This window comes from Nesoenas mayeri, assembly GCF_963082525.1.
Source record: "Nesoenas mayeri genome assembly, chromosome: 3".
NCBI lineage: Eukaryota > Metazoa > Chordata > Aves > Columbiformes > Columbidae > Nesoenas > Nesoenas mayeri.
The window spans coordinates 68870836-69135896 of record NC_137544.1 but is presented as its reverse complement, the minus strand read 5'-3'; the positions used below and the strand labels follow the sequence as shown (position 1 = coordinate 69135896).

Sequence of the window (265061 nt, the reverse complement as noted above, 5' to 3'; positions counted from 1 at the left end):
TTGTGATTCATTTAAAAGGCTTCTGAATTAAAGCCTAATCCTTAAGCATAGTAAGGCATGTTATTTCACACTGGATCAAAGCTTGTACTTAATAGTTCATAATAAAAAGCTTTCCTCAAAGAGGGTGCTTCAGTCTATGATTCTGTACCTAAATCAATGATAAGAACTAACCATATAGTTCAGTCATCAGCTAAAGATTATGATGCAGATACTGTGCTGGCTTTTGGTGTGATTGTAGCCTAAATGATGAATAGTGTGTATTGCAATGTAACAGGTTCCTGGGTGACTTAAATTTCTTGAGCTAGCTGAGTTTTTTTTTCTAGTGATTAGATAATTCTATAGAATAAAGCATGATGATGTTACACTGTCTATACTATTTTTCTGGTGAAAATAACCTTTCTGTTGTAAGGTACAAAGTAATGCAAATGCCTGCAGCAGAATTGAAAGGGAAGAAGGTGTGAAATAGTGAAGGGGGAAGAAGGATACTGTTGTGCCCAGATTTGTATATTCCAGAAATACTCAGGAATTTTACTTTTTAGACACAGATTGTAGCTTCTTGAATACTGGATATGAAAAAGCTTGGGAATAAGCAAGATCAGTCACTGTCAAATTACCTTGCAGCATCAAGTATTCTGAAAGAAGCTGAACGGGTTACGTGCATGTTCATACAGGATCAAACCTTCTAAACCTTAGCTGCCCTTAGGCATTACTCTTGTGTTTTATCTTGACATGTGGAGTTCTGATAATTCTCTCTTCCTGGATAAGTTCTGAAAGCGTTAGAACCAGATTAACCCCTTTCATCAAAGGACATAAATAACTGGTGAAATAAATAGGAGATAGATAGGAATGAGTCATTGTGGTAAAGAGATACAAAACAAAGGAATCTTAATGATGGGGAAGTGCTTTTAAATTCTATTTCAATATGCTAGGGATTGCTACTTGACAAGCATGCTGGTTTAGAGTATACTGCACTGACCACAGGGTAATGTAGGAGGTGCATATGGCTTATTGATGAAACTCAGTCAACTGTCATTGAAAGAACACTTTAAGGACTTTCTGTATCATAAAAACTTTTGATCTGATCTAATAAGACCAGCAACTGAGTCGTGTTAGCTGCTGCATTGTGATCATGTTGGCCATCACTGTCAATCACATCAGCCTGTATGAACATGTCAGTCTCTGAAGGGCAGAGGTGGTGAAAGTCACAGATGACCACTTGAGCTTGGCTTCTCCTGAAGCATGTCACTGATGAAAACTAGTAGACAAATTTAATTTTAAAGCTTTGACTGAGAGACTGTGCATTAACTTTAGTATAAGAGCACTCTTCTTCCAAGACTTAGAAATTGCAATTTTTCGGTAAAAGTGATTATTAAAACTGGAGCACTGCTTTAACTGTTTACAGTTAAATGCTTACATAGCATGGCTATGAAATTGGCCAAAGAGAAGAGGAAGCATTGTACTTCAGTGTTCTAAACATGCTTTATACAAGCTCTTGGGAGTTGAATGGTAAGAGGTAGCATGCGAATTTGTTGTTAAACTCTTGTCTGTCTCCTCGAAAAGATCTGAACTCTAACTTGTTAAAAGTATAGCAGTCCTGAAGAGAACAGTTAAGTCAGATGAAGGATTTTGCTCAAATACAAAGTTGAAGAAGAGCTGGAATATCCCATATTTTCTATGAAGACAAATAAGTCTTGCATATGTGAGTTGATATTAAGCTTTTAACATTTTTAGGAACTTAACTTTCTATTATCTATAGGAAGCCAAGAGAAATTGTAAGTGTGTGCAGGAAACCATGGATGGAGGAAGAGGAGGATTTCAACTGAAATGAGCATAGGCAAAGCAAGCCAATGAAGGTGAAATGCAAACCTTCTCGCTTAGATATGTGAGGGTGATGCTGCACCTAATAAATCTTAACCTTTCTTGTTCCAGCACAATATCTCCACTGGAAAGGTAGAGTGCTTAATGGCTGTGCACCTGCTGTGGAACATAGCTCTGTACTGTTGCCTGTCTTGGTGGCTGAGTTTCAAAGGTGTTCAGGCTTTTCCAGTATGTGAGTTAGTGTACTTCCATGTGAAAAATCTTACAGCTTCAAACAGCTATGTATTTTAGATTTTCTCAGTCTGCATTTTTGCTACTGATAGACTGCCAGGTTGTTTCTATGTACCAGGTCATTTAGCTTGTTTCTTGCATTATAGATTTTTTTTTTTAATTGGGTTTAAAGCAAGCCTTATGTGATGCTAATGCTTCTCCGAAAGTTTGTAGGGGGCAACCAGGAAACTTCCTCCATTTTCTATACATATATATCTCTGTGCCATAGTGGCACATACTTAAATAGCTTTTCAGAGGAGTTCATCCTAAGTATGTGAAGCCCGGAGATAGTCTTTAAAGGTAGTCAAGGTAGTCTTGTAACAACTTGCCCTTAACCCCAATGCATTTTGAAGATCAGTGTAGGAATTAAGATGACAACTCCTGCAAAGAAGCTAAGAAGTGATTGCTTAGCTATGTGCCTAGTATAAGTGAGCACAAGATGGAGGCTAGAGAATCCAGACATTACCTGCTCCCCAACTGTGTTTTTCCTCACTATCTGAGTGCAATTAGGAAGGAGGAATGAAAAATGCACACATGAATAACTGCATCAGATGGATGGAGAACTTGGAGTTTAGAGCTTTATTTCAGAAACTGGCAAGTGATCTGAGATTATCTCACAGTTTATGTGGTGATGGAGGTTCCAGCTGCAGCTGCCTTCCTGGGAGCACTATCATTCTGGTAACAGCTGAGGCAGGTCAGAATACTCCCAGTGAGGGATAGAGAATCTTCTATGTTAAATTCAGACTGATGACAAAGTTTTGAAAGATCTGTGTCTGATTTAGGAAAGTTTCCTGCTCTTACACCTCAAAGTGTGAATCTAATATAAGAAATTATTTAAGGATGAAGTTGATTGGAACTGTGCATGTCTAACAGATAAAGCTTGAAGAAAGTAGAAGGTCTGCTCATGTTGAAAGGCTTTAAACACTGCAGTAAAGGCAAGAAAGAACTGAAGGTGTGTTGTATGTCTCCTTCTAGAAACCACCCTTCTGTGGGAAACCTTGTGTGGGTGTCCTTGTGACTCTTCTGGAACTGCTGAGTTAGGGTTGTGAGCTTTCAGTTGAGAGTGACTTACTGTACCTGGAGCTCTATAGCTAAGTATCCAAATAAGCACTGAACATGTTAAACTGGTTTCTTTCTGGTGTGTCTTCAGACATCTCTGTTTGTCAGTATGCTTTCTTTTTTTAGAATGCTTCTCTTTAAGTCATTTTAATTAAATGCTAACAAGTAAGGTGTGGTTATTGGTATTGCTGATGCAGCAGTTTCCTTGTCTTACCAGTGGTGTGCTGAATCATTCATATTGGTGGAGGCTCTTGTGCTGAGTACTGTGTAGCAACTCCAAGAACTGTATATGATAAACTTTTTAAAGCCTGTGTGCTGATGGAATTCCGTAAGAATATGGGAAATGTTATTGTCTTGAAGCTAGTGTTGTATGGCAGTTTAGTATGGTAATTTTGATTATGCAAGAATGGGCTGTTCAGTTAAGTTTCGGTTAAATGGTAAATTGAGACAGATATTCTTGGAGTATTTTGGAAGTTTCTTCATAGGCATTTCTAGATGTCCTACAAGAAATGATGTGATCTTAGAAGAACATCTGATCTGGTACACGCTTAAAGTTTGCTGTATTGATCTTGAAGGTACACTTAGTTTCTATCAACAATGGGAACCACTTTGTTTGAGCTTCTAATCACTAGGGAATAGATGGAGCTTCAGCCTTATTTTCAAATAGATAAGGTTCATATATAGCAGTTGCTCAGAAGCTTTGTTGTCTACAAGATCACAATAAAAATACTTCTGTAGCATTCTAATACAAAGCATAAAGGGTGAATGGGTATCCATCAAATGGGTGTGTGTGGGGGCTACCTAAGATATTTAAGTTCTTATGTGTAATACAGCGGACAGGATGAAAAATAGTATATATCACACAAAACTAAATTTTGGGTCAGATTATAATGTAAACTAGAAGCCCATGCAGTAATCCATTAACTTGCATTGATCATAAGCTTTTTTGAGGCAACTGTTAGCTGAACTCTTGTCCTTCAGGTAATTCTGACTTGAGCAGTCAGAAAGTAAGCTGTTTTGATAAGCACATTATCCTTCAGAGACAAACTGGTGCAGCCAATATTACATATTCATTTTTATCTGAATGTATGGAGTTTACATCAAAGTAAATTGACCTTTATCAACTCTACTTGCATCAGTTTTGCAGAGTCTTGGTGTTTTTACCTTATTTGCATCTCCACTTTACCTCTTATCAGTTTGGTTTTTGTTATATGCATGCAAGGACAGGGAGTGACTGAAGTGCATGTGCACAAGTACAATATGAGTTGGCAAGTGGTGTAAGGTAGTTGTTCTAAACTGGTTACCTGTCTTATGAAACGCAAGAAAGAAAATAATCTGATCTGCCTGGTTCCACAAAGGGCTCCAACATGCTGTATAAAATAAGATTCTTCCCTTCAATAGTGAGTAAGGCCACTGGGATTCAGTCTCACAGCTGTTGGAAATAACTTCCTTGAATTCCAGTGGTAACAATTGCCCTGCCTTTGTAAACTGTTCCCTCCAAATACTCACTTCAGAAGTTCTGAAGTGTGTGAAGTACCATGTCAGAGGAAGCGATTTGCAGTGAGGGAATTTTATATTTTCATATGAAAGCATAAGAATAACTCTTGTGATATTCTTGCAGGTACTAAAGCTGGCATGACCAGCAGCAAGCAGTGACTACAAAGCACAACATAATTCTCAAGCTACTTGTGGCAGAATGCTAGATGTTCAAAGTTCTGCTCTGACTATGGAGACACAAAACAAAGGTAGATGGGGTGGTAGGATCATGCTTTGAAAAATGATGGGATTTCAGGGGTTTATAGAGCTTGTATAGAAATAAATATCTTGACTCCGAATAGAGAAAGCACAGCAAACACTCAGTAGCAGTGGCTTCTAGATTAGTAGCAAATGAAAGCCAGTATTCTTTATTGTATGGATTTTAGCAGCTTTTCAAATAACAGATTAAAAAGCAACTTCTGAGTGTTGCTACAAACAGCTTATGGGAACTTATTCTTTAAATGCACCCAGACTAGAGTCCTGGGTAAAGTGGCAGCTATTTGATGCAAAATTCCAACCACACAATGTGTCATGACACATTGGCCATTTTAGAGATTAACATTTTTTCAGTCTTGTGATAAAGTTGTTCTTGGGACAAACTGACTTTAGGATTGTTCTCCTGTGTGCTGTGCAATGCTGTGGTGCCATGCAGCATCATTGTTGAGTGCACAGTACAGCTTTGACTGCATGACAGTGCACCAAAGGAGATGGATTAGAGGGTGTCAGGCACAAAAACTGCTTAACTCTGACAGATGACTTGTTTAAGTCTAGTTAAAGCAATGTAGGAAATACTAGTTCATGCTGTTGCTGACACTAATTGGACTATGTCAACTTTTTTTGAATACTAATGCAAGGAGAGTTTTTCCATGTATGCTGCATTTGACAGCTAATTAGAAATCATTTAGCTTGGTTGAACTCTACTTCTTGGGGGATGGGAATCTAGTGCTTAGTCAGGCACTTTCTATCTTAATTTGCTGTTTATCACAGAGGCAAGCAAAACACGAAACTTTCTTATGCAAACATGACAGTCTTAGTTCTACATAGGATAAATTTGATGCTGGACAAAGCCAGTTGAATCCTAAGTGCATGGTATTGCCTCTAAACTTGTTAAAGAGAAGATAGTATGCTGTTAAAGTAAGTTTAGACAATCTTAAATCATTAGATTAGCCAAAGGCTACAGGCAGCAATGAAAAGTTTCAGTTTTGCTGTAATATTCCTCATGAGAGCTGTGCAATTGTTTGAGGAAGACTTTCTATCTTTGCAAAGGAGAATGGTGTGCTTTTTCAGTCTATTAGGATAATGGATGTGGTCAGTGTTCCTGATGGAAGTCAGGTGTCTAAGTTAGGAGCTTTTGCGGTTTCACTGGTACTGAACAGGACTGTCCTGCTTTAGAATAAAGTATAATGATAGCAAACAGTGAACGGAAAGACTACTCACTGATGTTGAAAATTCAGGTAGCTAACAAATTATTGTGTTAGAAACTGGCTTTGTTGTGCAATGAGACTTTAGAGCAAACTACTTCCTACCTTTTCAGAATGAAATAGTGACTTCTAAGAACATGTGAAAACACTTTTATGATCTAAACAAAGTACTGCTGCACCTGAACTGATGCTCTTCAGTGACTCTAAAATGACTACAGAGTATCTTGTACAGACCATATATATAGATAGCATACTATGGATGTCAGGTCTTGTGACATTTTCACTCAACAGAACTGCTTCAACTGTACCCTACCACTGCCCAATGTAGACATAACCGGAGGACCAAAGGTTATTTCCTATGGTAAAGTAGGAGTCAGTTGAATAGGGATTAACTGGCTTATTACTTTTTGCTAAAGACTGTTCTTCTGAAGGGTTGAGAAGAGATCCATCCAGTGGTTGGTTAACTTTCCCACACTACACTTAGTAAGAAGGGACACTAGCAATTAACTTAAAATCATCCAAGGCTGCTGCTGTCTGTTAGAAACTGTAAGAGCTGCAGTCAGTGAAACACTTTCTAGTACTGTCTAACACAGGAAGAAACAATGTTCCTGTAGTTCTTGCTTTTTAACCTCTGTGTTTTTCACCAGAACCACAAATACCAAATATTACTTCCACTATGGTGGAGAATAAAAGTCAGGCTAGATGTGCTTTTTTTTTTTTTTAAACTCTTACTGGTTTCTAATATCTGCTAGAGCTGCTAGTATAGTCTAACACCTCTGGTTTAAACACTTGGCAACCTTGTACTAATAGCTTAAGTGGGTGAGAATGAGGAGTGGAGAGACACCTGGCACTGACTGTCTTGGGGTCTGTCTACACTCATTCTACAGCTGCTACCCATGTGAAAAAAGCAGGTAGGCACACTTGAGCATGTCCTGTAATATTGACAGTGGTTTGGTTAACCTACTTCTTGCTGAATAACAATCTAATTGGGTAAGACAGTTCTGGGACAAGCAGTGGTGGTTTGGCGAGAGAGGGGATGCTGTCAGCAGTGGTAGCTCACCAGTGGCATATTCCTACATCTGTCTAAAAATGAACCTGAGTTGGTTCACACCTGACCCAAGTAGCACTACAGTGTATATTATATGTCTGGAGAACTGGGAGATGCATCCTCAGGGCAATTCTGGATATGCACTGTATTGTGTCAAACATCCAGCTGTAGGGCCAATGGGCATCCAAAGTATAGTCTGTTCCTGCCTGTGGCTCCTAAAGGGCCTAGGTGTTTTGACAGGGACAGTGATTCTAACTCAGTGAGAGGATTGGGCTGCATGCCCAGCCATTTTGGATGGTGCTTTAGCTTAAATATGTCACTTTGAATGACAGGAACTTTAAGAGATTGAATTGTAAATAAGGAGCTGCCACTCAGATGCTCCTTGATGTTATTATGTGAAAACCTGATTCTAGAAATTCAGGGAGTTAAAGAAAATCTTCTTGTGAAGCAGCACAACTGAAGCAGGGAAGAGAGTGCTCATTAGGTTAGGACTTCCTGGGGTAGAAGGAAGACTTGGGAAGAAGGGGTTTCACAGTTGAATTGTCTTTTTTTCCTGTCTAGGTGAATAAAAGCTCAAATGTCTCATGGTCCAGGAAATTGTCTGAAACAAGTAATTTGTGGAGTTTTGCACTGAAGTCTAAATAGTGGCACTGCTTGCACACTGTCTGGCTAATAGGGTAGTTAATAGCAGGGACCTAAGTGTCGTGGTATTAGCAGTTAAGTTAATCTGGCTGTCATTAATGACCCTTCTTGAATTTTGGTGTGACTAATATTGACTATTAGTGGTCATGGTGAGTAGTTCATCTGAGAACCCTTCTCGTGATGGAAGAGGAATATTCAAGTATTCTCAGACTAAAACTGATTTATTATAATCATTCACTATAGCTTAAGAAGCATCCTGTGATGCATGAGTTCACTACAATATATAGTGCTTGTAGAAAAGCAGAATAACAAACAGACTAGCAGGATGCCACTTCTATGTATTTTGAACTCTCTTAATTTGATTCACTAGGTCTCTTGATAATTTTCTTTACAACTGGAGTATTGCTGGATAGCTCTTTGGTTTTGTTTTATAGATTAGACTCAACCTGTGCAGTATATTTCTTCTTTCTGTTGAACTTAAACTGCCTTTTAAACTAAATGAACACTGAGTTTCAGTATTTTGAAGGACAATGTTAGCAAGAGCTTCTTAGGTTTATTAATAAACTGAGGACTTTTGCTATTTATCAAACTTAAACTCCAGTATTTGGTTCAGGGAAAACTGCAAAACTTCATCACAGTGGTCTTCTAGTTAGCAGTAAACAACTTTGGAATAGAACTCTTCTGCTAGTTGTGTATTCACTATGCATCTCTAATATAAGATTATTTGATGTGGAACTGCCAAACTTGTTAAAACCAAATTTTGAGCTCTGGACAACCATTAAGCTGATTAACCTGTCAAAGATGACTTGAACTAAGACCAACAGGAGAAACTATTTGTTCCATCATTCTTCCAGTTGTCAGGCTTTTATAACTCTGGGTCATCTTTCTCTTCCTTGTTAATGACACACTTTTTGAAGGATGTCAAAACTGCTAGTCTCTTCTGAAAGAAGCTAGATAGCATTTGCCCAGTTCTTCATCAGTACTCCCGATGAGATGTTAAGGGTTTAAATGCACCAAACAACTCTGACTTCTAAGCTTTGTCTGTTCTGAAGCTACACAAACTCAGACTTTTTTTTTTACAAAGTAGGGGAACTCATGCTTACTGTTAGTATTGACAGAATTTACCTGCACAGCAAAAAAGGCATAGTTGGGGAAGCTTCTTCATTTTACTCTTCTCTAGTGGGTTTCTGTTAGTTCATATAAACTACATATGAAGACTTCTAGGTGTGGTAAGTAGTCTGGGAGATGGAACCTTAACAAACTCAATATCATGCATATCCAGCAGTCATTTGTACATTTCACTTTTTTCTAGCTTCAGTTCCCATCATGTATGGCCAATTAGGAGCAAAAATAGTGTATGCATGTAGGGTAACTCCTGCTAACTAAAAGCAAGATACCACAATGATAAGTCACACTGCTTTGATCAACAGGACTCTCTTGTTCATTACTTGCACTGTGAAGGATTGCTGTAGAAACTCTTTAGAATGTACTTCAAGGCAAGTCTGGCAGTGTCTCAATCTTATCTTTGTTCTTACTTCACTGCAAAAGATAAAGCTTCTAATGTCAGACCTGGCTATAATTTTTTTCATATTGTCTTTAATTTATGGTTTACTCATTTTACATTGTAAATGGGAAGCAATAATAGCTCCCAAGTTCCAATACAGTTTCAAAGTAAATTCCTGTGGTACTGCTGTAGGGAACTGTATTAGTTCTTGATGCATGACATTATGCAAGTATTTCACTTAATGTTGTTGCAATTACTGGAAAACATGGTGACAGTATGTGCTGAGTCATGTAGGTGTGAAAACTTTGTGGTTAGAGAATGGAGAACTTTGCATTGCATGCAGCCACTTTCATACCCCCAAACAAGACTTCTTATCCCCATGTCTGCCCCATAGCTTAACTCCTCATCTATACCTGAACGCCTGAAGCACAGAGAAAGGATAATGTTGTGTTACCATCAGATTTATGTCAAGGCACTAGAACTACCAGGATGATTAATCCTCTGTCCTTTTCCATATTACTGTAGTAAGCAAGTAATTTTCCTGTAGTTTTCCTTCTATGATTGTATACACTGGAGACTTTAAGTCTAGTTTCATCTGATCATTTTTAGCCTTTTTACCCTCTGGAGGTATGATCTACTTTTGGTGTGGCTCAACACTATTATTGCACATGATGAAATGACTACAGCAAAAATACTGCTGGACATAGGAAAGGGAACGACAAATCACTGGCTAAACTGAGCATGGCAAAAATTGAGTCAATTTAGTTTTAATAACCCAAATAATGATGTTCACGCTCCAGACTTTGGAGAAATGGTGTGTTCTACACTTCGCTTCTTCTGCATGAGTGTTTTTGCAAGCACTAAAGCACTTGCAAAACCTTTGCCTGAAACTCCTGTTAAATTTTTAAAAGGCTGTCTAGAATGCTCTGCATCCCTTACAAGAAGCTCGGCCTAAAACATATGTGTCTTCAGTAATAAGAGGATTGTACTGGAAGTCTATTCAGTTTATACTGAATTATCTTCCTGCCTCATGCAATATACTTTTTACCACAATAAAACTCTTACCTCTTAGACAGGCCAGGTGTTATTGCTTCTTTCTTCTGTGGAATAAAAACCATATACCCAGCCTTGTTAGACCTCCAGACAGGATAGAAGAGCAGTAATAAGCTGGTGTGCAGGTCAGTTCTGTTATTGGTGAATGTGAATTCTAGAGATGAAAGCAGCTCTGTAATAATCTTTTTGGCATTTAGGCTGCTTTAGAAAAGGGCAGCAATTGTACTGGAGTGTATTTGACCTATTAAAAGGCATTAATCTGTAATACTACAGTAGTGTTGAGCTTGTGTGTGTTTTTTAACAGTAAGGAGTATAAAATCTTCCAAATGTAAATCTTAAATCTAATAAGTAAAGGTAGAAGCTTTTATGCTGGTATGCATGTCAGTTGTCTACTTTTACCCAAATGTAAATTACAGAAGAATATGTATTAAGGTTTTTTTCAATTCCAAAACTTCTACTATAAGGGCAAAAATTTCAAATTCTTTCAATAAAGCCAGCTAGAAAGAATACTAGAATGGTTGTTCTAGACAGTTGAAGCCCATGCTTTCTGAGTAACTGCTGTAGAGTACGAAGTAAAGTACAGTTCTGTGCAGACCTTGAGATTTTAGTGTTATGTGGGCCTGTCCTACAGTGTGAAGGGATATACTGCCTGAGCTGGACATAACACTCAGGCTTTTAGCTCAGTTGGAGGTGTTCCTGTGTAACAGGAATTGGCTGGTGAGACTGACAGCTAAACAAGTGGGGAAGCTGAGAAGGAGCTCCTCATAGCTTGTGTAGTGCCTTATGCAGTGACTGGCTTAATATACCTAAATTTGACCCTGTGCAGCTCTATTAAAAAACCAAAACAAAAAAATAACCACAATCTAAAGGTAAATATTTTTAGATGCAGTACACTTGATCTGCAGGAGTAGTAAAAGCCTTCTGGACAAGTGTTTTCCTGCTGGTATTGATTAATGAAAACAGTGTGCACCTGGTACTACAATTTACAGTAAGGCTGGACCAAGCACACCTTTTAGGCATGAGTATTCAGCCTGGAAAGGCCTAGGGAGACAATGTGAGTTACCTGTATACAAGTTCTGTGCACAGTTAGGAGACTTGTGGCTGACTTGTGTCGGCCTCTTCCAGTGACATAGTCACTGAGGTACAGGTTAGTGTCTGGCTTGTTGACCGTAGAGTCCATGGCATAAATGCTGCTTTAGAACTTAAGTTTTGAATATGGAGGAAAGAGCTTTCCTCTTAAAGTTGCCTGTTCTCACACAGGTTAATGAGCTGGTAGTGAAGAAACTAGTGTGTAATTTCCATTCCTCAGAATATGCCGACTAGTGACACTGTTTTATGCAGTGTCATACTTTAAAGTAGAACAGACAGAAAAGTCCACTTTATAGAGCTTTATAAGTCTCTGGAACTTCACTGTAGTTGCTGCTGCTTTCCAGCAATTCTACTAGCTGCTTAGTTAACCTTTTCTGAAAATGTCTGTTGGGAGTGAGCTAATTGGTACACTGAAGTACTGACACTAAAATGAGGCAACTGAGCTAGAAAAGCATGCTGCTGAACAGGATCCTGTGTTATTTCACCTGATGAATTTCTGTCTCTTTCAAAGAAGATGATAGTACCCAGTTCTTGCAACTGTCCTTGCTTATCAAAGACAGACTTGAATGTTTATAAACAGAGGATAACTATGTTATGAGGGTTCTGCAGAACAAATCTTATGAGGAGTGGCTGAGGGGAGCTAAGGTTGTTCAGCTTGGAGAAAAGGAGGCTGAGGGGAGACCTTATCGCTGTCTACAACTACCTGAAACAAGCTTGTAGTATGGCAGGTGTTGGTCTCTTCTCTCAAATAACAAGTGATAGGATGAGAGGAAGTGGCTTCAAGTTGCACCAGGGAAGGTTCTGATTGGATATTAGGAAAAAAAATTTCACAGAAAGGGTTATCAAGCATTGGAACAGGTGCCCAGGGAAGTGGTGGAGTTGCCATCCCTGAAAGTGTTCAAAGGGTGCATAGACAAGGTTCTTAGGGACATGGTTTAGTGCTAGAGTTAGGTTATGGTTGAACTTGATGATCTTGAGAGTGTCTTCCAACTGAAATGATTCTATGATTGTATCTTCCAATTGAAATTCTTACTTTATTTTAAAACTGCATATGCACTAAATGCTAAAAGCTGAAGGGATGTAACACTGTAAAATTGAACAATAAAGTACAGGGGCTACTTTTCCCAATGAAGACTTCTGAACAAAGCAGAAAGCTATTTTATTAGCTGAAACTTCCCAAGCAGCATGCTTGCATTGGATGCTGCTATGTCTACTCCAGTACAAACACAGCATGATGGTCTGACCTTCCAAACAGAAGAATAAATGAACTGACACTCTAATTCTACATTTCAAGTATACTGACTACAGTAGTTGCACTTAATAAGAAAAAGGCTTTCAGTGACTATACTCACTGATCATTGGTTTTCCTCTTGGTTTTTGTTTGTTTCATCTTTGACTTAAAAGATGAAGTCAAAGATAACAGGTTTAGCTAGAACTGTTAAACTATCTCATTTTGAGCTTGTCCCTGAGGAAGGAAAAAACAAAAATCTGTAATACAGGTGACTTCTGAAGATGCTGTGGTGACTTTCAGCCCTGGAGCGTGTAGAACTGTTTTCTAGGAAACCCTTGTTGTTCTCCCTCCAGAAAAAAAAAAGTCTAAGTATGCTTAAGTCTCTAGCTGATGTGATTAGGTTTAAATCTTACAGAAGCTTTTCTGAGGAAAGAATTTGTGTATAGCTATGTTGGTAGTGGTTTTAGACATGACTTCTCAAAGAACACTACTCAACAAAGAAGTTTAAAATAATCAAAGTGGTGGTTGGGGTTGCAAACTGCTTTTAGCATCTGACTCGTATGATACATGGAATGGCTGTTACAGTGAGATAACATAGGATAGAAGAGAATGTATGAACTAGATGACTAGACAAATGCTAAATTTGTATGTGTCAATCTGGTACAGAAGCCCATTTACACTGACTACAATTCCTGTTTAAATAAGTGTACTTTCTTACTGTCCTCTCTTTCAGGCCAGGAGCGCTTTGGAAATATGACTAGAGTATACTACAAAGAGGCAGTTGGTGCTTTTGTGGTCTTTGATGTCACAAGAGGCTCTACTTTTGAGGCTGTTTCAAAATGGAAGCATGATTTGGACAGTAAAGTACTACTTCCTAATGGCAGCCCCATCCCTGCTGTTCTTCTTGCAAACAAGTGTGACCAGAAGAAAGATGGCAGCCAGAATCCCTCTCAAATGGACCAGTTCTGCAGAGAAGGTGGCTTTGTTGGATGGTTTGAAACATCTGCTAAGGTGAGCATAAAGAGGAAACATTTTAACTGTAAGTATTGGCATAAGAGTGGATGAGTATAGTCATGTGGAGAAGACAATCCTCACGTATACAAAGTGACAGTCAAGTCTCCAGTGTTCAGCAAAAGCTTGAAGACTTGTAGCTTGATTTAGATTATAACTGCATCTTAAATTCAGAGAACCTTAAAGCTGATAGGAAAATTTGGTTAACTGATTTCTATGAACTTTTTTCCTTGCATATGTCAGCTAAAGCTAAAACAAGTAGCTACTTTGTTCAAACATAACTATGAGTAACTTAATTTATTGTACAGTTTTAGTCTACAGACTTGGTCAATGCACAGATAAGCTTGTGGTAACTTAGTTCACAGTATGTTTGTTTGGGATTGGAAAGGACCTCAGAAGATCATTTAGTCCAATCCCCCAGTTGAAAGTTGAAAGCTCATTAAAACTCAATTGATCCTTAAAATGAAAGATTCTTCCAGATGAAGACAATGTGTCTGACAGACCAAATTGCTGGTCTGGTTTATAACTCCTTTATATGGTAAGCTAAACCTCAAAGTCCCCCTTTTTCCTTGGCTTGCCTGCTTCCATTAATTGTTGCTGATGAACTGGCACAAAGTGATGTTTAGACAACTATTAAAGAAAAGTTTCTAGGAATAATATGATAAGAAATAAAGTAACAAGCCTCTTCCTGATTACTTTAAAATAAGGAAGAAAGGTAAACAGTGACAAGAATCAGGTAAATTAGCTAATAATTTGTTTGCATTTGGAAAATAATTCCCAAACCCACCTGTCACTAGAAGCTCACATTTTAAGGCTCTTTATACTCAAAAAGAATACCAAGATTCTGCTTTGGTTTATGTCTTCTCTGAAGCTTTACTGTCCATAACACTGGTACATTAACTTCAACATGAGTTAGAAATCAAGTAACATTGGAACAAAACCTAATGTGGAAATGTAGCGACAGCTTGCATTTTAGGTAGCATTTAAGACATGACAATGTAAATTGAGGTTCTTGGTGCAGAGAAGTCTAGGCAATATTAGTCCTAGTTCAGTTACAAATTGACTTGTTTAGGACTCTGAAGAGGTAGCTGAAATAGCTTAGCAAAAACCCAGGACAGCTTTCTTGTTTTCTAAGCATAAGAAATTGTTTATAGTTTTAAGTCCTGCCCACTTAAATATCCTAATGATCTGCTTTTGCCTTTCTGCTGGAACTGGTCATTGAATCTTCAGTCTAGTAAGCAGTAATAGAGGTCCCACTCCCTGTGGGTTAGGTATAATAGGCAAAAGAACTGCAGAGAGTATAAATATTAATAGAAATACCTTGTTAATATCTGTATACCAAAATGAGGAGAATCCTTCTCTGAGTGGGGAAAAGTGCCTATCTTCAAACTGCCAGAAACAGTTTGTGGCTGACAGCCGCAGGCTTGTAAAGTGCAGTAGCAATGGGTCAAATGTTCTCAATCTAACCTTACTCATGCAGAATTTAGAGCTACAATTATGGAGACAGAAGAGTGTGCTGGGGTGGTATTTCCCTCAGAACCAAAGGCAAGTGATTCCAGATGTGGCAGCCCTGTGACAAGCTAGCAGGTGGCCCAGACAGCTGAAAGCTGTGGCCAAAGGCTCTTTGACATTGGCCAGCTTGGCCCCTTAGTAATTAAGGTACGCTGATGAAATACAGCTCTAGGTATCCTACATGCACACCTGCTTTAGGGTATATGTTAAAGTACTTGTCGAAGCATGCACAAGAAAATGTAGTGTGCCTAGATGAGGCACTCTGATTTAGTTGGGGTTTTAAGGCTGACAAAACAGGTCCTTTTACGTAAGTACATGTATCCAAACTGTAGCAAAAGAACAAAAGAAGCCCCAGAAGGTAGAATGCTAGTTTGGACAATGTAATTGCCTGTTATATTTCCTAATGCAGAAATGCACTTCAGCATTAGTGAGTCTTCTAAATGCAGATGACATATAACCCCCAACAGCATGCCTCATTAGAATTGAAGTAACCTATTTGTAACATGGGTGAATAACTTTGTCTCAAACCTTTCTGGTAACTTTTTTGACAAGCAAGTGTATGAATGATAACCTGATGCATCTAAGCTGTTTGTCATGCTGATGAGACTGTAGAAGAATTTTTGTATTTGGCCAGTTTCTAATAGGAATATGTGACTATTTCAGAAAAATATCACTGACTTCTCTACTTTCAACTTTTTTAGGACAACATCAACATAGACGAAGCTGCCCGATTTTTGGTGGAAAACATCCTTGCCAACTATAAAACCTTTCCTAATGAAGAGAATGATGTGGGGAAACCAAAACTGGACCTTGACCCATTGAAAGCAGAAAGCAAATCACAATGCTGCTAATGTTCCCACTGTTTAGTAAATGTGATGAGATGAGCAGCAAGACTGTTCCTTAAATCAGATTGCTGCTATTGTGCTGCATTGTGACCATCCATGTGGGCTGTCTGGTGTTATCTGAATAGGTGATTCTTGTGGGTGTTTACATATTCTTGTTTAGCATAAAACTGAGTATCTTGTGAGTTATCACTCTGCTTGCTTGAGTGGCTGCTTCTAAGTCTGATTAGTGTCTTCTTACTTGAGAACATAAGGTAGTGTTTACACTCTAAAAAGGAACAAAGATAACATTCAATGTCTAGGTTGCTTCTGGGACATATGCTACATTCCAAATAGGACTCACTTATGGTTTTAGCTGAATAGGCACTTGCACCTTTACAGTAAGCTTTTCCTTTGTCACCAGTGGTGTCCCACTTGAGGTTGATGTCTTACCTACACACTTGTCCCTATTTATTATTCCGTACCATGAGGGTCTGCCTCACTGCTAGTTCTCCTGGATCAAGACATTCTAGAAATCTTGAGGGGGCCAATGACAGATGGGAAGGTATCTTTCCTAGTGAGTTCACTAGGACTAAGTGAAGTAGATGGCTTTTTACCACGAATGAGATGGGAAAATGATTGTACTTAACAGGGGAGAGGCAAGGTTATAGAAATATTAATAAAAATGCATCTCCAGCCTTTCAAAGCAGAATATTTTCAGCTAATACTTTACACATGACACCCATTAATGAATACAGTTGTGCTGCTGGCACATAGTCATAGCAACCTCACCCATATTCACATCCAGATATAGACATCCAATAACTTTTTCATGCACTAACACTGAAAACTTTATCAAGAATGCAAGAAAATATCTTCCTGTGATAATTAATTTGCTTCTTTTTTCTTCTGTCTTGAGATGGTTCTGCATATTGTAAAGGAGGAGGGAGGTCTTGAAGGAAATAAGAAACCTCAAGCTCTAAGTTGTTCAATTTCAGAACAGTGCTGCACTCTTCTGACTACTTGGAGCTGGTGAACTGGCTTACCAGTTTGCAATTCTGTATACTGCAATGCCTACGGTTCCTTGTTACAACTCATATGTATTTCTGGCAGCAAATTAAGATCAAAAGGATTAGAGAGATTTCACGGTTCTTGAATACATTCTGGAACTCTAGCTCTGCTTGGCTGAAAGGCTTTGAAGCTCCTCTTTATTTTAAGGATTTCTTCTGTCCTGATACCTCATTGCTACTGACTTCAGAAGTCTTATGTTACTTGTTCTGATGGTGTTGATGTTTACTTAAACATCAGCATGAAGTATGTGCCATATTGGATATACTTTAATCTGTATTGAGATTTCCTAGACTGTCTTTTTTTTTTTTTTCTAAAGAGTAATGTACTTTTTAAGAGACAAATAAATATATTTGGGCATCTTATGTATGTTGTTTGTATATGCTTTTGAGAACATGCATCTCCACATTGTGTGTCCCACCCTGTACACAAATGCTTTCATTGATATCTGAAAACAACTTCTAGCAGCTGCTGTGTTAAAGGCTTTTTTAAAATTGTCACAGTAGGTCTTGGCATAAGCTAAAACTGGGTTTAACTAGCTTTGCATAATAGGATAATTTAGATAGACTTCCTAAGAACCTTCTAAGCCAAGATGTTTCTCCAAGCAAGGTCATACTACATTGCTCAGGCTTTCATGTGGTCTGGTCTTAAAACTTCAGCAATGGAGACTGTATGGCCCTGGGAAAGTTGTTGCAATGATTGACTGTACTTGTGGGAGTTTATAATATCTGAACTGTTCCAGCTTCAGCTTATGTCCATGGTCTCTCATTGTCTAACCATCACCACTGTGAAGAATGTCCATTAGTCTTATGCAGATATATTAGACACTTAAAGCTTGATTGATACTATAAGTGGGTTTTTTTTGAAAGCCTGTAGCACTTCAGAAGGGAAGCTGTACCCCATCCATGTTCCTTGCTTGCTGGCTTGTTAGAGTTCTTAACCTTTCTAGCTAACCTGGGACTACCATAATCTTCCGATTTAGTCACTTGCAGAACAACTTCATTTAGACTGTAAACTCACTTTTAATAAGCTGTTTAATCTCCAGTGTACTCTTTTTCCAACTTCAATCATAGCTGCACAAATCCAGTAGCTAGCCAGTGCAACATGTGTATAGCCTTTGTATTTGCTTTTTGACTAGATTAAAACATGATAAATCTTGATGGCCAAACAAAATGCATTTTCATGTTCACTTTGCTTCAACTGTAATTTTACTGAGCCTATGTCTTGTAGCATGAAGTTTGTCACTAATGGGCAGAAAAGATGAACTCTTGAGTATGTCTAGTATGGCATAGGTTGGTCCATATTCAATTGCTGGTTCCTGCTCTACTGAGAAGACTGCCAGTGGAGGTAGACCATTTTCCAAACAGTGGTTGTACTTTTTCTTGGTTTTACTTTTCAGATTCAACAGCAGAATGAAAACCAAAGTCTGAAGCTTTGGAACTCTACCTGAATGCATGACTCTCATCTGGGTCCTGTTGGTGACAATTTATCTTCATAGGATTACATTTCAAGAATGTTTAAATTTCTGCTTTAAGAGCTATTGCTGCTGTTTAAGAACTTACCTTATTCTGCATGTAGCTTGTGTTCTTCCAAAGCTCTACATGAATGTGGAATAGCTATGATTCAAACTGTGGTGGAGTATACTAGTTTTGATACAGGTTATCACTAACAGGAGAATTTGAGATGGTGAGGTTCAGAAACTATCATTTATAAAAATAAAAACCTGAGGGTTTAAAGTGACTGTGCAGACTCTATTACAGACCAGACTCTGGTTTTCATACTATTAGACTTAAGAAATACCAATTTGACTTGTACATGTGTGATGGAGGTTTGTTTTGTTTTGTTTCCTTCACCTTTCTGGGGTAAAAGAATTGAGCTTCAAAAGATGACCAGTCTTCCTTCATGCTACAAACTGCATTTTCACTCCTGTTCCTTGGAGGGAGCATTACTATGTTTGAGAATGGCAGAGCAGCTCAGGAAGTCTGATCCAGCCAGAAGGTGAAAACTATAAAAAAAGGTTGGTATTCTAGTGTGAGGAAGTGAATGGGAGCATCTTCCTCATAGAGGAGGATGAGACTGTAGTTTGTGGAGAAGTTTTTAGGTCAATTAAACTAGTCATGAAGCCTTGTCCTAATTAACCTAAGAACTTTGATTTGGAAAGATATGTGGAAGTTTAGACAGAACCAATTTAACTTCAGGCTAATAAATGAGCAAAGAGTGTCAAACATCATTTGTTTTACTTGTACAGGATACATAGTAAAATGATGATTCATCTCAATCATATGAACATAGGTCCCATGTTATTTTATTTCATTATCTCTTGCAATCTGGAATATATCAATCTTAAATGAGCAAGTACCTGACTTCTGAGTCCCTCTATTTAAGGAACAGTTCTGAGATTAAACAATCAAAGTTCTGAATCACTGCCTCAGTAAAATATCTCTCCTGGCATGTTTCCATCAACTAATTTCCTAAAGGCTGGAGATGGCACGTAGTCCTCCTGGATTGTAGCTGTGCAGTGTGTCTTTGCAGCTAATGCAAAGTCAGCCTATTCATTTAGAAAGCTTAATGAGGCATTGCTGGCAAAACTAGGAAGGAGTTAAAGCAATTAGTGATCTTTTAGCATGGGATTTTCTAGGTGTATCTTAACTGCAGTAGCAGAAAAATAGGAGCTATTCCAAGCTCCAGGATTTTGTTTGTTTAATCTTTGTGTCAGACCTGTTGAGTTGTAATAGCATTCAGTTTCCTTAAACTGAACAAATCCTTGTTTATCTTTAGTGATTAATCACTGGGGAGTAGTCTGAGTCATTCTTACAGACTTGGTGCCTGAGTAACTATTTGATATATGGTAATAAAAGGAAATAGCTATAAAAGAAATATGTGCAGTAGAACTATGCTATTGAATGGTGAAACATTTTGCTCTTGAACTGTTGCTGCCTTACTTTTCTTAGTCTTAACATCTTGCTAGTGACCTTGGTTCCAAAATAGAACTTGCTACCTGTTTTCTCCCTTTACAGAACACTGGTTTTGGTGCAGGAATACAGTTCTCTAAGTGTATGTATGCCTTCATCCTTCATATAATGAGTAACTGAATAATTTAAGAAATGGGGGTAGTGATATACTTTCAGGAGCAAAAATATATTAGCAAAATGCCAGTGAGAAATTACTCTGAATTGAAATACATAATTTACTTGGCAGTATGCAAAAGGTTACTTCAGACAGAGTTCTTTGTCCTGTGGCAGAATAGTACTGAAAATAAGGAACATAGTAGACATGGATCTGACTATGTAGTGAAGTTTATTTGAAATAAATTGTACATGACCATTGTAAAGATGTGTTTGTAAGCTCACTTCTGTTTCAATTTGTGTCTAAGCAGGAAAAATATTCTTGGTGGATTTTTAAACATATAATTGTGGGCTCCTTTATCACCACCTAAAATAGTGTTCGTTCAGTGAAAATGTCTAGCTTAGACGTCCTATGTTGTTCACATACTCAAGACATTCTTTGAGATAGTTATCATTTCAATTGGTGTACATACAAAATGCTTCCTACCCAGTTACCTTATGAAAAATCTCCTTTTTTAGGTGGAGATGGTGTTTCAGATAGCTTTGGCTTGGGAAGTGTACAAGCAGAGGGCCAGCATCTCAACAGTGGTTCCTCCATCCTTTTGCAAAGATAATAAGAGATGAGCATAGTGAATTGCACCTTTTTATCACTGGGTAAATCATCATTTGGCCTGAACTCTAAATGAAGTTAAAACATGCAGGATTTCTGGCCTTATTTCCCTCAATTTGTAACTGGGAGTAAAAATATTTGCTACATGTCATGTGACATTTTAAAGGTATCTTTTACAGGTTCTAGAAATGAAACAAAGTGTTCAGTCTTTTGATAAAACATATAGGCTTCTGGTTTGCCCCCCCCTCCCCCCCTTTTTTTTTAAACTCAGGAACTTTAAACCTGTTTATTATCATGACCCTTCTGAAAGATTAAGTTATGCTAATAATTGGCTCCCTAACAGTTAAAGGCAGCATGGACTTTCAGCTAACTCTGTTTCTAAACGGCTTGGCCCTTCCTGGTATATATCAAAATAGGACATAGTATTCATCCAGAATAATGGACTTTCAATACCTCACATTCAGATGGGTTTGGTTCTTAACTTTTGTATTTCAAAAGTTTCTTGTAGACTGTCATATTGAAGGTTACTCTCTAGTACAGTACTTGGGCTGCATTATCCACTTCCATTGTTAATATTATGTCAAGGCATATTTGAGTGAATTTTAATTGACACTGCTGTCCCAGCACTGATGTAGCAAAATGTCTGCCCCAGCAAGACACATTGTCTTAACTTTAAATTACTGTGCCTCAAACATGTTTTTGCATTTTTTCAAGTGTAACTTTTTCCTTTTAGCCTGTATACACAACTGGAACTACACTTAAAACTGCACTGAAGTTAATCATGATTAAGCAGGATTTTCTATGACCTGCAGCATGCCTCGACTTAAAAAAAACAAAAACAAACAAACAAACAAAAACCACGACTTTTTCAGTCTCCTGCAAGAAAGATGCATCCTTAGTTATAAATAACAAAATACTGTAGTACAATGCTGTACTAAGATATTTAATAGTGTCTACAGCTCAGTTGTTAACTCTGCATTGGTTGTGTATTCTCATTTTAAAAACAGAAATATCATTCTTTCCCTCAGGCTACTATCAAAATTCATTGTATCTTTTAGTCAAACATTTTGAAATTTAAGTGATACTACTATCTCTGTCAGGATCCCCACTTCTTAACAATTCCAGTAGCTAGAGTACCGCAGATGCCTTCACAGTTGCCCTTAATTCCACACTTCAGATAGGGGTTTTCACACCGTATCAAAACTGGGAAGGTTTTCCTTTTTGCACAGATAATCCTGTTATGAATCATCAGTTTATGAAAGAAAGGCAATGGCACTGCTCTGAGTTACTTTAGTTTTCTTCTGCTGCCTACACTCTCTTCATTCTGTATTTAAGTGGACAGAGTTGTAGTGGGACCCAGTTCACAAAAACACCTTTGCTTAAAGCTAAATATGTGCCCATGTGATGCAGTGGTCCTGTGGAATATATTTTACTTAATATTTTGGGGCTATGTTTTTCCAAAATGAGGCTGTATCATGACAATGTGATGAAAAGTTGCTCTAGCAAAAAAGCTGAACAAAAAGGGAAAGTAGCAGCATATCAGAATCTTTTCTAGCACCATGTCAAATGCAAGAAAGGCTAGAATCCTAGAAAAGGCATGTCTCTGGCAAGATTAGATGAGACATATTGCCATAAGGTATTTTTGAAATAGCAGTGGGCAAAAGGTCCTTTGCTTAGAAGACTGTTTTCTGTTATACAGCTGGTTGCAATTTTCTTCCCTGCCTTGCCTTACTCTACCGGTTTACTGGTATTATTAATATAATCATTTTCCCACTTTGCTCCCTAGCTGCAGGCTGACTTAAGAGTTAACAGAATACAGCTGCTTGTGAATAGTTTCAGTCTGTCTGTTCAAGGGTGGTTTTGCTCAAGTTCAGTTCCTTGTCCCGTATGTCACCTCAGCAGATGACTGTTCCTAACTCTGTGCAGGGGCTGCTCCTCCCAAGTTTTGTCACACACTGAAGGGCCTTTAGTTTCCCCAATAGGTATTTCTATATATTAAAATCCCCCCCTACCATATTTCCAAGCCTTCTTAAGGTGACAGCTTTTTCCTTCATTCTTCTGAAATACATGTGCCTTGTGTAAAATCAGAGTAAAGTCTGAGCTCTAAGAGCCCAAGAAGAGCTTTGATAGTGTTCCTCTTCATGTTATTTTCTGTTCTCTCCAGCTGGTATTTGCACCTACAAAAATGTACAAAATATTTAGGACTTTAAAGGAAGTTTTCCTGTAAGTGACTTGGTGTGTGCTATAGTGGTTGATAATGTCATGGTTTAAGGAGAAAAAAAAAACAACACCACCCATATTTTGAATAGTGTCTTAGAAGAATGATGACCAGAATGCCATCCATCCATCACTAACCAGTACCTGTTATCTTAGAATTGCATTAGGATGTAGCTAGATACTAACATACAACTGCACTGTTCTTGTTTTATTGTCTTGTATAGTTATTTCACATTTTTTAACTGTAAGACTGCCTCTACCCTAACAATTTTCCCCTCAGGGAGCATCTGTCAAATATACTTCATGGCTTGAGACATGAGGCTAGTGAAACAGATGATTTGACCTTACAGATTCTTTGCCAGTTAGAAAACTAGCTTTTAAAAAATTCAGATTAACATCTCTTTCTAAACAAGCTGTCCTTGTCATTGCTCTTAGGTTATGGAATTCTAAGTTAAGTTATTGAATAAAAAAAAAAAAAAAAGATATAACTTCTCGGATGCAAAACTTGAGGCTTCTCTTTTTTTTTTTTCCACAAAGCACCTACATATGTGCTTTTAATACCAGCCCTCTTTGCAAACAATTACATTGTAGAATTTTATTGTAAAAGCTGCATTTTGAATTTCATAAGTAGCAGCTATCATTAAAGAACAAAGAATGAAGGACTCTGTAGCTTACAGACATTTTGTTTGAATTTCTGTCCTTCCTTCATCACCACCCAAAAATGTTTAAAGAGAAATGCACTAAAATTTCAGTTACTTATTTTATTATCTTTCACATAGTTGTATTACAATAATTATATTTGCTGGAATGCTGTAAATCTCACTGGTCATCTAGGATGGGATTAGGAAGGAAGTTTTCCTACTAGGAAAACTTACACCAGTGCCTTTTGCCACTATATTTCATAGATACTTTTCCATAGTAGTTTCTCCACCCAGTGAGCATAGGAAAGGAAAAAGGATTCAGAGGAATAGAACACGGGTAAAATCACTGAGTTAATTTCAGCCTGAGTCACAAACTCAGTCCTGTAAGTTCCAGTCTCAGTCTGCAAGCATGCATCCCCCTCCAATATGATTTGGAAATTAACAGCCTTGCACTGGTACCAAAGCAGTAGCCAGATGTTTGAACTCACCTCTGTCTCTATTATTTGTCTGTATGCCCTGATCAATATTTGACAGCATAATTTCAGACTGAACAGTTGGTATCTCTTTGGAAAAAGAAATTAAAAAACCTCAAGTATTTACATGGCTCTCAAGTGAGAATGTCCTAAGGTATCTTATTTAAAATGGATGCCGTTGGACATAATGCTGAAGGAAATGCAAAGATGTGGAAGAATTTTCCACTTTGATATTTAAAAGTATGTATCTGGCCTTCTGTCATCTTGATATAAATCAAGATCTGACATTTGTCCAAAATAAGCCTCTAGATGTAGCAACATCTGCATATTTTTCCCTGTATCTTTTGATCTACTCATGTCCTCTGCAACTCCACAAATAAATTTTCATTGTGTTTTTTATAGTTCAAAAGGACTTAGCTTGGATAAGTGAACAAGTGTGTTCTGTTTTATCATGGAGTCTTAATCATGCACTACAGATTGGCAATGGGCAAATAGATTAAGAGTTACAAGTAGGCATTGTGGGCAATAATGTAATATCTGGAATGTGTTTGAGAAAAACCTGCTTAGTTTGGCTGAAGTCAACTATCCACTGACTTCAAAAGTACAATAGCTGATTAACGTTAGTTTTACCTGGCCTTGGTGGACCTCCATTGACTTCGGTAATCATAGGCTTCGTATCAGGAATTAATTAGTTGTATCACTTTGAAATTAAGAAAATAAATACTTGCACATTCTAGCTCTAAACTCTCTCCAGGTCCCAGGACTAAGTTTGTGTGGGTTTTTCTTTTGGTTTGGTTTGGTTTTGGTTTTTTTTGTTTGGTTGGTTTAGTGGGTTTTTTTGTTTGTTTGGGTTTGTTTTGTGTTTGTTGTGTTTTGGGTTTTTTTTTCCTGTTTTCCAGGTCGGTTTGCCATGTACTGGTGTAAAAAGGGGCAAAAAATGCTACCATTTCAAATCGATACTTTTTGCTCTTGTTCCTTACTTGTTCAAGATACACTTAGTCATTCTTATAACTAAAATGCACTTTGTTCTATGTCTCTAGCTTTTTTCGAATTACTGTATTTAGAAAGATCCCCGAGGCCGCTGGGTAAGCTCAGAAAGCGATATGTCGTCAACTTCCAAGCTAAGCTTCATTCCGCAAGGGCACTTTGTATCACGTTTTTGGTTTCTTGAACATGAAGACGGCGGCGAGGGCCGTGTCCGTGCTTCCCCCGCCTCGCCTGCCGCCCCAGGTGGACACGGTGCGCGGGCGGGAGCTGCGCGGGGCGCCCCCTCACCGCACAACCGCTGCCCTGAGGCGGCTGCACCGGCCCCTCCTGCCGCCGTGGGTGCCGCCCGACGGGGCCTCTCCTGTCGCCTCTTCCTCCCGGGGGGTACGGGGACAGGGACAGGGACAATGCCGGGGAGGGACTGGGCGAAGAGCCCCTGGGCCGCCGGGCGGCGCTGGACCCGCAACCTTCGGCGAGACAGGTCACCAAGCAACGCGACGGACGCGTCGGGTTCCGCGGCCATGTCCACCAAGGGGAGCAAGAAGAAGGAGCTCGGCAGCCGTGCCAGCTCAGTCCTGCTGGGCGTCTCGGCCAAAGAGTAAGAGCCCCGGGAGGGAAGAAGGGATGGTGCGGGATAAGGGTTTTGTCCCGCCGACCGGCCACGGGGTGCCAGGCGGGTGCGCCGGGAGAGGCACTGGGGTGCCCGGGCGGGGCTGCTGCTGCCGCTCCCGGGGCGGGGGCTCGGCCGCCCCCGTGGGGGTCTGGAAACTTTCCCCGGGGCTTCTCGGTCGCGTGCCTGCTTCCTTAGACCCGGGCGGTCGTTTAGGGCTGCGCTTCCCGCGGCGAGGCGAGGCTGGGCTGGGCTGGGCTGCCCGCGGCGGCGGTGCCGCGGTCTTGTCGCCATGGTCACAGGCTGGACACAGGCAGAGGAGGTGCTTGTTCGCAGTCCTATGCGTGCAAATAACTTATGCAAAGAAAGTTTGTATGCTCAAGTGAATACTTAATTAAGAGTGATTTCAGTAGACAAGGTGGGGTTTGGTTGTTGTTGGTTTGCTTTTGTTTGTTTAAACTGGAGAGCGGGCTCAGTGTGAACCTAGTACTATGTTTCTCCTATGGTATTTCTTATGCGCCCGTCCGGTAGTGTCATCTTGCCGAAGCGATGTTGTGTGTGTTGTGTCCCATAGCTGATCTGTCAGACAAGGTGCTTCAGACCTGGAGGAGAGCAGGAGGAACGAGAAGATTGTGGCACATGTGTTACACGGGTGGGTGGCTTTGCCACCTGGCTGTTTCTGTATGTGAGGGACATACGCGCTGGCCCCAACGCACAGTACAAAGCACTCTCCTTATGGTCAGGACCAGACAGAAGTGTTCATTGAAATGTTGTTTGAGTTTAAAAGAAGCTTGAAGCTGTGAATCAGGACAATACATAGCCTCCATTTTCATCAGGTAGAAGAGCTAAGCTTGCTGAAGTTTTCAGGGCAAAATTGTTGATGACTCTTACAGCACATGAATTTTGTTTACAGAAGGGAAAAACAATTTCCAATGACTGGAATGCTTGCTTTATATTAGAATGAATCCGAGGAGATCAAGTATATTAAAAAGTCATTCTTCCTATTCATTTCTTAAATATTTCTATGTAAGTAGCGTCTCTTGAGGTATTTTAAAATAATTCACTATTTGGTAAGTATTTATTGTGAGCTTGTATATTTCTGTGAAAATGTAATTTCTTCCTGCAAAGACAAATAAATAAATAGAAAACATTGACTTTCTTTCACTGTTACTATTCCAGCCCACAAGTTCTATTTCAGTGTTTTGAGCAGCTCTCTCATCCTGAAGTATGTAAACCTGCATACATGGCATTGCCAAGATTTGGATTAAAAAGATATATGTGCTCATGCCATTTTCTTTTTCTTCCTGCCATAAATAATGATTCAGTTGTATCACTTCTCTCTTGAAATGCATCTTCAAATGCCCCTTTGTTCTTATTTCATATACAGTTACCCTGCTTTTCTATGAAGTATTTTCTTTTTTTTCACATTTTCATACTTCTGTTTCCTATTTTGCCTCTTGATTCCCATTTTGAAAACTTTTATGTTGTTGAAGACAGCCAATATCACTAAATCCCTCCCTTCTCACTGCATCTACTTGCTTAGTAACTCATTCTTGTTTTGGCCACAGCCATGCAGCCCTACATATTTACTGCTTCAGGCAGTTTATCAAAATTTTTCAGATGATATCTAAAATATCAAGGTACACTTCTTTTTTTTTCTTTTATTTTTCTTTTATTTTTTTTTCTCTTTTTTTTTAGTACTGTTTAAAAAAAAGAAGAATTTTCTTACTTTCAAGTGTATGTGAAATGAATTGGCTATCATCCAAAAGATTTTGTCTAGCGTTCCAGGTTTCGGCCCCTAATAGATGTTCTTACAGTGCAAGAATTTTTTAGCTGTTCCATTAAATTAAGATTTAACTTGTTTTCTAGAATCTAAAAATATTTACTTTTTATATAGTGAAATTGCTAATTCTGTCCTTATACATAATAAGTTGTAAAAGAATAATTCTTATGAAATTAATTATTTATATCAGATCATCTAGAATGGTATCTTTTTCTTTAGTACATTGTTACTTTAGACTTTATTAAATGAGACCATGATGGATAAATCTGATCAGTCAATTGTTTTGCCAGTGTCAAATCAAAATGAGAATATTTAGTTAGAAATTATTTCAATGATATTAAATTCTACTGAAACACCTCTGAAATGCAATCTAGGGGATACATTCACATTCTATTTGAAATCCCATCTTGCACCTAAAGGACAGGAGACATAATTTGTCTCTAACTCTGCAATTATCAACTAATTGCAATGGAACTAATGCCTAGCGTATGCCAATGTTAATTCAACGTTAGCTAAGACTCAGAGCAAAGGAATAGTTACTCACTTCACTAAGGCTATTTTACATAAAGTATTTTACATAAAGCTTGAACATGTCCTAGTGGTGGTTTAGGAACTTACGTTACTAGACTATGAAAGAAACTGTTACAATAGCCTGATTGTAATGCAGAACCTTCATAAGAGAATATATAGCTTGTTTTATTTTTTTTTTTTTCATTAAGCCTGTAACTTCTTTTTAAACTGTGGCACATCTTTTGGGTTTATCTGCTCTGCCATTTTGACATAGAGTGCCCTTGTTGGAAACAGGAGGAAGTCTCAGCACTAAGTATCTAGATGTTTCAGTGTATGTGCTGTATACATTTCCAAATGACATCTTATTGTCCTGAATGATATCCAGGCACATGAAGAGACTAAGTGACCTTTTTTTTTTTCAAAAAAAAAAAAATCTTATTGGATAGAACAGCTTCTAATTTATAGAACTACCTCTGTTTGTATTTGTATCAATTATTGTTTATATTAATATATATATTACCAGAAATATTGGTAATGTAAAAGAAGAAACAGAAATCTGTGACACAAAACCTCAAAAGTTACAGCAACTCAGATACTGATTTCCTGGCTAACCTACCATTGCTCACTTTTTATCATTCTGAAATATTGCTAAGGCCTTTTGGATGGATTGACGAAAAAATGTTGGTTTAGGTCAATGCATGTCTTATCAAGTTCAGCAACTGACCTGATAAACCTTCTTGTTTAAGCTGTCAGGAAGGATTTTACTTTACCATATGTTGAGTTGTAGGTAATTAATTAAAGTCACAGAAAGTTAATTCTAAACCTTTGTGTAAATAAATTTTAGTCTTGAAACAAAAATTTTACAGAAAAAGTAGCCCAACTTTCTTGTGGAACAGTAGAGAATGGTGCTATAAAATATTTGAAAATTTGAATTCAGCACTTACTACACTTTCAGTCATATTGTTTTACTCTGTAAAGTGGAAGTGCATTCTGTATTGATTAAAGGTTCTATTCTGCTACTGTGTTTAGTCTTAATAAGATCTTTATCCTGCTGAAAACTAACACAGACCTTAGTACTCTCTGCTCAAAGATCTGAGTGAAAATCTGGTTTTGCTGAAATCAGTGAAAATTGTTGGTAGTAGGGAACTGAACACAGTTGGGACTAGAAGCTTATGCTTGAGAACACTTTTGACACTTCGAATAGACTTCCTTCTTGCTTGCCCTTGTTCCCTAGATGGATTAGAATTTGTATCCCAAACCCAATATCAAAAAGATATTTTAGCACTGTTAGTCCCTCTGAAAGGACTGAAATGTTGTAACATATTCCTTTTCTATAGTCATGCTATATGCCATGGTCTCCAAGCTTTTTTGATCGTGCAACCCTATAGCTAAAAGATTTTTGAGCACACCCTCCAATATATGTATATTTATTCACAAATAAATTATATACATGCACTACTGAAGTTCTAATATTTTCTTCCTTGTGTGCACGCCCTACTTTGGGGACCACTGCTATAAGCCACAGAATTTCTATGGAGAGAAAAAGCAACTAGGCAGTTTCAAGTTTTGAACTGCAGTCTACTAAAGTCTACAGAGAGCTTTTATTTGGATCAGGCTTGTGGTTAAAATGTAGAACTACAGGCAGTGATTTATGCAAAATGGAGGCTATGCTTAATTTTCTCAATTTCCAACATTGCTTCTGGAGTGCTTTTGCCTTTGTTATAGGATTTGTGATGTCAGAATGGCTGCAATGTAATTGATAGCAGAGAGATTGACATGTTATTTCTCTATTTGGAAAGGGAAAGATTCTGTCTAATAAGCAATATCTGTATTACAGTAAAGATATTCTGTGTATGCAGGTCCATGAGAAAAAGGTGCAAATCTCATTCATTTACTAGAAAATACAATTCTAGCCACAAATGTAGAGAAAGTTCAACTTTGTGATTTAAGGCTAGATCTGTATCATTGTCGTCAAGAAAAATCAGCACAGTACCAAGCTGATTTCTCAGGAGTCTACTCTGGGTCAAAATGATTAATACTGCTGCTCTTACTATTTATAATTGTTGAGAAAAATTGCTCATTTTGGTTGGCAATCCCTGTGTTGGAGAGATTGTTCTACACTTTCTCATATAATGTTTTTCTCCTAATAGTAGGCAAGTGTTAGTAGTGATCATAAATGTTTTATTGAAGGCAGTTTAGTAAGTCTCTTTTTTTTAAGTGGAGACTAGAAGTAAATCTTACATATGCACTCTAAGATTGGAGCTGTGTTTCTTGGAGTTGTGACAATTATTTATTAGATATTTCCTATTTACGTTCATTCTGTTACCCAGCTTGTTCAGTGCATTTGAGACAGAGACAGCTTGCAGTGCACAAATTTTGCATGTCTGCAAGAACTTAAGCAGTGTTACTGTCCCTGTATCAGAAAGAGGAATGGATCTTTGCAGGTTGCCTGAGAAAACATTGTCCTGTCAGTTTAGTATTCTGTGGTAATTGCAGCGTAGGCTTTTCCTGAGGATCTCTGCTTTAATTTTGGACACGACTCTTAGTTGCAGGGATAAAAATGTCAAAAATATTTTGTATTTTCTCTAATAATGTCTTCCTGATAGTAAACATTACTTGCTTTTATATGTCTGCAATGATTGAAATACTGAATAGAAATATCAGTAGTATAAAAAAGAAAAAAAGGCTAATAGTTTTTAGATCATTTTTTTTAATCCTGAGAACTGTCAGTTCTTGCCAAAAATAATTACAGTGTTATATTTTTCAAATCTTGTGGATAACATTAGTGCAGAAACCACCTGAGACCAATGTGTACAAACAGCTGGAAAATCTATTTTGATGACCTTAAAACTACTTTGCTTGATTTCTAGTGAGATTGGGCTTCTTTTTCCCCATAAGTGCATACAACAGTCAGCGCAGGACATCTGTACTGTGGAAAATCAATGGGGATTATTGGTGCATATACTGCAGTGCTGGAGTGGGACCTCCGAAGCATATGGAGAAGGCAGGAAAATTCCTTTGGACTCACTAAGCCAGACTTCACATGAGTCTCTGCAGGATGCTCCATCGAGTCTCTCTTCATTACAGCTTTCTAATTAGATATCAGTTCCCTTCTGGAGCTAGGCAGTTGCTAGAGATGATAGGTTGAAGAGCTCAAAAGAACTGCCATCGTTATAGCTTTCCTTAATTGCACCATTAGAGGCTACTGAGAATCTCATCTCTCCCAGGTTTCAGCAGCTACGGTGAATAGGAATTGATGTCTGTGTTGGCACTGGAAGAGATTCTGGCTAGTATAAGAATGAATAATGAACTAAAATGCTTTTAAAATGAATTTGGTGAAATTCTGTGCCATCAGGCCAAATCTTCTCAATTAAACTTGAGTCATCAGCATCTGTCAACCCAAAGAGAAATCTGAATTAGGGTTTGCATTATTAGGGACAAAAGTGAGGAGCTAATGGTCAATGCCAAGAGAGGCAAGTGATTTAGATATAACTGTGACAGAGGCAGGGGTCACTGATGTAAAGCAGAAGGTCAGAGTGTTGTTGGAGTTCTTATTAGAGACAGCAGTAACCAAGAACAATATTTACTGCTGAAGGGCTCTTAAGGACCTGCAGAGGCAGGCTGAAGCCTGGGCTGGCTGAAATAAATGATTTAAGTTTAGCTGTGAGCCTGATGATTGCAATGAGTAGCCAGTTGCTGCAGTGCTGTTGTACAGTGGGTTGCTGTGCCAAAGCCTAGGATTACCTAATGTTTCTTCTTAAGGTTGAAAACTAGGACAGTAAGAATGGAAAAAAAAAAATAGATGCATTGCTAATTCATGCTTGAATTCTCATATGCCTATGATAAGGAGTAAGCCAAGGCTTGTGATTGAGGTTTTATCCATTGCTGGCACATGTTTCTCAGGTAAATACTCTTAAGGTTTAGGCTATAGCAGTGGTTTAGAGGTTTAGAGAATATAGACAATATAAAGTGAACAGATTGATTTTTTTTTTTGATGTTTTGGATGGGGCTTGCTAGGTTGACTGAAGTTTGGGAATGGCAAGAATGTTTCATGGATAACAGCACAGTGTTTGAACTTGAAGCTGCTTTTAGTGCTGTGCTGGAGTACTCATGTTGGTTAGTTTAAGTTTTAATGGGCACTAAAAATTTACATGGGGTCATGGAACAAGTATGCAGAAAAGAAATCTGTTGAAGATTATATAAATAAATAGCAACCACATGTAGCTCAGAAAGTGCTTGAGCTGACAACGATTGGAGACTATCAAAATATTAGAGAAATATACTATATATGCCTTCGTGCTCTTTGTAAGCTTTCAGTTGCAAGTACTGTTTGAAACAAGATGTTGGGCTATAGCTCACCCTTGCTCTGACTCAGTACTCCTGTTCTTACGTTTGTTGTTCAAGAGAGTAACTCAATGGTGTATCTGTCTTTGAACTCATGTTGAAACATAGATGTTACTAAGAAAAGGGGTTGCTGTATTATTGTAAAAGCTAGTTAGATTTGTATGTAGATACATGTGCATTTTTTTTATCTTGCATGAGCAAGATGAGGATGAGATGAGTATGGCTTGGTGGTTCTGCTAGAGGCTTGAAACAGTTACAATTTTGGACAAAAGACACTGAGGATACTACTCCCCATTATTGCTGATGCCATAAACTTGCAATTTTTGGATTAGGCATATCTATTTTTTTGTTAATTCCCCCCCATTTATTAGAAACTGGACTTTCTTTAAAAATACAGTTAGTTTCAAGGTTATGGTTATAAGAAACAAGATGCTCAAGTCTCAAAAATTAAGTACACCTAGAATTCTAAGTGTTAGCATTTTCTAGCCAGAAGGATGCTTTCAGCACCTGTGTCTCATTCATAGAAACATTTCAGTGAGTAAATGCAGTACAACTTTAAGCTGTATTGCCAATTTGTTACTACTTTTTTTTTCCCTTTACTTCTGCCTTTAACTTGCTTTTAGTTTCATGCTTTGTAGTGAGACAATGGATTCTTTCCCAAGTAAATATGATAAACATACTAAAATAGCATATAATCTAACCAGTAAATTGACTTTTTGATTAACCAGATTACATTTTAATTAGGAAATAATGTATTCAAATTAGTTTTCCTAGTTAATTCTAATTAAAACAATGAACCCCTGAGAGCTCAGCCTAGCCTGATCAGTAGATTTCAAACTTCATGGAGTCATGGGCATGAAAACATTAAGTAATGTACCAGTGGCAATATCACACTGAATGTTGTGCTCCCTACTGGTCTTAGTTTTAGCTTTTTCTTTCCCTTTAATTGAAAGCAATGTCAGGGGATCTTGCAGGCAAACACTGTCCATGAGCCTTTGGTTGGAGATGGTGCAACCAGACTGCAACAGAAGTCTAGTCTATTATAATCAACAGTGTAATAGAGAAAAGCAGCTTTCAGCAGAACTATCTAGCAGAAAAAGCACTGTCAAAGGAAAAATAGTAATAATTGTGCTTTGAAACAGGAAAGCGTTCTTAAAATATCATCAGAGGCTCTGTTTGCCATGGGTTATTCATCTACTTAATGGTCTTTAGCTTCTTCTGAGAGCTCTGTGTAACCAACACAGAAGAAATGGAATTTCCTCGTTTTCTTATCAGTGCATGTGAAGTGCTTTGTAAATGAGTTGACCTAAATCCACAGAAGTACTGAGGTGCTCTGCCATGCAGAGATTTTTAATTCTTAATTACCCAGGTGCTACAAAGAAGGCACAAAAGGATTTTACAGAAGCCAAAAAGGAATTAATGCCAAGGAAAAGAGCAAAGCACAAGCTGTGTTCTTAAAAGATACTTGAGTACCAAAGGCAAGTGTGGAAAGAGATGCTGCAATATTCTCAATATTCTTATAGCTGAATCTAAGTCCAGCTCAATCTTTTTAGCAGGAAACACTGGAAGAAACAAACTCAGAAAAGTTACTGGTTCCATGATTTCTAAGGTGCTGTACAACTATTTGGGAAACAAGGCTTCTGTTTCCCTCTTTGAATCAGGTACAGTAAAGAAGGATTTGGAAAGAGATCCTCAGCTTCCTGCTTTGGAGAGTAACCAGGACAGGTGGATGCTCTGTGACTCTTCTGTTAGTGGTTTCTCACACAGAGCTTGGTGGAATGGAACTAAGATCCTCCAAGTGGCACATTCCTTTTCTTTTTTTGACTAGAGTTTGACAGAGGTATGTGCTGCTTGAGACAGGCTCTTTCAGTAGCTATAGATCATTATTCTCATCTGAGTGGCATCTGATATAAAGAAGTTCTGCTGGCTAACTACATGCTAAGCAGTCAGATTTTTCCTTTTATCGATATTAAATTTACTCTGTTTTGTGTTAGGTGCATTATTTTTCTTGTGTTATGAGAACAGATAAATAAGACACTCTTATCTGTACTACTCAGTATTTTGTACTTTTATACTTTGTTATGAGTCCGTGCTCTAAACTATTGCCTATTACTGAATTTCCAAAGTTATTGTTACATTGCTAGGGCAACTGGAACCAAACATAGTATTTCATGCAAAGGACATAACATGGGTTATTCTGAATGGCATTGTGCTGATTTAATATATATTGGACATCCTGGTCCTAATGTGTCCTGGTGTTTTATTTGCTTGCCTTGACTGTACTTGAACAGAGATCTTAATTGATCTGTCATAAAGACAAACAACATCTGATTTTGAAGTGTTATCATTAACTCAGAACTATATCACCTGTAGTCATTTGCTGCTAGTTGGAAGGACCGTGCATTGATTAAACAGAAATCTGGTCTACAAATTGGATGTAGATGTTACTTGCCCTCAAACCTCTGACTTGTTGAAAGACTGCAAGGTGCAGTTGGGACCCCTTGGTGCCTGTATTAGTCTGTACTCAGTTCACTTGGCCTGGCACCTCCATCTTTTGAAACGAGGTAACCATAAAGGATTTAGGCCAGCTGACAACAGTCCCATCTGGAGCATAACCCAGAGTCAACTACCTTGGAAGAATCAGTTCACTTCTCTTGGCTGATCTTGGCACCTGAAGATCACCAGAAAAGGCACTTCTCTTTCCAGGCCCTTGCTGTGACTCTAGCTCAGTCTTGGTAAATCGTATTTCTACCTGTAAAACTGGATATAAAGCCCGCCTCTGTAAGCTGTTTTTTGGTTTTTTTTTTTCTATAGATTAAAAATACATATTTAAGAGCTAAATATTACAAGATTTCTGCTTTGGCAGGCATCTCTTGTGATTAATCTTGCACTCTTGGAAATGTAAATATAAAAAAATTTTTTTTAAGGTTATCTTTTAAAAGTCCTAGTGACCTCCAGTGTGGTAGAACATGAAAGGCTGGCAAATTAATGACTTCTAGACATCTGATACCTTACATTATCAAGAGTGTTTTTCAAATATGTAAAGTAGTATTTTTTTCTGTTCCACATTAAAAGATTTTTCAGAGCAGTCCTTGGGCTCCATGGAATCAGGGGGAAAGAATTTTTTACTACAGCTGGCTCTTGTCACTGAAAATGACAAGCTGAGCTTTTTTAGCATTTCTCTCACAGGCTACACAGTTTGACTTGTGCTGCCGTTGAAAGCAACGGTGTTCACACTGTTCCTTAGGAAGTTTGTAACTTTATCTGATTTTGCTTCTGTCTTTCAGCCACTTACTAATTATAGTTTATGCAATAAAAACTATTCTCCTTCCTGGAATGCAAAAATAGAAGGCTAAGGGGGTCTAAAATTCTGACACTGTACATGAGCTTATTACATCCATGGCCTGAATATCTCCCCAAACATGAGAGCTCTGAGCATTTATACTAGTATATGTTTCTTCCACAGACAGTCCTTTCAGTTTCCACTCCAATGTCTAAGATAAGGATAATGGTAGATTACTGTAAACAACACATAAAGATTTTGGTTTTATTTTGGAATTGCTGCTGACTATTAATAATAAAGAGAAGACCATATTGCCTTAGCTGCTTATTAGATTATCTGATCATGACTTCTTCTCCTTATTCCTCTTCTGAAGAATGGCACTAGGTATGAAGCAAAAGAGCACAGTGTTGTTTTGCAACAGAGTTACTGATACTTGGTCAAATATTCTCATATCCTTTACAGATTCTTATGAACTTGAGTGTTGCCATGGTTTCTGCCGTGGGTTTCTAACATATTCAGATGCTGCTTTTGAAAACCTGTTTCAATGATTCGAGTTTAAAAGAATTTTCTGCCTGAAATAAAGTCTTCAAAGGTGCCTTTTGTCTTTGAGTTCTGAAGAGATTAGGGAAAAGTTAAGTAGCTTCCCCCAGGACATGTTTAGAGAAGTTGGACCATCTGTTTGTTCTCTTCCCTTTTTCACCTAATATAAAAGTCTTTACTAGGGCCAATAATTTTTTCTTCTGACTGCTCAAACAATCCAAGGGAAGGGATACATTTCTCTTTATCGCTTTCTGGTAAGTGTAAAAAGCCCAAATTTCTTATCTCTCTGTGTCCCAACATCGGTATCCAATGGGGAATATGAGATGTGTGATTTCTCACTCCAGATTGTTCTTTTTTGTGTACATATAGAGGAGTTCAGAGCACCCAGAGGAGTGGAAGAAGGAAAGAAAGTTTCAGCTCTGAGCCTCATTAACTCACTTAACAGATACTAATTACCTAAATATCATGTCCTGTTACTGAATCATTTCCTTTAACTATTGGCCATCACAAGAACTGTAGCCACAGTGACATCAGTTGTATGTTAATAGTGTGTTTTCTGGGGTTTGAATGAAGCTGAGCTGTACACTGTAATGGTTGCAGACATCTAATGGAAAGAATAGATAGTATTTAATGAAAGATAAAAGACTGGCAACACTTTCCAGGTGAAAATGATGAGCATCAAATACATTTTGTCTTCTGTTGGGGTACTGTTATGATCAAATTCACAGTTTATTTTTTAATCTTTAAAGCATGCTATGGGTAATGTTGGTGACCATTTAAAACACCTACAGGGAGCACTAAGATGGGATGAAGTGATGGCTTGTTGGCAGTTACTTAGCAACAAATGCCCTACTGTGGAGATAGATAAACAAATTCTTAATAGAGTGAATCAAATAAAGGCCAAACTCACAATCATTGCATCTACAGAAAGGCTAGTATATAAATACCTAATCATACTGGACCATCTAAAGGTATCATACTGCAAATAGAAGGGCTGGTTTGTTTAAACAGTCCTGTTACAGATACTAGCACTCAGTCATTTGATTCTCCAAAATGTGCTTTAAGCAAAGACATATTTTAGTCCATAGTTGAAGCTAGCAAAGAACAGATGCATTGACAGTAACTGTAGCTCAGCTACTGAGTAGCAATTAATTAAATTAATAAAAATGTAGCTTTCAGTTTTGCATCTCAATCCTCCAAGATCTCAGTACTATGTCCTAAGTCCGTGGAAACCTCTGTATTGATTTCTTAGAATGCTAATATAAAGCAGATCTTTAACTTTGACACTTAAGTAGGTTTAATAGAAATAATCAAATAAAACCTTAATGGAAATAGAAATTGAAAAGGATTCTGCTGCAAAAAAATATCACCTTTGCAACCTGTGTCATAAGGAATGACAAGGATTGCAGAAAGAATAAAAAAAAGATTAGATATATCCATATGCAAATAACTTACCAGAAATCTTGAAAAACATATCAATATGGTGGAATCCCTGGGGATTTTTTTTCCTAACTTCCAAAGTATAGCCATGGAGACAGAAGAAGCTGAAGCACTTTTATCTGTCAAGGCTGCAACCACATTTCTGCATAAAGCCTCAGAGTCATTGTCGAAGCAACGCTGGCATTATTATTGAACTATTAAACAATTTTATCTGTTTCAGATATTCCAAATCAAAATTACTGTAAGAAGATGTCTCATTTCCATCCTCAGATCTTCTCATCTAAGCAAAAGAAAAAGACTAATTCTTTTCTCCCTCCTTTTTCCGAGTTGTGTTTTGGTTTATTGTTAAGGAAAGTGACTGCATTGAAATGCTAAGCAAGATTAAAGGTACATCTAACTTTTGCAAGGGGAGAGTAGGAAAGAGAGTATTTGATCTTTATCTAGAGGAAAGAATGAAATAGAAAAAATGGTGTCTTCCTGAATTCTAAAAAACCCGCATTGTGCATCAGTTATTTTTATGTGTCACAAAATTATTCTTGTCAGGTGATCCAGAATGCCTTGAGTACTGAGAGAGGAAGGTGGAGTAACCATGCTGTTCTGAAACTAAATACCAATACTTCTGAACGAAATATCAATACTTCCGTAATTCTCTTGAAAAGAATCCCTTCAGTGTTGCTGGGTTCCCTCTGTGAGGAATGGTCATAGATAGTTTACAGATAGATCTATCTACTTTAAGAATAAAATACTTTCTCCCAAGGCTCCATTGACCATATTGACAAGAACTTGCTTACAGAGTGGGTGAGCAGCCAAAATATATGACTGCCAACTAAATGACTATGTTTAGCCTGAGAAAGTGCACTTCCCGTACCTTGTGGGCCTGTATCCTGTCTCTCTGTTAAACCTTAAGTCTCTGAAAAACTTAGGTTGTAATCTGTCTGCATTTTTTTTTTCCTATTGTGTTTGTCTATCCTGCCGTTCCCTATTTCCCCTGTTGGCACTATATGAATTATACCAGTATTCTTGGTGAAGCTGCTTAGAGGGTCAGAGGTGAATTAGTGCCAGCTTCATAGTGTTTCCCTCATTTGGCAATTTATTCTTCCTTTTTCTCCTTTAGGGTTTAGCATGGGATTAAAAGGAAGTCTGCCAGTAAATTAGTGTTTAAAATACTGTTGCACCATGAAGCCGTCCAACTTGAGCATAAAATACTAGTAATGCTTTGCATTGTCCTTGTGTCTGTTAGTTTGTTTCAAAGAATTCTAAATGAATTACATTATTCAATTCTTCTATTATGATAAAGAAATTTCTTAAGAACCTTACTCAAATATAGTATTTTAATTAATTCAGCTGTCTTTTTTTTCACTTAGTAATTTATATTTGGAGTCCAAATAAATTGCAGTTCTTTATGAATTTTTCCAAAATCTTATTGAATTGTCCTTTTTGTGAAGCAGGTCAGTTGGGCTTCCCGAACTTAGTTTAGACATCTCAGTCATAGAGAGCACTGTTTCCATGTCTTCTGCATTGTTAGTGTTGTCCAAGTGTATTGTAAAATAATTTTCTGTCTTAGTGTGATAGTAAGCTAGGCAAGTCTTTCCATATCTCATAGTTTTTTAAAAAGATGCTTTTTTATTTTTCCATTATTGTCCCAAAAGAGTCAGAAATCTTATAGCATTATTGCAATTATTATTTAATTCTTTGGGAATAGCTTCAGAACATCTTTATCATTATTATTATCGCTACTATTATTATTGAGTGAAACTTCTATCCTTCTCTATAAAAATTTAAAAGAGAAAATATGGACTTAGATGGAGGAAAAAAAGATACAAAAAATTAGAAGTAATCCTTGAATATTTAAAATTGCTGTATATGTCATTGATATTTCATCTGAAATAAGAAAAAAAAAATAGAAAAAAATAACAATTTTAACTTGACTTTTTTTGCTTGTAAATATACCTAAAAAGCTGCTAGGAGTTGCATTTAAATCAATGTTAAAAGGGACAAAGTTTAAAAATATTGCAAGTTTTGAAGTTGTTGATATAGCTAGCATTTTGGTTTTCTAAGTTCTGCATGCATGCATTTAATGCAGATACAGCAGATTCTTTGAAACAATTAAAACAGATACAGACATTCCTAGTAATCCAAAGAAACTGATCAACACTTCAGGGTTTTCAATTGCTTGTTAAGTATTATTGAATATACAATGAAGCATCATTTGAGTCATCAAGAAAATGCTGGAGACAAAATGATACCATTAATGACCAATCAAACATAATAGAGACAGGCTGGAGGCCATTTACAAATGGTTGAGATGACAAAGAGTGGGAAAGCAAAGCAAGGTATCACTCCAGAGAATACATCTTCCTTGCAGTTAGAGTGGTAGAAGTTATGTTTTTGTTTGCACAGCAGAAGGCACAGATGGTATTGAATTTTCACAGCTGTCTTCCAATAAGTTACTGGTAGTGTGGATGAATGTCATTATTGTTTAGACAGTGAGAAATCTTTACTTTTACCCCTTTGTCCTCATTTTTGCTAACAACAAAGTATTGTGGGATCACAGAAAAATGGTGATTGAAAGGTGCCTCTGGAAGCCATTTAGTCCATCCCCCTGCTCAAAGCAGGGCCAGCTTAGATCAGGTGGCTTAGGTCCTTGTGTTGGTAATCAAGGACACATAACCACGGGCGTAGTTATATGCGGTGCTTTATTTCAGCGCTGGGAAACCAGGGGTTCGCACTCAAAGCTAGCTTTGCATGTCAGTTTAAGTTACACAGTATTTATACAGTCCATTCACATACATATTCATATATTCATTAAGATACGTAACGGTTACTCAGTATTGATTACAACATCAATTGCAACATCTTGGAACTATTTTGATCATTTGCAGTGTCCTCACTCTATGTGTATTTAGGCTAAGATAAAGCTAGGTTGTTAAGAGTATACTCGAACACGATATGCTTGAACATCCTCTCAGGGACAGTTTACAAAACTGATTCATCCTTTCAGGAACATTTTGTAAAACTGGTTCGGTTACTAACACTTGTCCATTGAAGTTTAAAGTGCCTCCAAGCACTGTAGTTCCCCAGATCCTCCTTCTTACCGTTTTTGAAGATGAATGTGACGTTTGCCTTTTTCTAGTCATTAGAAACTTTGCCTGATTGTCATGGTCTTTTGAATATGAATATGTCAAGAGCCTTGGAGTGACTCCAGTCAGCTGCCTCGGTACCTTTGCTCACATCCTAACTCCTCTCAGGGACCTGTGTGTGTCCAGTTGGCTTAAGTGCCTCCTAGCTGCTTTCCTCTGCTGTAGATAACACTGTAGTCTCACGAACTCTGATAGTAAGCTCACAGACTGGGAGGCCTGGAAGCCAAAATTTGCCAATGAAATCCAAGACACAAAAAGGCACTGAGTATCTTGGTGTTTCTTATGTCCTTTATCATTAAATTCTCTACCCCTTTAAGCAGTGGACATGCACTTTCCTTACATAGTCTTCCTTTTGCTGCCAGTGTACTTACAGAAGCTTTTTTCCTTGCCCTTAGTGTCCTTTGATTATTTCAACTCCAGCTGAGCTTTTGCTTTTGTAATTTCCTTGCCCTACACTTGACCAATGTCTCTGCTCCCACAGGTGACTTGCCCCTCCTTCCACCTTCTGGGAGACAGGGCTTAACAGTATTTTCAGGCGCTATCTGCTACATGCCCTCTTTCTCTAGCCAGACTACTCATTTATATAGTCTGTACTTGTCTTTAGAATGTAGTTATAAATGATTTTGCATCGATATAGAAACAGCGAATGAATATTGCGCATAACAACTGAAAAAGAGCATATGTGAACTATGACACTGACAATTTTATCTGAAATGTCAAATGCTTTGTCCAATGTGAGTGATGCTGTAAATCATAATCAGGGTTCATATTTTTTCTGTGAAGTCACCAAAATATCAAGAGGAAGTTATAATTTTGAAATTCAAAGTGTGAATATGGTTTTATATGATATCACTGATGATATCAGTATCACTATAAATATCTACATGATATTACGTGCAATATATGGCTAGAAGTTAAAAAATAACTGTTCTCAAATATATAAAAAAAGGAAGCTTTCCCTTTCAAATCTCTCAAAGATGCCAATATTTAAATAAATTTAGCTGTTCTTTTTAAAAGAAATATTTCTTGGCACCAGTTTGTAAAAACAGCACTCCAGCTGTAACCCAAAACACTGTTTTCTTTCTGATCTCTTGGGCATATTTGTAGGAATCCTGCTGTTTCTCATTAGGAATTAATTAAAAAAAAAAAAAAAAAAAAGGTGTGTATCTTTAGCTTTTTAAAGCTGATGTACATAATGAAATAGAGGTATCATGAAAGTATATTGTTAAGGCTCCAGTAGTAAAAAAGTATCCATCTGATATTGTATTTCTGCTGCAGAACACTGCTGAGTATCAAAAAGGAAATTCTAACCTTAGTCTTTTTTTCCAACTGGCTGAAGTCCATATGCTATTTTCTGCAATACAATATATTTGAACTCTTTTGCTCAGGTTTTGATGCCAGATTGCTTCTCAGGTCCCTGCAGCTTATTCCCTTCATTCTTTAGAGTGGACAACATGTACAGTTTATTGCAAGTGGGTCTGGGAGAATCTAATTAATATGTGACCTGAACATACTTTGGTTGCTTCCAGGCTTGGTAGTTGAAGGGAAAGGAGCTGCTGCATTCTCATTCTGACTAACTCAGTTTTTCAGCCTGTCGTACTCACTAGAAAAATGATATGCATGGGTACTACTAGTGCTAGTTGGTAGCTATGAACACATTGTGTATTAGTCTTGTGACAAAAAGTTATTGCAGTAACTAACACTAACATTTTGATTACAGTACATTAAAAAAATATTTTATGAGATAAAAATATTCTTAATAATACTGCTTATTTATTGTTCATTTTTATTCATGCTTCTGTTTTTTTCCCAGGTCAACTACGTCTTCCCATGGAAATACTTTAAATGAGAAGTGGAGGTTTCCTATTTGGCCGGAATGGAATGAAGCAGATATCAATGCAGAAAAGTGGGATGCTGGAAAAGCTTGGAAAGAGAAAGAAAAAGCTGGAAAAAGTCCTATTTCAGTAAGTTGTGTGACACGTATATATTATTTCCAGTTTAGCTTTTGCACCCATATTTAATACATCATTTGTCATAACTAAAGTTAATTTGTTACTGATAAATATCCTAATTATCAATCGTGTCTTTTCAATAACTTTAATTACTTTAATTTTAATAAATTAAAAGTATTTTGGAGTGTTTATTTTTTGCTTCTTAAATGAACTGTTAATGTGTAATGGTTAAAAAAATATGAAACCCCAAAATCTATTCCACAACAGCTGAACTGTTGTAGTATGTGAGAGCAATCCCTTCTCTGGGCACCACAGTTTCTGTGGACTCAAAAGGTTAAATGCACCCATCTTTATTATGGGAAAAATGGATGTTGAAGTCTTTCTTTTAAACACCTCAGTTTCTGGACATGAGAAACACTGTCTGCAATTCTAGTGTGCAGAGAATGGTCTGAGGGGATATACTTATTTTGCAGAAAGGAAGCACCTACCAGATGTAGAAAAAATCCTCAGTCTTTTGAACTTTGGAATGACTTTTAAATCTCATCATTTTAGTCCTTCAAACTGGTTATCATTACAGAATGTATGTGCATTTTATGCAGAGTTGTAGTAAAATTATTTCTTAAAGAGCTTCTTAAACTTAGCATTTTAATGTGATGTTCAAAATCCATTTAATACTATGATTATTAATCTAGTTTATATGCAAATTCTGTCATTTGAATGTTTGTTCTGTATATATTCTTGTATGCTATGTATTATTAATAATATAGGTTAGCCTATGTGTTTGTACTTTTTATGCCAAGCTTAAATGTATTGTAACCCTATGGGGTCAAAGTACTTTTGAGAGAAATTATAGGTTCTATACTGAACGCTGCCATTAACTTGACAGGCAAATAATTTTCCTCTCTGTGTTTCTTCTGTTGCATTACCACATTTGATGTCTTTGGGCTGTACTCTGAACCTAGCACTAACATATGAGGTTTACCAGACATTAGTATAATAGATAAAATTTAAAAATAATTGTAACTGAAAATTTTTCTTTTTTTTTAGCATAAGAGGTATTCTGAGGTGTTTACTGGACCATTCAGTTCTTCAGCCACAAGCTATATGAAATATTGTTCTTTTTACACATTTAAAGGAATTGTTCAGTATGTCAGTCACAGCAGATGAATTTACAGATCTAAAGAATTTTCAAATGTGACCTCTTTTGATCCAAGCAGCTAGCCAGAATTCAGCATCATATAGAGCATTTCAGTTAGAAACATAGTGATGACATCCAGTACCGTTGAATACACCTAGAACAAGAATATAAACAATCCTATTTTCTTGTGTGAGAGAAGGCATCTATCAGAAATGATCTCTGTCCTTGTAAGATAAGCTCTTTTGTCAAGCTCCCCTACTCAACAGCCTCCCTTAGTGCAGCATCATGTGCTGCTGAGCTTAGGCATATGACCTCTGTTTGTCTTGTGCCTGTTTCTTGCCTGTCCTGCCTGTAGAATTTGTGGTTGAGACTTCTGTTCTTAGACCATGAAATCTGAGACCTGGCAGTTGCCTCTTTATAGCCACTTTAAATAAAAGGTAAATTAAACCTGATTTTGTCAGCCAAGTTTAGCTGAACCTATAATATCCTTTGTCAGAGTATTTTTGCACTTGTAAGCTAAAGAAAGGTCTGTAGCTCTGGCTTTTTTGTGTGTTCTTTTGTGTAATGTTATGTCATTCTCATCTACCTCCTTTTTCTCATTTATATAGTGTTTAAATGCTAAACTTTCCTGTTATAACGTGTAGTCAGGGTTGGATGTCTCTGAAAAAGGAGTATAAACTCTGTAAACACAGTTCTGTATGGTCCAGTCTACAAGGCTTCCTTTAAGCTTTCAGAAGAATAATTATCCCTACGTAATTATTCCTAAAAGGTTCTTCCACTCCAGTTTTCTTCAGATACTTGAAATATTTTGTTGCACATTGGTATGTTGAAGAAACTTACACAATAAAACAAATAAGAAAAAAATGTGGTGAAAATACTACCTTGGTGTCTTTGCATTTTGGTTTGCATTTGGTTTTCATGCCTTTGTAATATACTTTCTTTTGCTTTCCTTTAATCAGTAAGCACTCAAAGCATCATAGTTTTTCCTTCCCAGAAACTCTTTCTCTTGGTTGGTCTGTAGAAGATAGAGTACATTGTAGCCTGTGAAACACAACAAAATGTATACCATGTCTAAAAGATATTTAAAATTCCAGACACAAATAAAAGGTACTGACCATAGAATCAATTAGTTTCTTAGTCAGTACGAGCAGTATCAGAGGCATCTCCTCATCCTACATTCTGCTTTTAAGTAAACGGGTATATATCCTGACACCTTCTGTTCACATGGAAAATAAATATCACTTTGGAAATGAAAGTTTGAAAATTATATGAGACTCTCTCTTTAACAGGCCAATTAATGATGCTGTGTAATTATAGTTCTCTGCTTTCTATAGCAGTTTTAAATGTGTGGAACTGGTTTGTTTGTGCCTAAATGTAGGTTTAGATATTTACTTTCAGTCTTCAATTTGCAAATGAGAAATGAGTTAGTAAAAGCACTTAGAAACAACTTGGTAGAAAAGTGCCTGAATTAAAATCTTAACCATTTTTTGGAGAAGTTTCTCTGAAGGGCAGGAAAAAAGAAAACATTATATATAGACCTATTTAGACAGTGTAGGCCACACAGACTTCTCAGAATAATGCAAGAAGATTTTGTGCTGAATCTTCAGTTTGGGCTTTGCACTCATTTAGTTCAGTTACAGATACTATTAATTCCTTTTTATGCTATTTTTCCCTTAAGCAAATTATCATGTGAACAATATATTATTTTAAATCTTGTGGAAGAGACAATACTGGAATTAATAAAAATGTTCCATTTTTGTTCATTCATGTTTTATGTAGCACCTCTTTGAGGATCCTGAAGGGAAAATAGAATTGCCAGCATCCTTAAAAGTGCATTCATGGAAACGTCCACATGAGTTTTTAACAAATAAGGTAAGAAACAAGCAGGGCCATAATGAAAAACTGCTACTCGCCTAGCTGTGTCACAAACTCTTTTGGTAGATGGGCTAAGAGTTTTGGGTAACTCTTTTGATAGATGGGCTCTGCACAGAATTCTGCATGTGGATCAGAAGCCTGTTTGGTGCTGTACGACTTGGGGTTTCCAGTGTCTAAAAGAACATAAGATTATCTATATTAATCCCTTCCTTTATACTTAACTCTAATAATAGAATTTTAAATTATACTATATGGAATCTTGAGTGCCTTTCTTACTGACATTGCCATGGACCAGCACCTCCTGGTGCAAAACATCATGGTAGTGTGTCCTTCCAAGTCACCTGTGCTCTTTGACTCTTTGTTAATTTAGAAGATGCCTGGACAGAGAGGTGACTTTCTGTTTTTATTTGTGTTCCTGTCTTCTCACTTAAAAATTGGTGTCATAGCCAAATAAGTTCTGTTTGTGCTGCTAAGACCTCCCTTGCCTGGGTATTTCAGGTAAATATCTATGCCGAAACCATACATTAGCTTTACCAGAAGTATAGTACGTTTTCCGCACTTAAACTGTTGTTGTCTGCATATAGAACATGTCCACATCTTTGGCAGTACTTGTCTGTAAGGTATCCATACCTTTTTAAAATTGTGCGAAGCTCTTGCTCAGTTTATATTTAAAATTAATTGCAAAGAAAATAAAGAGCCTACCACATCAAGGGGTAGTGTTCTCCGATGCTGTTGCTAATCTAAGTTTTAAAGTGTTTTCTTCTTCAGATGAAATGCTGAAGTTGTAAAACACTTTGACTTCCCTTCCAACTTTTTCAGGCTTGTCAGTTTTCCTTTTGTCAGATTGTCAGTTCTATTTTTTATTAACTAGACACTAAACAGGTCCAAGTTTAATTTTTAATGGAGGAAGGAGGGGGGAGGTCAGGGAGTAATTGACAAGACCAAAAGATTGGATGAGAAATGCTGCCAAAATGCATAAACTGAGTTGAGGTATTTGAAATATGAGGGCAAGAGAGCTGGCAGCCCAGAAAGCCATGGAAACATGTATCTGTCTTAAAAATATTTAAAATTTATCTTTAGCACACTATGAAGAAAACATTTGATTAAAACTTTGGTGCTTGTTTCAGTCCAGTGTATTTTGAATCAAGAAGCTATGATTGCTAGACATTTTATAAGTTGTTAAAAACTGATCGAAATGTCAAGTGACAAAAGTCTGTTAATATATGTTGCTACCTAATCTGTTAGGAACTACAAAAGAAAGCATAAACAAGACTATCCAGTGTGGTAAGCAAAGAATCAAGCAATGATCATAAATAAGTGATGAGAGGCACAGATATTTAGTTCAATAAATTACAATCCTAGTATGCTATTGCTAAACTGGTTGCAAAAAAAGAAATCAAGCTGCATAAACAAATAATAGTCATCAAAACTATGTAATACAGTCAAGGGTTTGATAAAGTCTGCATTCATACTGACAATACCACTACTTGACCATGAGGAAACAAATCCCTTTGAATCTTTGTGGGGGAACAAGGAAATCTCGAAGTATGAGACACTGTTATGATCACTATTTAAATAAAGAACCGCAAATATTATGAAAAAATTTAGGGAATCTCAGTTTAATTATGTAATTATTTCTTTTGGTACTCTTTACATATAGTAAAAATATTGATTTCTTTTAAATTCTGAACATCTATCCACTAAGACATTTTTATTAAGAAATAGAAAAGCAACTACATAATTTCCAAACTGACAGCCTTTAGTTTGCTAAATGTCTAACATTTGTATGTTGCTACTGTTGAAGATTAGTGCTGATTTAATTGTTTCCAGATAGTTTAGCAATGGACTAAAAAATTCACTTTCTCCTAGATTCCTGTGGTTGTGAAAAATGAAACCTCATTTGATCTTTTTTCAGCAAATGAACATATATTTTGTAGTGAGGTAAGTAGAAACCCATTAATGTCCCTTACAAAAAAATTCTTTCCTATTTTTTAAATTCTTTTAAATTTTTAAAATTTCACTCCAAAAAGTTGTGACAAATTTTTAAAATGAAAAGAAAATGATAGGAATAAAGAGGCAAGAAATCATCTAGATTTGTATAAGTAGTGTTTACCTTTTTTAGAATATTAAATGCTAAATTGATGGGAAGAGATTTTCCAGATTTTTTTTAAAAATAAAATGTACAGCCTATGAACTACAAAGATTATTACTGGATAATATTACATAAAGATACTAAGAGCAAATAAGAGGAAATAAAAGCTATATTAGAAAGGACTGATATTTTTCATTCAAGCTTTCTTGAAATAATGTTCTTAGTGTGCCTGCATGTGCAAATCTCTGTCATCCAGCCAGTCTTTTCCTTCTCAGCAGAGCTGAATAAACAGTTACTGAATGTATACAAATCAGGGAAAACTATAAAGCAGGTAGAATGAAAGCATCTGAGTGCCTTACTGAAATTAATATTACTTTATTATTTCCATTTCATTCAATACTTCAATGCAAATTCAAAATTCAGCAGTGGAGAAACTGTGGGAAAAAGCCACCAGAAAACAGATGATGTAAATTTTGCTGTCCATAGAATGACGTCTCAATTTTAGAGGAGGTTTCTTGTAGTAAAAGTTAATTTTCATTATTGTTTATATAAATCACTGTAACAGTCTAGTAATTCTTGTGAAACTAGAAAAAACACATGCATTAAAGCATGATTAGTTAAAGCTTCTATTTTAATTTTTTAAAATTATTAAATACTTATAATGCATTAGGACTGGATTTTGCTCAGTGAAAATAACAAGTATTAAAGCCAATATCGATTATTAGCATTTCTATTTACTAAAAAGCAATTAAACAATTGGCAGGTCACAAGCTCTGTAACATAATTTGTTTTGAAATCATATGTCCTCATTTTTGTTTGGTAAATGATGAACAGTATAATCTATATTGTGCCTTTACTTAGTTTCATGACATTTTGTGTTACTGTAGATAGATATTATGATGCTTTTCAGAAAAGTTGTACCAATGCAATTAATTTATACATTTACACATTAAAACATACTTTTACATCACTTCTTCATTTAAAATAGGAGCTTATTTATTCTTTGGTCATTGTAATATAACTTAATTTTATTTTTCTAGAAGATGTAAGTAAAAAAGATTTTTTCTTTTTTTTTCCTTCACTGTTTTTAGCTGATGAGATGGATTGTAAGTGAAATTTACGCAGTCTGCAGGATATATAATGAAACAGCTTTAACTAATGAAATATCCACACTTTTTTGGAAACCATGGGAACACATTTATGCCTTATGTAAAGCTACGAAGGGACACATGCCACTGTACAATAGCTATGGAAAATATGTAGTGAAACTTTATTGGATGGTGAGTACTTCCCTCCAACAATATATAAATATTATGCCAATAGCATGGCAAATTTTAATAGTTAGAGTAAGTATTAATAATTACTGAAAAGACATTCATTTGTAGAAGTGTTGACAAATTGTTAATGCATGTTAATAAAAATACCTTTTACAGTTCATGGGATTTTTCTACAACTTAAAACTATTTTTTGAAAAGGTAATAATCTGTTTTTGTAGATTATGTAGAATTCTGCTAATTGTTAGGATTTGTTTTTTCTCTGGGCACTGTAAGAAGATACTACTTCTGAGTGCATTTGTTTATTACATTGTACAAAGAAGATTCAGTAATGCCAGTTGCTGATGCGGCACATGTTCAAACTATCTATTGAAATAACTTTTCTGATATTTGTGACATTTCTGTGTGTGTGCCAAACAGCAGTTTTCAATGTCATTCCTTAGCCTGAAGCATGATTTCAATAAATTTGGCAGAAAATAATTGGTTCATTCTGTGTCGTATAGTGAGTGGTTAAGATAATGTTGTTTTAAGAAGTGATTAATTTTCATCATTTGTAGTTTCTTTGAGCTGCAAGTGATACTCAGCATCTTATTTCTAAATCACAGGTCAGCTTATAGTCCAATGTAAACTGTTTTTAATTTGGCACACTTAGAGAAATTTTATTTCTTTTGTTTCTTCCTTACACCTTTTTGTTTTATGCAAGTTCTTCTTGTTTATATATTTGGTGTTTTTTTACTCTGTGTCTCAAAATCTTACGATGATACTAAGCATTATATGTGTGTGCTAGCTGAATGGGAATTCCCTTTTATCGATTGAATGCTCAATGTTTGTTGGTTTCCACTAAAGAAGAAGGGTTGTTTCATTTCATTTTTGCCAGAGAGAAAAACGTGAAGACTGATTGTGAGGTTTGCAGTGCACTATAAACTATATGATTTAAATTCTCACTCATTAAGTTTTAGCCTGTTTTTTGCTGGGCTCTTAATTTCATCTGCTGATTTTTATTTTTTTTTTCTGTGCATGCATTAATAGTTTTGAGATAATATGCAAAATATTTCTGTTCCTGTATAGTGAATGATAGAATATGGAGGTTGATGCAGATGTTCAGTGGAGTCAGACAAATGGCCCACACCTCTGGTGTATTAGGATTAAGAATATTTTCTATTGTTTAGGTAAATCAGTTGGCTGACTTTACGGAACTACTTTTATTCAATTGTATTTAAAGGTGATAAAGACTTAAAGTGAGGGGACCATTTACTGAAGATGTACTGGTAAAAGCAAAACATCCCATGGAATTTCTAAAGATAACAGACAATAACTCATTTTGCACTCAACAGGGAACACTTAATTTAATATTGAACCTTATACTAATAAACAGAGAAATAATCACCGACGCAAAAGTCAGAAGTTGTGTATGTTGTTAGGGTTATTCTGGTTGCATTTGTCTTTTGCGAACAGAGTATGTCATGAAACACTAAGACATATAAATGACCCTATTAAACGTCCAGTTGCCCAAACTTGGAAATATTTTTTACTCAGTCAGTTGGAAACATGAAGTTGGAAGTGTTAATGAAAACTTCAAGACATCCCATTGGACTTCTGAACAGATAAAATTCATTAAAACAGAAGAAGTTATACTTAAAAAAAGGAAACAAAACCTAAAAAAATAATGTGTAGAAGCTTTTTTTTTAAAAAAAAAAATCAATGGTCATGAATACAAATGAATAGCTAAGACAATGCAGACAGCTGATTAAGCAGGCCAAAGGTACTAATGAAGTTGCTAATAGTATAGATATACATTATTTAAAAACAGGCTATTACAAGTTACTGATAATAAAAACATAAACAGCAACGTTAAGAACAAAAAACAAGCCAGAAAAAAATAAAAACAAAAAACCACAAAACAGATGACATCAACAAAAGTCACAAAAAAAAACAACCAAAGAAAAAAAACAACAAGCAGTTATTCAGTGAATATTTCTTCTGTGCCTTGACAGGCTGAAAGAGATATATCTGTTCTTGGCACACTGTGAACTGAGCAAACATAACAATCTCCAGAAAAGTAGATTTAGAGGCTTCAGCAGCTCAAGTTAAAGATTTTCATATCAGTAGAGCCAGGTAAGCTATGGACATATCCAGAGTGCCTGCTTGATATACCTGCTTTAGGTATCACCACACCAACTGTCTCCAGCATAGAGAATTGGAGTAGATTAATTTAGGTAGTGGTCTGTTATTGTCAATCGGAATAGGTGCGGGTTTTTTCCAAGGGTGATTAAGTTGTCTCACATACTGAGTGAGGAGCTATTGGAATTAGTCAAACAAACATTCAGAGTTTCTGAGAGTTTTTCTGGAGATCAAGCAGCTTACTTAGGGCTTTGTATTAGGTACATCCCTCTGTGCAGACACCAAGCAGCAGATGATTCTGTGAGAGTGCTTGCAAAGTTAAAGAGAGCTCATATCTTTTATCGGATGGCTGCCATCTCTCCTTTTGCATAAAATGTGATGGTTAGAACACTGATGAAGGAGTGAAAGAACTCAATATTCCCTTCTCAACTGTTAACCAAAACTCCCACTTTCTGCAGGGAATGCTCTATGACTATAGCTTTGACTGCTCTGCAGAAATGTATGTCATGGGACCAAAAACTAAAGGGTAACACCTGGATTATTTTCCAAAGTTTCAGCACCATTTGGACTTTAGACTGTCATGTGTTTAATTTGGATCTCTTCCAGCTTACTAGAGGTTACAAAGGCATTGCATACGGTTGATTACAAATGGAAAAGAAGATAATCCTGGTGGAGAGCTTCTTAGTGATATACAAAAAATATCCAATAGCTAGAATTTTACTTTAGATAAATTCAACCCCAAATATGGCATAATTAATTAGAAGGAAAGACAATTAAATATTAGAAAAACTGTTGAGGGAAATGATATATTCAACATTATTTCATATCCTTAAAATGTGATGAAGTAATTAAAGAAAAAAAAAGTTCAATTTGCTTTCTGGGAAAACATGTTATTAATGCATATACATGGGAAAAAAACCCAAACAAACCTCATATGGCAAAAAGGAACCACCAAAGACTGAAGGAAAAGTAAGAGGAAAAGAGGAGAATCAGGAAAGAATATCCTGGAGGATTTTTAGCCCATGGTAAAAAAAAATAAAATAAAAAATTAGAGATCTCTTAAGAAGATGTTCTCAGCCAATAGGAGGCAATCAAAAGAAAGAGCAACAATAAGTATAAGAATGAAACTCAGATTTGGAGAAGAAAGAGGTTTTATGAGGGCCGTGTTTGTGAAAAGGGCTGATGTTGTTAATGAAAGGATTTGGAAAATGCAATGTAAGAGTGCAGGTCAGAATACTCAAGGACAACACTCTTAAATACATAACAGCAGAAGACAGAAAAATATATCAGAAGAGAGGAAAATAATATATATATATAATTCAGTAAAGAGTAAACAGATTTTGTTTTCCCGATATTTTTCATGACAAGTCTCCATTTTACCATTATTTGAGAGAATCACTGTTGCTCTGTGAAAGGAGAGAGCACAAACTTCCCATCTCACAATGTTTTTAGAACTTCAGAGTAAAGGAACTTGCATCACACTTGGCACAGATGATGTTCCTGGAGAGGGACAGCAGCATGTCAGGGCCTCAGATGGACAAGCTGGCAAAGGTTTTTGTTGGAGATATGGAGAGCACCTCGCAGTTGTATGCCATACATCACTCAGAAACACCTCAGCATGGAGTTCTTTCAGAAACCTCTACAGTTACGAGTGCAAAATTAATTACTCAAACACTTCCATGACCCTTAGAAAATGGCTCATATTCTAGGTCTATGCTGGACACCATTACTCTAGTGCTTATGGTATAAAAACTTCCTGTGATTAACAGTAAGGAGGGATTTATTTTACATCTCCATCACACTGTTAAATTGTTTATAATGTCATCCATCTTTTGGAGTGAATATACATGCAAACCAAGCAGGGGAGAGCTTTTGAATGGCTACACTTGTGTGTGTTGCAATTTGATACGTGTCTCTTGAGAGGGAATAAAGCCCTGAGCATATTATTTTTATTTTTAAACAATCCTACACTCTGTATTTGTATTAAGAAAAAAATTACAGTCCTAATACAGTATAGGTCAAATATGATATTTTAAAATGAATTTCCTGCAGGTTGCTATTGATACATGTCAGTTAGCCAGCACTGAGGAAGAAATAGGAAAGCAGTTAAAACTGGAACAATCTCTTAACTTCCCTGTAATGGGAGCACTTCGCTGGTTTACATGCCCATGCTCTCCTCATCCCTTATGACTTCGTCCACATAAGGAATAACTTATATTCATATAGCAAATAAGAGTTGCATAAGTTTCAGAAGGCAGAAATTATGTTGCCTAGGTTCCTCAGCAGAGGACATTATTTTCCATGTGAATTTAATGCTGCAGGGATTGTGTATGCATGTGATAAAAGACTACATTTTAAAGCAACTGTAAGAGTTATCAGGGTGGTTTAGATTCTTTGTCACTTTTGGTTTGGTTTTGTTTTCAGCCTTTGGGTTTATTTAATTTCTTCTGGTTATACAGCTGTATTTCACAGAAAGAAAAGCAGGGGAAAAAAGAAGGTCAAATGGTCAAAGATTAAAGAAAAATTGCAAATGAGAAAAGACAAATATCAGTAGAGACAGAGGAGAAACAGATTTCACAGGAGAAAGTGGGAAATCAAATGAAAAGAGAGAGGAAGCACAGTGGAAGAACAATGAACTGGTTGAAGTGAAATACTGTATTGAGTCCTGAGGGGATTGTCGTCCACCAGATCAAACTTGTGGATAACCCTTTTTCACATTGGCACAATATTATTTCAGTTCCACCCCATGTACTGCTTTCACTTTGCATTCCTGAGGTTTATTGAATTTGTTTATTTCTACTTTTTTTCACACTTATATCCATAAACCTTCTGTTCCAAGTATTTTTTTTTTTTCTTTCTCTTGGTCTTTTATGTCCTTAAACCAGCATAATTGTTTTTAGAGTTAACAGTGAAATGCAATAGAAAGGTTGTCAGTGATGAAAAATAATTGCAGTATGGCTTCCATTATTTACCAAGTATAAAAGGCAACCAATTGCTGAGAAGGAGAAATTTTTGTTTAATGGTACTGCATGTGCAAAAAATACTATTGTATTTTAAGAACTACATGCTCAGAATTACAACTCTGAATTAAAAAAAAAAACAAAACAAAACAAATCTGAGTTATAGAAAACCAAATATCTCCTCAATCTTTTCCTTCACTTTTCAATTTGTACTGCTCTCTTTATTAAATTTCAGTGATGACTGAATGAGGAGATGGATATGTGATCATTTCACTCACTAGGTCCTTTTCAGACTTGGGAAATCTTAAAAATTTAGTTTTCCTGTCATGAAATTGTTTTTATCCTAAAAAACATTAGCCTGTTTTATTCTTTTTGAGTATCCTTGCCATATGGTCTAATTTTATTTTCTTCTGAAACCTGTAGAACTCATACAGAGTTGATCAATGGGCATTTCAGTTTGAAGCCACGTTCAGTTACAAGCAGAGAGCAGTAATTTTGCCCTCTCTGGTAACATATGGTGAACATTTTAGTGAACAGAAGTACTTGCTGTTGCCCCACTAAGTCACTTGCCTCTTTACTAGGTCTCAATCACTAGGGCAGAGACTTTCTTGGAGAATGGATTATTTTGTGGGATACTAGCTCAATTTACTAACGAAATAGCTGGTATTAGAGACATCAGTATCGTGTCTTACATGTTTTTTTCTTATCTCGGTAATATGGATATTTCTTACATTTGGTCACGTTTTGTTGTTTCCTACAGTATTTAGCAATCTTAATGCTTTCCAGGGTACTAGCCACTGCAGCCAAGATCCTCAGGTGGTTCTTGGGAGTCAAGGAGGACTGCCTGTATCACAAGTATTTTCCAGACTCTGAGCTTAAAGTGGCATTTGCAAAACTGCTAGCTTAGTCAAGACTTTTTTTTAACCATTACTGTTTCTTAGGCATCTGTCATGGCAGCTGAAGAAACAGCAGTGAATGCATGCCTGTGGTGGACTACACATATGAGAGGAAATATGTTTGGAAATAGCTGCAGTGAGAGTAACCTTTGAAATAAATAAATCACAGCAGTAATAAAATGCTATGAATACTGTTTACATGCTTCTCAGATATTATATGAGAACTTCTTTTGAATCCAGCTGTAATGTAAACCAAATTATGGTAGAACTGAGTTCTTGGGAAAGTGTTAAGAGTTCTCTTCTATACATGTTCTGTTTCTAGCCCACAAACTCAGTGTTTTCTTTCTTCTTTCCTCCCCCTCCCTCTATCACAGGGGTGCTGGAGAAAGATCATTGTGGATGACACTATGCCTTTCAATGAAGAGGATAATTTGTTACTTCCAGCTACAACTTGTCGAATTGAACTTTGGCCAATGTTGCTGTCCAAAGCTATCATTAAGCTGGCAAATACTAGGTACGTTTCGTCAGTTCAGTTTGTTTGTGAAGTCACATGGAATTTGCAAAACATTGTTTTAATATAATGGGAAATACACTTTTCTAAAAATTTTACAATGACAAATAAAGACTTTTCTGGAAGGTGAAATAGTAAATCAGTAAAGCAAAGTCCTCTGTAGGCACAGAATGTGCAGTGTTTCCTTTTTAGGTATGTGTTTGTACACTTATGTACAAAAAAACCTTTTTAAAGAAACTGGAGTACTCTCCCCGTTTGCTTCATCTGTTTACCACTATTCCTAAACAGAGAACATGTTTTTCTGACAAATGGAAATGTCCAAGAAGTTTTAATGAAGTTTTAATTGTCAGCCTTAACCAGTATTGAAAATAGAATATTGTAAGTTAGAAAGTAGGAGGTGGCTCATGGTGTAAATTATTGACAATTGTGGCTGCGGTTTCCTATGAGTTGAGCAATGAACAGCAAGTGTTAAAATGACTAAGCCTCAGAAAATAATTAAAAACAGTGATCTGGGTCGTCAAGCTTCCCTGTTCTTGTTGTATCAAGTTATGTTTGTTGGAAGAGTGATCTAAAGTACTTCTACACAGGCCAGGGGTTTGCCTAGAGCTGCTCATTGGGAAGCTCTGCTTGAAGGAACATGTTTGAAATACTGTATTTCTCCAGGGTTTGTCATGGTCAAATGCTGGCATCTTGGTCCTCAGGATCTACAGGCAGAAATCTCTCTCACAGTATAGGAGACTGTATCAATTTGAACTAGTGAAGTATGGTACACTGGAAATACAGCCAGCTCATGCACAACCACCTGGGAGTTAGAGCAAGTACTCAGGAAATGGAAGTTCTAGATTCACATCCCTTTTCTAGTGTGAGGGATTTCAAACCCACATCTCCATCCCTGCAAAAAGAGGCTTTACTGTGTGCAGTTATATGTAGTATGCTTGGTAACAACGTTGATACTGTACCATTGCGCTAGAGGGAACACTAAAATAACAGGCCTCATGGAAAGGCATAAAAGCAAATTTGTCTATGTAGGCAAAGTAGTCACCAGTGGATAAGGAAGCTCCTAAAATTGCAAGTAACAACTTGTTTTTCAGCAGGGCATTCTATTTGTGTATGGTCATGTTCCTTAGACTACAGAGTTTACTGTGAGATGGTTATATTATAATTCTGGATAATGTCCATTTTTGTCTTACAGTGTAAATGAAACTGGAAAAAGAGAGTTGGAGGAATTTACTGTTCTACATACACTGACTGGATGGATACCAGAAGTTATTCCTCTCCAGTAAGTTCTTCTATTAAACAATTTACATATTAGTTGTTTACTATTTAATTCTCTAAGACATGATGAAAAATAAAGCTGAGCCCTAAAACTTCTTCAGCATCAGTTTTGGGAAGTGCGCATTTCATATTTATGGCACTTGAGAAATCTGCCTTCAAGGAACGTGATTTTATTGTTTTTTTTCGTAGGTCATACAGTTGCTTGTAAGCTCTTTATTCAGTTCAGGTGATACCTATTCTTTACAAATTAATTTATTTTAAATTAATATTAAACATTGTGGTGAATGCAATGTTAGAGATATCTATGTTTCATCTAGTATACAGATACAAAGTGTCTGAAAGTAATAATAATACCTTTATATCTGAATGTACTATAGAAAGTGTATGTCATGAACTTGGAAGTAATCAACTTCAGCTACTATGCTGTTTTCACTTTTCCAATTGGAACAGTTTATATACTTTTATTTCCAAGCAAAACCAGTGCTGTGAACCTGTAATAACATTTTTTTCTTGTTTCCTCTGTGTTTAAGTCCATTTTGTGGTTTTAAAGAACAGATATTCTATTTTTCCAGCTTGTCATTCTTTTTAGTGAATTAATGGCTGGGATACAAGCTCTAAATATATAGACTCTTTTTTTTTAAATCACAGGTTTTTTTACTTTTTGATGGATACATTCTAATGAATACATAGGTAACATAGTTTTGGTTTATATATAATTTATTTAGGAATAATTGTTTATTTATAACGGTATTTCAGTATTGAATAAGTTCCATCAAGGGCTATTTTAGCCCTTATTCCAGCAATTTTTATGTCCCAAGCTATACTTGCAATTTAGGTTTTTGATAAATTTGTGTCTTACAGTAGTGCGTATGTAGCCCACAGACTTAGAAATTGAAGTAACCTAAATTTCCTTTATGTAGTTAGTTTTACATTTGCAACACCAAAAAATAGTATTTATGAATCTGGCACTTACTGCAAAATGTTACATTCTGAAATAAGTAAATGTGAATACCAGGGGAACTTTGCAATAGTAGTGTAAGATGGCTTTAGCTCATTGTACAATCCATTTATTTATTTATTTATGTACTTACTTAAAGTTTGCATGCAGTTACCTTGCATGAAACTTTTTCATGGCCCCAAACTATTAATTCGGTTTTAGGTTGTTTCTGGAATCACTGAGTTTCTGTGGAGAACCAGGGTGGCTGCAACTGTTATATCCAACAGCTGTTCTGGCTGATGGAATCAGTAGAAGAGGCAGGAATTACCTGTTTTGTAACAGTTAGGGAAACATATTTTGGAAGGTTTTTAATGAATCAAGTTATATGGTATAGTTGCAAAGTGGTCTACAAATTTCCCTGCTGCACTGTTTATCTATTTTTTCTTATTGCAAATACCATTGACATATACATGTGTTTGTTTTTAAAGGCCTGGATACTTGGACAAAGTCTGGGGCTTTTTGAAAGACATTGTGCCAGAATTCAAGTTGCCAAAAGAGAAAACTCCAGAACTTGATATTCCTCAGTCAGATACAAAACGGAAAGACACCACAGTATCAGAGTTAAAACATGAAGCTTCATCTTTGAATAAGCAGTCAGATAAACCAGAGAAAGCTGATAAAATTAGCAAAGGTCTGTAATTTTAGGTAGCATTATCTTTATAGGCCAAGCATAAATAAAGTTAACGTAAGCTCTGGCTTCAAATTTAAATGTCTTTGTTGTGCCACATGCAACTCTGTGTGTTTGTTGTTGTTTCACTGAACATATTGCAATGGTGTAAATTCAAAAAAGTTTTGTTTTATCTATAGATCTCATTAGAAGCAGTACTAGTCTCTTGCTTTATGAAAACAGCTTCATTATAAGGCAGAGATTTGTTCAGCTCTGTGTCACAGCCATCTTTCTAAAGACTGGTTCCTTGCAAAGGAATAACAATCAGAGAGGTTACCATTTCCCCAAAGGCAACACTGCTCTGACCATCAATAAATTGTACATTTCATAATAGATGTTACAAAGCATGATTACCTACAGAGGGTTCTGACAAGTGTATTCTAATGTCTATCTGCGTTTTTATTTACAGCAACTTTTCTGTTTATGCTACTAGGTATGGGTATTAATTTTATTCAAGAGCTGCTTCTTCTATTGCTGCTACTTCTATTTACATTTAAATGAAAAACTTAGGTTTAGAAACTTACTTGTTCCAGTACCTCATTCTTTGCTGTTTATATTTGAGACTGAGTTTCCTCTTTTGTTGTTTTTAACTTGAAGGCATAGTTGCAATTTCACAACACATCTAATGTCTTTGGAAGGTAGAAATCACGTAGTAAAATTTCTATTTCTTCCTAGATTTAAAAGAAAAAAAATGCCTGCCTTCCCCACTTTGAATCCCAAATATTTAGTCCAAATGTCAAAACTATTATGAAAATATTAGAAGAGACCTCACTGAGGGGGTGTTATCTGTTCTTAGGAATACTTGCTATCATTTTGTGACCTATCCACAAGCATAGTAGGTATTTCAGAGTTTGGAATGGACATGTACAGGGATGCAGCCACTGGGAACAAAACTATCATAGACCCAACAGAGTGCTGCAGTTTATTCCCAGGAAACTTTGTAAATTTAATCCTGTTTAAGATTTAGAAATACTATCAGTAACTGAAGCAGCTAAGAATCAGGGAAGTGTTATGTTACAATACAGCTCCGTAATCTCCAACTTTGAAGCTACAAGCTGTGTTCTGATGCTCTATTAATGTTTGGGATTTTTTTAAACTAGAAATGTATTTTCCTATAGTTTAAGTTTTAAGGCTTGAAAGAAGGTTCTGACTGTGGGAGACTTTTTTCTTCAATGTCCATTGGGAACCAATGCCACATCTATGTTAGATTATTTTGGAAATTACTGATGCATGGGAGTAGGGACATAAAGAAAATATTTGACACGTTGCCCGGAATTCAGTAATTCTGAACATTATAGTAGAGATGTGAGAGTTTTGCATTAACTGGAAGGTGGAATCGAAGCTTTCCTGGCTCTTGCTCAGTAAATCTGCATTTACACCTTAAGAATTATTTTTTGTTTTCAATGTTTTTAAACTGAATGATGCTAGTTCTTTATTAGATCTCGACTCTTCTGACTGGAATAATTAGTGGGTTGTTTTTTTGTTTTTTTGTTTTTTGTTTTTTTTGATTCATCTAAAGTGTCATTAAAGTGTTTACTGTGTAAATGAGTATAAGACATTATGATTGAAAGTTTGTGTCTGAAAAAGAATATTCAACCTATATTTTGGTTAACAGAAAAAGCAGAGCAGAAAGAAACTGGAAAGAAGAAAGGCAAAGAGGGAGAAAAAGAAAAAAACAAGTTAGCAGTTCAGGCTTCCCAAATGGCAGAAGCCCAACAGGCCTTAAGTGAAAGTAAGTCCTATTCTTTTGAAGATAAAAATACAAACAGGAGACACATGTAAAGCAAAGGGCTTTGCTTTTATTTGTTCTTGAACTTAATTGGGGGGAAGTTAAATGTAATAATTTGTTTAAAAATGAAGTTATTTACAGGCTGCATTACAGATTGAAGTCATTATGATCTACTAAAATCTCATAACTTATATTAAGAACAGTGTTGCAGTAATTACTGTCTGATGTAAAAATGTAAAGCAATGATACATGGAATATTTTGATGTTGTTGGCCAGTCACATAGGAGCACGAGCTTCCTCTCTAATTATTTATTTGTTCAATATCTACTTTATTCAGTAAATTGTGACTGGAAAAAGCAGGAATGCTTCTTTGCTGAAGGTCAGGGGGGCAGAGTGGCCAGATATATTAATTAGTATTCACTTCATGATTTAATCGTTTAATAAATTAGTTTATTTTACTCTGGAAATAAATTTGATTACTTTATTTTTTGTGTTGATACATTTATGATAACTTAAAAATTAAGTAAATTCTTGCTTCATGCATTTAAATTTAATTATCAGTTTTAACCAGTTTCCCTTATCAACAGACTACACTTGGTGGCAAATAATTTGCATACATCTTCCTCATTTTTTGTACAGTGAAAAATGATCAAATAATTTATTATTTTTAAAATGTACTGGCATAATGTAAAAATCTACTATTTTAATAGTAGTATTAAACTGAACGTGGTGTGTCTGGTTAATCATCTGCATGCTCTAATAATTTGTTCATCATTGTTTATTGTCTGCCCTGCAGACATTTTATTTCACAACCCATCTGGACTGAGTATGACAGCTTTACATTCCACTTGGTATTTGATTAAATACTTTTATTTGAGAAATACTTCTCACATGCAATGAGATTGGTGTGCCTAATGACATGTTCTCTTCTGTAACGGGTAGTACATCGTAGCTACTACTGCTGCATTTGTAACAGATCAGAAGTGTCAGTAGGGACTAAGATCAAACCTAGATGATACCCTTGATTTTGAGTAAGTTGAAACCCACAGCTAACACAAGAGCTGTGAATGAATACAGGAATCACAAGCATATAGTAAGAAATATTAAGAATCTGCTGGAAAGTGGTTGAGTAATCAAATTTCTATAATAATATTTTAAGATGCAGAGATATCTGGCTGCTTTAAGAAAGAATACTGCATACTTTTTAAATAGATGGATTTAAGGTCTGATGAATTATATTGTCCTGTTACTTGCCTATCTTTCCTTTTCCTTGTCTGTTTTCTTTCCCTTTTTAATTTGTATGCAGACAGCATTGTTTTATTCCATTTCGCAGAAAATACCTATTCTTAGAGCAACTTCCAACTGAATACTTACTAAACAGAGGAAACAATTATCCTATATTTCAGGTGGAGCTGAAGGCAACAAAGACAAAACATTCTAATGAAAAACAGATGTCACAACCTGCATACTGAAATCCTGTCTTCATATGATATATTAGATGACTAATGAAACATAGACATAAATAGATATCCTTCTTTTTGAGCTGCCAAACCACAGACTTATATTTCTAGTTTTATAATTTTTAGACTCTTAAGTTCCCTTCAGCATGAGTGAATTGGCTGTCAGGCAGACAGCCGTGGTTCCTCTTCATAATTCAGGAATTAAAACAGCTTCTTTCACAGGTACAAGTATGAGATGATTGTATGATTGCTGAGTACAACAGATTTCTAGGGGTAACAAAGTGAACGTGCCTCTGCCTTTATGCCTTGCATATGGCAGAATTAGAGGAAAACAAGCTTCCGTAAGGCATGTGGGGTAAAAGCTACGGGGTCACCCCTTCACACATCCTGAGGCAGCCATCATTACCTGCATTCCTCCATCTCCTTGGCAGAAGAGCAATAACCTTGATTTACAAGTGCACTGTTTCTCAAACTACTTATCTCAATCTTTTTATCCATTGGTAGCAGTGGCCAGAGCTCTGGCTTTTGACAAGATCTTGCTGACAAGATCAAATTTTGTTTTCACCAGTAAGATGCCTTTAGCTAGCACTGAACAATCAGCATGTTGTGTTTTTTCCGTCCATGGCTTCTCTTCTGAGTATTTTACAATGATTTCTTGTTTTGAATGAAAGAACAGAGTCAGACAAAGGAAAGGATAATATAAATAAGACAGAGAAAGCAGAATAATTTAAGGTGAGGTACAACAACGTTTATTTACTGTTTACACTGTTCTAAAGTATATTAATGTTTTCTCTGTAGAGTCTTCTGTGGCAACTCAGCCAGAAATGGTCGTGTATGCTGGCTGTATACCACTACATTTGTTTGAAGAGGATATTTTTTCATTAGGACAGATGGTAAGATTCTATGCTCTCGGGGCAAGAAAGTATTATGTATTTTATTATCAGGATGATTAATTTTGTAATAACTGAGTTATAAAAAAATAAAATTAGCATAGTGAAACAGTCATCAGGTAATGACTATCAGTTAAATTTATATTTCGGTATTTCTGTATTCTAATAATGCATTTTCCTGCCATAGCCCTGCTCATTTTTTCAATTTTACTCCACTTTCTTCTGGATCCCAGGAGCTGAATTCTTCTGGGAGAGGCTAGATGTGGACTAGAAAATGCATCATGATGAGATACTTCTGAATGGAAAGACTAATTATTTTGAGGGCTACTTGAAAAACATGAATTACTTTTTTTTTTTTTTATTTTTCAGATTGCATTTGATGACTTCTCTGATATACATTTTCCTACACGTTTTTCTATAAGAAATAGCATGTTCATATCCATTTCTATCATTAGTGATGTAACTGGTGAAAGTAGCTGGAGAGAGCATAGCACTTCATACAGCTGAAGTAAAAACAACACTTAAATTTCTACTCAGTCACTCACGCTCTACAGAAAGCTATTTATAATGCCAGAGCAGGCTTTCCTGAGTGGATTATTAATTAGATTTACTTTTTTATACATTTAAATAATATTTTTCATAATTAGCAGATTAAAATGTAAGCTGCCTTCTCATGAAACTGATAGGCTTCGTAAAATAAATAATAAATAAATAATAAATTTCCATTTCTGTAATTTTCCTTTTTTTTTTTTAAATGGTGCTATGTATTTTATGCTGTTTTGAAAACTAGTTTGTTCTCTGTGATTTTATTTTCTTTTATATTCATATAAGGTCTCAGCGATACTGTCTATTTGCTAATAATAAGTAATAGTAGTCATCAAAAAGCAAACTGGAAACAGTGACATAGAGTTATATCTTTCCTGCTACCTAAGGCCTTGAGTCTCAAACTTGACTTTAGCCTGTTAGGGTACAAAGATCACTGAAAAGGGGGCATTGCAGGCCAAATAGAATTAGGCAGATGAAATCTATATGTATTTTAATAAAGAATGACAGAAAAATGGAAGTTGCCAAAAATCAAATATAGAAGTGCAGTGGATTTCTTGTAGGCTTCAGTTTAAAAAGCCCATTTTCAAGGTTTCTTTGGGAACTGAGAAGTACTGCAAAAATAGAAAAAGTTTGGAAGAGTGGATTCATTGTTTGGATTATGAGTTGCTCCCTAAATTTGGAGGAAATTTTGTCACTGACTGCAGTTGCGTCAGAATTTCCCTCCAGAAATTTTGCTGTGCTTTCTAGTGTATATGTTGTAAGACTGATGTGGCTTCCATTTATTTGTCTTAAGTTTTCTTAAATAAAATGGAAAAAAAATCAATAGTTGAGCCATTCAAGTGTATTTGCTACTCAGCACCTGACGAGTTCTCCTTTATGACACCTGTTTGTCTTAAAAATGCTCTATAATCTCAGAGGTTTTAACTTGAATTTTTTTTTAAGTTGTTTGAATATGGGTATACCCAGTTACCACTCCTGTAATATATCTTTATAAATTCAGAGATCAAATGAGGCTGATACATTGCTTATGTGCCTTAATGTATTTAATTTGATCCTCTCCCTTTAAATAACCACAACTACATTATTCTCTGCAGTTTGTAGTTACATAAACTCAGGAACATTTGACAGTGAGCAACAGCAATCAGTGATTTGCTGCTTAACATGTTAAAGAAATTTTACAGATGAATTATTTAGCAAGCAAAAGAAGGTGTATTTTTAAAATAAAAGGGATGTACAAATCTTGTAACAGAACTTTCAGTGGTGAAAAGTGTTAAGTACTAGACCATTATTATTTTAATGGGAAGAGCACCACTCAATGTCCATATCTAAAATTGCTCTGAAGTATAGGCTTTGGTATGGGGGTCATCTGTGGTGCCTTTAATGTGTTTTCAAATTAGCCAGCAGATAAAAAGCTTAACTTTCAAGATATATTTTCAAAGTGATATTATATTATGGAGATTTCACAAGTTGTCTAAAAGACCAGTTGATTTTAGAATTCTGCCACTTTATAAATTCAGCAAGAAGTAAGGACATTTTCCTCAGAAAAAGTATTATTAAATATGTTAATTTAAAACAAAACTTTGTCATTATTGTTTTCTTATATCTTCATTCTGCTTCCCTTATATGTTTTCTGTAGCACGTGAAAGTATATGGTTATATAAATAAGTTAAAAGAAGTGAATATTATGAAAAGTGAAACATATGTAAACACTTCTAAGTATTCAATTATACTTTTTCTGCTGAATATCAATCATAATTAGAATGTTTTGGACAGTCTTGTCAGGTGAATGATTTTTTTGTTTCATTTGTTATCCAAGCCATTAGATGCTTTTCTGTGCATGCTTTTATTTTTTGAGAGATATGAAGAGAAATGAGAGCTGACCCCAGCCAGATTATCTTTCCGTGTTTCATAGGCTGATTCTTCAGAGAAGCTGAGGCAATATGGGTTTTCCCACTTATATAGCCATCCTGTCCTGATTACCAGGACTAGATCCTGTCCTTTGGTAGCACCGCCACAGCCACCACCAGTTCCTCGTTGGAAACTTTTCCGTCAGAAAAAGGAAACTGTTGTGACATCTGAACCTCAAGGTTTGTCTACTCAAACCTCCAAAACAAATTTGTAATTATATTTTAACTATTATAAACATTTTCAGAGCCCTACTCATAATCTCTTAGCTTAATCTCAATAGAACTTCCTTAGGGATTACTCTTCCTCTTTTTTTCTTTTCTTTTTTTTTTTTCCTATTTTGCATTAATTCCCCTTAGCCTTGTTATTTCTTAAATGCTTTGAGTGTGTCTTAATTTATCTCTAAAAAAGCACTCTACTAGAGAAAATGAAGAGGGAGTGTTATCAAAGCAACACAGAAGCTCTCTGATGCTGAGCCATGAAAGCTTCTGAACACCTTTTAAAACTTTAAAGTATGTGACTAGTCCTGGTGCAACAGCTCATAGTTCTAGGGGTAAACTTGTTCTAGGGCTTGTCTATATTGCATAATGGAATTAAACGCATGATATGAGATAGCTTGAATATGAAGGTGTTACAGGAATGCTAGCAAAATACCCTGGGATCAGAAACAGGAAATTTGCAAAGGTGGAATGTGACGCTGTAGCTGCTCTGAGCTACCTTGGATAACCTTACACATAGGTTAAGCACACTTTTAATACCTTGCAGGCTAAGGATCAGAGTGTTAAGCACTTATTTTTTCAAGATGTGCCACCTAAAGCCACTTGTGATTGTTTTCTTCCATTCAAGTGTATGCCATGATACTTGGAAAATGTAATTATTTAGGAGTGATGAATCCAGCTATGGAAATAATTTGTCAAAATTATAGTATTAAATATTTCTCATGAATATATATTTAACAAGTTGCTTTTTTCCAGAGCCTGTGGTAAAGAAACCTGAAGAACATGTTGAGATTGCTAGCCTATTTATGAATTACAAATCTAATCCTATCACAATACCCACAGACATGTAAGTATTCAATGTAGTTTCTGCCTTAACATTCTATTGTTAGTCCTCTTCACTGTGAAAGTGCAAAGGCTTATGTTTACTTGTGTCACAGGGAAAAATTGCTTACTTCATGTAGTTTAAAGCACATCAGAGCACTCTACTACTTTATTGATGTCACGTAATTGGCAATCAGTACATTTAAGATCAATATCAGCAATATAGCAGATAAACCTCTCTACTAGACACTTACAAAATGTTAATGAACACCTACAAACTTCTGAACATCTTCCTGTAACTAATCCCAGGAATTTCTAACCATGAGAGACATACAGATGCAGTTATACCCATCCTGGCATTTTGGGTTACACATACACCTTCTCCTTTGGGAGTGCAGGTTCTTCTACTTGCACACTCCTCCTATTACAGATGCAAGTTGGGATGCTCTAAGCTTTATATTTTGCTCCCTACAACCTGTTCATCTACACGCTGGTGAGAAAGCCCTTGGGAAGTAGGCATGCACACACCTGTGGGGTGGGTCCCTATTTGTCACACCCTGTGTGCACAGTCCCTTCAGTGGGTGGACACTTCTCAGAGCATCTAACATCAAAGGGCAGGGGGCTCTGCAAAGCAAAAACACTTAGCCAGTTTCTCTACTTGGTGGGCCCAAAGAGGCAGAATATTTAAGAGTTCACTAGAAATACTCTTTGATATCATTCAAATTTTTCTTCAGCTACTGGTCTTTTTCAATTCTTGTGCATAATAAGGAAGTCATCGACAGGCCAGTCAGTACTTTCATGGGCATCACATATCTGGCATGGAACAATTCATATTAATGTTTATGAATAAAACAGGCTGTTTTCTGTTGGTTATAGTTGTTACAAGAAGCCTGAGAGTGTAGGTGAAGCAGCTCATGTTCAAACCACAACTTTATACAATGCCTTGTGTAAAGAATGCTTGGAAGTCCTATAAACACTTAAAACCTGGGGTCTTTAAACAAGTTGTCATAGAGAAGTTTCAGAAGTTGATTTATACACCACTTCTAATCATTATTCCATATTCAGCATAACACTTGCTGACTGACAAGAAAAGAAGGCTTAACACTAAGTGTATCAGAGCCTTTTTTTTTTTTCTGTGGCATAATACATTACTGTCAGGCTTCAGTTTATGATATGAACATTCGGTAGGCAACTGTGAGAATTAGTAATCTCCTTTCTTTTATTCTGACTGAACTTCTGACAGAGGAAGCATTGAATGTATCACATACCAAGTAAGCACCAAAAGGTTTATGTTATTTTGGAAGATATTTATTTTCTGAACCCTGACTCCAACAACATTTTGTAAATTGTTGGAGGTGTGTTTATGTTTTTAAGATGTGTACATCTTTTATTAAGTGCAGTTCTAAGTGAACTGAATAAATTACGTACTTGTCAGGTTCTCCATTTTGATCATCATGATTGGATGGGTTGATTATAAACCAGTTAGTTTTGGTGTGTTGTTTTTGTTTTTTTTTTTAATAGCTGCCTTTGTCCATGAAAGAAATGACCTTAGAATGTTCTGGGAAGATAACTGTTTGGTTGAAACAGTTGCATTTTAGTCATTAAAAATACATTAAGTTACTTATTGTTTGTTTCCAAGTAGTAGGAGTAGAAATATACAAAAATGCTCTAAGCAATATCCATTAATAGATTATTAAAAGAATGAGAGAATAACAGTTAGGATGTTGCAGTATTTGCTTGTTAACATATTTTACATTGCTTTTTCATATTTAATAGATTGCTTCATAGTCAATTTATCCCATTTTGTCAAGGACAATTTACTAAATGTGCTAAGTTTCCATAACAATCAAGTAATTTAATCTCTTGTGATTTAATTAACAGGTAGTAACCAAAAATATATAACAAATATTAGCATTTCCTTGAAGTAATAGAGCTGCTAAAATAAGATGAGGGACTTAGATACACAATTGGGACTGAAACTGTTTTTAATCTCTTGCTTTTATTCTAATAAAATCTTTTTAAATTCAAAGAGAAGATAATTGTGACTGTGTTACTGCTAAAGATCTTGATATTTCATTATCTCAGTCCTTAAGAAGGGGGTTAGATAACACATACTTAGATTTTTCTCTGTTCTTTATTGCTGCAATAACACAATTAGGTATTTATGGCAAGTGAGTGATACTGTATTCATCTTGTTCTCCCAGTTCGTTTAACAAGCAAAGAGTTATTTATATTTCAATCGGTTTTTACTTCTGCTTCTACTGATGTCAGTGATAAAGTTTTCTCTTACTACAAGCAGAACAGGCCTGACACAGGTTTCCTTGGTTATTGTGTGTTTTAACTGTCTAGTAGCTATGGAGACCCATTTTAAGGGAAAAGGCAAAAAAACCACTTTTCTTTGCCCAGCCTCTATTTAAGTAGTGCACATTATGAGTGTTTTTCTTGTCTAGGAGCCATAGAAATTTATTCACTTCTGGTTTTATTACCTAGTTGTCCTCAGTAGACTTGGGATTTGTATTTTGAGAGTCAGTTAAGAGGGCAAAAGCTCATATCTTTTGAGCATAGATTTGTGTGTAGTGCCAAGCCAATAATGATAAGGAGTAGATGTGTGTATAAATCTTGTGCTGCCCTATTAAGATGTCAAAATAAAGGAGGCACAAATTATTTTGATAAAATTCTGTTAAGAATAGTAGTTATGAAGATTGTCATTTGAAAGTAAATGTACAGATTAAAGTCTTTGAAATTTCTTTGTTATTTAGCCACTTTCCACAGTCTACCATCAAAAAAGGATTTCATTCTGTATCCTATCTCCCTTCTGTTACTGAAAGTGATGAAAATGTAAGTGACACTAATGTGGATATGAATCAAAATGGAATACACTCAAATGAAGAAGATTCTTCTCAGGTAACAATTTTCCTGTTGTTTGTTTGTTTGTTTTTTTAACTTGATATTCCACAGGCTAGTGAAAGGCAAAATAGAAAATACTTAATACATAAATATAGGTTTTACTTAATACGTAAATATAGGTTTTAAAAGAGTTTTCAGTAAGCTTCCCTTCCCCCACCCCGGTACTTAAGTAATTTTCCTGCTCTTTGCACTTTACAGTTATATTGATCTGTAACAGGTAGGAAATCTTTCCTAATGCTTTTAATTTTAATCTTATTTTTATTTTATTATTTATTCCTGAGATTTTAAAAGTGCTATTGCTAACACTATGATTTTTTTCTTTTTCTCTCTTTAAAATCAATTTGATGTGAGGGTCTTAAGATACTCAAGGATCTTTATAAATAAGTGTTTACTTCATGTTACGATTAGTGTATTTCATCTACAGTGAAGGATGTACCAAGGCATGTGGCTACTTGAAAATGTATATTTTATAAACTTGTGCCTTAAAAATGGTATCCTCATTTTGTTCTTAGTTGAAAGAGTTCAGGCTAGATCTACGAAAAGAGTTAAGGTTTCATTGCTGAGTTTACCTGCTCTTAAATTACAGCAGCTTCGCCTTCGAAGGTAATCCTCAGCCATGAATTAAAGGCTCAAGCTTCCTGAGCAGAATATTTTATATAGGGAAATAATTTGCAACATAGAGAAATAAAGACTTAAGTATTCGAGCAAACAAACAGAACTCCACTGAAGTTATTTTATTTACTCAACACCTACAAAAGAACCCAACTTGGCAGTGCCAATATCTCTCCAGTTTCGTCCTTATTGCAGCAGACACTGATCATAAGAGCATCTGATAGCATTTCTCTTTCTCACTTTAAGAAAACTGAGGCATAAAGCAGCCTAGGCAATATGCAAATGCTTTCAATGAAGTTACACTCAAAATCTGGATCCAACTCAATAAACCACTTATACTTTGCGGAAGATGTAATCTCCACTTGTAAATGTTTACTACAGTTCTCCTTTTTACATTTATTTTCTATTCCAAGCAAAGAGTGAGTACTTCTTCTGTATCTGTTACATTCAATATGAATATAATATAGAAAATAATTTAAAAGAACCTATAAAATGTACTCACAGATAGTGCTGCATAAAGGAAAAACAGCAACAAAGTCCTTATCCACACTATCCTGTAGCAAGTATGACTCAATTATTTTAAAATTTCTACTGTTCTTTTCTGGGACAAACTGATAAATATACTTGAGGATAACATTTGTGGCATTTGGCTAATGTATAGTGACTGCTTGTGGGTTACAAAAGCTGTTTGAAGACATAATGTTAAGGATAGTATCAGTTATCTTCATGAACAAAGAAGGCATAATTTAGTTTGGTAAATTTTGAAATAAAGGGAAAATAATTTTCTATGTAATTTTTGGAAGGCCTATTTATAAGTTTCCTCTTCAGAGTATACTGTAATACTATTTTTATATTTCAGATCTGAAAAGCCATTGTTATAAACTGTTCTGTATTTATCATATGTATAGAAAAAGTATGTGTGTGGGTATAGTTATTGGGTATTTATTAGTTTAAAATAAGGTAATTCTGTAGTGAAGAAAAATTCTTTGCAATAGAATATATATTTAGCTTTTCTGTGTTTTGTGTATTAAATTTTTTAATCAACAAAATTATGTGGATACCTCTGGGAGATTAATTATGGGAGAGCTTTCTTTCCATAATTTTAAAACTTGGAACAACAACATACATCTATGTATCAAACAAACAAAACAAAAACAAGCAGTAAAGGAGAAACTTTGCTATCCCAAACTCTCTAGGTTATGGCTGATTTGTAGAATTTTGTATTGTAGTATATTTAGCTTGAATAACATTGTCTCCATTTTAACCTGTGTGATTTCTATTCAGGAAATCTCTGCTTTGAAACCTTTGATACAGATTCAGTAAATCTTTGGGATCCAGCAGTGTTATGCTTCAAGTTGACTGAAATTCAGTCAGCTGCTGTGCCAGGTCCTCAGCAAGTTTTAACTGGCATATCTCAATTCACTACAGTGTAAACTGTACAAAGATACATCACTGAATATCTGATTCACTGTTCCTGAGGTCTGTTGTCACAGAAACAGTGACTGGTGATGAATGAAAGATAAAATTTTAGGAGCTGGATGTAGCTTCTTTGAAGAATATCAAGTCGAAAGATAGCATTATCCCTTGTGTTTGCCAAGTACTCATGCCAAATAACAGAAATGCTTTATTATTGATTTTTTCAAATTTTTTAAATCTTGAATCTCCCATTCACTCTGATTTCACAGTTCTGAAAGCTTTGCTGATTTACATTAGGAAAAAAAATTAGAATATCTATTTTTGGTAGTTAGATGGATCTTGATACACACTGTTCTTAAGAAAATACAGTTTATTAATTTTTTTATTTTAAAACTCCACAAAATAGGGCCCAGTTCTTTAATGAAGAGGCTTGCTTTTATTCTTCTTCAATAGGAAGGTAAATTTATATGTGTAAGATGCATTGAAATGCATATGAAAGCAGATTTTTGGCTTATTGCATTTGTCTGGGAAAAAATATTTGTGGGATAATGGCTTACTGAACTAGAAAGCTTTCAGAATTTGATTTTTCCTTTCATTTTTAGCCCTTATCTACTTTTGTGGTCAGGAAAAAGGAAAAAAAAAATTCATCATGTGTAAGCTGCACAATGTCTTGCAGTTTTCTGGAATAGTAATTTTGGCAAACTCTTTTGGGAAAAAGAGTATCCTGGAGAAGTGTTTTCTTGTAGCTCTGTCATTCAAATCCTACTTGAATGTTCTTCATTGTGATAAATTCTTTAATACATAACTCCAATTCCATTGAGAATAAAGCTCCTTGCCTTTTGTTTGGGGAAATGTTGAACAAAGCAAGGAAAATCTAATCCAAATATATTTACCATCAGAATTGCGATAGTTACTAGATTGACCTGATCTTAAGCAGAACACTCAGATTTTTCTTTGTGGCTTTTTCAGTGTCAAGCACCCCAGCAATGGTACTTTCTAGAACAGAATGGTTAAAATTGTCACTCTCAGTGACATAGACACAATACACTTGTTCTTTAATTTTCATTTTTACCTCATTTCTCTTACTTGACTGCCAACCCTTTATATATGCAAGCTCAGTCTTACCACCTGCTTCACAACCTGTATCACTCTTAGTCTGCATGCTCTGTTGTGTGCTTTTTTCATATTCCCCATAAATGTTCCAGTTTGTTGTGTGATAACAAGCTTTTTCTTCTCATTCTAATCCTTATTATGACATATTTCATAAGTTCAGTGAATTAATATTGAGTCAACAGGAAGGCTAGGTAGAAAAAACAAAACCGTATTTTCTTTACAGCTTTTATAGTTTTTGAAATTGCTTCAGTCTGCACAAAATGAAAATTTCCTGCTTATTTTTTTCAGAAAAAAAAAAATTATACATGAGCTATGAGGCACATGGATTAGAAGTGTGACTTGAGTCTCAATTGAGACATTTGTGGTGTAGAGAATCTTTGATAGGCCTGGAAGTATCTACTTGCTTATACAGAATAGGCCAGCTCCAACATTAGAGATTGAATAAAGCAGAAGATGAGTTGGTAATCCAGTATTTTTAAGCCAATCCAATACCTCAGTGTGTGCACAACTTTGAAGCTGTTTGTTCTTTTGTACCACTGCCTTTTTTCGAAAGCCACCTCTGTTACCTTCTCCCACATCACAGCTAAAACTAGAGCTGAAGTAACTCTCAGGTCAACAACAAACCTAGAAATTTCATACAGGGGCGGATCTTAAGAAATAATTTGGTTGTCTTTGTCATTTTGGAGGTAGACTTAAAATGGATTTTTAATCTTAAAAATGATATATTTGAAGGTTTATTCCTTCACCAGAGAATTTATCCAGAGAGTTTAATTTTGGAAGAAGACTGGTATTTTTTACAGAAAAACTAGTGTGAAAAGTTTTGCCAGACATAATTTCTACAACAGAAAAGGACACTGGTTTTAGAAAAACATCAGGTTTTAAAACATATTATGTAGTGGATTTTAATAAAATAATAATATAGCTAATGTTAGGAGGCTGTACAATACAAATGGATCCTTGAAAGTAACAAGGTAGCTATACATTTATGAATTACCATTATTTAACAATTATGTGTTAACAATTAAAAAATATAATAGGTGATAAATTAGATTTTTAAGTTAACCAGCAAATTTTCCTCACATTTTGCATTCGGATTTCCCACTCATGGCAGAAAGAACAAGTATGAATCTGTGTGCATCCTTCCATGTTTCACAGTTTGAGCCAAGTCTTTTTAAAATTTCTTTCATTGTCAGATACTGTGGCAGCAGAGCCGACCTTTCAGACAATGTGTGTTCATTAAGGAGGAAAAATGCCTTTAGTTTCTCTTTCCGTGCTAATATCTTAGTTGCTGTAGCTGAGGCAATAGCGTAACATGAGAATTTCATTGACTCTCGCAATTACCTCAAAATCAGTGAGGTTTAGGGAAATGGACACATCCCATACTACTAGGGAAGCAGGCAACTTTTGGCTGTGTTATGTCTGTGCTCCAAAAACTGAGTAACTGAGCCTACAGGAGACTCTACACAGCTGTGGTTAGATTGCTTTCACAGTTCGAACAGGCTTACGTAACATTACTAAGCATCCAGATTTTCCAGGGTGTTTCTCCTCCTATACTGGAAATACTATTGAAGTAGTTTTTAAGGATTTTCTGTATCTCTCAAGGTCTTCCTGCTGCCAGCTCATAATACCAACACAGTAGCTGTATAATAAGGTGCCACATGTTCATACTAGAGGCATGGATCATGTGTACTGTCTATGAACAGTAAGTCTGGCAGAAAGTGCTGGAATTGTGGTGCACACATTGCAGCCTCTAAGGCTTCTGCAGTATATCTGATACTTTATATACTTTGGACATGCCCAGTATTTCAGATGAGAAACTTGATAAATTGTACAGTTGGCATGTACCTCTTTGATGAATCCAGTGACTCCTATGAGAAATTTGGCGATATTGGAATCTTCCAAGTTGTAGACTCCCATGCAGAAATATGACAGCTCAGTGCATGCGTACTTCTGAAGTCACAGTTTAAATGAGATAGTCCAGGTTTACTAGAGATTTTTCAGAGCCACATATTGAATCATGAATACCAATGTCACGTGACAAATTACACCCTTTTGTTTTGCACACATATATGTACAGAACTCTGGAAACAGGAACAGTACTTCAGCACATGGGCAATTGCAGAATCCTGTTGCGTCCTTTTCAGCTCATTTGCTCTAGAAAAGCAATAAATTAAACAAAAAAGGCAAATTGTTCAGCCAACTGTTAACAATTTCAGCAATGTATGTATTTTTCTCTTAATTGCTGTTTATATTAGATCTGTCCCCAGCTTTGATTCATGAACCTTCTTCAAAAATCCCACAACAGATTTGGAATAGAATTTAGGATTTGTGCCATGCAAAAATGGGACTTTCAAATTCTCTCAATAAGCAATACTGCAGTTAAGTAAAAAGTATTAAATTATTTGGTGTTTCCTACTTCTCCTACTTCAGGACAGAGGGTCTTAAATCTGTTCTTTTTTTTTTTTTTCTCTCAACTCTTTCTTTTAGTTATTTCAGAAAAGATCAGGAAAATTTGGAATTTGGAAACAGGTGAGATTCCTGAGCCTCTTTGGGGCCTGTGGAAGTGCTGTAAAATGCTGAAGGAAGACTTTTACTGCAACTAGCAATTAAAGCAGAAAACCATAAGGCTTTCCTTTGAGGAAACATTCACAGATCCCTTCATATTGTAGGGTGGTCTGTAATAGGTTTGAAGCAGACCTGGAGTTATACACAATGACCTTATACAATCTTTAGGTACTGCTGTGACCTGCCACACAGTCTGACTTATTCAAACTCTCTAAATTATGTCAGTTTGCCCCTCAAAAAATGTTTCTAGATTGTATTGAGAAAGTGTAAAAGGAGATCCAATTCAGTATAGCTCCTACAATTCCTCTTTGAGACACAGGACAGAAAATCACTGTGTTTGTCCAGATGCTGGCCAGCTCAATGCTATCAGTTTCAGCATTAGTGCCTTTGACACGTGTATAGCTGGGTATATTTGAGGAGATTGAGTGTGAGGAAGGATGAGAAATTTCATTAAAGGGAGACTCGAAATGAAAAGAAGCTTGCAAAATTTTTGGCAGTAGCCTTTTTAGGCTTTAATAGTTATCTTTGCAAAGGCCAAACTAGTCCAATTAACCCATTAAAGGTACCATGTTCCAATAGGAAATAAGCTGGGAACTGTCAAAACTCTTTCTCCTGCTTTCCTTCCCTCAGAATAAAAGAAAAAAAAGTGGAAGCGAGCCTTGCGCAGAGTTATGTCATATTGCAGTTAAGAGGGCAGTCGGAAGGAAGGATGACTGGGCACACATTTTTAACAGTATCAAAGATATTAATCTCTCAAAGAATAGGACCCTGTCTTTGCAAATTTAATGAGTAGACTTTCTGAAAGGCTGGCTAACTAAATTTCAACTTTAAACACAAGTGGATATTGCATTCATGTTAGTTCGGCAGCTTTAGCTTGGAAATGGGATTGACCAGGATAAGTTGTTTGCCAAAAACATTAGAAAAGAGCAGGCTACTTTTTATTTATGCAGCTGATAGAAAACAAAAGATGCTGTAGCAATCAGGCACTCTATTGCCAATGACAGTTGTATACAGTCACACAGCAAGAAATATTTGTTGGAAAAGGAGCCCTCCATATATTTTTCAAGAATGGAAACAGAATGGAAAAGAGTTGGTTCTAGAATAAGAAGAATTAGTTCTTAGAATAGCACTTTATTTTATTGTCAAATAGAAGCAATATCAAAGAACATTTTGTTAATAGCAGAGGAGTAGGCAGGTGGAACAGCTTTTTTTCTCAGAATCCAGATCACATGTACTTCTCCGGAAAAACATCAGTCTTTCTGTCGATAATGTATATGTAGGTATTATGCTGATTTTTTTTTTTTTTTTTTTTTCTTTTAAACATACTACAGTGATAACTTACTAGTTTCTTTCTCCATCTCAGGAAGAACTGTCTCAAACCCAGATATTTTCTTTAGCAAAATAAAAGATTATAATAACTATTGCTGACTTTTGTTTTTCACCATATAGGAGACCATCCTCTTTCAGCAGCAAAATACAGAGAGACCTAGTAAAGGTAAGTGTGTTTGAAGTTTATATGCAGGCTTCTGCCATTCCCATGTTGTTTGGCCTCAGTGTATGTGTATCAACAGTGTTATTTATAGGCATTGGTTTTACAGGAAAAGATTTCAACAAACTGGTAGTAGCATGTATAATTACATAGAGTAGAATCTTCACAATGGTATTAAAAAAAATCTGTAATTTACAATAGTATTTTGAAAAAAAATATGATTTCTCGTAAGTTATTCTCCAGTAAAATATACTGAGCTTTGTACACAGAGCTCTTTTTCTAATCACTCTGAATTATACTTTTTTTTCCCTCCATTGTAATAAATGGAGAAAATAAATTAGTGTGTTTGAGATTAGTATTTTAAGAGTATTCAGCCTGAGTAATTTTTTTCGAAATTAGCACTTCTTTGTTTAAGTGAATGTTTTAAGGATTTGATCAGAAGTTAGTAAGAGCCTTCTATTTAAAACAAGTGACCAGATTTGCTTGGTGCACAATGAACCTCTTCTAAAACTAACTGCTAGAAAACACCTTCCCTTTTACCAGAGTTCTGAAAGTGAATCTCAGAGCAGAAGAGCATGTGAAAATATAAGTGTAACAAAGAGTGACAATACAGTTAGGATTTTTAAATGTCTTGAAGCAAGCGTAAATCATACTTCTCCAAAACCTATACTAATAAATCAAAACCAAATTTGGTAGACATATGTTCAGAACAGGCAAAGAATATAATTTTGAGGCTATACGTTTAAGAACTGAGAAGGATTGCAAGTACTCTAGTGCTTGAATGTTTTTTCTTATGAAATCTTATTTTTGTCAATATCATCCCAGTAAAAAAAAAATAAAAATAACCACACTAGAGGAATTCCACTGTATCTAAATGCTACAAGTTAATCAGCTGGAAATATATCCTCTCACAGCTCAATGCCAAAGCCTAATAGAAATAGAGTAGTTTGCAGTAGATTACTCTAAACCTGCCATGAATATACTGGGATCTTGGAGTATTTTTGTAGCTCTCACTATTAACTAATTCTCAATAGCCAGATTTCCATTTTTTTTCTGCTTAATCAGAAGTCTACTCAAGAAATTCCCATTCAAGAGAAGCTCCCATAGCACAACCAAGGAAAAGGAAAAAGTGGACGTGTTTCCATCCTCTGGCCTGTAATACTAATAATTCTCATTACTACTGTAACTAAATCCTTTGTGTTCAGGTTCTCTTCACAATCTCCAGGCCGTCTCAACCCATATGTTGTCGTTTCTCTATGCAAGATCCATTTATTCCAACTTTACATGGGAAATACTACTAATCATTACAGGATTCAAAGACTGGAGCTCTATGCTCCTATTAGGTGTTACAGATATGATTGCTTTTCTTTAAATAACACAATTCTTTTTAACATCTTAATTATTTGAAAATTAATTTAGTTAATAATTCTTTTTAAAATGAAAAAATTCATAGGGAAAGGAGGCTTAGTGATGTATCTAGGTTTAATGTTTTGCATTGTGTCACGCACTGTAGGTTATGAAGGTTACTTCCTATTGCTATTACTTCAAAACGATTCATTATTAGACTTTCAACTCCAGAGAATACCTGAGTGCATGAATCATGAACCAAAACTGAGAGAAACATATAGATCTTTTAAAAATGTTTTATTTATGAGTATGGGGGTTTAAATACAGTTTTTAACAGGGCTAAAAATTGCTCAAATTTTGCGAAGTATGTGAATGATAATAATTTTATCTCTTCAGAGTTTGGCTACAGATCATTAGACAGTTAAATATATGAATAATCTAATGTCAGGAAAGTTCTTTCTGTTCACTTGAAGTAGATATGAAACACATTCCTGTTGAGAACAGTGATACGTTACAAGTAACTCATAAACAAATCCTTTCCTGGTTAAGTAGTTGCTTTTCAGTATTTCAATACTTTTTGGTTTAGGAATCTCAATCCTTCTATATTTGTTTCTTTTAAAAAGATAGTTTAAAATATTTTCCTTAAACTAATTAGGCTGCTAATTTTGTGCTATTGAGGTTTTAAACTACTTAGGCTGCTAATTTTGTGCTATTGAGGTTCACGAAATGCAATCAAATATTTTGAAAAACTATAGTGCATCATCATCTGTACTGGATCTGGTGGAAATTTTTTGTAGTATCACATTATTCCTATGATTATCTGTTATCTGACAGGAATTTTGCAGTTCATTTGCTACTCTTTCTTTTTTCCCTTTTTGGATTAATTACTTTAGTTTGTATGCTGCTCTGATCTTAGTTATTGATCTGGTTTTGTCTTCTGTTTTTTTGCTAAAATGTATGTTTTGATATTAGTTCTGTACCTGAATATTTTCCCTTATCAAGTTACCTTTTTTCTCTTAAGCTTGATTGTTACATTAATCTTTGTTGCTTGAGTTCTAAGTAGCATAAAATTCTTAAATTCAAATATGCTTTTTCCTCTTCTAAACATCTCTGCAGTGTTTAACTTTGCTAAGCTCATGTTATATCCCTGTGTGTTTGATTAATAATCACATTTGTTCAAGGAATAAATTATCATTATGGACAATTATTTGCTGACATTATCTCCCATATGTCAGTTTTTAAATACTATTTTACATTGAACATGTCTTAAGATCTGTTTCAGATTTATTTATAACTTTACTCCATAAATTATGTTTTCATTATATCACCTAGGGCTTGCAGTTTCTCATAGCTAGAAATGTCACTTCTTGCACACAAGTTAAACCATAGTTAGCAGTTTGATTTACTTTTCGCTTATAATTGTATTGCTGTAGGATACCAGGAAGCTCTGAACAGCAATGTCTTTAGAATGCATAGTTCAAAAAGGACAAGATATGCTTTTTGATGACATTCGCACAAGATTCTGGTTACCTCTTCAAAAAGAAGTGGGTAAACTGGAGCAATTTTGTTGACAGCGTCTTTGCATTCCTTTAGCTGTGCTGGGAGAGCTGTCTTCCCTCTGCCCCCAGCCTGCATATGTAGGCAACAGAAAAGTTTATGACTTTTAGATAGAGTGGAATATATCTTCTCTTTGAAGGCTGCAGAGAGCTACTGACTCTATTGATCCTGAAGAAGGTCAATGGATAGTACTCTAGTTCTCGTGTTCAGAATGAACAAGGAAGAGCAACATATGGTCACAGGAAGATGATATTAGGCATGGTTCTACTCTGGTGATCCCTTCATCATACTCACTGTGATAATGCACATTTGTAAGCCAAACACTGTTGTTATTTCACCGGAGACCTAAACCTATGCTAACTTAAATCTACGAAAAAGCCTAGATTTTAGAGCTTTCAGGTAGTTCTTCCATAGTGTAAGAAAGACAAAAAGGTCTTGGGTGCATTTTCTTACCTTACATTTCTTTCCTTTCAATTCTTGAAAAATTAGTTGCAAGCTGATTTAGAGCCACCTACATCTTAGAAACTCATTAGTTATCTAGCACACCACTATTTGTCTCACTGATCATGAAACGTTACAAAGCAACTGTAAATATAATAATGTATTTTCCTAATTAGCTTTCTCATTTATTTTATCTCATCTGTTTGGATATTACCTCATCTTTTTCCTCAGCAAACATTCTGAATTAATAGCTGTTCATGTTTGAGCTGTTCTCTTCTACTTTCTCAGCAGTTCTGAGCTATTCTCAAGACTTCTTTTTGGCACAGATTAATCACCATCAGGAACTATTCATATGAATCTCACAGAAGAAAGGCAGAGAAAGTGGCATTACCACACAAGTTAAACAGTTATGAAATGATTGTAAAGTGTGTCTACATGAAATTTCTGTGTTTATATTTTGGTACGAATCTGACAGTAGTTCTGATTTTCCTACAAGAAGATTCACGTAATGTAGCACAAATCTATTTCTGTTTACAGGTAGTTAGACTGACTAGTGTGAGTAGGGGCTACTCTCTAAGTACTAGAGGCAAAAATAGGTCTTTGGGTCCTCCACAATTCTGTGTATTTTTTATTTTCTGTGAGTTGTAAAAATTTTATGATATTGCCCATTAGCTTTTCACTGGATAGGAGCTTTAGACAAGGGGTTGCCTGGTTTCTTTATATAGATGACTTCAGGTTTCCAGAATTCGTATGTATGTTCGCCTGACATGCTCCTGTTAAAGGTTCTAATGCACACTTCAATGTGATAGTAGATTGAGGCAGAATACTTAAGCAGTTGTAAGCAATGAATACCTATACAGAGTTATTTTGGTCACCTTTTGAGCTTTTCAGGTTAGTGTTTTAGCTTTTATTTTTAAAGTCGGAGATGTATGGGAAATATTCTGGTAATTTTAGGATAATTTTAAAATATAAGAATGATATCACTTTAATGTGCATATTGTTACTGTATTGACTCTGCGTGTCTTCTTATCTCCACAGAAGAATTACATGAAAATATCAAAGTTAATGCAAAACGAATGTCAACAGTTGATACTGGTATGAACATCCAGACAGGGGATAAATCAAAAGAAGAAATCAAGTCAGAAAGAACTTCTGTTTCCAGGGAAACCTGGATTAGCTTTGAAGACTTCTGTGTTTGTTTCCAGTAAGGAACAGAGGGTTTGGGTTTAATTGCATAAAATTTGCAGTATAACAATGGTAAAATGTGAAATGTGACAATATAAAAACTATCTTCTCAACAGATCTTTGTATAACTAACCTGCATTTCAGGGTAGCCCCAGGGCTACTCTTCTGACCAAAATTACTGTCCCTGTTGACAGTGAGTCTGCAGGTGCAGCCCCACACTGTGGCTTGAGTAAGTCCTCCAGAGGACACTGGAGAACACAACCACCAGTTTCATAAAGCATACATCAAACTGGTGGAAGGTGGTAGGTCATGGAGCATGCAGTCATTAGGGTGCTCACAGACCTGACCCATCAGCCACTAGACAGACACAGTCTGCATCTAAACAACACAATTCTAAGGCAAAAAGCATTGTTGAAATCTTCTGTTGCCATCAGCATAGCTTGGCTTGGTTGACTAGGTGCTTTTTTTATTTCCATCTTCAACATAGTTCTAAGGCATTTATACCTCTGCAGACATAAAAAGAAGCTCATGTAACTGCAGCATAATATCTTTAGCTTTTGTCTTTCAGTTTTAAAAGGCCTGGTATAGTATAGATCTTTAGAGAATCTGACATTGCTGAGGGAAGTAATTATATCAGAGAAAATTCACCCGGGGTTTTTTGTTTGTGTGTGTGTTTGTTTGTTGCTGTTATTGTTGTTGTTTGTTGTGGATTTTCTTTCCTCATTTGAATTTGTAACTGTGATTTCTTTTTGAAGCTTTTATTTTCATAAATTAATCTCTTCTTGAGCAGACATTAAGCTCTGTTCTGTCTCTGAGGGAGAATGTATAACTTTTATACTAGCCGCACTACAGGAACTTTAAGAATAAAAGATCATAGATCACTTTGGACCCTAGGTCCAGGAAGACATGGCCTTCAGAAAAAAAAGCATCACAAAATAATTTCCTTTCCTTTCGAAGTGTTGCTCACTGTGTCATACACAGAGAATATAAAATGTGACATTTCTAACTTGCTAGCCAAACATTAAAGTACTGTTGATCTTTTGTAGACCACTGTAATATTAATTAAGAGAGCATTTCTCAGTTTCTTATTCCTGCCCCTAAATGGGAATTTTTACTTATTTTCAGAGTGAACTGATAAAGTGGCTGTTAACAAAGCATCCTGATAGACCTTTGAAGAATTTATCACTCAGAAGATATTAGGCACCTAAGATTTTCATTTTACCAGTCAATTCTGTTGAAAGCATTTTCATTGTCTGACATGCCTATATCTCAAATAGAGTGAAAATAAGATGGATGTTCAGAGTTCATATCAACTTTAAGAAACAAGGAAAATTTTAGTTGTTGTAGGAACTGATATGTCAGCAATGGATCAGGATCCCTGTTAAATTTCTGAGTAGTCAAAACATTTCTTTTACATAAAACACTGGACTTTGTAACTAATTCCATCTTCAATTAAAGCTTAAGTCATTTATGTTGCCCTTGGTTAAATCAAGGTCAGAAACAATTGTTGTCAGGAACTAAGTAGCTTTCTGATGGTGTGCAAACACCACAAAATTGATAAAGCGAATTACTAAGTTACATAAAATAGTTCTTCCTTACAGTGAGTCTTTATAAGTAACTTTATTACAGTAATTTTCAGGAAGGCATGGAGGTTTTAGAGCAGTATTAGCTTATTACCATTTATAGATTCAAATTGGACAAATTAGTGACCTGACCTCAAATTGAAAACTGTAGAAGTACAGCAAAGGTAGAAATTAATGTCAACTGCTTTCTCTGGAGATGACTTGTATTCACCTTTTATGAAACTAAAAATTTTGAACCATTTTTGTGAAATAACTGGGAGTCTGATTTGTGAAAGTAAAATTAGTATCTTATGCTATGAAGTAGATATTTACCTGAAATATATAATTTCTACTAAGATTATTTTCCTATGTATATTTTTATTTTATCTTCTCTGTAGGAACCTGTATGTTTTCCACAAGCCACATACATATGCCTGTAACTATCAGAAGACAGATTTTAAGGTATATGACTGTATTGAGGTTTTTTGTGCTTTTAAAAATTTTTGTCAAATAATTATATAATACATATAGCCTAAATGACATTGGTAGATCACATGGAATTGTGATTACTGAAAAAACAAAACAAAACAAAACAAAAATACCTTAAGATTACTATACTCAATACAAAGATAATGTTTCCTAGCAAATATCCAGAAGTATTTTGCTGTGTTTGAGACATGAAAAAATGTTGTGGAATGATATTGCACAATAATAAAGAGAGTGAGTATGTAAATCATGAATCCTGCTAGTGAGAGTAAATATTACAGTGAATCAGATCTCCATCCTCTCTTTATCTTGATTTAAATCTACCCTATAACAATTTACAGACTAAATTACATTTTATGATGATTCAGCTGCAGAATCTGCCCTACAATTCTCCTTCATCTTTACCTGTCATCTAAAACTCAAGTCAGGAGTCTGTATATCATCACCATCCATTTTCTCTTTGCAAAAATCTGTTGCAGGGATTAGAAATACCCCTTCGTTGCACTGAAATTACAGTATTTCTTTAAACCCGTCAATAGTTCATAGTATCAGAAGGTTATTCAACATGCTTGAATATCCTGTTCCAGCTCTAGTTTTATTCTGTAACTGAAATGTAATTGTAGAGTACTGACGTGTAAACTCCAGGCATGAACTTTATGTAAAATCTTGTACTGAGAAGGTTAACTACATGGATTATGCTTCATAATTGTAGTATATCTGCAATTTCACACTTCTTTGTATTTATAATCACATCACAAGAAATGTTCCCAGTCACTGCATGGTACTTTTCACAAGCCATAATCAGCGTAAAGATTATGTAAGCCTGTGTGCTATTGTGCTGAAAAACTAACCCTTTGCCGTAAAACCATTCTACTTTTATTTTTTTTTTTTTTTAACATTGATATAGATGAGGTGTTTACACTATTAGGTAAATTCTGTACCAGACTTATAAAAGAACACTTTTATGTTATGTTATGAAGATAATAGTAATGGTATTCCACGATCAAATACAAAAATTGTATTGATATGATTCTGGAGAATGTAGGAAGGCATATTAAAACAGCAAAAATGTTCATTCACCTTCAGCTGTTGAAGAATTTCTAGGAACATTAGAATCATACTATAGTTTCTAATATTGACATAGGAATTATGTATTAATGTTGAGAGTGAAAAATCTTGCCTCCATATATTTTTGCAGAGAAAAACATGAGGCAGAATCAGTCCTGTGTTACAAATTAAGAGTGCTTATTTCTTTCAAGCTTACTGTAATTAATCAGAATCAGAAAGTTGCAGCACAAAAAAAAAATAAATTTTGGTTTTCCATTGACCATTTGGCAAGAACTACAAAATTGAGGTAGATATGAAGAGTATAATATAAAAATAGATATATTCTCATTTAAGAAGCTTTTCTGTATCCTGTTATCTCTTAAATGAACACCATGGTTTATACATGCAGCATGAGGTTTAAATCACATGTTTGAAATTTGGAAGAACTAGTGACAGTTAATTAGTTACTTCCCATACCATATCTAGTGTCGCAATACCCAAAATCTTAGTCATAATTTGTACAAGCCCAGGTAGATAGCATTCAATGAATGTGAAAGATGAACAAATATCTGTTTTTCTATGCAGTGTACCAATGACCGAGTCTTTTATTATTTACTTGTGGACAGTCTGACACCCGTTGAAATCCTGGTTAGTTTTTCCGCATTAGTGCGCTGGGATGATACTAGAGGTAAGGTCAATGCAGAATACTGCATGTTAATGTTGTGTTTTCCCATACTTGAATATGTCTGTGCCATTTTGTTTGGCTGTGGCGTATTTTGGTACAGTTTGAGACTTTAGGAAGCCTTAGGGGTTTTTTTTTTCCTACAAATTTCATTCTTTCAGGCTACTTTATGCCTTAGCTGATCAAAATACAGTAAAATCAGTGGTTTATTTTGAAGTGATTTTTAAACTCATGCACTGTGAGCTCAGAAGTATATTTACAGCTAGTTTATTTCAAGATCCAACAGCTTGGATGGTTTGAATAAAAATCACTTGTATTTTATAGAACTCATAGAATGGCATTCATGAAAGTTTATGTGTGTTATGACAATCAGCTTAAGTTAATCAGTCATTTAAACATTGCATATGGACATAGTTTTAGTGCATCTAGAGCAAAGTAGATAGAACTGAAGGAAAGCTTATAAAAACGAAACTGACCATCCTGTTAATTAAACTTTAATAGAAATATATATTTGCATGGCTGTTTGCTTCCTTTGCAGTGGACTGAAAGGATTCTTATGGAGTTTTAGAGCAGCCTTAAGTGACTTGGAACAGGTCTGATCTATGCATCATGCTAACGCATTCTTTTAACGATTGTGTTCTAGGAAACTGTACAAATCAGCTGTATTCTGTACCAACTATGCCTTTTATATGACTGGCTCTTTTCTCTGAATCATCAATGCCTAAATGGAGATGTCAGTGACTGTGAAGTAGATACAGATTCTGCATAAGTGTATTTTTCTTCATTTTCCTATTATTCCACCCATACCAATTTTGAGGGATTTTTTTCTTTCTTTTTCTAGGTACAAAACGAGAATGTTCCACTATTTCGAAGGGTGTGCTGATGGTTGAACATTTCTCTTGGAAATGTGTGGCTCCTGGTGAGCTTGTGTTAAAGATGCATACATCTGCAACCAAAGCTACTGTGTTACGTCTTCCTGCTGGGTATGTATGAGGTTTCATTTCTATCTTTACTTTAGTCTTAAGGCTTGAGATGAGCTTATACTTTACACAGTAACTAAGAGTTTATTTCCTAAAACATAAGTTTTTGGAATATTAAATTGGTTGATAGCTAAGATTTGGTAAGACTGCAAGATAACTATGAATTTAAAATAATTACCAAAGCTGTTATAAGGATTTTGAATTCTTTACTCTTACTTATCAATTAAAAAAAAAACAAACACACTTTAAAAAAAAAACAAACAAAAAACCAAACCAACCAACCAAACAAACAAAAAAAAACCAACAAAAAACCACAGTCCTGGAGTACAATTTCTTACTTAAAAGTGCTTCACACTAGAATGATTTTGAGATGTTTCATCGAGTACCAACAAAAATTTAAAAATTAGGATTTTTAGTGGAACTGTAAAAGAATGATGATATCATAGGAGGTTTCATAGCTTTTCTTGAAACAGGATTCATGAAACATGACAGGAGAAATTCCAAGGTTATCCATGAAACCTCCCATATCTTACTTCACATTTACATAGTGCTTAAAATGATTTATTTCTCTTTGCACATAACTCTAGATATTCAGTATAGAGCATTGTTTGTTTAAGATAGATAAAAGACAAGAGCCTTTGATACTAGTTTCTGAAAACACTTCCAGTGAAACAAGGAAGATGCTATCTTCATATGTTGCTATAACTGTACAATTGCAGTCTAATTCATTGAAGCCTTCTTCCTTTCCAAGATAAATCAGCAGTTTAATCTCAAAGACATGAAACAGAATGTAGTTTGAAACAAACAAGTTGGTTTCAAGTAAATAGGCAAAGCAAATACCACAACAATAGCACATTGATATTAAATCAAAGATCTTTAATAGTGCCCTCTATTTGTTTTGGTTTAGATTAAAAATGAAAAGTAATTATTTGTTTTATAGGCTAGTCCTGTCACCACACTTTTAGTGTGGTTTCCAAAAGTCATATATCTCCTGTAAGGATGCCAAAAACATATATCTTTTTGCACCTACAAATTTCAAAGCTACCAGAGATACAGGTAGCTCAAATTGATAAGCTTCTTAGCTTTGGTTCTCTCTACTTCAGGCGGAGCCAGCAGGCTTCCAGGAAGCTTTGATCTGTGGCAGGTGTGGGAGGCAAATGGGCTTATTGACTGCTCCCCATGTCATTCCAAATTAGAAATGACTTGCTAAACCAGGAAGGCACTTTCTTCCACCTGTCTCTTGGTGTCCAGGGGGCTTTCAAATTTCACATACAAGAAGATGCAATTAAAAAAAAAAATACAGGGGTGGGAGGTATAACTCTCTTTTACGGTTTAAGGCAAAGCGGCAATAAACTGTGGCAGACACTCCCTGTTATCCCCTTTACCTCCCGCCACTCCTTCCTTTAGATCGGAAAGAAGATAAGAAAGATAAGGGGAAAGGAAGAGAGACTTAGACTTCAAGTTGGAGAGTTTTAAAGAGTTTTACTAATACTACTAATAAATAGAGGATATATATAAAAAATATACAAAACCACTCGAGTGCTCGATGTGGAGTTGGCGTCACTCCAGCAGCAGAGCTGGGTGTACGGAGCTGGCGGCTCCAGCAGGTGCAGCTCAGGCCCCCGGAAGTCACAGGTGGGACTTCACAGCAAACCGGAACCTGGTTGCAGGGGTGCAGGGCCTGAGGCCTGTAGATCACAGGCAGACAGGCAGGGTCCTCTCTAGATGTCGGTCATGGTTGAAGAGCGCTTGACACTCGTGATCACCGTCTTATATAGGGGGTATGATGATTATGGGATGGAATACTTCCGTTGGTCAGTTCTAGTCACCTGTTCCATCCACCCCTCCTTAAACATGCTCCTCTCACAATGGAACGTGGGAAAACTTATCAGTCTTTCTTAGCTACCATGGTAATAAATCTAAACACGAGCTTCTTCAGCATTCCGTTGGTCTCTTATCAGCACCAAGTACAGCATCCTAGGAAAAATATGCAGGCTAAAACTCAGGAAAGTACAGCCACCTGGAAGAACTGAGCTGAAAGAAAAATCACTAAAAGAGAACCAGTCTTGTTTTTAACAAAACCAGGACACTCTCATTTCTTACTCTCACTGCTGGATCTCTGGTTAACACTTTGAAGCTGTGGCCTGAATGAACTTCTCCAGCTAAATGCCATTCTGGCAATGACACAAGACCATGAAGCTTCACTGTTTGATACAGGCAATCTCCTCAGGTATTTCAGTGGGAGTGCAGAATGTTGACTGGAGAGAAAAGCATCAATGGTCTGTGTCAGACAAGTACAGATATGAATGTTTTCTTTTATGGTTGGAATCTGTTATAGGATACGATCAGGCAAACAAGAATGAGGTGAGATGAGTGTATCCCAATAAGACCTGAAGAATTTTTGTGGTTTGCCAACTTAGGAGGTTACAATTGAGTTGTTTGGCTAACAGTTGCTCCATAAAATGTTCACTCTGTTGTGTTCATCTAGTCTGACACAAATACGTGTTAATTTTTTTCTGGTTTTGTCAATGCAAATGTGGAAATTATGATGTAAGTAACATGCGACTGGAAAACTTGACTTCTGCCCTAAGATTTCTAGAGCAAATGTGTTAGGTGTAGCTAACTATAATCCTGACTAAAACACTAAAGGTTTGTATCCATCTGAAATAGTGAAACTACCTATTTTGTGAAAGAAAACTGAAATAAAACCTAAAGAAATAGAGTAAATAATAGTGACTTCTCTGATTTCACCTACTACCTGTATTTGGAGGTTCTTGAGAAGGAAGAAGATAGAAATGCAGGATTTGAAGAGCCAGTATATCTAGAAGTGAATTTCATTTTTGCCATATATGTGAAGGGAAAAAAGGAAAAGCTTAAGAATTGCTGTGTTGTGGGGGTTTTTTTGGTTTTGTTTTTTGGGGGGGAGGTTTTTGTTTGTGTTTGTTTTTGGTTTTTTTTTAAGTGCTTTTTGATTTTTTTTTTTAATGTAGGCGACACATATTGCTCTTCACAGTAAGTTCTCCCATAGGGCACCATATTCATCTGTGCAGCATGGTGCCATGTATCTTTGGAGAAGAGGATACTGTGATGCCAGTTCTTGAAAAGGTATGCATAACCAGAACTGGTCAAGCATTGTGATAAAGCTGTTTCTGACTATATTTAGAGTGAAGCACTGTTGGATCTTCAGTTAGAGTTATTCTATCTAGTGCTATAACATTAATTTCAATATGAAATGGATGAGAGCATAGAAGAAATGTGTTTTACAAAGCAGCAGGCACTGAGATGGATATTGCAATAATTGTCTTATATATACATGTAACTAAGCATTGGGTAGTATTGTGGTTTACATAGAACAGCAGCACAGAATGGAACGTTAAAAGTACTCTTGTTGAAATACATGTCAGAGGTAGTGTATAAGCTCTCCTTTTGAGGCATGTGATAAAATACATGTACAGACATTAACTAATATGCAAAAATAACTGCCTAGTAAAATAAACTGTCACATCAGTAAAGTTTGTTTTATCCCATGAGATCACATATTACTCACTGGATCCCAGAGTAGCTTTTATACCTAAAATGAAGAATTGATTCAAACAGCTTTTCAAAATTGAGATAAGAGGCCCAGGGGAGTAATTATTACAGCTTTTGTTCTTCATTGCCTACAGGCCAGATGGATATCATTGCCATCCATATTTTCAAGATTTCTTTGGCAAGCAGTAGGCCCAAATATTTATCATGGGCACTGGGAGAAGGGAATAGAGCTTCTAGAGCACAGTTGTGCAAAAATATTTTTAATATAGCTGTAGCTAATTTAATAATTAGTAGCAAAGTAGATTCCGGGTCCTAAGTATAGGACATTGAAGCAGCTTATGCAAATTTATTACATTTATTGTAGCAAAGAAGTTTAAATAAGAAGTTGGGCCATTTAAAATGTGTTGTGGCCGTACTATCCCCTGGTCTTCAGATTGTGGATGAAAAGCTATTCCTCATCAAGAAAATAAAGCAGAATTATGTCCTGGAATCTTCTCTGTACTTGGTTTTTGAAGACAGCAATTTCCCTGCAGGGTGTCATTTGCAGGAAAGTGTCCACATTCTTGCACAGAAATCCTGATGGAGATTAATGATGCTTTAGGCAGCATGTATTTGTACATTATTTTCAACGGGATACAAATACTCCTCTGTTCTTTTATAATGGAAGAGATGCTGTGCATTTCAGCTAACAAGAGTCTTATTATCACTTCAATAGGGAGTCTTTATGTGCATCTTATTTCTGATTAAATGTTCTAGAACTAATGATACAGGAAAAATATCCTTAAATGTATGTTATGCTGCCTGTTATGATGTTGTAACATTTTCATTTCAGTAGCCAAAATCAGTGAAAAATTTGTACACTTTTGAATACAAGAGACATAATTGATTTTGCAGTTTATAAAATCAGTCACATTTAATTAATTTAAGAACAGTTTTGTACTTTACCACAGAAAAGAAGCTTGTATGCTGTCACAGACTAAAAAGAAAAGAAAAGAAAATTTTAAAGCAATCTTTCTAACAAAGGTTGTTTTTCTTCTCTCTCTCCAGGATAGCTGTCGGTTTATAGAACAGGCTATAGGTATCCTGAAAGCTGTTAGAAATGTGATAAATAATTTCACTAGTGAACCTGAACTCTCTAAAGCCTTGAAGGAGTTGGAACTAACTCACTGTCCTCCTGGCCTTCATGGGACTGGAATGGTTGAAGAACACTTCAAGGTGAACAAAAAATTTTAATAAGCGTGTCTCTAAAGGCTACAGAAGCTGGATAACAGCTTAACATTATCATTACCCTTTCAAACCAATGACTATGCTTTTAAAAAGGACCTCCTGAGTGCTCCAAATGTGGCAGTTGATATTAAGTGTAAACTCAAATAACGTAACTTCCAACTGTGTGCTAAAATTATCTTCTTTTAATATGAACAAATTTTAATATGCACAGAATAGCACATTGTAAATTTGAGTTTCTAAATTTGTCAGTTTAGTTTAGCATCCTTTAGGGAAGAAAGCATCAGCTTTTCTTCTTTTATGACTTAATTTTGGATTTAAAAGACACTACCTGAAATGCAGAAAATCCAAAATGATTCCTTTCTGTGCCTAATGTTGATGGCCCAGGAAAACATTATTACAGCTTATATTCCTGAAGACAGGAATGAGGTTTTTTCCATTCAAAGTATTTCTGAGTTGTTTTTCTTTATTTTTTTGAAAGTACAACATTCCTGTTTAACTTTTCTGCTCTATATGCATGATAATGTTGTAATGTCTTGTAATGTTTTCATCATGCATCCAGCTTTTCAGTAGATCTCTATACTGCAGCTTTTCAACATTCTAAAAAGATTGCAAGAAAAAGGTTATGTAAAATATGCTAATTTTTATGTATATGCAAATGTTGATAATACTGCTATAACTTGATTTTTCTACAGTCAGTACTTTATATATTTCAGACTCAATTACTTCATCAAAGTACTAGAACGTTCATGCAGTTTAGACTGTGTAATTGATAACAGAAGAATGAGTAGAAGAAAGAGATTAATTTTTTTGTAATCGCTGATATTAAAAACTAGACCACCTAAGCCAGTGTTTTCATAGATGGGCTTGACACCAGGCTCAAATTCAGCAAAACAGTAGAATTAAAAAAAAAAAACCTATTCCAGATGCATCATTCATGAAAGAGGTAGTTTCAATAACAATTACAACAGAAAAAAATTGGTTTGACCTCTCTGGAATGGAAAATACAAATTTTAAATGTATATGCTCATATCACAGAATCACACAGAATCACAGAATTGACTGGGCTAGAAAAGACCTCAGAGATCATCGAGTCCAACCCTTGGTCCAACTCTAGTCCGTTTATTAGATCATGGCACTAAGTGCCATGTCCAATCTGAGTTTAAAAACCTCCAGGGATGGCGAGTCTACCACCTCCCTGGGCAGGCAATTCCAATGCCTGACCACTCTCTCTGTAAAGAATTTCTTTCTAATATCCAGCCTAAATTTCCCCTGGCAGAGTTTAAGCCCATGCCCCCTTGTCCTATTGCTGACTGCCTGGGAGAAGAGACCGATCCCCACCTGGCTATAACTTCCCTTCAGGTAGTTATAGAGAGTGATGAGGTCACCTCTAAGCCTCCTCTTCTCTAGACTAAACAACCCCAGCTCCCTCAGCCTCTCCCCATACATCTTATTATGAAATATGTATAAAACTTAGGAACCTTAAAGAACCTCTCTAAGAAGACCAGTCTATAGTTGGAATTAAAAAAAAAAAAAACAGAAATGAGATAAACGAGAGGCACTGAGATGACATTGATTCAAGAATGAAAATGTGGATGTTATCTACCTTTAAAATGAACAGTCGAAAATTATTGTGAACAAAAGAATGCAGTAAAGTAGATTCTTTCTTCACTAGACTTAAGCCTTTCAAAATAATGGAAGTGTTTATTAATATTAAAATACATACCTTAGGATAAAAAGTTTCCAGACAGCTGGAAAATCTGAAGACAATGAAAGTGAAAAATTATGTCTTTTCCAATAAGTTATTGCTATGTTCTTCAATTCAAAGTAAGAAACAAGCTCGGAAAAAAAAACCACTAAGATTTCCATGTATTGGAAGAAGGAAAAAGAGACTGGATTTCTGGTCTTTAAAGAGCATCAATATGTGGAGAATAAAAATAAAGCCATTAGTTTAGTCATATAAGTAGGACACCAAATCCTGCCCTCTTTCCCATCAATATAGTCCTATGTTTCTTTGCTGTGTTACCTCCTAATTCAGTAAGTGTGCTGCTTCAGTTGTTGGTTTCTGTTCTAAAATCTCTAAAAAGAATGAACAGTTGTCATGATAAACTACTAAGATAATTTTGGGTGATAAAAACTTATGCTGCATTATGTATTTAATAAGCCAGACATGAAACAACTTTTGTCTCAATTGTTGGCTTGAAACATTGTAGTACTACAGTTGAGAGTAATTTTCAGACAGTGTATTTGTTAGAGGAAGTTAAAGACTTCATTTTTACGTGAAAAAACAGAAGAGCTAAACAGCTTTTGAAACAATAATGAGAATCAATTTAAATCAATGTCCAAAAATTATTCATTCTTTGAATGCTTTTCCTCTTTTTGATTTTAGGTTTTCAATGGTGCATTGTGGTATTTGATCAAACGTGTATTAGACAAGAAAGCTCCTTGCAGCTATAAATTTGCCTTCAGATCCTTCACTTTGGATTTTAAAGATACTGATGTTTCTGAGGATGACACCGTGTCTTCAGGTACTGTACTGGTATTGCTAATCGCTTCAAATATATCTGACCATTCTTAGTTTTTAGGAAGCCAACTCTTTGCTAATCTTGTGTTTTCTGCCTAAGTAAGTATGGTTCCTTTCTTATGAGATGCCTAAGCCTTCTCCTGTTGACAGCACATCTGAGACTTTTCGTCTCAGAATAGAAAGGTTCCTTTTCTTTGTTCATGTTTTGTGAATGTATATAACTTATAAAATAGCCCTTTGTCTTCCTGGACTTTCATTTGTCAATATTGACAAGCATTAACAGATGCTTTTTTTACCTGATGTACTGCAGATCATGTTTCTTTTCCAAATTACCATCTGAAAAGACCTTAAATGCATGCATTGTTCACAAAATGGGAGTGAAGGAAGACTCAAGTTAGTACCTTCATTGAAAGTTCAACTATTTCTTGGTGATGAGTTAAGAGAGTATCTTGGATTTTGTTTGTTTTCTTGTTTTTTAAGGCTATTATATGGCAAATTTTTCTTGTTGGCTGGCTAATCATACATGTGTAGTGGGCAACTAGGTACCGCACCACCACCTCTTCTCCAGTATGTGATTAGCATCTGCCAGATACCTGAAGGTACTGTGGGAGGCACCATTGTAAGGCAAACAGATTTATTACAAGCAGGGATAATTATCTTCTGACAGGTTCTTTGCCTCATTTCGGATGCAAGCTGTAGGCATAAGGAGTTAGAATTTCTAAGTTTGCCTGACAACCAAATATATGTTTCTTTTCCATTTTAAGAGACTTATTTTGCAGTCTTTGCAGCTTTTAATCTATTAATATAAATATTTAATTTATTAATAGAAGCTTTATATATATGGTTCATATTAAAATAGAAAAATAATTTATCTGAAAAATTGGCAGGAAGATACATCATCACCATTTGAAGATACATCATCACCATTTCAGGGTGACTTAGTTTTTCCTTCTGTTATAATGAATTTACAGTGTAAAGTCTTTCTCCTTGGTCAATCAAAATGATATTAACTTCCTTTTATTAGTCAGTTTATTTTGGAAAATCACTACAAAAAAACTTCATTAAGATATATACAAATATGTTTACTGATAAAATTATGTAATATTCTTGTTCTTTAAGAAAGCACATATACTTCTCTCACTCTTTAATGGGGACTTCCATCCAGATCTCATTTCTTCTAAAAGTTATTCTTCTGTGAGACATCAGAGATGAAGGATCAGCTAGAATGACTGAAAAACGCATTGTATTTTTCACAGAATTATAGCCCACAGTATTCTATGACCTTCAATAGTCCCCTCCAGCCTATATTATTCTGTGATTATATGCTTATGTTTTATAGTAGTGGTTGTGCCATTCATATTGTTGAGCTCTAATCTGTTGTCTGTTGAAGCTGGCTTGTGTAACCTTTCATAGTCACCAAATATGAAAGAGGCTTTCTGGGGTTTGGAAATGAGACAATAATAAGGAATGATGGTTGGGAATGCAGCCACATTTAACAATATTCCATATAAGAGATTAGGTAGAAATGTGTGATCTCCTCACTGATGATAGTAATATTTTTTCTTAAACTGGTTTGTTTGTCTGCAGTGGTGCCTGCGTTTTTCAGGCAGATTTCTCTCTTTTCTCCTTTTCATTTGTTGTTACTTCCTTTTGGAGCACTGTTTCCTTCCTCTCAGGTTGTCTCACTGCCCTTGTTCTGTATCTGTGCAGTTCCAAACTGGTCCCCTAGCACTGGCTTTTGGTAGTGCAGCTCCCCACACCCTCCCCCTAAACCCTGGTGCTGATGGCTCCCAGGATGCTAATTCTAGGCAAGGATGCCTTCAAAGAGCTCATTACTAAGCTACTACTGATTTCTGTTCCACTCCAAACCTCCTTGGTAGCAGAAAGTCACAGTCAGATAAATGAACTCTCACTTTATCGTAAATCTTATCCTTATTCTATGACTCCTTAGTGAAGGTTGAATATAATGTTTTGAACAACATTTGAATGACTATTACTTAATAAGATGACCACACTGAGAAACAGAAACACTTAAAATCTTGTGAAGCTCTTTTAAGCTATATTTAGAGTCAGGCTTTAGCATACCAGATCCTGTTCATGTTTGGAAGGATATTTTGAAATTACTTAAAGACACTTGATTTTAAAAAATGCACTGCAATAGCTGTCTGTAAAGAGAAGTAAGAATTCAATTATTTGGTATTTGGAATTTGCATAATAGTTGCACTCTGACTTTATGTTTTGTATGTAAACACAGTATGTTTTACTGTGTAAACACAGTATGTTTTGTCTAATTTCATGATAAGAGCAAAATTTTAAGAGTGATATTTTTATCATAAATGGAAGTTTTATGTTGAAACCACTCTGTTTCTGGAATTTAAAGCTCTCATTTTTTTGTGGTGTTTGTTTGTTTGTTTATTTCTTTTTAACTTCTTTGCAGGCAGCTACAGGACTTAAAGCTTTATTGATGATGCTAATTCTCCTCTTCTTCTTTTAGAGAGTTGTGATAAGAATTCCCTTAGTAGTTGGCTGAGCCAGACTCCCACATTTGAAGAAGAAGCAGCAGCTCTTAAACTTCAAGCCATTTGGAGAGGGACCTATGTTAGGAAAGTACTGAACAGCAGAAAACCAGGTGTGTCCTTTAAAAATGCCTTTTAAAAATATTTCATACTTACCTTATTCAAGTAATTACTGTAAAGGTTTTGTTACTAATAAATATCTAGTTAAAAAGAACTGAAATGCAATAGAACATTATAGTTGAATCTCTGATCTCTTAAAAAAACAAGAATAATGGTCAGCCTAACCACTCAATTAGCATGTATGGTACTAGAAAGTAGAGGAAAGACAATACCCTAGATTTTTTGTAGATATTAAACCAAAATTTATGTTAATGTAGATTTAGCTCAGAGCTGGGCTAAACTTTTTTTTTTTTTGCTTTCTGGAAAGGGAAGTCCATACAAGAACCTAAGTATCATAGTGGATAATCAGCAGAACACAGAATCAAAGACTGATACTGTGCTCCAAAGATACTGTGCTGACACTATCCTTCATTCTTATGTATATAAATAGAGGAATCTTACACAGCAGTTGAAGATTTGTGTTACATTTCATGTTCAGTTATAAGGATCAGGATTAAAGAACGGCCTCGTACTTGCAGGCTTTTTGTAATTGGAGAGAAAATTAAGAATGACTTCACTATAATCTTTAAGTACCTATATGAGAAAAGGAACTCGTTAGCAATAAGGTCTTTAATTTGAGATGCAAAGGGTTATCTAGAAGGTCTTTAGTCTGAGATTCAAAGATTGTAAATTGAATCCAGACCCACTCAAACTAAAACAAGCAATGCTTATTTTTAAAAGGACAAGGCATGTGTTGGAATAAACCAAGATTTGTTTTGCACTACTGAAAACTCTAAAATCAAACAGATACTCATCAAATTAAAAAATGATTATTCATTTATATATGATGAAATATGTTTGAAATATTAATATGTTAACAGGACTGTTATGCAGAAAGTTCTATCACAGTGACTCCTTCTAGCCTCACAGTATGTGAATACTTGAGGACTGTGACAAAGAAAACTTCTCCATTGTGAGATATACATTCCCTCTTTAGTAAGTCATGCCCATTCTGCTGCAAGCTTCTTCTTGAATTACTATAATTCCTGAGGTTCTATTGACTGTATATTTACCTGCATCAGATGATTTCTTCAAGCTGTCTTTTGCACCTTCATCTCCTCATCGGTAAATCGGGTGCTGCCTCTCTCCCAAACTACCACCTGTAGTCCAGTCTTAAGCTTTCCTACTAAGTAGTCTAGTGCCCTTCTATCTTTGTTTACAAAGTGCCACATACATCAGGAATCAACATAAACTTTCACTGGTATTATTAATTTCTACAATTCCAGAGCCCAGAAGCTGTTGTTTTCAAATTTAGATTTTAGATTTGTATCACTTGAGCACAATGTATCCCAACTCTTTTCTTCCATTGTCCGTAATGTTTTAAATTATTCTGATTTATCCATACTCTGTTACCTTTAATTCTGATATCATCTTGTGATCCTTTACTGTCTTTTTTTTAATTAAATTATTATTTTCCTTCTTTCCCCCATTATCTATGATATTTTTCTCTCTTCTCATTACAGTAAAGTTTTATTACTCTCCCCAGCTTTTTATAGGTTTTGTGTTTTGTTTTGTTTTAGTTTTAACCCTCAATTTCCGTCATTAATTGCTTATGCAATAAAGAAGAATTTCATTTAACTCTAGTCTTGAAAAGTTAGATACCAGGTCTAAACTAGTTGTCTAGTCTTCATCTGTATTCTGTGGATAGAAGTAGACACCTTGAGGTGACAACACATGCTATTATCCGAGATATATCAAACAAGGGTGGGATTAATTACCCGCTAGAGCTACCCAATTCTTTTCTTTTTAGCTACGCAGATTGCCTGGGCACATGCTTACTCATTCATGGTATCTGCAAATAAAAGCTGTTTGGAGCTAAAGAGTGTATTCTCCAAGGTCAGAGATAACCTCGTATCACTAGCATGTTGTGATGAAAATATGGAAATCAGAGAAAATATTGATCACATCGTTTTTGCAGTTATAGGAGTGCTGAAAAGTACAATGGTGATGATGATGAAGGGAATTTCCTCTGCCAAAGTAAAAAATAGTTTTCACCTCAGTGAGACTTCTATAAAATTCCAAATAAAACCTAGTGATTCATAAGACAATTTACTTGTGCGAGTGGCATTTTTCACAAGTATTTAGTGGGTGTATATTTAGGACAATAAAAAAGTTTAATGTTAAATTTTCTAACTTTTATCATTTCCAGGTACTAAAGAAAACACTGATGTCAAAGAAACCTTGCAAAAACTGTGGACTGCGATTGAGTTAAATTTTGACCAGTATGCTGTAATGCTGTTAAGGTAATCATGTAATAAATTCAACTATTTTATTGTAGTCAGTACCATAGATTTGCTATAAATTGCTGGCTCACAAAATAAATATGGTAAGAGCATTACTAGTTTTAAAATTAAAAAATTCTGTTGGAAGGGATGAGACATTTTTAGTGAAGATATACTATGCTTTATTCTGTGTACCCTACATGAGTAAAAGTATAGCAAATCTCATTTTTGGGTATGTCTGGTACAATTTTTTTTCCTACAGCTTGACCTAGAATTTTCCCATTTTCCCATTCTCTAACCCCAGACTTGCCAGAGGCCAGAAGCAGTACCATTTCACAACACAAACACAAATTTCAAATGCCCTAAAATTTCTCAGTTTGTGCTAGAATTGTCAACTGTTTCTCATTATACATCCCATGTAAGCTCATCTATGTTTGTCCCTAGTCTAATTTTCAATGAATTAAAAAAATGAGGTTTCTGAGGGACTTTTTCTGTCTCCGTGGGTTGTTTATCAGTGGTGGAAGGAACCTTTACAGAGCTGCATGGGCTAAGATATCAAACTGCTCTGTTTAAAATTACTTCTGGTAATATTTGCATCCATTCTGTGACTCACCTTAATTAGATGTCAAGGTCGGCTATTATAATTCCTAAAAACATGAATGTGGAGATTGTTTCTGTAATTCTGTTTGCTATATAGGAATAACAGAATATCAGAGTAGCATTGTCCAAATTTTGTGGGCAAAACTATTGCAGCTGAACAACTTGAACTTGTTCGTATTTGACGCAGAAGACAGCTATCACTGAAAACGGATGTTGTGAGGTTCCTTTAGACTATCCTTACTATCCTAACTTATGCAAAAAGCAGGTGGTTAAAGAATAGTGCAAGACAGAGGGAGTGGCAGGGAGAAGGATATCCTTTCCATTACTGCTGTGTAGGTTTATTTTCACGCATAATCCCCAGTGAAAAACATTGCAAGGTCCAAAAGATGGAGTGAGACCAGTTCTCTTTCTTCTGCCCTTTACCTGACAACCTGTTCATGTAATAGTGAATTTTGTATGCTGGTCTTCACATTGCTTTGTCCAAAGGAAGATTAAATTTTGATACTGCATATGATAAATAAAAAATCATAGGTGCCAGTGAGGTTAGCTCTAATTTCTCAGAATTTCATAACACCTGCAAGCTTATTTAACTTACAAATAAGTTCTGAATTCACAGTCTTAGGTTCCTTCCTGTGTGTATGTGTTCCATACCATTTTAAATTTATTTGATTTTGCTTTTATTCCCTTCCTGTTCAAAAAAGGTTTAAAAGGAAATAAAGGGGGTTTTAATCTCCTAATGATGCCACAGTTTTAAGATGACAGTTTAATATAAATAAATGGAAGTTATGCTAACTGATATTTAAAAAAAATATTTGGGGGTATAGAAGCAGTTCTACTCATGGACAGAAATATTTGTATGGAAGTATTGGCCTTTATGGACCATTAGCTCTAAAACAGCTAAACCCTGCCTGATTTATTATTTTTTTGAACAGCTATTAGAGAAATATTAGTAACACATTTGATATTATTGTTTTACTTTCATGCAGAAAGCAGTGTTCTTCATGATTAGCATAAATTAAAGTCAAGATATATGTGACCTCCTGATTAGATATAAATATTTATATTGTTTTCTGCTTTTCAGAGAAATGTTTAAAAGAAACTGTGGGTCAGTTGAAAAGTATCCTTGTTATGAAGATGAATGGTGTAAAATCTCTTTCGCTGACTATACTGTAACATATGCTGATCAGCCACCAAATGCATGGTTTGTGGTTTTTAGGTGAGCTTCATACAGCCCTATATAACTCTTATGAGGAAATAATATTGATACACTGTGTTTTTTCCCTAACCTTTTTTACGTAAGTCTATTTTCCTCAAATTCTAATGGATGCTTTTACTTTGTGTTCTACAACTCATTTTGTTCCTGAAAATAATTTCAATTTTTTTTTTTTTTTTAGAGAAATATTTATTTTTCCAGAAGACATGCTTATAGTGCCAAAGGTATATACCACTATCCCTTCCTGTAGACTTCATGTTGTTGATAATGACACACTGGAGGAAATGCCACATGTCTTCTTCAAAGTGGCACCTCATGTTTATCCCAGAAATAAGGTAAATGCAAAGAATTGTTGTGAAAAGTATAATTTTAATAATAGTAACAATTGCCCAAATTCTGTGGATGTTTTCAGCTATGTCATAATGTTCTATTTAGCAATGTGTCGTTATAGTAGCAAGTTTGAAAAGAGACTATCACTGATCTGCTTCTGTGCTAAAGCTTTTACAGTGAAAGAATAGCCTTAATTATCTTTGATATTTGTTAATATCACTAAATGAAGGAATATCATCCAACTTCCCTGGGCTGTGCTGTTCAGTGGCCATCTAGTTGCCACTGACGCTGTCCATCTGACAGAACAACCTTCAAGAGTCAGGGGCCAAACTAAGAATGAGGTTTGAATAGCCTTTTTAAAGTCATGCTTCCAAAAATTAAATTAACATGGATCTTCAAGTGCTAATGATAATTGCAGCACTGATGCCAAATCTGGCTTTAGATATGCTCCCTCTCAGAGCCTGTGTGGTACCTCAGATGCATTGTCAGAAATTGCTTCTAAAGAAATAACTATGTTGTTAAATAATTATCACAACTTGGCATCCTCCTGCCTTTTTACCTTCAGGCTAAAGAAGACAGTTTGCTCAGTCTTTCCATGGAAGTTACATGTTCTACATTCTTGATCACTCTGTCCTCTGGACTCTTTCCAACTGCTGTTGTTTTTTTCTTGTTTATCACACACAACACTGAGCACAGTAAACTTTGCACTAAGGACATAAGGACTAAGGCCATAAAAATGATGGGCAAAAAATGGTTAGTTTATATGTCTTCTGGGCTTTAATTCTGCTTAGATATCTAGCTGTGATGTTTGGCCTCTTTTGCAACACCATTGTTAACTTAGCTACTTCTGTAAACCTAGGTGCTTTCCTGAATAACTGAAGCATGTAGTTTATTATTCTTGACTAAATATAGCATATTTCACCACTTATTTTAATGTGCTTTTGGTTTGTTTGGTTGGTTGGATTTTTTTCAGACCATTTCCCTAGTTAAAAACAATCTTGAATACTTATTTTCTTTTCCTCTAAAGTTGCAATCCTTCTTAGCTTGTGGTAACAGCTAATTAAACATATATGTTCTCCATTCCACCATCCACATTACTAATAAAAATACCAAATGGAATCAGGTTCAGGTTAGATCTTTGAAATCTTGTTGATTGCATCCCACTCTTCCAAAAGGAGACATCAATATGTGCTTTCTGGAGGTGATTGTTTAACAGTCACCCTAGTTTCTTCATTATGACAACATTTCCTTAGGCTTAGAAGAATGATTGAAGACAGTGTCATGTGTCTCTTTCGTTCCCATAGTGTGCTTTCCTATAGAAGGAAGCTTGATCGGTTTGATAGGGCTTGGGTTTCGCAGTCTTTTTTGCTATGTTGTGGGAGTTGCAAGGAGTTCATTTTATGAGTTATTTCATGATGTTTTCAGCCATTGGAGTTACGCTAACTGGTAATTTTCTAGACATCTTTGTCCATCTAAAAAAACCACACCATTGCATTTCTGTAGTCTTCAACACCTTATCTGTCCTCCATCAGTTATCAAACATAATTTAAAAGTTTTGTAATTGTTTTAACCAGTTATTTAACCTTCAGACCGTTCAGAAGTTCATTTATTACTTCTTTTCATATTCTGGCCTGCCTCTTACCTCTTTAATATTACCCCTAATATTCACGACTCTAGCCACATGTTTACGGTTGACCTTTTAGTGAAGACAGGTTTATATTTTAGCCTTCTCAGTCTCTTCTGTCAATAACAAGGACTTGATGTCAGTTACAGTCTAACACTAGGACTAGTTTTCTTTCTTTTGTAACTTTACTTCCAATTTCATCTTTTTTTTTTTTTTTTTCCACTGGAATAAACTTTCTTAATCTAGTGTCTATAGTGAGTATTAACCGACTGTGATAGGCAAGGGCTGCCTACTGCTGAAGGAATATGCTTTAAAAATAAGGGTTGCAGACAAGCTCTTCAAACTCTCAAAAATAAATTGGGATCCTCAGAGACTGGTTGTGGATTCCACCAGACGGGAAAATTCAGTTTGGAGTCTGACAGTGGCAAGTGGCAGGATGCAAAAAGAAATCTCAGTGGTGAACATTACTTACTTACTGCTTTTCAGGAAAGTGACAGATTATGAAAAGAACAATCACAAACTCAGATTTATTTTGGATTCTATCTCAGCATTTGTCCTGCCTAGTAGGATCCAGCTATCTAGCTCTGTCTTGTAAGGCAGTTTTCTATTTCCCTGAATTTACTAACTCTGTCTCAGACCTCCTCCCATTTAAAATATCTTTCTTGAATAAAGATGTCCAAAATTGTACACAAATAAGATCTTACCAACACTTTGAGCAGTACAGTGGTTTTAATATTGAAATGCTTGTTTTGCTATGTGGTACCTGGAACATTCTATAATATTTTTTTCATGAGTACAGCATGATAGCCTCAGTGATTCTGTTATTAACTAATGAAAATGGCCCTTTTTATTTTATTCCTGTAACTTCCTTATTGAAAAAGTCCCAATTTAAATCAGATATTTTTGTTATTATTCTCTCATCTCATTACTCACATTTTATAATATTAAATGTGGTTAGTATCATAAAGAGTGATTTTGGTTTACAAGTGCAGGTGTGCTCTATTTATCTGCATATTCTTGTTACATTTTTAATCACAGCTACTGTGTTTCTTGGTAAGAATATAACCTTATACTGTACAATTTAGCATGTTTTCTTTGTAAATGGTTTGTTAGTGTTTCAGTGGACATGCAAAAGCTATTGAATGTTCTATTGATGTTTTGACAGGCATCATGCAATTATTATGAAACAGAATACAATGGTATTATTTCATTTTAATAGTATTTTGTAAAAAATAGTCAATTATGCAGTATGTCAAGCAAGAATTTATACAGTATGCCTGAATTCCAAAATGTCCACATTATTACAATAAAAGAGTCCTTTTATATATTTCTTTCCTTTTTTTTTTTTTTTTTTTTTTTTTAAAAAATAAAACTACCAGTTAGTTGTTCTGCTTCAAAACTATGAATCAGCAATTTACAATAGAGCTAAAAAGAAGTCCTATCTACAGATATATTTATTCTGCTGCAGAGACACTCCTGGAACACATTAAAGTTCATTTCAGGATGATCGCCAATAACAATAAAATCTGCACAGTAGCAATAATGTCTGTCATCTTTCTGCAGACATTACAATCTAGATAGATACTAGCTACTTGCTTTGCATTATTTGGAATTTTTTTCCATTAAATTTTCTTTTCCACAGTAATTATTCCTACTGCTGGATACAGTTTGTTTTAGTTTTATGTTTGATACATTGTCATTGTTTGGTGGTTTTGTTCGTTTGTTTGGTTTGGTATGGTTGTTTTTTGTTTGGGTTTTTTTTTGTTTCTTTTGTTTGTTTGTTTGTTTAATTCTACTCTATTATTCACAAGTCTTTTGAACATATTGTAGAAAATGATAGAGATAAGCATTCCTCAAGCTGCATCCGACCAATGAAGATAAGCGGTTAAGAAATCATCACTAACAACATATTTATTTTAGAAAATGGAAGTCTATTCGAGCAAGGACACTGATGTTATTTTTCTTGACTAGTCATAGAAGAACATAGGAAATCATCTTTACCAAAAAGGTAGTTTAGGTGGTATATTAGGAAACGACTCTTTTGGGTTCTAGAGACTGCAAATTGTAACAAGATATCTAAGAAGGCAATGAAACCTCTCAAAGGTTTTTAAGAAAGAGATGTAAATCTGATTGTGTTGTCTAGATTTATTTGCTTATTTCTCAGTAGTGACTGATGATTACTCTGTGTCCTTATCAGTCACAAAATGAGGTTATTATGCTTTCTAAAACCTTATAGTGTTCAGAAAGTGCCCAGACAGATGATTTTTTTAATCTTGAGTCTAAATTTTCTGCCTGTTTGTAGTGAACAATAAGATTGCAGAACCTTATATTTTTAAATAGATATTAGTGTTTTTCTCATGCACACCATGCTGTCAGAAAGCAGTTGAATATCTGGCTAAATCCCTCTCAGTTACCAAGTGTACTTGTTAAGAATAGGAGGAACTGTAACAATACGCTTAAACAGATATTTAAATCAGTGAGTTCTCCTGAATCATTGCTTTGAATGGTTGCTATTACCTTGTAGTTATTAAAGGGTATGAAGTGTCTTACAGTTACAATTACACAAATTAGAATCATTAATCATTAATTTTACTTCCATTCTAAATATTCAGTAGTCCTGAAGTTGCAACCCTGCATTGTTGGATAGTTCTGAAATCACAACCGTATTTATTATAAGAATTTTTCAACAATGCTTTTTTACTGGTAAGTATTGATTTTTTTAAAAAACCTGAAATTTAGTGGAAGACTGCCAAGAGAGGAAATATTTCAAAAAATTTTCATCTGGACTATTTATTGGGTTGAAAATGAAACTTTAGTGTTTGAAATAGCAAGTTGGTAGGGCTAATTTGGAGAATTTGAAGAAAGGACTTAATCCTGACTTTCCCTGTTACATTGCGATTGACCATTGCAGTCATTATATCCCATTTTTCTGCCCTTGCCTTTCAAGTAATCATATTCATATTGCCATCTTTTTTTCAAATGAAAAATCAAATTTTGAAACATTTTATATTATATTCTTGTTTCTCATATTCGTCTTATTAGGATTCATAAAGAGTAGATAAATCTGCTTTAGGCTTATCAGTTAAGTTGAATTTTTTATTACTTTTCTATTTGATTTTTCTAATACTAGAAAGTGCATTTTGAATAGTGTTATTTCCAAGTAAAAATGACTTGTTTTCTCCTTTCAGAAAGGATACACGTTTATGGCTGAAGCACGTATTGGTGACAGTCCTGTGCCAGCTGGAAGATGGAAGCTCCGACTCATCGGTTCTCATAGTCCACTCCCATTTCTCTCTCGTGAGGCTGTAAATAATGTCTATACTACTAAAGAAATTAAAGAGTATTACCTACCCAATGACAAGCATGTAATGTTCAGGTAAATATTAAGAGAAAAATGATTAAATTCTGCTTTTTATATGGATCATCTCTGACAGAAAAGTATATTCTTTCCTCTTTCTTCAAAGGGGAAAGTATTAAAGCAAATATCTAAATTTTATGGACTATCAGTGTCTTGAAATCTTATCCATAAGTCAATTATTGAAATTCTGTAGTACTTTAGGGGATTAAATATGTATTAAAATTGAGATTTTACAGGTGAGGAGGAGATATAAAGTTTGATCTATTTTTTTCAACTATTCAGATAAAGGTTGAAATAAAATCCAGAAATATAGCAATTTCTTTTCTTATATATCAGACCAATTTCCATCTTGCAGTGTTGGCAGCAAAATCTATATAAATTTTATTTTTGCATGCAGATTCACTTAGGACAACATATGTAATAAAAGTACAATCATTGCTATTAATATTTTAAAAATTTATTTAATTTTATTAAGATTCGTTTATCTGAGCTGAATTTGAGTTCAAAACTGACCCTGACTAAATTAGTATACTTAAGTTTTTATACAAAAGGCTATACACTGCACTAAAATAGGCCCCATGATTAGAGCTTATTACATGTATGTATTTTGAAGGTTAATTTACAACATTTTGATTCCTGACAATTTGTATCAATATTTCAAATCAATGTGTTATTTTTGAGATAGAAGTCTATTCAACAAGAGGAATTGGGTTCAATGTAAATGAAAAAAAACACGTAGTGGAAATATAACAAGCACAGTCAAATTCTATAAACTCTCTCTTCCTTGATGATTTTTTTTTTTTCCTTTTTTTTTCCCCTCTGATTTTGACCATCTTTAAAAAATATTTTTAAATACTTGTATATTTTTTTTACTCCAAATGTGCTGAGCTCAGGGTGGTGGTTGGTGGTGTTTGTTTATTTGCTTGCTGAGATTAGTTTAACAATTTGAATTTATGGACAAAAAGCAAGTAATATATAAAGTTATGAGTCACAACAAAAATATTATTTAAATTTCACCCTAAGACTCTAATTCTAGAATCTTTTTATTCCACAGTGTTTTTGGTTGCCTGGAGTAGCAGCTGCCTCCAAATGAGATAGCTCAATCCTTTTGAAAGGAAATCTTACTTTTTTTTCTTTGGCTTGGTTACTTTTTAATTAAAACAGTTCAGTCGTCTAGTTAATCATGTTTTTCAACAAATATTAGTACAACATGATGAAAATGTATATCTGGACATTCTCTAAGGCAGTAAAAAAAAAGAAAGAAATGACAAGACCACCCATTTTTTTTGCAGCATCACTTACTTTGATCATGGCTTGACTGCACTAAAATTTGGTACAGGAAGCTTAGCCCATCAGATTGCAGAAAAACAATTGACTACAAACTCAATTTTAAGTGTTCACTCTCAGGCCAGCACAATATTTAGGTACTTGCAGGAAAAGAATGATCTAGTATAGTTACTCATATTGCTATAATTTTTTTCTTCCTCTTTAGGTATTCAGTAAAAGTCAGAGTATCACATATCGCTACAGTACAAGTACAAACCTCTAAACCAGATGTGTTCATTAAAGTACAAGTCCTAGATAATGAGGAAGAAATTGTGAGTGTCACTGGAAAGGGCCATGCAGTCATCCCTGCTTTTTATTTCTTGAGTAATGAAACCATTTTGAGTTCCCACTGTAAGTATTGTATTCTGTATTTGATAATTTTATTCACTGAGGGATATACGGTAACTTTAGGGAAACACATAAAATATTATTTTGTTCCTACTTTTTCTGTGATTTACAGAATTGCTTTATGATTAAGTGAAATAATCTACATTTTTGAGCAATGAACAGGAGTCTTTGGTCCTCAGCAATGAGGAAAGGTACCAAAAATATTGATCGAAACTTGGTGTCCAGCCTTATTTTCTTCCTTTGCCTTTTAGTCTTGCTTTGTAATTGTATTGGGTCTGGCTGAGATGGAGCCCTTACAGTGCTGTGCTTTGTGTTGCTACTCACAATTTTTTACTCTACTTATGCTACAGATTCACCATGATATTAAAAAAAAATAGAGGACACTGAAGGAGGAGCTACTTGCCCCAGACTTGCAAAGCTCATAAATGCCCATTATACTATTGCAATTCTTTATGATAGCAACTGAAATACTGAGAAAAAGTTATCCCTTATGAGGATACTTGAATTTGAACAAATTTTATTTTGAGACAAATATATTTGAAAGTGACAGCAAGCTCCTCACTAATTTTTGGTTGAATGGTTGAATCTGATAATTTTGCTGAAAATTCTTTTTCTTTCTTTCTTTTTTCTTCTTTTTTTTTTTTTTTTTTTTAATTGTATTGCCATTCATTACATTGCAGTCTTGTCAACTCAGCTTTTGTTAAAGGTGAGAACCAGTGTGTATTCAAAGGTCACCCTTCATAAGTATGCTAAAATTTCATGTATTTTCTCAAAGTACTTTGAAACTAGTAATTGTACCAAACAAAAATCCAGCTGGCATCAGTTAAAACTGACTCTATGCAGTCCACCAAACTACTGCTCTGAATCCACTGTATGCCCAAGCCTGGCAGCGTGTAAATAAAGGGGCAGGGAGGTAAAGAAAATTATGCCAAACTCTTTTCAGTGGCACCCAGTGACAAGACAAGAGGTGACAGACACAAACTGAAATGTAGAAAATACAATTTAAGCATTAGAAAAGGTTATTTGGAAGGGGAGTTGTTTGGTTTTGTTTCATTTTTACTCTCAGGATGTCACATATTGAAACAGGCTGCCCAGGAAGGTATTGGAGTTTTCATCCATGAAGGTAATCAAAACCCAGCTGGACATTGCCGAGAGCAACCTGCCTTAGCTGACCCTGCTTTTACCAATGGGGTTAAACTAAATGATCTTCAGAGGTGTCTTCCAGCCTCTGGCAAGACCACTCATCCTCCTGTGATCCTGTGATATCAGTTCATAGTTAAGTTTTAAAAGCTTATTTTTTTTCTTAATGATACACGATCCAGTTTCCTTGGATGTGCTGTCCAAATAAACAGATATTCATTTACAACTGGACCTAACAGAGAGAGCCTTCAGCTTGTAACTGTCACAATGCTCTGCCATCATCCACCTCTGATGTAGTGAGGTAACTTCCTGCACACTCTAGAGGACAGAGTTAGGTTATCTGCACATCCTCTTCCCTGCTTCACTTCCAGGCTTTCAGAAGCTCGAGTTCTGCCAAACTCTGTGTTCAAGAGCTAGTCAGACATCAGCTGTTTGTTACTGGCATTTTTATTGTTTGACAACATTGGGACTTGGCTACTAATGAAGCTAAACCAAAACTGGAATGAAAATATTCTCATCTGAAAGTACACTCAGCCAGTTGATTGACATTTGATTTTGAAGTAGTGTTTAATTTTACTGTTCAGAAGCAAGAAATGCAGCTTAATGAGGTACATAATTCTTAGGTATATTTTCAACAATTTTCCCTGTAGTGCCCAGGTCATTTTTGACAAAAATGAAGAACCTGCTACCTGCTTCCACTGCATTTGTTATATGTAATAGATTTTAGTTGCTGCTGCCATGCTATCTTAACTTCTTTCATAATCTTAATTTGTTTCCTTGTTTTCTATATACTTCACTTCTTAATCAAGCTGTTTATTTTTTATTTGTAAGACTATTTTGAATTCTTCATTTTGGGTTTCATGGTTTTAATTTTGAAAATGTATATTCTTCATAAGCATTACAAGTTTGCTTAAATAAAGCAGCTGTTTATAAGCAAACAAGTCAGCTACTGTACTCTCCTTGGACACCACTATACATCAATGTTGTAAGATATTGAAGTCTTCAGCCCTTTTATGAAGACTTTAAAACAATAAATCTTCCATAAATCAACCAGTTTCTGCCCGTTTGAGCATATACAGAACCTGAGGCAAAGAGAAATTGTTCAAATACTGGTTTATTGCTTCACTAAAGCCCAAAATAGCATCGTATTTCATGTGCTCATCTCCAATATTTTGAACAGTGTAGTTTTCTAACATGATCCTTTAGAAAAACTGTTTTATCTACATTTCAATTGCTCTGTGGGAAAAATTGTTAGTAGCTTAAAAAAAAAACCCAAAAAACTAATTTAATCATGGTTGTGAAACATTTTGATTTCTTTCTCAACTGCACCTTGTTATTATCAGAAATGTAAAAATAAACACTATGGAGACCATGCTCTCAAAGTGTGATTCATCAGTTGACAATGTTGTGGTTTAAAGGAAGACATGGAGAAGCTGTCATGATTCTGTGACTGAGCTGCCAAGATAATCAGTAGCTATATTTGGTTACTGCTTTTGGAATGTGGGAATGGATTAGTAAACTTAATGGTAGACTGGTGGAAACAGAATCAGGAAAGCTGTAAAATAGCTGAGATTAAGGTAAGCACCACAAATACTTGAAATAAATTCCCAAGTTACCGTCAGTAAAGTGGAAGATTAAACTTTCAGGAAACTAGCTTGTTGGCAAAGATCATAGTCTGAAGACTTAAATAACTTAAAAGGCACAGTTAGGTTGAAAGAGAAGAGAAATTTGTTCCAACAGATGCTGGAAGGGACAGGATGGGGCAGAATAAGAGGGACATTTTGTCTTTGCTGGACTAGCAAGGGACATAGGTTAGAAGATCTTTTCAAGATATCCTCAGAAATCAGACGCACACATTAGGCTTTCATCTGTTATTCATATGTGCTGTGATACAAATAACTTATGCTAATTTAAAATTATTTTTAATCCATTGTGAATCATTCAATAAAATATCTGTTATATCAACCTGACTGAAAATAGGAAGGTTGTCAAATCAGGTTCCTATTCAGCAGTGGAGCCAGTGAATTCTAGCTGGAAAAAGTGGTGATGAAAGGTACTTTATTTCAAAGGGAATTTAAAAGAGTTTCTAGACCTGGCAAACTGACTTTAGATTATTTTAGACTGTATTTGAAAGTGAAATGAATATTCTAATGCCATTTAAGTGTATGTGAATGTACAAAGAGCTGGAAGGAATTTGGAAGGAATTACTGAGAAGTTGTCCCTGTTTGTTATTTTTTTACTGTTACTATTATTTTTACAACGCTAGACCAAGTGGCCTTAACATTGAAATTCTTCTCCTATCTATATGCAGCCTGTATATCACAAAGACATTTTGTGTAAGTGTTCCAGATCTTTCCAAGCACCCAAACTAAATGAAAAGATTATGAAATGTACTCAGTATAACCAATTTGATGGTATCGTATTACCCAACCTGCCAAGTGTCTATAGGTACAATTTATGGCATTATAATAGAAAGTTTCTTTGCTGTTGTCAAAAGTTTTAGGAAAATGTGGCCTGTACAATAACTATATAGGAAATTCCATAAATATTAATGCCAAATTGAGGTGGGCATTTGTACGATCAACATTCAATACAAGATTCATGCTATCAGTCTCCAATTGTTCTCTTAAAAAGTGTGTTTTCACGGAACAGGAATGATAGAAACCACAGCTGTACCATTAGCACCACACTTGTCAGTTAAGCAAGGCACAATCCTCAGATTCAAGACCTATTAAAGTATTGCACGTGTTCTGCCTCTCATAGGATTGATCACTGTGTTGACAGAAGTATTCTTAAGTGAAATTATTGTGCAAGCATCACCAATAAATCATTATCCCATTTTCCCACCCACAATATATTAATTCATCTCCGGTCACAGCTGTTTTATTAATGTCTTTTATAGCTCACAAACAACATTCAGTCAATTGATTTTGAATATATTTACCTCTTCTGAGATGTAGCAAATGACTTGGACCTTGAACACTCGCTTGCCAATAAAGGAGTTACTTATTGACAAGTTGCAAGTGCAGCTTGTTTTATTGATACAAGAGCAACACTCCTCTAGCATAAATGGACAAGTGAATTCTCATAATCCTTTTATTTTCCATAGTAGAAATCTGATAAAATCCAGTCTCAAGGTATCAAAATCTCATTTAGAAATTTGTTTGAACCTGAATCCAGGTAGTTACGAGTTCCTTCTAGGCAGAGCTTTGCTTAGGAAAAAACAAGATTGAATAGTCATGTCTGCAGTAGGAAGAGAAATTTGGTGTCACAGCACCACCTGGTGACCATTGCTAGAGCTACTATTTTCGGTGTGCATGACTGGGAACTTGCCCAAGACATCTTTCCATCAGGAGTGCAATGAATCTTTCCACCATTGTGAGTTGAGTTATCTTCATGGCAGAATCATCCCTTGGGCAAACCATTGTAGAATTCTTCAATACTTATGCTTTTCAGATTTAGGAGAGAGAGAGAGAGAGGAGGATAGTGAGGCATTCGTGAAAACTAATTATAGTTTGAAGAAACCAAGCTCCCTTGAAGCCCACCTACCTTCATAGATAGAGAAAGACTCCTTCAGAGGGCAGTGCAAAATTCCCAAAGCCCAGAAACCAGACCTACTGGAGAGGAGCTCACCTCTCTGTTAACTACAGGAAGTAGCAGTACGAGGCTATCTGTATTGCGTAATGTATACTATATATGTAGTGCTGTGGTGGTTAGTGCAGGAAAGAAGTATGGGGCTTAGGGGAGAAAAAGTTGCACGCTTTATAAACAGTAACAACAGGTATATATACAGTCTTTCAATTTTCTCATTATTTACTTTGAAGAAATCTGTGATTTACATGCAGAATGAAATCAAGAGAGTATTTGAAATAAGCATAATTTTAATTGGGACCCTGTGAGCACAATACAGCATGAGAAAATTGACTAAATTCTTACAGTTTCTAGGGGCATCTGTTTACCTCATACCAATAATTCATAGAACTTATGGAAATTAACAATGACATTTTTTATCATCTTGCAGCAAGTAAAACCCAGATTAGTCATAGTACAAAGAAGGAATCAGACACTGTAGGATCAAAAAAAAAAAGCCATACTTCAGTTTCAAAGGAGTCCAAAACTTCTCTCAAGGCAGGATCTCTATCTGTATTAGAAGATGAATCTTTCCTCTTGGAAAACTTTCAAAATAATGATGGAAGTCCACAGCAAGTAAGACGTTCTAAAACATTTGGATATGGGGGAGAAAAAAAAAAGGGGGGGGGGGGGGCGGGGGGTGTGTGGGAAGAGTGGGAAGGGGTATTGGTAATTCTTTTGGTATGTGTGGAGATCTGATATCCTGAGGCAAGAACAGGAATCCAAAGATTGTTTGTAGCTTCTGAATGAGGCTATGGAGAAAAGATAATGTGCATATAAGAATAACCAAATAACTAGGTGTCATTTTTTGTTTTCACATCAAAGTAATATATTCAGTCTTTAAATGTTCATCATTTGCGAAATCAAATTCAAGTACAGCATAACTATCAGCTAAGGGACAACACTACTGGTAATGAAGTTAAACTTCTGATGCTTCAGTATGAGTTTTCTTTAAAATATGCTGTAAAATAAGGCTATCTTTAATAGTTTTACCAGAGAGATACCTGTTGCTAGTCAGCTGAAAGCTTTAGAAGCACAGACACAATAGCTGCTACTTAGCCAAGTTTCTTGGAGAGGGATGTCAAAACCTTGGAGTTTTCATGACTTCACCTAGTGTTATTTGTCTGTCTTATAAAAAAATAACATCTATTTTTAAAGTAGTTCTTGTTTCTCTGTGTCCAAGTGTTTCTCACTGTGATTTTTCCTGACAATTGAGTTCAACTGCAACAAGGTATTCCAAGGGGGAAAAAAAAAAATAAATTTAAAAAGATAAATAAGTTCCTTTCAACTCAGAACTGGCTTTAGAATTTGGACAACAATTTTTAAAAATAATAATTTCCTGTTCAGTGTAGACAGTGTTTAAAAGAACCCATGGACCCTGTCACCTCTAACTCAAATTAAGATATTATTGAGTGATAGCATTAGGGTTCAAAGCCCTGTAGTAGGTCTTAAAATCAAAGGCAAAAGTCTTTGTTTTAGCACATGGCATATATAGGAAAATTTCATGGAAATCTCAAACAAATGTATTTCCTTATTGTATAGCCCAGTTTAGTTTCACTTGATAAACACATGAGTAGTTGTTCAATTTCACAGGAATTAAAATAAAATCTGTGGAATTAACACTATTTTTTAAAGCTTCTTGTGAATACTGTAATGTGCCAGCTTGTAAATTTATTATATGTTTTATTTGCTGAGTTCAGTAGCTGGCCATTTACTAATTTCAGGGCTTTTGAGTACTTACTTTAGTTAAGTCTTCAGCATGTTAATGTTCTGCATTTTCTTTCACAGTCTCACAAGTATATCATACAAGCATTGGTGTTGTACAATAGCTGGCCACTTACTGAGAGTCAGTCTCTGTTTGTTCAGGAACTGAAAGAATTGGAGAAAAATGAAATCAAAGGTGGGTCAATCTAAGTATGTATTTAGTCAAATGCGTCATGTTACTGTTTAAAAAAAAAAAAAAAAAGTTATATTGCTACAAGCCAAGACCATACGACATTTTTTATTTGATTCACTGCTTGATTGAAATAATTACACAATAGAGCTCTATGTTCTGTGGTTCATAGAAATGCAGTTTGATTGCATTATTCTATACCTCCAGCTCACAAGTTATAAAGAAAAAGGAGAATACACTGCAAAATTTACCTGAGCTTCTTGGAGCTCAACTTTAGGTAGGGTTCTGGAACAGCTGTAAAAGTTTGATTGCTTCTACAGTCAGAAAGGCAGATGAGTAAGAGTATAAAAGCACAGTGCCCTGACAACGTACATCCAAACACGGAAGTTTCTACTGAAACTAGAGAAACATGCCTGTGGATAATTTAAGAAAATGCACTCACAAGGGGGGAAAAAGGCCTGGTTTGGGATACGTGTTACCTCTGTACTGCTAAGAGAACAATTTAGACGGGAGGCAAGATTAGGAAAGGTCCTGAGTACAGGCTGTGTATTCAAGCCAGGAAGGAACAAAGAAATTACAGAAGGGACAGAAAAAACCCAACACATATTAAAAGCAGTTAGAATACTAGTCAGCATACTAGAAGTTAGATAAATGTTTCATATTTGCTTCTTCTACCATTGGGGCTGTCACAGAATGATTTAGATCTTAATTATGTTAGAGGAAAATTTATCATGCTGTATCCAACAGCTCGAGAGAGGAAGCTGCTGCCACTCCACATCCCCAGATCCAACCATTAGCGAGGCTGAAGATGTAGCCCCATCAGGTGCACGCACACAGAACACACATACATGCTATATATACACGCTACATATGCACACGTACACATTGCCAGCCACACAGATCACTGATCACAGCTGGATTTAGACACCTAGTCTGTTGAGTGGTTGGACCCTGGATCCCACATGAGCTCCTGAGCTTGCAGTCCTACTCCAGATGCTGGTGCAGGCCATCACATACACGCACACATGCAGCTGACTCTCCTGTTCTCTAACCTGCAGGACCTAAAATACTGCTTTCCACAATTCAGTCAATTTCCTGTATCATTAACATCGAAGTTCTATAATTCAACTTTTAAAATATGAGATAAGGAGAAATAATTTACATTATCCTTCCTCATATATGTACACTTGCTAATATCCCTAAATTTCCTAGGAAGATTTGATCCTTATTTATTAGCAGTATTTCTCACTTCTTACTCTGGTTACATAATCCTTTTTAAATGTCTGGTCATATTTTGTTTTTTAATTTCTATTACCCTGGACTGAAGTTAGATTCATCAGCAGTAATTGCTGACATATATTATTTCATTTATTGGTTTTGAGTGCAACATTTGAGATTCTTGCAGTCTTTTTTCAGCTACCATTACAGAAGTTTGCAAAGATATATCTTGTTGATTTACTATAGTCCCTAGTCAGTTTTAATAATATTTGAGGAGCTATGCCATGTAGCCTTACAGGCTTGTAAACAGCTTTTTTTTAGTGGTGATTTCATCTGCTTTTAGTTTGTTCCATTCTTCACAATATCATATTTTCTTCCTAGATGACTCCATTTATTCTCCTTTTTTTTTTTCCCCTTTAATGATCAATTGCTTGTTACAGTAGACATCCTATTACATTGTCTTATCTGAGTCATCTACATAGTAGCAGCTTGCACTCAGCACACCGGTCATGCTACTGATATGTGTCCTTTCATACAGCTTCCCCATGGTCTATAAAACTGCAGGTCAAAGGAAGTCACTTAATTTCTTGAATTTCTACACTAGTTCTCAGCTGTTATTACTGAAGCTTGTCAGTGTCATGAGTATTCTTATGTTTTAGATCATGGTAGAAGTATCCTAGTTCAAGGCTTCCCTTCTCCATGTATACTGATGCGTTAGCTCATTTGCAGTCAAGCATATTCAAGCCACAGTCAACGATAACAAGCACTTTTCTATTAGAATTCTTTTTAAGTGTTGTGATTTCTGTGTCCTCTCATGATTGTCACCTTTTAAAGTAACCCAAATCCATTTCATAGTTTATATTAACTGGACGTCTCTGTGCCAGGATACCAATAGGTTGCTCAGGCCACCAACAGGGTTTAAAAACAACATATATCATAAAGTTCAAACACCAACACTTACGGTATTTATTACTTAGCATTTATTTTATGTAGTGCTATTAACAGCAATATTTATCTGGAGGGCTTACTATAGGTAACTATTTTGGAAAAAACAACGTTCAATCTTTGAATCTTTTTCTGGTCGTGAACTAGTCTTAAAGCAATTTGAAAACTGAGCTTTCCCATTTAAAGCTGCCAGCACCAGTTGTCAAACACACAATTGATATAATGGCAATGTTGATGTGTAATCAAAAAGGCACCTCTCACCATGTGATTTTTAAGAAAGCTGCAGTAAGCCAGGTGGAAAATCCCTGCAACAAATTTTCACCATTTCAGGTATCCCTTTTTCATGTAAGACAACAGTGCCATCTGGAGTTACTTTTGTATTAAAGCTAATTTATCATGGGAAAAGCATATTTTGTCTTTGTATTAGCTTTTACTAAAGTATTTTAAACTAGTCTCCCTTTAAATGAAAACCAGTACTGTTATACTATCGATATAAATATTTCTTAAGAAAATTTTTGAAGAAAGTAAGTTCTCTGGCATTCAGATGCTATGATAGTTTTGTATTTTGTATTTGTTGATGTTTGTTATACTTTTCTTTCTTCAAAATCCTTAATACCGCAGTTTGGCAGTACTTGTAAAAAGAACCGTGTTAGCAAAATTTATTTCATTGCTAATATTTAGACATATTTATTATATATGAAATCTCATTAAATGTTTTATTAAAGAGCACATTGCACAAATGAAACATTAAAAAGGCATTAACCAGGAAAACCCAAGTACACAGCAATTAGAAAGCGCCAGATAGTTTATTACTTATATGGTCTTCATTCTTCCCTCTCTTTTTTTCTTTTTCTTTTTTTTTTTTTTTTCCTTCCATTGGGAACTATTAATGGGGTAAGACTTCAATGTAAAAATAGTAAAAAAAAAAACAAAACAAAACAAAACAACAAAGTCAGGATCCTAATTTTTGTGTAAAAGGGCAAATATTAGCAGGTAGTCTTGCAACTGCTAATACCATTTTTAGGTGCTTAACTGTGTGAACAAAATTATTTTAAGATTCATTCTGCAGATACGATTTTCAGCTATTGCCTTTTGGGGTTCTTTGGTTTTACTTTTACTGTAATAAGATCAGAAGGGGGTTTTTTTGTGCAACTGTCATAACCCCAAGTTGAACCATCAGTGTGCTCTGAATGCTGACTGCAGCATGTATTTCATATGTTGCCTCAAGTCAACTCAGGAGTATTAGCTGTTGATGAGAAAAGGCTGTCTGTCCAGCTGGGGGAGCAGGGACAGATGAGGCACCCATCCTGGATAGTAGAGGTTGGTTTGAAAAGACAGGAGAGGCAATATCCTTTGGAATATTCTTTTTTCTTCAGAGCTGGGAGTTTCCCCCACAGGTTTTCTCTTGTCCACAGGAGAATTTGCTGGCTTATGCCAAGGACAGGATTTCATGAGATGTTTAACAGGATGTTCAGTTCTCCCTCTCTTTATCTCTTTCCCACCTTGCCTGTCTGTAGTGATTAATCGCTTGCCTGGTATTCAGTAAAAAAATAGGTCATTGAGGATACACGATGGTGCTAAAGACCTGCAGAGCTCTAAGCCATGCTCTAACCCCATCTGACTACTGCAGCCATAGTGGTGATTCACTTCTATCCTGGTGTATTTTTACCACCACTGTAGTGTTTTGATTAACCCAAAACTGGAAAGATTTTTTACATTGCTATCTGTCAAGAATCCAGTCAGAGACAGGAAAAACAACATTCGAAGTTCTTGGTCATTTCTGAACCAAATCTGAAAGTTTATTGAGGGGCAAGTAAGAGCCATTTCTGCCAACTACTTAATAATCCCACTAAATGCTCAGAACCTATTTCAGGTACTGGGAGCTTGGGACCCTCTCAAGAAAACTTCAAAAGACTTCTCTGAGTTTCACCTCTGAATAAAACATGATATCTGTAATTTGAGTTTCAAAAATCAGGAGTATCTGCCTGTCTTGCCTAAAAAATTGCTATTGTTGTACCTCAATCTGATGTTATGAGTTACAGATAGGAAGGACATCAGACTGGATGACCACTATGGTCCCTTATGGCATTGGACTAAATGAATCTCAGTAAATAACTGCAAAGTAGTAGAGAAGCTAATTTTAAGAGTTGCTATCAGCTGCTTGTCATCACTGTCAGTTGTTGTGCTGCCCAAGCTTTTCTTGGTACCATACATGTACAGTAACTCCCACTGAGAGTGTGTGATGATTTACGTATAAGCTGTGAGCTGGAATGGTCTTTTATTTTCTGTATCATCTCCCTGCCTTTCTTCATATCACATTCTATACAAAGCATTTGCCTGGCTTTGGCCTTGGAAAAGCCCTGAGGAATTACTCACACATCCTTAGATTGGGCCACATGCTATGGGGCCAAGCTGTAGCCTGTGCCCCCTCCAGGTATAACTGCAGGATGATCCCCAAACTGGGGAGACCATGCAGGAGGGAGGATACCTGGAGATGCCTGGGCAGTGCAGTGTGCTGTTAGCCAGGAGAGCTCGACTCATTCCTGCCCTAGGTCTTCACCCCTGAAGTTACAGCAGGGTACCTCCTTTTAGCCCTGTCATTTCATAGGCTTGTTTGTTATGTACTACTTCTCAGTGTATGCAAGAAGTCCAGAGCACCAAAATGTTAATATTCAGAGTTGTAAAAAAATTATAGAGGCCAGACAAAGTTTGTGGTATCCCATGACATAGAAAGTCTTTGTCTGATATCATTTAGTTAATGACACTGAATGTCTCTTGAGTGTTTGTATAAACAAATAATTTATCTTTAAAATTTAATAATCAACTGAATAATGCATGTACACTAGCCTGATTTATGGTGCTAATACATTATGATAATGTGAAATTAATTGGAAAGCCATTTATGTAATGATATCATAACTTAAATACTGCCATCACTGTTTATTTTATATTTACATTTCCTGCAGAGTTGCTTTAGTATCTTCAATATTTGTAGAGACCACTTTGATTTTTGCTTTCATTATTTCATGTATGCTTTGGTAACATTGAATCAATTTAAGCTTAGCACTTTGGTGCCATTGTACATTATTTAAGTAGCATGAGGAAATAAAAATAATGCAATTTATATTTAAACACACATATAATGTCTGATGTAATGCACACATATACCATATATATATATATTTATGTGTAGTTATATGTGCATTATGTTTTTATATATTTAATATTTACAGTTTTATATATCTATATAACCTCAGCCATGACACTGCAGATCTGATCCAAAGTACATTAAAGCCAGTGGAATATCTTCAGTGGACTTTGGATCAAATAATGCAGCCTAGTGGTTTGTCATCAGTGGAAAGAAATTAGAAAAGCATAGGATTAAGTGAAAGATACCTTGTTATTATTGTCAGATTGTAAACAGTCACTCATTTCCTCTTTTTTCTAAGAGAAATCCTCTGGTTTATTGTATTGACTGAATTTAGGTTTTCAACATTTGTTTTAATGTTTCAAGGGAGGGAAAGGGAAATTTCAGACTCGGATTTTTAATCTTTCTCAAAGTGTTGTGGGTTCATTCCAGTTTGTTTCAACTGACATTTTCCTTGTGCTATTAAAGCTATACACTATTACAGGCTTTATTTATTTGTTTGTTTGTTTATTTTAACAGGGATATGACACGCAAAATGTCTCATTAACAGCTCCCACCAACTAAGACAGTGCAGAATAAGGGTTACAAATGTCAATTCTCCGTATCTGTAATTCAAACATACAGCATACATATAGCATACAAGTGTACTGATAAAATATTTCATCTAAAATGTTCTCAGATAGTTCTGAGAATGATAATATTGAATTTCTTAAACATGAATCAAATCTCAAAAATGTTTCTTTGTATTTTCCTTGTATTTTTGGTTGGGTGTATCTTCGCTTCTGCTCTTCACACTTACAAGGATATTGAGACAGTGAGAAAATTGACTTTATCTACTTTGAGCTTCTCATCTGCCTGGTGCATAGCACTGGCAGAGATTGTATGAGACTATAGAGAAATAAGAGTCAGACTGTGATTCTGTATGTGACAACCTTTGGACTGACCCATAGACAAGGCAACAATGCAGTGACTGATGTGCAGGGACCATGGCAAAATCCCTGTTAAGCCCTGGGCAAAGTACTATTTAGGACAGATAAGGCTGTCACAATATGTTCACCTTGTAAATCTGTTTCTAAAAGTTGTTTTGTCCCAGATTCTTTCTTGGCCCAACAATAATTGTTAGTGTAGTACTAGAAAGTGTCAACTATTTAACTGACTTTTCTTTTTCTTTCTGTATGGCTGTTTTGTGCTGTTATTCCACACTGGATATTATATGGGAAATATATTTATGGATGACAATGGTATCCTCTTATTCATCACGCATCATAACTACATCTGAATAGTATATGGGGAAAAGCATGAGGATAACAGCTTTTCCCAAATGCTCCATTATGTTGAAGAACGAAAGTCTGTAAGTATTCCTAAATCAACCAAAAAAGGAAAAGAGAAAATATCTGAGAAGACAGAAAAAGAGAAGTCCAATAAAGAAAGAGGATCACTTGCATCTGTTGTATCTCAACCTGAATCTCAGGTGAGAACAAAACCAAAAATTGGATTTGTTGAATGTGCCATCACTTTACTGAGTATAAAGATATTTTCAAGTCTGCAGATCAATATTACTAACACTAGTGTATCCCTTGCATTTCTCTATGCCCTGCTTTGCCACCCTTTTAGCTTTACACCTGAGAGAGATTGAATTGTACATGTAAAAGACATACATCCTGCATTTAGAGATGTAATGTGCTTATTTCTTCGTTTATGTTTAAAGCAACTCCTGGTTGTTCCTTTCGTTGGTCTACTTTCTGTCTCCACTGAAGATTTATTAGACTCTGTGACTTCACCATATTCATGTCCCATTGGTCCCTCATAGTAGTAGTTTTCATGGTTTCTCAGAGAGATGAAATAAGTCCCCTGTCATCAGTTCCTGTCTCATATGTCATTAACTTGCAGACTTATAATGGCAGAAAAATTGGTACCTACTTGCCTACTTTCAAATTCTTCTCCTCTGTGGTGGGATAATCTGAGTGTTCTGTGGCTGACAGAAAGGCTACTGCCAACCTGTATGCCTTAAAAAGAATAATTGACTTTATGAATTGCAAACAGATTAATGGAAGGCAAAGAAGAAAGTGACAGCTCCTCCTTCAATGGTATTGCTTTCGCTAAGAACTTTGCTGCCTCATGGCAGGTAGCTCAGGCGAAAGGCATCTCCATAGATTTTTTCATAAAGAAATCTCTACTAAATTGTTTTGTTGACTAAACCTGCTGCACAGCAAGCTTCCCTATCATTCATATCCACAAATAGTTATACAGAGTTCCAAAATAGTGCAATAACTTTTCTTTCAGAGCAGTTGAGATTGTTGGCCACAGAAATGCAGTGCAGCTTCAGGCTGTGTCAGATTTCTGCCTTCAGCTCCAATCATGGAGTATGCTAGGGGTGCTGGGATGATGGTTCTTGGGAAGTCTTCAGTCTGCCGCTGAAACAGATGAAAGTTTTGTGATGAGACTGCTTGCAGATAAAGAAGATGCCCATCTTTAGCTTCAAATAAAAGCTGACCTCCTCTCTCTGCTTCTAAATCTTGGGCTTAAAGCTTCTACGGAGGTATGGTTTCCAGAAATATATGCAGCACAATATCTCATTCATCGGTCAGATGGTGGAATAGTCTCCTACATTTCAGGTACTACTTGTACCCTACAGTTGTGGAGAAGCCATGTGTTAAGGTGGGTTAGAGAATATGAGAAGTGATTAGAAAGAACTTGATGCCTCATAAGACAGAGCGTGATGTATTTCTACACAAAAAGCCTATTTAAATATAAGAAGACTTTGAGCAAAAAAAGAAGGAGGAAGGAAGAAAGGACTGAAGGAGGGAAGGAAGGAAGGAGGGAAGGAAGGCAGGCAAAAAGCAGGAAGATAAGCAATTGCGTGGAAAATCACTACAAAATACTCTTGTTCAGACAGACGGTGTGGGACTGGGGGCAAGCATGTAAACAAGACACCTCAAATTGCTTCTAGACATTGCAAAGCAATTTTCCTTTCCTTTGTATAGTAATGCATGTCAAAGACTATCAATATACTATGTATATCAGTCAGGAAAATTACCAGGATACAGAAGTACTACTTCACCTTAAATAGTGGTAGTAGACGTATACCAATGAATGCATTATGGTACTTCGCTTTCAGCCACCTGCTTCAAACAAAGCATACTGGACTTTACGCGTAGTTACTGAGCAGAGAGAGGTGGACGTTCTGGACATGAAGAAAGATACAGAGCGAGTAGATGAGATCAAAGCCATGAAACAAGCATGGGAGTCTGCAGAGCCAGGAAGAGCTATCAAGGTAGTATCAGAGTACAATCCTTGCAGTAATGTTTCTTCACAAGTTCCAGGACCTGCTGTGACAGTAGAGCAGTTGCCGCAAGAGACCTGACTTTAAATGCCTGTCCTCTTCACCACTCTGTGGAAGGCAGGATATTTTATACAGCTTAAAGGATAAAAAGTGATTATGTGCATGAATTCTGGGCAGGAATCCAGATTATCCAGTTCAGACTCCTGTAGGTCATTGGAACTTTAGATGCTGCTTTACAAAACAGAAGTTTTTCATCAGAAATCCCTCTGCCTCTATACAATTACAAAGCTGCTACTTGTGACAAGTTTAATGTTTAGCATTGGCAGATTACAGTGAGAAATACACTGTTACAAACATGTCAAAAAGATTTTTCTTCAAGAACTAGCACCTGGCCATATCTTTAATCAAATTGTCCCCTGCAGCCAGGATTCCCAAATTCATTCTGGGTTGCAGGTTACCCATTAGCCTGTACATGCTCCTCTGTACAAATTAACTACTTTGGAGAAGCAAAACTAATTCAGATGTCAGCTGCAGCTGGGCTCTTTTGATATGACATATGCTTAAGATGGAAAAGTAATACAAGTTCTTTTCTAGCAAAGCAAAGAATTACACTGCTGATTGATTGAGAACTGGAAACATCATTACCAAAAAAAAAAAAAAAAAAAAAAAGGAAAATAAAATAATAAAATGTAGTCTTTAAACTTACCTGACTATCATCCCCTATCACCACCATGACCATTGAGGGATTCTCAACCAGAAACCCCAACACAGAAGTGTTGCGCCTTTTTTGTATCACCTTTCAGAAATGAACCTCAAACATGGGTCTTCCCAGCTACACTTTCAGATTTTCTCAGTTCTCTTCAGTGTATCCAAGGCTCACAATTTTTTCTAACACTACTTTATTAAATTCTGATCTAAGGAGAGATGCATTACTCTACAGCTTTGATTGGCTGTGCTGAGGCTGAAAATGCAAGTGCAGCCTACTAAAGATTAGTTGGAAATGAATCCCCTTTGATGTGTAGAGTCTCTTCAGGATGCTGGTTCTATAATCTTTGCCTTTTTTGATCAGAAAATCGACTGAATTACAGGTAAAGCATTGCATTTTAAAAGTCCCTTTAAGTCTGTGACATTTTTCTAAAGCAGCTATCATTAAGAAAATTGAAGAAACTTCATGTAATACACTAAAAAAAAAGAAGGTCTAAACTGGGGTCTGCTACCCAGACTAAGTAGCTTCACTTCTTCCTGATCACCCTGCCTCAGCATCTGCCTGTTCCAGGGGTCACATACCTTCTGTCTTTGGGAATTAGGTGCCTGACTCCAGGCTGGCCTTTGGCTTCTCCATCCATTCTGGCAATCTGATCCATTAAGAGAAAGCCAGAGAGCCAAAGTGACCTTCTGAAAAGGCAGACAGAAGTGGTGATGCCTGGTTCTGGCATCAAAGGTAACTGAGTCTGAAGGGCTTGCACCCATAGCTCCCATTTCTCAGAAGTCTAAACCACCAGGCTATAGGAGCTCCTAGGGGGAAGTGATCTTTCCCTATAGAGGTGCAGTAGCTGAATATATTCTGACCATACGTTCAGCCATGAGGAAACCTTGCTTTTCAGAGTGTTTTATTTGTTTTTGTTTTAAATCTGAAGATTATTTTAAACTGCCCAGAGATCAGTGATTTTCCAGTATTTCCTTGCATGATGATCTTTACTGTAAGTATTCAATGTCTCAGGATTGATTCAATGGGAACCCTAGCATCTTTTCTGATTCTAGCCCCAGGCAGATTTGCATACTGCTCTCTGGCATTAGCTTTGTTATTGACAGCATTGTTTTCTCATTTGGGATAAGTACTAAATATAGCCAGTATGCATTGAGTGAAGTGAAACCATTCACATTGTACTGCCTACTCTTTATTTTACTGAACTACCATCTCACAAAGGTTTTCTTCGAGTTCTTATTCATATACTCAAGACATACTTGATAGAAATTAAAGCTGAAATTCAAGTGCTAATGCTATTTGATTTCTCCTCCACACAACACATTGAAGTAAACAAATTTAAGTTCCAAAATACTACTAGAAAAATTGAATGTTTACTGTTGACAAGCTGTTACTTCGGAAAAAATATGTGTTGGAGATACAGCTTGAATATCATTCTGACATGAAATGTCATCCTCTTATGTTTATCTTTTTTGTCTCCCCAATGACTCACTAATGGTATTCCTGTAGTTAGATGTGATGTTTTCATAGATCAAATCAGTGAAATATACTTACCAGTAATATGAAGTAGCATCATACCTCACATGCACTGGACTTGAAAATTTACTGTCTTATTGAACATGTATAGATTCTTACTTTTTAAAATGCTTTGGGATTTAAAGTATGCAGTAGAAGTTTTCTTATCTGGATTAAAACTTTGATCTCTAGGCTTTTCAAGAACGCATGCGGTTTATTAATAAGTATGCTGTAAGAGATTCAAAGGAGCCCACAGCTGGGACTGACACTGCCAGTTTAGCGCCTTGCTCAGAAGAAATAGGTAAAGGTATAACTTTCTGGCAAGCATGTCTTCGGTTCACGGTGGTCATCATGTTCATGTCCTTAGAAAATACTTCTGTGTTAAATACTGGTAGTATATGTAAAGAACAGCCTCAATAAAGATGTCTAAATGCACAATGGCATTCTTAGTCTACAACTTCTCTACCCCCTCTTGGTTTTAATTGTTACATTTCTCTGTTTTCAGACTCAGCTTCTTAGAGGTTGCCAAGTTACCCTCGGGGAAACTTTAGGCAGTCCTTCTGTACTGGAATTCTAACCCTAAATTAACCTGAATTTTTTGAAAGTTCGGTGAAAAACACCTACTCCCTCAATCCCAAGTAGGGTACTAGAGGCCATTACTGTAGAAATATTTTTAAAATTGTTTAGCAGTTGAAATAGTGTGTCAGTATGACACTAATGCTTCTGATGTGCTTTTTTTTATGTTGATGTTCATGGAACCTGTTCATGGATGCAGCTCTGGAAGTGAAGTGTCAAAAAGTGCATACTGAGTAGCATCAGCTTCCTGGCAGCTTCCATGAGTGTCATTCAGTTTTACTCAGTGCTTACAACTTCTGTGGATACTTATTTTTTATTCCCTGGCAATCACTGGATTCTGATGAAAATCTGAACTGTGTGCAAGCCGGTTTCTTGTTTCTTTTCTTCTAAGAATAATGCTGAGATCAGGCCATCACAAAAAGGAAAGTATAATACTCAAGATAATTGTGACAATATCTGGTCATGGCTCATGTGCATGGAACAAGAACCTGTGACCAGTACATAACTTGTTAAATCTCATCAAATTTCACAAGCATTTTCAGCACATCCAGACAAACAAAGAAGGAAGTGTTGAAAAAATCACAACGCAGCTCAGCCCACTGGCCTGCTTAATATCAGCTACAGCGTTGTATTGTGAAAATGTTACATTAAAGCATAACATGGTTATTATCGATGTGGTTAAAAAAATTCTAAGACTTTAGAATGACAATTTTAAGTTGTCATGGGACTTTTTTATCTTTAGACTGGTATTTCCCTAACTAAACCTCTGCCCAAAAGGGAATATATATTTTTTAAACTACAGCCAGGACTGAACAATCAGATTTTTATTGATTTTTGTTTTTTTAACAAAAGAATGTGATTCCTTGCTGATTATAAGTTGTTCTTATATTCTTTAAGCACTTTAAATTGAATGTTCTTCCTTAGATTTGCAAACCTTCATGAGTACTATACTATGGATTTAGCTAAAATGCATACATTAATTTCACTCTAGCATATGAGTTTTCGCACCATACTTGATTCTATCATGAGTGTTGGAAATAAAAAGACAGAAATATTATATCCTCTCCTACCCATATTCTCATTTAATAATGTATCCTGCTGAGCTAAAAGAAGAAAACTATGTAAGAATTTAGATGGAGCCTCCTAGCGTAACTGAATAACCAGTTTAATCTGTTCTATTGTACATTCTCCTTTCACAGGAAAGAAAGCATCTCAAGCAACTATTGAAGCAAGCTCACAAACACAGCAAAAAAAGTGGGAGTCTATAGACCTTAATCCTTACATGAGGTAAAATGCAGCAAGAGCAATGAAGTCACAGTTAAACACCAAAATGAAAGACTGGCTAAGGATTTTCATATAGAGAAAGTATTAAATGAAATATATTTCCTGCATTTGTATCATATCTGTAACTGGATGCAGCATAATAGATGTGAATTTAGACTTTATCCTTCGTGTGTCATTGAAGCCAGCTACAATTCTGCCACACACTTGTTAAAGTTGCTGTGAAAATCCTGGTCCATGTTTTTATCTGGCCTTTGTGTTGTGTACACAAAATTACTCAGTAGTGAAGGCAGAAGTGTAGACAGCATCAAGATACAGTTTTCCTGGCATGAATGTGTTTTAAAATCAGTTCTTTCCTTCATCTATTTAGAATTCATGTCCTTTCCTTAACATAATACATGTCAAAGGAGCTGAATCTCTGTATTACGTGTAATGAGAACGTGATACAAAAACCTGAAGAAAATCCATGTGCAGGCAAATATGTTTATTTCAGTGGTCATCTTGAAAGAAGCATATATGAAATACGTCAAGATGTGATGCTAGATTCAAATAACATTTAATAAATGCTGTTCTGTTAATATTAATAATAGTTAATAGCTGAAATAATTATATTAATTATATAATTTATTCAAAATAACTGTATTATGTGTTGATATGAACCCATCTAGCTAATATACATGCACCTGCATGTTTGCTCAGCTGCAGCTAGAACCCAGTTTATGTTTAAGTCTATTTCTATTTGTGTGGCATTTATGAAGCTCACTGATTTTCAGAAGACCTTAGAACATGCTAAAATAATTTTCAAATTTAATTTTAAATTGAAAGTGAAAGTGGTTGTATATTGACATGAATAAAATTTAAACAGTAGAAAATATGGCGAAATCTCTTCCATGGGCCTAAGTCTTGCAAACATTTCATTTTGTTCAACTCCTTGACTTTTACACTAGTCAGTTAAGTCAAATTATAAAAAGATATTCCATTATGCCAGCAGAAAAAACAAAACAAAACCAAGCAAACCTAAATTTATCTCAACGCTGAATTATAATATCAAAAACTCCTGGAAAAATGGTGTTTCTTGCAAATTAAAAATATGTGTTACATATAGGAGTTTTTCAAATGCTCAAAGATGAGCATGATTTTACAAATATTTTTGAAATAGACACTCTAGTGTAAGAAGACCTGGCTTCAGGAATGTACTTTCTCATCAGTGTAATATATAAACAGAGGAGAAGTGACTCCTTAACCATATCTAAACATACAGTAGTGACAGTGCAGTATATAAGCCAAATATATGCATATAGGTATTAAGCAAAATATACACTACCCAAAACAGTATTTGAAATGAGATAAATACCTTTTTATTTCCTTCAGGAAAACAAGGTCTGAGTCTGTGCTAAGAAATGAGTCTATCATTCAACAGCAAGAGATACGTAAAACAGAAAAAATCAACCATTTTAGGGAACTTCGAGATATGGCTTTGGAACAAAGAGAAAAAGAACAAAATGACAGAGCTTTATTGAAGCAAAATATAATGGAAATGTATGAGAATCTGCAGGTAAGTTTTCAAGATAACTTTCCAGTAATTATGATTGCGACATCCACCATTGGTATGACTATCTTGATCAGTCATTCTCAGGACTTTTGTATTTAGTACCAATAATTAGAAACAGTGAACAAGCTTGAAATTTTGCTTGGGTAAAGGTTAAAACTAAAGGTTCTAGGGAAAAAAATAGTACTACACAACATCCTTAGTATTATATTTTTGGTACTTTCTTGATACAGCTCTTTGCAAAAGCACTGTTTTAAGACTACCACCATAAAAGGATAGTTATAAGTGAGAATAAATTGAGCATTTGACATACATGACCAAATGCATTTTAGAGAAAGTATCTCTGTTTTGGCTGTTTTTTTGACAATAGAATTGCATAGGGCTTTTTGGAAAGTAATAAAGAACAAGATAATTTGCCGATGAGGGTCAGTTGCTCTTAATACATCCTACAGCAAAGCCAGAGAACACAGTTTTCATGGAATATGCATGATGACGGCAAACGAAAAAATTGAATTACTAATCTGTAAAAAACTGTGTGTATAAATAATAAATGTGGTAGTATTAGTGGAGGATCCATTGTTAGGATTAACTCAGCCAGTGCATTTGCACATGAAATTGATAAAAATATCTTAATAAAATCAGCTTAACCATTGAGCATCAACAGGAACAAAATGTTTTTGTTACACAGTGGTGATAGAATAACCACTAGCAATCAGCTGGTGACTATTCAGAGCTCTTAAAAGTGGGTAAGAAACAATAAAAATAATTCTACATCAAAACAACCAGTTTACAGACATCACTTGAAAACACCTCCTTAGCAAGTTCCCACACAGCCTGATTTATATTACTTACCTACAAGTCTCCAAGGGGCCGTATTTCTCTACTGGTGACTGTTTGATCCTAATAAGAACACATGTCTGTGTTTTCAGGTGTTGCTGTGATTTTGAATGCCTAATGTATCACATATGAGAAGGGCAAATTTTTATGAAGAGTAGTTCCTCAGCTCTTTCTATAAAGTATGTCCCCTAAAAATGCTTCACAGTGTGAATTTAAAATGAGAGTTATTTGTGAATATGCACACTGTGCTGATTAGCATTTTTACAGTTTTTTCATTTGTAGGCCACAGAGAACTACATAAAATATCCAGATATCCCCATTTTCCAGGGTGGAAACGTAGAGGAAAAAGTTTTCAGAAGTGTCCAAGTCCCACTTGCCCTAAGTCTTTTTGAAGATCAACGTGATTTAGGCTCCTTTAGTCTCCGAAAAGACTAGTTCTCCTAGGCAATTTCAGCATTTCTGAAAAATAGGTTTTGAGGGACTTGTTTAAGACAACAAAGCAAGCAAGTAACTGAAAAGGGACTAGACCTGGATAGGTAACTAGTCTGTTGCCCTATTCTCCTTTCAGACAATTAGCTTATTATGCTGGTGATTCAAAAAAAAAAAAAAAAAAAATCATGAACTTTCCCTGTTTCTTCATGGTGACAAGATTGACATATAGCTGTGTCACTGTGACAAATCAATAAAAACACACGTAAAAGGACAAGGAGAGATGCTCTCACTGTACTTACAGAGTCACGAAGTGAAACATAACAGGAAGGATGCAGTTCCTTATGATGAAATCAAGATTAATGTGTTGGGGGGTTATTGCTGTTTGTTTTTGGCTAGGCATCCTTAGATGAGACCCGAGGCAGAGTTCACAGCATTCGGGAAGCATACAGAAACAAGCTGCTAGAGGCTGAGCGCATAAAACAAGAAGAGCTGGCAGCTCAAGAGGCAGCCCTTCAAGTAGAGCAAGACAAGAAAAGCCCAAAAAAGAGAAAAAGTGTAGCGAAAAAAAAGTAGTTGCTAGTACTGCTGAGTTATATTTAACAGTTTGGGAAAGAAAGTTTATATGCAAACATGAGAAAGAATGTTATTTTCCAGTATTTTTGTCAACTATATCACATTTTATCTCTTTGCCTGATGCTAATGAAAAAAATGATCTAGTATTCTTGTTTTTAACAAAGTGTATGGTATTTTGCTTCTCATAAAGGTACTCCCTTCTATTAAAGTTTGTATGTTTTACTGGAACAAAATTCTGCAATAAAAATTCTTATTCCATTCATATTCTTCTCCTAAAATCACAATGTCTTTTGTCTTCTTTTTCCAAACAAATCAGAACCAGTCAACAATGAATCAGAGTTGAAACAGTCAATGTAACCTATCAGTTTTGAAGTCTTTTAACTAGGCAGAAAGTTGAGTGGATAACAATTTGTGGAGTTTATAAGAATTAAATAGTGGCATACTGCACTTTTCATATGCAGGCATTGGAAGGCTTCCCAAAGCCTGGTTCACCAGGAACTCACAAACTTTCTGTGTACTCTAGTATTTTTTCGCTTTCATCGTTCTCTTAAGTGGTTTTGAATCTTAACTTTCTGTAGTTGAAATGTCATGGTACGACCTTCCCTGGCTTGTTGAATACTCTTTAAAACTCTATTATTCTCTTTGTTTGTCTTTCCTAAGCTATATTTTGCCCATGATGGCATTGCTCAAAGTGATTACAATAGTTTCTTAGTTCCTAGACTTTCAGCTGGAATTTTAAAATGTTTCTTAAAGATAGAGCCAGTGTGTGAATGAAGTGGCTATCACAGGCTTTCTACATGGAGGATAAAATATTTTCTCTAAGGTACTGCTTCTATTAGCATAGAATTCCTGTATTTTTTGATGCTGTCATGAAACACAAAAAATAAGTGTATTCATGCTCACTAGCTAGCACGCTGTAATTGGAGACAATGGTCAAAACTCTATAAATGGTGAAAACTCTCTCTAGATCAGACAGAGCTGTTCTAAATGGCTTAAAGAGTTTTCTGTGTGTGTAGTCACAAGCAGAAGCTTTGGAGATTAGACTGCCTACAAATTGCGTGCATACAATATGCCCAAGATATCCAAAAGCATGTAATTATTAAGGCAACATGAGAAACCATGAGACTCACCTACTTAATGCAAATCACAAGAAATGTCATCCTTTGCATTCTGGTTGCTGGTGCTGGTTAGCCATTGCATTTGAAACAAGCCTTTCTTCTGTGTCTTGATGATGTGCCAGATGTCCAGCTTCTGCTGGTTTTGCTCACCTCTGTTTTATCAACACCTCACTGCCTGGCTTGAACTTGACTCACTCCTCTATCAGTTTTGTGATGTCTGTTCTTTGTACATCATCACACCTACACACCTGCTGTGATGCCTCTGCCTCCATTTGGCCTCCTTCCTCCCATACATCATAAACTAAACTAACTGGCTTGAGTTTTCTTGTTTGGAAAGGAGGAATTGAAACCAGAGTCCTAAAACTGCACTGGTGATTTTTATTTCAAAGAGCAGGAGCTAAGTTTTCCTTTGACCCATACAGGCTGCAAATAAAAAGCCTGTCAGTCTTGTGCTATAATTGCTCTGACTTTGTCCTCTCTATTTTGGAATATGGGCTATACCGCTTCATAATATTCCATCTTGTTTCCATGGCAATAGCACGTGTTGGTTGTCTTCTTATGTGAATCTCTAATGAGCTTCTGTAGAGGAAGATTAAGCTCAAGTTCTGTTCTTGATGTCACTGCAAGTGCTATAATGACATTCTGTTGTAAAAATCAATCCAATTCCAAAAGGCAGCATAATCGACATCTAAATGTCAAAAATTCTGCTAATAACCTGCATAATCACAACCCATCCCTGCATGTAGTCAGCTATAAAGTGACTTAAACTCGGACACAATGTACTCAGATGTACATTATCAAATCTAGTTCTGATATTATACACAATTCTAAGTTTCATAATTTCCTCATTTCAAAAAGTAATGTGGCATCGTCAAAATCTGCTGTGTCGTTTGTAATGTCTCTAGTGGCTCATTTATCATTTCAACAATGGAGATATGAGGGAGTGAATTACTGTCACACTGTTTAATTGCATGTACTTTGGAGTATGTACTGTTTTAAGAGAAACACAGTAGCAGTTTTATTAAATCCCTGTGCATATTCCAGAAAAACAAAATATCCACTTACCTCATAATGGAGCCTGGGAGAGAAAACCTCATTTGGATTTTGCCGAAGAATTTATATACATCGGACCCAGAAACAGATAACTGATGAAAATTCATATGCATCAGTTTTACATCAACACAACAGCTTTTTACATGGTGCACTATATTACAGGCTAAGTTAGTGGGGAAAGATGTACAAAAACTAAACCAAAAATGTAACCATATTTCAAAACAGCTATTTGCAGTAATTTAAGGAGCCATCATGTTCAGCACATTACTGTAAGAAAAGCAAACAAGTAAGACTATATATTGTGTAGTCATTGGTAGGATTGTTGCCTCCAGATTGTAGACCAAGTTGTTCAATAGTCTAATTATGTGTTCACATGGATGAAGTCCTTTTATTCTTTTGCCTTTTGGGAGTCAAACAGCTTTTATGCACCATAATATTATGAAATTTAATCAGCCTTTATATCAAAGGAATTTACTGTCTGTATTCAGTGCAAGAAATTGCTCAAATTCTGTTTTTACAGATTGTATGTTTCAGAAATATGCCATATTACATCAAGTATTCATATTTTCTGAAGGTTTCCTGTAATAAAAGCTCTGGTATTAGAATAGTTATCATTCCTGCTTATACTCAGCCTGGCCATTCAGGGCCAGATTCAGTAGAGGTATAAGGACAATTTTCAATTATATACTTTCTTATTCAGTAAAGAACTTCAGCAAAGGATTGGAACATGGGGTCAAGCCCTTTACAGAACAGAATAGACAGGGAAAGCTTTTCTGAATCAAGACATGATTGCTTGATATTTTAAGATGACAGTCATACTGGAGGTGCAATAGAGGACTGGCTCCATCAAAGCATACCTTACCAGGTATCTGGTGGCCTCAAGTCACAGAAGAGAGGGTTTGGATTTGGGGTAGTGGGAGCAGGGGTGGAACAGTTGCCATTCAACATGTCTCATAGAAAATCATCCCTGAGAAAGTTTGCACAGTTTGTCACTCACACAGCTTCTAATTTTTGTGCATGGAAGTACCATGTAATGAGGAACAGCACAGGCAGCGATGTCAATCTCAAAATGCTGCAGTTTAGTTGTCTTGTAACTTGGAGAGTTGCAGACATCTCCCCTGAAATGCCAAGTCCTAATCCTGAAGAAGAGTATGGCAATAGCCATCTCTGCCCAGAAATAATGAGATGATATTCCAACAGTTCAGAAATCCTGATCTGTCTCTGGCAGAAGATGGTGTGCTTCTACAGGGTCCGTCCCTAATATTCTGGCAAGATTTTATTATTTATATGATTCTCTCAAACCTTATGTACCTCTAAGTCATGAGCCAAATACAAAGCTAACTCCAATCTCTGCATTTAAAACACTGCTGAACAGTCTTTTAGTATCTAATCATTGCTGAGGACTTGCACGAGGAGAGGTGGCTTCAGGGCCCAGCACAGTGTCACACTAGAGACAAGTCTGGCTTTCCTCCTGTGGACCAGCTATGCAGTTTGAGAGACCTGATGAGCTCAGAGCTTAGGGCAATACTGGAAATATTTTACATTTATACTTTGTGATTGGCTGGAACTTTGAATAAAGATATATAGATTCTTAAGAGCAGAGGGGCGTCTTTAAGGCTGAGCTTCATTGTTTTAATGGTAAAACAAAAATAATTTGTTTGCTGATTCCTGATATTAATTTCTCTTTCATATGAAGTATAGACAGTTGTACAAAGGAAACTGTCACTGTTCAGCAGAAGTTTTGAAAAGTTTTGATAGAAACTGCAAATGCCAGAGGAGAATGAAAACTTTTCAACATGTTAGACTGCATGGTGAATAACCCCTCAGGAATTTCTTAGAGTTTGCTTGCTTTACTTCTACATTTCAGGAAAAAGGGTAGCATTTACAAAGTGATGCAGGTACCCAAGAAAGAAATTGAGTCATTGACTTAATGGGGATTAACTCTGTAAAGAGTTAATCACTTCTAATAATTCTTTGTAGGTGTGTTCTGCTAAGCTTTAGTGGTTTTCACTGCTTGATCCTTTTCTTTTGACCAGCTATTATGAACTAGAAAGGATCTTTTTCATTAAAATACATATCTAAAGTTACTTTTCAACACAAGTAGCTTCATTAATCTTCAAATGACTTGTCCCATCTGCTTTGTGTTAATTTGGCTGGCATTTACACAATGAGCTACAGACCAAAAACCAGATCAAGCCCGTTCCAGGATGCTGAGACAAGTAATGTGCTGTGAAATCAGGCTCGGTTCTGAGCTGCCAGTCTGCGTACCCTGGCAATGTGCAGTTAACCAGCTATGTAAGGTCTCATTTTAATTCAAGGATGAGACAGAGAGTTTATGCACATGCACAGCGTTTCCCCTCCAAAAGCCAAGAAAACTGTCTACATATTTTGTCTGGCAGAAAACATAAGAGAACAGCTTTGCATAATCACACAGCAGTTTGCAGAATGGAAGAAATCTCACTTTCTGAGCCCTTTTTTCCTCTCATTGATTTCTTGAACCAGCCCTAATAGATTCATGGTCCGGGTAATGTTTCAATTATATAAGTATTCTTGTTATTTACAGAAAAACAAGAATCCGTTGTCCTTCATCTCAAAGGAGGACAAAGACAGGAAAGAAGTAGAAAATCAGGGAAGGAGAAGAAACAGCCTGCATCATATGAAGTGAGACAATAGCACAAGAGAAAGGTGCACTGAAGATGTTACTAGCCAAAATAAAATTTAAAAAAAATGGGAGGGTGGTCAGGTGGGACTCAGGACCTTTGATTTCTGTGGCAAGAAGAATGTGGTTAGGGACAGTGGTTCCAAGACTGACAGGCTCATCTGACCATGAGATACTGTATGGACCCAAGCGTAGCCAGAACACATCACTTGGGATCAGATCTGGATACACAGTTCTCTCTGAAACCTGGGCTACTCTGCCCAACATCTCAACTTCTCCCTAAGAGCAAGCATCTTGCACACGGTAGCCCAGTGGGTACAGCACAGTCTATGGAAAACAATACCCAGGCTTGTGTACCCTCAGCCTGAGAAAGCTGAAATAGACCCCGTGGGTGTGTGCCCAAATCAGCATGGCATCACAGACATTTTTCCCAGCTACCCTTGGGCTTGGACCACCATGCAATGCTCACAAGACCAGGTATAGAGCACAGCAGGAGGGAGCCTGACTCTGTGTGTAAGCTAGCTCCTTGCAAAACTGGAGTATGTCAGAAGGAGGAATATAGCAGGTGCATGTTCATGGATGCTGATAAGGTTTAACTTGCTAGTAAGGCATGTAAATGAAGTGTCTTCTCTCCTAAAAACAGAGCACTGTTCTGTGGCCTGGAATGTCCCAGATTTAGTTTCCAGCTCACTGCTGGGCATTCTACACGTGGCAAAAACCAGAAGACATCAGCTACAGAGGCAGCCAAAGCACTCTGCATGCTTTTAGTCTTCTCTCTTACACCACAGAACTGTGGTATGAGTGGATGTGAGGTTCAGCTAATGAAGGAATGAGAAGCTGCTTCCTCTCACCTTGTCCTTACTCTTGACAGAACAAGTTCCAGAGCGCTCCCTCATCATCATCAAAAGCATTAGGAACAGCAAGGGAATGTGGGTGCAAAAGGTGCAAAAGGTGGGTTTCCCAAAAGCACATTTCTCAGACTTGCTGAAGTGGCTTTCAAAGAAACTATTCAGGGTTAACAGTTCCAAAGACTTCACTAGCATCTTGTCTTTTTTGAGTATTTTCTTTTTTTCTCCCATATATCTTACTGGCTTAACACATTGCAGCTGCGATGTTGCAGATGGAAACTGTTTTGATAATTGATGCTCTGAAATACCATTTATGCACAGACTGAGATATTCAAGTGCTGTGTATGGTGTTTGTCTGTCTGTATCCATATCTGCTGTCTCTTGAAGGCTCTGAATTATTCACCACAAAACAAACAAAAAAAAATTTTGGAAACCTGGCTAGGATGAGAATAATGTATTTCCCTGTAATAGCCTTTACAAATTGGACAAAAACAAGTCAAGATGAAGTATCATTCTGGTTCCAGTCTTCTCACTGACCTTAGCAAGAGCTAGAGTTCTACTGTCTTCTCCCACATATCAGCACGTGTGCTGAGTATATAATTTATATAATTTAACACACAGTCAACAGTGTCAGTGTGCAGTGCAGAACTGAAAATCAGGTGTGAGACATTTTATAAGATAAAGTCTGTGCTCAGTGAAATTCAGCTAGAGCTTTGCTAGAGGCCAGGACTCTACCGATGGGATACACAGGATAAGACCTTGTGAGATATCACCCCTGACAGTCCAGGTAAGTACTTTGCTTTCAGATACTACAGGGCTCAAAGTCTCCTTGTTCAATCCTTTTTTTAACACGTTCCACTGGATTCATTGCTGCTTTCATACTGTCACCCTGGTAGCAGTGTGGCTAGATGGGGAAGTAATACAGATAAAGTGGAAATGACTTTAAATAGAAACCTACAGAAAGGTTGTGCCACCGTCATTTTTTTGTCAAAGATTGTACAGATAGTATAAAGGCAATGCATAATGCTGGCCAACTAAATCTGGAGGCTGAGTCATTCAGCCACTTTTAAAAATTCATAATGATGATTGTTGCCTGGAGGAATTTCTAAAATGAGATGTGAATTGTGTCAATGCCAACAGGTAATATACAGGTAATTAAGAGAGTATTTAGCTTACTAAATGGCTTGTAATTTTTTTATGTAGTTCCAATGCTGCTGTTCTGTCTTGTAAAAATCTATAATGTTTTATTTATTAAAATGTGACAGCTTTACAGTCATTCTGAAGAATCTAACACCTACTTGTATCAGGTGTTTCCCAGTCTCATCAAATACAAACCAGGCAAACACCTGAGTGCACTCTCAGCGCTTCTCTGCCAAACTGAAGATCCATTTATTTTTTTTCAGAGAGGCTGCAAAAAGAAGCTTACATCCCAGCACAAGCCTGAGGTTCCCCAAAGTCCCGGGCCAGGTGCACTAGTCTCTTCTCCCGAATGTGGTGTTTGTTAAGACCCCCTCGCCCGTAAGGGCTGTTTTCCCTGCGACGCTCAGCTCGCTGATGCTCCGGCCTCAGGCAGCGGCGGGCAGCACTCGCGCAGGCACCGGGAGCACAGAGCAAAGCGCTTTCCCCGGCCTGCGCCTAAACCGAGCCCAAACTCGGAGCCCGGCAGCGAAGGGGTGAGGCAGAGCGGCAAGCGGCTCAACCAGCGGCGACAAGACGGCAGCACCTCCCGGAGCCGCTCACTAGAGGGAGGTGTTTCGGTGCCCGCCGCTTGCGGTTCTGCTCCCCGCCTTCACCCACTGGTGCTTGTCCAGCCACTGGGCTGCATATTGGGGGCGGATGGGGAGGGCGGACAGGAGAAGCCCGGGGGGGTTCCTGCTCAGAGCTGTGTCCTGGGCGAGGTCCACCAAACCCCGTCTCAGAGCAATTCGCAGTGACAAAAGAGAAATGCTGAATTTCTAGCTGACGTGGGATTATTTCTTAGACTACAGGCAGGGATAGCTATCTGTATTTTTTGTCTTTTATTTACCCCACAGCAAAATATGTACTCAGATTTGAGTAGCACTATAAATAAATAAAGTAAAAAATAATAACTGAAGGCACTGATCTGCAAAGTAACAAAAGCTTTGTGCTCTCAGCTAGGTCTTCAAAGCTGTGCCCTGTCTCACCCTATTCTACTTTTGAAGGAGAATGAGTCTGTGTGTACTGGAAGGATTTTGTGTGACTTTCAATCCCTCTGCCCCTTCAAAGACTGTATGTGTGGCTGCACCATGATAAATCTCAAATATGGCTCAGCTGACCGGTGTATGAATCTTCACTCTTGCAAACCCACATGGATGCAGGTTCTGAGTCTAGCTTCAGTTGCCTCAAGCCTTTGAGTCTTAGAATACTTTTCTACTTTTTGTCTTCAGTCCTTGTCCTCAGGCCATACAACATCTCAGCTGACCTCTCTCCTTCAGCAAGGTTGACAGCAGTGCATAGTATCGGTCTCACTGCAGTACAAGAGGTGCAGCCAAAATACCAATACCTTGTACAGTGTAGTACAGTGAACTTCCCAAAAGTACAAGTGCTTGTTCAGGAGGCTGATAGAGTAAATCATTAAAAATACCTGCTGTCCATTGTGCTTCTCGACATTCGTTGTGCTGCGGCTGTAACTTGTTTTATTGACTCATTACAAGGATATAATGCATTGGAGAGTTGGTAACTGGCAGAAAAGTATCTGCCGTCCCATAAATTGTCCTTCTAGTTTTGTAACACATCACAGTTTAAAGGCAGGTCATAATGTTCCCGATCAGTTACCAAAAGATAGGTCTCTAACTAAAAATGACTTGATTTCGTGAGGAGCTGAGGAACTTGCTTCGAATTGGGGCACTGAAAATCAGGCCAGTTTGAATTAACTGCCGGTGGAGTCTAGTTCCAAAAACACAGACTGCCATCTCTGAGTTCAAGGCTTGTCTTTTGAAACAGATCCAGGAAATGAACAAGCACAAAAATATTCTAGATAACTTCAGGGTACTGGCAAGTGGCACTGACCATGCCTGCACCAATGAGGAGCATGACCTTAAGGCCCTCACCTTGAGGTACAAGTACCATCTCCACTGGAGGTGCGTTTGCTTGACCCTGGATAGGTACTTGAGCAGAGACAGCAAATCCATGCTCTGCATGTTATACAAGAGGAAAATGGGAGATTGAGGTGAGGGAGGGTCTGTTTTCTCCCGTCCAAGTACTCTTGCATGGACTGAGTAGCTAACTGTAAAAGTAAGTTGGATCATACCAGGGGCTGCTTCAAAAACAGCTGATCGACCTTTTCCTTCCATTTATGAATCAGATACATATTAGTATGCTATTTTCTTTCAGCAAATTTTTGAGTTGAAGCATTGAGAGCTGCTGCAAACCACTTAAATTTAAGTTTCGTTTATTCCTTATTTTTCAAATGTCAGCATGCACCAAAGGTCTGCGGGAGCCCATCACTTCTCAGGGACAACAAGACTGCAAGAACCTTCTGATGGGGAACAGTCCGTGCAGTTTTCTGCCCACAATAAACTCTTTTTTTCCCAGTATGTGGGCAACAAGACAGAATATCACAGAGATTAAAAAACAGATTGAATCTCTCATTGTGTTTAAGCTGCAGTATATATTAGGATATGGCATTTGTCTAATGATGAGTCTTATGGCTGAGGTGTTAAAAAAGAATTAGTCTAGGCAATTTAGCCGCCAGACAGCTATTGATATTAACAGAAGTAGTCTGATTGACTTTGAAAGTCTCCAATTATAATCCTTGCTATAATGATGATTATGCTTCTCTGTAGAGCACTACTGAGCCTCCACTTTTGACTCATACCAGATTCCCACTGAAGTCAGCAGGAGTTGTGCTTGAGACGGGGCTCTCATAGGCGGTACTGTTTGTCCAAAAGTAAACAAGCTGTTCCTGTAAATTGGCACCCTAATATGGACTGATTTCCCCTTTGTATGGTAATAACTCTAATCAAACATACAGTATCTGCTTTGTTCTGCCACAGGAGAGTAAGGCCTAAGGGATTAGTGGTCTGGAGTATTTTCATACTTGTCCAGCACTGTAAAAGTCTTAACTAGACATTTCAGGCTGGCAGATTCAGGAGCTAGCCCAAGTCGCTTGAGTCACTGTCCAATAATTCACTATCAAGAACACCCTGTTTGCCTGTACATCTTCTCCTTATTAGGTTTTGGACAGACAAGAAAATATGTTTAATTGATTTCATCATCATGATTAAAGAAGACAAGTAGATTTAATGCAAGAGAAGTAAATAGTCAGGTTTATTGTAGAAGGCTCATATGGGAAAAATCTATCTTCATCTCCTTACCTACTGCATTATACACTCAGGAAAACGCTGAGTATTGATTGTGGATGAAGCTGTTAATTGCCTGGCCAGCACTGCAAGCGAGGAAACACATTTGGGAAGCCACTTTCTGTTTTTGTAGAAAAAGAGGAAACAAAGACCATAAGCTGTGGAAAACCTGAAACAGCAAAATTCATGGGACTGTCATTATTCATCTTGAGATGCACAATGTGAGGGGAAGATCTTCATATTAGGAAGTTTCTGTAAAAGTTAGCTTGCTGACAAATTGCCCCCATTATCTCTATAATTGCTTGCTAAGCTGTAAAAAACATAAATCACCCATCTTGCAAACAGATCTGTGGAAGTACAATCCTGTGGGATTCTGCTTAGCCCTGCCAGCCTGTTCAACTCAGGGCTGCCATCTCAGGTTGTTTGAATGTTGTTGCATTCTCTTATTTTTAGGAGAAATGGTGTCTTCACCCCTTCAGTATTTGTCTGGGTGTCAATGAGCACATATATCCACAATCAGAAGCATATAGACATTTCTTTGTGGAGAGGTTTCAGAAAATGAATTACAACTGTCCTTAAACACTATGTTCTAAAGTTTCCTATGTCCTTCATAGTTCTCTGCTACATGATCACTGAGTTAACCTAAGGCCTTCTAATCTCAAGGGTTTTTTTACTGACTCATCTTTCCAAAATTTCCAGTATCAAACACTTTTAATCAAGCACTGAAACAGAACAGAGAATATCACTCAAAAGGTTTTCCATTGCAATGGTGGCTACAGTGTGTTACCCTAAGGTATTTGAACACTTGCATACAGGAGCAGTTTCTGTCTCCTCAGAGCACTGGGTGGCAAGTGTTGTCCTAATTTTGCAGAGAGTAATTTGGATATTAGCAGTAATACTACATGAGCATTGTGGCCTTTTGAAAGTGGTGTTACATGGGAGGGACAGCATGGCCATGGTTTCATTGTGAGTCTGTGGTCTTGCAGGACCTGGGCCTATGATGCTTTTGATAACTCAATCAATGCCTTCTCTCATTAAGCCATAGCCACGCTGCACAACTTGGCAGGAGAAATCCTCTTGCTGAGGGAATATTACCTTCTTTCTGTTGGGAGGGAAACCAAAATTTGAAAAGTCAGCTCATCATTTTTTCTCACCTTACTTCTGCAAAATAAAAAGTGAGGCTTCCTAACATGCAACCACTTGCATTAATCAGGCAGTGACTGTGTCTGAGAGGCGCTCAAAGAGCTCCCATCTAGAGAGGGGACACCAAGTTCATCCCAGATTTCAACATTTCTGCTACCTGCAGCCCGCGGTGGGGGCAGCAGGATCCTTTTCAAGAGACACGAGTGTCATCTAGTGGTGAAACAAGCCCACTCGATCACACCCCAAGGGCCACCATCTGCCCACTGGTTTCCATACAGAGCACTGGGTGACACATTTTGCTTCTGCTGCATTTTAGCAACCTAACGCAGAATGTATGTAGTAATGCTTATTTTAGCTTTTGTCCTTGTGGGATTTATTTTACGCAGGCTAGTGGAAAATAATATGAGCCAACCATGGTTAAGCAGGCAGTAGACACTAATGGGTCACTGCTGGAGGTTTTTCTCTCCTTGTGATGAGCTACGGAAAGGGTCTGTCTGCCTGGCTACAATGATCACCAGCATCAGCCTTCTTTCCCAGGAGTTAAGCAAGAATTTTACAGGATAAAGGGCCATTTAAAGCTGTATTTACTGGTTGTATTGTGTCATATGTCTACTGCAGGAATGGACAGTCAAGATCTTTGCATTTCAGAGCAGATTTTCTTCCAAACTCTTTTGCCTTCTTTCACACATAAATCCAGACTGATTAGTGAAGCAGAGCATAAACATAGTAATTCTCTTTTAATCAGTCAAATATAAAAGAAAAAAGACCTAATCAGAAACATCACTAGCAGAGGAACACACAGGGAAAGGTGGTTGGCAGGTAACAAAGCGGAATGGAGAAATACTGGCTCCTTACGTGTAATTTGCCTGAATTGACTTTCTGGCATTTCATCACAGTTATTGCAATGGAACAAGCCCAGCTCAAGGTGTTGTGCTGGTCTTCTGAGGAAAAGTAGGCTTTGAATACCCACAAGTTACCGAGAAATTATCATATTTTAAAATTACTCCTACAGTTGGGATCCACTTAAGTGTACTCCACGCACATTTCCAAGTGAAGAACCGGAAACTCACCTTTTTTTAGGGCAAAAATGAACTTCCCATGTTTTGAGCTGATGTAAAGGACTAAGCTTAAGGAAAATCCCAAGTGCTAAAATCAGGAGAGTTGAGCAGGGGCTGGTGGATGGAGGAAGGGGAGCCACATGGCCTCATAGCCCTGCTCCCACCATGGGCAGTGCAACATCTTATCACCCTTCCCTCCTGCTGGAACAATGTCTGTGAGCTATGCCAATGGAGAAAAGACCTCTGCTCCCCTTCTAACTTAACTGTTTCTCTGAGGAGGAATCACACTCCGATGGCTTTTTGGAACTGGCACGGGAAGAAGTGTGGCTGGTCCAGCCAATCTCTGGGACAATGTTATTTCATCTGTGTCTTGCCACCAGTTCAGTGACAGATAATTGCTCCTGTTTTTAAGAAAAGGCATATTTCTAGTTCTTCCCTTGAAGCTGAGGGGAAAGGATGCTCTATTGGAAAAGGATGCTCTAGCAGCACAGAGGAAGGGTGCTATAATTCCCTTTCCCAAGCAGAAATCCTCCTTTCCCACACTTCATCCCCTGTTACAATTCTTCCCAGCCTGTCTCCTGGCTCTGTGCTGTTTCCTTTCTTTGATATCAGATCCTTTCCCATTAACTAGATGCCCCCATGTGACTGCATCTGTCAGAGGCTGACCTGCTGCCTCCTGCCCAGTTGCTCACCCTGGGAGCTATGGCCGTGCTAATGCTGCTGCCAGGACCCTGATGACAGTGAAAAAGGTGCATGAGCCTGAAAGCCTGGGCTCCCTGATCATCACTGTCCTGAACTATGCCACTCCCTCTGTGTGCTGTGCAAACATGAACACCACTCATCCCAGATTTGCCCTATTCACTGATGCATCTTATATTGTGCAATACAGGACACACCAGCTTGCAGTGAGGTTTTTTAATGAGCAAAATCAAACTGTGCCCCTGGCTGCTCACTGATTAGCTCCTTACCCCAAAGCCTCTGTGGTCACAGGGAACATGTTGTGAAAATGTGAGGATCCAGTCCCTCTTCTAGAGAGAGAGACTAAGGGCATACTTAATAACTCTTCAAATGATGCTTCCTCTCTCACTGCCTTGCAGCATTTTCTGCTAGAGCAGCCTTTGGGCAGCCATGCCATGCACATTTCTTTATCCTGGAGGTGCATCCAAGGGTGCAAATAAACCCCAACAAACCACCCAATAAAAAGCACTGAATCCCTTTGCAATATGCCAACTGGTTGTGTAACAGTGTGTTGGGCAGCACTGGGATCAGCCAGGTAGTCAGAGGCTCTTGGCAAGCCCAGGGCAGTGAAGCATATGGGTCCTTTCCCTGCATCGCCCAGTGCCCAGAGCCACAAAAGAAAGGAGGATCAAGAGCCGCCAGCTCCTGCTATTTCTGAACCGGTCAGCCTCTCTCTCCAGTTCCCCAGAAGAGCTGACCCAGCAGGGCTCACACTCACTCTTTCATTTGTCAGCCCAACTGCGTCAGCAGTAATACAGGGAGCTCAGCTGCTCATCATCCCAGCTGATAACGTCTCAGGAGGAATTAGGCAAGGCATGCTGGTAAGAGGGAGAGAGAGGGTTTGAGGGAGAGTAATCACAAGCTCAGTGATGGGAAATAAATGAGATCAGGAAAAAAAAATAATCTCAAACAAGGTATTCTCATGGTAGAAGGGAATGTATTTTTAGGAGGATGGGGCTGTTTCAATCCCAGCTGTGGGCAGCCATGGGATCAGCAGCACATCTCCCTGGGATTTCAGCAGGGTTTGGCTCAAGGCTGCAGAGAGTGAGTTGCCACAAGGCAACTGGCATTCAGCTGTGCTGCAGAAAAGCTGAATGGGCGGGCTGAGCTGTCCCCTTGTCCACAGATGAGATGTGGCAAGAGGCAGGGGAGGGCTTGCAGATGCTGTCGGCTCTGCACAGGTACTGTACAGGCTTTCCCTCTTTTGAGCAAAAGCGTAAAACTTTGTTTGTCACAGGTGCCCAGTGACACATGTTTTGGCTGGGATTTGAAGCACTCTTTCCCCATGAGGACAGTGGTAATGAGGAGGGGCCATGCCACAGTCAGTCTGACTGAAACCCGTGAGGTCCCGGTAATGCGAGCAGCGTTACTCACTGTGCAGCAGCCAAATGAAGTCCAGTCCCTGGTACCTCCTTCGTCAGCAGAGTGAGCAAACAGAGTACTATATCAAAAGAAGGCAGACATTTAATCAATTCCTGTGGTGCTATAAAACTCAAATTTAATTTGAATTTTTTAATCTGCTTCAGTGTTTTACCCACTGCTAGCACCAGAATGGCATTATTCTCCTTCTCCCAGTTATTTCCCAGCAGAATGTATCTCTCTTCACTGAAATTCAGTAAACATTTTGAAAACACTGTGGCAAGGTCAAAGATGTTTTGCAAAATCTTTATCTCTGTAGCCTAAATGGACCTGGCAACAGAAAAGATTGTGCTCTGTACTTGGGGGAAAAAGGTGAAATAACTCATCCCCATCAGTTCTGCTGTTTGTATCTGGGAGCAAATCCTGGCTGATTCTCCATCTCCAAATGCCGCACTGACCTCCAGATAGATGGCATCCAGAGTCGCAGTGCCTGCATTGTCCCATTGTGTGCACCATGCAGCTGCTTGGCTCTTCCACATGTCACAAAGTGACCCTGGGAGAAAAGTCGCATGTCCAGATTGCTGGCACTGGGCTGACCGCAGAGATTCAGTCCAGAAGTGTCAGCTTAGAAAGCTGCCTTTCATGGATACCAGGGAAGGAACAAGTATGACAGTGCAAAATGAGGGTTTTTTTAATTATTATTTTGTTTTTATGAGTGTTGTGCATGTCTGTGCATCTAGAGCCAAATACTGTAATAATTTCTGCCCACGTTTTGCTTTTTTGGACATATGTTTCATTTTGGACACATCTTTTCTGTATCTCCAAGCTTTCTGTGAAGTTCAGCAGGAAATTACTATTTACCAATCAAAAAAATTGCTTCCTCACCTTTTTTTTTTTTCTTTTTCTTCTTGCTAACTGGCCACCAATAAAAAAAGCACTATTAGAGGGATGCTGAACACAAAATATTTATCTAAGATTTTCAGAGTGACTGAGGGAAAATTGTCAAGGTGAAGGTGTCTGTCGTCTACACATCAGGCACCAAAACGTAAGCCCAAAAAGGGGACACCTTGGTGATTGAATTTTTGGCCAGTAGCTACATTTGAATATTCAGCCACTGTGATGGCAAAGCCTCCCTTGGAATGAATTATTTTGCCTGACATCATGCTGCCAATTTAAATTGAATTTCATATTTTTGCACAGAAATTATCCCATACTGTGTTTTTCCGTTTGGAACGTGCATGGAGTAGGCAGGCATCCTCTGCTAACAAGGTCGAGAGAAAAAGCCTAGATTACACAAGTTAAAAAATGTCTGAAGGACTGATAATTTTGGCAGAAATCATTTCATGCCCTCCAAGGGAAGATCATAAGCTATCATCTGTCATCTAGCCCATAAATTAGCATGCCAGAGCAACTCTGATTATTTCTCCACTTATAAGAATACTTAAAATAAAATTAATCACAAGGTTTGCATGTTGTTGGTTAGTTCACTATAAATATTGATTATGCACTGCAAAGGCTTTCACCAGGTAGTGTAGCAATTTGGGTATCAAGCAGAGTTTAGGGAAAAAAAAACATTGCTGACAGAAATGGAAATAAAGTTATGATCATCAGAAATGTACTTTGCATTAGTGCCATCCTCAGCACTTGCTTTTGGCCTCCAGCTGTTTGGTGTTTCTGCTGCCTCTGGGGTCTGGGAGCAAGAGACTGTCACCCAACCACCAGGGTTGTCCCCACACAGCAATAGTGTTTCTTATTATACAGTGAGGTCTACAAATAACCATGTCAGCTTAGCATTATCATAAACTCTGGGTTGTTTGTCCTTATTTCACTTTGGTTTTTGTTTGGGAAATTAAAAAGCTAGTCCCATGCCTCCATAACCTTTCAGCCAAGCTTCACTTCCTCACCATATTGTGGGAAATCTTCTGAAACGCATCTCATCGCCACCCAGATTTACCTTGTTCCCCCATTCTGCCCAAGTGAAGAGCTTTTTGTTGCACAGTGCATACATGTTCAGAACAACTTTTGATGTAATGGAGAGCAGCTTCCTTCTCTGCATGTGTTCCCTGCCAGAGCTACAAACAATTTTCTTCTTTCATTTGAGCTATTTTTTTTCCCCATAAGGCTTTGCAAGCTACACTTGTGATAAATGGATGCAAAAGCAGGTCTGTGGGAGCAAGGCCCCACTGGGTTATCCAGTCACTCGGTTCCCCATATAATAACCTAACTAATTCCCTTCAGTGAATTCAGCAATGCACAGGTGCTCCTGGAGAATTTGTAACCAGCACCTCACAGATGGAGCAGGCTTTGGTGCTGCAGGAGTTGATTTCATAGTAGGCTGGTCCCAAGCCTCAGAGAGTCAAATGAGGCTTAATGGTGACCTTACTCCTCCTCCATACCAATCTGGGGTCCATTTCTGAATTCCCTTCTCTGCACTAGCTCTGTTTCCCAAGTGCTGCTGCAACCCTGCTCTGCCCCACATGGCGAATTGCCAACCAGGAGGGGAAACATCTCTGGGGCCTCTGTCCTGACACTATCTCAGGAAAAGTCCAGTCCTTGGACAAATCAGGGCTTTCCATGAAACCTGGGCCTTAGTGGAAGAAAGCTGAATGGAGAAAATGAGCAATCCCTGGTGAAGGAACCACACATGAACAAGCTTCGTCTCAGGCCAGCAACAAATACAAAGCGGACCTCAGCAGCTTCTGCCTTGACACCAAGGTATATTTTGGGCTAAAGAAAAGTCAGCTCTAGGTTAGCTGCTGTGAATAATGGAATTGAGAGCAGAGTGAAACAATGAGAGGCTATTGTTAAAGGGATAAAATGGCCAAGTACAGGCTGAAAGCCTGAAAAACAGGCTTTTTCAAGATGGGTGTGAGATGAGACAAGCAGTGGCTAGTACAGCATCCACAAGGACTGAAGCAATGCCTGCCATAAGCAATGCAGTGAGGATGGGACCAGCTGCCAGTGTCCTTCTGTGTCACAGAGCCAAGATGTCCAACAGCATGTGGGTAACCAGCGCAGGGGCTTCTGCACCCAGGGAACAGTTTAGGCAGAGTTGCCTTTGGTCTTTCCACCCCAGTGGCTAGGGATGGCTAATAGTCCTGTCTCTCTCTAAAGAAACAAGCCCTTTTTGGATGTTTAAATATCCCAAGGTGCAAATCTTCTTGAAACCTCTCCATTGCATCTCTGTTTGCTACCTGCAGCACATCATGAGAACCAGTGCTTACAGGTCTAACTGGTGTCCATTTGTAGACTAGTAGGTGAGCTAATGAATTGTCCACCATGCTCGCTCCTTACTAAAACTTATTTGTTCTCACTTTATTATACCAGCTAGAGGCCAGCAAAATCAGAGTCTGTATATTTCTGCCCATATCTCAGTATATGCCTACACATGCACACATACACAAATAATCTACACTCAAAATTTGCAGGGTTCAAGACTAAGGAGGAAGAAGCGTTATCCAGATTTTATAGATAGGATGATGAAGGAACAGGAGATGACATAAGTTCCAGACCACACTCAAGGTCTGTAATAGATCTGGAAACTCAGGTTTAACAAGAAAACCATCCTTCCTGCCTGGAATGGAAAGAAGGAAGCTAATACATACAGGAATAAATAGGATTGTACCTTCTGTAGAGTACTTGTAGTATTAAAATGACCTTAATTCCCTTAATTCCATCCATGAGACAGTCTCCCTGCATTTTATTCATTTTGCATTCAGTCATTCAATCTAGAGCAGGAACTGTGATTTTATATATATATATATTTTTTTTTTATTATTTTTTTTTTTTTTTTTACAGTGAAACCTGCAATAAATCAGACTCAGGAGCTCTGTGAAGTTTGCAAATCCAAGCTTTACTCAGCTCCAGGCATTTATACATGATGCATACACTCATCAGTGCTCACTGCTCTTGTTTCTCTGCCAATCACCTTACCCAATATGAAGATGTGTCACAACACTGAGCAAACATGGAAACAGCCACTTTAATCAACCATATTTTCCCCATCTGGTAACTTTCCTTTAACATGGTAGTCCAGCTTTCACACAGATTTTATATAGAGAAAGTTTACAAGCAATAAAAATTAACAGCCAGTACATACACAACAAATCAACAAAAACCCCCTATAGAGTGTGCCTGAGTGGATGTAATTCAAACTGTGACTAAACTGTGGTTGCATTTCCATGAGATATTTTGCCTGGTGATATGCAGTAAGTAAAAAGTGTGTGATTCATTTCAACGAGAACCAGACCAGGGGTGACAGGAAGAAGTTCAGAGGACAAGCACAGAAAACCGACTATAAGAAGAGAGAAAAGCTGTACAGAACTGTTTTGCACAGGCCAGGGTGCCTGTTGCTCTCAGAGTAGAAACTGGGCAGGGCAAGGAGACTCCTTCCATCTCACATGCCTGCGAGTAACTTAGCTGGTTCCCTTCATCTTTACCTTCCTATAATGAAAAACAAAACAAAACAACAACTGAATGAACAAAAAAAAACCACCACCAAAACCCAAAACCCAACCAAGCAACCAACCAACCACCAAAATAAAATAAAATAAAATAAAATAAAATAAAATAAAATAAAATAAAATCACATACATTAGAGCAATGTGGTTAAGGGCTGGGATAGTTCATGTTTCCAAGTTGTCTCTCTACGCTGCCCCAGATCACACCACAGTTATAGCTCCTCCATGTACACTTGAAGGACATTTCTGGAAGCACATCCTTCCCAGGAGAAGTCTCTGCAGAGGCGGGGAGCAGGTGCCTTGCTGGAAGTAATCCTTGCAGTTGTCTCATTCATGTGTTGTTAAGGCAAGTAAAGAATTTCCACTGGCATAGATTGGAAGTATTAGTGGCAACAGAACAATGAATATCTGTGCAACCAGAATCTGACATCTTGTATTTTTCGTGGCACCAAATAGCTTGTTTTCTAATAATAAAATGCTTGTATAGTGAATGGAATCAGACTGTGATAATTTGTATGTATGAGCAATACTTTTAAGGTCCATTTGTTGCATCTTGTTCAAATACTGCCAGGATGGATATTGGGTAGATGGAGGAGCACATACACTTCCTGTTTCAAAGAGGCTTGTCTTTGCACCCTTCAGTGTGGCTAATTGAACAGCCTCTACTCTGGTTGTTTACTTTCAGTAAGACTTACTGTTTACTTCAGTAAGGAGAAGACAAACCAAACACAGCACATCATCTGAGGACAGAATGTTTTCAGAGTTGGCTGGGAGTGGTAGTCTGTTTTCTTATCAAAGCAATGATGTGACAGCTCTGCCTGTCTCTTTTTGTCCAATTTCTCCTTTCTTCCCCTTGCCCTTTTCCTTTTCCACCAACTGTGTCACCTCAGTTAAATTTACCAAAGGAATTGAGGAGTAACATCTCAGAGATACCAAATTGCTGCAGTCTTTGCCAAAATCAGAGGAAGGAGACCCTGCTAGCACCCGCACTAAGGGAGAAGTAGACTTTGGCCATTGCTTTGCAGTCCTGAGGCAACTGCTTGCTGGCCAGTCATCACGTACACAGCTCCAAGTTGCTTCAGTTGTTTGCTGCTTTTTGTCCTATTATTTTCTGCTTCTTGTTCAGTCTAGAGGCCAAACATAGGTGAGGTGGTGAGATGGGATGAGGCTACACATGGCGGTGGGATGGAGGGGGACACAGGAACAGCACGGGGGAGATTGCAGGGGTGCTGGGTGTGGGAGACAGAAATCTGCAGCAGAGGCAGAAGTGGAGCTGGGGAACTTGAAGCACTGCAGATGGGACTGAGGATACTGCAGTATGTATGAGTGCAGGGCCCCTGAAGTTAGTGACAAGTAGAAGAGGGAATCTAGAAAACAGAAGTCTGCCCAAGATATTAACTCATTTTGTCTATTTTCTTTGTAGAACTTAGAGTGAATTAAAAGCAATGAGTCGAATGAGATGTTTCATAATTTATGTTTCCTATAACAAATTGTTTATAAGGAATGGAATGGAAATATATTTTAAGAGAAAAAAGAGAGAGAGAGGAAAAATTTTATTCTTCAAAACCATGGAAGGATAAATATCTACTTTAAAAATGTTCTTTCTTTCCAATTCTTTATTCAACTACCTAACCATTTGATTTGATTAAATGCACTTGGCTAGTTGGCTTTTTTTTTTTTTCTTCATAGCAGCGAAAGGTGATCCCAGATTCAGTTAAGAGATGCTTTGTGCTCTGTGGTGATTCCATGGTAAGGTGGACTTCCAGTAGCTACTACATAACTTGAATTTTTGACTTAGCAAGGATAGGAGAGTATTGTTTCCTCTTAGCTGCTGGGACAATTTTGAGAGCTCATGATATGTAATGTGAATTTAGCAGAGAGGAATGTCTTAGGGGCAGATGCAAACAACTATCTCCAGGCATGAAAAGAGTGGGAAAATATATATGGCCTGGGGAAATATTTATGGTCCACAATGGGAATACCGAGAAGAATAGGAAGCAAGAATTATCATGGCCAGAGGAATCAGGGGTTATCTGACACCTATCTATAGGAACCTAGGCTTTCCTAGATCCATACTGGTGGAATTCCTTGTTCTAGCAAAGTTTGCTGGCATGGTGACTGCTCCTTTCAGTTGTATAGTGCCCAGAGTGTCTTTGTTTCCCCTCAAGGACTAATGGAAGACAGTGGGAAACAACTAAAATAAATTCTTAACTGAGGAGTTTTCCTGGTATGTTCTTATAACTTTGTTCAATGTATTGAAATATACAATATTGTTAAATGCAGAAATACAATACATTGACAAAGTTGACTTAATCGCTATTGTTCTCTGAAGATCAATATGTAATGTATATGTGATCCAGTATGAATTTCACCAACACAAATTTGCTTGCCAGTTTATTATCATCTGAGACTTTTCTTTGTGATGGCATATTTCAGCATTAAACTTTACAGCTCAGCTCTGCACTAAGATGCTGGATGAGAAATGTTCTGCAAACAGCTTGTCCAGAAACTGTTGAAAATGCCCAGTTCTGATCTCTTGCAATTCCAACTGCACACTCAAAATGTCAGAACATTTCAGAATGGCTTTCTTCTGTGTTCCTTTTTGTTTTGTAATTTTAGGTGCAGCTGAAGCAGTTGTGCTATGTCTGGACAAAGGAAACCACAACATTTTTGCAGAGCAGGCAAGTGCCAGGAAGTTGTCTGATATTCTGTTTTGACATTAACTTTCAAATTCTCCAGTTCACTTTTCTGATATAATTTTGTTTTAAAGCAATCTCACAAACAACAGGCTTCCTGAGAACTGATAAAGATTTTCTTGCTCTTTTGACTGTAGTAGTGCTGTACTGTTCCAGCTCAGCTTATCAATGCAAATTTGCTTGCCTTCATTAACTGCTAACCTTTCCAAAGATAACAAGGGGAGATGATAATTTTTCTTTTCCTGATGAAAAAGATTTGTGAGGTCTAACAAAGCTTTAACTTTCTCATTCTCTAAACCTTTTTTCTTTTTTTCACCTGGTGATTACTGGCATGTTGGAGAATGGTTGACATTTGGGGCTGACAGGAACTCCACCCAAAATGAAGACTTGCTGTTATCAATTCACACAGGGCCTCAGCTTATTTTAGAGATTAATCAACTGAATATGAATGGTGAGGGTGATTACCACATAAATAGGCAGCTCTCCAGTAAATAACTAAACCATTTATCCTGAGATCTGTTAATTAACTTTATCAAGAATGGAAGATGAATAAACACCTAAGTATCTAGGTGCCAGTAAGATACTATTTTTCATTTATAATAATAACAATCCTCTATGAATCCCTACCTACATTTCTGACTCCAAAGAAAAGCTTCCTAAGGGTTTGGTGTTTGTGCCTTGACTTTGCCCTGGTGCCTGACCATTGAGCAGACATGCAAGAGCTGATGGGAATTTGGAGCTGCCTGTTTGCAAAGTACTCTTCTTTAAGTTCTTATTTCAAGCCCACCTAGTTCACAAAACTCATGAGTCACTCCGCATCAGGGTGTCTGAAACTGTCTGTCTACAGTATTGAACACAAGGACAGGGCTGACAGTTGAGTGTGATCCCATAGATGCTCTGAATCGGTTTTGGAGCTCACCTGAACACCCACATTGGGCAGAAGAACTATTTAGACTAGTTTTCTGTGGAGATGAGGCCTGGATTCCTGCCAGTTGGCCAGTGATTCTGCCCATTGCCTTTTCTATTTTTGGCCAATTTTGGCCAAATTTGCTGGAAAGGTGGAGCTCACAAAAATTATAGTTACCCTGTGCTTTTAAAAGTTTGTCAGCCAGAGAAAGAGGTGTTTGTACTGCTAAGAAGGTTCTCAGCACCACTTTTACATGTTTCCTTCAGATCTAAGGGGCCCCAGGCCCTATTCCCTGCCCCAAAAAGTACAGCGTTATTGCTTGTGCCTTTGCCTAACTCTCCTGTTTCCTGAGCCCTTACCAGGACAGAGCTCCCAGCTCTTCCCCTTTTTCAGGAGCTGCTATGAAAATTAATTCAGAGTCAGCTGCGTGTACAAGTCCTTCTGAGGTTTTAGAAATGGCAGCAGTGGAGCAGCATTTAATTTGCTGCTTCTTGACCTCAAAGGAAAAAGGTGGTGACTCTTAATTGCATCACAGCATGTGTGTGCTTGAGAGCACAACAGTTTGCTCAGAATCTTGGTGTCAGGGACCAGCAAACCTAACCAAACACAGACCCAAATCACCAACTGTACAAACCTAAGCCCAAATTATACTGCAAAATGTCTATATTTATTGTTCCTGTGGATTTGGAAGCAAGAAATCACTAACCATCCCTCAGAGCTCCTGATGCTACTGCACACATATACAAGATCACAGGAATGCTGATATATATTCATGGCTGAGGGCAATCACACACTGAAGACTTACATGTGGCAATTCTTTCAAAAAGAGCCTGAAGCTGTCCAGATCAGGCCTATTGCAAGAAATAGGTTGCAAAATCTGTTTCTGAGGGCAGACCTCAAGGGTTTTGTTTGTGTGGAGGTTTGGTGTTTTTTGTTATCTAACACTGGCTTCAGGGTTCACAAGGAAGTGTGCATTAGTCTATAGGGGAAGGATTTTGTGTAAAAGGCTCCTGGGTGAATTCTGCAAGGTTACAAACTCTCACTGTTGCTTCTGCCTCAGGCTTAACCATGTTCCTCTCACCCCTTCCCTCCTCCTTTCCCCTCCCTGCTCACACTTTGCCAAGTCTAGAGCTGTCACTGGGAGAGGTAAGAGCTGTAAAGGTCTGTGCTGCCTTACAGCAGCTTGCAGGGAAGCTGTGATGATGGAAATACAATGAAAATTGGACATATTCTAATTAACCTCAGGAAAATTGCCATCAGGAAAGCAGAGAATTCCTCTGGTAAAGATGCTTTTAAGTGGCTGATTGTATGTTTGTCCATGAAGCTTTTATCAGACCACATAACAGCTTTGGGGAAAGCTTGTGAGGACTGTTCTTGAATAGGCTTCCATCAGAGATGGAGGGGTGGGAAACCAGCTCGGATGCTGAGAGGCGGTCTGTTGCATTTAGGAAATACAGTGAACAGCCATATAAGAGAGCAAAAGAAATGGAAAAAAACAACGGGACTCTGTTTAGTGGCTCAAAGGCTTAGGGGCACTTCAGCCAGCAGAACCCAACAATTCCAGACTGATGAGTTCTTAATCATTTCACACTGGTGAAAGCTTCTCTGCACCAGAACAAATATCAAATCATATTGCCATGCATAATGAGAGAATCTGGTAAACTACTTAGGCCAAGCTACCAAATGAAGATCTGAATCAGAATGGCAACAGACAATAATAAGGTGCAACCCTGCAGCTTTACTACTGTTTATGATATTTTATTAGTAAATTCAAAAACTGTTTCTGTGTGATTTTGAGAAATCTCATTCAAATAGCATTGCTGAGCAGTGTGGGGCATTTTCCTGGACTGTCTTGCCTCCTTTAGGGCTTGAGATACTTGTATGTAAAATTATCTCCCCCTTTCCCCTCGCCCCTTTCCAAACCTAGAGTTAATATGTTCCTACACCTCAGTTTGTGTGAACAGATGCCTCCATCTCTGAGTTCACAATTGCTAGCTGAGAAGTGATTCAGCTACTAAACAGTTATAAGTGAGCAGGGGAATAATCACTGGGTACTGCTGACATCTGAAGAAATAATCTTGTGTTCATAACTTTGCTAGCAAATGAAAAAGGACAAAAATAGAGGCCCAAGCTGCCTCAGCGGGGCTGCATCTGAAGTCGTTTGCAGGAAGTAACTGGCAAGCATGGTGTGGGTGACTGCAGCCCTGCTCTGAGCCTGAGCCCTTCTGTGTGCAGCACTGGCTCTAAGAAGCTGGACAACATTCCCATATTGACAATGCTGCTGACTTTCAGTGCAGGAAGAGCACTGAAAGAACAGGGTCAGTTTGGTAGCTATAGGCATTGCCTCCATGTCTTCCCACCATGGTGTCCTCCATCACACTCAGCTGGGAGATTTGACTTATAAAGAAGCAGTACCAGCTCCACAGATGGTTGCTACCATGGCAAACGGATGGAGCCACCAGGGATGGGGGGATGTGGTACCCCTGTACCTGGGGGAGGTATTGTAAAGTTCCAAGTGTTGCCTGCAGTGCAGCTAAGCTCTGCTACAGAAGATGACATGAAGAAACAGGAACCAATAAACAAAAAATGCCAAACCTGTGGGTTGTAATGAGCCAATGGAGGATTGCAAATATTTCTGACTCACTTTATGTTTTTTAAAAAATCTCCAGAATAAGCAGTTAGTTTTTATAGTCTCAAATGGGTATTGTGCATGCGGTGAATACATTGGATTCAATTTTAAGTGTTGAGTAGTTCCTAGCTTGAGTAGTTTCTTAGTCAAAGTAGCTGAAAGAGCTTTTTGTGATTTATTAATCTTTGTAGATGCGGCCTCTTCTTTTTGATTAAATTGTGTTCAGTTTTATAAATAAAAATTTGGGGATTAAAATCACACACAGGTATTAGAGGAGAAGAATGTCAGTTTGCTGATTCTTTCCATGTTGTATAATCTGAAGTGCAAAGGGATGAATTCAGTGAACATCCAAAAATAAAACAAAAACTCATGCCAGAACAATATCACCTCTGCAGCATACTGACTGCTGCCTTGTCTTTTGTATTCTCTCCACTGCAATATTCTGTTAAAAAACTAGGCAACTCCAGTTAATAGTACAGGGGCATAAGTCAGAATCTATGGTCCTTCAGGCTGATAAATCTAAACTTCAGAGTCAGTCATCAAAATAGATTTCATAAACAAAAACTGTAGGTCAAGCTCCAAATTCATTTATCTCCATGGTGGGCAAAATTATGATCCAGTATCAAATTACTAATGGGTGATGGCACTGGAACCCCACATCTGAACCTCTTCAGACCCCCAGGCTTTATCTTTTCTATATACTGTTATTCTACTGTGACCATAACTGTGGAAGGAAATTCCAAGACCCACTCCTGGGTACAGGTGAGACTTTCAGATGAGGATGTGTTGTGTGTTAAATAGGCTTTGTCTGCTTTGAAGATCAAAAGCTATCGTATGGATATTTTGCTAGGCAATAGATATTAGGACTGACCTGTTCACTGAGCACCTTTTCACCTCTATACAGAGAAATGTATTGGTATAGAAATTAGAGAAGTAATTCCGCTATATGGGTTCCACAGAAAAAAAATCCCACTGTGTACAGACAATATGGAATATTGCCACACATATTGCAGATAGGTATCTGCACAAGAGCCTATTTTGTATCACAGTAGTAGAACTCACTGTACCATGACTACACTGATTTCACTCCTCATGCAAAGCAGTCAGTAGCAGTCCTGTCATCAGATTAGCAGGAGGTCCACAGGGAGTTCTATTTCTGGTTAAAAAGGATTATTAGTTTTCAAGTGATAATGATCATGCTAAAATCCCAGCTATAATTCATTCAATAAAAAGGAACTCTTTCAATGAGTAAAAATCCTTACCACTACCTAAAACCATTGTGATTGCTCACCAGTTTCTTGTTAATGTAAATCACCATGCAATGATGTTCTGCAAACCAACTTTAAACAGACTGGATTGACGGAAGTGAATATTGGTAAGAAAGGAGACACGAACACATCTTACCGCTACAACCAGGTAGGTGGACCATTACAAATGTTACTGTGGCAGATGCACTTCCCCCACCCCTCTTCTTTCTTCCCCTTTCCTCCCCTCTGCTGAAAGCACCGGAAACTTCTAGGCCAATGGACCACAGTGGTCACACACACCCCTTAGTCAACAGACAGAGCCCTTGACCAACGAAACAGCTCAGCTGAGAGAAGTTTCTGGACCACTACCATAAATGACAACTACTCAAATTCAATTATGGTATAAATGGGACCCGCTAGAGACTCCTGTTGTTTTGGTCTTCCTTGGACCAGTGGGTCTGCAGTCAAAGACTCTTCTCTTTAGACTGGTCATCCAAGGAAAGTTCCTTGAGGACTGAGACACCTTGTCTTGTTGGTAAGCAATCTTCTGGGTACCCTTTAGAGTCTGCATTTTCTGTGAGTGGAAAGATGTGCATTTGGAACCATCTTTCTGGAGTTTTGTGATTCCTTGAGTTTGAATTTGCTTTGTAGCAATTGAACTCGTAACTGGTATTTATACTTTGTCGGAGTGCTGAATCATTTTTCATAAACCCTTTCTATAGCTGGTTGATGGCAAAACAGTTCTATTAGAATAAAATCTGTTTGGAGCTTATCACCCACCTGAATTGATTTTTGGGTGCATCTGTGGCAGTTCCCATAGACCAAGAGGTTCTGAAAAGGATGCTTTGATTCAGGACTTGAAGATGGATCTGTCATGTTTAAGATGGCATTGAAGCTGCTCGGTATGAAAGTGCCTCTAGCAGGAAGACTTCTTCTGTAAGGAATTAAAAGGGGGAAGTTCAATTAGCATTTAACCCTGTCTTTCATCCTATTAGAATATATTAAAAAAAATAATTATGAATGAGAGGCATCATATGCTCCATCACAGAATTTAAGATCTTAAGATAGACTCTCCTGATAAAAACTGAAATAAAGCTGGGAAGGCAATTAGAAACAAACTGTGCAAAATGTGTCCCTATTGGCATGAGTATCCCCTGGAAAAATGTTTGTGAAGATCGCGAGAGAAGAAAAACAAAGGTACAATTAAAGATCACACCTGAACAAGATTGTCTGGGCAGCTGGACACCAACAGACTAATCTGGATAAGATGGATTTATTTTACCTGGAAAAGATATTGGTGAACTTCAAAGCTGTCAGTTTGCACAGTGACCTGGCAGAGAGCTGCAGCACAGACTCATGACAAAAGGAGTAGGATTAATTTTCAGAATAAAATACCTCAGTGTAGATATCAACATGTAAACTGGGTCTCTAATTTCCAAATACGGTCAACAGCAAGTTTGTAAATTCAGGCAATGGATCCTGAAGAAATGCACAGCTGACCAAATGCAGTTGTCTATTTTAAGATGAGCTGAAATATCTTTCTATACTGTTCATGGAGCTACACCAAAGTATTTTAACCTGAAGTTAAATCAAATTCAAAATTGCCAAAATAAAGATAGGAGCATTATGAGAGAGGAACATAGGGAGACAAGAAAAATGAAGGTATGAAGAGGCAGGAAAAGAGCTCCTGATTTTTGTAATGACACAGAAAATCCACTAGGGAGAATCCAAATCAATCACCTGTACTCTCTGAATCTAGAGGCATGGGCAGTGCATATTCAAGTAGGATTTACTCAACTGGACCTCTTTAAGCATCAAACCTCTCACTCCTCTTCTGTTTGAAAGAACAAGCCAGATGAAAGGAAAAACTGATAAACAGATAAGAATTCTGTGCAGAGTAAATAGTACTGAAAAGGGAGAAAGTGAAGCCATAGACTTATTTCCTCATTTACCATCCAACTGATTATGACAGTTCAATCTACCTCCCAAGTTCCCTTTTGCAGTTTCGAAGGAAAAGCAGACAGCCTCCTTTCACATTATTACCAGATGGAAGCAAAAATATACACATATGAACATTGGCTCGGTGTCAGTTTTGCCTTACACCTGCTGGAAGGAATTGTAGAACACTCATTGACTTGAGTGGAGCAGACCCAGAAGAGGAGGTTACTGCATAAACCTTTTCCAGTGTATTTGCAAGCTAGTGTGCATGGCTACATAATCAAAGGCCTCTCTTCAATAGGATTATTAATTTCAGCCTTCTCTTATTTAATTATTTCATATAAACTCTCTAACAGCGTCTCAGTCAAAGCTCCAAAAACCTCTGCCAAAGCCTTCAGTGAAATCCCTCCTTGGCAGCCACAGCTCTCAGAAATTTATTTGCTATCTACCTTCCCACACTCACCCCTAGCCACTGCTGTGGTCCTCATAATCTCAGAATTTGGCTGTATCGCACAAAGTCCAACACTGTACAAGCCCAAAACTTAACCTTAGTCTTTAAGGTAGACTGTGTATGCAGTTTCTGTTATTTTCTGCACTTTTTGTCTCAGCCTTTTAATTTACATATGCTTAGTCCATCCAAGCTTTTTCATATTAACACAGAATAAAGATTAGACAAATAAATCTGCCTTGCTTGCATTTTCTGCCAGTTTGGGTCTAGGAAACTTGGTATGATGATATGATAATGTTTTAGAACTGGTCATAGTATTATATAGCGATGCCAGCCCCACAGCAAAGGTCTCTATAGTGTGTAAGCTGTAGACGCTACTCAGCCATCTGGGGTGGCAGGAAAGGAACATCTGAAGAAGCAGCAAATCGCATCTTCTGTTTGCAGCCAGCCCACATCAGCCTGGCAATAGCGGGCTGAAAGGCAAATTCTTCCAGACTGCTAAGAAATATGTGATAAAGCATCGTATGCATGAGGATTTGTGTTGACTCAGCAGGTCTTGCAGTTATTCTGCTTCCCCACACCAGGATCTTTTTGGGGTATTTTTACCATTCTTCTTAGGGGTTCAACTTTAAAATCTTTTGCATGAAACTAATTGTGACAAAGTGAATGGCAGACAAGAAGCTTTCCTCTGTCAAGAACAAGGATGATACAAGTAATCTTCCTTATTTAGAAAGGAATGCTCCCTCAAGCACATTTTGATTGAAAAATAACTGATCACTAGCTTAAAAATAGTAATAAAAACAGCTAATGTGCCTGAATGTGAAAAGGCTGTGATCAGGACTGTGGAGATCTCATCAGCATCAGTCCCCATTGTGTCGGATCCCTTGGGACAAATGGTTGGGGTTTAGCCTCCAAGACTGGCAGGCTCAGTATAGATAACAACTAAGAATTTATTATTTTTTTTTTTTAATTTTCTGAAAAGCAGCAGCTTCTCTTCCAAGTAGCTGAGCTCCGACACTGCTGCTTTGAGTTTGTCTGTAAACTTCAAGCGTCCTGCTTCCATCTGGAGAAGTAGGTGCTCAGTTCTTCAGGCCCAGAAAATCACTTAGGTAGCAAATTGGGGAGAGCTATGCAAATCTTTCCTGTGCTTTGTGTAATAAAGTACAGTAATTCAAATATCCTACAGGTGTCAGAGCAATATTTAATAAAAGACTCTGCTGTCTCTCAGGTCTGTAGGAAAATAGCTGAGGATTTCTTGACTTCAGAAGTCATACTGAAAATTATTTTTACCCCCAAATCCTATAAGATGACTTTAAAAACCCCTAACAGCAGCTGTTTTCTGTGAAAAGATATTGGATTTTGGAAAAATTTATGGCTTAATTATCTATTATGGAACCATCCCAATATGGTTGTGGCGGGAGTCAGCAGATGGCACTGTTACTCATAGTGATAAAACTTCTTTTTACAGCTGTGCAAAGCTTGCTACATCTTTGAATAAACTCTGCATTGCTGCTCATTTTCTAGTGAAATGTCCTTGGCCAAAAACTAGGCATTGGCTCCTCTGCCACACCTATCAAACCAAAGAAAATACTTGAGACAGATTTGGCCTTAGAGAACTGTTCAAATTCCTGAGAAAGGAGGTTGTTTGCATGATGGCTGAGTACCTCTGGTGCAAACAAAAAGGAGTAATTGAATACTTTAAAGCAAATAGCCATACTTCTTGTCAGTGACGTGTCCTCTGCTGGGAACCTGATACTTTCAAGGATACTGATGCATGGGCCATATGGAGTCCATCTCAGAGCCCATGAGCACTGGTGGAAAGTCTAGATGGGCACTTCAAGAGCAAATGTGTGCAAAGCAACCAGAACCATGTAAATCAAGGGAGTGCTTCAGTTCAAGTACAAAAAAGTAAAAAAAATCTTTTTAAAAATACACGGTCACAAAAACAGAGTGAAGAAGGCAGCTGAGGTAAAGCAGAACTTCAGAAGACAGGGAGAAGGACTTGGAAACAAAAGGGGATTCACCCACATGAAAATGGTGGAAGCACTTGAAAAGCCCAGGTAGAAACACATGTGGAGCACTGAGGGGACAGCAAGACTGGAGAAAAACAACAAGGGATATGACAGGTACGACAGGGTGGCAGGGAAGTGTGCCAAGAGGAGGCCAGCAAAGGAAGGCCATGAGGCACTGAGCAGTGGTTATTCATTCCCTGGGAAGGAGCAGCACCTCTCAGAAGACTGCTGGTCTGGTCTGAAGTATTTACCTTACTGGTGCCATGGACTGAAAGAAACAGCACATAACACTCAGTAATTTTCTCAATAATTGCATGTGTCTTTGTTAAGGTTGTTCTTTCTCCTAATGGTCCTGTAACACCTCTGTGAACAAATTCCACTTGTCAATGTTTTGCTAGTGTTTCTGGCTTTGGTTATTAAAAATGTGACATCAGTCACTTCAATCTGCCTGTTAATAATGAATAGGCACACCGATACAGACACACAGACACTTTTTGCCTCAGAATGACAGTTCCTAAGGTAAAAAGGATTTTACTATTTGACTGAGTCTACATGCTTCATAAATCATCAGTCTGTGCCTGGTGAGGGCAAAAGCTGGTTTCTAGGAATTTTCACTAGGATGTTCCCATTTGGCTTCAGTTATCTTTGGTGCATACAAATCCATAGAGATTCATGTCCCAGCAGAGGTGATTTAAACTTCATCCAGGGTTGAGGTCTGATGGTCATCCCAGATCATCACACCTGTGAGCCACAGCTGAGCCAGGTAAAGCAGAGCTGGGGCCAGGGACAGAGCTAATGGGTCTCCTTATTCCTCTCCTCTTTTAAAAATATCTGGTTTGCTATGTTTCTGCTTCTGTCAGTTAATGTCAGCATCCTATCCACAAGATATAATGTAGAGTCTCTATGCCCTGTGGAAATTTGGAGAGTGCATTTTTTCATCCAAGTCCTCACAAAGTGCTCACAACTGGGTAAGTTTATTGGAAATTAAGAAACACAGAACTCTAAAAATAACAGTCTATTTATAGTCTGGTTATAATCCACTGTGTTGCTACTGTAGTGGTCACAGTTTTCTCTAGTTTACAAGATATGTTGCAGATTTTTTGTGCTTAAAAAACAAGGCAAAAGTAAATAAGGACTGCTGGAATTGTTGAGTAATGTTATGCTTTAGGCTCTTGGTTTTCTTAGATTCTGCAGCCAAATTGTTCATCAGCTATGAAATTTATTAAATCAAAAGGAGTAAAAAAAGACCTTTAAAACTGCGGGAGGAGCATAGGCTATACTCTCAGTCTACTTGCAAAAAAAAATGTTGTTTGCTTGTCATCTGTCCTAGGTTTGCCTGTGCTGATCAATATTTGCTCCATCTAGGGCAGGGGTGGGTAATAAGGGAAACTGGTAACATGGAATGAGCTGCAATACAGAAAAGGGTAGAAAAATAAAACTGTGTAGTAGATTTCTATTTTTGTTTATGGATTTCTGCAACAAAACTAGTATCTTCTTACATTAGCTTCTGTGTAAAGTTTTGTTTAACTACTAGCTGATTTAATGAGAGAAAACTATGACCAAGGCATTAAGGAGTGGGAACTTAATGCTAGGGAGATCTCTGTTTACAGAGTACTAAATTATATGGGGAGCACTGCTGTACATATGTTTAATAGGAGCTGCAAGGTTGAAGACCTGCTAAAATAATTTGGAAACAAGTCACTCGCATGGCTTTCTTCATATGCCTTTAGGCAATTACATATTTAGACTCCCAGCATCAATATCTTCTCTTTCAGTGAACAAATTGCTAAAGATGTCTTTTTAAAATCCTATTAAATCTGTGTCCAGTTCTGGGTTTGTATTTGTAATTTTAGTAGCTTCATTAATTTTTGTTGAAAGAAATGCCGTCTTCCTGTGCATAAAGGAAGAAACCACAATATGGAGGGGTGAGTGGGGGAATGCACTGTTGTAGGTAATGATTATTCTGTATTCATTTGGATGAGAATTGCAAAGTAATAATGGTTAAACCTTTTAATCTATGTTTTGGAACAGATGAAAAAAGCATGACCTTTTGTCTAATAGCTATTTGATATCACCTGGAGTTTTATGAATTTGAAGGCAATAGAGTATATACCACTCTTCTTGTTATGCTTTGGTTTTGGGCTTGATTCTTTAAGCCTTAAGAGGGTTTCATTCGTAGCACCCAGCCCAACTAGTTATTTAGCCTTTGATTATAGCTGCCAGCTTATGGAGCAATACCTCAGGGGGAATATCTGCATGCGGAACAAGAGGAATGGCTGCATTGCTTCAGTGAGAAAGTACTCATTTCTGGATTGTTGCTTACTGGGTAATGAAGAGTTGGGACAAATTATCAGCAAGGCTTTGTCTGAATGTGTATCAGATATCTCTGGGTTAATGTGAATGGTTCATGGCCAAAGCCAACTTCCAATTTAAAAGAGAGTCCTTAAATTATCTTGCCTTCTCTCTCCTCACATTTAAAGAGAGTAAAACACAATACAGGTTAAAATGATTATATAAGAGCTCAAGACCAAGCTTTTGGATGAGATGAATTAGAATCCAGTTCTTCAGCTGCAAGAGTTATCTCCGCACCAAGCAACACCTCCCTGTCTGATCAGTCCCAATTAGGAGGATGAATAGGGCTGGTGCTTTTGAACTTAATTTTGCTGTTCTCCACCAGTGTCCCTGGACAGCACACTGGAGCTGAAGTGTCACACACTGCCAGGATTCATCTCTAGTGGGGCAGCCAGGCGGTCCTTTCTAGCAAGGCCCTGGGACACCGCAAAACTGAAGGACGGAGCTCCTTCTGTGAAGTGTGGAGGCCAGGTCTAGGGTGTGTCAGGGGCATAGCAAGACTTGTGGGTCTCCAGAGACTGTCTTCATCAGAGCTTTGATGGCACAGACATCTGTTTAAGGACTAGTAGCCCTTTTACAGGGCTGGCATGGATTTGTCTCCTGTGAACATCTCTGATCAGGATGTCAAAGATGTCATTATTTGGAACCAGGCAAAGCAGATGGCTCAGGAAGAGCCTTTCTGAATAATATCCCAGATCTGTCCCAGAAGTATTCTGTAAATTTAGGGTAAAGGCATGGGCCTTTTCTCCTGTTTATGTTGTTTTGTGATTCAGTCCCTTACCTTTCTGAGGAAGGTTCGTTCACAGCCATTCTGTTTGGCACAGACTTGTAACATGAGATTTTTTGCAAACCTCAGCCTAAGAGCATGTGATCCTGAATCACTTATTTTCTACTGAAATATCCAAGGATTGGTTTTAGACTAGAACCTTGGCTCGTGGTGTTTTTTAAAGTAGAGGCAAGCAGAAGAGCTGTCGCATGCCGTGTTTTGCTGCAATACTTGGTTGGTCTGTCTGTAATTTCAAAAGTGCTGATTCATTTCCAGATTTTGAAACTAATGACCCCAAATATGGCCCTTTTCTAGCCTGAGGAACATTTTTTTTAATGGCATGTAGACAAATGACATGTTAATGTAAATCATCAGGCTTAGAGTTAATCTGATTTGCTTTATAGAAGACAAAACAAGGAAATTCCTCCAAGGCTGTTCCTTAGATTCAGACATTAGCTCCAGTCATAGCCTCTTTCTGTAGTTGCCAATATGTGAGCAGTGGTCAGAAAATGTTGTGCTCTAGCATGGGAGTGTAACAGCTAACAAGAGCAATACCTGACCCATCCCTCTGCAGTCTAAACCAGGGGCCAAAGGCAGCTTTGCTAGAGCACTTTTCAGACTCTCTCCATCTCCACTAATGTTTTTGAATCCCTGGCATGGGCAGAATTCAGTGAGACAGAAACAGTGCCGCTTCTTCCTTTACACATTTTTCTCTCTGAGGCAGTTTGCTAATGGGGCAGGGGGGAGAGGGGGTGAGTGGAAATTAAGCCTGTGAGTCATACAGGGGAGCTTCACTGCATGTCACACAGTTGTATACCCTACTTGAAAAGAGCTGGACTCACCGCTGGACTTGGCATACAGTAGCATGGTATTGTGTTGCTGCAGAGAAGATCATGGTACAGAAGCTGTGTTTCTGAAATCAGATTAAAAAACAGGTGTGGGATGCAGCAGAAACGTAAGGTGGGCAAGTTACTGTAGATGTAGGGGTGTCTAAGCTAATGCCTGTGCACTTGTATGGGGGTTGCTTGCATGAGAAAAGGTTCAGCTAAGAAGAAAGAGAATTCTCAGGAGAAGTGGCCTTTCACTTTTCTTTGAATTTCTCTTCACTTCATTCTAGAAAAATGTGTAAGGAGTCAGCTGGTTCCCTCAGGTGTGAAGGGTATGTGAGCTGCAACTCTGCCTTTAGGTATTTCCAATTACAAAAAAGTAGAGAACTTGCAGAACCACTTCTTACCTGCTTACAGGTAAGCTTCTACATGGAGGCAACAACCACTCAGTCTAAACACAGCTAAATATCTGATTAAGAGCTATGTTTTGGGGCAGAGAAAAAAATACTTAACATCTAGTAGAGTGCTCTTCTTCTAATTGTTCAATGTGTATGTTAACTACCAGTAAGGCAAATACTTGCAGCTAAACCAGCTAAATATGATAAATATGTCTTTGGAAAGCAATTGATTAAGGTAATTTAAATTTAAGCAATCTAAGACTGCACCTTGGCTCTAGGTAACAAGTACCATTTCCCTATGCTTTCAGGTTGTTGTAATTTAATGACCCAGGGTGTATGTGATTTACCAGGCAAGAAAACCTATATCTGTTAATGAGGTTGATATCTAAGCTGTTAATGTAGGGTACAGTTCATGCTCTTCTAAAAACAAAATGTATGTCATATATTCACTTCTGAACAGAATGCCTTTTTCCCTCTTTCATAACCACCTATGTTTAAAAGGATAGATGGATGAAAAAAGAGACAGAAAAGGTGGAGAAAATGAACTTTGAACTTAGTGTTTTGGAGAGAGTATCGCTGCCACATGACTTGGAATTCAAGCTGCTGCTCACTTTGCAATGCCAAGTGAAAGTCCAGGAATAAACTCCAGATAAGCTGCTCTCTGGATGTTGTTATCAATGTTTCAGCTTCAAAATAGGAGATATCTATTTGGATTCTTTGCATGAATGGTTGTTTTAGGGTTTTTTTTGTTGTTTTTGCGAAGCATGAAGGAACAATCTGATCTCAGTCTTTCAAAAGCAGAGCAAAGACCTCTGAGTTCATCGAGCTTTAATTGCAATAACAGAGGTAGAGATCAGGTATTAGAAAAAAAAGCCACAATCTGAAAGTAAAGGTAATATTGTCTTAGACTTGGGAAGCTGTGAAGGTCTTTAAGAAGATGTTGGACAAACATCAACCAGAAATGACAAAACTGAAGCTGGACCTGGGCACACACTATGTGACTGCACAAAGTCCTTTCTAATCATCTTGTATAGTGCTGAAAAGCAACAAACATGTATTGCCTTCATGGAACGGTTAACTTCTAAATGACTGAACCAGAAGTGAGGTCTTTTTCTCCTAAGAAATTGGAAAATACTAAATTGATAATGAGGTACTGAGTAATTCTTTCCACTGCACCATCAAATTATATGCTTGCATCTGCCAGCCATATGCCACTCCAGTCTTTCCTGTCTTGATTTCATTAATAACACTGGGCCAAACCAGGCAGAATTCCTGTTTGTGTAGGCAAGTGACCTCTCTCATTAATATCTTCTGGCTTTCTGTTTCAGTGAGTATAACCCAAACAGTATGACATTTCAAAATCAAATACTTTATTAATACCTGCAACTTAAGGGCTAGTTCCTAGAGAGCAGAAACAAAAAATGCACTGTTTATTTTCCATATCCTGCTTCTTGCACCTTTCAGGGACCCCATTTATATTGTGTTCTTCCTGGGTTGCTTGTTCTGTACCTCATCCCTCACAGTGGGACTGCAAATCCTAGGAGGAGCTGTTGTAATATTGACTATGATCTTTGCTGACATGAATATGAACTCTGTGCTTTGTCTGAAAATAATTATTCTGGTAAATTGATCCTCTACTGGAGTGATGACTTGACCTCCCCACACTGAATTATTCCCTTAGAAAACTCAGTGAGACACATGCGAGAGGCTGTTTTTGTAAGGCTGGATGACAGTTCAGAGATACAGGATATAATTGTTCTCTGGCAAAAAGAAATTCTCAGTGGGACAGATATGCTAAGAGACCTTTGGTGTTATAATAAAAAGGCACGTAAATGTGTGCTGCTGTGCCCAGAAGGCTTTTGGAAGATAAAGCCCAGGCTCTCTAATACAGCTAAGCAACTTGGATATGATTGTAGGTTTGGGGCAGGGAGTGGGGGTTGTTGTCTTTGAAATTGTGAATGATTATCACACCCCATTTTATCACCTTGTTAAGAAGGCACTGCAGTGGGATTAATTTTTAAACTTCTTCCCAAAAGTCTCTCAAGCTTTTTCTCTGTGCCCACAAACAAGAGCTGAAAACCCTCAGGCTCCCTGTGGAAACCCTCACAATGCAGTGATTACCCCATTGGGGACGCAGCAATGCGAGCCACGGGGAGCAGACAGGCCAGGAATAGCTTTCTGGTTTTTAAACACTTGGCAAGTGCCAGGAAGAGGTAACAAGGAGAGAAATTCTGACATGTACAAGAAGTAAAGTGGTGCACTGCTGCAAAAATTACGGTGCAACGAGGAAGCTCTTTGTATTCTTTTATATTTTTCAGAGAGCTAAGTCATGCTACCCCAAGGCACTTCACAGGCAGAAAGGTTTGGATCTAGCTAAACTTCATTTGCCACAGAGGATGCTAAGTCAATGGCTTTTTTTCCCTGATTATGCTTAAATTATTTTATTTACTGAAGGAGCTGCTTTTTGCAAAATTGTGGTTTCCCTGACCTGTCTTAATGTTCAGCATAGTTCTGTGGTTTTATAGTCTCTTCACATTAACTTTACAGTAAAGTTAATATGGTGGAATGACTTTGTGCCGTAATCTCTCAACATATTTTATTAAAAAACAAAACAAAACAAACCCCAAACATGGTGAAAACCACAAAACAAAACATTTTGCTCTCAAAAGAAACGGGATGATCAATCATTTCAAGACTCATCTAGCTGATGTGGAGGTGAGTTGTTTTTCTGTAGAAGTATTTTTAGAAATATCTAGTCTTTATTTGTACTCAACACAATTTTTTTCTCTCTTTTCTCAGTCCTACCACTGACAGTGTCTTTTCCTGGCATCAAGTCTCTCGTTAACAGAGATTTACAACCCTGTCCCCAAAAAGTATAGATACTTGGCCCTCCTATCTAAATCTCTGTTTACATATAGACTGCTTCTGATTTGGGAATCTTTAAGAGGGAATGGTATTATCTTTTCTGTGTAGATTTCAATTTTATTCTTATCTCATATTTTCTTCATCTTTATCCAGGGACATTTTGCCAAGAAGAAAATGTTGTCTTTAAATTTCGGTTTGTTGCAGGAAACTGTTTAAAGAAACTTAACAACAAATGTCACTTCCCTCAAAATTAAATCACCCATGTGTTGTTTACTTTTCAAAAAATAGAATTTTGGAAGATAAATACATAGGTTCTTATATTTACAGCAGAGCTAACAGATTTTGAGGTCAAATATAACATCATCAATTGTATTTGAATCAGTTCCATTTCAGTGTTTCTAGTTAATTTTTTTGCCAGTTTCATTATTCATTTGATTGTTAGGAAGGTAAAGCATAAGTTTCTGGTTTGTTGGGTTTTGTTTGTGGGTATGTTTTGTGGTTTTTTGTTTTTTTTTTTTGTGGTTTGTTTTATTTTTCCCCTTAAACTGATAGACTGAGAGCTGCATCAATGAAGAGATCTTCTTTATATTCAAGAACAGTAGATGCAGGATAGTGTGAAGACTGCCCTGAGATAAGCCATGCTGTCTCTGGGGTGGGAAGAGGAGGATCTAAGGTGGATTTTTCACCTCTCAGCCAGGGGGAAAAAAAAAAATAAATAATCCAAGGTGCATGCTTACATATCTGCAAAGCAATAGCTCTGGCAGCAAGAGAATTCCCTTGGATTTCCTGCCCACAAATTTAGGAAGAGGCTTTGAGTGGCTACCTTGCCATGAGTCCCTGAAATCTCTTTTAGATGTGGACCTCCAGACTTCTCAGAGTCTAGGTGCTCTTCTGTACTGCTGGGAATAAGGGAGGGAACAGATTTGCTCAGCAGGGAGCAGTGCAGGGAGTAAGTGGAGTGAGGTCTTGCATGCATGTGGAATTATATTACTTTTATATATTGGCATATGTGGAAATATGGTAAATCACTTTTACTGAGGCTAGTGGAACTCCTACAAGTGCCTAGAGCCTTACAAGTTAGGAGTGAACCAGTAATTGCTACTATTCTGAACTTTCTCAAAAAGTATGGGTTTTTTTCTGCATCACCTGGCTAGAATATTTATATTCAAGTAGTGTGTAAAAGGGCCTTTCATCATATACAAATAAACACCAGACTACCTAGCATAAGAAGCACAAAAAATTCAATACTCTTAATGGCCTCATATGCCTATAATCTGGGCTATATCAGTTGGGTTGAGTTTCCAAAGAGCAGAGAACAGGAGAGCTGGAAAGAAGACTCAGCTGGGCTATCAATGTCCAAGAGGCTTAAATAGGCACTGAGATAAATATGGTTGAAATGAGGGAAAGATTTCTTGTGTCTTCTAATAAAATGAGAGGAAAAGTGTAGGGTTCTTGCACAGAATCTAGACCGGCTTTTTTTTTTTCCTTTTTTTTTTCCTTTTTAAGGTACAATAATGAAGTTTTATTGGGATGATATATGTCACAGTTTATATCTGAAAACAAAATGTATTTCTTTACTTAAGCTGGTCATGTATGATGTTATCCCTGAAGCTTAATTGGTTGGTTTGGACTGAACCCATCTTGCTGCCCTTTGATCCATTTATGGAAGTTATGTATATTATCATTTCATTGCAAAGTAAGTGATGTTAAATAGTATAAAGACTTCAGTCTCCATCACAGTCAGGATTTCAGTACAATCAAATCTGTTGCCAAGACCACTGGAAAGTGTAAATCTGAGACAACCACACTTTCCCTCATCTATAGCTTCTCACTGGCTTTGGAGGAATAATTCATTTCATAAATGGGATTTCTAGAAGATTGTGGAGGGTGCTGGAGATACTAGATGGCTCCTTTATATCAACAGATAATGTAATGCTCATCTGTGACAAAAGGGAATGCACTTCAGACTGTTCAGACTGCTGATCTCTAATGTCTTCACTACATACCAGTGACATACCATTCACAGCCACATAGCTGTCTCCTGGAGTGAGTGACGGTTGTGTACCTAGCCTTTCCTTGCCCATATGAGCTTTGGACACATAGCACGTGTGTTATGCAGCACATAGTCTCAGGTAAACCTTTGGCTATTTTGGGAGTTGACAGAAAAAGGCAAGCCAGAAATGTACTCAGCTGAAAAGGTGAGTAGGCTGCATACTGTTAATATTTATAGGTCACTATACAGTTCTGCTATAGGTACTGCCTCAAATACAAGAGACAGCAAGAAATTGAAAATATCATTTATGAAATAGATGTTGATCCTAGAAACATGCCTTCCTAGCATTTTCTGTCTAGAAATACTGGAATATTCCTGAAATTTGCTGGGTTTTTTTTCTAGCCTTTGTACAGGCAACACCAATGAAACAAAATAGGTCTTGTTTCATAAACCCATAGCTTTTCCTGCACTGGGGAGCCAGTAGATGATGGGGCAAAGGGGAAAAAAAGTGGAGATTTCGGGGCTTTGAGCAGAGCAATACAAGAGTGAAGGGCTCCTGCCATTAGACCAATTGAGGGGAAATACCAAAGGGTTTGAGGAACAGGACTTGCTAGGACACTAAGGTAGGAAGGCAAGAGAAAAACGTATGGAATGGGAAATGCAACAGTAGCATGAAATTTGAGTATGGCTTTATGGCTATGAAAGAATAAAGAAGTTCTTTAACTTGTTGTTCCCTCTCCCCTTCCCCTAACCCTATTCCTACCCCCCCAGCTCTTTTCTTCATTGGAAAAGACATGTCTTCTCCCTTGACCTCAAAGGATGTCCATTTGCAAACTGACCTGGAAGGATCCCTGGAATATTTTAGGTTTTTAAGTGTGCCTATGAGGTTTTGGTGTGGTGCTATTTCATAGGACCATGCTAGCAACTTAACAGTATAGATCATCACATTCTCATTCTCAGGAACAATCTCAAGCATTATTTAATTAATGAGGACAGACAGCACCAGTATTCCCATTCTGAGACTCTTTGGGTGTTCCTGGGGAGCTGCAGTGAAGTGACAGAAGCTCTACTGATATTTAGCTGCTGAAAATCTGATAGTTAATTGCCAAGAGGAAAGCACAGTGAAACAATTATCTCTTTGATTTCAAGACTTCCCTCTCCTTTTAAAAATCTCTTCATCTGTTACATGCATGCTTTTGTAGAGAATGATATTAAGATTTGTGATAACTCCTTCTTGAGAAGCTGTTGGTTGTGGTAAACAGTGTCCATATTTACCCTGAAATCCAGATAAGCTGTTGTTCTGGATCTGTAGTTCAAATTAATCTAGAAGTGAGGTGGCGTGCATCATCAACTTAATACAACAATAAAAAAGAGGTCAGACTAAGGATCCATCTAGCTTACTATTCTAGTTACTACAGTGGCCACAAATGGGGGCATGTGGAAAAGTGAAAACAGTGCAAACATCAGTAACCTCTAATATTCTCCTGGATACAACTATTATTGTCTTAGGGAATGCTGTATAATGAACCTTGTAATTTTGTTTGCTCTGAACCTGGCTCCAAATGGCTTTCTTTGATGCCTCATTTATTTTACTGGCAAAGAGGGCAAAATAAGCAATCCCTTTTTTTTAATTATTCATGAGCTTCATTATTTTGTAGACTGCTATCATATCCCCATTTGGTCATCTCTCTTTCTTACTGAGCAGTCCAATCCTGTATCCTTACTCTTTGTTGCTTCCCACCTCTGAATCTGTTTCAGACTCCCACAAGAGATGAGGAGACTGCATATAATATTCATGATCCAAATGAACTATGACATAATGATGGTCTCATTTTGTTCTGTTTATCACCTAATAATGCCTAAGCTTTAAGTTTTTAAGCATTGCAGAGTATAGAGCTGATGTTTTCATGGAACCTCCTATTACATTTATACATTTATGTATTATGTTCCTACTTCTGTTAGAGTCTCAAGATACCACTTCTGAGTTGTAGTGGTCAGCTCAGTGTTAAGGGCCATCATTATGTGAAGCTGGGATAGTGCTTTTTCTTCTGTGCATCCTTTCTTACCACCTACACTGAATTTCCTCTGCTCATTATTGTCCATTGAGCTCTCTGGCCCTGCTATTTTTTTGTTGTTCCTCATGCTTAATAAGACTTAATACTTATAAAATAAGAAAACTTTCTCACTGCACTGTTCAGCCTCTTTCAGGTCTTTCACCAAGGTGAGAACCAGCATGAGTGGAGGTTGAACCAGTATTCAGCAAGAAATGAGCATTTATTTCCAACCACTGTTTCCACTCCTTTCAACTGATTGTTTATGATAACACCTTTTATGTTGTAGTTGCTTGTGTCTACCACTTTGATGAGATTTCCTTTGGAAATCTAAGTAGATACCTGCTTTATTGCTCTTAGACATAGAGTTCCTTGCTCCCTTCAAAATACAGTTTTTAAAGGCATAACTTGGTTCAGAGCCATGTTGACTCTTGAAGTCGATCATTCAGATGCTTATTAATTCTCTGTTTGTTTTTGTGTTGTGTTTTGCTTTGGATTTTGTATTTTCGTATTTTTGGTGGGCTTTTTATGTTGGTTGGTTTTGGTTTGGTTTGGTTTTCTGGTTTTTGTTTGTTTGTTTTAACTGAAGTTGCCACTTACTTGCCCGTTACAAACACCAGACCAAGACACCTGAGATTCCCTTAAAACTGTTGATTAAAAATTGATGTCACATTTGTGGTGTTCCTCAGGTATGAATGCAATGAGAGACACTATCCTTGGTAATTCAGTTATTTCATCCTTGAGTTTCTTTAGAGCTCCTGGGTGAATACCATCTGGTCTTGGCAATTTAAGTTCATTTTGTCAATTTGTTCCATAACTTATCCTACATTCACTTCAATTTCAGACAGCTCCTCTGAGTTGCTAATTTAAAAAAAAAAAAGACCCCCACCATTTTTTTTGTTTATTTTGACATGGGAATCTTCTCAGCTTTCCTGGAATGAACAGAAATGCAAGAAAATAAATGTCTTCGTATATTTTTACTTTTTTATTATGATCAATTGACTCTGTAATCTTTGACAGATTTTCTGCTCCTCATGTACTTAAAAGTAGATGTATTACTGATACCTTTTATCAATTGTGCCTCAAAGTATTTTTGGCTGCTTCACTGCATATTTCAGTTTTAATCTGCAGGAATTCATGATCCTTTTTATTCAGCTCATTTGGACACAGCTCTTTAGCTTTCTGAGGGCTGCCTCTGTTAATGTACAATGTAGCAATATTGAACTCCTTTTGCTCCCTTTCTAAAAGGTATCTCAGTAGATTATATTTATTGATCCCATGCTTTGAATATGGTGGTTTTACAGAGCTTTGAGTGTATCGTTATAACTCTTTTACCTATATTTTTAACAAGTTTTTCTTTAATTTTACATAGAGTACTGACTTTTTGCACGTAATTTTTCCTCTGTGAGGAGTAAGAGTTTTATTTATTTCAGCTCTGAGTGTCAGAGATTCTTTGCTTTTTTTTTTACCTTGAAACTTGTTCTAGATAACAACAATAGTTAAATACTCACTTAGCTCCTTTGTGTAGTCACTGAACACTGAAAAGCAAACAAACAAAAAACCCCAATGTATATATACATATATTTTATGTATATATAAAATATATATACACATTAATAAAAGGGAAAATGTGTTGTGTTCTGAACCAGTAGCACCACATGGGATGAACTGCGTAATTCTGGATCATTTTTATGCCTTAACATAATAAATGCATTCCTGATGAGCTTGTTCCATAACCTTTTGATGTTTTTGTGTTTCTATAAGTCTCCTTCATTGGATGGCAGTGACTGCAATGAACAGTTCAGATAGCTTGTACTAGTTGCTAAGCACCAAGGAGGCCTTCAGTAAAAAGGAAAAGTAGAGAATAAAAATAATATTTAAAAAAATCCCTATCTGTATAATTTTCTTTGAAGTTGTTTCATTTTGTCATTCTGAAGCAGGTAATTAGGGAGAGTAGTGGTCTAACCTGAGCATTCCTTCCTCTGGTTATATATGGCATGTCTGTGAGCATATCTTTATGGGAATCTTAACATAAAACCAAGGCTACTCAGTGAGGCATCCTGCTTATAAATTAACAATTTTATCAATTACTAAGAAACACAGGCAATATTATCTGCTGGTAGCAGATCTCTGCATATGGATATCTTGACGTATTGCAATCTACTTGAACCAGAACTGTCCTGTGCAGTTATATCTTCGAGGCTGATTAAAACACTGGGAGAGTTGCATTGGAGTTTTAAATGTATTTATTAAAAATAATTTTAAAATCCTCACTCTGTATCTGATTTCCAAATGCTACTAGTCCAGCTGACTTGTGGGCACATTCTTGTGTACTACATATACATCCTTTTGTCTTTCTGTGAAAGATGAGAAAAATGCCTGGTAACAGGGTGAGAAAAGGAAGACATGCTGTTATCTTCCTACCCATGACAGGCAGTACATGTAATGATTTGATCCTACTGACCCATTAGCAGCAAGCTTTGTGCTCTGTCTGCACATTTGAAGTGGTCAGAATGTGCCAGAAAACAAGTCCAAAAAAGTTCATTTGCCAAAACCGATGTATTTGTTCAGATTCTGTTGAAATGCTTCATCTTGGGAAGGTCAAAACACAATTTAGTTGCGATAAGGTTGAGGCATTTTAGTTAAACTTTATCCAGTGAGCTCATCTCTTACACTAAAATAGAATTTCTAGCACTGAGTATTTGAACCAGCTTTTAATGCTGTGTTGTGCTGTGGACCAGAATAGCAGGCGGGGTGTCATGCAGAGGACACCCACATCGGGCACTCCTCTGAGAGCTGTGCCAAACCACAGTAAATATGACTGAGTCCCTCCAGCTACTGCTGTCATCTGATAAGAGGGAATATGATTGTTCCGTGTAAATAAGTTTTGACATAATATGACCAGCACTTCCATGTGCATACACTGTATTATGTAATATCGTGTGTAGGTATTTGTAGAAAACTTTGCAATCACTGTCTTATTCTCATTTTCTTCTCCTTGATCAGATGTTGATTTACAAAGACTTTCTGATTTCCTTCAGCGGTGGTAGGATTATAGATTAACATTTCTTCTGGGCTCTAATTCTAAGAGCAATATAAATGCTGTTGCAAGTAATAGTTTATTTTTCAGTGAGATTGTTTAATTTTCTCTTATATGCCTTAATGGCTTGCAGCTGTTGGTAGAACAATGAGCAACTGTGATTATATTTTCAGCCACTTGAATATGACTTTTAGTGAAGTGAAATTTGCCTGCTTACATATAAGATGTACTACATATGGTGAAATAGGATTTATTTTGCTCAAACTTTGTTCTCTGAAACTAGTCTAGGCAAGTTGTTTTGGACATCTGTAGTTGAGGCAGAGAGGAAAGTACTTCCAGTGTTTGATTCCTCCCATGCACTGAGGATGTCTCCATTTGCATGTGACAGATTGTCCTGTGGAGCAGGCTTTCTTTTATTGTTGGCTACATGTCCAGCTCATAAATGACTTTCAGCTGGGTCCATAAAATCAAGGGTGTAGTTGAAGGATTAGGACTTCAGTAATCCTCTCATAGGATTAGTCTATGCAAGTAAGTCTTCTTTCACTTGTTAGCTAAGCCATGTTCTTTGGTGAGGCATGAGGTAACACTATGCCATCGTTTTCCTTTTGATCTGTGCAAAAACTGTATTATTCACTGCTCTCAATGTATAATCCACAAAACACTTCCTTACAAGCTGCATCTTGTTGTGTCAGCTTTATCAACAGGCAAAGAGTTATTATTTGCTGAATATAAAACATCCGCCCATGTTCATATGCCTCGCTTCTTTAAACACATCATGTCTGAGATTTCCTGAGGTATGACTGCACCATTTTTCTCCTCATAAAATGCTAAATTCCTTCTGGAAAAAGGTTCTTCTCTCCAAGTGAGTGGCCTTTCTGAGGTAGTAACTTAAGGCTTGAGCATGTTCTACTAGAATTATCTACTAGATATCTAGGATTGCAGATTCTACTAGAATTACTAGGAAAAACTTCTCTCTTCCAAAGCAAAGGAACTGCAAGTGTCCAGATGTTGCAATGGAAAATCATGGGAGACATCCCAAACCTTGTATAAACTGAAACAATCTCTCAATGTGGACTGTTGAGTTAAATATATGGCTAGAGGCTGTTTCTTGGGAAAAGAGGTCAAAGACATTTTATGTCATCTTGGAGACATCCTGATGGAAGAAAACACAAAATGGATCTGAGGTAGTTACACTCCCACATTGATTGTCTCTGCTATGTAAGCTTCCCAAACAAACATGTATTTGTATTGAATAACAGTTTACTTCTACAATTAAACTTTTGCCTCTGATTCCTGTAGTCCTCAAGATATTTAACGGTGAAATCATCAATTTGAGTGTTGTAAAATGGAGTAAATAAGCTTGGAGGTTGGAAAGGGAGGAGACAGAATATATCTGTCTTGTCATTTACACATGGTTGTGCAGAAAGGTGAAAACATTTTCACCTCTGCCCAGCAGGGATTGCAGTGCTCAAAATAATTCTTGCTCCACCCTTGATGTGGCACTAATGCATCCTTTAGGAAGGACCGTGAACACCTGAAAGATGAAGGAAGTCTTCTTCTTCCAGCAATAAAAATCTAATGGCCTCTAGCACCTGCCACCTCTGGGGATTATCGCTCACTGTGGTCTGAAGTGGTAACAGAAGTGAGGAGTCATTAGTAGAAAATACCTTCTCCCCCGCCCCCCCTTTCTCTTTTTCATTTTAGTAATCCCAGCAATGAAACAAAAGATAACTTCCAAGTAGTTCTGTTGGGTAGGTGGTGGTACATCTGAGTGCACTGCCAATGAGTCTGTAGTCTCCTCCTGTATACAGCCACCTCAAAATTGAGGCAGATTAACTGGTGAGAAACCTCAAAAGCAGAAAGGCAAGTGTAAAATTGTTTGAATTAAATTCCTGTGCAGCAGATGATATAATTGCATACTCAACTACTGTTTGCAAGGCATGTCTAGCTAGTAGGATTATTTTTTTAACCAAGTCTCTCTTAATTATAAAGAAATTGCTGAGAAATTATTTCTATTGAGTTTCTGAAGGAGACATTTTTGAGTTGCAAGTGATAATTATGAAACATAATTATACTTAATTTAATTTATATGTAAATTAAATTGTATTTCAGTTGTGACTCAAGTCACTCTTGCAAGATTATTGCTAAGTGGGAAGAATGAGTCAGACCTGAAAAGAGAGTGCACTTTATGAACTGACAATAAAATTCTGAATTACATTTCAAAATTTCAATTTTAACTAAATAATTGGTGTCACAAGTGCAAGAGAGTTGAGAAGGCAGAAAAAGGTTTATAATATAGTCCTTTAATTTTCCATGCTCTGCTTGATATATTTGATGTGAATAACATCTGGTTTATTTAGTCACTTTTCACAAGTTAATTCATGTCAAATTCAGAGGCTCTTGCTTGAAAAAGGTGAACAAGATTTGGCTGGTCTAAGTCCAGATATAGCATACAGCTAATTAACTTCACAGAACAACCACCCACAAAATAACTTTTATATCTGTATCTAAATGCATTTTGTATTTAATATGTATACTGGAGATATGCAATCTGAGAATAATGAAGGGGAAGGAGAAAAAAATATGCTTTTGGAGTTTTGGGCTGCTTTTTGATCACTCCAATAAAACAAGAAATAACCAGCCTTCTGGATTTAGAGTCTAATGGGAACTTTTCCAGCCTAAGTATAAGGGAAACATATCCCCCTCAACCAGATTTTTTAATTTTTTCCCCAGATGTCTTTTAAATTAGTAACTAAAATAGCATCTTTGCTCCTTCTGCCTGAAGTTACCTATTGAAACAGCCTGGCACACAGGTTTGTTTGCCTCCATGAGGGAGTCGCTTTCCCCACTGTTAATATATAACATTGCTGCACTGAGCATGGGGCTGATTGCTCCAGCAATGCATTGTCACGCGCTCCATCGCAGGGCAGCGGCACTGCCTGGCAAACTGATGTGGCATCACAGCATAGCCTGAGAGGCAGGCCAGGCAAAACCGTTCACTCCAAGGCAATGTATTAATATTTAAGCTGTACAGAGCATGCATTTGCTCCCAGGCTCTTTGCTTATTAGGAAGATTTTCTTGGAAAACTTCACCTTGCTGTAAGCCATAGCACTTGCGTTAATGCTTTGACCAGATTAGAGTCCCTACTTAAAAACAACTTTGTGGACCTGGAAAACCCTGGCAGAGCTGCTCTGTGAAAAAGGCAAGAGGGCCTCAAAGCTGCCGAAAATAACTCTGTACAGAGAGAGGCATAGGTGTTCTAGCTGTTACTGGCTATAGTCATGATCTGGTGAAATGCACATCACTAGTTTCAAACAGCAGGCTTTATATTGCCTAATGCAACAACTTTCTTTGATTTTTGCGACTGAAAACTTTTGCAAGTTGCCACAGCTGAGCTCTGGTACCCAGTTTGTAGGAGGCAAGAAACTGAAATAAATGAAACATAGTTAGTTTTTTCAGTAATGTTTTGAAGTTTGCTTATTTACACTGTTCTATTAATATATACATAATACAAGAATGTGTACATATTACCTTCCTCACTGTTCAGGGAAAAGGGAAATTTTTTGTGGCATATTAAGCTCCTAATTGTTCTTGGTTTAACTTCCTTTCTTAGTATAATACAAATATGGCATATATAACTAGTGAACTGTGTAAGAATAATAACTGAATCTCTGAGTCTTACTTCTAGTCAACAGGTAATGCAAGCATCCTGTTATCTATTGTGCTTATTAAATTATGTACAATTTAATGTCATTTTTAAAAAGCTTCTTTCAGGTATTTCTTTCAAATTAATTAAAAATGGATATATATATATACTAACATGTTCTCAATTAAAAAAAAAGTGAAAAATGGGGTGGAATTATAACGTTTTAATGTGGAACTCGATAAAGCTACTTTTATGGTTCAAGCTTTTTTTCACTTGGATGGTTCAGTACATACAGAGTCAGACTTCTTTCAGTTGGCAAGCACTTGCTTCTGATCATTTAATGAGAAGCAGTGTTCAGTTCCTCTCATATTTGAGCCTTTTAGATCCTGTGTTCCCTTACTAACAACATTTTTCCTAATTGGGAGCAATCTGGGAGCTTGCTGGGATTAGCACAAGGACCATGAGTCCCCAAGTTGACTTGTTTTGCAGATTATCTATATATCTGATAAATTAGCTCAATCATCAAGAAACACAAAAATGTAGGAATCGCTTTTAAACGGGTATGTCATGAATAAGGCAAACTGTACTCTAAAGGACTACGTATAGACACATCCATACAGATACACATGCACATGGGCAGACACCTTGTGCAGTTTTCTGCTAAACTTGCTGTTCATTTCTTTGCATCAACAGTCAGAAGACCAATTAGGATTCCCAGAGGTTCCTACCAGGATTTGTTCCAAGTGGTCACACTTCAGCCTGGTGGGGCTTTTGGCACTTATACTTGATGAGAAAGCTGCTGTTAGACTTGGAAATACCTTAAACACTGCCACACAAAGACAAAAAACATTTGGAGCCAAGGTTCAACACAACCTCAGACTCCGTATTAACCAGTGCAGTGGAGATGAGAGTGTCTTTACTGTGCAAGGTGTCTGCCTGAGTTAAATTTCTGTTCCACCTTTTCTTAGGCATTGTGTCTTTGTAACCATCATTTTATACAAAATGCTATATGATAAACTTATTTATTCAAAGGCTAGTTGAAGTTTTGAGGTGACCTTGTCTTGGCTAGTTAAGGTCAAGATGCAGACAGCTGGTGAAATCCTGTTCCAGGTGAATATAGTGGTTGTTTTTGCTATTATGATTGACAAACAACATTTTCCTCCAATGAATTGTCCAAAGGAAGGGCTAACAGTATAAGGGAGAGGGTATAGATGAGTGTTTTGAGATGTACTATCTATTGGTAGTAAGCAATATAATTAGCCAAACAGTCAATACTACATTTTTTCTACTAAACTGCCTTGAATCATCTTAATGGAGAAAGAAGATAAAGAGAAGTTGTTTTTGTTTTGGGTGTTCCACCCAGCAGTTGTCTAGAACAAATCTAGTTCCTCCGTAATTTCACTTCAGTTGGTACACACAGGCTCACTGGTCTTCATTCTGCAGAATCTCCACTTCTTTTTTTTTTTTAAAGCCCATCACAGATGGAATTAATACATGTATGGATTTGGTAGTCCTATACGACATATTAAACTAAAGCAGTGATGAATGATCTACAGCTTATTTGCAGAGACATATTAAATATATGGGTTTGTTTTCCTGTACTTGCCAGAAATTTTCAGAATTGGTCTTCTAGTTGAAAAAGCAAAGGCAATTGGAAGAGCTTCAACTTCTGCCTAGTCCACTGTGCAACTGAAACAGATGTTTAATTGTCCTCCATAGCTTCTACTGGTAGAAGAGATGTTTTTGTAGAGTAGAGCTGATCCTGAATGCCTCTTCCTCCCAGAAAGGATGCACCTTCTGTCATCGGGCTCATAGTGAATGTGTCCGCAGCAGCGCATTTCCACACAAGCACGTCTTCCTTCTTTCTTTGGAAGTCCAAAAACAAAGCCTGGCCTCTTGCACTGTGGCCCCTGGCAGGGGTGTCTGTCTGATTTTCAGTGTAATTTCCTTCTTTCTGTACTGCATGACACAGCTATTTGATTTCCTTTTTTCCAATCCAACGCAATCATAATTCAGGAAAATGACATGTTTCTAAAAGGTAATGTTGTTTACAATTGGATAAACTGAAATCCATTTATTGTTTTTGGAGAGGCTTGTTTAAAGCTAAACAACTGTCTCTGCAGTCATTAAGGAAACTTGTAAACAGTGCCCTTTGTTCATCTCACTGCTTTATGGAGAAGATGAAGATACAAAAACTTTCATAAGGATTTCCAGAAAATTTGTATTTCTCTTCCTCTAAAGTAGCCTGTTCTCCTCCCACCGTTCTTTATAAATAGAAGAAAAATATGCTCAAATAATTTAATATTAAGCGTAACCATGCAATGTCTGTGTAGTTTTAGAAACATGTGCATTGTAACTGATAGAGACAATACTAGGTGAATGGCACTGTAATGATATCACATTTATCATACCCTTGCTAAACTCCGTCACCATCAATGAAGTTCATTGTGATCTGTGTGCAGAAACCATATTCTTTGTAAGACTATGTGCATCTATATTGGTACAAGGCGAGCTAAACTGTCCTCCATTTAAATAACTCTTAGTATGCAATAAAGTTGGAGCTTTATTTGCATATTGCAAGTCTTCAAATGGCTTCATAGGCATCTGTATACAAGTTTGACTTTTTCCAGCAGCAGAGAAACTGTTGCAATACTTCTAGGCACGTTCTTGTTGTACTAATACACATCCTTATGAGGTGATACAGCAGAATTTCAAGCCTGCGTAGTTAAACCCAGTTGCCATCTCTCCTGCTATCTCTACTGCTGAGGTCTGCTGGTAGTAAACTTATAATGTTATTGGCATATACTTTTTTTAGGGTTTATGGTGATGTTTTTGTTGCAGTTCTCACTGTAGCAAAACACCTAGAAATGAACCATGAGCAAATATGCAAGGTCTTGCTACCACTGTACACTGCTTTTGCCTCAGATTTTATAGTTTCTGGGGTTTTTTTAAGGGAAAAAAAAAAAATGAAATCAAGGCAGAAGAATAGCAATCTGTTTAAAGAATTTCTACCTGTTTTCTATGTAATAGAGGCATGCACTACCTAGGGGCTTCTCTATGTGTCAGCAACCAAAATGTGAAAGTGTTAGGACTTCACATCTGCTCAAGAACAGCAAGTGGGGTGGGCTGTGTGGAAACCTATTTTCAAAAATAACTGGTTTATGTTTGAACTTGCCCATAAAGAGCTTGGATATTGCTACTGTGTTACAACAATAACAATGCTGAGCACTCTTGCACCTGCTGTGCATAGTATAAGTTCTTTCTTGTTCATTAGAACTATCATAAAGAACAGATTACATACAGTTAAACTAAAGAAATGTCTAGTGCCCCAGAAAGAGTGTGGAGGAGAAAAAAAGTCTTGTCAAAGTCCACTTATAAAAAGAATTTGGAACTAACATATATTAATGCTGAAGAATCTGGCTAATATGCATGACAAATCTGTTTCCTACAGACAAATACATAAAGGAATACTATAAAATGAAACTAATATACAATCATTAACAAATAATGAGGTGGATAGGAACAGGCAGTTGACTGAGAATACAGCAAGTTGCTAATGATATCCTTCAAATAAATGATTCATACACCAAGCCTTTTGCTATAATCTCACTCATACTCTTCAGGCCTCTGAGGGGAAAGAACAGACACAAATAGTGTTTTGCATCACTTGGCATCTCAGTATAATCAAAACCCCAGATCCAGGTGAGTGTGCTGTTGAATTGTAAAGTATTCTTATCTCTTTCCTAAAAACGTCTCTTCACACCTATCAGCTTTGAAATCCAGAACTCTGCTGCCAAGCCACAGTGAAGCTCAAAAGCTCAGTTCAAGCCAAATGTAATGATAAATGGCAGTGATACCAGGATTTCTATGAAAATTGCAACAATAGGATTAGAAGGAAAGTTTGCAAAATTTTACTTCTCAGCAGGATGTATCAAATTCAAAGTACTTCACTCCCAAATGAGGCTTGGGGTCAGGTTTTTCAAAGTCGTGATGCTGTGTAGACAGGAAGGTAGGTGCTAATTGGGATTTTCAGCAACATCTGAGAAGCCTGGTTTCCAAAAATCGGCTTTTGCTCACCTTGACTGTGATGCTTTGTCCTGCATGCATGTTGAAGATCATTTACGTGTCTGTATATGAAAAGAATATGACTTTCTCAGTTATAGGTGGAAAGGAGCCGTTTCAGTACATTTTAGTTTTCAACAACGCTCCATGAAATTTATGCACAGATTTTGTCTTTAATTCTAACCTCATTCTGATCAGAAGTCTGATTGATCAGTTCACCAGACTCTGTCTCTTAGCAGCTGTGAAGTGTTTTGAAACCTGCAGTAATTCATGGGACTTTCATTATAGGGTGTTCCTGGGATAGACAGAACTGGGAAACACTTGATCCTCTGCTGTGGTGGAAGTTTTCCCAATGAAAGATGTATTTGTCTGTTTGCCAAAGCGTCTTTCTTCTTGTCTTCTCCCAGACTTGGAGTGTAGTCATGCTTATAGCCAGATGTCCGAGTTTGCAGGCTGCCTTTCAGTTTCAACAGCAGTCAGTACCCCAGCTTCATTAATAATTCAGGTTTTTCCTTCTGTTAGGAAATCAAGAGCTTTTACTCACTAATCTTTAACAGATATTTTAGTCAATCTTATCCATTTTTACATATTCTGCTAGGTGGCAATACAGTCTCTGGTTGTGTTCTGGATGTGTTTTATTCTATAGTTTTCACTTTGAGCACCCTTTTAATAATGTATTAAGCAATATGATCATCCCTATCTAGTGTCTGCTTTTTTTCATCTCATCCCTTGAGACACAAATGTGTTTAGGAAGCTTTTTATTTTGGAAGGGCAGATCCTGCTCTGGTTGGAAGGAAAGAGTTCTCCATTTTAGGGGGGTATTGCAGATTTATTATACTTGAATTAATACTTGCATCACCACGTGATTATGCTACAAAAAAACAAATTCAAGAGATGTACCTTCCATTTAGCTTGGAAGCAGCAATTTTCAGGGGTTATTATTTTGTGGCTGGTTTGGTTTTTGTTTTGTCGTTTGTTTGTTTGTTTTTAAGTTCATTTCAGAATAAATATGTTCCCTAATTTCAGACTGGCTCTTCATAAAGTTTAATGTGACAGCCTTATAAAGTACAGAGCCAGAATTTCAGCTCTTGCTTCCCTTATTTTTAATAATTTATAAAATATCTTGCAGTTTTTCTTTCTTTGATATTCTGTGCTTTTGTTTAAGCTGAATCTAAGCAGGACAAATAAAAAAACTAGGAGCACAGGAAGAATTAGTTCCAAGGTAAGCATATTAACCAGACATATAAAATGTTTGGATGTGATTTCATTACAGGCTCACATTCAGCTGATTTAATGTGGAATGGCATATTGGCATTTCTTTCTCACTGACATCTTGTTCCCAAGCATCTAAGATTCTTTTATTTTTAAATAGTTACTAACATGGTCACTGAGAAAAGTCTAAAAGCTGGCTGGTGTTGGTATAGTAGCAGTACTGGGGTCCTCTGTTTGCCTCTTCAGGAACCTGACAGAATGGCTTTGCAAAGGTGTGAATTGCTCCATTCATCATAGTGCCCTGTCACAATATTTTAAAAGCCGGTCTCCTAATGTGCTGCTTCTCTGAGCGTATGGAAAAGGCCTGACAGGATAAAATCTGATCTACTGCAAAGGTGGTTGACTGTGGCAGTGTTACAGAAATGCTTTTCCTAATTATCAGAGAGGACAGTGACTACCCACACTAGGAAACAGCCAGATCTTTCTCCTCTCCCATCATTTCCAGTTAATATCCATCCCTTCAAGCAGAAGTTTTTGCTGTCTGTCCTGAAATGAATAAGCTTTCTATGTGGAATGACATTCACTCATATGATTTCTACTACTCTGGTCTGCAAGGTCATCTATTTCTTCTAATACAAGTGTCTAACCCTATTACATCTCGGTAATGCCACCCTACTTCACAGGGTCAGCAAATGTCACCAGCATGCTCCAAATTCTAACAAAAACATTATGTAAGATGAGACCAGAAGGCCAATAGCTGAGGAACTGCCTGCCTTGTTTCCTTCCCGCTTCATACTTCTTTCCAGCCCACCTTATTTTAGCCTGCTCCTTGCAGGTTACAATTCTCACAGGTATCCCCAATCTTCTCCAGTTTAATTAATAATTTTCTATGTGGTAGCAATTTAAATAATATTCTGATGTTCAGATAGGTTAGATCAGCCATATAATTCCCTGTGTGAATACTAATTATCTCACAAGAGAAAGAAATCAGTCTAATCTGATCCAACACTGGCAAATTCACACTGTATCATGTCCCATTTGCTATTTCCTCTTCCCTTCCAAGTCTACAACTATTATTTAAAATTCCCTTAAGTTATGGTAAAAGCAAAGCTAAGAAAATGTCTTCATTTCTGCCAACATAATTTATGGCTCCTTTATAGATAAAGGCGTTGTGTTTGCTGTTCTCCATTCACATAACAATTCTGACCCCCACCTCCCATTTTAAACCTGGCAGACCACTGGTTACTTTCTCTGAAGCTCTGGGGAGTAAATTGACCTGTACCTTCATTTCAAATGCATCAGTTACTTTAAGTATTTTACTTTTACTTAACTTGTAGATGCTTCTCTATAGTGACTAATAGTGTCCCATTCTTGTTTTTTCTTAATGCAGGTCTAAACCAAAATGTTAGTGTTTGGGGATCATAGTCGAAATGCCTTTACTCTAGATGTCCCTCTGGAGCAGGGTGCATGGGCTCTGTCAGGGCTCAGGAAAGCACCTACCACCTGTGGGCACCGAGTCAGCAGAAGGGAGGACTCCCAGCTGGCAGATTTAAATAGCATGTCTCTTGGAGGAGATTCCCAGAGGAAACTGAATTCAGCTAAAGCTTTTAGAGCTGGAGGAGGTTCTCTTTCTCGACTCCAAGCTGAAGAAAGGTATCCAACCTGAAACCTGGCATTGGCTGCTACTTTTACCCAGTTTTAGAGAAATCTCTGTGGCAAACATTGCTTAGATTGGTAGGCAGGAAGAGCCTGTGTGCTGACCTTTCACAGCCTTAAAAATAAGGACAGAGGGTGAAAAAGAAGGAAAGACTCCCCTTATTTTGAAGAGGAAAAAAACCACTTGATGACAGATGCTGTCTCAGTTTGGGAATGTGCCATTGTATCTTTGTCCTGGTCTCAATGAGAGGCAGTCGGTGCATCTGTGCCACTAAAAATAAGTCTGCAGTTCACTCTCTCTCCACAAGTGCATAAGCAGAAGCTGGAATCTCTTCCAGCATAGAACCAGTAGAGACTGTATCTTGTGCTCTGAAGTCCCACTCATGCAGGCAGAGTTCTGGGCAGAAGTCTGCAGTGCTTCACAGTGAAAAGCCATATATGAGTGTTGGTATAGTACACTGAGAAACTGTAAAACCTACTTCAGCTTGAATAACCCTAGAGAAACTGAGCTTCCTCCTACCTGTGATCTACTTGAATCTACAGATTGCACTGTTGATCTTCTGTGCATCTTGCCTGAGGAGATCATGTTGCAAGTGTTTAACAGCCTAATTGCAATATTACGATGTAGTTTGGGATGGGCAGTGAAGGTTGACTTTATCATAGAAAGTGATTTAAGAAACAGATTGGAAAAAAACCCCACAACATTAGCAACAATACCAGGAAGTTTTCCATAGTGGTGGAGGGGTAGCACTTTACTTCTGTGAAAAATACTGTGAGGTTGCTTTGTAAGACTACAGTTCTGAATTAACTCTGGTTTCCTATAGGGAGCTTTGATTTTACTTAATAAAACTAGCCCTATACATTTTATTTTTATCTTAACCTGTATCTACAACCTGAGAGGAAGAGCACATTTTTTCATGGACAGACATCAGAATAGCAACAATTCAGTATTTTCAGGACATGCAAAGCGTCTCAGCCATCGCCTTCAAAATAAATTATTCTAATCACTCCAAAAGCAGTTTGGCAACCTTTGAGGCTTGCAGAACACAAAATGACTTATTTTAGTGTTGAGTTAAAAATCAAGCCTTAGAATAGACACACAAAATGCTAGCAAAGTGACCTTTTTGTCAGCAGTTATGAGAGCTTACTCTGCTTGACTGAGCAGACTGGACAGTCAGAATACTCTTTCACTGTAGAAAATTGGAATGAAAAATTTAATGGAATTGGCAAAAGGCTGCGTTCCTACATTGAGTAGGTGCCTAAGAACAAATTTACAAAGGAGTGATCAGTGATATAAAATTGCTAGGAGCTTTCTGAATGTAGAGGAAACATGTTCAGTAGACTTTAAATTACTTGAAAATTCTAGGCCAAATTCAACTCTGATGTGACAGAGAAAAATTGGTTTGCTATTCTTCTGTAAGGGTTTAATATATCAGTGCTTAACAAGCCAGCAAACCTCACACTGTGAGCCATCTGATCTTCTCTTTATGACTGTGAAAGTAAAATAATCCCCAAGAGGTAATACTTTAGGTGTAAATGCAAGATTTGTGCCACAGCAATTACACAAGTACAGAGCAGGAGAGGTGAGCAAGATGCATACTGACAATCTGACTTGTCCAGAAGAAAGTTTGCTTCTGATAAGACAAAGCTACTTCACTGTTAGTTTTAAATAATAATATTGCAGCATTCAGAATCTTAAACATCTTGACTTTCCCCTGTCTGATATGTTTACTTACTATTTCTTCTCCTAATGTTCTGTGTGGTTCATTCTTTCTGAGGCCTTAGGTAGAGAAAGACAACTTTATTTTAAGCTGTCATCACTGTTTCTGTTGAATGGCAATCAAGTAAGGTAGAAACATCTTGTGGATATGTATAGAAAATGTCTGTGGTTTGGTCTTTTTTCTTGTCTTTTTTTTTCTTGTGTGTGTGTTTTTGTTGTTGTTGTTGTTGTTTTTTGTTGTTGTATGTGTGTGTTTGTTTGTTTCATTGTATGATGAAATGGGCACTTGGTTAATTCTAATCCACAGTGCCTGAGAAATGACCCTGCTGACACTAGGTCTCTTTCATGGGCCACAAGAAAGAGCAGCTATAGTAAAAACATTACTATTCCAGCTTTCAGAAAGCGCTGAGCATTTTAGTTTGTATTCTGTTTTCAGGGCCCAGTATGAAAACTCAAACTTGCATCAAAACTCAGCCATGGCCACCAGTTTTTCTCAGTCATAAACCATAGCAGTTCCTGGAAGCATATTGCAGGCAATTTGCTCAAGGTGCATTGAAATTTAGCCCAGTCTTATCAAGCTGTGGCTACTGGTGAATCATAGCTGGATTGTGGAGCTGTGCCGGGACTGTCAAGCAGGGTCAAGGGACATTTGGGTGTGCAATGTTTTATTTGAGTGTTACCGAGCATGTGCTGCAATTAACTTTGAAAGTTAATTGCAAAAATGTTCTTGTCAAATAGGTTAAAGGGAGATGCCTCAAAAGCTACTATGAGTAAGATCAGGGGCAATTTCTAAGATTTGTCCCAAGGAGTCCTATTTGGGCACAAATGCGGAGAGAGGTTTGCAAGCCCTCAGCAGGTACAGATGGCAGTATGGTCTTCTGCTGCTTTAGTCACTGAGCCCCTATCTGGAGTAGAATGTACATGCAGGTGCTTCTTCCTTAAAGGCAGATTTTCACAGCTGTGGAGACTTAAACCATCTGGCTTGACATTCACAGGGGAATTATGACTGGATTGGTTTGCTTGACTTTTCCCTAACCCAGAGCACATGTGCAAAGTGGATGAGTGTGCACAGGGCCCCTGTAACACTTTGTGTGTGTATGTGTAGGAGATGTGGATTCTGACAATGCACGTCAGTTGATGAGTGCCTGAGGGGAAAGATAATGTTTGTTATTCACATTTGCACGTTACTTTTGAGGTGATGCACTTAAAAAGAAGCTATCTGCAAGGTGTTCAATGTCATTGGAATGTCTATAGTCCTGGCAGTAAAATGACATCTTTTTTATCTCTGAGTATTGGTATCTGCAAAAAGCACACTGGGCCTAATGTGGTGCTGTTTCCAAAAGCCTGATACTGGGGCTGCATTATAAAACATTTTCATAAATACTAAGTTTCATAAAATAAAGTATACTCCTTGACAATATTAGTATTCCAAAAGAGTTTAGAAACCCTCTTTTTTTGTTCAGTACAAAATAGAAGCATAGCTTTGTTGTTAAAGCCAGATAATAATTGACCTATATTTCAGACACCTTTATTTCTAAAAGTTGCCATAGGCAGTGTACTCTTGAAGCTGATAAGAGCCTGTATTGGAACTGGGTTTAAACTTTTTGTAGTGGTCCTCTTTGCATAGGCTTTGAAGCTCAAATGATGCTAATAAAAACTGCTGTACATTGAAGCAGTGTGATGAGTGTCAGTTTTAGAGAGGAAGAAAAATCCTGGTTTTTATTACTGACAAGCTACAGGATCCTGTCGTAATTAACCTTCACAAGTGAACAAACAAAAAGACTACTGCCTTCATTTTACCTTAGCCAAGCATCTACCTATAATGACAAGGAGAACATGTTTTGTAGTCTGTTGGCAGCAAGAAGACAGAGAACATCAGAAGTTTCCAGTGAATCAAAATAAGTTGAATTCTGGAAAAAAAAACCACAACAGTTTAACAGTAGTCCAGAAATGAATTTAATTTACTTGCATGGCCTGCAGGGCTGATATTTTAACCTGACCTAAGGTTGCAGAAATGCTTTAGTAATTCCAGTTAATGAAAGAATGTCAGGCAATTACATCCCTCTCTGCTTATAGTGGGAGTTAATAATGAACATAACTTTAGAATATCTTGGATATGTGTACAAATACTTGCAAGCTTATCTCAAACATAAGTTTGGGCTCAGGCTTTTCATTCTTACCTTGCTCTTTTGTACCTCTGGTTCTGTTTAACTTAGATTTTTTGAAAGACTAATAGTCTCTGTCCCTTACAAATACCACACTTACTTGAAAATGCCATTGGTGTCGGCTGTTCTTGTCATCTTGCGATTGGTGAACTGAGTGTATAATTAAAGCATAGTGGAGTAAGGAAGATAATCTGCAACAAGAACAAAGTCTACACTCTTCAGATAGTGTGTGTGGCTGCAGAACTGAATCAAGCATATGTGAGGATGGGCTCTCTCACAAGGCTGGTGCTTCCTGATAGCCTGGGAAAAAGAAAAACCGCAGAATCATGTCCACTAAACAACAGCCTGTGTTAGGAAACAGGCTTCTGGTATAGCTGGTCAGGAGGAAAAAAAAATATATATATATTATTTTGAAGAATGAATCAGACCTCCAGTTTATTATTGGCAAGTTCCCTCTCAAGGTCTCACAGTCTGTAAAAGGCCTGTGAGCTGATTCTTTGTGTCAATTAGGTATGACAATGAAGTCTCTACAGACACATAAATTGAATCATGACTTTTACAGCCTTAAAGAACAAATGCAGGTGGGAACTGGAAAAGTGACAAAAGTAAGGAATAATAGATACAACATGCCTGATGGAGTCACATTCTGAATGTTTTCTAACTAGTGTAATTGTACTATGCCATGAATTTGAGCTCATGCTGTGAAAAGGGAAACACCCCAAGGGCTGTTGTTGTTATAGAATATTTTGCATTTATTTTTTAATAGTTCTGCCTTTAACAAAGGTTTTATGGAAAATGTAAGTCTTGTGATTTGAAAATTGGTTTTCCCATTTTCATTAGAACCCTGCCATCTGACAAAATCAGTTTTTTATTGGTTTTGTTAAGGTTTCCCAGACAGTTACATTAACTAAGTAAAATTAGACATGTTTAATTAGCAAAGATATTTTTGTTTTAGCTTTTTAATTAGTCTAGATTTGCTTTCTAAAGCTCTATTCCCCTACCCCATCTCAAGCCCCATGGACTGCTGTAATCGTATTACTGTCAGTCACTTAAGGGAGACTAACAGTATAAGTAATGAAAGCAGAGCCAACTTGATGATGCTATATGAAGGGAACAGCCAATTTTCTAAAGCAAAGGTAATCCTGAAATTAGCAGGATGCAGGTTGTGTGACACCTCTGGCCTCTTCCACTTGTGTGGAGTCCTGAATTCCTGACACACAAGTGAAATCTCTTCTAAATGGCCACATTATTATTTGGTTTTTAGTGGCTTTCTAACAAAATGTTTTCTAGTTTGTTGTTGTTGTTGGTTTTGTTTGATTTGCATTTTTTTGGTGATTAAATTTAAATGACATATTCCCAAGCTGGAAGAGATAATAGGATGCATGAAAGAAGCTGCAGACAGCTATTCTTAGCATGCCATAATTTGTTAGAAGACACCTGATTTCTCAAATTGAATCAAAAATTCTCCTCCCCCTACTAAGTACTACAACTTAAGAATAAAACAAAGATCTATTAATTACATAAGGCAACAATTACGGAAGTACAAGGGGAAAATGCTCGTCAAGGAGAGAAATTTGATCTCATTATTACTCATGAGTATTGACATACTGTGGGTAAAACCTGCTAGCAGCTTGAGGCTGGGATGCAAATACTCTGAGAGGTTGCTTTGCTGGCCTGTGTCCCCTCATTAGCACTTTCTGCTTAAAAATGGACCAATTCTTCTTCATCAAGGAGAATACTGTTATATTCTGTGCTTAGAAGCGTTTTTTTGTATAATTTCTTTATGAATACTCCAAATAATATTTTTTTTTCTTTTAAAAAATGCATTTTATGGAGCCTGGTTTATTATCAGGGAAAGGCTTTCAGGTTATTTTCCATTTCAAACAAAAGGAGAATCATTTTGTATTCAGAATTGACTGTAATTGACTGTTCTCTAGCAAACTTTCTGAATACATCCACAGACATCCAGTGTGGTGACACCAAATTAAAAAAAAATAATAATAAAATAAAAAAGAAGAGAGAGAGAGGAGCTGGGAATATATAGTAGATTCAATTCAGAGATGCATATATGTATAGTTAAACACTTGAAAAATATTATTTTTCTGGGAACAGGTAAATGGTTATTTAAATATGTTCAAGGCCACAGATGAGTATCCAGCATGATTGAGAGTCATTCAGAATTACTTAAAAGATCATTAAACTGTGGCCCAAAGGCCCTTAGTCACAGGTGTAATCTGCTTTTCATTCAGGGCTGGAGGGCTAAGAACTGATCAGGGTGCCTGTCACTGTGCTGGGAGCATCACTGCCTGCTGCTCCCTGGTGAAGGCTTCTCCTGCCTTGCATTGGCCCAGCGTCACACAGGCGAGCTGGAAGAAAGCGGCCGTTCTTCCTCCTCAAGTGCCATGTACCAAGGTGTTGTCCATCTAAATCAGTCAAAGCAGCATATAACCAGTAACAGACCACAAACACGATATCTAGTGAAAAGACTGGATTTCCTAACAAGGATTTTTCTCATCCTTGAAAAAAAGAGCATTCCATAAGAAAAAACATAAGCCTTTTCTCAGCAGAAACTCTAGTATCGTTTTTGAATTGTCTCAGACCAATAACATCCCTGCTCTGACTCACTTTCAGTTCCACTTTAATTCTTGAAAGAATAATACTTTTTGATATCTTACAAGGACATGCTTCCCAGATAACAAGAACAACCAAAATAACTTGGTAAAGAGGCTATATTCAGATCATTCTGGATAACTACTGTTTCACCAGGTTGTTCATAGCAGGTGACTTTTTCTTTTCTGAGACAGGGCCACCAGCTGTGTCTCAGAGTTTCTGCCTTTCCACTCTGCATCTGACACAAATAAATGAGAGAGGGGATGTTTCTTAGCAGTACCTAAACTGAAATAATCAGCTCATAAGGAGCTGGTGGTTTTTGTAAAATTAACTCATTTCCTATTGACCATTTCTCCTAGCTTCGGTGGGAAAATTCCACTCAGTTTTTGGTTGGCTTAAGTCTTTAAGTGCTCTCTACAAAAAAAAAAAAAAAAAAAAAAAGAAAGAAAAAAAAAAAAGAGTTATTCAAATAGGAGATTCTCCTTAAACAGACACCATATCTTCCTTCTCACTGGTTCCTGGAGATTTGTGCATGCCTCAGCAAGTACAGATGACCTCCTATTCTTTCAGCCTCCTGGGGATGTAGCGGCCACTGCAAAGCTGCTCTGCGCAAGCAGGCTGATGATGGGAGTAAATGACAGTTTGGTTTCCCTGACACTGTGAATTGTAAGGTACAGCAGGAAAAAAAGGTTTGTATGGATAAGGATAGTGCAGATTTTTCCTCTGGTCCCCAAACTGGCACTAATGAACAGGAGTGGCCCCATCAGCTCTGGCTTCTTCAATTCCCAGACATTGTGGCTCTGGCACACCCCCATGCCTGAAACCTGCAGGAGGGTTTGTGGGTGGCAAATACCCAGTGAAGACTTACTGATATTTGTCTCACAATATTAGTGAGGGGACAGGGTTTCTGCTGTTTCTTGTTCACAGGTCATGCTCAATCTCCAGAACATTGCCAAGAGAGGAGGGATTGTGAAGATGTTGAGGGGGAAAAAGAGATAAATAATGAGTTCTGAATCAGGGATTGATCTCTGGGAAGGTACAGGCTTTCTCTAAGTAGTCTTCTCTAGGTACCAGTCTAGTCTGTCTTATTTTTGGCATCATCCAGCTTTTCAAGTTTCCAATGGCCTTTAAAATGGTTTTGCAACAATTGTTTCTACTGTTTCTGACTGACTGGCTCCCTGGCCCCTGCTCGTTTGGCTGACTCTGCAGAAAAAAAGCACTTCTCTGAGCAGTGGCTGAAAGCATGCTGCCCCAGTGGCACCTGAGAGCTGGTTTATGGCAGTCAGCAAGGGATGTCACACCTTCCAGGTCCTGCTGCTCTTCCACATGTACAGGTGGAACAGCTGAAGAGGAAAACTGCTTATTGTCTCAATGCATAGGCAGCACAGGATGACAAGTTAACAAGCCTGGAGGTCAGTGTTAACAAAGCACCTAAGGAAGGAATACAGTTTAAAGAGTCACTGATTCCCTAAAGAAAATCTGTCAAAAAGTCTACTTGTGTGTAATCGTGTAAAACAAGCACACAATCTATCTTCTTCCACTTGATACCTCTTACAGTGAAAGTTTTGTCTCTGTAGCTGGGGTGGGGTTTTGGGAGCTGTACTGCTGCAATATTGCAGATAGCGCCAGCATGTCTAGTGAAGCTATAGAACATTCACATAAACAGCAGGAGAGAAAGGAGCGGTATTGTGGAAAAATTGGCTTCTCACTTGATATTGCTGTCAGTCACAACAGCACATGACAGGTTTACCAGGGAAGGAACTATACTGCACAACCATATCTGTGTAGAGCAGACAGAGGAAAAGAGTTTGGAGGGAGAAAAATTCACCTTCTTGGAGTTTGTATTTGCTCCAGCTGGTAGTTCTCCTACCAAAATCTTAGTTCACCTGCAACATTAGAGCTGTGTCTTCAGCACCAAACCTTGTACCATGGTGCTGGTATTGAGAGTGGTACAGTGAAGGCTGGACATGGAAACAACTAAGACAAGCACTTCCATTCCTGTGTACTATTTGCAACCACAGCATTCAGAGTGTGCTACGGACAGCACAGCAGTATAGAAAGGTTCTGTGCAAAAGTGTTTAAAATTGTTATAGATGCAGAAAGTAGAAGGAGGGGAGTGAAAATGGGCTTGATTTGAGATGTTGGCTGAAACTAAAGGATGCTGTGATAAAGAACTGCAGGACTGCAATCTTAATGCAAACTAGTTTCAAATTTTCAAAATGTATTTTGAGGATTTCTGGATGCCTACCTTCTCAAAGTTCTGAGTATTTACACTGGGGAAAAGCAAGCTTCCTTAATGTGACAAGTCATGAATGTGGAATTGAAGGCATCCAAAATCATTGATTTCTTTCTTTAAGTTTCACTACGTACCAAGATCTATATTAAAATATGGCATATGTCTGAAAAAAGTATTAGCAGTGTTTAAAAACAGTTCTCACTGGCTTTAGCAAGGCATTAAATAGAGAAATCTTTGACAAGAAGTTAGTTCATTAATTTCAGGAAGGAAAACATTTCAGACTTGACGAACAACAATAACATGCCTTAAACTTAAACCCATGGGACTTGAACTTTAAGATCAGATGAGACCTGAGGCAGTAAATCAAACATGTGATTTAGGACATAAGCCAAACCAGCAGTCTGCTGAGCTGATGCACTGCCTCAAGGGGAAGCCAGTGGTGCTCATGTCATGCATAATACAGGACAAACGGGTTGTGGACTTCAAAATAGGAAGAATGTGCTAACCTGGAGCAAGTCAGATTACAATGCTTTACACCAGTTTGAACCATCAAACTCTTACTAGAGTCGTCTTACAGAGTATCAGAAGCAGACTAGTTCCCAGGCCACAAACTCATGGTCAGCCATGTATGTAGCTCACACGGTAAAGGACTGTTGACTGTACAGCTGATAGGGAAGAAGTAGAGCAGGAACCTACTTCAATAAAACAGTAAAAAAATCACTGAGTGTTGAAGTTTAAAATATATATGCAAGCAAAAGAACTGTGTAAACAAAGCACAAGCCACTAAAAGCAGAGTCTAGCTCCATGACTGTTGCTAGAATAGAGTGCCTTTTTTTTTTCTGTAGCTGCAGAGGAACCAGTTTGATTCTTCTGCACTGGAGTAGCATGTGGGAAGGGGCCAGCAACCAGTAAGTAGAAGCCATCCTTACTGATGACGGTAGGTGCCAGTCCACGTAGGAGTGAGGCCTGTGCCTCACAGCCATGCCCACTTCTGGCTCTGGTCTCCTGTTCTTCAGAAGGACAGGTCAGCCACAGCCACAGGGCAGCCCCTATAGCCTGCGTATCTGTAGATGCCCTGCAGCAAGCATGGTCCCTGGGGCTCAGTGTGTGCGTACCGCAGGGCAGAAGACTTCCACAGGTAAAGCCCAGGGTCACATGCAAGCTTTGATAGAGTTGTATGTGTACATTAGTTGCTGCAGAGAGTTATCATTCTGTGTTGCTCCAAACTGTGTGTAACAGACAATCTACTTGTGCCTCCTTCAGGGACTTTCTTTTTCAGAATGTCTGTGCCTGGTGCAAATGGTTTCTGAAAGTCTAGATCTTCAGAAGAGTTGTGAATGAGCCCAAAATAACCCAACTAAAAAATGCTTTGTCTTAAAAGGAAAGACTGGAAACAGGTTCCTGGGAAAAGCCCTGGCTTAAGCCCATGCTTTGTCTTGTATCTGTTTCTGTTCTCCAAAAGTTTCAGCTCTAGTACTGCTTTGCTGTTGGGGCTGAAACTAATTAATTCACCTTTATACTATGCTTTTCTTTCCATGCTCTTGTGGTTACAGAGAAGCCAGAGTTCCCTGAAAGCGGAGAAAAAGAAGTAGTTTACAAAACACCTAAGATTTAAAATTCAGCATTTACCATGTTAGGCGATTACAGAAATTTGCTGTTTAATTTAGGCAGAGACATCACAGCACAACTGCAGCTGCAGAGTGCCTCTTAACAGAGTGCTTTTAAGGTAACAGTTTCTCTTTTTCCCTCCTTTTCACAAACCATGAAAAAATTGGCATCCTTATTGCTTGCTATTTTTCAGGAGGTGTTTGATTCTTTTAAAAGGTCACGATAGGGTATTACTTGTTAGATGTACCAATCACTGCAAACTTTTTTAACTACCTTATGTTCTCTGCCTGCTTTTAAAATTTCTGCCTGAGTGCTTTTGATGTTTTGCAATATTTCATGGACAACAAATACCTGAGAAGGTTAGAGTTGCCATACTTACTGTCTGATGCCTCCTTTCTGCTGCAGAGGGGATGATTTAAGACACAAAGGATAGTGAAAGGTTTTCATTTGGAAAATACTTGTATAGAAAAGAAATCACAGGCACAACACTGAACAGACAGGATTAAAGGGCATGCAGGATTACTCAGAAATGCTACTTGAAAGATAGTGATAACAGACTAATTAAAAGAGCAGCAAAGCATTAAAGGATTATGTAATCTAAAGCTAAAAAAAATGAATAATTCTTTACAAAAAAAGGCGGGAAATAAAAAAAAAAACAACAAAAACAACAACAACAACAAAAACCCAACAACAACAACAAAAAAATACCCTACTTCTTGTATGGGAAGAGGAGGTTCTTTCTTATAGTAACCAAATCAAATTTTGACATTGTTTTCTATTTTGCCATATGGACAACCAAACAAAAAAAAATCAACAAGCCAAAAACCAAAAACACCACTTCCCAATCTGGGTAAAGGTTGTTCCTGGTTACCTTTTCTTGAAGGAGTAATGACCATGTGTAGTCCAGGCCATTAATTATCCTCCATATCCTATTCCCACTTCTTTCCCACTTGTGCTCTCTCCTGGTGTGTGTACATATAGGGTCTTGGATTCTCATTTAAATGCATTAACCTTAAGTTCCGGGAAAATTATAGTTCTTACCAAAAGGTAGAGGAAAATAGGACTTCAGTATTTGTGTCAAAAATGGCTGTCAAGTTAAACATGTACAGCCCCTAAAGTGCTGGCTCGTACTTGATGAGATTTTTAATGAACAGATGGAAAAGAAGATGCAAAACAAGAGTCAGTGTTCTTTGTAAGAACAAAGCAGATCAATGTTGTCTTAACTGCTGTCTTTTCAGAAGAGAAAATGACAGGTTATGGATCATTTCACTGTATTTTCAGGGTTTTCTACCCTAATCTCACTGGATGAACCTGGTTGTTTCAGCTCCTTCCTATTCAAAAGTGATTATTCCCTTTGCTTATGGCCTGTGCTTTCCAATATCCCTACTTCAGTACAACTTCCATCAGGAGTCCAGCTCTGAAATCAAGCTTTGTTAGAAATAAAGAATCTTTACTTGATATTGTCTTTCCTTGAGAAACTCACCTATGGAAAATTCTAGCAATAACTTTAGACCTTTAATAGTTCTGCTCCTTGTGTTTGGGTCAAAAACATTGTAAAGAAAAATTGCCACTTGAAATGTAAATCCATGCACATTTATCTTAGAAGAGCTCAAAGAAATGGAGAAAATGTCTCTTTACAAGAAGGAAATCAGAAAACACATTCTAAAGTACCACTGTGCAAAATATAATTATTTTTTTTTTTTAAACTAAAACCAGAGGAATTTGAAGTTCTTATGTAAAAATTTTGAAACAGGTTTAATCATATAATTTCTTACAAAGCTGATTTTTTGTTTGGCTGAATAGCTGACAATGTAAACAGAGCCTGTTACTCTGATGCTTCACACCTCAGGGAGATATTTACAAAAAATCAGACCCTTGTTTTCTGTTTGCAGTGAGAACCTATAAATAACTGACAGGTGTGGAGCAAGAGCAAAAATGCAAGTCTTTGCTCAGTAGTTTAATTTCAGACAATCTGGGTGCTGGGAAAGAGAAGTCAATAACTATATAAGTATATAATGTGAAGTGAGAGTACATTCCTCAGCTGTATGGCTAAAAGACACCTGAATTTACGACATAGCACTCCCATTGTGTCCATGCCAAACTGGATACTTTCCCTTTGAAAACTCTGGGTTTGCTGCACTTGCTAGCAGAGAATGAATACACCAGCCTTTCTAGGAGTCATGTACTCTGAGTTTCTTTTAGATGACGTTTATGATTGGGTATAACCTGCAGTCTGTACCATACTGATCTGGAGGCCAAAGAGAAGGAATAATTTCCTCAAATGGCAAAAAAACCACTCAACATGAAAATAGGTTTATTATAAGGATAGATAATAACCTGCTTGCTAGCTAGCCATTTCTTGGCTCGTATTGCAAAGGCAGAGGAAAGGACAATATTCCTACCTTACCATCTGCAGTCATGGGGGAGTGCCTGAGTGGGGCCATGTCCAGCTGAGCCATCAGCTATGTCCCCCTGGCTTATGTGGCAGGGGCAGGAACTGCAGGACACAGAAGGGAAGACTTCATGCCTCCTTTGCAGGAGGGCTGTTCGCATTCCTTTTGAACTCACAGAGCTGGTTATCTAAATGTAATCAAGATATAAGGTTACTTTATAATAGACAGGAAAAAAAGGGCCCTCACCTAGAGGTATTTTGAATGCCTTCCCTGGTTGCAGGTGTGTAAACAGCATAAGGCTCTTTTTTTAGCCATTCAGGAACAGGACAAGGTTGTCCAATGTGTTTGCTCACATTGGTCTGTCACTACGCTGTTCAGCACCAGGTTTTAACTTTGTAAAGTTCAAGAGGAAGTTTAGATCTGACATTTTAGTTCAAATGTGCTGTGAGAAAGGAAGTCAGAAGATTTTTAATGTAAGAGTAGTCCAGCCAGCTATGGAAGTGCTGGCTGCTTAGCTGTTAGTGCTTGTCATTTCCATATGCTCTGAGTTTCAGCCAAATACTGAAGAGATAAGAGGGGCTATTTGCTATGTGCCATACAAACATAGGTCTGGGTGCAGGTTGAGTTCTCATTAGACCTAATCCAGTTACCTAAGGCTGTTATGCCCGCAGCCTTGTAGCAGAAATTGGAGAATGAGCAGAAAAGCCAAAACATGTTCCTCAAGCCTTGACTCTTTTCCTTCTGTTTTCCATTCACCAGGGCTTCATGATAGGAGCAAAGGGGTGACATCACTCCACTAGATAAATTAATTTTAGATTCTCACCAGAAAGCTGACAGGCAGTGCCAAGGAAGAGAAAGGACCACAGGAGGAGTGGGCAGGCCACCATCTGCACAATGAGGTGGCTGGTGCCAACTGAGCCCAGGGCTAGAGGATGGAGAAGGGAAGAGGATGACCACTATGCTGTGTGCATGGCTGTCTGCTTTTGTTGTTTTCCTAGCTACAGATGGGAGGTGCCCAGCATTGGGAAGTCACTGAGACTGCTAAGAAATAAGAAAGGTGGAGAACCTGGTACTGGAAGCATGGGGCTGAAATTTGTCTAGGGTACAATTTGTAGTGTCTAAACATGCATGATGCAGTGAGTTACATTAGTCCTGTCCTTCCGACTGTGTTTATTTTAGAGAGTAGAAGGGTTTAATGTTATGAAAAGAACAAAGAAAAAGCTACTTCTTCATGCTTAACTTTCATCAATTTGTTATCTGTCACTTTTATCAAAGCAATATTTTCCTAGTCTGGAAAATTCAAGACTATGATGATGTGTATGAGATACCAGGATATTTTCTCCGTATAACCCCATTCAGTCACTAGGAATCTGGTATCAGCTGGAGACTGCTACTGTTGCATCTTCAGTTCAGACACAGGCTGTTGCAGAGGAGATGCAGACTGTGTTCTCCCACAGCGTATTTACTTTTAGCTTCATTTTTTGTTCCCTTTTATGCAAAATAAGTGGTTTTGAATGTAAATATAAGATTAGGACTTGTATACGGAAAATGTGATTAGTGAGTGTGCGCCTACCGGCATGCATATTATTTTCATTAATCAATGGTGACAGTCATTTTGTTTTCATGTTGTTTTCATGGTTTTTTGGCAATCCATTTCCTCTATTCTGAGACACTTGGTGTCTAAGGAATTTGCTGGAAAACATAAATTTGCAAGAAGACACTGGAAAAATGCATTCTTTCACCCAGCTAAATGCTGTCATTGACAGTTACCCTCACATTATATGCAAATCATGCATGAAAGCATAACACAAGCCCCATCGCCTCCCCTTTTGTCTGGTGAAGGCTCATGGGGTGAATTGCACATATTTCAATACAAGGGGTTTTTTAACATCCTCTTTAACTCCATAAAGCAGGTTTCTGATTTTTATCAAAACAGCATTTTATGTCCTCTAATAAAAAAAATTGAAAGTGAGATTTCAACTAGGCCAGGTGCAATTACCTAACGTATCACCACTTCTAAACTAAGACTGTTTTCTTGCTAGTGAGCTATCTCTGATTTTATGGCCAGGTCATTTGGCTATTGGCCTAAATAAGCATATGTATGACTGATGTGTCAATGGTAAATTTCTTCTTGATGAAAACCAGGTGTTTGAAAGTATTGCTTTAGCATCTCCTCTTGATAATGTTAATTGCAATTAAATGTCATCTGTCTTTTATAGCTGTAACCATCAAAAAGCTCTTCCAGGTCATTCACCTAGGCTCTTACCATAAACCATGCAGGCACTTTTTAAGAATAATTTGTTGGGCCTTTATCTCTTCTTAACAGCTAAGGAGATATGTACATGCCAATAGCAGATATCTAACTTTAACATGGCTAACCACAAGTTAGGTGGTTCTTCCTTAGTGTAAATAACACTGATCCATCTTAAAGAAGCCATTTACATTGCTTTTCATTCAGTTCCATACCCACTTGGGACAGTTGAAAAGTCATATAGGACTAAAGCTGCAAAAGGACTCACCTTGTGGGTTTCTGTGACTCCAGTTCACAATTCGAATCCACGGCCTTGAATCAATTGCTCACATAGTAATAACCTTGGATTCCCCCTCTTCTCTAGGGAAGATAGCACTTCAGTGGGATCTTTCAAATAGCTTGAGCATTGAACTTATAAATAAGAAATGCTTCAGACACAAGAAAGGAATACTCAATGTCATTCTCCTCTTTCTTTCTGTGTAGTTTTGAAAGAATACAGCTTACAGCAGTGTTCTGACTGGGGATCAGATCTCTTTATGCATATGTTTTCTCAAGAGTGTGTTGAGGATGGCTGCTAGATCTGTTTCACTATGGCCAAGAAACATTTGCACTGAGGAGCCTTTCCAATTTTGGGAATTAAATGAATTTGCTGAGCCTAGGAGATGGAGAACTTGCACTGGAGTTAAGCAGAAGCAGAACTTCAAGAAACGTGGTGAAAATTAAAACAACAACAAAAAAAACTTTCTCAAAGAGCTAAGCACAAAAATTGGGGAGTGCTCTGCATTGTCACTTCACAGACTTGCTCCTTGGGCTCTCTAATAACATCTAAGTATTAGGAGAATAAATTTCTAAAGTCACAAGTTTAAGATTTTGTGGCAGTGAGAGCCCCATAAGCACTCAAGAAATATACAAAAAAGGAGCCTCAAGCCCTCACTTCATGCACTGTCAGAACTGCTTTATGGTATTAGGTATATCACTTATGACAGTTTTCAAATGACTGTTCTGCTATAAGGGCAGAATATTAATTCTAAATCCAAAGTGTATTTTGGCTTCACAAAGACTTATTGAGGCCTTCTTGCGCTTTAGATGAGAAACAATAAAAGTGGTATGAGACAATGTAACAAAGAATAAGAAAACAATTTCTTATTATTTGTCCCTTAAAGTGTTACTCTGTTCAAATTCAGTCCTCATTTTACTTGTAATACACTTACAGAGCTTAAGCGGGAGGAATACTGTTCTCTTGCATTTAGTATCCTAAGAGTAATGGTCAACCTATTTTATTCTCAATGCAAAGTCTAGTTGAAGGCCTGTGGTTAGTGGAGTTCTTCAGGGGTCATTGTTAAGTCCAGTCCTGTTCAACCTGTTCATCAATGACCTGGATGAAGAGACTGAGTGCACCCTCTGCAAGTTTGCTGATGATACTAAATTGGGATGAAGGGCTGTCACACCAGAAGGCTGAGCTGCCATTCAGTGAGACCTGGACAGGCTGTAGAACTGGGCAGAGAAGAACCTAATGAAGTTCAACAAGGGCAAGTATAGGGCTCTACACCTGAGAAGGAACAACCTCAGTTGCCAGTACAGGTTAGGGGCAGACTTCTGGGAAAGCAGCTTTGCAGAGAAGGACTTGGGAGTTCTGGTCAGCAACAGGTTGACCATGAGTCAACAATGTGCCTTTGTGGCCAAGAAGGCCAGTGGTATCCTGGGGTGCATTAAGAAGAGTGTGACCAACAGGTCAAAGGAGGTTATCCTCCCCCTCTACTCTGCCCTGGTGTGGTCACATCTGGAGCACTGCATCCAGTTCTGGGCTCCCCAGTTTAAGAAGGGCAAGGAATTACTGGAGGAAGTCCAGCAGTAGGCTACGAAGATGATTAAGGGCCTAGAGCACCTTTCTTATGAGGAGAGACTGAAAGAGCTGGGTCTGCTCAGCCTGGAGAAGGCTGAGGAGGAATCTCATAAATGTTTATAAATATCTCAAGGGTGGATGTCAAGATGATGGGACCAGACTCCTTTCAGCTGTGACCAGGTGAGGGGCAGCGGACACAGACTGAGGCATAGGAAGTTCTATCTGAATATGAGGAGAAACTTATTTACCTTGGGAATTACAGAGCACTGGAACAGGCTGCACGGCGATATTGTGGAGTTTCCTTCTCTGGAGACATTCAAGGCCCACCTGGACACATTCCTGGGAAATCTACTCTAGGTGTACCTGCTTTAGCAGGTGGGTTGGGCTAGGTGATCTCCAGAGGTCCCTTCCAACCCTAACCATTCTGTGATTCTTACTACATTTATCTCATACTATTCCACCCAGCCACACGAACAGTTATTTCATTGAGGTCATATGTTTCAGTCTCTCTCCCTTTTTATTTTATGACTCCATAGCAGATGTCAGTGCTTACTGCCACAGTCATACTCAGTTGTCTCAGTGGTCTTGCTTTAAATCTTCAATGTCCAAAAAGGTATCTATTCTCATAGTTCAGTTATTGAAGCTGTGACCCTCCTAGTTGCTCTCCAGGTATTCTTCAACCTTTTAAGATGATAGGAGAATCTTTTAGAGATGAAATGACAGACAACTTTATTTGGAAAATACACAAAATGATCATATACATGAAAGTGAACAAAACCCATCACATCAGCAGAGTGGCCCACAGTCCCAGTCTTAATAACTGCTTGGTTTATTGAGGGTCAAAACTCTGCCCATAAAACATTCCTTGTGCACCTGGAGCTTCCCTCATGAAATCGGTTGGACACAGATTGGCTTCTTGATGTCCTGTGTGCTTGTACCACTCCAGTTTGATGCAACCTAGGTATCCAAAGTCAACTCAGTCTTTCCACAAACACCTTGCTCTTGTTGAATAAGGCCGACCCTGCTTAATTTCTCTTGTCTTGCCAAGGCTACCAGTACAAGGAAATTGAACAAAAAAAACCCCACCTTCTCAAAACTTTTGTCTTTCAGAGACAGTCCCATTATTTCTACAACAGGAGCCTAAGTGTATCTGACCTTTAATATAAAAAAGCACTGTTGCTTCAAAGTAATTCAAATAAGCATTTCTCTCAAGCACCAGCTATAAAACAGTGTAGTCTTTAAAATGAGTTCACAGTAAGAGCCTTGGGCATGTAGATAATGGCTGCATCTCAATGGATTGCTGCTCTTAGCCTCTGTCTTTTTAATTCCTCCTGCCATTAATGATTTTCCTTCATATTCCCAGTGCAGATACAAAGAGAACAATTGCAAACCCACTAGTAAGCCAAATATTCAGATGCAAGTCCTACATTATCTACAGTGATTCTATTCCTCCTCCTTGTAACCAGGACCAGTTACAGGTTTGGTGTAATTTTATCATGGAAAACATAGTTCCACAAGAAACGACTTGTAGGTAACTCCCAGTGGACAGCCCAGCAAGAGCTCTTTACATTGATGCCAAGTCCCAGAGCTGTCCATGGTATTTTTTGGAGAGAGCATAGAAAGAGAAGATTTGATTTTTTTTTTATCCCCCCCCTCGCCCAGTACTATGTTTCCAGTGAGCATTTCCCTTCTGAGTAGAAAATAAAATAACTTTAAAATGTACAAAAAGTGATATAAAACTGTATGCAATCTCTTTTATTGGACTAACTAAAAATAACAAGCTAGCTTCCATTACTGTTGGGAAGCTGTAAAAGACTGGGGATGTGATTTAGTTGATAATGTTATTGAGCTTCTCTGACAAAGGTACATCCATCAATAACTTCTGTTATTATATTTTTATGTCCTCTAAAAATAGCTGTTTATTTGCTTTACATTTTTTCTTCTCAGAAACAGTTTGTGGGACAGCTCCCTTTAAAGAATAATTAATTTTAGCTTATAAGTCATGAGACACTTAGAAGTTTCCCTGAATAAGTCAGAAGGCACCATAAGTAATTCTCTCTCCATTTTCCTTTCTCATATTTGTATTGCATTGCCTATGGAAAAGAAGAAAACTCCCATGTGAGTGTGGAACTGTGCCACAGTAAGGGAATCTGGGGTTGGCCCGTGGGCCAGGAGTAGGCACTGCTGTGCAGGAACAGCCAGCTACCACCTAGTGACTTCATATGAAGGAGATCTAGGACCCCTACAGCTCCCTCTGACAAAGAGAAAGAGATCACCATCAAACTCATAACACAGCTGGCAACAAACAGGTAGCCACAAAGAAAACAAAATACAGCCTCACCTGCTTTCAAACAGCAACACCAGCTTCCATCAGGAGTGTTCTCTAGGGATTAATATCTGCTAAAGGTTAATGAGCCAAAGCACAATATGGGCCATTAACTCCTCCCAGCTGCCTATTGGTTCTCCATGAAATGTCCTACACCTCAATCATTATTGTTCAATTACACCCACATCGTTGAATCCTGCAGCCTTGCTGTGCCATCACATTTCTAACAGCTGTGTTTGGCCAGCCACTAACTAAAAGGCTGCATTCCCATTTGAAAGTCAATGGAGGGAGAAGGACATGAGGGCTGGTTGATGAGCAGCTGTGGTCAGTCTTGCATCTCTCTGAGTTTCTAGCAGAGCAGAGTGTACTGACAGTAGATTCAAGTGGAGAGGGAAAAAAAAACACAATAGTCATGTTGGCTCCTTAGCTTAGCTGTGGGCAATGATTAAGCCTGTGCAAATCAGGAGCCTCCTCCAAGCATCTGCCTGTCAGAGCATGACAGCTTCAGTCAGTGATTTCCATGCAGAAGTGTTCATAAACCTGACTAGCTTCATTGCATAGGCAAATCTGAATTCTTTTGTTTTGTAAAGCCTCATCTTTCACACTTTCTGTGAATGGACACTGTGGAAACTACAGTGTGAAACTGCTATCAAAATATTTGCATGTGATACTGTCAAACCTTTTCCATAAAGTTAAACCACTAGGTTGCTTTAATGTCAGAATACTATCTATGTTATGTGTATATAACAGCTCATTTAGTATTTAAATGCACTGCGAATCAAAATGGTAAAAGTTGAGGTGAACTGTTTTCATAGCATAGAATTGAAATGAATAAGTTCATTTTTCAAATGGGAAGCCTCCAAAGGAATCAGTGCTGTCATCTTTCTGTGAAATGTGTCAATTTTAATAGAACTGTCTCTTTAATGGAAACATTATTCTGTCAGAAATTTTCCAACCAGTTATATACCCAGCAGCAACTGGTAAAAATGCCAGCACTGGGTTTGAAGGCTCTCCCACTTGCCCAGGGCAGCTTGGCCAGTGAGCCAGCCAACAACTTCCTTTGCCTGACAGGAGCTGCTGCTTCCATGTGAGGGTGCAGGCAAGTATCCCCTGCCAGCCTCAGTGGTGGGACCTGCTCCCACCACATGGCTGCTCGCAAAGTCTTCAATTTTCCTCCTTCTCTGCCACCTTGCAGCTAAGTAATGCATCCTGTAGTGTCACATACCAAACTGCCAATGATCCTTTTTCAGGCAGAACAGCAAAACATGACATCTGAGGGGTTTACATCCCACTCAACTGCTCAAGTCCTAAAGGGCAACTAGTGAGGAAACTTCTAATCTCTTGGAATATTTTTTATTTGCATTTTATGTGAAGGTGACTTTTCAATATTTTCTTCAGTGTGTTAATTGGAATTAGTCTACAAAACAGATGGCTATATGTTGGCTTTAAGGGACAAATTTAAAGACAAAAAATCTCCTAAATATCGTGAAATTTTAAATTAATTTGCATCCATTGAGAGCTAGATACCCAAAACCAGCAAACAATCAGAAACAAAAATTTCAGTAAGGTTTGAATGTCCATGGGGACTCCCAAAAAACTTGGAACTATATAGTTCAGGGAACCAGTCTGGGAAGTTTTATCCTGGTTGTGGCTTGCAAAATAAATTCTCAACAGGTGAGTGTGTGTGTGTGTTAGTTGAGTTTATGCAGAAAAATAGAGGTATTTGGGCTGTAAGAAGCCTGTTTTACAGGATCTACTTTTTAAAATGTAAGTTAACCAAGGTTTATTTTCCTAAATATAACATCATGTCTTTTGTCCAGCTGGAATCGTGACTTGCAAGCTCTAGAAGCAAGGTAGTATGAGTGTGAAATTAAAAAAAGGAAAAAAAAAAAAAAAAAAAAGAAAGAAGCAGTATGTTAGAAGCAACACCTGTAGAGTAAATTCCAGTCTTAAAATAGACTTTTGATCTTCTGTTCTCATCAAGTGCATAGTGAGACACTTGCTACAGCAGAATGTAAATAAAGTAGGTAGTCTGTATCTCTGTACTGAACCTTAAAAATCTCAGGTCCACTTGTATTCCTAATCCTGTTCTCAGCTCATAAAAAATTATGAGTAAAGGAAGCAAGTTAAAAGGTGCAATGCAATGCCCTTCCATGTTATGCAGGTGCACGGTGATCACCCGCCTGGATGGGCATCAGGGCTTTGAGGCAGGCTGTGTCTGTGACACCTTGGTGGCAGTGGCATTGGTTGATGAAGTTTGCATCTGCACAGCACCTGCCAGTGAGAAAGGGAATTAGGACAGCTTTCACACAACTTCTTCACATGTCTCAGAGACCAGACACCTCTACCTACCCACTAGAAGGTGCTGTTTCTGCTGGCTCTTTTTGCTTTCTCTTTCCAGGGTTTGCCCTGGACTGACCTTGCAGTTTTCTCTCACTTCACTTGTCCCTCAGAGTAAGCTGGACAGCCTGGAAAGTAGCAGTGCAGTATGGAATGGAGCTCGGAGCAAGCTTCACCCCCAAACACTTAGCCAGCACATCTCTGTGTCCTACCTTTTGTTCATTATTATTGTTAGCAATTTTTGTTTTAGTTACCTCAAATATAGTTTACATGATCTGCAGTTGCACCTTCAGCAGGAGTAGCTAGTAGGAAATACCCACTGTCTTCTGAATGGCAGGTGCTTTGTAATCTGCTCTTAAAAAAAAAAAAAAAAAAAAAAAAAAAAAGTGTAGTCTAGAGGTACAATGCCTAAATTGTGGCTCCTTTGGTAGTGACTCCAGGAAAGCTTTCCCTTACATGTCTGTCCATCAGCATTCTCTCCTGTGAAAGACAACAAGAAGCTTCTACCATCCTTGCATTTATAACTTGTGCTTGTAACTCATAAATTGTGTTCCACTGCTATGCTTTGCAGGCTCCAGCAGCAAGGTTCCCAGAATGAGAGCCAAAACAACTCCCTATAAATGCTAATGAGGGTCATGTAGATAAGTCTGTATTTGCTGCACATTAAACTTACCCTGAAGGGCAATTTCCAAGACTTTAAAACTTCAGTGAGATGGGGAAGGAGGAACATTAAGACTCTCTTCTGATGTCAGTGCCTTCTGGCCAGTTTCATTACTTTCATTTTATTCATTGCCACTGATCCTTAAATAGAATTTATGGTTGTCCATTTTGCATTCACCTTTTTCATAGGGTCACAGATGTATCCATGCAGAATGATTACTATCATACAGTCAGAGGAAATAAATGCTTCTGGAGAAGGAGCTCCAAGGAAAAAAAAAAAAAAAAAAAAAAAAAAAGATAAAATCTCTTGGGGAAAAAAATCAGGCTTCTCCTATCTGCTGTAAAACAACCCAAAAGGGACAGAGTAACTTTTCAGCTTTACATATATTATGGCAGCAGCTTTGTGGTTAGTCTTGCCATGTCCAGCATTATCCTTAGTAAGCACACAGCTTCACAGAAAGAATCCAAAATTCATGGAGGAGAAGCCACGTTTATCAGCACGCTAGCAGACAATAATCTTCCATTTGCATGTAAGGATCATATCTTCTCATGCTGTAAGAAATAATATGCAGTCCCTGAAAGTGCCATGAAAAAGTGAGGCAACAGAACATACACACCATCCTAGTAATATCTTTGACAAAACTGCCAAAATGCTTGTTATACTTAACCTGTTACTGTGACTCCTTGATGTGCCACTTCACTAGTAGTGTCTAATCGTGGGGGCACATTATTATGCTGAATTGGCTGTGTGTATCAGATGGATTGGAATACATCTTTGCATCATTTTAGTGACCTCTCATTACTCAGTTCAGTGGTCTGGTTTCTGTCTTGAGGTGCCCTGCCTGCAATGTTGGTCCAATATGGGCATGTGTGAAAGTCAGGATGTCACTATCTAACCTGGTGAGTCAAGGTAACATTGCTGACAGGATGCAGTGCCCTGAATGTGCTTTCTGTAAAGAAATTATGTAGTGTCTACAATGCCATCTGCAAAGAAAAACTTGCATAGACCAAAAAAGAAACACAGAAATGGAGAGGATTCTACTAGTTTCACTGAGTTTTTAAGGATTTACAACAAGGCCATTAATAATTTCATTCAAATTGGCAGAGCAAGATTTTGATAACATTCAGCACTTCAGCCTTCAAAATGAAAGATAACATAGTAATTCCTCAAGAAAACTAACACTGCAAAACTGTCTTATTTGACATAAAAGTAGCTCTTATGTGGTCTCTGTTAACTTTTGGCAGTTTTATTTCAAGAGATTGACTTTAGTGTGACAGTAGCCATGTTACCTACTTATAACCACAAAATAGCTTACTATCAAAGGGCAGAAAAGGTTTAAAAAGTTTACCATCTACTTTTGAAGAAGTATGTAGAAGAATCTAAGTGAATTGGTCCTGGACTTTGAGAAACAAAATGTGTTTGTTTAGTTTTTTCCCCCCTTATCTCCTGCGTATCTTTTCACTTTGTCATACTTGGGAATAGAATTAGAAATGCCACCACAACCATCAAAAAGATATTAGGCACTCAGATCCTGTTTCAACTGGAGCTGAGCAGTGAAGTACAAGGGGTCCCTTTGCAAATCACAATTTTCAGTGTTATTTGTTAGTTACAAGGATCCTAAAACATTTTAAGTAAGACAGGCGATACACTTTAACAGATGCCCACTGTACCTTAGGTAAGGTTACTGATGTGAAACAGTCTCCTCAGAAGAAACAGTTATACAAAATCTTGCAAATATTTGTCCTTATGAAAATTTCCACCTTTTAATTATTTTTAGTAACTCAAGAACTTGTAGATCTGAAACACCCACATGTGGTAGTACTTAAAATGAGGGAAGTGGAACATTTTGGAACTTTTCATGCTGCTTTCACAATCAGCAGAGGGTTGCAAAGTGAAAGGTTGACATATGGGTCACTTTTGCTGACACATTTGCCAGATCGCAAGCAGCTGCCAGATGATTTGTTTCAAGGACATAGAAATCATTGAATTACAGTAGGAGAGTTGCAGACATCTTAATCAGTAGCTTGTCTGCAGAAATGTATACCTAAGTTTGGAAGTAGTCTACTTCACTAAAGAGAGAACATGCAGAAGAAAAAACACTTTTTAGGTCTTTTAGAAGAATTTATTTGCTAATTGTAAGATATTTTGGTTCATTTCCTCTTTCATAACATGATAGATGAAAACTGAGGTGCATTAAAAAGTCACAAACATAAAATATTTCTAAGGAAATAAACTTCCTACAGAAAATCAAAAGTTACTTTTCAGAGTTATGAAATTTCTCCTGAAAAATATCATACTTCCTTCACTGCCTGCTCAGCTGGTGGAATTAGTGTGGCATTTGAAGTCCTTTATGGCAAAAGTCTCCATATAAAGTTTGCACTTTCTTTTTTTGTGTGTTTGCACTGATGATGTGTACAGCAGAGTCTGTTTATGGTCCCGAAAGCAACAGATACAATTTGTATGTAGTTCTTGCTGAAGGAGTTGTCTCTGTTAGCATATTTTTTCTGCCTAAAAATCTCTTACTAACATTCTTATTTGTAAAATCAGTGCAACAATGTGAAAGTGAGCTGATCTATACTGTGACTCACATATGAGAGTTACACTGCAGGGTATACAACTTATTTTGCACTAGAGCTTAGGTTTGCTGGGCTGAGAGAATACAGTCAAACAGAAGTCCCTGAGAGATGGAAAAGGTAAAACCTTTACTGACATCTGTAAAAAATTAATAATATCTTCCTGAAAATATAAAATATACAGCATATAAAGACAAATCCATTTGTTACATGTATTCACTGAGTAGAATTTCTTTCCTATCACAGCATACACACTCTAAGAGAAAAAGTTGCTAATGACAGTTTAGTCTTTTCCTGATGCTTATTCCTCATATACACCTCAGTCTGTAATACCGCAGTCATTCGTTGTGGAAGTTGTGATGGTGCCATGGAGAGTAATGACTGTAGCTGACAAATTAGGTATGGAACAGGCTAACCACAGCAATATTCTTGTTTATGTCACTTCAACTCACTTGCAGCCTTGAAACTGGGCACATAGCTACTTTGTGTAATTTCTTCTGCTTACCTTGATTAACTTAAATTACTCCTTATTTCATTATGTTGGCCAGAGTTTCTGAGTTTCTTCATGGATATCCTGCCAGCACAGGCACAAAACAAAGCTTCCAATCTTCCCCTGACAAGTCTATTTTTTCTTTAGCAAAAACCATTCCATCTTCCTTGCCAGTTTGTTCTTTACAACAGTTCTCACCTTGATCCTAAAGCTTTCTCAGAGCTAAAGCTTTTCCCTTATTCCCTCCATAACCTTCCAAAAATTGGCTACCTCTCTTGTCTACCTTCACAGATAGATTTCTTATTCCCCTGCCATAACCAGAAGGCTGCTGCAACAATGCTTTCCTTGGCTTGTCAGTACTGTCTTGCGGAGGGCAGAGAGGTTGCATTCACTGGTAGAATGAGCTATTAATCTAAAAAAAAAAAAAAAAATCACAGCACTACTTGTCACTTCAGCTGTGATGTTCTACAAAACTTTTTTCTTCCCTTTCTCTGCTATGAAATACCTGCTTAGACTATCCCCTTGATTCTGCTCTTGACCTCTTCTTTGACTTTGCCAATAATACAAATCATCTTGTGTTTTCCTCTCATGTAAGAAGGGGCCTCCAATAGTTCCCCTCCTGCAAAACTCTCTCTAATGCTGACAGAAAGCATATGCTTGTTAAAATTCAGGTAGCAGACAAGCTGGGGATACTTCATAGCAGGCTACCTAGGATTGAGTCATTGTTATCTTTCTATTCCCCCTGTTTCTTCAGCAGACATTTTTCGTTACTTACATTACACTTAAGTTTTAAATTCCTATATAAAGTATGTACTCTATCTTGTAGGATGAGGTCCGCATGTTGGATTAGTTTCTGCTGGCTATCTCAATACAATAACAGAAATAATATGTTACTACCCCAGTTGTAGAGAGTGAGACCTGCACCTATAGGTTTGCCAGTCTACTTGTCACCTTTGACAGCCATCATCATTTGCATAAAATAGCTGACACAGAATAAATTCCTGTTTTAAATTAAAACATATTTCAAACATAGATACAAAGGGTAGCCCTAATGGACTGAGAAGGAAGCTGTTGATGAAGCAGTACTTCATGGTGTTTGACACATGTAGTGTTACCTACTGTGTGTGTTTGGGATGGGATGAGAGATTGCAGGTTGTACAGATACCCTTCAGATAACAGCTCTGCATTAAGGAGTCTTTCTAGTTGGAAAGAGAAAAGCAAATGAACAAACTTTACGTGGCAGATGGTTGTCTTTCAAAGAAACCTGTTTCATGAATGAAAAGACAGCCTTTCTTCCACAATCTAGTGAGACCTATAAGAGCATCAGTCCCTCCCTAACATGATGCCCTGAGCAAGCCAAATATCTCCTGGGGTGAGAGGGAAGAAGCAGGGCAGGTTTGGCCTCTCAGCAGATTTGCTTGCCCTTGACACTGACAACCCATGGTTAAGGTCCCTCAGCAGACTCCCTTGTCCTTTCCTTGGACTTTCATACAAGAAGCGATGTGTCTGCATAAGAAGCTGCATTTGGGTATCTGAGATACTGCATTTTGTTAGGTAGGCACAGCTCACCCTGGGTACCATTGCCAAAGGATGCTGATGCATCACCCTCTGAGCAGAGACAGGCTGATACAAAATACATAATGCTTCTGAAGTGGCTGCTTTTCACATACCTATGAAGCATGGATAGCTTCAGAAATAAATTTTAAAACTAAGGTTTTTATGACAATGCATGAACTCAGAGCTGGGTGAAAGCTTGCCATTCAAAAGCCATTTGAAAGGGCATATGCACATCTATACCAGAAGCATATTCCATTTAAAAAAAAAAATATATCCCATAAGCTAGAGGTGGTGCCATGAAAATGAACTCTGTACTGTGAGGCTATAAACCAAATATACTAAGAGCACATGTACATTACTTAGCATTGATGTGTTCAATTTTTTTGGTAATGTGAAGAAACCATCCAATGTTACCATCTCCCAGTACTGTAATTTCAAGTCAGATAAAACAACATAACCATTTCTGTCTCCACAGGCTAATCTGCACTGTCCTTATTTTGCCACTTCACTGGTATTTAATGTTCTCCCTACAAATATGCTGATTCAGCTTGACCTTCATCTCACACTTAACATCCGCTCTCAACCAACTTTACTGCAACCTCACCAGAAAACTGAAGTTCAGATACAGTCTGGGTCCCTGCTCCTTTGCCAAACATTACTTTTTGCATGCATCAGTTCAGATTTTCCATTCCTTTGCTTTGGTGTAATTCAGTTATGCTTAATTGAGTTACTCCTGACATCCTCCAGTGGCAAAGAAGAGACCTGGCTGATCGTCTTTGTTTTGTCAACTGTAATTTTCAGTTACAGTTTTCTTAAATCTATAATCTCCAATTCACTGGCTACTTCAGAGCAGGGGTGGACAAAGCTCAATTTAAATGGCAAGTTGTACGTAAACAGCTTATTAGACCAGTCCCTGGGGAAGCACCAGCCCCCCTTGAGCTGGAAGCTGCTTAAACGCCCAAGAGAGCCTCCGCACTGAAGGACATACGGTTAAAACAGGCAAGAAGGATGGATGGAGGGAAAGTGTTACCATAACAAAGACGTAGCACTGAGGAAACTCTGGTTTGTTGGGCTTATATAGAAGAAAACTGAACAGATACCGTTAAGGTTTGACTTAGTACTTGTTCCTCATGGTAATACTCCTCTTCCCATCCACAAGCACACTTAAAAAATGTATTTCTTTCCATTCTTTCTGTTTTTCCCAGCTAAAAAGGGCTAGAATTGGTCAGTCCATTACTCAGGGCAAGGCTCACTGTCCCCACTGAAGTCAGCAATGACACGCTGTTATACATACCTCACTCATGTTGAGGCTAACAACTTTTATTTCCAGGAAATACAGTGCTGCAGAAAGAGTGTCTGTGAGGATCTTTTTGCAGAATTTCTCCAGCTTTTATGGACACTTCAGGTAGCATTTGATGACTTTGTATTTTCCAAGAACAATATGTGTGCCACCAGAGAAACAGCGTGAGAGAGACCAAAGTGGTTAGTGTTTTGCCTCATAAAGATCTCAGAACAAAATTATTGAACAGATGTAGTCAATATGTATTTGTGTACACACTGAGAAATGAAAAGGGCTAATAACTTTTTATGAAGACTGTAAAGAAAATGAGCCATGTCAGAACAAAAATACTTCATCCTGATAACTCCTGTTTAGAAGACATCATTAATTCTTTGTCACGTGGCTCAGTATTTCAGAAAATAATTTTGTGTATATGTGAATATTTAAAGATTAGCTAAGATTCTTGCATCTTAATGCAAGCAAGTAAAAAAGTACTTTGTGGTTTATTGCATTACCATTATTCATTGTATTTTATTGGTAGGTTCTTTTTATTTTATTAGTACTTCATAGTAAAAGCTTTGAGTGTGTTATAGTTTTTGAAAGGAAAGATTAAACTGCTTAATATTCTACAATAAACTGATATAAAATAGAGGCAGCAATAAAAGCACATAGACTTTTGGTAAGCAGCTGGATCAGAGATTCAGGCTAAATAAAATTGTTATTTTAAATGACAGCCAAAGATTAATCCTTCAAAAAGACAGTTCTGAATTTGTCAAAATATGTCTAAACATATGTCTTAACAGTCATACCAGCATTGTAAAATGAAAAGATTATATCAGAGTTTATTAGGCCTGCATTTCCCAGGGATGTTCTGAAAGCATGGCAAAAAAATAAAGCTGATGGGGAACACCGCTGAAAATGGCAAATTCCAATTTTCTTGCATTCATGCAATTTTGCTCTAGGGAATGCTGTATCTCCTTCACTCCTGTGTTGCCAGTGTTTTTGCTTATATTTGACTTTACTCCTCTGAATAGTCTCATCAAGTTCCCTAAAACTGATCATAATGTTAGAGTTAACAATAGAGATAAGAGCTTGCAGGATCTGGAGTGCACTTTACCCTTCCAGTCTTAAAGTACAGCTAAACATTTTCTAAGTTTAACAGAGTTCTTCCAGTCCCTTGCAAGATCTTGTAATTTTTGCAAGTCTAGAATGAAGTTTGCAGTTTTGAGGCTATGTTTTCTTAAGTATCATATTTCAGAGATTTGTTAACCTTAGAATAATGCATAATCAAAGCTGAAATTTATCTTCCTCTAGATTTGTCTCTGTGGACTTCTAGACCTCAGTATTCCTTGCCAAGTTTTAGTTAACAAAATGCGAAAAGGATTTTTTTGTTTGACTATGAAAATAAGTCCTATCTGTTGCTCCATTTACAATTATTTTTTTTTTAAAAAACTCTCCTTTCTGAACTGAAAAACTAGATTCAGATGTTGATACATTCAGTAAATCATCATTCCTGAAAACTGGTACTAGTTTATGGTTTTTCATACCTTTCTATAAACAAAAATGTGATGCCAGTAAATGCTGCCCAAGGAATCTTTTTTTCCCCCTCTTATTATTTTTTCATGTCTTCTATTAATGCCTAAGAAGAAATACTACATATTTCATTTATAATATAATTTTGTACAGAACACTGGATATGAAGTATTTTTATTTGTTATTTGTCCTTTGAACAGATGTACCTTAAAAGATTTACACAAAAACTACCATTTTTAAACCCTGCGTGCTCCTAAATGCCCATTTGTTTTTCTTATATAAAAAAGAACTAAGCAGGGAGAATAATAAAATCTGTTATCTGTTACCAGGATGATTTCCAAGAGATATCTGCTTTTTATCAAAAGCTTTCCTGGTCTTTTTCCTGTATCTGCACAGTCACCGGAATCTGTCATTCATTGACCCTTGCATTTGCACAAATGGGAAGACTCAAGGTAGCCTTTTGTTATAAATCTGGACTCAAACAAAGGTAACCTGATAACTCTTAAGACCTGATAAGAGAATTGCAACTGTATGACAGTACAGATATACTCTAGATAGTGGGAATCTCTAACAAGTATTTGTTCATGTACTTTGGCTTGGAAACTATTAACAATTTAAATATATTTTAAAATATGTAATATATATATTTATATTCTCATGTATGTTCTTATAGCATTAGTGATGTGCAGCTAAAGTACATACTGGCATGATATATTCTCATTTTAGGCAGAGTTGCTGATTAATGCTTATTCGTAAGCAGACAGCTCTTTAATATAATACTCTAACAATGAAAAAATGTATGATGTTAATAGAAGTAAAGTAACAGTATTGATATGAAGGTATGCCTAACATCAGCTATGAGGCACCAGAACAATTAAATCTATGCATAGCTAATAATCTCTGGAACAATTCTTCCTAAATATGCTTCTTAAAGAACAGATCATCAATTCTTTGTCTTCAGCTTGCACTATGCTGAAATAATGTACATTACAGAAAATAAAATAAGCCAAAGCAGGCAACAAATATCCATGTTATTATAACAGGTCATGATATAAAATTGCCACTTCTTGCTTATTTTTCTCAATATGGCTAAAATCCTGCCTTCTAGGCCTGTGAAGAATATGTCATCTTCAACTCAGCTCTCTCTCAAAATGTTCACACTCATTTTCATAAAGATTTTAGAAGTTCTTCCTACACTATACTTCTAAGACAATGGCTTTCTCATCCTCTCTATAGTAGCACCTTTATCTCACATGTCAGTTACCACATCTTTTTCTCTTTCTATGTGAAATGCAGTCTCAACCTTACTCCCACCTACCCTGCCTGCTGCAAAGGCCTTTTTCCTACTGTGCCACATTGACTGTCAAGATTTCCCTGTGCAGCCCATCCCTGGGATTCCATTCTCTGTTTCACATGACCAAGCTGCTTGATTTCCTTCTGTAAGACTCCTGATGCCCATCCTGGCCATGTGCGCTTATCCTAATTTATTACAAAAATCCTGATCTCTGGCCAGCTGTAATGCCAGCCTCCTCTTCTCTTGTCAACCTTCAAGCACATTGTCTTCGTGTTTCTCTCAGGCAGTCTTCATATCCTGAAAGAAAGATCCATGTCTACTCACAAAGCTACCTCATTATTTTTCTTCCCTGTCTTTCTTATCATTTTCTTTTGCCTGATGCCTATAAACAGTTGACAACTGCATGCTCAGAACATATGTTGATCAATAAATACTGTTTCTTTACTATTTTATCAGTCTTCTCACTTAGCCTAAGCACTCCAAGAGGCAAATGATGTCTTGTGGTCCTTATTTCCACAGTGCCAAGGACAATGGGTTTTCATCCATTAATAAAGCAGCTATGTGCTAGAATATTCTAAATAGTAACTTATATTCCCTGCGAGTAGGTCTCTACCATTGAATCAGATAAATAAGCACGATTTTTGAAACTTGAATTATGAAACAATATGTTTAAGGGCATTTTCATGACAAAGCCGTAAGGAAGCAGCAGGATTGAATTTTGTGCTGGGGTTTCCCATTGAACATTTCTATTTCATATGCCCAAGGAAACCCTTCTCCACATCAGACTTCAGTTTGTCGTGCTCTATAAAAACTGCCGGTTGCTTCAGGGAAAGATTAGAAAAAACTCTGTAGAGGAAAATTATGTAAAACATATGATAGAAAGATTGTTTAATCCTATTAGTTCATCACTGGCTTATATCCTGAAGCATGAAGGTCTAAAAGTATTCATTTTCTCAAAAGAAAAAAAATCCTTCCTCTAAATTACTGTATGTATGGCTATAATTCTGACTTTGGAGATATTAGAGTGAGAGATAACTAAAGAAAAACAAACGCAGAAAAATACTCTTTGTTATACATTTCATTGTTTTCCTCTATCCTCCTGTCATTAGGAAAAAGCAAAGAACAGAAATAGTCAGTGACTTTGGAACAGTGATTAGGAAATAAAATGGACATCAGTTACCAACAAAGTAGTAGGAGTAATGACAAAAAGAAAATTATATTAACCTGGATAAGCTCAGTAAAACTATGCTTGTGACATGAATAGTCTTTGCTAGTCCCTGCAGAAAATGAGAAAAGTACCCAAGGCAATGATGGCTCAGACACTCCTGTAAAAGCAAAGATTTTACCTTTTTTTTTAGTAAATGAATGGAATGCTACAGGGAGAAGCATGACAGAGAAGCCTGAGAGCATACAGCAATAAAAAGAAATGGTTGTATGAATGAACTCTGTGGCACTAGGAAGCAAATTAAGAGGGCTTAAGAGATGACAAATGAAAAATGTCATCATATGTGGAGACATTCTTGAAAGAAAAGGACATAACAAAATGATAAAAGGCAGGTTGTCTATGAAAAAGTATTCTAAGTTAAAGGTAAAAACATTGTTATGAGAAGAATGCGAAGAATATAATTATGTCAATCCACTCACTGTAGTATCAACTAATAGAAGCTAGAGAGATATAAAGTACTAAGTGCAAATTTACTCCCTTTCAAAAAGTACTCAAGCACGAAGAAATGTCTTTGCATAGAAAATGAAAACAAAGAAGTAGCAAATAATTGAAAAAAAAAAAAATCTGTAAGGCTACGTTCCTTAACAGTACTTTCAGAAGTGCTGAGGGCTCTTGAGATTTCTCTTGTCAATAATCTTCCTCAGAGTTATTCTATTAAAGGTTTTCCTAACATGAAGTTTCTAACCTTGTTTGATGAACACGTGTGTAACCTGGCCACGTATGATGTTGTTCGGAGGGTTACACCGTTAAGAAAATAAAAGCTTAGGGACTTTCTGAGCTAGAGTTCTTATATTTGATGATGCCATACAGTCTGATAATCTGCTGTGAAGAAGTGGTAATAAAACCCCTTCAGCCTGAAGAAGAGAAGACTCTGAGGAGTCCTTATTGCAGCCTTTCAGTACTTAAAAGGAGCCTATAAGATAGGGACAGAATTTTTAGAAGGGTGTGTTACAACAGGACAGGGACTAATGGTTTTAAACTAGAAGAGGGGAGATTCAGATTAGGCATGAGGAAGAAATTTTTTTACAATGAGGGTGGTAATGTACTGGCACAGGTTGCCCGAAGAACTGGTAGATGCCCCATCCTTGGAAACATTTGATGCCAGGTTGGATGGGGCTCTGAGCAACCTGATCTAGTTGAAGATGGCCCTGCTTATTGCAGGGGGGTTGAACTAGATGACCTTTGAAGGTGCCTTCCAACCCAAACTATTCTATGAAAGAAATTAATGCTGCCACTGTTATTTGCTTTCTAGATAATTACATGTCGAGGGTTAGATTGCGGGGTGACAATAAAACCCTGGCAGATGTATTGTTAATCCCCTCTCCTCCCCACTTCCCCCTTTTTGCCCCTCCCTCTCCCCCCTTCCACTCAGGACAGGTGATCAGGAGGGAAAAGAAGGACAGAGAGAAGAAAGTTGGAAAAAAATTAACAATGTTTTACTAATGCTTCTAATAAGAATAGAGAAAATAATACAAAATATACAAAACCAATCTTGAAAGTCTCAGCAACTGCAGAGCCGGCACCCAAAGTCCTGGATTAGACTCTGAAGCCAACCAGAGCTGGATTCAGTCTGTCACTAGGCCTCAGTTTGCAGGGACGACTAGCAAGGTCCTCTCCTAATGTTGGCCATAGGGAAAAGGGAAAAAGCAAAAAGGCAAAAGGGACGAGATCCTAGTGATCTCCCACTTTTACATGAAGTATTCACGTGAATGGGATGTTATACACAGTTGGTCAGTTTCTTGGTCACTGGTTTCTTGTCGCCCCTCTCGTGAGATATCCATCCATGCTTATCAATAAGTTTGCATTCCATTGCTAGGTTTACCAAAACATGTGTCTGGTTCTCCAGGAAAATGCGGTTAATATGAGGGCTTTAGCTGACAGGCAAAATTCACTGAAAGAGAAACTTGTTTTTAACAAAACCAGGACATTACAATAGCACCTAATTTTGCTTTCAAGATTCCTGACACTGTAAGGTGACATTCTGAAGTGCAATATCTGAGGACTCCAGGCTGCCTGTCTGCTTACTCACAGCAGCAAGCTCTAGCACTGAACTCACCTCAGGAAAATGCAGTGTCCCTGCTCAAGGAAATACAAGACTTCAGATATGTTGTTTCTTGCATTTTTTCATATTATGTAATAGCCACAATTAAGAAAAGGTCTTTGAGCTCTCCTTTAAAGAAACGCTACCTGAACAGAGACTCTGAATCCTGAAAGCATTGCTGATAGAAAAAATATAAACTCCCACTTGAAGGAATATGATTATTCTTATTAATATGTCACACTATGGTAGTTTGTGATTCTGTAGTTATGAAATAGGTCTCTGGATCTTCTTAGTACCTTGCAAACAGAGAAGGAAAGGATGCACAGAGAATGACTAGGGCCACCTGAATGCCGGCAACTTCTTCTAATTCACGCACGTTGATGTTTACCTAAACATTCTCATTATGCGTTACCAAAATATCAGTGTTTGGATCCTACTTAGGGACTGTTATCACCTTCCACCAGCACTGTGAGTCCTCAGAGTGTATTTGTGTTAGACACCCAGTGGAAGGAAATAATGTGAACAAGGAAGAAATAATTGTGTGATCCAAGTGTTCCTTAAACGTAAGGTATCCTAGACAAATAATTCCTAAATAAATACTTAAAGACACTGTGTTAATAAGGGAAATATTAACACTATTTGCACTTCTAGCCTGCTGTCTTGGAAGAGAACTTAATCACCAAATATGCAAATGCTGTTCCATTAAATATCCAAATGCATGTTTACAGAGGGTTTAGCTTGACAAATTTGATTTGATAATTTACATTAATGTTGTTGTTTATTGACAGATTAGCTAATGTCTCTTGCATCTTCTGTGCAATTGTTTGACAACGTTGCTTTATGACTTTCCTGAGCTGTCAAACACACTGAATCTACATCTCCACATGAGCATGCATGAATGGTTCAGTAGCTTCTGTGCACATGAAAGCCAGAAGGATGAAATACAGAAATACAGTTAAAGGCACAGATAACCAAACCCAATTACTCCACATAGTTTGCACTCTGTTGACTCTGGTAATTTTAATTGTTTTCAATCACAAACAAGACAAAGGTCAACATGAATGTGAATCGTACTGTGTCATACGGTTCTCGCAGATTTACAAACAGGTTTGTCAGCATTTCTGGCGAACAGCAGCTGCATGACGATACCAAATGTTTTATGTCTAAAGCTCGTTAGTTTTTTCTTTGCTATACAAAAATAGAAATCTATACATGCTTTGAAATAGAAAGCTCTGAACTCAAACTGTACATCAGTTATCTTTTCTTGAGATGCCTGCCTCAGGTAAGGCCATTAACATATTTATACTGGTCCATTTTCATTGTACAATAAGGAAGTAGGTTAGTTACAAAGAAAGTGCATCTATTCATCATAGCAAGAATCAGTTTGATGGTTTATTTGTAAATATAATGTAGCAATAGGGAGTGAGGGAAGACACGCAACAGTATCAAACAAAGGTTTCTCAGGCTTTCTATACCATTGCCCTCGCTTTTAAATGCTCTCTGCCCCCATTAACTGTACTGAGGATTTTCTTTTCATAAACTCAATCTGTGAGAAATGATCAAATGAATGAATGATGGAAAAAAAGAGAGGTCAGATATGCTGGCTAAAATAAAATTACTATTAGAAACTGTTTAGAAGGATGATCTCCCTGTTTCTTTAACTTTCTGTATTTGCTCATTACAGAAATAATTTTTTTAGTCGTTGACACATACAAGAGCTTGTCGCACCTCACAATTTACAACCACTAGATTTTTTTCCCTGTGACACTGATTGTATACTGTGTAGCCAGAATGACTAAAAGCTAATGTATGCTCTTCTAAAATGGTTAATTTGCATTACAAATATATCTTGGGTTGGATTTGTTTAAAATCTGTGTGCATTAATAGGTCAATGGCACAGGATCCCAAACGATGAAACACTGGAAACTCTGCCAAGACACCAGGGGAGTGTTTACTTTCTGGCTTTCTCACCATAGAAGCAGGATGGCCTGGAGGCAGGGCAATGCAATAATTAAATGGACATTACTGAGCAGAAATGGACACAGCCAAGAGGTTTTCTAAGATGCTAAAATAACTTGCAGGAAAGATGGGAAAGAGAACTCTTGGTGTGACTGTAGCCACACAGACTTCCACAGCGGGAAGAACGGGGAAGTATTGTTCCTCCGTGCTTCTCCCAGACACCAATAATAGTGATGATGGGCATCAAGGACCAGATTTTGCCAAAGTATCAGTTCTTTCCTGTTGTGGTTTTCAACACACAAAATTAAAGAATGACAATTCCTGTACTTATCTCCTTGGACACCAGGAGGAAATACATTAATTTGCCTGGCCAGACTTTTACAATTGATTGATTTGATATAATTTCCATGCTGCCTCTGTGGAAAGTCCCCTCAGGGTGTGGATAGGAAGTGGTCACAATATACGCCATTACCTTTTCAGTGTGGGATATCTGTGCAGTGCCCATTACCTCCACCTCAGAAACTCATCAGCTTTAATGCAATTACTCTCTAGCTGTGCTGTGAGGACATGAAATGCCCCTACTCGTATTTAATAGGGGAGAAATGATGTAGTATAAGGCTAAAGTCCACACATTTAGATACTTGATTCCAACTAACCCCATCTGAAAAAAATAAATCAGTAGGACACAGACACCTTTATATCCCCAAAGATTTTGTTAAAACAGTTTGTCTAGGGGTATCACAGGAGCTTACGGAAGCAGGGAAACTGGACTCAGTTATGTGCTGTAACTGCAGATCCAGCCTTTCTCCATAGTTGATTGTTTCCAGCATCTTAGTATTAACCTCCTTATAGGGGAATACATGTTTGGTGTTAGTAGAGGAGATGAGTTTATTTACTGACTGTAAAGTCAGTGCACCACCTAGCCTGAGAGAATTTACGAAAAGCTGTTATTAACCTTGCCTTGTAACTACATCCTTACCATTTGTTTATGGGCATATGTGTCCTAGTATGTGCTTGTGTTACTTTACCTCTATCCATTTCAAAACCTATGAACTGGAATGAAACTAACCTTATGTTTGAATGAGTCTTTAGGGCAGAAGCATACCATAGTAATGCAGATAAAACCTTTTTTTTTTTTTTCCTTTGGCATATGCAAAGCCTGCTGTTAATGTGCTTGGCCTGAGGGCACTAGAAGCTCTGCAAAGGTTTTCTTCATTCACATTTGACTGCTGTGTAAAAGGTTTATGAAGATGAGAAGTGTTTCACAGGAAGCTGTAGTAGATTCTGGCTACAAGCTTTTTGTTTCGACTTCTGAGTTGCCTCTGATGTCGCTCATATTCTTCCTTTTGCTTTCAGTGTTGATTACAAGACTGTTCAGGGAGAATTTTATTTTGTTATTACCATGTTTGTTTTTCACTTGGACTGCTCATGACCCTATTCAAAGGTCTCAAAATCCATCAGTAGTGTTCAATGACCCTTTACTAGCTTGAAGTTGGAATGGCATCTTCCCTTTTCGTCATTGTTTGTTGTCCTGGGCACACCTGAATGGCTTTCTTCTGCTCTGCCAGCCATTTTAATATGTACTTTGTCGTATGAACAATTGTCTACTAGGACAACACCAGCTTTCAGTGCAAGGAAAGGCTATTTTTATATCTGAGAGCAACATCTGTTTACTTCCCTGGTCCATAATTTTTCAGATGAGTTCAGTCTGTAGTGTGCAGCTCTAGACTATGATGAAGTTCAGCCACAAGGCCTTTGCCAGATCACTGTAAAGATAGAAGCCATCTGTAAAACACGGATGTCTGTGCAAACTTCCTCAAGACTGGAGCCATTCAGATCTGAGGCTTTGATTTGCACAACACACTTCTGAATATCAACATTTGGCTGTGTCAAAAAACACAAGTTAAGCCAGCCCAGAGCTTTCCGCTCCACCTGTTTACGCAAAGCTGCCAAGCAGAAAAATTAAATGCTTAAATTACTAAATGGGAAAGCCTGTTAAAACTCCTGAGCTGTTGATTTCTGCAGTTAGTTTTTGTTTACTTGTTCCTGTAAAAATGTTGGTAGCTCCTCTTATCAAAACTGGGTGTCTGTTCAGGGGTATTGAGAACAGTAAATCTCACCAAGTCTGGATTTTCTTTTGGGATACAGACTGCCAGAATGGCAGAGGCTGGAAGGCACTTCTGGAGATCATCTTGTCCTGTCACTGCAGCTCTGTACTGGGGTCATGTCTAGCTATCAGAAAATCCTGTCAGTGCAGATAAGGGGTTCCTGTACAGCCTTACCAGTGGTGTCACTTGAACCTAAAGCTTGGGAACAGACATTGCTTACCATCACTGCACAGCCCTTGAAGACTTGTTCAGAGCCAGTTTTGCTGTGTCTGAAACTGCGGGACATGCTGCACTTCCTTTGTTTGCCTAATTTCAGGCCAGAACATCTATTTTACACTCCACCAAAAGAATGGCACACAAGAACATAATGTGATAGCAATAGAAATATAAGGAAGGAGGGTAGTGACTCTGGTTTTGAAGAGAGGAAACCAATTGTAGTCAGCAGACAGGGAAACCTCTTGGTCCCTCTCTTGTGCTTTCTCTGGAACAGCTCAGGGTGATGCTGACTTCCCCCTCACCCTCCCCTGTCTCTGCTCTGAAAACAAATCTAACAGCTGACGGGCAAGTAGGTGACCAAAGTGATCGAGTACCTCCCAATATGTGCCAAACAGCAGGCACAGCTCCCTGTCACTAGACTGCTTTATCAGCAGAGAAAATCGAATGGCATTTGTTCAGTTCTGACCAGGTTGATATTTCACGTCTTGCTTTCAACTCTTTTTGATCTTCAATCTGTTGACTGGATTTCCCTCCAAAATAATGTGGGAGCCTGCTGAGGAGCCATAAAACACATGAGAGCTGGGAGAAAAAGCAGCACAGCCCAAGGTTCATCATAATGGCAATTTAATGGGGTCTCCAGAGACCTGTACTTTAAGTGGCTGGGGGATCTTTTATAATGCAAATTCTTATTTCCCTTGAAGAAACTCCACTATACGACATTAAGAGAGTTATGGGAACTTAGTGCTGTGCCTGCTCAGTCATTACTTCACAGATGTTTGTGCACTGAGTGCCAAATCATGGTACAAATCATGGGCTTTGTGAGTGAGAAGCAGAATTTGGCACAGTTAGTCATTTGGAAAAACCTTTTCTGAAAGGTAAAAAGCAAATCTATGCCACAGCTTTCTAGGAGGGGGTGGTTTTGTTTCAGTTGGCCTGGATCTTTTTTGAAAATACTGTTTCTATTAAACCATCCTCATTCAAACACCTTCTCTCACTCCTTAGAAGTTGAGTTACATGTTTCCTGTAACACATTACAGTTTGTCTCAGAAATGTTAAACTCGGTGTCTCAGTTCTCAAGATGAGGTGGCACAAGGCCGGTGTAAATTCATTCCTGCAGTGGATGCCTCTTTGGCTTAAAAAGTAACAAATCCTGCTAAAATATATCATTAGGAGCCGTGTAATATTGGAACCAGGACAGCCTGTGAAGAGGCAGCACTGCCCTCTGTGTGACATTCGTATACCACAGTGGAAATGTGTCATATTCTGAAGTAATTTTCTGTTAGGGATTAGAGAATGAGATGGGTGAAGTTGGAAGGAATTGGATTATATTTTTGTGATGAGAAGGGAATCCTGGAAATCAAAATTCTTTCAGTGTTGGAAAGGAAGAACCGTAGAAGCAGAAGTGGGAGGACAGCTCTTGGAAGGAACACATTTCAGGAATCACTGGGAGCATTTTGTAGGCTGCTTGACAGCACACTGCAGGGGGGAAGTTTTCTTAACTTGGAATGAAAAACACAGCCCAGGAAAGAAACCAGCTATTCCTGATGTATCCCCATCCCATGCATCATTGCCACCGGTATCCTGCAAGTTGTCTAGTCCTGCCCTTTTCGTCAGACTTTTGCAAATCCTTGGTCCAAGCAGAACTTGCCTCTTATTTTTCCACTGTGGGGATCTGACAGATATTTTGTTGTTTTCTTTCTAACCTCTTTGTAGGTCTAGATTTAATTTCAGAGGTATTTATCCATTCAGGTTTAGCTCCCTGCTGTCTGTCTATAAATCAACATTGATCTCCATCTTCTTACTCTTTCAATTAATGCTTGTTCACTGAGCAGTGTATTGAGAGAAGTTTTATAAGACTGCTGCTGCATGGAAAATGAACCTGGGGGGCAGTGGTGGGAAGGGTTGGAAGCAAACACAAGGATACTACCTTCTTTATTCTTAGTTAGATTTCACATATCTCATGTTTGCTATAAAACACAGTGTGGTTGCATTGAAGCCAATCTTGGGGAAAAGGAAAGGAGGAATCAGAAATAGACGAATGCCATCCCTAAGTAGCTGAATGGCCAGAGCATACACAGAAAATACACTTATTTGTCCAGGACAGCTCAGCTACAGGCTGTTTCCAGCAGTCATTTTCCTTCTGGATGCACATCTTTGATGCTGTCTGCAAGGAGTGCCTGGAGAAAAAGTTGCTTATGTCATGTTAGAAGGGAAGTAAGAGAAGAGGAGGGAGGGGAGGGAGCCCAAGATCATCTCTGCTCTGTAGCTACCTCAGTCTCTGCTCTCAGATTGAAGTCACTGTTTCCCGTTTTGCTGCCCCTTAAAACATTTTTGTTCATGATGGTTGTTACCAGTCCAGAAATTGCCTTTCCCTAGCTGCCATCCACAGCCTCAGTAGCAGTATCTCACATGACCATGTTGCCTGTGGAGCTTGCAAACCAGCAAACTCTGGGGTGGCTTCTACCTTCCTGCCTTCACCCTAAATGCCAAACACTGTTGGTGCACCCTAGCCCAACACCACAGAGACCACTGACAGCCACAGCCAATGCCTTACCCTTGGCATGGCAATGCCAAGGGCTGAACACAGATGAAAAATCCAAGTTGTGTTATGTGTCCCAACAGCAGAATTTAAAATAGCAGAGAAAGACTAAGTCTCAGCTTAATAAGTTCTATTATAAGAAGACCCCTGCTTGTGAAACATGAACTCTGAATGGGTCTAACCAGCAGTGAAATACCTTCCACAGGGCCCTGTCTCAGAAGGCCTGGCAGGCCAGCTGCAGAAGCTCACTTTGCAATAAAGATTTCCTGCTGAGAAGGAGTAATAAATGCTGATCTATGATCTGAATTTGGCTCAGGCTTAGGTCTGAAGAAGCAGTGCATTGGGCAATGGTTTTTTTCTTCCGACAAAAGAGGAGCACAGGTCTGGGGACAGAAAAGGGGATCTAGGCTGAGCCCCAGAAGCTCTGGACTTCCCACCAGACTTCGGGAATGTTTCTGCCTGTTTCTGCACATCAAGAGGGAAGCCAACCCCAATTACAGAAACTGAGAGTTCATGCCAAAATCTGAGGTGTAGTACAGCACAAAGGGCATAGGTCAGTGGAACACAGCTCTCCTGAGCATGGGCAACAGCTTGCATTTTAGTACTCTCACACACAAAGCTGTTCAGCCAGAAATGAAAAAGGAAAGCCATGATCACAGAAAGTTCCCAGGATGCAGTCACTGAAAAGAACTCAGGCCACCGATGAATTGGACATGAAGGCTCAGCATACCTATATGGCCATTGTAGTTCTGGGGAGAATAAAAGAGGAATGTTGAGTAGGACTACTGACATTGTTTCCGCAGTATTCCTCATTTGCACAGGCACTACTAGAATACCTCGTCCAAATTTGGTGTTACAGTTCAAAAACTGTACATATAAATTAGAGAATTATCAGAGCAATGAGGACCGTACAGTAACAACTTCTGGAGAGAAAGAGTAAAATAACTCAATATATTTATCTCACAGAGATGAATAGTTACTTGATCACAGTTTTTGAGAGTAAAAAACAGGAATGTTGTAATAAGGTCTCTGAAGTCAAGTAGATAAATGAATAATGAAATCCTGAGCAAGTACTGAATCCAGATAAGTTCCTGAACCTTCAAGAACAAACTTTAAATTTTAGTAGAAAAAAATAATGAACTGTTAAAACAAAATTTTGTATTTTGGAATGGTTCCCCTATCACTGGAAAATTTGTAATCATAGTAAGGTACTTTTCTAATAATGGCTTCACTGCAAGCAGGAGTTAATTCAGCCCCTAGCTTCTGCTACAGCAGAGTTCACAAAGGGACATTGATTGATTTTAACACCAGGATTAATGAACATGTATTCATCCTATAGTCCCAGGAATATGCTTTTAACATCTGGACTTCAAAGATCAAGATTCCAACCCATTCTACCCTAAAACTCTCCAACAACTAGGGGAGATGTTCTCTAGAGGAGTTTGAGCCATATGATCAGGTGATTTTAGGAAGGATAAAACATTACTCAGAAAACCAAATTTTCCTCAAAACCTCCGGAGGAGAAAAGACGGTGAGAGCTATTTAAGGCTCTTCTGCTGCCACATGTCACACGTTGTGACGCACTCTGTCAGTGTGGTTACACAACACTGCCACCTCCTCAGACACAGCCGCCTTTTCACATAGGGCCTGCATCCCCCCTTGTTATCCTCCGGCCCCCCACCATGCTGACCGCAAAGTAGTAAAACTCTGTTGATATCTGTCAAACCCATCAACTCTGAAGCAAGGATGCATTCTTCTCTTCTTAGAAAATCCTAGCCTCTCTTTCTAGTACACAAAACCCTTACTATGATCAAAATACAATTGCTTTTTCATTTTTATTAATTATTTACTGACATTTAATTTGTTGTTCTGTGGAAGTATTAAAGAATGCTGACATTGCATGTGAGAGAATCAATCCAGCAGTCTTTCCACTTCCTGGCGTCAGGGTGTGAAGCTGTACAGCAGAGGCAGATAAGCTGCACAGCTAGTTTTGTGTACAGTCCTTCTGCAGCCTTACACCCCTGAGCAGCCCTGGTGAATCACTGTGTCTGTTCATGCAATAGGAATGCTGGAGTGCCCTGAAATATTGTTTTGCAATAGCGTTTTGGTTAATATGAAATATCATTAAAAATTAAATTACAACTATGATAGCTAGCAGAAACTAGATAAAAACATGAAAGTAATTTAACATGATTATTTTGCCTGGTTTTTGACCAAATTAAGAGCAATAAGCTTAAAACAAGTACTGCTGCAGTTATGTTTTCTTTTTAAAAATGTTTTAATGCTTTAGAGATAAGCATGTATTTACATAATAAACTACTGGCATGAAACAGATATATAACAAATAAGACTACCACTAATCTCAGAGTGAAGGTTGCCCAGTACTTTCCAGAACAGGGCTGTGCCTTGAAGTATTTACAGACGTGCCAATTTTCTTCCTTTTAGACTATAATATTATACTGTGGGTGTCTGCTTTTGAATGAAAGTTTAGTGGGAGGAAAAAAACAGATCAGCTCTTTCTGATCTTGAGACTGAAGGAAAATATCCTGCTCTACCATTTTAAAAGTACATTTAGTTAAGCAACTCGGACACCACTGTGTTTCTTTGACAAGGGAGCTAACTCAGGAGTGAAGGAGTAGTCCCTTGGGAAAACTCTGCCCAAACAGAAACTAAAAGCCTTTCGAATATGCACATTCAATGGAAACTTCTTTGAGGATTCCAGCTAAACACCCCCACCATTCTGTCACACTGAGAATAATCCAGTTCAGGACTCTCAGGGAAAGGGAAATGCCTGCACTTGCTCTTTTTCTGTCATGCGTGGTGCTGGCCTGAGCCATGGGAATAGGGGAGCCATGGGAATACAAGGAACTGAAAGCAGCTGTCTCTGCTTTCATGTGCAGGCAGTATGGAGAAAAACAATGTGACCTAACCCAAGAGCATAGGAACAGGGATTAAATGAAGGACAAGTGTAAGTTTATGGGTGACTGAATCAAAGACATTTTGGGTTGAGGACGACATTAACTGTGAAGATTAAGTTAACGTTTCTTAAGTGACACTGCTAATAATGCAGAGTTTGCAAATTCACCATTTTCTGGAGAAAAGAAAATACTGAGTTAGAAAAGTTTATTCATAATAGAAGAGTCAAGCCCTCATGAAAAAAATCTTACATTTATTTTTCTTATGTAGATTTTTCATTTTTTTGCCTGTACAAACAAAAGGGAGAGGCAAACTCCACTATTATTTTAATAATCTCAACCCATTAATGTCTTCCAAGGCAAGCTATGTTTTCTTTTTAAAACAGCTTCACATAAGAATATCTCTTCCTTATTCTTTACAAATACAGCAAGCTTTTCCAGAACCAAAGATCAAATGCGATACTCAGATCTGTGCCCTCTGGAATTAGTCTTGTTTTCAGAAGCTGCTAAGAGCTTTCCACTCTTCTAAGCTGGCAGGAGCCCAAAGCATACAGGAACCTGCAGGAATTTCCCAGCCAAAAACTGCCTGGTGCTGCTTCTGTCAGACTGTCTGAGCGCAACACACTGATACTTTGCTTCCAGCAGAACTGGTTGCTCTCTTAACTTCACAGAATCACAGAATGCTTGAAACTGGAAGGGACCTCTGGAGGTCATCTGGTTCAATAATCCCCTGCTCAAGCAGGGCCACCTAGAACCAGTTACCCAGGACTCTGTCCAGACAGCTTTTGAATACCTCCAAGGGTGGAAACTCCGTAACATCACTGGGCAACCTGTGCCAGTGCTTGGTCACACTCACAATGAAAACATATTTCTTGATGTTCAGAAGGAACCTCCTGTGTTTCAGTTTGTGCCCACTGCACCTTGTCCTGTCACTGCTGGAAAGCATGTGGCTCCTCTTTGCACTCTTCCATCAGGTATTTATACACATTTAAAGATCTTTCTGAGCCATCTCTTCTATAGGCTAAAGAGTCCCAGCTCTCCCAGTCTTTCCTTATGTGAGGTGCTTCAATCTCTTCATCATCTCTGTGGCCCTTCACTGGACTCTCTAAAATTTGTCCATGTTTCTCTTGTACCAAGGACGCCAGAACTTGTCACAATGCTTCAAGTGTGGCTGTACCAATGCAGAGTAGATGGGAAGGATCACTCCCCTCACCTGACAACAGTTTGTCTAACAGAGGATACCATTAGACTTCATTTCTGCAAGGGCCAATTACTGGTTCATGTTCAACCTGGTGTTCACCAGATGCCCCAGGTCATTTTCTGCCAAACTTCTTTCCAGCTGGTTGACTTCCAGCATATTTTGGTGCATAGGGTTGTTCCTCTGCAGGTGCATGGCTTTGCACTTTTCCTTGTTGAACTTCGTAAGGTTCCTGTTGGCCCATTTCTCCAGCCTGTTGAGGTCCCTCTGGATGGCAGGATGACCCTCTGACATATCAGCCACTCCACCCAGTTTTGTGTTATCAACAAGCTTGCTGAGAGTACACTCTGGCCCATCATCCAGATCATTAATTAAGCTGTTAAACATTGATGCTGACCCTTGGGGTACACCACTAGTTACTGGCCTGCAATTAAAATTTGTGCTGCTGATCACCACGCTCTAGGCAGAGTTATTCAGCCATTTTTTTCCCCTGGTCTCTGGGATCTGGGAGTCCTGAAGGATGGTCTTGCTAGTAAAGGCTGAGGCAAAGAAGGTATTTAGTACTTCAGCCTTTTCTATGTAATGCATAACCAGGTCCCCTGCCTTACTGAGCAGTGGGCCCATATTTTCCCTAATCTTCATTTTTTCATCTATGTACTTATAGAAGGCCTTCTTGTTGCCTTTGACATCCCTGGCTAGATTAAATTCCATTTGGGCTGTAGCTTCATCGTAAGTAACCTTAGAGAATGGCAGAGGTATTGACTTTCTGGCATTCTGCTATGATTCGCAGTAGTACCATAGTCTGGCAACAGACTTTGTGAAAAAAATTCCCAACTATGGATGTCTTGTTCTCATCCAAGAAATATGAGCTTTTAGTAGGGAAGGTCACATCCATCTATATGACTTCACTGCACTATTTGAAAACCATCTATATGGTATGAGGTTTTGTAGCTTTCCAAAGAAGTTCAGACCATGGAAATCTCACTTTTAGAGCAATACATCATATTTCAGTTTAGAAAAAAGATGGTGTCTCCAATAATCTTTGTATGGTCAAGTGGAGCTAATCATAGATGGACATAAAAGCCAAGTCAGCAAGGGGTTTTCTGGCTTTTTTTTTGCTTTCAAGAGAAAGAAAAGTCATGTTACAAGGAAAGTTCATATTATGCTGTGAGCCATTGTGTAATTCACATAATTGTGGAGATGGCTATCGTACAGATTGTAAGTAGATCCTGTTTAATGGTATTTGCTGACTCATGGATGAATTATGTTAGGCTTTGTTTTGGCATTAATGATATTTGCCAGTCAAATAATGTCATGTTTCTTGTTGGCTAAAAACAAATTTTATATATTATCAGTAGATTAATGGCAAACTGGGTTAATAGCTAAATACTTAGCATTTGTGTTTGGTAGGTAAGTTTGAGTTTGGAGAGACAAGCCATTTGCTACTTAAAAATGATGTATCTCTGTCTACTGGAGGGTCTACATCAATCTGCAGACTAAAGTACTCAGAGATACATGTGTTTGATGTAGAAGATATATCCTGACATACTTTGAAAAGCATTCAGTTCAGTAACAGTTCAGGTTCAGCTCAGATGAAAAAGAGTTGAATCAAGAAAAATTTCAAAAATATTCCCTATGTCTTTCTGACCAGCTTTAATATTGCTTGCTTTCCCAGAACATTTTTGTCTTTGCTCTTCTCTAAAATAGTAATTTCATTGATTTAGGGATTTATTCAGCTAGCCCTGTACATGTTATTAGAGGGAGCAAGCAGGCTGGGATCTCTGGGAGCCTGGAACCAATAAACAGAAAGGTCTAGTTCATAAAGGGAAAGAAATGGAGAGTGAGCTTGTGGGAGAACAAGTATCAATGACATACACCTACTAACATGTAGCATTTCTCAAACATTTTCTTGAGATTTAAGTCCTTCAGTCATTTGAAGAAATGAAAGTAGAAAGATAAAAAGGTGGGCTGTGTCTCTCTGCTAACCTAAAAGTGTACAGTCCCCTGGTCTGGTCTTCTCCTCAAGATTTTTGCTTGAGAGAGTTCCATGAAAATGCAATTCTGCTACAAAGCAAACTGTACTTACGACAGAAAACGTACTGAGGTGGTAAACTGGAGCCCAAGGAGAGAAGGTACCATAGTATTTGTCTTGAGATTATAACAGCTGGGAATGCTGGTGTCCTGATGGCAATACAAGGGCGCAAACTAAAACAAATGAAATATCCAACCAGTTGATGATTAAGAACCAGTTCTTAAATTGGCTGAGGTAGCAGCACAAGCTAGCAAGGGGATGCCCATCTATGTTTAAATATTTGCTGAATCTTTGAGGCCGAGGTAACAGAAGCCAAAAACTATGCATTTCTATCCTCTCAGAGTAAGGTGTCTGTTTTCCATCTAGATTAGCATTGTAGGGGCCTAGGACGGTCATGGCCAGAAATGAAGGGAAAGGATTCATAACTGTGTTTGTCATAGAGTTTCAGGGAAGACTGAGATCTTGCACTATGTCTTCACAGTGATGAAATAAAAGAAGGGAGAAAGTAAAAGTTGGAGTCAGGGTGAGGGCAAGCAGAAGGGTGGAGAGAACTGGTAAAAGCAGCAACACATTCTGTCTGAACTTCTCAGCAAAGACAGCCTTCAAACCCACCCTTATCATCACAAAGGCAGAAAATTACTGCAAATAACCAAAGTGTAACTTATACAGGAAACACATTTTGTCCCCTTTTGGGAATATGATGTATCCTCTTTGTCAGGCACTGCAAACTACAAGAACACAGTGTGGATCTCTGCAGATAAATGTACAAAAATCCATATTAGTCAACCTGGCAGTACAGGCACACAGATCCAAAATCAAAAAATACATGTAGAAAGCAAACTTAATATAGCAAAACTCACCAGATTTAAAAATAAAAGCCATGTGGCTACACAAATTCACTGAATAGAAAGGTCCTGTTCTGTTCACATGGGGTTTGCACAACATAAAACTCGGTAACATTCTGTAACTCGAGAAAGAGATAGGAGTTAAATTCTCTTATTGCTGAGTTCTACCCTTTTTTATTTTGCAATAGTTTACAATTTTCACTGAGGTTTCAAGCTGTGCTGAGAGCATACTTAAACTATGCAAGTGCAGTCATCTTTGTTAGCTGGTAATCTCCTAAATTTCTGTAAGCAAGAGGACAGAAAGTCCCGTTCCAGAAGGCAACCCACCCTGACCACAACTCCTGCTGCAAACTGCCTTGTGAAGAAGCTTCTCTCTCCATTAACTATACAGGAAGCTGAGAAAGACTGGCTGACAGTTCAGGTCAGTGGTTTCTAACATAGTGGGTATGGAGGAGAATGCAAATGACAAGAGAAAATGGGAGAAGCACTGAGTTTTCTTCTGAAGGAACAAAACTTGCTAACCAGTAAATCAGAGAGTTTCTTCTTTCCCCATTGCTCAGGTTCTTAGTCCACACCAGCGGCTTACAAGCAACACAAAGAATTACTAACAACAGCGATCCAACAAACTATTTAAGTATATTCTTAACTTTACCTGTAGGAGTGTGTACTCTAAATGGAGTACTTGCGGATTTAAGAATGTACTTCAGAGTTTGCTGGATCATGGTCTGTGTTAATCGCAAACTATGAAACCATCAGAGTGGTTTATTTGGAGGCTAGTTCTTGATACAGTTTAGATCTTCCTGACCTTATTTTTATTACAGCACTGCTTGCTGTACCTGCTTGATACTGTGATGTGTATTAAATCTGCATAATTACCCATGGTGACATTTGTTTATCAAGCTCTTCGGATTCAACTATTTTCCCATTTTGTGAGCAAATCTCTTCTGCCTTTGATCAAACATATCTGAAGTTACAATGACTTGTAAGATTTCACTGTGACGTAATAGGGACAGGGGCCTTATCAGAGTGCTCAGAAAAAAGTGTTTATTCTATGGTGTTAATTCTGCAACTTTGTTTGAGAGCTGTTTGTTTTATACTGCTGGGAAAATTTTATTTAGTTAAAATCTGCAGCACAGCTCTTCCTGCAAATTAAAATTATTTACCCTTAGAGAATTTATGTAAGTCTTTGGAAATTAATTTCAAAAGCCCTACTCTGGTGAATTCATGCTGTCCTCATAGAACACACAATTATATTAATAAAAAAAACCCCAAAAACAGTACCTCTAAAACAACATAAAACAACACGCATTAAATGAAGCAAGTTTACTCCTTTCTATAGGCCAAATACTTGGCTTATGCAAAATGCTAGAACTTCCAAGTCTTCAGAATGGACCAGTTTATCCTAGCTAGCCCGCTATTTTCAAAATCTGAATGTCCTGAGCCGTACATCTAATAGTATTAGGTTTTGAATAAGTAGTTAATTAGCATTTTCCAAGCCTAGAGGATTGTTGAAAAACCTGTAGAAAGGAATTACCAGTTGTTGGCCTAGGTTAGTCAATGTGAAATTAATGTGGTATTTCATATCACATTGAATTAAGCATTCATAAAATTAATGGAGCAAGTCTTTTATGTTGGAGCAAGGGAAATCTGTTTTGGAAATAAGGCCATTCAGGAAATACAAATATCTGCACCATTCATCTGCTGCCAATGCATCATATTCAAAGGTCATGAGCCTTATATATGGTATAAATTTTCTCCTCGGTTTCATTTCTCTCACTTTTTTTTTTTTTCTATATACTATTCCCTGCTGTTCTTTTTCTAAATGGACCTCCTTGGAGTTCCTTTCACCCTTCATTGATCTATATCTGTAGATATATCTCCCTAGAGATCTGTACTTCTTTCCTCCTTTCCTTGTTTTTCTTTCATATTTTTAATCTTCTCTATTTATTTCAGTGTTCCCCTTTTCCTTTATATCTTTCAGCCCATATCTCCCAAAACAAGTAACAGAGAAAATACTAATACTGCTAATAAGAAGTCATTGCCTCTGGTTACAAGTGCATCATAAATAATCACAGAAGTTAGGCTGGATTTACCATCCAATAAACAATCTTCTAGTGTTAGTACATCTCATATGTATAAATGGAGGTGAGATTTTTATTCTGCCAAAGAATAATTCCATTCCTAGACACAACTAATAAATCTGTCCATGATTGTTACTGTCATATTTAGTCAAATATAAGCTTTTTTCTTGCAAGTCCTGATTTCATTCCTTTCATTTTTAGTTTGTCAGTCTAACCTAAGATTTTATGAGAAAAAGAAATTTATTTCTAATGAGACAAATTTCTGTTGTGACCACTTGGCATGTGTGAACAGAACAAGTTTGCTCTTAGCAGAGGGATCCTTGTTCTCTGTACTCAGCCTCAGGAGATCAGATCTTTATTTAGTCAGCATCTTTATCACTCTTCTCAGAGAAAAATTAAACAAACTGCCTTTTGAGAACCTTTTTTCAAGGACTGAAGGTCATCTCTTCTAAAGTCATAACTTCAGCCAGGGATTGAAAGATTGTAAAATCATGAGGGACCCTTCTTCAGTGTAACACTTTTTGTATGCTCTGTGGCTTCAGAATTCAATAAGCAGTTTGTCAATAAAGAAATGTTGTAATTGATGAGTCGTCTTAATTAGAATCTCTGCCATTAAGTCTTATTTTTTTGTTCTAACTTTGCTCAAAAGTGAATGCTTTGTAAAATTTGGTATGCTTCCACTTGATCTTTCCTGAACGAGCTCAGCATATGAAAATTTATTTTCATTAATGAAATTTTTGACATGCTTGTTTTGCAGTCAACCAACTCCATAATGGTCTTACCTCTAAAAAAAACAAAACAAAACCAACACCAAAATCTCAAACAAGCCAGTCCTCACAGATTATTGTTTTAAATTGTTTATGCTAAAGTGTAAAAGAGAGCATCTCTACTCTTAAAACAAAAAAAAAAAGAGTTGGCAGACAGTAAACGTGAGTAATACGGTAATGAAAACAATGCATACCAACAATGAGAGTCCATGCCAACACATCTAGCACTCTGCTCAATGAAATAATTATTCATTTGCATGTGGTGTGTATTATATACATCCAAACACAAATCCTTAGCCCATTTGACTGGAAAGCACAATTGATTAATCACAATTTGTAAACTCATTACAGAACCTCTGTTCAGCAATGTCAGATCTGTCATATGAGAATTAGTACTGGCTAAACCAGATATAGGAAGATAGTAAGAGGAACAAATGGGATTTAGGTGTCCTCTCATCAGAAGTCAGAAAGACTTTTAGACAAAGCTGTTGATGCCTTGGGAAATCTTTGAAGAATGCTAGTGTTATGCTACAGATAACTTGCCTTCTAAATCACGTTTCAGACCTTACGGTTAGACATCACCAGATCACATAAGCCAGAGTCATCATGTCACCAGTTAGCTAATGCAGATTAACTAATCCTGAATTTTGATAGGACTATCAGGTTTATGTTAAACCCTATTTTAATTATGGTTTCAACCAACCTTGTGTGAAGCTCAGCGAATGAGAAGGATGGAGAAATGGCTGGCTCACTCTGCCTGCTCTCAACAATGGGGGCTCTATATTCACAAGAGGAAATTCCACTTTATGCCAGTCAGTATATGAATTCAGAATAACAAACTATTTGGAAAATTTTGTAATTTCCTGTTATTCTCTGTGAATCACTCCTTTGTAATAAACTTAACTCCTTATTTGTTGTTCACATCACTGTTTTACACATAGTGTCTAATATATTGGCCTAGGTGCTACTGCAGTTATAATTATCCAGGACATGTAACTAAACTCATGGTTCTAAATGAGGCCTGCTCTGGATTCAAGTAGGGAAACAATATGGGAATAGCTTTCTCAACAACAATATAACAATATAAATCCCCCTCAACGAGAGCAAAATTCAGCTAAGATCAAAGACCTTTTATGTCCCTTTTCAAGGGAAAGGTCAATTTATATGATATTTCATTCAAAAACTGACAAACCTAGTGAAGTCTAGGAAGTGAGGGACTTACTGCCAAAACAATTCTCTGATCTCTGTTGGGTTTTGGTTACTGCATTTGCAGGTATCAGGTAACTGATAAACTCCTCCTCACTCCTGATCTCACACAGTAACTTTCAGGTCACCCTAGTATACAGGTCCCTAAATTATCTTCATGCTTGTAGCTACCCAGGAATAATACACCTGGCCTTTATTCACAGTGAGAATCTCACAGAGGTCCAGGCATAAAGCGTAAAGGTTCCCATGAAAATCAGTTGCATACTGCATGGACAGAAGGGCATATCTTAAATGTAAGATTGAGACCCAGTAGTTTATCAAGACCTACAAGGGTTTGGGTCTTGCTTTTGTTAGGTTGGTTTTTTTTGGTTGGTTGGTTGGTTGATTTGGTTTGGGGTTTTTTTTGTTGTTGTTGTTTTGGGTGGGTTTTTGGTTTTTTTGGTTTGTTTTTTTTTGTGTGTGTGTGGGTTTTTTTATGGTTCAGGGAAATTAATAGTTTCCTTACCTTTCCATCAGTGCAGTAAACATGAACTTCATCACATTTATAAAGATGCAGGTTTATTTGGAGAAACTCCCACTTACATAATGAACCAATTAAAGATAAACTGAATATATTGCAGTAATGTGTTCCTGTTTGTATGGTATTTTGCCTGATGTCAGAACAAATACAGACTGAAATAAAAAGAAGCAAGTTAAAAGTTCGTAAAGAAGCTATGCATTTCTAAAGCAGGTGAGGGGAAATTTGGAATTCTAGAGAATGCTTGCATCCAGTTGTGATGTGGGAGCTGATTTCATTTCATATGTGTAAATCCAATGGTGTTAGTGACCCTCCAGGCATAGTTCCTTAAATAATGAGCATGCTTTGTACGTCATTGGGAGCATTAATCTTCCAGTAGTTTACATACTATATGGACTAATTAAAAGAACAATACTTCCAGATAAAGACTTTTTATGGCTATATAGAACTGCCACCTGAAACCTAAAGCCTGAAAAATCATAGCCATTTATTGTGTCTGCATGCTGTGAAACTGGTTAACCTATAGCCTTTTGATTTTCTTAAGGATGTATGGTGAAAAATGGTATGTACATCTTAAGACTAAGTTGATTACAATATACATGAATCGGTCATTTTCAAATATTCCCATATAAAGTTGATGCTTTCATTTATGAATTATGAACATTAACAAATTGGAATAAGCAGACTTAGATCTTGAAATAAGAATGTAATACTTTACAGATTGTCCTGAGATGACCTAACATATAAGTGAAGCCATTATGTTTTATCCTCACATGGAATACTTAGTTCATGGAAACATCTATAAACAAACAATTCATGACCTTGATTTTCTTCTCCTTTGTGGTTCTTTTTGGCCAGCCCTAACTTTCTCCACCAAAATGTTCTGGTATAATTTTGAAAGTTTCTGACCCTCTTCTCAGTTATTCTTCTACTTCCAGAAGGGTTGTGTTTTAAATAAAGGAATAAAATCCTCCTGCACTGAGCAAGCTAAGCAATTAAAGGCCCTATGGATAGAAGCCAATGCTGTAGCTTTCTTCCTGGAGTTGTAAATGAGAGAGTTGGAAGGTGTTTCTTGTGTGAGAGCTACAGTGCTGAACATTAAGGAGCTGTATCTAAAAATACAGGTGGAAGAAGCAAAGGTCTTTCAGACAAATTATTAATAGTTTATTTTGATTTAAATGAAGGAAGTAATCTTACCATCTGTCACACAAAAATTCCTTTACCAAAGTAAGAGATGCCATGACTCAGAGAAGAAAATAACTCCATTATTATTAGACAGTCATTTATATTTTAAAGTAAATAAGTAATAAATAACAGTGACGCTACTTTGGGTCTGCAAAAAAGAGAAATAATTAGTTGCAGGAGGAGAATACATTATTATGGAAAGAAACATTACAAGAGTAAGAAGAGTAAAACTTAACTCATCTTTTTTATCACAGTAAATGGTTACACCTGTAAAAAAATGGAAACTTACCCAAGTTCCATCATGAGACTCCCTTTACTTCAGTATATTTTCAACAATACATTATTAATCAATGGAAGTCTTCATGTATTTAAAATGAAAGAAATGTTAAAATGTGTTCAAAATGGAATGGGAAACTATATAAAAGATATACTAACATCACCCTATAATCAGATCCATCCCACCTATAGAATTTATTTTGCACAAAATAGAGCAAAAGGAGTTACTCTCCATAGTTCCATAGAGGCCAGAAGCTAAGTAAAAGAAAAAAAAAATAAAAATAAAGCTTTTAATTGAGCACCATGTTAGACTGAAATCGATGGTAGTCATTATTTTTTATTTTCTGCTAGTCTGAATATTTTTCAAATAATTACAAGTTCTGAGGTTTACTTCAGAGAGCCGTTGGTCAGTTTAATGTTCATTTATTGCTAATATCAAGAGTTATCTCCCATCAAACCCTACACAGCAATCTCTTGGCATTTTTTATATCCTTCCATGTGCCACACCTTGTTAACAAATTTTATTTGAGTGCAGCCTAACTTCAATACACATCATACTACAAAAAGTTAACTCCCCCAGTAATGGCTATATCTCCTAAATGTGCTTTTACTATGTTATTCTATTTGCTTTACATATTTATGTTCTCTATAGATCTCAACCATATTGCATACTGCTAGCAATGCCTAAACCTTGTTGGATAAATGAATTAGTGAATTCGAATTACACCAACTGAAGTCAGCACTGATCACGACATTATGTTTTCATATTGTTAGCACAACTTTACTTTGCAGACAACTCATTAAAATGCCAGGCATCAAAAAAATTCTGTTAGCCAATTCATACATCCTGATCAAAATTTTCGTATTTTATGCTCTGTTCTCCTAATCCATTCTACCCTCCTCTGAAAAAAAAAAAAATTTACTTATGCCAAGCTACATGTTTTACCAAAATTTTCCTTATGTGCTTTGTTGTAAGGCAAACACTTCAATAAATTTGTAGAAGAAAGGGTGATGCAATCTACAACTAATTTTAAAAGCATGCAGTTGGCTATAAAGTGGAGTTACCTGAGTCTGGAATAATTTTACTGGGAGGTTTCATAATTGTTTACTCCGTTGGTTTTTGTACATCGGCCGACAGATGGAAGTTTGTGTGCCATACACCCCAGATCTGCTCCAGTATCACCAAGCTCATGTCCTAAGTAGTAGCCAGCATTACTGGAAGATCTATTAATAGCTGTGTACACCTTTGATAAATGGGAAGAATCAGCTGTGGGTAACAGTACTGCTTCTTGGATGCTTGGAATATTAGAAGTAGCACAGAAGTCCCATTCCATTTTGAGAGTGATTTTTTTTTTCTCTTAGTAGTAGTTCAGATATTTTCCATAACAAAAACAAAACAAAACAAAAAAAACCAAACAAACAAACAAAAAAAAACCAAAAAAAACCAAAAACCCCAAACCAAAACCCTTCTTTTTTTTTTTTTTCCTTTTTTTTTCCCTCCCCCTCCACCCCCCCCACCAAGGTTCGAAATGATTGCACTTGGATTTGTTTTATTTCAATAAACATTTTCAGTGAAGGGCAAATCATTTTTGTAGAAAGCCATTTCCCATTTTGCAGAGGTTTTTTTTTTTGTCAGCTTCAGCTGAAAATGTACAGACATGCTCCCTTAGCCCATCTCTTTAGCGTATTAGCCGTAAAAGTATCACAGCATGCTATGTTAGTGAAAAAAAATTGCTTTGACCAAGTGCAGAATCCTGTTTTCAAAAGCCTATAACTCAAGCAAATCAAAACAATTTTTCACTCAATTTCATCTTTTAACATCTCTCCATCACAGTTGTACAGATGTTCAAAATAACACCAGTGTCTCTTTTTATAATGAGAAATGTCTGTTTTCCCACGTTGACACTCTGAAATTAATTTCTGATCAAACATTTTTTGAATTCTTCTGAGGTAGAAACCAAGCAAGGAATGCTTCAGCCAAAACTTGATTTTTTCTGACTTTGAGAATAACTGAATAAAAAGGGAAATCACTATGCTGCCTCACCCAAAGCTTTAGTTGGCAGTATAATCAAATAACAGGCTGCTATAATAAAGTGAGATTACCTGTGGTATGTGCTCACTGGAAGAAAAAATAGAATTAAATGTAAGGCTTTATAAAAGTATAATTGTAACCTAGTGTTAAAAGTTACTAAATTCCCTGTCAGGGAGGGTTACCCATGCTGCCAGTATCTGCACAAAACATTCCCAAAGTTGCAGTACTTGCATATTCACCACTTATCTGCAGACATGGAGCTCAAATGCACAAAAGAACAAAACATCTCCTTTGGTTATTGTGAAAAGTTTAATAAGGCAAACTTAATTTGATATGTACACAGAAGTATTTCATTTTCAAACACGTTTGGTTATTATATTCCTTTTTGAGGTTAACAAGAAGGTGAAAGTTGAGAGGTGATAGCTGAGGTGATGATAGTTAGGATGATAATCAGGAGATTTTGTGCTGGTCTTTTCTTTGTGTCACATTTATAAATCACCTGAAATAAAGTATGAACCAAAATCCAGCAATTTAAAAAATAAGTCAAATCAAATTTAAAAATTCTGCATAAACTTCCATCCAGAAAGTACAAATATACTTTTCAATTGACCTACACAGTCAGGTTGCTGGTATACATAGGTACCTGTAGTGACCCACACTGATTCTGAAGGGTTATTAACTTTATACCAAAGTAAGGTTGATGTTCAAGATTGTAAGAAAACCAACTCCAAAGTTAAAGACAACTGCCCATCATCCAAACTTAGTAGATAAGGCTTGCATGCTTTCTGATGATGATAGAGGATTTTGAATGCTTCTAGTCCTGCTAATACTATATTGCCAGGTAGCAGAGACAATATTGTGTCCAAGTGGTGACTAATGGAATATTTCTGCTCCAAATTCAGACTAAGTTAAGGTTGGTACATTGTGAGCTTGCTCACACCAGTTCTGAATTTAGCTTCTTGTGGCGTCAGAACCTATTACTGGTCTCACCAGCCTTACTTTGAGATTTCTCTGCTTACTGCATATTCCCATAGAGAAAAACTTCATTTTAATCAGTTAAGGCTGAGTAAATATGACATCCATGCAGAGAAAACTCTTGAAAGCAAGAAAATGTCAGATTACGGAACTCCTCTTAAAGGCACCTCAGTGCCCACACACCACATTTCCATTGACATGAGTAGACTTCACACCTCCCCACAGAACTTCCTTCTGCCTCCCAAATATAAGGGATCCCATCCAGCTCATTAATTTCACACTATAGAACCCCCACACTATAAGCTTAGCTCAACACTGATTACTTCATAAAGTTAGCAAGGTTAAGATGATGTGTATAATGTGAGATTTTGAAATAAAGAGATGGGGGTGTTTGAATTTTATTTATGCCTCAGATTTGTAGTTCAGCGCCGTCCAACTGACAGCATTTATTTATTTATTTATTTATTTTTAGATAGAATGACATGCAGGATCTATTTCTAATTCTATATTTCAGACTACCAGCTTGGAGAAAATGTTCTGCATTCACGTAACAGGTGAGGTAGCAGAGCAGTTGGTCCAAAGATTAAACAAGGATAGTAGTAACTGAGAATAGTTATCAGGTTAAGAATACGAATTGAAATATGCTGCATAAACACATGGGCAATTCTTCCATGGGATAAAGCCATTGCTTTGTTTCTGCTGAGTTTCTTTTGAAAATATCTGCTGCTGAATGAGGAAAAAAAAAAAATAGCATTAATTGCTAAGGCAGTCAATTCCTATGTCTTTCATACACTACCCTGTAGTACTACAACCTCTTCTTCTTGCTGTCACCTGATGTCTGTGTATGAAGCAATCCAGAATACGTGCTTTATAACAGCACTTGCTCACATAAACTCTGCCTAGAGCAGGTAGCTCACATTAACGCTGAATGAAAATGTAAACTTAGTGAGAAATAAAGTAAGCAGCAATTAAATTTTAATCACACAGTCACCTGAATATTACTATTGTGTAATAGGCAAACTGGTTCCTGTAGCAAGTATACACCACTAGTATACTTCTTACTAGTAAGAAAAGTATGAACTTCTGATAAAATGAGAGCTTTCATTTTTAATTTTGTGATTGGAGTGATGCAAATGGGATCCAAAGTGGAGTTAAGCCTGAAATCACAATATTTTTTAAATCCTATTGATTGATTCAAAGAGCATTTTACTGAAGGTGAATGAGAGAGCATGGTAGCAGAAATATAGGGTGGTGGCACAATAACCATTAGATTTGAGGAAAAAAAAATAGAAATTAAGATAGCTTGACAAGGGGACAATAAGAAGCAGCAACATACTTTTCCCATTACTGAAAACAATCTAAATATTTTCCTGTAGGGGAAGATGGGAAAGAGGTTCTTTTCATTGTTAATTTTTCCTTCCAGTGAAATACGTTCCTGTGATCTTCTTGATTATGTTTGATCAAAAGGTAGCAGTGTTTCATTCTAAGAAAACCATTGTATTTCAGATAATCTTAAAACTAGTTTGTGAAAAACAAATGTCTAACCTTGTAACTGAATACTTTAAGGCTAATGCCACACTTGAATCACTCTTTAAATAATAGTGCCTTAACTTAGAGCATACACATCAGGCAAAGAATGAGATCTGTTTAGCATTTGTCATTTTACTCTGCAGTTTTTCCACATCAGTCTCTGAACAAGAAATATAATTGCAAGATTTATCTCTTTGCCAATGCAAAAGTGGTTTCTCCTCAGTTTACCTCCATTAGTCCCAGACTAAGAATACATAAGCTTGATATCTGTAAGAAACAAGAAGCAAAGCAGCTTTTTTTTTTCCTTCCCCTTAAAGTGCCTTTAGTAGTTTGTAAAACAATGACCTTGTCACACTCTGCATTCCCCGATATCTAGGTGAAACAGGTCCTCATCACAACAGGGTAAATACATAGTTTGGCCTTCTAATCACATTTTGTATACCCTCAGAAGAACTCTATGTTTTTAAAATGTCAAATGTTAAAAAAAAAAAAAAGCATTTAAAAACTTGCAAACCTCTAAAAGTCTCAGAAGAGTTCCATTCAGTTCATCATTAAAAAGTATCTGTTATGATACATGGGATATGTGATACCTGGATCCCACTTCGGTGTTTAAAGAGGCTCTTGGCTTTTGGATGTCTCGGTCTGAAAAGGATATTTCTTGGTACTTTCATGACCTAAGACCTCAAAGAATCAGTTCAGTCCCTAGTGCATATCTCATTGCATGCTAGCCACTGACTCTCTGGTGGCAAGTAGATGGCTGTGCATGCTATAGGTAGGGGGAGCACTGGCAGGTCTTAGTTTCACATTTCACTTTGCTTCAAATATTCTAGGTACATCACTGCCAGTAATCTGTGAATTCCTTTCTTTAGGGATGGCAGCACATCCTCCTTCAGCAGGAAGTGCTCTAAGTAATTCCCTGTTATTTGCAGTATGTTCAGACAATGCAGCACATTAAACAATTGCTTCCACTGTGACCTAGGTGTTTATTTGCTTTTAAGTTCCTGAAATCTTTACATATACTTTCAGTCTGAAATCTTAAAATCTATTCACATGTAGAGATATCCAACTTTTAAACAAGAGGTCATACGTACCTATAATTTAGAAGGGAAATTATTATTCTTGAGAAATCCTGCTGAGTATACTGCTGCTTTTCCCCAGTAATTAGCCACTGAAAATGGTTTGTATACAATGAGGTTTTCTGTTCTGAAAATGCAAGTCCGTTTAGGCATCTGTACAGAGTCTATAGAGCTCCTTCACTGCTGATTGTCACTCAGCAGTATGTGGAACACAACTGCTCTCCTACACTGGCAGCACTATTTGGTGTCAACAGTACTGAGCAGTAAAATTTTTATGAGCAGAAATGAACACAACCACTGCAACTGAAACTGTAGAGGAAGGTAGACAATGGGCCTGGAAATGGCATGAAATAAAGTTACTCAAGAGCAAAGCACTGAAGTGATGTGTGGGTATATTCTTGGGGTATATTCTTGGCAGCTTCTAGAAGTACCCAACCACAATTTTTCCTGTGTATGCAAGGCAAGGGTTGAAGTTACTTTTGTACTTCCAGTGGAGTCACCTCTGCTATGAGGAAGTTAATTATTCTTTAATATACTTTGGATGTTAGAAGTCTATTGTTCATACTAATGAAGAATGTGAATACGTATTATTTTATTCTCTGATATCTCTTATATCTTCTCTCCAATAAGATATTAAAAGACATCTTTAAAGAGTCCTTCTGGATGAAGTGACACATCCATCAAAGTTTTTCTCCTAATCATAACTGTCAGAAGACATATTCTGATCATTGTACAGCTCCACCAGTTCTCTTTGTATAGTTTTCTGTGCATTAACATGAATCTCTTCACTATAATGTATATACTACACTTTTATTTATAATAATAACTTTCAAACATTACATTAACAGATTTTACTTGTTTATCTTGTTTGTAGTGTTATTAATGTTGCAAATAATGTATATTACTAATACATTTATGTCTATATTATTTTATTTGTGCATATTTCTTATTGTTAGGGTCCATACCAGAGACCAAATAAAGCTCTTCTTTGGAAAGGAAGAGAGCTGTAAACCAAAGGCAGTGCAACCTGAAATATTCATTGCCAGATAGAGTATTGGAAACAACAATAGTGAAAAGGGACAGAGAACATGTTGCGTGTATTATATTCTGAGGTCTGCTTTCTTGTAGAGGCAGACTCCTTCAGTGTGTGGCTCTGACATGGAGGAAGCACAATAATGGCCCTTACTGGCACTGTCCATGGAGGTCCAGGTTGCTTTTCCAGGCTGCAAACTAGAAGCTGTTCCTGACCCATGCTCAGTGCCTATACAGCCACCACAAGCATTCAGATGACAGGCTTTTCCACATCTATCTTAAGCTTGTAGCAGAAAAAATTGACAGAACAGACAGAAACCTTATGTAGGCTGGATTGGATTCAGCCATTGGATCATTCTCTAACAATAACTTTTTGAAAACACAGGTACTTTGATTATGTATTTTTCTTACTAGACTTGATCTGATCTTTCTGTGTCTATGGAAATATTTCTGTAGGCAACAATAACTAAGGGAATTAACATTGATGTCTGGTATGAATTATTCTGAGAAAGTCATGTGCAACATCCATGCTGCTATTGACATGATTTTTTAAGGTTTGACAAATACATGAGTCAAGCCTGTTTGTCCACTACAGGTAGAACTGGGACTGTTTTTAAGGAGTGCCTGTTTAAATAGGTATACCACACCCTCCATATCTAAGGGAAGGTCTTGCTCAACTTTGCTGGTTAATCCTTCTAATACTTTAATGATATTGCTGCTTGTTCCGAAGTACTTAAGGTTTTCTAGTTTGCTCAGAACAATGTGTAGGTGTCATAGTACCTACAATATACATTGAACTTTTCCATCACCACATATGCACCCATTAACATCAATTCAATCATCTCTCTATGAGATGTTGCATGTTCAATGGTCTCAGCTCTGAAATTCTCACCTAGATAAAAACAACTGCTGTAGCTGATGAGAGTTCTGCTAAAATAAGTGTACTAAAAATTAACAGTCATTTTTACCACAGAATTAGTCTGGAGAAAACCAAGGATGATTTTTGAGATTAATAATACAGTATTAGAATGCTTAAATCTTAATATTCTACTGGTGGGGTTTGCTGATGGTTCTTGCATACTGTATGTGATCTTTATAGCCTCAAATGCTAGAGAAGGTGGAAGTAGTTACTGGTTTTGAGTGTTGCCAGAGGGATATAAAGACACCAGGGAAGCTGTGCCTTTTAGCATTTGTGCATCTGGTGTGTTGTGCATACCCTGGTTGCGTATATAGCTGTGAGTATCCACACAACTGCTTATCCCTTGTCCCCTTATCTGCAATGTAGCAGTGACTTCCCCCATTCTGGAAATTCATAGTTTTATCTGGAACCTCGTAGTGTCTGGCATTTTAAATATAGTCACCCGGTATTACCAAATAAAATGTGCACCTCTTTGTATTGTAACAAATGAAAATATATCCAGCCCTAGCATTTGAAAACAAACAAATGGAAAAACCACCTGTCTCTCAAAGAATGGCAAAAGCACACCTCATGGTTCAAAACGTAGACTGTGAGTACAAAGAGTCAAATTTATCCTCATTCATTTATAAGGAGGTAGGGAAAGCTGATGTGTTAGAATTTCATTTATGAAAATGCGAAACCACATGCTTAGCATTAAGGACATAAGCATCACATACCCTTGACAGCTTAAATTTTGGCCCATGAATTTATATTTTGCTCAGCCAACATTACTGTATTCATTTTATGAATGGGCACTTACTTTCAAAAAAAAAAAAAAAGAAAATAATTACTACAGTATGTATTCCACTTTGCTACTCGCTTGAAGGAGAAGCGAGTAGGGGGTTTAGTATCTGTTTTTGAAGAAAAATGAAGTAACTACCACACTGAACAGCTGTTTCTGACAACAGGAAAGCCACTTAGGCAATTTATGTTTGCAGTGTTGCTCACATACGGGAACAATACTCCAGAGCACAGTATGTGAGCTAAGGAAAGTAAACATACACCAATTTGTAAACTTTTAATATGCTTGGCTTACCATGACAATAGACTTGTAATTAGTTCCCAGGAGTATTGGTACAATAGAATGAAGTCTAACTTTGTACAAGATGAACATAAGATTTTTGCTTTAGCTGAGACTTGGACAAGCATGCCAAGGCCAATAAAATGAATGGGGGTCTTCCTACATGTTTAAATGCCTTTACATCAAAATAAATAGTGTGAAATCAAGAGTGCTGACTAACAGCCCTGAACAAGATATAGCACTAGATCACTAGACCAGAGCATTTTCTTTTCCCATCTTCATTCTCTGTGATTGCTGTGTTTGAGCAATTAAATAAGATAGGATTATTAATTCTTCTGAGAGAGCAGGAGAGAAAGAAATTCTACAGAGAAAGTTCTGGATCCTCAAAATCATTATGGGATATAATGCCCATTGTTTTCATTTTTACTGGATCTAGACTAAAGATCCAATTCTGTGAAGATTTATTCATGAGAGTAATGAATTATAGTAATCCCCACGTGACTACTAATATAGATAAAATTTAAAAAAAAAAAAGTAGGTTTGTGAAATTAGGTTCCAATTATAACAAAACACGGTGAGGCTCTGCACATAGAAAATAAATGTAACACACATAAAATAGATTTAAATGTTTAAAGCAATTTTAACAATGCCAAAAGCACAGGAAAATCAGAAGCTGCAGCCTCCATGAGCATATTTGGTATATCAAATGTCTGTGTGCAAAAGCTTGAAGGTTTTTCTGCCATAGTCATAAAAGACAGTTATGGTTTTGAAGTTTTTCCTTGCATGTTTAATTTAGGTGATCAGCACAGATGTTGCAGAGCTAAATTGTCTTTTTTTGGCAGTATGAGCATGGTCTCATTACATCCATTTCTCTGTCATCAACAACTTTAGAGACTCTGATGCAGTTTTGAGCAACTCAAAAAAAAAAAAAAAAGCTTAAAAACTTTCTATTTTGTGGTATATGTAATGAGCTCCTAGAAGATGTTGCATGCCTAAGACCACTTCAGTAAACTTGGTAAAATCTCCCAATGTGCCACTTATATGCATAAATATGGCCAAAAAAAGTAATAGCATGTTCCTATTTCAAAAGATATTTGATTCCTATTCCTGCAATGTCTGATGCAATATCTTTGAAGACCCCTTCTAATCCCACAAAAATGTCATGCAAACTTTCTCTATAAATTAGTTGTTTTCAGTTTCTCTGTGCAAAGTAATCAAATTATCAGTGTTGTAATATGTCCCTCTCTTCTTATTGCTTTCCTTTTAAACAATTATTTTGGTGTATATTGCTGTTCCCTAATCTGGCTTTCAAACTAATAACATGGATACAAGCTCTACAACTAGTAAGTGCTGATTGTTACTTAACCTCATCTGATAATAAACTCCTCCCATGACACAGAAGGGACAAGGGTTTCCCAAAAGTGACCACTGCATTCTTTATAACAAAGTCTCTAGTTCTATCATGTCTATCTGGTTGGTGGTGTTTGATTTCAGAATGAATGGGGTTTTTCTTGCTTGTTATTTGCTTGATGAGAAGAGAATGTCTTGTACTAGTTTAATCAAGGAAGATTATTATATAACATCTGTCAGATTGACTTGTACCATATGGGCCCTGGGCCATCTTCTGTAAGAGAACTTACAGAGACATCTCAAAATGTCTGTGAAAATAGAACATATTTTTAGAATTGTAGAATATCCTCCTACACTGCCAAACGAACCTGTCAAAAGCGCATCTTGATTTGTGCGGCTCCTACAATTAATGCTTGTTTGCAGTAATGATATTTATTGACCAAAGATGGGTGGTAGAGGTTTTTTGTATTCGCTTTTGCAGGTGTGAAATTAACAGTATCAAAGGTTTTGTAGGTGTTTTGGTTTTTTTTTTTTTTTTTTGCAAAGTTTCCTAGAAGTTCTGAAGAAATATATATTTTTTTTTCTCTCTTTTTTTTTTTTTTTGTACATGAGAGGAGGAACAACAAAAGTGACCAAATAATGAGAACAAAAGAGAAAAACATGAACAAAAATGAAAAACAATTATATGGTCCAGTCTTTGTGGTTGTGATCCAAATACAAAAATAACATGCACCTGACCCTACTCATGTCCCAAAAATCTAGATTTTCAGACACAGCAAGTAAAATTTTCAAATAATAATGCCCAGTTTGGTGGTTGCAAAATGACATCTCCTGAGCTGCATGAAGCTACTGGAGCTGGTCTGAGGAGAATGGAAGAAAGAGACAGTAGAAGAGAAACTTACCTGGCTGTGGTGAGAGAGTTTCAAAGTGACAGAGGAGAACAGAAAGGAGAACATTTGGGAAATGTGGCAAAGCATCTAGTAGCTCAGTATGTGGGTTTTGACCCTATGTCTTTAATTTACTTGTCTAGTGGTTTTTGAATGATAGCACACTCCTAGCCTACTTACTATGGTAGAAAGAGAATATGCTATTCCTAATAGGCAGGTATTCTAGCTAGTTTCTAAGAGGAAAGTCATCAAGCAGTTGGCTACTAAAGTCATAGCTGCTAGAATATGGATTTCTCAAAAGCAGTCCCTAACAAATGAAGAAGCCTGAGCCTGTGACTGAACACAAACAGGGTTAAAAAGAAACATAAAGAAAAGGAAAGATCTAGTAATTGTTCTATAAAATCTCCATTGTCCTGAGAGTAACAGTAATATGGGTCTTTCATTAAGAGAGATGTTTGATGGAAGATCACATTATCCTGATGTATGCACACACACCTTCCTATTTAGGAGCATCAGTGTGAGCTGGGAAAGAATGATTCATGTATTGTAAATGAAGCTATACTGCTGGCCCACAAAAATGTGTCTTGTAATGAAGAACGCAACTATTCCTGCAGTTATCAGGCTATCATCAGCTATCTATCAACTCTGCAAACCTACGAATATATAGGACTACATTTTTAAAGATAGTAAGGGCAGGATCATAGATACTTACCTACATCATAAAAGTACTAGTGTCAAAAGCCACAATTCAGTCAGTACTTACCTTGCCAGGTAGCTAGAGTCGAGCTACAGTGTACAAAGAGAGGAGTGTATAGCTGTCTGAACTTCTGTCAAATGAGCTAGTGTGACAATATGGTGTAGCACATGTGCCAGCATGCTAGTTTAGCCTCAGGAAGTAGTCCGGCTGTGAAAGGAAGCCAGTGTGCATGAAATAATAAGCCTTACATCTCAGCAAGCCTAATGAGTTTGAGATTAAATCATGCTGATATGACTGTGATGTAGACCATGCTCTTCTTTGCACTACAGACATATCCTTTTTGTCCATCTGCTGGCATCTGCTAGCAGCTTAAATGCTGCTTCCACCTCCCAGTTTACAAGCTGCTCAGACCCTTAGTTCAAATCACAGCCCCAAAGACGCTAAAGGATTTTCAGTTAGTAGAGAGAGCAGCTCAGAGAATTTTTCAGGGCATACCTGATACCTGTGGCATATCCCACGCTCTTGTATTTTGGCATAAAGCCTCATTCTGAGGCCTGACACTTGATGCAAATATGACAGAATCCCAGTGCCGTGTAGCTCTGAGTAGAAATGTGGGAAAATGACATTAATAAGCAGATGTAACAACACTTGCCCCAAGAATGCATGTCTTGACATGTGGATGCTGACACAGAGGGATAAGACTATCATCTTAAGACGTGTAACCAGGAGGTGTTTAGGATTATGACATCTACTGCCTCTTTGCTTACTGTTCCTCTCCAAGGAGTTGCCCAAGTAATCCAGTCTGTTCAATGCAAAGTCAGATTCAGGGACTAGAAATACTTGCATTACCTTTTATCAGTTCTCACCCAGGAACCAGTAATTAACAGCTGAACAGCTTCTTGAATTGCCTTCATCATGATTATTCAATTTTATGACTTCACCTCTGTTTGTCTCTGCTCTGATACATAACCTGACTCTTTGAGTCAATGAGTTCTGCATGTGTCCTAGCTTTCATAAGATTTACATAATGTAGATTTTTAAATTTAAGATCAGTAGGAAAGTAAAGATTGATTAATATGTAATGCAACCATGGCTCCCTGCTTGGCAAATTAGGCAAGTAACTCATATTGTGCATTGCATGGGAGTCTAACCAGCATGGTACATGTGTTGAATTCCATCAGGACTTGGGCAGCTTGGTAGCGAGATGTTGCTGTACTCAAACAAGCAATCTTTCAAACAATTTCCTATAAACCTGAGCCTATGCTTCCTGCCTCCTAAAGAACATGTATGGTAGTGGAGACAGCCATTTCTAAGAATTGTTTTATAAGGGCAGTGAAGATATAAAGAACTGGCATAAATGGTTGCCTGCATGCAAGAGCACAACGTCCATGGAACTTCCACTGTAGACAGTCTTGGGCATCACTCAGTGCAACAGTAGCTAACTGATACTGCTGACGTGAAATGTACTGTCAATATAGAGCAATTAAGACGACCTGATGCCAATTTTGCACCTTATTTACCTTCAGAGAAAGATCAGCAGGAGGTCTGCACTGCTCCCAGAAAGCTAAGTGTGGATCAGATGCAGATCAGAAGCAGGATCACAATGTTAACATCCAACATGTGCTCAGGATAACATATGCTTAATTTAAGCACAGATTTGCAGCTTGGGTACAATGCCATGCTGACACGGCTATGTGATTTCCAGGGAACTTGGAGTACAGGCAAAAGTCATTTGAGTGTATCTATACCTGCCACATAGCCACACAGACAAGAATGCATCTAAATTTACTTTTTAAATTTTCCTTGCAGTCAAATGAAATTATGGTGCATTTGCATTGTTTCATTAAAGACAAAGACAGCATCCGCTTTGAACATAGCAGGAAGAAAGCATTGCCAGCTAGACCAAGTCTGAAAACCTGAAAGTGGCTTTTGAAGCCTGTTTTTGCCTTTGAGGTAGCCTTGTGCATTCCAAACTGCAGGTAATGGTCTGATAGGCAATTACAAGGTTTCACTTTATTCATTTTCACAAGGAAAAAGATTTGAATACAAATATAAATATTGCCAAAGCAGATTGCATAAATGGCATCTTCTTATGTAACTCGGGATATGTGTCATAGGCAAGCATTTATAGAAATTCGGCAAGTTTTCTTCATTAAGTAGAGATTAATTCTAGCTGATCTCTAGCTTCAGCTGCTTCAGGTCCAACTGAAAATGAGTCTGCAAAAATGTGTATTTTCTCACGTCAATGTGAAAGCTTCTGAACCATTGATCAAACAAATTTGGAAGATTCTTGAAACATTCAGCAAAGGCAAGACAATCACGTGTACTTCTTGAGCACAAATTGGCAAGAGAGAAAGGTCATTCTATTGACAGGCTGCAAACAAAGGGCATTTTTTTTCTGGAAGCTGCAAACAAAAGTCACCATTCCCTCAGAAGTGTAATATTTGAGAGCTTGAAATGTATTTTCACAGGAGGCAAAAGTTAAGAAGTGGCTCAGCCTGTCCAATACACATAAGATGTCCCCTGTGTCTACTGTCTCCAGTTTTCCTGCCTTGACATCTCCCCCAAGAATGGTGCAGCACCTGCAAATTAAAATTAAGAGAGGGAAAACATCAAATTGGGCAGCTGAATACCTCTAATCTGTTGGCTTCCACTGTCTTAAGTGCTATTGTAAGCAAACACGTAAGGTAAGAACTGAAGTCTACTAACAAAATTGCCAATGCTAGTATTCTGAAATAATGGTATTTACAAATAAGACAAAGTTTAGAGAAATGGACCTAATAACACATCTTACAGCTATTGTTTTACGCTAAAGCACTGATGAATGCAGCACCATATCTATTGGCATTTAGACTATTTTCCTTACAGATATACGCATTAAAAAAAAAATATGACATCTTAAAATCTACTCAAGACAAATAGCATATTAGTTTTACAGTGAGAATGGTTTTGGTGACTATATTTTGTGTATCATAGACATATAATGCTGCTTGATGTCTTTAGGTTTCTTATTAGGCTTGGCAATGGCCTGTGGTAAGACTATGCCTAGATTTATTAAGATCATCTCTGCTTTTACATTGCGTAAGTTAAAAACAATATTTTCTATGCAGTAGCATTAAAAAATAATTACTGGGAAGGATTGGCTTTTGCTATTTTAGTGGTAAATTAAAGAATGTTTGCATTCTTTTCCATAAGTGGAACAGACACTCAAACTGTCAGCTTTTGCAAAAGCCTAATATTGATACTAATACTTATTTGCTGGGCTCAGATTTTGTTTTGCATTTCATGTGTAGTTCTTCTCTATTCTGCTATATAACATGGGGCATCACTTCAACTATGTTCTCTGCTTTAGGCAGCTACACTACATCAATTTTTGTACAATATGTATTATATTTCTCAGTTTTGTCACAGATACAGCAAGACAGTGGGAAAGTGAAGCAGATTCTATATTGCCAATAATCAAAACACTTATTCCATCTTCCTTATGTACTGTGTGATCACAATGGTTTAATTAGAGGTAAACCAACTATTTCTAATATGTTTAGGGTGCCAAAGGGTGGTCTGTTAGCATGATACATGAGTCAGTAAAATGCCAGTCTTGGTTTTCATATCTCAGAGGTTGTAATTAGAAAAATCTTTTTTATCTATAAGCTTGGCAAATTTTAGCAAAAAAGCACAGACTGTCCATAAACATGGAATTCTAATTTTCAGCACAGAATCAACAAACATGTACACAAGCCTAGCAAATGCAATATTTTAAAAATGTCATTTATCACATGAATATCAAGAGGCAAGAGTTTTGTAAAGTTGATGTTGTCTAAGTAGTGCATCCTCCCAATATTTCATGTAAGGAAAGGCAGTTTCCTTATGCAAACAAGTTTCATTTTGATATTATTCTCAACTGCATGTGCTGTGAAGTACAATTTACAGAGCAGAGACTGCAACAACTACTACACTGGTCTCTTGGTAGATTTAGGAAAGTAAAACATATACACATAAGTGTGGTAGGCTGTTCACCCCTCAAAATTAACTGGTTTCCTTACCACATGCAAGGCCAAGCTGAGGAAACCCTAAAGATTAAGCAATCTTTTCATATTATGAGAAAGCTAGCTGTAAAATTGGTCCTAGCCATAAGACTCCAGAGATTCTTCCATCGGGCAGGATATTAAAGACCCAGTCCAACTTAAAGTTAATACATCATTTGTCACACACAGGATTTCTATTAAAAATTTCAGACCTACATCATTATCCACCATCTAACCATCATTAAGTATGTTCTTCATGGCTGACTAAAGTTAGCAGAGACACACTAATAATCAGAGAGATATTACTGCTTAGAATTGTTAATGCCTTCTTGCATAAGGACAAGCTGCTGACCGTGCTCAAGCACGGTAATACTTATATTTTCTTTCTAGCTATCTTTGGATACCAACAGATTCACAAATTATTGTCTTGCCTTGTCAAGCCCTGGCATTTATTTCTTTTAGAGAGCTATCTCAAATGATGTTAGGTGGCCAAGTATAGACACTATATATAGAGACTTCATTTTATTTTGTCTTAATCAGACTCTACAGACTATCAGAACATTAAGCTCGATGGAAGATCTTTTCACAGAAAGAATCAGAAATAATTGTCCTGATTTTTTTAGGTCTTCTCACCATTGACCATAACATATTTTTGGTCTATACAGATGTATTTCAGGGATTTCACTTTGAAAGGGGATTCCAGACTGCTAAACAATTGATTTGTTCCTTGAGCCTTTTCCAGAAGAACTGACTGTACTCTCTTTTGACCCTTCTCTTGTTTGGTGAGTTATACAAAAAACTCCAGGGAATTCCTACTTTCATAGTCAGTTTAACATATCTAATCCTTTTTCATTAAACACAAATTCTGAATTTCTTATTCCTTTGACAGATATGACAGGAAGGGACAGCTCAGTCCAGGAATGAAGTTTGATGGCAGAAAGCCATTTAGGGGAGCAAATAGAAGATTTTTCTTCCCTGTTGTTTGAAGGTGTATTCACTTTTACCTCCACACTGACTTGTACTTGCAGGGTAAGAGAGAAGTTGCTTTTGAGATGTTGATGTTGAGAATGATTGAAGCCCTGGGAAGCCCAGAACTGCAGGACAGCCAGAGGGCTCCCAGAACAACTCTCAGTGAAGTGCTCAGAGCCAGCTGCAAACTTAAGTCAACACAGGTATCAAACACCAAGTTTTCTATCTCTCCAATTAGGGATTTTATAGAGTTCCTGCCATTCTAGTATCTGAGCAATTATGGAGTTACTCCTGATTTGTATCAATGTTGAATTCAGTCATATCTGGTGGCAGGAATGTCTCACTTGAGTGATCCTACCGTTGGGATATACTGCCCTTGAAGGCCCGAATCTCATGCCCTCCAGGGCATGATATTTTTTCAGATCATCATTTGATTCACTCTTTTCCTTCTTGTTTTGATTTTTAATCTCAACGCTAAAAACATTTACTAAGCTCAATGCTCATAAGTCACATTTTTAAAACAAATATATAAAAATGTATATATATATATGTAATTATAGTATTTGCATATCTTGAAACAAATAATTCAAGGATTAATATCATTGCAATGTTTTGGGTTAAAAAAGTAAAGTAACTACTCCAGCTCAAGACAGCTGAAAACCAGACAGACAGTATTAAAATTATGTAAGTGGTCATGTTAAGTCTATAATATAGTAAAGAATCTTAAAAGAACTATACATACATGTAGTATTCTTTCAAAAGGCTCTTCAAGTTAGAAGTGCACATTCACTGTAAATCACTTCAATCCTGAAACACTGGGAATGTTTCATAGAAGAAGCAGTTTCTTTGTAGGCAGTGAAAATTTCGTACAGATATCCATGCATATTTGCTGCTTGAATTTCAAGTGTCTTTCAGGATTAATAAGTTTTTAAATGTCAGATACATATTTGCCAAATATATATATAACACATTTAAAATGTTTTCTCAAGCACGGAGAGAAAATACAGGGAATTTTTCTTATTTATATTACTTATGAAGTGATGAATCTTACCATTAATATTGTTTAGAAGGTGGGAAATGCTTGTTTCGAGATACAGACAAGGTTCTTAGAGACATGGTTTAGTGCTACAATTAGTTTATGGTTGGACTTGATAATCCTCTTCCAACTGAAATGATTCTATGAAGGGAAATTTCAGAATTCAGAGAATAATTTCAGGATCAGAAAGGGTCCTGCATAGCACTTCAGTCTCTGATAACAATAAAGTTAGATGCTTATAAATATTGTAAGAAGAAAATAATTCCGTCATAAGTAAATAGCTATCGCGAGAGAAATGGATGCTGCCTTAGTTGGAAGGAGAACAACAGTTTACGAACTGAATTAAATCAGTAGTTCACATAATCCTGTTTCTAACAGTGGATAATACTTGATAGTTACACTAAATTAGAAAAAAATTCCAAAATTAAGAAATACAACAGATGACCAAGCACAGGTTCTCCGCAAGCTTTCTACAGGCATGGTGCTGGTAATTTTAAACCTGAAAATAAATATTCATATTTATATTTGAAATTATCTCACTTTATATATTAATTCACCAGCATTTTATTTTGCTGGTCATATGGCTCCTCTTAGCTTTGTGAAGTTTTCTGACTAGCTCTCTCTCTCCTGGATGCAATTAACTGTCTTTTCTAGATCATTAACAGCTATATATCAATGCATACCTTAAGTATATCTAGGGATATTCTGTTAGCATCATTATTATTTTTAATTAGTAATTTCTGTTTATTTTGACTTTCATTTTTTGTCTTTTACACAGCTCTAGTCAATGACTCTTTTTTACGTAATAGCTGTTCAGATGGACATCATTAAAGGCTAAATCAAACAAAATAAGTCTTCTATAGTTCCTTTGACAACCTGCATTTCACTAAAATATTCAAAATAGTAAATCTGGTGGCTTTTTGTTATGCTTTTCTTTGCTTTATTTGTGGTGGTGTTGTTTGGTTGTTTGATTGTTGTTTTATTTTATTTTCTCTTTTAAAGATAATTGCATCTCCACCTTGAGACTATTCTCAGCATCCCTGAGAAGGTCAAAACAGCAAATACTCTTAGAGCAACCTCAGACACTTAATTCTTATGTGTACAAAGCTACTTCAGAAAAGAAACAGTGCTCTTCTTTCCCTTCAAAACAAACTCCTGTGATGTTTTAAGACTTCTGTGTAAAAGGTGTATCAATTCAGATCCACTATTTTCATTTCTATTACGATTTTTTTTTTTGCTACATTGTTTACTATGTAGTGGAAAGGAAAAGAAGTTCATTCCCTATGAGAAAAGTGGTAAATGATATATGATAAGAGATATAAAAAACATTTTTTTTTCCTTTTTTAAGCCTAAGTTAGATCGCATGAAAGGAAGAAGATTTTCTGAGACACCCAGTCTTGTAAACAGTTTTCAGAAAGTTTATGTATATGCATGTAGGGCAGCATGGAAGAAAAAAAGGAGACCCTCCCAAGCAAACAGTGAAAGTTAGGAATATGAGCATCAGAAATTAAATTAGATATGTAGAAAGGAATATGGTCTTATACAAATTGAACACACTGACAAAATGCTTGAAGTTGAGATAATAACAGATGAAGAGTTAAGCAGGTAAAAAAAAGAAAGACTAATATAATGGTAAATGATGGGCAAGGATGATAACTTCTATTGCCGCATTTTTGTGAAAAATAAAAATGTGTTAAAAGATTACTTCAAAGAAGCCAAAGGGATGTTGCATTAGTTGTTATGGGATATAGATCTGAGAAAGGAAGGCATCCTTGGAGAGAGAAATCTTTGTGATACTGAGAAGGAAGATTAAGTAAAATTGGAGCTGGTCTTCTGTTGATAATTCAAATATACTACTTTTAGTGCTGGTAGTGTGAGCTGTTTCAGATATATGTGTCAGATGTATCATGGGAGGAAGACCAAGGGGTCTGATTCTCTGTGTGCAACTGAAGGCAAACAAGGAGATACCCAAGACTGGTCCAGGTCTTTGGTGGAGGATGACAGGGTTAGAGATCAGCATGAAGAGACAGTAGCTGTAAGTGTGATGAAATAGCTCCCAGGAAACATCAAGTTCAAAGTTCCTTCAGGATGTGTCAGAATAAAGTATGAAGGACAACAAACTACATGGGGAGGGCAGTCAGGATGGAAAAAAGCCAAGAGTATGTAACATCTGATACTGCTCCTGATGATTACCTGACATCTGGTGGTATAGAAAGCAAATATTTTTGAATTTTTTGTTACTCTGTTACTGGCAAGTTCTCAAATTTTATGCAAAACACCACAATAAGTTATCTCAGTAAAATCTTTTCATGTTCAAAGATTTTCATAAAACTTAAAGTATTTATTTTCAAGTACCACATATACTTTTACATTAGAGAAATAAAGGAACAGTTGAGAGGCATGAGTATTGAGGAGAACAATTCTAAGAGAAAAATGCATAAAAATACAGAGCCAGGGAGGGTTACATTGTCCTTTGCATAGTTCTCACTCATGTAATAGTGTGACAGCTGAGGTCAGCTGAAGCATTCATACTCACAATTCCACGTTTAATCAGGCAGGAGCCAAAAGAAGAGACCTGCACCAAAGGATCTGCATCTTGGGGTGTGCTTCTCTGCTAATTCACTGGTGCTGGAAGTCACTGACCTCCAGGTCACGCTATTTTTTTACCCAGTTGCATACTTAATACTACATAAAAGAAAAGTCTAGCTTGTTCTGACTGGGGAAGATGTGATATCTTAACATTATTTCAAATTGTATATTTATTTCATAACCACTAAACAATGCACATAACTACTTCAGAAATTAAATAGTGGTTTTTCAAAACATGAAGAGCAAAGCAGAATCTTGCTTTTCCTCACTTATGTTCTTCCTTTAGTTTGTTTAATTTTGGTATTTTCCAGCACAAAAATACATAAGCACATTTTGCTCCTATTAAATTTTATGGTGTTTTACTTCTGCTCTGCATGAGGTTCACTGGTCGAACAATCCTACAGCTTTTGGGTAGCAAGAGCTGTGTGGGGTGAGTTTGTTTAAAAAACATTCACATGTTTTGAGTACTTACTCTATTTATGTTCTTAGAAGAGATACTTCTCCTGGCTTTCACCTTTATGAAAGCCATTTCTTTATTTTTTAAACAAAGTTATATTTTTTCACTAAATTTAATTTTCAGTTTTGAAGAAATATGGATTGTCATAAACATCACAATTTTCTGCTTGAAGTGTAAGTCACTTTTCTTTGATCACACTGCCTCTCACATAGAGATACAGCAGTGTGAATGTGCAACCAACTCTACACCTCAAAGAAAACTACCAAAGGGAAACATTTTAGTGCTCACATAATTCTCCTTAGGGACTGAGAGAAAACAAGCTGCATATGACAGATGAGAATTACCGTGCTGAAAGTAGAACTGGTGTTCCCCCAAGAGCTACAGTGGTGATAGTGGTATAAGAACCTACGCAGAACAGAATAGGGAGACAAGATAAACTTATTTCACTTAACCATTTACTCAGCTAAAAGATACGATGCTTTCAAAAGAAGTGAGGAAGAAGGCATTATTCTTCAGCATTATGTGCATAGTTTCATGTACAGGGTTTGGGGGGGGCAATGTTTTTAGTGCTTTTATGTTGCATTTGGGAAGGACTAGAGTTTTATCATTAATTCTAACATGCTTTTTTTTTTTCTGGGAAGATGCTTTTCTATGCATCTGTCCATGCCTGAAAGCCCCAAAGTCACAGGCATTATGAATCCAGCTACTAGAGATTTACTTTACCAAATTTATGCTTAAATTAGAATAATTCCTTGAAAATACTATTCAGTGACCTAAATTATTTGATCTAATAAAACTGTGTTTAGTGCAGGATCAGTGAGATAGACAAAGGTATGTCAGAGCACCTAACGAAAGACTCTTGCAATGATGTGGTGGCTTCTGGTATGTGGCGGCTCTAGGAGATTCTTAAAATACAGTGTGTCTATGAATGCCTCCAAATCTGAATGCAAAAGCCAGGAGGAAGTCTGTAGACGTGGCTATAGCATTTCATATATGGAGAATTCCCAAATATCTGGTTAGGAATTGAGGAACATTTAAGTGGTGGAAATGTAAGTGACCCCATGTCTAGCATGGCCTAGCGATCGGTAATGCCAGATGGATTTGCTCGATTGCAAGGGAACAAACTACACTAAAAGCTAGTGCCAGGCTACACACAATGTCTTGTAAGATTGGGGACAACAAAACAAATATTTCTCAATCACTGGCTAAAATGCAGCATTTCTTTATTTTTAAGATGCACAAGGACAATTCTCCAAATCCATGTTAGGCTTACAATGCAAAATGAATAGCAAATAAAAGAAAGCTCCTCATTTGCACTTATTTGTGATAACTCATTACAAGTTCTGTTTCCTTTCATTGGCACTTATGAAGTTACTACCTAGTGTTGGAGGTAAACAGGAGGTAAAAAGTATGTAGTCCCTGCAGCCCCCACCATACCTCTAGACGGGTCTCAGCATTGTTACAGGAAAGCTATTTGCTCTATGGGTAAGGAGAAAAATGCAAATCTAATGCAAATTAAACAACTTCTGCTGCAGATAGTAATTTAGGAGTAGCTGGATAAGCAGTACAAAGCAGGGACTTGCACAGCTGAACTTGCATGGCTTTACTTGCATGTGTGTCTCAGTTCCCAGTTGCTAAGATGACGGTAATATTTTTTTTTCCATTAACCTCTCTGATTTGTCTAAAGAAGTGGGCCTTTGTGCCAATAGTCTTTCTACCACTGTTTCTCAGAAAGTGTCCTTTTGACCCGAACACCTACATGGTAATGCACTATAACATGCAGGTATAATTACTAACAATAAATGTTGGCTATTAATTGATGCTGTAACCAGCCTGAACTGGGATGCTATAGCAGAAGGGGTGGTGACTCAGAGATTTGAAGGAGCAGGTGTTAATGATGCCACACACACCTTGCCTGAAGTAAAGCTCAAAACCTTGGTAATATATAAAGTTGCTGAACCTGATCCCAGCAATAGGTCTAAATTCTGGTCAGGACAATGTCATGCACTTGCTGAGCTGATCTAATTAAAGCTTATAATTTGCTCTAGGCTTTAGTTCAATCTGTTACTACATGCCAACGTTCAATTGCCTCAATTAAAGTATGAAATATTCTTAGATTAAGTCACTAATTTGACATAAAGCCTGATCAAGAACTGCACTCAGTAGTGTCTTGGGACAGATTCTAAAAAATGTAAACAATGATAGAATGAGAATTGCCAGGCACGTTAACTCTCATAGATTGGAATCTGTCCTGCATACTCTAGGCTTCTCCTATCCATTTGCCTTGTTACCCATTTACTTTCTCTGAAACACTTACTTGCTTTGTTAATTTCAAATTATTATGTTCTTCTTAAATTGGAGGGCACTAGCATTTTCTTTGGAAAGTGTCAGCTGTCCTTGCATTTCACCTGGTTCACTTTTTGGGAGAGAGGGGGAATACATGTGTTTGCCATGCTTGGAATAAGTTAAATAAAGTTAAAACCATATAGAACACCCTTGTTTTTATGGGAAATCTTTTAATTGTCTTGAAATCTGAAATTTTCTCACACAACTGAGCTAATCAGAAAATTGAAATATGTATCTGGTATTATTATTTCTGAACTGGTGTTACAAGAAGGTTTTACATTCACAGAAAAATACTAACATTAATGAAAATAAATGTACTTAAAAAAAATAGAGCTTAAAATTAAATGAAGCATAGACACATCTTGGATCTTCTAGCTTCAACATCGTTAAAGGGATTGTCTGCTTGCTTGCTTCTGTTCATGTAATTCACTGCTTTTAATTTAAAGTACCAAGAAAAAATACCAGTGAAATAATAGCTACTTTTAACAAAGGCCCAATGTTTCTGTAGTCTAAATGAGTACTTGTCTAGATTGTTAAACTACTGTGAAACAGAAATCCCCTTCCAACTAATGCATTGTAATTACAATGACAATAAAAAAATATGTGAGCTTTTTTTTTCTTGTAGTGGGCAGTCACTTAAAATGACTTACTAATGAAAGAGCCCGTCTGAAATGCTACACTTCACACAAAATACTGTATATAGGCAGATCACTATATTTGAAAGATGTTTTTAAAATTGCAGCACTATAATTCTGTTTTAAGAATGGATAAATTAGTTTCGTCCATCATATTTTAGCTTTAATTCATTTAGTCCAAGAAAATGCTTCTTCACTTGGCAGACACGCATACTTCATCTTAATTTGGCTATTTCATAAAGCTTGTGTTGATTTCACTTGTAATATTTGGCTGCATTTTATTGGAGACAGATTGTATTTCATATTTACTTCACTCTGTTATGCAGGTCTTAAAGTGGCACTGTAGCAAGAAGCACTTGTATTATACTTAACCAAACACCATGAAATGTGTATGATAAATACATGAATACATACATAAATACAATAAATACATGAAACAATATTCATTATTCAGTAAAGTACCAGCCCATATTTTTCTAGATGGATAAAAGTCTTACCTTGTTTAAAACTTTTTTGACTGTACTAGCATTATATGTCTGAGGTTTTAACCCTGGTTTAGGCCTACTATTAATGTAAAACTGAGAAGACACAAATGCAGAACATGGGACGTAAAACTGTAATTTTATTTTGTAATAGTGCAAAAACCAGAGGTTACAGAATCTCTGTCTTTGGAGATACGCAAAAATTAGACACAACTGTTGGACCAGATGACCATCAGAGATCCCTTCTCATCTCAGTTATTCTGCCCTTATATGATTCTGCATTAAGTAATACAACATAAGGCAAGTACTGGTGTAAGTTTTGTACTGATGACAAGAATGTTATACTATCAGTTGAGTGAAGGTGCATGGATTGCATTGAAGGAAACATAAGGCAAATTACATGTTGAAGGGATGGTATAGATCAGGCTAAAATTAAAAATTAGTTAGTATCATTATATATAATTTTGCTTTGGCATCTAAAGGACAACTACAACGTATTAAGCAAACTTAAATGTTGAACGTACATATTACATGCTCCTCCTGTAAATCATTGCAATCCACTAGCAGTATCTGAGTAATGATTTTCTTATGAATAGATAGACTGAAAACCCTAAACCACTTCAGTTCAAGTAAGAGATAAACATTATGAGTTTAATTAATACACAAGAAAGTATACATAAAAATACAACTAGTTAGGTATGGAAGATCTTGACAACGATCAGATCTGAAGTATAGCAGAAGTGGATTTTAAGAGCCTAAGCACACCACTTCACTTCAAAACTGCTCATTCTGTGGCTACTGAGTCCTGATGAGCCTTATTCATGACAAGAAAACGAAAATTTTAATTCAGACATCCCACTTTCCATTTAATGAGTAGACATAACCCAGAAGAAAATGTCATGGAAAAAGAATCTATCCTCTACTTTGCTTACTGATTTTTTTTTTTCCAAAAAGAAAGTAGGTGACAGAAGGAGATGATCTCTGCAGCTTTCAGAGTATCCACTTGGAAGCGTGGCATTCTGAATTGTGAACCCTGCTCCTAGGACTCCTTATCCAGAATACCCTAAAAAAACATGAACAAAAAAGAAGTACAAGAGATTAACTTAGGGGTAGAGGACAACTAAGGGAGTTGTTGTAACTAAAAGCATGAAGCAGGATAGTAGATGTGAGGGTTGAAATACCTCTGTTCTTAACACAGAGCTGGCCCAGGCTCAAGTAAAATGTGATATAGAAAGCAGAAGAAATCAACAGATTGCATGAACAAAAGAGAACTGTGCATTTTTAGTACAACATAAGAACAAAATTAATTAAACGCCTGCGCTGGCCAAAGAAGATTTGGATAAGCAGAAAAATAAATTGCTCCTTCAGTGATAAGGAAAAGAAAGGGGAAAGGGGAAAGGGAAAAAGGGAAAGGAGGAAAGGAAGATTGGCTGGAGCCAAATCAGTCAGACTATGCTGCTAGGATGACCTAACCTTAGGTACTAAGGTACTAGGTACTGAACACACAGCTGAAAATAATGAAAGTAAACTTGAAAACAAAAACTGATGTTAACGTCCTCCTTAAATATTTCTTTAGTGTTATTTTTTATTTAAAGAGCCTCTATCTCATTAAAAAAAGACGGATGCTTAAGTACAACATGTTTTGAAGGGACTGTATATCACCAGTGAAGATGACAATAAAATATAAACAGATTAACAGATAAACATATTTTCATTAGATACAGTAAATTTTCATGTATAGCTGACACTGCTTTTGTCTGGTCCAAAATGCCAGGGGTGGAACAGAGGTGCAAATAGGCATGTGACTTACTAAGAAGGACAGTGCACAACCTCTTTCACAAGTCTTATATTTCCATCCCATATTGCTGCTGTCATTCATTCCTTTTGCCTTATGTACTCTCCCTTGCTAGGGCATTGTAGCTATTCACCTCTTGTCACATGCCACTGGTAGGGCCCAGCAGCCAGAGACACACAGTGGTCAACTAGTAACAGTTACCTAAATTCTTCTTAAGACAGCCATGACTCCTTCTTTTGCCATGCTCTAGCTCAACACACAACAGCTACATGGGCACTTAAATATTATTATCTGTACTAGTTGTGTAGATCAATGCTGCAGAGCCCTTCCAATTCATACTTTAACAAACAATGTATGTCCTTGTCACTATGCTTGCTGACCTTCACTGCATGGGCAGGAATCTTGGTGCAGTCTCTGCAGCAGTAGGACATGCCCTCTCTCTGCCCTGCATATCCCTACAGCCTAATGGCATCCATACATAGGCTGTTAGTCATGCTGTTCCATAGGTCTTTAATAAAAGATGTCCATGAT

General features: G+C 37.3%; 2 protein-coding genes across 2 annotated transcripts in view; both read left to right on the top strand.

Annotated features, from left to right (window-relative positions):
• The window catches only part of RAB32 (RAB32, member RAS oncogene family), a gene marked incomplete at its 3' end in the record, with an annotated part of 18954 nt that extends 2909 nt beyond the window's left edge, over positions 1 to 16045 (top strand). The window contains exons 2-3 of the mRNA XM_080342058.1: positions 13405 to 13682; positions 15896 to 16045. Coding sequence (XP_080198184.1) covers positions 13405 to 13682; positions 15896 to 16045 — 428 coding nt within the window. The remainder of the gene's footprint in view (positions 1 to 13404; positions 13683 to 15895) is intronic.
• Positions 16046 to 25483: 9438 nt separating this feature from the next.
• On the top strand, positions 25484 to 136757 carry ADGB (androglobin; the record flags this gene model as incomplete). The annotated part of the gene is made up of 36 exons (XM_080341439.1): positions 25484 to 25674; positions 42540 to 42690; positions 45596 to 45688; positions 47561 to 47632; positions 48875 to 49063; positions 55409 to 55548; positions 56738 to 56824; positions 58246 to 58448; positions 60100 to 60216; positions 62472 to 62566; positions 65022 to 65196; positions 65989 to 66079; positions 68814 to 68958; positions 76117 to 76162; positions 80540 to 80705; positions 82647 to 82710; positions 84367 to 84469; positions 85305 to 85446; positions 88434 to 88548; positions 90022 to 90189; positions 92588 to 92726; positions 95217 to 95351; positions 97547 to 97640; positions 99301 to 99435; positions 99614 to 99767; positions 104575 to 104762; positions 106237 to 106421; positions 111580 to 111764; positions 112977 to 113088; positions 119677 to 119864; positions 121512 to 121667; positions 124090 to 124204; positions 125673 to 125760; positions 127126 to 127309; positions 128969 to 129127; positions 136347 to 136757. The coding sequence occupies 36 exons, from the start codon at positions 25484 to 25486 to the stop codon at positions 136755 to 136757; spliced, it is 5181 nt and encodes a 1726-aa protein (XP_080197565.1).
• Between the last annotated feature and the right edge of the window lie 128304 nt (positions 136758 to 265061).